The 223,252-nt window shown below is 47.6% G+C and overlaps 12 protein-coding genes and 1 long non-coding RNA gene across 19 annotated transcripts; 4 read left to right on the top strand and 9 right to left on the bottom strand.

The window, feature by feature from the left end:
* Positions 1–1,026: 1,026 nt before the first annotated feature.
* LOC310910751 (serine/threonine-protein kinase pim-1-like) lies at positions 1,027–2,512 on the bottom strand (the record flags this gene model as incomplete). The annotated part of the gene is made up of 3 exons (XM_083863749.1): positions 1,027–1,277; positions 1,584–1,760; positions 2,167–2,512. The coding sequence occupies 3 exons, from the start codon at positions 2,510–2,512 to the stop codon at positions 1,174–1,176; spliced, it is 627 nt and encodes a 208-aa protein (XP_083719875.1). The 3' UTR covers positions 1,027–1,173.
* A 3,734-nt stretch (positions 2,513–6,246) lies between these two features.
* Positions 6,247–7,779, bottom strand: LOC310910744 (serine/threonine-protein kinase pim-1-like; the record flags this gene model as incomplete). Its single annotated transcript, XM_083863742.1, has 3 exons — positions 6,247–6,544; positions 6,851–7,027; positions 7,434–7,779. 3 exons carry the CDS (start codon positions 7,777–7,779, stop codon positions 6,441–6,443), a joined length of 627 nt encoding a protein of 208 aa, XP_083719868.1. The 3' UTR covers positions 6,247–6,440.
* An 8,921-nt stretch (positions 7,780–16,700) lies between these two features.
* On the bottom strand, positions 16,701–18,314 carry LOC310910747 (serine/threonine-protein kinase pim-1-like; the record flags this gene model as incomplete). Its single annotated transcript, XM_083863745.1, has 3 exons — positions 16,701–17,079; positions 17,386–17,562; positions 17,969–18,314. 3 exons carry the CDS (start codon positions 18,312–18,314, stop codon positions 16,976–16,978), a joined length of 627 nt encoding a protein of 208 aa, XP_083719871.1. The 3' UTR covers positions 16,701–16,975.
* A 3,902-nt stretch (positions 18,315–22,216) lies between these two features.
* LOC310911056 (serine/threonine-protein kinase pim-1-like) lies at positions 22,217–23,581 on the bottom strand (the record flags this gene model as incomplete). Its single annotated transcript, XM_083864234.1, has 3 exons — positions 22,217–22,346; positions 22,653–22,829; positions 23,236–23,581. 3 exons carry the CDS (start codon positions 23,579–23,581, stop codon positions 22,243–22,245), a joined length of 627 nt encoding a protein of 208 aa, XP_083720360.1. The 3' UTR covers positions 22,217–22,242.
* Positions 23,582–27,483: 3,902 nt separating this feature from the next.
* Positions 27,484–28,848, bottom strand: LOC310911054 (serine/threonine-protein kinase pim-1-like; the record flags this gene model as incomplete). Its single annotated transcript, XM_083864232.1, has 3 exons — positions 27,484–27,613; positions 27,920–28,096; positions 28,503–28,848. 3 exons carry the CDS (start codon positions 28,846–28,848, stop codon positions 27,510–27,512), a joined length of 627 nt encoding a protein of 208 aa, XP_083720358.1. The 3' UTR covers positions 27,484–27,509.
* Positions 28,849–32,475: 3,627 nt separating this feature from the next.
* Positions 32,476–34,115, bottom strand: LOC310910116 (serine/threonine-protein kinase pim-1-like; the record flags this gene model as incomplete). The annotated part of the gene is made up of 3 exons (XM_083862571.1): positions 32,476–32,880; positions 33,187–33,363; positions 33,770–34,115. 3 exons carry the CDS (start codon positions 34,113–34,115, stop codon positions 32,777–32,779), a joined length of 627 nt encoding a protein of 208 aa, XP_083718697.1. The 3' UTR covers positions 32,476–32,776.
* Positions 34,116–38,017: 3,902 nt separating this feature from the next.
* Positions 38,018–39,382, bottom strand: LOC310910350 (serine/threonine-protein kinase pim-1-like; the record flags this gene model as incomplete). Its single annotated transcript, XM_083862911.1, has 3 exons — positions 38,018–38,147; positions 38,454–38,630; positions 39,037–39,382. The coding sequence occupies 3 exons, from the start codon at positions 39,380–39,382 to the stop codon at positions 38,044–38,046; spliced, it is 627 nt and encodes a 208-aa protein (XP_083719037.1). The 3' UTR covers positions 38,018–38,043.
* A 7,957-nt stretch (positions 39,383–47,339) lies between these two features.
* LOC310910234 (serine/threonine-protein kinase pim-1-like) lies at positions 47,340–48,872 on the top strand (the record flags this gene model as incomplete). The annotated part of the gene is made up of 3 exons (XM_083862683.1): positions 47,340–47,685; positions 48,092–48,268; positions 48,575–48,872. 3 exons carry the CDS (start codon positions 47,340–47,342, stop codon positions 48,676–48,678), a joined length of 627 nt encoding a protein of 208 aa, XP_083718809.1. The 3' UTR covers positions 48,679–48,872.
* Positions 48,873–52,606: 3,734 nt separating this feature from the next.
* Positions 52,607–53,944, top strand: LOC310910819 (serine/threonine-protein kinase pim-1-like; the record flags this gene model as incomplete). Its single annotated transcript, XM_083863832.1, has 3 exons — positions 52,607–52,952; positions 53,359–53,535; positions 53,841–53,944. The coding sequence occupies 3 exons, from the start codon at positions 52,607–52,609 to the stop codon at positions 53,942–53,944; spliced, it is 627 nt and encodes a 208-aa protein (XP_083719958.1).
* Positions 53,945–55,619: 1,675 nt separating this feature from the next.
* Positions 55,620–63,837, bottom strand: DHCR7 (7-dehydrocholesterol reductase). Of its 2 annotated transcripts, XM_083864453.1 has the most exons (8): positions 63,525–63,837; positions 62,511–62,601; positions 61,439–61,661; positions 60,792–60,882; positions 59,926–60,139; positions 59,258–59,462; positions 58,617–58,748; positions 55,621–58,046 (listed from the first exon to the last, which is right to left on the bottom strand). In XM_083864453.1, the coding sequence occupies exons 2-8, from the start codon at positions 62,555–62,557 to the stop codon at positions 57,582–57,584; spliced, it is 1,377 nt and encodes a 458-aa protein (XP_083720579.1). In that variant the 5' UTR covers positions 62,558–62,601; positions 63,525–63,837; the 3' UTR covers positions 55,621–57,581. The 2 variants fall into 2 exon arrangements, with proteins under 2 accessions (XP_083720578.1, XP_083720579.1); XM_083864452.1 differs by lacking the exon at positions 63,525–63,837 and having other exon boundaries at positions 55,620–58,046; positions 62,511–62,611.
* Positions 63,838–65,175: 1,338 nt separating this feature from the next.
* Positions 65,176–78,364, top strand: NADSYN1 (NAD synthetase 1). Its single transcript, XM_083864563.1, has 21 exons — positions 65,176–65,319; positions 65,422–65,482; positions 65,956–66,072; positions 66,540–66,593; positions 66,921–67,010; positions 67,476–67,527; positions 68,222–68,310; positions 69,157–69,274; positions 69,786–69,917; positions 70,436–70,510; positions 70,679–70,803; positions 71,001–71,049; positions 71,583–71,685; positions 72,325–72,493; positions 72,857–72,992; positions 73,696–73,802; positions 74,575–74,706; positions 74,860–74,929; positions 75,206–75,334; positions 75,808–75,984; positions 78,104–78,364. Exons 1-21 carry the CDS (start codon positions 65,235–65,237, stop codon positions 78,155–78,157), a joined length of 2,124 nt encoding a protein of 707 aa, XP_083720689.1. The 5' UTR covers positions 65,176–65,234; the 3' UTR covers positions 78,158–78,364.
* A 3,769-nt stretch (positions 78,365–82,133) lies between these two features.
* Positions 82,134–142,474, top strand: TPCN2 (two pore segment channel 2; the record flags this gene model as incomplete). 6 transcript variants are annotated; one of them, XR_014590410.1, is made up of 26 exons in its annotated part: positions 84,220–84,275; positions 85,493–85,591; positions 86,834–87,011; positions 87,634–87,750; positions 89,605–89,711; positions 90,172–90,244; positions 91,877–91,976; positions 92,285–92,350; positions 92,724–92,788; positions 93,894–93,991; positions 94,308–94,389; positions 94,755–94,841; positions 95,641–95,760; positions 96,082–96,141; positions 96,229–96,357; positions 96,988–97,037; positions 98,770–98,869; positions 99,170–99,241; positions 101,338–101,411; positions 101,777–101,867; positions 102,009–102,091; positions 102,632–102,713; positions 104,143–104,228; positions 128,860–128,986; positions 136,209–136,310; positions 142,379–142,474. XR_014590410.1 is itself a non-coding variant. In XM_083863912.1 (25 exons), the coding sequence occupies 25 exons, from the start codon at positions 82,134–82,136 to the stop codon at positions 105,051–105,053; spliced, it is 2,247 nt and encodes a 748-aa protein (XP_083720038.1). In that variant the 3' UTR covers positions 105,054–105,799. The 6 variants fall into 6 exon arrangements, 2 of the variants coding, with proteins under 2 accessions (XP_083720038.1, XP_083720039.1); XR_014590412.1 differs by having other exon boundaries at positions 128,860–129,006; XM_083863912.1 differs by lacking the exons at positions 128,860–128,986; positions 136,209–136,310; positions 142,379–142,474 and adding exons at positions 82,134–82,239; positions 104,975–105,799 and having other exon boundaries at positions 84,211–84,275; positions 85,515–85,591.
* LOC310910861 lies at positions 127,294–133,636 on the bottom strand. Its single transcript, XR_014590413.1, has 2 exons — positions 133,527–133,636; positions 127,294–127,614 (listed from the first exon to the last, which is right to left on the bottom strand). It is a non-coding gene; the product is annotated as an uncharacterized lncRNA (long non-coding RNA).
* Positions 142,475–223,252: the final 80,778 nt, after the last annotated feature.

Below are 223,252 nucleotides of genomic sequence, written 5' to 3'. Positions count from 1 at the left end.
CACTGTTATTTTACAACCTTTTTTTTCCTTTAATGTATTTAAAAACACTGGTTTTCTTGTGCCCCGCATTTCTGGCCCCCCTTCCTCTCCAGCTGAGCTTTCAGCACACCAAATTTGTCCCTTCAGTGGGCAAGAAGCGTCTGTGTATTCTTCTCCTGACCTAGATTCCAGTGGGCCACGGCTTCCTTTGGGTCCTCTTTCCCAGAGAAGATGCCTGTTCAGGCCAGCCAGCCTTCTGCCTCGCCCGTTTGGCTTCCGCCCTTTGGGAATCACCCGCTCTGTGCCCTTCGGAGGTGATGTCTCCATAGTGACCAGCACTGGTGGAGGCCAGCGCCTTCCAAAGCATTTTCCCTGGGCACCCTGCTTCCCAGTTCCCTGAGCGGTCTGAAGTCTCCTCTCCTTATGGCCCGAGCTGAGGTTTGGCCGGTCCTTTTCCCCTTGTCAGAGGAAGTCCATTTACGTGGGGTGGCTGTGGCCAATCCGCGCTTGGCTCAGGGCACGTGGGGCTCGGAAGAGCGGCCCGGCTCTAGAGGGGCTGAGCTGGAGAGTGCTGAGCTGTGGGGGGCACCCCCCTGAGCTGGGAGGAGGCTCCCTGGGGAGGAAGAAGGGTCTGGCGGGAGCCACGAGGCCCCTGGCCAGGGGACGGCAGCAGGGGACGTGTCCACAGCCGATGCTGTTCGGAAGGAGGCGCGGGAAGGAGGTGGGTGTGGGGCTGAGCTCAGAGAGGGTGATCCCCCAGGCCAGCAGGCAGAAAGGCCCTGGCACACAGCAGGAACCACGTTTCAGGTCACCAGGAACAGCCTCGCCCTCCCTCCCTCCCTCCCCAGTGCTGCCATGGTTCCTAGAACGGGAGCTCAAGGGCCATTTGAGACCATTTCCACTCCCAGCCGAGCCCCAATGTCCCCTCACGATGGAGCGCCAGGCTGAGCGAGGGGCCGCCATTTTAGGGCAGCCATGAGGGGCAAGTGGTCACTCCTCGAAGGAGACTGAGGGGAGCACTCTGATTCCCCCTTTTCCCAAAAGGTTTCTTTGGCTGAAGTTGCCGACAAGGAGCAGACTTGAGGGCCCGGAATGGGTTGTCGGTTGTTTTATTTTTTTGGTTTCTGGTGGTGTTGTTTCCCGAGTCCTGCGTGGGACGGGGTAACTGGGTGCTGCAGAGGCTCCGGCAAGGCCTCAAAAACGGCTGCCGTGCACCCAGGGGTGGAGCAAGATCTCCTCCAGCGCCGGCCTGTCCGCGGGGTGCTTGGACAAACACCAGCAGATCAGGTGTTGGCACGCTGGACAGGGAGGGAAGGCAGAAAGCGCCGGTCAGTTGCGGAAGGCGCCCGCGGGGCCCGGGCCGTCCTGCCCGTGCTCAGAGCCGCGCCCTGGCCTCCCGACCCGCCCTGCCCTGTGCGGGAGAGCGGCGTGGCGGGACGCGGCCGCCTCCTTCAGCCCCGTGTGCCACCCTGACCCCGTGGGCACGGGCCACCTCCTGCGGCCAGCCCGGGAGGGCAGGTCCCCGCGGAGCCGCCCGGGGCCCGCGCCGGGCTGCTGCGCGTGGCCCTGTGCCCGAGCCTGCCTTCTGGAGGCCGCCTACCCACCTGGAGAGACCTGGCACCCGAAGCAGAGCTGCCCCAAGACGATGTCCCGGTCGTCCCTGAAGGGGAGGCACCCGCACACCATGCCGTACAGCAGCACGCCCAGGGACCAGACGGTGGCCGAGTCGCCGCGGTAGCAGCCGAGGCCGATCCACTCGGGCGGGCTGTAGGCGCGTGTTCCTAGGGGACACGGGCAGTGCTGTCCAGCCGCAGGCCGCCGGCTTCCAGAGCCTGGCGCCGGCCTCCTGCCAGAGGCAGGGGCTGCACCGGCGGCCACAACTTCCCCCCGAGGCCGGCCCACGTCCCCCAGCCAAGCGGCCCCAGCCAGGAAACCGTTGTGCAAGGCAGAGAAGGCCGGCGGAGCAGCCCCAGCCCGTGTGGGGCCTGCCGAGCCCAGGGGCCGGGGCCTGGCTTTTGCGGCCCCCCTCTGTGGGCAGGGCCGGCAGGCGGCTCCTGGGCCAGGGCACGTGCCCCGTGGCACAGGGCGGCCGGCAGGCGGCTGAAGGCCGCACCCCGCGGCCCAGGAGGGAACGGGGCCCTCCCTGCAGCGCCCGGCACCGGGAGCAGGGCCCGGGCTGTGGCTCACCGGCAAAGCGCGTGTAGGCCCGCTCCTGGAGGAAGGTGCCGCAACCGAAGTCAATGAGCTTCAGGTCGCCGCTCTCCGGGTCTACGAGGAGGTTCTCCGGCTTGATGTCCCGGTGCAGGACGCCGCAGGCGGTGCAGTGCCGCACGGCCTCCAGCACCTGGCAGAAAAGCCAGCGCGCCATCTCCTCGCACAGGACCCCCTGCTCCAGCAGGAACTGCAGGAGATCCTGCGACCGCTCCGGACGCTCCATCACCAGCAGGAAGCTGTCAGGCAGCTCGAACCAGTCCAGGAGCTGGATGATGTTGTAGCAGCCGGAGCCCACCCTCTCCATCAGCGCGATCTCCATCGGAACAGGGGTGCCGTCGGGCTGTGAGGAGGAGAAAATGCCTCCGGCAGGCCTGATGCCGCCCTGTGGCTGCCCCCTGCCTGGCATGCCCCCGTGCCCTCTTGGGCAGCCTCCCTGGTGATGGGGATTCCTCCCGCCCGGGGGATGATGCTCGGGCGCCACGCCCCGCTCTGCCCCGCCGGCCCCGCTCACTCACCAGCTCGACCCACTGCAGGACGCTCTCCCTGGCCACGCGTTTGATGGCCACCTGCAAGGCATCCAGACAGGGGGGCTGAGCTCCGGCCCTGCCGCTCCCGGCCCCTGCCCTGCCTCGCACGCCCTGCCCTCCCGTCCCCTGCCCTCTCGGCCACTTACCGGCCTCCCGTCGGAGAGGCGGATGCCCGCAAAAACGGTGCCGAAGCCGCCGCTGCCCAGCTGCGGGCCCAACTGGTACAGCTCCTGCAGCTCCTTCCCTTGCCCTGCGGCCAAGAGCGAGGCATCAGCCTTGCGCCCAGGAACCACCCCCCCGCCCCCCCCGCCCCCGAGTGAAGGAACCCGCCAGCCAAGCGGGCCGGGCCGGCGCGGGCCGCCTCGCTCTGACCTGCTTCCTGCTGCGCGCCGGGCAGCGGCCCCCGCCCTGCAGCCGAGGGGCCGGCGAGCGGCGGTGCTGGGCCGGGGCAGCGCGCACAGGCGGCTGCAGGAGCCGCGCTGCGGCGGGGCAGGGCGGCACCGTTGCCGTCCCCGGCGTCCTGGGCTGCGCTCAGCTCCCGAGGACGGCCGGGGCTACAGCCCGAGGCTTGGCACAGGGGGCTCCCAGGAGCAGCTGCAAAGCAGAGAGGGGGTTTCGAAGCCGTGGCAGCCTGGAAACAGCCGGGGACTAGGCCGCTCTCAGGGGCCCTGGCCTGGCGTGGGGATGCCCCTCAGGAGCCTGAGAGAGCTCCTGAGGAGATCTCACCTGCTATTAGAGAGCCCTTGGAGGTAGTCAAGGGCTCTGCTGGGGCAGCTTCCAGGGCATGGAGGCAGCTCCTCGGTGTCTCGAGGATGGTCTCCACCACCAGGCTGGGGCTGTTGCCAGCTGGCACAGCCGGCACAGCGTCCTGGCAGCTGTGGGATGAGCCCTGCTGGCTCCAGGACGCTTGCTGCTCCAGCAGCTGCTCCTCAGAAGGCTCCCCTGGCTCGGGCTGGGCTCCCGTTTGGCCTCCGCGGCTTCCCCTGGCCACGTCAAGGGGCAGGCTTGTGCCCGGGCTCAGGTTGAAGTCCGTGGGTCCAAGGGAGCCTGGAGACCTGTCCGTAGGCTCTGCACCTTGTGCAGGCTGACAGGTCTCCCTGAGCCTCTGCGAGGGCTGGAGGCTGTCAGAGATGGCAGAGGCTCCTGGCAGGATGGAGGCTCTCTGACAGCCTGAGCTCCCTGCATGGATGGCGGGTGTGCGCTGCTGTGCCATCCTTGCAAGGGTTGAGGCTCTCCCAGCGACGGAGACCGTGGCTGGGAGCAGCCTCTCGGGGGGATGGAGGCTTCTGGAGGAGCCGCAGCAGGGCAGGTGGCCTCGCTTCAGCAGCTCCTCCAGCTCTTTGGACAAGGCCTGCCACATCCCAGAGTAGAGCGGCGCACACGTCCCATGGCCAGCCCGGAGCAGCAGCAGCAGTTCCTGCAGCTCCTGGGCCGCCGCCACGCAGGGCCGGCAGCCGCAGGGGCTGTGCAGGGGGCTCGCGGGACCACGTGGCCGCTTGCCAGGGGCCGCCCGAGGCCTGGGGGACCCGGGAGCCGCAGGGGCTCCCCGGTTCCTCCGTGAGCCCGTGGGCCGGACCCGCGGGCGCTCGGTCGTCTCCCGTGTCCGTGGCTGCCGCCTCCGTGGTTGCCGGTGGCCAAGGGCCCACCCGACAGCCGCAGCGGCCAGCAGCAGGACAAGTGCAGCTAGCAGGACACCGCCGTCACTCATGGCTCCGGCATGCGCTATCGCGGCTGCACTGGCAGCTGCGGGTGCCGGCCCGGCTTTTATAGGCTTGGCGCGGTGATGTCACAGTGCCGTGGCCAGGGCGGCCGTGGGACATCACGGCCCTGCCTCCCGCCAGCGCGCGGGCCCTTTGTGTTGTCACGGCCCCGCCCGCCTCAGGGCTCAGCGGAGCTGGCTCAGCCCTGAAGATGGACGTGGCCGGAAAAAGCCTGGAAGTGGAACCGCAGCTCAGGCTGTTGCAATGGATCCTTTCCTGGAGCGAGTGGTGTCCCATCGGGAACGGTGCCGCTGCCGGCAGTGTCCAAGTGCACGGCTCCCAGGACGCTGCCGCGTTACCGACTGCAAACGCCCACTGCTGTGTGCCTGAGAAGATCCTCCAGAGTCAAAGGGACTTGAAGTTCCTCTGTCTCTGGGGAGCTCCCCTTGAAACACCTGTCCAGGGCTGGAAGCCTTTTTTGTTAGCAGCTCCCTGACTTGTGCAGTGCCTGTGTTCTCAATAAATCGGGATTTGCCAGGGAGCGCTCCTGGTGCTCCCGCTGCTCTGGTTTTGACTGGGATAGATTTCCTTTCTTCCCAAACGCTGCTGGCACCTGTTGGGTTTGGAAGGGGATGCCCTCAATCCAGCTGGGGTGGTTTGGTTTCTGCTGAGCAGGGCTTGCCCTCTTCCAAAGCTTTGGCTGTGTCCCTTGGTACAATGCAATGGCTTTCCGCTGGGAAGGGAGGGATGAGTGTTGAAGGCAGAGGCAAAGAACGCATGAAACACCTGTACCCTTGTCTCTGTCCCTGTTTGTGAGGTGACCTTCCACATCCAGGTAGGGGGCACTGTTATTTTTACAACGTTTTTTTTCCTTTAATGTATTTAAAAACACTGGTTTTCTTGTGCCCCGCATTTCTGGCCCCCCTTCCTCTCCAGCTGAGCTTTCAGCACACCAAATTTGTCCCTTCAGTGGCAAGAAGCGTCTGTGTATTCTTCTCCTGACCTAGATTCCAGTGGGCACACGGCTTCCTTTTGGGTCCTCTTTCCCAGAGAAGATGCCTGTTCAGGCCAGCCAGCCTTCTGCCTCGCCCGTTTGGCTTCCGCCCTTTGGGAATCACCCGCTCCTGTGCCCTTAGGAGGTGATGTCTCCATTAGTGACCAGCACTGGTGGAGGCCAGCGCCTTCCAAAGCATTTTCCCTGGGCACCCTGCTTCCCAGTTCCCTGAGCGGTCTGAAGTCTCCTCTCCTTATGGCCCGAGCTGAGGTTTGGCCGGTCCTTTTCCCCTTGTCAGAGGAAGTCCATTTACGTGGGGTGGCTGTGGCCAATCCGCGCTTGGCTCAGGGCACGTGGGGCTCGGAGAGCGGCCCGGCTCTAGAGGGGCTGAGCTGGAGAGTGCTGAGCTGTGGGGGGCACCCCCCTGAGCTGGGAGGAGGCTCCCTGGGGAGGAAGAAGGGTCTGGCGGGAGCCACGAGGCCCCTGGCCAGGGGACGGCAGCAGGGGACGTGTCCACAGCCGATGCTGTTCGGAAGGAGGCGCGGGAAGGAGGTGGGTGTGGGGCTGAGCTCAGAGAGGGTGATCCCCCAGGCCAGCAGGCAGAAAGGCCCTGGCACACAGCAGGAACCACGTTTCAGGTCACCAGGAACAGCCTCGCCCTCCCTCCCTCCCTCCCCAGTGCTGCCATGGTTCCCTAGAACGGGAGCTCAAGGCCATTTGAGACCATTTCCACTCCCAGCCGAGCCCCAATGTCCCCTCACGATGGAGCGCCAGGCTGAGCGAGGGGCCGCCATTTTAGGGCAAGCCATGAGGGGCAAGTGGTCACTCCTCGAAGGAGACTGAGGGGAGCACTCTGATTCCCCCTTTTCCCAAAAGGTTTCTTTGGCTGAAGTTGCCGACAAGGAGCAGACTTGAGGGCCCGGAATGGGTTGGCGGTTGTTTTATTTTTTTGGTTTCTGGTGGTGTTGTTTCCCGAGTCCTGCGTGGGACGGGGTAACTGGGTGCTGCAGAGGCTCCGGCAAGGCCTCAAAAACGGCTGCCGTGCACCCAGGGGTGGAGCAAGATCTCCTCCAGCGCCGGCCTGTCCGCGGGGTGCTTGGACAAACACCAGCAGATCAGGTGTTGGCACGCTGGACAGGGAGGGAAGGCAGAAAGCGCCGGTCAGTTGCGGAAGGCGCCCGCGGGGCCCGGGCCGTCCTGCCCGTGCTCAGAGCCGCGCCCTGGCCTCCCGACCCGCCCTGCCCTGTGCGGGAGAGCGGCGTGGCGGGACGCGGCCGCCTCCTTCAGCCCCGTGTGCCACCCTGACCCCGTGGGCACGGGCCACCTCCTGCGGCCAGCCCGGGAGGGCAGGTCCCCGCGGAGCCGCCCGGGGCCCGCGCCGGGCTGCTGCGCGTGGCCCTGTGCCCGAGCCTGCCTTCTGGAGGCCGCCTACCCACCTGGAGAGACCTGGCACCCGAAGCAGAGCTGCCCCAAGACGATGTCCCGGTCGTCCCTGAAGGGGAGGCACCCGCACACCATGCCGTACAGCAGCACGCCCAGGGACCAGACGGTGGCCGAGTCGCCGCGGTAGCAGCCGAGGCCGATCCACTCGGGCGGGCTGTAGGCGCGTGTTCCTAGGGGACACGGGCAGTGCTGTCCAGCCGCAGGCCGCCGGCTTCCAGAGCCTGGCGCCGGCCTCCTGCCAGAGGCAGGGGCTGCACCGGCGGCCACAACTTCCCCCCGAGGCCGGCCCACGTCCCCCAGCCAAGCGGCCCCAGCCAGGAAACCGTTGTGCAAGGCAGAGAAGGCCGGCGGAGCAGCCCCAGCCCGTGTGGGGCCTGCCGAGCCCAGGGGCCGGGGCCTGGCTTTTGCGGCCCCCCTCTGTGGGCAGGGCCGGCAGGCGGCTCCTGGGCCAGGGCACGTGCCCCGTGGCACAGGGCGGCCGGCAGGCGGCTGAAGGCCGCACCCCGCGGCCCAGGAGGGAACGGGGCCCTCCCTGCAGCGCCCGGCACCGGGAGCAGGGCCCGGGCTGTGGCTCACCGGCAAAGCGCGTGTAGGCCCGCTCCTGGAGGAAGGTGCCGCAACCGAAGTCGATGAGCTTCAGGTCGCCGCTCTCCGGGTCTACGAGGAGGTTCTCCGGCTTGATGTCCCGGTGCAGGACGCCGCAGGCGGTGCAGTGCCGCACGGCCTCCAGCACCTGGCAGAAAAGCCAGCGCGCCATCTCCTCGCACAGGACCCCCTGCTCCAGCAGGAACTGCAGGAGATCCTGCGACCGCTCCGGACGCTCCATCACCAGCAGGAAGCTGTCAGGCAGCTCGAACCAGTCCAGGAGCTGGATGATGTTGTAGCAGCCGGAGCCCACCCTCTCCATCAGCGCGATCTCCATCGGAACAGGGGTGCCGTCGGGCTGTGAGGAGGAGAAAATGCCTCCGGCAGGCCTGATGCCGCCCTGTGGCTGCCCCCTGCCTGGCATGCCCCCGTGCCCTCTTGGGCAGCCTCCCTGGTGATGGGGATTCCTCCCGCCCGGGGGATGATGCTCGGGCGCCACGCCCCGCTCTGCCCCGCCGGCCCCGCTCACTCACCAGCTCGACCCACTGCAGGACGCTCTCCCTGGCCACGCGTTTGATGGCCACCTGCAAGGCATCCAGACAGGGGGGCTGAGCTCCGGCCCTGCCGCTCCCGGCCCCTGCCCTGCCTCGCACGCCCTGCCCTCCCGTCCCCTGCCCTCTCGGCCACTTACCGGCCTCCCGTCGGAGAGGCGGATGCCCGCAAAAACGGTGCCGAAGCCGCCGCTGCCCAGCTGCGGGCCCAACTGGTACAGCTCCTGCAGCTCCTTCCCTTGCCCTGCGGCCAAGAGCGAGGCATCAGCCTTGCGCCCAGGAACCACCCCCCCGCCCCCCCCGCCCCCGAGTGAAGGAACCCGCCAGCCAAGCGGGCCGGGCCGGCGCGGGCCGCCTCGCTCTGACCTGCTTCCTGCTGCGCGCCGGGCAGCGGCCCCCGCCCTGCAGCCGAGGGGCCGGCGAGCGGCGGTGCTGGGCCGGGGCAGCGCGCACAGGCGGCTGCAGGAGCCGCGCTGCGGCGGGGCAGGGCGGCACCGTTGCCGTCCCCGGCGTCCTGGGCTGCGCTCAGCTCCCGAGGACGGCCGGGGCTACAGCCCGAGGCTTGGCACAGGGGGCTCCCAGGAGCAGCTGCAAAGCAGAGAGGGGGTTTCGAAGCCGTGGCAGCCTGGAAACAGCCGGGGACTAGGCCGCTCTCAGGGGCCCTGGCCTGGCGTGGGGATGCCCCTCAGGAGCCTGAGAGAGCTCCTGAGGAGATCTCACCTGCTATTAGAGAGCCCTTGGAGGTAGTCAAGGGCTCTGCTGGGGCAGCTTCCAGGGCATGGAGGCAGCTCCTCGGTGTCTCGAGGATGGTCTCCACCACCAGGCTGGGGCTGTTGCCAGCTGGCACAGCCGGCACAGCGTCCTGGCAGCTGTGGGATGAGCCCTGCTGGCTCCAGGACGCTTGCTGCTCCAGCAGCTGCTCCTCAGAAGGCTCCCCTGGCTCGGGCTGGGCTCCCGTTTGGCCTCCGCGGCTTCCCCTGGCCACGTCAAGGGGCAGGCTTGTGCCCGGGCTCAGGTTGAAGTCCGTGGGTCCAAGGGAGCCTGGAGACCTGTCCGTAGGCTCTGCACCTTGTGCAGGCTGACAGGTCTCCCTGAGCCTCTGCGAGGGCTGGAGGCTGTCAGAGATGGCAGAGGCTCCTGGCAGGATGGAGGCTCTCTGACAGCCTGAGCTCCCTGCATGGATGGCGGGTGTGCGCTGCTGTGCCATCCTTGCAAGGGTTGAGGCTCTCCCAGTGACGGAGACCGTGGCTGGGAGCAGCCTCTCGGGGGGATGGAGGCTTCTGGAGGAGCCGCAGCAGGGCAGGTGGCCTCGCTTCAGCAGCTCCTCCAGCTCTTTGGACAAGGCCTGCCACATCCCAGAGTAGAGCGGCGCACACGTCCCATGGCCAGCCCGGAGCAGCAGCAGCAGTTCCTGCAGCTCCTGGGCCGCCGCCACGCAGGGCCGGCAGCCGCAGGGGCTGTGCAGGGGGCTCGCGGGACCACGTGGCCGCTTGCCAGGGGCCGCCCGAGGCCTGGGGGACCCGGGAGCCGCAGGGGCTCCCCGGTTCCTCCGTGAGCCCGTGGGCCGGACCCGCGGGCGCTCGGTCGTCTCCCGTGTCCGTGGCTGCCGCCTCCGTGGTTGCCGGTGGCCAAGGGCCCACCCGACAGCCGCAGCGGCCAGCAGCAGGACAAGTGCAGCTAGCAGGACACCGCCGTCACTCATGGCTCCGGCATGCGCTATCGCGGCTGCACTGGCAGCTGCGGGTGCCGGCCCGGCTTTTATAGGCTTGGCGCGGTGATGTCACAGTGCCGTGGCCAGGGCGGCCGTGGGACATCACGGCCCTGCCTCCCGCCAGCATGCGGGCCCTTTGTGTTGTCACGGCCCCGCCCGCCTCAGGGCTCAGCGGAGCTGGCTCAGCCCTGAAGATGGACGTGGCCGGAAAAAGCCTGGAAGTGGAACCGCAGCTCAGGCTGTTGCAATGGATCCTTTCCTGGAGCGAGTGGTGTCCCATCGGGAACGGTGCCGCTGCCGGCAGTGTCCAAGTGCACGGCTCCCAGGACGCTGCCGCGTTACCGACTGCAAACGCCCACTGCTGTGTGCCTGAGAAGATCCTCCAGAGTCAAAGGGACTTGAAGTTCCTCTGTCTCTGGGGAGCTCCCCTTGAAACACCTGTCCAGGGCTGGAAGCCTTTTTTGTTAGCAGCTCCCTGACTTGTGCAGTGCCTGTGTTCTCAATAAATCGGGATTTGCCAGGGAGCGCTCCTGGTGCTCCCGCTGCTCTGGTTTTGACTGGGATAGATTTCCTTTCTTCCCAAACGCTGCTGGCACCTGTTGGGTTTGGAAGGGGATGCCCTCAATCCAGCTGGGGTGGTTTGGTTTCTGCTGAGCAGGGCTTGCCCTCTTCCAAAGCTTTGGCTGTGTCCCTTGGTACAATGCAATGGCTTTCCGCTGGGAAGGGAGGGATGAGTGTTGAAGGCAGAGGCAAAGAACGCATGAAACACCTGTACCCTTGTCTCTGTCCCTGTTTGTGAGGTGACCTTCCACATCCAGGTAGGGGGCACTGTTATTTTTACAACGTTTTTTTTCCTTTAATGTATTTAAAAACACTGGTTTTCTTGTGCCCCGCATTTCTGGCCCCCCTTCCTCTCCAGCTGAGCTTTCAGCACACCAAATTTGTCCCTTCAGTGGCAAGAAGCGTCTGTGTATTCTTCTCCTGACCTAGATTCCAGTGGGCACACGGCTTCCTTTTGGGTCCTCTTTCCCAGAGAAGATGCCTGTTCAGGCCAGCCAGCCTTCTGCCTCGCCCGTTTGGCTTCCGCCCTTTGGGAATCACCCGCTCCTGTGCCCTTAGGAGGTGATGTCTCCATTAGTGACCAGCACTGGTGGAGGCCAGCGCCTTCCAAAGCATTTTCCCTGGGCACCCTGCTTCCCAGTTCCCTGAGCGGTCTGAAGTCTCCTCTCCTTATGGCCCGAGCTGAGGTTTGGCCGGTCCTTTTCCCCTTGTCAGAGGAAGTCCATTTACGTGGGGTGGCTGTGGCCAATCCGCGCTTGGCTCAGGGCACGTGGGGCTGGGAGAGCGGCCCGGCTCTAGAGGGGCTGAGCTGGAGAGTGCTGAGCTGTGGGGGGCACCCCCCTGAGCTGGGAGGAGGCTCCCTGGGGAGGAAGAAGGGTCTGGCGGGAGCCACGAGGCCCCTGGCCAGGGGACGGCAGCAGGGGACGTGTCCACAGCCGATGCTGTTCGGAAGGAGGCGCGGGAAGGAGGTGGGTGTGGGGCTGAGCTCAGAGAGGGTGATCCCCCAGGCCAGCAGGCAGAAAGGCCCTGGCACACAGCAGGAACCACGTTTCAGGTCACCAGGAACAGCCTCGCCCTCCCTCCCTCCCTCCCCAGTGCTGCCATGGTTCCCTAGAACAGGAGCTCAAGGCCATTTGAGACCATTTCCACTCCCAGCCGAGCCCCAATGTCCCCTCACGATGGAGCGCCAGGCTGAGCGAGGGGCCGCCATTTTAGGGCAAGCCATGAGGGGCAAGTGGTCACTCCTCGAAGGAGACTGAGGGGAGCACTCTGATTCCCCCTTTTCCCAAAAGGTTTCTTTGGCTGAAGTTGCCGACAAGGAGCAGACTTGAGGGCCCGGAATGGGTTGGCGGTTGTTTTATTTTTTTGGTTTCTGGTGGTGTTGTTTCCCGAGTCCTGCGTGGGACGGGGTAACTGGGTGCTGCAGAGGCTCCGGCAAGGCCTCAAAAACGGCTGCCGTGCACCCAGGGGTGGAGCAAGATCTCCTCCAGCGCCGGCCTGTCCGCGGGGTGCTTGGACAAACACCAGCAGATCAGGTGTTGGCACGCTGGACAGGGAGGGAAGGCAGAAAGCGCCGGTCAGTTGCGGAAGGCGCCCGCGGGGCCCGGGCCGTCCTGCCCGTGCTCAGAGCCGCGCCCTGGCCTCCCGACCCGCCCTGCCCTGTGCGGGAGAGCGGCGTGGCGGGACGCGGCCGCCTCCTTCAGCCCCGTGTGCCACCCTGACCCCGTGGGCACGGGCCACCTCCTGCGGCCAGCCCGGGAGGGCAGGTCCCCGCGGAGCCGCCCGGGGCCCGCGCCGGGCTGCTGCGCGTGGCCCTGTGCCCGAGCCTGCCTTCTGGAGGCCGCCTACCCACCTGGAGAGACCTGGCACCCGAAGCAGAGCTGCCCCAAGACGATGTCCCGGTCGTCCCTGAAGGGGAGGCACCCGCACACCATGCCGTACAGCAGCACGCCCAGGGACCAGACGGTGGCCGAGTCGCCGCGGTAGCAGCCGAGGCCGATCCACTCGGGCGGGCTGTAGGCGCGTGTTCCTAGGGGACACGGGCAGTGCTGTCCAGCCGCAGGCCGCCGGCTTCCAGAGCCTGGCGCCGGCCTCCTGCCAGAGGCAGGGGCTGCACCGGCGGCCACAACTTCCCCCCGAGGCCGGCCCACGTCCCCCAGCCAAGCGGCCCCAGCCAGGAAACCGTTGTGCAAGGCAGAGAAGGCCGGCGGAGCAGCCCCAGCCCGTGTGGGGCCTGCCGAGCCCAGGGGCCGGGGCCTGGCTTTTGCGGCCCCCCTCTGTGGGCAGGGCCGGCAGGCGGCTCCTGGGCCAGGGCACGTGCCCCGTGGCACAGGGCGGCCGGCAGGCGGCTGAAGGCCGCACCCCGCGGCCCAGGAGGGAACGGGGCCCTCCCTGCAGCGCCCGGCACCGGGAGCAGGGCCCGGGCTGTGGCTCACCGGCAAAGCGCGTGTAGGCCCGCTCCTGGAGGAAGGTGCCGCAACCGAAGTCGATGAGCTTCAGGTCGCCGCTCTCCGGGTCTACGAGGAGGTTCTCCGGCTTGATGTCCCGGTGCAGGACGCCGCAGGCGGTGCAGTGCCGCACGGCCTCCAGCACCTGGCAGAAAAGCCAGCGCGCCATCTCCTCGCACAGGACCCCCTGCTCCAGCAGGAACTGCAGGAGATCCTGCGACCGCTCCGGACGCTCCATCACCAGCAGGAAGCTGTCAGGCAGCTCGAACCAGTCCAGGAGCTGGATGATGTTGTAGCAGCCGGAGCCCACCCTCTCCATCAGCGCGATCTCCATCGGAACAGGGGTGCCGTCGGGCTGTGAGGAGGAGAAAATGCCTCCGGCAGGCCTGATGCCGCCCTGTGGCTGCCCCCTGCCTGGCATGCCCCCGTGCCCTCTTGGGCAGCCTCCCTGGTGATGGGGATTCCTCCCGCCCGGGGGATGATGCTCGGGCGCCACGCCCCGCTCTGCCCCGCCGGCCCCGCTCACTCACCAGCTCGACCCACTGCAGGACGCTCTCCCTGGCCACGCGTTTGATGGCCACCTGCAAGGCATCCAGACAGGGGGGCTGAGCTCCGGCCCTGCCGCTCCCGGCCCCTGCCCTGCCTCGCACGCCCTGCCCTCCCGTCCCCTGCCCTCTCGGCCACTTACCGGCCTCCCGTCGGAGAAGCGGATGCCCGCAAAAACGGTGCCGAAGCCGCCGCTGCCCAGCTGCGGGCCCAACTGGTACAGCTCCTGCAGCTCCTTCCCTTGCCCTGCGGCCAAGAGCGAGGCATCAGCCTTGCGCCCAGGAACCACCCCCCCGCCCCCCCCGCCCCCGAGTGAAGGAACCCGCCAGCCAAGCGGGCCGGGCCGGCGCGGGCCGCCTCGCTCTGACCTGCTTCCTGCTGCGCGCCGGGCAGCGGCCCCCGCCCTGCAGCCGAGGGGCCGGCGAGCGGCGGTGCTGGGCCGGGGCAGCGCGCACAGGCAGCTGCAGGAGCCGCGCTGCGGCGGGGCAGGGCGGCACCGTTGCCGTCCCCGGCGTCCTGGGCTGCGCTCAGCTCCCGAGGACGGCCGGGGCTACAGCCCGAGGCTTGGCACAGGGGGCTCCCAGGAGCAGCTGCAAAGCAGAGAGGGGGTTTCGAAGCCGTGGCAGCCTGGAAACAGCCGGGGACTAGGCCGCTCTCAGGGGCCCTGGCCTGGCGTGGGGATGCCCCTCAGGAGCCTGAGAGAGCTCCTGAGGAGATCTCACCTGCTATTAGAGAGCCCTTGGAGGTAGTCAAGGGCTCTGCTGGGGCAGCTTCCAGGGGATGGAGGCAGCTCCTCGGTGTCTCGAGGATGGTCTCCACCACCAGGCTGGGGCTGTTGCCAGCTGGCACAGCCGGCACAGCGTCCTGGCAGCTGTGGGATGAGCCCTGCTGGCTCCAGGACGCTTGCTGCTCCAGCAGCTGCTCCTCAGAAGGCTCCCCTGGCTCGGGCTGGGCTCCCGTTTGGCCTCCGCGGCTTCCCCTGGCCACGTCAAGGGGCAGGCTTGTGCCCGGGCTCAGGTTGAAGTCCGTGGGTCCAAGGGAGCCTGGAGACCTGTCCGTAGGCTCTGCACCTTGTGCAGGCTGACAGGTCTCCCTGAGCCTCTGCGAGGGCTGGAGGCTGTCAGAGATGGCAGAGGCTCCTGGCAGGATGGAGGCTCTCTGACAGCCTGAGCTCCCTGCATGGATGGCGGGTGTGCGCTGCTGTGCCATCCTTGCAAGGGTTGAGGCTCTCCCAGCGACGGAGACCGTGGCTGGGAGCAGCCTCTCGGGGGGATGGAGGCTTCTGGAGGAGCCGCAGCAGGGCAGGTGGCCTCGCTTCAGCAGCTCCTCCAGCTCTTTGGACAAGGCCTGCCACATCCCAGAGTAGAGCGGCGCACACGTCCCATGGCCAGCCCGGAGCAGCAGCAGCAGTTCCTGCAGCTCCTGGGCCGCCGCCACGCAGGGCCGGCAGCCGCAGGGGCTGTGCAGGGGGCTCGCGGGACCACGTGGCCGCTTGCCAGGGGCCGCCCGAGGCCTGGGGGACCCGGGAGCCGCAGGGGCTCCCCGGTTCCTCCGTGAGCCCGTGGGCCGGACCCGCGGGCGCTCGGTCGTCTCCCGTGTCCGTGGCTGCCGCCTCCGTGGTTGCCGGTGGCCAAGGGCCCACCCGACAGCCGCAGCGGCCAGCAGCAGGACAAGTGCAGCTAGCAGGACACCGCCGTCACTCATGGCTCCGGCATGCGCTATCGCGGCTGCACTGGCAGCTGCGGGTGCCGGCCCGGCTTTTATAGGCTTGGCGCGGTGATGTCACAGTGCCGTGGCCAGGGCGGCCGTGGGACATCACGGCCCTGCCTCCCGCCAGCGCGCGGGCCCTTTGTGTTGTCACGGCCCCGCCCGCCTCAGGGCTCAGCGGAGCTGGCTCAGCCCTGAAGATGGACGTGGCCAGAAAAAGCCTGGAAGTGGAACCGCAGCTCAGGCTGTTGCAATGGATCCTTTCCTGGAGCGAGTGGTGTCCCATCGGGAACGGTGCCGCTGCCGGCAGTGTCCAAGTGCACGGCTCCCAGGACGCTGCCGCGTTACCGACTGCAAACGCCCACTGCTGTGTGCCTGAGAAGATCCTCCAGAGTCAAAGGGACTTGAAGTTCCTCTGTCTCTGGGGAGCTCCCCTTGAAACACCTGTCCAGGGCTGGAAGCCTTTTTTGTTAGCAGCTCCCTGACTTGTGCAGTGCCTTGTGTTCTCAATAAATCGGGATTTGCCAGGGAGCGCTCCTGGTGCTCCCGCTGCTCTGGTTTTGACTGGGATAGATTTCCTTTCTTCCCAAACGCTGCTGGCACCTGTTGGGTTTGGAAGGGGATGCCCTCAATCCAGCTGGGGTGGTTTGGTTTCTGCTGAGCAGGGCTTGCCCTCTTCCAAAGCTTTGGCTGTGTCCCTTGGTACAATGCAATGGCTTTCCGCTGGGAAGGGAGGGATGAGTGTTGAAGGCAGAGGCAAAGAACGCATGAAACACCTGTACCCTTGTCTCTGTCCCTGTTTGTGAGGTGACCTTCCACATCCAGGTAGGGGGCACTGTTATTTTTACAACGTTTTTTTTCCTTTAATGTATTTAAAAACACTGGTTTTCTTGTGCCCCGCATTTCTGGCCCCCCTTCCTCTCCAGCTGAGCTTTCAGCACACCAAATTTGTCCCTTCAGTGGCAAGAAGCGTCTGTGTATTCTTCTCCTGACCTAGATTCCAGTGGGCACACGGCTTCCTTTTGGGTCCTCTTTCCCAGAGAAGATGCCTGTTCAGGCCAGCCAGCCTTCTGCCTCGCCCGTTTGGCTTCCGCCCTTTGGGAATCACCCGCTCCTGTGCCCTTAGGAGGTGATGTCTCCATTAGTGACCAGCACTGGTGGAGGCCAGCGCCTTCCAAAGCATTTTCCCTGGGCACCCTGCTTCCCAGTTCCCTGAGCGGTCTGAAGTCTCCTCTCCTTATGGCCCGAGCTGAGGTTTGGCCGGTCCTTTTCCCCTTGTCAGAGGAAGTCCATTTACGTGGGGTGGCTGTGGCCAATCCGCGCTTGGCTCAGGGCACGTGGGGCTCGGAGAGCGGCCCGGCTCTAGAGGGGCTGAGCTGGAGAGTGCTGAGCTGTGGGGGGCACCCCCCTGAGCTGGGAGGAGGCTCCCTGGGGAGGAAGAAGGGTCTGGCGGGAGCCACGAGGCCCCTGGCCAGGGGACGGCAGCAGGGGACGTGTCCACAGCCGATGCTGTTCGGAAGGAGGCGCGGGAAGGAGGTGGGTGTGGGGCTGAGCTCAGAGAGGGTGATCCCCCAGGCCAGCAGGCAGAAAGGCCCTGGCACACAGCAGGAACCACGTTTCAGGTCACCAGGAACAGCCTCGCCCTCCCTCCCTCCCTCCCCAGTGCTGCCATGGTTCCCTAGAACGGGAGCTCAAGGCCATTTGAGACCATTTCCACTCCCAGCCGAGCCCCAATGTCCCCTCACGATGGAGCGCCAGGCTGAGCGAGGGGCCGCCATTTTAGGGCAAGCCATGAGGGGCAAGTGGTCACTCCTCGAAGGAGACTGAGGGGAGCACTCTGATTCCCCCTTTTCCCAAAAGGTTTCTTTGGCTGAAGTTGCCGACAAGGAGCAGACTTGAGGGCCCGGAATGGGTTGTCGGTTGTTTTATTTTTTTGGTTTCTGGTGGTGTTGTTTCCCGAGTCCTGCGTGGGACGGGGTAACTGGGTGCTGCAGAGGCTCCGGCAAGGCCTCAAAAACGGCTGCCGTGCACCCAGGGGTGGAGCAAGATCTCCTCCAGCGCCGGCCTGTCCGCGGGGTGCTTGGACAAACACCAGCAGATCAGGTGTTGGCACGCTGGACAGGGAGGGAAGGCAGAAAGCGCCGGTCAGTTGCGGAAGGCGCCCGCGGGGCCCGGGCCGTCCTGCCCGTGCTCAGAGCCGCGCCCTGGCCTCCCGACCCGCCCTGCCCTGTGCGGGAGAGCGGCGTGGCGGGACGCGGCCGCCTCCTTCAGCCCCGTGTGCCACCCTGACCCCGTGGGCACGGGCCACCTCCTGCGGCCAGCCCGGGAGGGCAGGTCCCCGCGGAGCCGCCCGGGGCCCGCGCCGGGCTGCTGCGCGCGGCCCTGTGCCCGAGCCTGCCTTCTGGAGGCCGCCTACCCACCTGGAGAGACCTGGCACCCGAAGCAGAGCTGCCCCAAGACGATGTCCCGGTCGTCCCTGAAGGGGAGGCACCCGCACACCATGCCGTACAGCAGCACGCCCAGGGACCAGACGGTGGCCGAGTCGCCGCGGTAGCAGCCGAGGCCGATCCACTCGGGCGGGCTGTAGGCGCGTGTTCCTAGGGGACACGGGCAGTGCTGTCCAGCCGCAGGCCGCCGGCTTCCAGAGCCTGGCGCCGGCCTCCTGCCAGAGGCAGGGGCTGCACCGGCGGCCACAACTTCCCCCCGAGGCCGGCCCACGTCCCCCAGCCAAGCGGCCCCAGCCAGGAAACCGTTGTGCAAGGCAGAGAAGGCCGGCGGAGCAGCCCCAGCCCGTGTGGGGCCTGCCGAGCCCAGGGGCCGGGGCCTGGCTTTTGCGGCCCCCCTCTGTGGGCAGGGCCGGCAGGCGGCTCCTGGGCCAGGGCACGTGCCCCGTGGCACAGGGCGGCCGGCAGGCGGCTGAAGGCCGCACCCCGCGGCCCAGGAGGGAACGGGGCCCTCCCTGCAGCGCCCGGCACCGGGAGCAGGGCCCGGGCTGTGGCTCACCGGCAAAGCGCGTGTAGGCCCGCTCCTGGAGGAAGGTGCCGCAACCGAAGTCGATGAGCTTCAGGTCGCCGCTCTCCGGGTCTACGAGGAGGTTCTCCGGCTTGATGTCCCGGTGCAGAACGCCGCAGGCCGTGCAGTGCCGCACGGCCTCCAGCACCTGGCAGAAAAGCCAGCGCGCCATCTCCTCGCACAGGACCCCCTGCTCCAGCAGGAACTGCAGGAGATCCTGCGACCGCTCCGGACGCTCCATCACCAGCAGGAAGCTGTCAGGCAGCTCGAACCAGTCCAGGAGCTGGATGATGTTGTAGCAGCCGGAGCCCACCCTCTCCATCAGCGCGATCTCCATCGGAACAGGGGTGCCGTCGGGCTGTGAGGAGGAGAAAATGCCTCCGGCAGGCCTGATGCCGCCCTGTGGCTGCCCCCTGCCTGGCATGCCCCCGTGCCCTCTTGGGCAGCCTCCCTGGTGATGGGGATTCCTCCCGCCCGGGGGATGATGCTCGGGCGCCACGCCCCGCTCTGCCCCGCCGGCCCCGCTCACTCACCAGCTCGACCCACTGCAGGACGCTCTCCCTGGCCACGCGTTTGATGGCCACCTGCAAGGCATCCAGACAGGGGGGCTGAGCTCCGGCCCTGCCGCTCCCGGCCCCTGCCCTGCCTCGCACGCCCTGCCCTCCCGTCCCCTGCCCTCTCGGCCACTTACCGGCCTCCCGTCGGAGAGGCGGATGCCCGCAAAAACGGTGCCGAAGCCGCCGCTGCCCAGCTGCGGGCCCAACTGGTACAGCTCCTGCAGCTCCTTCCCTTGCCCTGCGGCCAAGAGCGAGGCATCAGCCTTGCGCCCAGGAACCACCCCCCCGCCCCCCCCGCCCCCGAGTGAAGGAACCCGCCAGCCAAGCGGGCCGGGCCGGCGCGGGCCGCCTCGCTCTGACCTGCTTCCTGCTGCGCGCCGGGCAGCGGCCCCCGCCCTGCAGCCGAGGGGCCGGCGAGCGGCGGTGCTGGGCCGGGGCAGCGCGCACAGGCGGCTGCAGGAGCCGCGCTGCGGCGGGGCAGGGCGGCACCGTTGCCGTCCCCGGCGTCCTGGGCTGCGCTCAGCTCCCGAGGACGGCCGGGGCTACAGCCCGAGGCTTGGCACAGGGGGCTCCCAGGAGCAGCTGCAAAGCAGAGAGGGGGTTTCGAAGCCGTGGCAGCCTGGAAACAGCCGGGGACTAGGCCGCTCTCAGGGGCCCTGGCCTGGCGTGGGGATGCCCCTCAGGAGCCTGAGAGAGCTCCTGAGGAGATCTCACCTGCTATTAGAGAGCCCTTGGAGGTAGTCAAGGGCTCTGCTGGGGCAGCTTCCAGGGGATGGAGGCAGCTCCTCGGTGTCTCGAGGATGGTCTCCACCACCAGGCTGGGGCTGTTGCCAGCTGGCACAGCCGGCACAGCGTCCTGGCAGCTGTGGGATGAGCCCTGCTGGCTCCAGGACGCTTGCTGCTCCAGCAGCTGCTCCTCAGAAGGCTCCCCTGGCTCGGGCTGGGCTCCCGTTTGGCCTCCGCGGCTTCCCCTGGCCACGTCAAGGGGCAGGCTTGTGCCCGGGCTCAGGTTGAAGTCCGTGGGTCCAAGGGAGCCTGGAGACCTGTCCGTAGGCTCTGCACCTTGTGCAGGCTGACAGGTCTCCCTGAGCCTCTGCGAGGGCTGGAGGCTGTCAGAGATGGCAGAGGCTCCTGGCAGGATGGAGGCTCTCTGACAGCCTGAGCTCCCTGCATGGATGGCGGGTGTGCGCTGCTGTGCCATCCTTGCAAGGGTTGAGGCTCTCCCAGCGACGGAGACCGTGGCTGGGAGCAGCCTCTCGGGGGGATGGAGGCTTCTGGAGGAGCCGCAGCAGGGCAGGTGGCCTCGCTTCAGCAGCTCCTCCAGCTCTTTGGACAAGGCCTGCCACATCCCAGAGTAGAGCGGCGCACACGTCCCATGGCCAGCCCGGAGCAGCAGCAGCAGTTCCTGCAGCTCCTGGGCCGCCGCCACGCAGGGCCGGCAGCCGCAGGGGCTGTGCAGGGGGCTCGCGGGACCACGTGGCCGCTTGCCAGGGGCCGCCCGAGGCCTGGGGGACCCGGGAGCCGCAGGGGCTCCCCGGTTCCTCCGTGAGCCCGTGGGCCGGACCCGCGGGCGCTCGGTCGTCTCCCGTGTCCGTGGCTGCCGCCTCCGTGGTTGCCGGTGGCCAAGGGCCCACCCGACAGCCGCAGCGGCCAGCAGCAGGACAAGTGCAGCTAGCAGGACACCGCCGTCACTCATGGCTCCGGCATGCGCTATCGCGGCTGCACTGGCAGCTGCGGGTGCCGGCCCGGCTTTTATAGGCTTGGCGCGGTGATGTCACAGTGCCGTGGCCAGGGCGGCCGTGGGACATCACGGCCCTGCCTCCCGCCAGCGCGCGGGCCCTTTGTGTTGTCACGGCCCCGCCCGCCTCAGGGCTCAGCGGAGCTGGCTCAGCCCTGAAGATGGACGTGGCCGGAAAAAGCCTGGAAGTGGAACCGCAGCTCAGGCTGTTGCAATGGATCCTTTCCTGGAGCGAGTGGTGTCCCATCGGGAACGGTGCCGCTGCCGGCAGTGTCCAAGTGCACGGCTCCCAGGACGCTGCCGCGTTACCGACTGCAAACGCCCACTGCTGTGTGCCTGAGAAGATCCTCCAGAGTCAAAGGGACTTGAAGTTCCTCTGTCTCTGGGGAGCTCCCCTTGAAACACCTGTCCAGGGCTGGAAGCCTTTTTTGTTAGCAGCTCCCTGACTTGTGCAGTGCCTGTGTTCTCAATAAATCGGGATTTGCCAGGGAGCGCTCCTGTTGCTCCCGCTGCTCTGGTTTTGACTGGGATAGATTTCCTTTCTTCCCAAACGCTGCTGGCACCTGTTGGGTTTGGAAGGGGATGCCCTCAATCCAGCTGGGGTGGTTTGGTTTCTGCTGAGCAGGGCTTGCCCTCTTCCAAAGCTTTGGCTGTGTCCCTTGGTACAATGCAATGGCTTTCCGCTGGGAAGGGAGGGATGAGTGTTGAAGGCAGAGGCAAAGAACGCATGAAACACCTGTACCCTTGTCTCTGTCCCTGTTTGTGAGGTGACCTTCCACATCCAGGTAGGGGGCACTGTTATTTTTACAACCTTTTTTTTCCTTTAATGTATTTAAAAACACTGGTTTTCTTGTGCCCCGCATTTCTGGCCCCCCTTCCTCTCCAGCTGAGCTTTCAGCACACCAAATTTGTCCCTTCAGTGGCAAGAAGCGTCTGTGTATTCTTCTCCTGACCTAGATTCCAGTGGGCACACGGCTTCCTTTTGGGTCCTCTTTCCCAGAGAAGATGCCTGTTCAGGCCAGCCAGCCTTCTGCCTCGCCCGTTTGGCTTCCGCCCTTTGGGAATCACCCGCTCCTGTGCCCTTAGGAGGTGATGTCTCCATTAGTGACCAGCACTGGTGGAGGCCAGCGCCTTCCAAAGCATTTTCCCTGGGCACCCTGCTTCCCAGTTCCCTGAGCGGTCTGAAGTCTCCTCTCCTTATGGCCCGAGCTGAGGTTTGGCCGGTCCTTTTCCCCTTGTCAGAGGAAGTCCATTTACGTGGGGTGGCTGTGGCCAATCCGCGCTTGGCTCAGGGCACGTGGGGCTGGGAGAGCGGCCCGGCTCTAGAGGGGCTGAGCTGGAGAGTGCTGAGCTGTGGGGGGCACCCCCCTGAGCTGGGAGGAGGCTCCCTGGGGAGGAAGAAGGGTCTGGCGGGAGCCACGAGGCCCCTGGCCAGGGGACGGCAGCAGGGGACGTGTCCACAGCCGATGCTGTTCGGAAGGAGGCGCGGGAAGGAGGTGGGTGTGGGGCTGAGCTCAGAGAGGGTGATCCCCCAGGCCAGCAGGCAGAAAGGCCCTGGCACACAGCAGGAACCACGTTTCAGGTCACCAGGAACAGCCTCGCCCTCCCTCCCTCCCTCCCCAGTGCTGCCATGGTTCCCTAGAACGGGAGCTCAAGGCCATTTGAGACCATTTCCACTCCCAGCCGAGCCCCAATGTCCCCTCACGATGGAGCGCCAGGCTGAGCGAGGGGCCGCCATTTTAGGGCAAGCCATGAGGGGCAAGTGGTCACTCCTCGAAGGAGACTGAGGGGAACATTCTGATTCCCCCTTTTCCCAAAAGGTTTCTTTGGCTGAAGTTGCCGACAAGGAGCAGACTTGAGGGCCCGGAATGGGTTGTCGGTTGTTTTATTTTTTTGGTTTCTGGTGGTGTTGTTTCCCGAGTCCTGCGTGGGACGGGGTAACTGGGTGCTGCAGAGGCTCCGGCAAGGCCTCAAAAACGGCTGCCGTGCACCCAGGGGTGGAGCAAGATCTCCTCCAGCGCCGGCCTGTCCGCGGGGTGCTTGGACAAACACCAGCAGATCAGGTGTTGGCACGCTGGACAGGGAGGGAAGGCAGAAAGCGCCGGTCAGTTGCGGAAGGCGCCCGCGGGGCCCGGGCCGTCCTGCCCGTGCTCAGAGCCGCGCCCTGGCCTCCCGACCCGCCCTGCCCTGTGCGGGAGAGCGGCGTGGCGGGACGCGGCCGCCTCCTTCAGCCCCGTGTGCCACCCTGACCCCGTGGGCACGGGCCACCTCCTGCGGCCAGCCCGGGAGGGCAGGTCCCCGCGGAGCCGCCCGGGGCCCGCGCCGGGCTGCTGCGCGTGGCCCTGTGCCCGAGCCTGCCTTCTGGAGGCCGCCTACCCACCTGGAGAGACCTGGCACCCGAAGCAGAGCTGCCCCAAGACGATGTCCCGGTCGTCCCTGAAGGGGAGGCACCCGCACACCATGCCGTACAGCAGCACGCCCAGGGACCAGACGGTGGCCGAGTCGCCGCGGTAGCAGCCGAGGCCGATCCACTCGGGCGGGCTGTAGGCGCGTGTTCCTAGGGGACACGGGCAGTGCTGTCCAGCCGCAGGCCGCCGGCTTCCAGAGCCTGGCGCCGGCCTCCTGCCAGAGGCAGGGGCTGCACCGGCGGCCACAACTTCCCCCCGAGGCCGGCCCACGTCCCCCAGCCAAGCGGCCCCAGCCAGGAAACCGTTGTGCAAGGCAGAGAAGGCCGGCGGAGCAGCCCCAGCCCGTGTGGGGCCTGCCGAGCCCAGGGGCCGGGGCCTGGCTTTTGCGGCCCCCCTCTGTGGGCAGGGCCGGCAGGCGGCTCCTGGGCCAGGGCACGTGCCCCGTGGCACAGGGCGGCCGGCAGGCGGCTGAAGGCCGCACCCCGCGGCCCAGGAGGGAACGGGGCCCTCCCTGCAGCGCCCGGCACCGGGAGCAGGGCCCGGGCTGTGGCTCACCGGCAAAGCGCGTGTAGGCCCGCTCCTGGAGGAAGGTGCCGCAACCGAAGTCGATGAGCTTCAGGTCGCCGCTCTCCGGGTCTACGAGGAGGTTCTCCGGCTTGATGTCCCGGTGCAGAACGCCGCAGGCGGTGCAGTGCCGCACGGCCTCCAGCACCTGGCAGAAAAGCCAGCGCGCCATCTCCTCGCACAGGACCCCCTGCTCCAGCAGGAACTGCAGGAGATCCTGCGACCGCTCCGGACGCTCCATCACCAGCAGGAAGCTGTCAGGCAGCTCGAACCAGTCCAGGAGCTGGATGATGTTGTAGCAGCCGGAGCCCACCCTCTCCATCAGCGCGATCTCCATCGGAACAGGGGTGCCGTCGGGCTGTGAGGAGGAGAAAATGCCTCCGGCAGGCCTGATGCCGCCCTGTGGCTGCCCCCTGCCTGGCATGCCCCCGTGCCCTCTTGGGCAGCCTCCCTGGTGATGGGGATTCCTCCCGCCCGGGGGATGATGCTCGGGCGCCACGCCCCGCTCTGCCCCGCCGGCCCCGCTCACTCACCAGCTCGACCCACTGCAGGACGCTCTCCCTGGCCACGCGTTTGATGGCCACCTGCAAGGCATCCAGACAGGGGGGCTGAGCTCCGGCCCTGCCGCTCCCGGCCCCTGCCCTGCCTCGCACGCCCTGCCCTCCCGTCCCCTGCCCTCTCGGCCACTTACCGGCCTCCCGTCGGAGAGGCGGATGCCCGCAAAAACGGTGCCGAAGCCGCCGCTGCCCAGCTGCGGGCCCAACTGGTACAGCTCCTGCAGCTCCTTCCCTTGCCCTGCGGCCAAGAGCGAGGCATCAGCCTTGCGCCCAGGAACCACCCCCCCGCCCCCCCCGCCCCCGAGTGAAGGAACCCGCCAGCCAAGCGGGCCGGGCCGGCGCGGGCCGCCTCGCTCTGACCTGCTTCCTGCTGCGCGCCGGGCAGCGGCCCCCGCCCTGCAGCCGAGGGGCCGGCGAGCGGCGGTGCTGGGCCGGGGCAGCGCGCACAGGCGGCTGCAGGAGCCGCGCTGCGGCGGGGCAGGGCGGCACCGTTGCCGTCCCCGGCGTCCTGGGCTGCGCTCAGCTCCCGAGGACGGCCGGGGCTACAGCCCGAGGCTTGGCACAGGGGGCTCCCAGGAGCAGCTGCAAAGCAGAGAGGGGGTTTCGAAGCCGTGGCAGCCTGGAAACAGCCGGGGACTAGGCCGCTCTCAGGGGCCCTGGCCTGGCGTGGGGATGCCCCTCAGGAGCCTGAGAGAGCTCCTGAGGAGATCTCACCTGCTATTAGAGAGCCCTTGGAGGTAGTCAAGGGCTCTGCTGGGGCAGCTTCCAGGGCATGGAGGCAGCTCCTCGGTGTCTCGAGGATGGTCTCCACCACCAGGCTGGGGCTGTTGCCAGCTGGCACAGCCGGCACAGCGTCCTGGCAGCTGTGGGATGAGCCCTGCTGGCTCCAGGACGCTTGCTGCTCCAGCAGCTGCTCCTCAGAAGGCTCCCCTGGCTCGGGCTGGGCTCCCGTTTGGCCTCCGCGGCTTCCCCTGGCCACGTCAAGGGGCAGGCTTGTGCCCGGGCTCAGGTTGAAGTCCGTGGGTCCAAGGGAGCCTGGAGACCTGTCCGTAGGCTCTGCACCTTGTGCAGGCTGACAGGTCTCCCTGAGCCTCTGCGAGGGCTGGAGGCTGTCAGAGATGGCAGAGGCTCCTGGCAGGATGGAGGCTCTCTGACAGCCTGAGCTCCCTGCATGGATGGCGGGTGTGCGCTGCTGTGCCATCCTTGCAAGGGTTGAGGCTCTCCCAGCGACGGAGACCGTGGCTGGGAGCAGCCTCTCGGGGGGATGGAGGCTTCTGGAGGAGCCGCAGCAGGGCAGGTGGCCTCGCTTCAGCAGCTCCTCCAGCTCTTTGGACAAGGCCTGCCACATCCCAGAGTAGAGCGGCGCACACGTCCCATGGCCAGCCCGGAGCAGCAGCAGCAGTTCCTGCAGCTCCTGGGCCGCCGCCACGCAGGGCCGGCAGCCGCAGGGGCTGTGCAGGGGGCTCGCGGGACCACGTGGCCGCTTGCCAGGGGCCGCCCGAGGCCTGGGGGACCCGGGAGCCGCAGGGGCTCCCCGGTTCCTCCGTGAGCCCGTGGGCCGGACCCGCGGGCGCTCGGTCGTCTCCCGTGTCCGTGGCTGCCGCCTCCGTGGTTGCCGGTGGCCAAGGGCCCACCCGACAGCCGCAGCGGCCAGCAGCAGGACAAGTGCAGCTAGCAGGACACCGCCGTCACTCATGGCTCCGGCATGCGCTATCGCGGCTGCACTGGCAGCTGCGGGTGCCGGCCCGGCTTTTATAGGCTTGGCGCGGTGATGTCACAGTGCCGTGGCCAGGGCGGCCGTGGGACATCACGGCCCTGCCTCCCGCCAGCGCGCGGGCCCTTTGTGTTGTCACGGCCCCGCCCGCCTCAGGGCTCAGCGGAGCTGGCTCAGCCCTGAAGATGGACGTGGCCAGAAAAAGCCTGGAAGTGGAACCGCAGCTCAGGCTGTTGCAATGGATCCTTTCCTGGAGCGAGTGGTGTCCCATCGGGAACGGTGCCGCTGCCGGCAGTGTCCAAGTGCACGGCTCCCAGGACGCTGCCGCGTTACCGACTGCAAACGCCCACTGCTGTGTGCCTGAGAAGATCCTCCAGAGTCAAAGGGACTTGAAGTTCCTCTGTCTCTGGGGAGCTCCCCTTGAAACACCTGTCCAGGGCTGGAAGCCTTTTTTGTTAGCAGCTCCCTGACTTGTGCAGTGCCTGTGTTCTCAATAAATCGGGATTTGCCAGGGAGCGCTCCTGTTGCTCCCGCTGCTCTGGTTTTGACTGGGATAGATTTCCTTTCTTCCCAAACGCTGCTGGCACCTGTTGGGTTTGGAAGGGGATGCCCTCAATCCAGCTGGGGTGGTTTGGTTTCTGCTGAGCAGGGCTTGCCCTCTTCCAAAGCTTTGGCTGTGTCCCTTGGTACAATGCAATGGCTTTCCGCTGGGAAGGGAGGGATGAGTGTTGAAGGCAGAGGCAAAGAACGCATGAAACACCTGTACCCTTGTCTCTGTCCCTGTTTGTGAGGTGACCTTCCACATCCAGGTAGGGGGCACTGTTATTTTTACAACGTTTTTTTTCCTTTAATGTATTTAAAAACACTGGTTTTCTTGTGCCCCGCATTTCTGGCCCCCCTTCCTCTCCAGCTGAGCTTTCAGCACACCAAATTTGTCCCTTCAGTGGCAAGAAGCGTCTGTGTATTCTTCTCCTGACCTAGATTCCAGTGGGCACACGGCTTCCTTTTGGGTCCTCTTTCCCAGAGAAGATGCCTGTTCAGGCCAGCCAGCCTTCTGCCTCGCCCGTTTGGCTTCCGCCCTTTGGGAATCACCCGCTCCTGTGCCCTTAGGAGGTGATGTCTCCATTAGTGACCAGCACTGGTGGAGGCCAGCGCCTTCCAAAGCATTTTCCCTGGGCACCCTGCTTCCCAGTTCCCTGAGCGGTCTGAAGTCTCCTCTCCTTATGGCCCGAGCTGAGGTTTGGCCGGTCCTTTTCCCCTTGTCAGAGGAAGTCCATTTACGTGGGGTGGCTGTGGCCAATCCGCGCTTGGCTCAGGGCACGTGGGGCTGGGAGAGCGGCCCGGCTCTAGAGGGGCTGAGCTGGAGAGTGCTGAGCTGTGGGGGGCACCCCCCTGAGCTGGGAGGAGGCTCCCTGGGGAGGAAGAAGGGTCTGGCGGGAGCCACGAGGCCCCTGGCCAGGGGACGGCAGCAGGGGACGTGTCCACAGCCGATGCTGTTCGGAAGGAGGCGCGGGAAGGAGGTGGGTGTGGGGCTGAGCTCAGAGAGGGTGATCCCCCAGGCCAGCAGGCAGAAAGGCCCTGGCACACAGCAGGAACCACGTTTCAGGTCACCAGGAACAGCCTCGCCCTCCCTCCCTCCCTCCCCAGTGCTGCCATGGTTCCCTAGAACGGGAGCTCAAGGCCATTTGAGACCATTTCCACTCCCAGCCGAGCCCCAATGTCCCCTCACGATGGAGCGCCAGGCTGAGCGAGGGGCCGCCATTTTAGGGCAAGCCATGAGGGGCAAGTGGTCACTCCTCGAAGGAGACTGAGGGGAACATTCTGATTCCCCCTTTTCCCAAAAGGTTTCTTTGGCTGAAGTTGCCGACAAGGAGCAGACTTGAGGGCCCGGAATGGGTTGTCGGTTGTTTTATTTTTTTGGTTTCTGGTGGTGTTGTTTCCCGAGTCCTGCGTGGGACGGGGTAACTGGGTGCTGCAGAGGCTCCGGCAAGGCCTCAAAAACGGCTGCCGTGCACCCAGGGGTGGAGCAAGATCTCCTCCAGCGCCGGCCTGTCCGCGGGGTGCTTGGACAAACACCAGCAGATCAGGTGTTGGCACGCTGGACAGGGAGGGAAGGCAGAAAGCGCCGGTCAGTTGCGGAAGGCGCCCGCGGGGCCCGGGCCGTCCTGCCCGTGCTCAGAGCCGCGCCCTGGCCTCCCGACCCGCCCTGCCCTGTGCGGGAGAGCGGCGTGGCGGGACGCGGCCGCCTCCTTCAGCCCCGTGTGCCACCCTGACCCCGTGGGCACGGGCCACCTCCTGCGGCCAGCCCGGGAGGGCAGGTCCCCGCGGAGCCGCCCGGGGCCCGCGCCGGGCTGCTGCGCGTGGCCCTGTGCCCGAGCCTGCCTTCTGGAGGCCGCCTACCCACCTGGAGAGACCTGGCACCCGAAGCAGAGCTGCCCCAAGACGATGTCCCGGTCGTCCCTGAAGGGGAGGCACCCGCACACCATGCCGTACAGCAGCACGCCCAGGGACCAGACGGTGGCCGAGTCGCCGCGGTAGCAGCCGAGGCCGATCCACTCGGGCGGGCTGTAGGCGCGTGTTCCTAGGGGACACGGGCAGTGCTGTCCAGCCGCAGGCCGCCGGCTTCCAGAGCCTGGCGCCGGCCTCCTGCCAGAGGCAGGGGCTGCACCGGCGGCCACAACTTCCCCCCGAGGCCGGCCCACGTCCCCCAGCCAAGCGGCCCCAGCCAGGAAACCGTTGTGCAAGGCAGAGAAGGCCGGCGGAGCAGCCCCAGCCCGTGTGGGGCCTGCCGAGCCCAGGGGCCGGGGCCTGGCTTTTGCGGCCCCCCTCTGTGGGCAGGGCCGGCAGGCGGCTCCTGGGCCAGGGCACGTGCCCCGTGGCACAGGGCGGCCGGCAGGCGGCTGAAGGCCGCACCCCGCGGCCCAGGAGGGAACGGGGCCCTCCCTGCAGCGCCCGGCACCGGGAGCAGGGCCCGGGCTGTGGCTCACCGGCAAAGCGCGTGTAGGCCCGCTCCTGGAGGAAGGTGCCGCAACCGAAGTCGATGAGCTTCAGGTCGCCGCTCTCCGGGTCTACGAGGAGGTTCTCCGGCTTGATGTCCCGGTGCAGAACGCCGCAGGCGGTGCAGTGCCGCACGGCCTCCAGCACCTGGCAGAAAAGCCAGCGCGCCATCTCCTCGCACAGGACCCCCTGCTCCAGCAGGAACTGCAGGAGATCCTGCGACCGCTCCGGACGCTCCATCACCAGCAGGAAGCTGTCAGGCAGCTCGAACCAGTCCAGGAGCTGGATGATGTTGTAGCAGCCGGAGCCCACCCTCTCCATCAGCGCGATCTCCATCGGAACAGGGGTGCCGTCGGGCTGTGAGGAGGAGAAAATGCCTCCGGCAGGCCTGATGCCGCCCTGTGGCTGCCCCCTGCCTGGCATGCCCCCGTGCCCTCTTGGGCAGCCTCCCTGGTGATGGGGATTCCTCCCGCCCGGGGGATGATGCTCGGGCGCCACGCCCCGCTCTGCCCCGCCGGCCCCGCTCACTCACCAGCTCGACCCACTGCAGGACGCTCTCCCTGGCCACGCGTTTGATGGCCACCTGCAAGGCATCCAGACAGGGGGGCTGAGCTCCGGCCCTGCCGCTCCCGGCCCCTGCCCTGCCTCGCACGCCCTGCCCTCCCGTCCCCTGCCCTCTCGGCCACTTACCGGCCTCCCGTCGGAGAGGCGGATGCCCGCAAAAACGGTGCCGAAGCCGCCGCTGCCCAGCTGCGGGCCCAACTGGTACAGCTCCTGCAGCTCCTTCCCTTGCCCTGCGGCCAAGAGCGAGGCATCAGCCTTGCGCCCAGGAACCACCCCCCCGCCCCCCCCGCCCCCGAGTGAAGGAACCCGCCAGCCAAGCGGGCCGGGCCGGCGCGGGCCGCCTCGCTCTGACCTGCTTCCTGCTGCGCGCCGGGCAGCGGCCCCCGCCCTGCAGCCGAGGGGCCGGCGAGCGGCGGTGCTGGGCCGGGGCAGCGCGCACAGGCGGCTGCAGGAGCCGCGCTGCGGCGGGGCAGGGCGGCACCGTTGCCGTCCCCGGCGTCCTGGGCTGCGCTCAGCTCCCGAGGACGGCCGGGGCTACAGCCCGAGGCTTGGCACAGGGGGCTCCCAGGAGCAGCTGCAAAGCAGAGAGGGGGTTTCGAAGCCGTGGCAGCCTGGAAACAGCCGGGGACTAGGCCGCTCTCAGGGGCCCTGGCCTGGCGTGGGGATGCCCCTCAGGAGCCTGAGAGAGCTCCTGAGGAGATCTCACCTGCTATTAGAGAGCCCTTGGAGGTAGTCAAGGGCTCTGCTGGGGCAGCTTCCAGGGCATGGAGGCAGCTCCTCGGTGTCTCGAGGATGGTCTCCACCACCAGGCTGGGGCTGTTGCCAGCTGGCACAGCCGGCACAGCGTCCTGGCAGCTGTGGGATGAGCCCTGCTGGCTCCAGGACGCTTGCTGCTCCAGCAGCTGCTCCTCAGAAGGCTCCCCTGGCTCGGGCTGGGCTCCCGTTTGGCCTCCGCGGCTTCCCCTGGCCACGTCAAGGGGCAGGCTTGTGCCCGGGCTCAGGTTGAAGTCCGTGGGTCCAAGGGAGCCTGGAGACCTGTCCGTAGGCTCTGCACCTTGTGCAGGCTGACAGGTCTCCCTGAGCCTCTGCGAGGGCTGGAGGCTGTCAGAGATGGCAGAGGCTCCTGGCAGGATGGAGGCTCTCTGACAGCCTGAGCTCCCTGCATGGATGGCGGGTGTGCGCTGCTGTGCCATCCTTGCAAGGGTTGAGGCTCTCCCAGCGACGGAGACCGTGGCTGGGAGCAGCCTCTCGGGGGGATGGAGGCTTCTGGAGGAGCCGCAGCAGGGCAGGTGGCCTCGCTTCAGCAGCTCCTCCAGCTCTTTGGACAAGGCCTGCCACATCCCAGAGTAGAGCGGCGCACACGTCCCATGGCCAGCCCGGAGCAGCAGCAGCAGTTCCTGCAGCTCCTGGGCCGCCGCCACGCAGGGCCGGCAGCCGCAGGGGCTGTGCAGGGGGCTCGCGGGACCACGTGGCCGCTTGCCAGGGGCCGCCCGAGGCCTGGGGGACCCGGGAGCCGCAGGGGCTCCCCGGTTCCTCCGTGAGCCCGTGGGCCGGACCCGCGGGCGCTCGGTCGTCTCCCGTGTCCGTGGCTGCCGCCTCCGTGGTTGCCGGTGGCCAAGGGCCCACCCGACAGCCGCAGCGGCCAGCAGCAGGACAAGTGCAGCTAGCAGGACACCGCCGTCACTCATGGCTCCGGCATGCGCTATCGCGGCTGCACTGGCAGCTGCGGGTGCCGGCCCGGCTTTTATAGGCTTGGCGCGGTGATGTCACAGTGCCGTGGCCAGGGCGGCCGTGGGACATCACGGCCCTGCCTCCCGCCAGCGCGCGGGCCCTTTGTGTTGTCACGGCCCCGCCCGCCTCAGGGCTCAGCGGAGCTGGCTCAGCCCTGAAGATGGACGTGGCCAGAAAAAGCCTGGAAGTGGAACCGCAGCTCAGGCTGTTGCAATGGATCCTTTCCTGGAGCGAGTGGTGTCCCATCGGGAACGGTGCCGCTGCCGGCAGTGTCCAAGTGCACGGCTCCCAGGACGCTGCCGCGTTACCGACTGCAAACGCCCACTGCTGTGTGCCTGAGAAGATCCTCCAGAGTCAAAGGGACTTGAAGTTCCTCTGTCTCTGGGGAGCTCCCCTTGAAACACCTGTCCAGGGCTGGAAGCCTTTTTTGTTAGCAGCTCCCTGACTTGTGCAGTGCCTGTGTTCTCAATAAATCGGGATTTGCCAGGGAGCGCTCCTGTTGCTCCCGCTGCTCTGGTTTTGACTGGGATAGATTTCCTTTCTTCCCAAACGCTGCTGGCACCTGTTGGGTTTGGAAGGGGATGCCCTCAATCCAGCTGGGGTGGTTTGGTTTCTGCTGAGCAGGGCTTGCCCTCTTCCAAAGCTTTGGCTGTGTCCCTTGGTACAATGCAATGGCTTTCCGCTGGGAAGGGAGGGATGAGTGTTGAAGGCAGAGGCAAAGAACGCATGAAACACCTGTACCCTTGTCTCTGTCCCTGTTTGTGAGGTGACCTTCCACATCCAGGTAGGGGGCACTGTTATTTTTACAACGTTTTTTTTCCTTTAATGTATTTAAAAACACTGGTTTTCTTGTGCCCCGCATTTCTGGCCCCCCTTCCTCTCCAGCTGAGCTTTCAGCACACCAAATTTGTCCCTTCAGTGGCAAGAAGCGTCTGTGTATTCTTCTCCTGACCTAGATTCCAGTGGGCACACGGCTTCCTTTTGGGTCCTCTTTCCCAGAGAAGATGCCTGTTCAGGCCAGCCAGCCTTCTGCCTCGCCCGTTTGGCTTCCGCCCTTTGGGAATCACCCGCTCCTGTGCCCTTAGGAGGTGATGTCTCCATTAGTGACCAGCACTGGTGGAGGCCAGCGCCTTCCAAAGCATTTTCCCTGGGCACCCTGCTTCCCAGTTCCCTGAGCGGTCTGAAGTCTCCTCTCCTTATGGCCCGAGCTGAGGTTTGGCCGGTCCTTTTCCCCTTGTCAGAGGAAGTCCATTTACGTGGGGTGGCTGTGGCCAATCCGCGCTTGGCTCAGGGCACGTGGGGCTCGGAGAGCGGCCCGGCTCTAGAGGGGCTGAGCTGGAGAGTGCTGAGCTGTGGGGGGCACCCCCCTGAGCTGGGAGGAGGCTCCCTGGGGAGGAAGAAGGGTCTGGCGGGAGCCACGAGGCCCCTGGCCAGGGGACGGCAGCAGGGGACGTGTCCACAGCCGATGCTGTTCGGAAGGAGGCGCGGGAAGGAGGTGGGTGTGGGGCTGAGCTCAGAGAGGGTGATCCCCCAGGCCAGCAGGCAGAAAGGCCCTGGCACACAGCAGGAACCACGTTTCAGGTCACCAGGAACAGCCTCGCCCTCCCTCCCTCCCTCCCCAGTGCTGCCATGGTTCCCTAGAACGGGAGCTCAAGGCCATTTGAGACCATTTCCACTCCCAGCCGAGCCCCAATGTCCCCTCACGATGGAGCGCCAGGCTGAGCGAGGGGCCGCCATTTTAGGGCAAGCCATGAGGGGCAAGTGGTCACTCCTCGAAGGAGACTGAGGGGAGCACTCTGATTCCCCCTTTTCCCAAAAGGTTTCTTTGGCTGAAGTTGCCGACAAGGAGCAGACTTGAGGGCCCGGAATGGGTTGGCGGTTGTTTTATTTTTTTGGTTTCTGGTGGTGTTGTTTCCCGAGTCCTGCGTGGGACGGGGTAACTGGGTGCTGCAGAGGCTCCGGCAAGGCCTCAAAAACGGCTGCCGTGCACCCAGGGGTGGAGCAAGATCTCCTCCAGCGCCGGCCTGTCCGCGGGGTGCTTGGACAAACACCAGCAGATCAGGTGTTGGCACGCTGGACAGGGAGGGAAGGCAGAAAGCGCCGGTCAGTTGCGGAAGGCGCCCGCGGGGCCCGGGCCGTCCTGCCCGTGCTCAGAGCCGCGCCCTGGCCTCCCGACCCGCCCTGCCCTGTGCGGGAGAGCGGCGTGGCGGGACGCGGCCGCCTCCTTCAGCCCCGTGTGCCACCCTGACCCCGTGGGCACGGGCCACCTCCTGCGGCCAGCCCGGGAGGGCAGGTCCCCGCGGAGCCGCCCGGGGCCCGCGCCGGGCTGCTGCGCGCGGCCCTGTGCCCGAGCCTGCCTTCTGGAGGCCGCCTACCCACCTGGAGAGACCTGGCACCCGAAGCAGAGCTGCCCCAAGACGATGTCCCGGTCGTCCCTGAAGGGGAGGCACCCGCACACCATGCCGTACAGCAGCACGCCCAGGGACCAGACGGTGGCCGAGTCGCCGCGGTAGCAGCCGAGGCCGATCCACTCGGGCGGGCTGTAGGCGCGTGTTCCTAGGGGACACGGGCAGTGCTGTCCAGCCGCAGGCCGCCGGCTTCCAGAGCCTGGCGCCGGCCTCCTGCCAGAGGCAGGGGCTGCACCGGCGGCCACAACTTCCCCCCGAGGCCGGCCCACGTCCCCCAGCCAAGCGGCCCCAGCCAGGAAACCGTTGTGCAAGGCAGAGAAGGCCGGCGGAGCAGCCCCAGCCCGTGTGGGGCCTGCCGAGCCCAGGGGCCGGGGCCTGGCTTTTGCGGCCCCCCTCTGTGGGCAGGGCCGGCAGGCGGCTCCTGGGCCAGGGCACGTGCCCCGTGGCACAGGGCGGCCGGCAGGCGGCTGAAGGCCGCACCCCGCGGCCCAGGAGGGAACGGGGCCCTCCCTGCAGCGCCCGGCACCGGGAGCAGGGCCCGGGCTGTGGCTCACCGGCAAAGCGCGTGTAGGCCCGCTCCTGGAGGAAGGTGCCGCAACCGAAGTCGATGAGCTTCAGGTCGCCGCTCTCCGGGTCTACGAGGAGGTTCTCCGGCTTGATGTCCCGGTGCAGAACGCCGCAGGCGGTGCAGTGCCGCACGGCCTCCAGCACCTGGCAGAAAAGCCAGCGCGCCATCTCCTCGCACAGGACCCCCTGCTCCAGCAGGAACTGCAGGAGATCCTGCGACCGCTCCGGACGCTCCATCACCAGCAGGAAGCTGTCAGGCAGCTCGAACCAGTCCAGGAGCTGGATGATGTTGTAGCAGCCGGAGCCCACCCTCTCCATCAGCGCGATCTCCATCGGAACAGGGGTGCCGTCGGGCTGTGAGGAGGAGAAAATGCCTCCGGCAGGCCTGATGCCGCCCTGTGGCTGCCCCCTGCCTGGCATGCCCCCGTGCCCTCTTGGGCAGCCTCCCTGGTGATGGGGATTCCTCCCGCCCGGGGGATGATGCTCGGGCGCCACGCCCCGCTCTGCCCCGCCGGCCCCGCTCACTCACCAGCTCGACCCACTGCAGGACGCTCTCCCTGGCCACGCGTTTGATGGCCACCTGCAAGGCATCCAGACAGGGGGGCTGAGCTCCGGCCCTGCCGCTCCCGGCCCCTGCCCTGCCTCGCACGCCCTGCCCTCCCGTCCCCTGCCCTCTCGGCCACTTACCGGCCTCCCGTCGGAGAGGCGGATGCCCGCAAAAACGGTGCCGAAGCCGCCGCTGCCCAGCTGCGGGCCCAACTGGTACAGCTCCTGCAGCTCCTTCCCTTGCCCTGCGGCCAAGAGCGAGGCATCAGCCTTGCGCCCAGGAACCACCCCCCCGCCCCCCCCGCCCCCGAGTGAAGGAACCCGCCAGCCAAGCGGGCCGGGCCGGCGCGGGCCGCCTCGCTCTGACCTGCTTCCTGCTGCGCGCCGGGCAGCGGCCCCCGCCCTGCAGCCGAGGGGCCGGCGAGCGGCGGTGCTGGGCCGGGGCAGCGCGCACAGGCGGCTGCAGGAGCCGCGCTGCGGCGGGGCAGGGCGGCACCGTTGCCGTCCCCGGCGTCCTGGGCTGCGCTCAGCTCCCGAGGACGGCCGGGGCTACAGCCCGAGGCTTGGCACAGGGGGCTCCCAGGAGCAGCTGCAAAGCAGAGAGGGGGTTTCGAAGCCGTGGCAGCCTGGAAACAGCCGGGGACTAGGCCGCTCTCAGGGGCCCTGGCCTGGCGTGGGGATGCCCCTCAGGAGCCTGAGAGAGCTCCTGAGGAGATCTCACCTGCTATTAGAGAGCCCTTGGAGGTAGTCAAGGGCTCTGCTGGGGCAGCTTCCAGGGGATGGAGGCAGCTCCTCGGTGTCTCGAGGATGGTCTCCACCACCAGGCTGGGGCTGTTGCCAGCTGGCACAGCCGGCACAGCGTCCTGGCAGCTGTGGGATGAGCCCTGCTGGCTCCAGGACGCTTGCTGCTCCAGCAGCTGCTCCTCAGAAGGCTCCCCTGGCTCGGGCTGGGCTCCCGTTTGGCCTCCGCGGCTTCCCCTGGCCACGTCAAGGGGCAGGCTTGTGCCCGGGCTCAGGTTGAAGTCCGTGGGTCCAAGGGAGCCTGGAGACCTGTCCGTAGGCTCTGCACCTTGTGCAGGCTGACAGGTCTCCCTGAGCCTCTGCGAGGGCTGGAGGCTGTCAGAGATGGCAGAGGCTCCTGGCAGGATGGAGGCTCTCTGACAGCCTGAGCTCCCTGCATGGATGGCGGGTGTGCGCTGCTGTGCCATCCTTGCAAGGGTTGAGGCTCTCCCAGCGACGGAGACCGTGGCTGGGAGCAGCCTCTCGGGGGGATGGAGGCTTCTGGAGGAGCCGCAGCAGGGCAGGTGGCCTCGCTTCAGCAGCTCCTCCAGCTCTTTGGACAAGGCCTGCCACATCCCAGAGTAGAGCGGCGCACACGTCCCATGGCCAGCCCGGAGCAGCAGCAGCAGTTCCTGCAGCTCCTGGGCCGCCGCCACGCAGGGCCGGCAGCCGCAGGGGCTGTGCAGGGGGCTCGCGGGACCACGTGGCCGCTTGCCAGGGGCCGCCCGAGGCCTGGGGGACCCGGGAGCCGCAGGGGCTCCCCGGTTCCTCCGTGAGCCCGTGGGCCGGACCCGCGGGCGCTCGGTCGTCTCCCGTGTCCGTGGCTGCCGCCTCCGTGGTTGCCGGTGGCCAAGGGCCCACCCGACAGCCGCAGCGGCCAGCAGCAGGACAAGTGCAGCTAGCAGGACACCGCCGTCACTCATGGCTCCGGCATGCGCTATCGCGGCTGCACTGGCAGCTGCGGGTGCCGGCCCGGCTTTTATAGGCTTGGCGCGGTGATGTCACAGTGCCGTGGCCAGGGCGGCCGTGGGACATCACGGCCCTGCCTCCCGCCAGCGCGCGGGCCCTTTGTGTTGTCACGGCCCCGCCCGCCTCAGGGCTCAGCGGAGCTGGCTCAGCCCTGAAGATGGACGTGGCCAGAAAAAGCCTGGAAGTGGAACCGCAGCTCAGGCTGTTGCAATGGATCCTTTCCTGGAGCGAGTGGTGTCCCATCGGGAACGGTGCCGCTGCCGGCAGTGTCCAAGTGCACGGCTCCCAGGACGCTGCCGCGTTACCGACTGCAAACGCCCACTGCTGTGTGCCTGAGAAGATCCTCCAGAGTCAAAGGGACTTGAAGTTCCTCTGTCTCTGGGGAGCTCCCCTTGAAACACCTGTCCAGGGCTGGAAGCCTTTTTTGTTAGCAGCTCCCTGACTTGTGCAGTGCCTGTGTTCTCAATAAATCGGGATTTGCCAGGGAGCGCTCCTGGTGCTCCCGCTGCTCTGGTTTTGACTGGGATAGATTTCCTTTCTTCCCAAACGCTGCTGGCACCTGTTGGGTTTGGAAGGGGATGCCCTCAATCCAGCTGGGGTGGTTTGGTTTCTGCTGAGCAGGGCTTGCCCTCTTCCAAAGCTTTGGCTGTGTCCCTTGGTACAATGCAATGGCTTTCCGCTGGGAAGGGAGGGATGAGTGTTGAAGGCAGAGGCAAAGAACGCATGAAACACCTGTACCCTTGTCTCTGTCCCTGTTTGTGAGGTGACCTTCCACATCCAGGTAGGGGGCACTGTTATTTTTACAACGTTTTTTTTCCTTTAATGTATTTAAAAACACTGGTTTTCTTGTGCCCCGCATTTCTGGCCCCCCTTCCTCTCCAGCTGAGCTTTCAGCACACCAAATTTGTCCCTTCAGTGGCAAGAAGCGTCTGTGTATTCTTCTCCTGACCTAGATTCCAGTGGGCACACGGCTTCCTTTTGGGTCCTCTTTCCCAGAGAAGATGCCTGTTCAGGCCAGCCAGCCTTCTGCCTCGCCCGTTTGGCTTCCGCCCTTTGGGAATCACCCACTCCTGTGCCCTTAGGAGGTGATGTCTCCATTAGTGACCAGCACTGGTGGAGGCCAGCGCCTTCCAAAGCATTTTCCCTGGGCACCCTGCTTCCCAGTTCCCTGAGCGGTCTGAAGTCTCCTCTCCTTATGGCCCGAGCTGAGGTTTGGCCGGTCCTTTTCCCCTTGTCAGAGGAAGTCCATTTACGTGGGGTGGCTGTGGCCAATCCGCGCTTGGCTCAGGGCACGTGGGGCTCGGAGAGCGGCCCGGCTCTAGAGGGGCTGAGCTGGAGAGTGCTGAGCTGTGGGGGGCACCCCCCTGAGCTGGGAGGAGGCTCCCTGGGGAGGAAGAAGGGTCTGGCGGGAGCCACGAGGCCCCTGGCCAGGGGACGGCAGCAGGGGACGTGTCCACAGCCGATGCTGTTCGGAAGGAGGCGCGGGAAGGAGGTGGGTGTGGGGCTGAGCTCAGAGAGGGTGATCCCCCAGGCCAGCAGGCAGAAAGGCCCTGGCACACAGCAGGAACCACGTTTCAGGTCACCAGGAACAGCCTCGCCCTCCCTCCCTCCCTCCCCAGTGCTGCCATGGTTCCCTAGAACGGGAGCTCAAGGCCATTTGAGACCATTTCCACTCCCAGCCGAGCCCCAATGTCCCCTCACGATGGAGCGCCAGGCTGAGCGAGGGGCCGCCATTTTAGGGCAAGCCATGAGGGGCAAGTGGTCACTCCTCGAAGGAGACTGAGGGGAACATTCTGATTCCCCCTTTTCCCAAAAGGTTTCTTTGGCTGAAGTTGCCGACAAGGAGCAGACTTGAGGGCCCGGAATGGGTTGTCGGTTGTTTTATTTTTTTGGTTTCTGGTGGTGTTGTTTCCCGAGTCCTGCGTGGGACGGGGTAACTGGGTGCTGCAGAGGCTCCGGCAAGGCCTCAAAAACGGCTGCCGTGCACCCAGGGGTGGAGCAAGATCTCCTCCAGCGCCGGCCTGTCCGCGGGGTGCTTGGACAAACACCAGCAGATCAGGTGTTGGCACGCTGGACAGGGAGGGAAGGCAGAAAGCGCCGGTCAGTTGCGGAAGGCGCCCGCGGGGCCCGGGCCGTCCTGCCCGTGCTCAGAGCCGCGCCCTGGCCTCCCGACCCGCCCTGCCCTGTGCGGGAGAGCGGCGTGGCGGGACGCGGCCGCCTCCTTCAGCCCCGTGTGCCACCCTGACCCCGTGGGCACGGGCCACCTCCTGCGGCCAGCCCGGGAGGGCAGGTCCCCGCGGAGCCGCCCGGGGCCCGCGCCGGGCTGCTGCGCGCGGCCCTGTGCCCGAGCCTGCCTTCTGGAGGCCGCCTACCCACCTGGAGAGACCTGGCACCCGAAGCAGAGCTGCCCCAAGACGATGTCCCGGTCGTCCCTGAAGGGGAGGCACCCGCACACCATGCCGTACAGCAGCACGCCCAGGGACCAGACGGTGGCCGAGTCGCCGCGGTAGCAGCCGAGGCCGATCCACTCGGGCGGGCTGTAGGCGCGTGTTCCTAGGGGACACGGGCAGTGCTGTCCAGCCGCAGGCCGCCGGCTTCCAGAGCCTGGCGCCGGCCTCCTGCCAGAGGCAGGGGCTGCACCGGCGGCCACAACTTCCCCCCGAGGCCGGCCCACGTCCCCCAGCCAAGCGGCCCCAGCCAGGAAACCGTTGTGCAAGGCAGAGAAGGCCGGCGGAGCAGCCCCAGCCCGTGTGGGGCCTGCCGAGCCCAGGGGCCGGGGCCTGGCTTTTGCGGCCCCCCTCTGTGGGCAGGGCCGGCAGGCGGCTCCTGGGCCAGGGCACGTGCCCCGTGGCACAGGGCGGCCGGCAGGCGGCTGAAGGCCGCACCCCGCGGCCCAGGAGGGAACGGGGCCCTCCCTGCAGCGCCCGGCACCGGGAGCAGGGCCCGGGCTGTGGCTCACCGGCAAAGCGCGTGTAGGCCCGCTCCTGGAGGAAGGTGCCGCAACCGAAGTCGATGAGCTTCAGGTCGCCGCTCTCCGGGTCTACGAGGAGGTTCTCCGGCTTGATGTCCCGGTGCAGAACGCCGCAGGCGGTGCAGTGCCGCACGGCCTCCAGCACCTGGCAGAAAAGCCAGCGCGCCATCTCCTCGCACAGGACCCCCTGCTCCAGCAGGAACTGCAGGAGATCCTGCGACCGCTCCGGACGCTCCATCACCAGCAGGAAGCTGTCAGGCAGCTCGAACCAGTCCAGGAGCTGGATGATGTTGTAGCAGCCGGAGCCCACCCTCTCCATCAGCGCGATCTCCATCGGAACAGGGGTGCCGTCGGGCTGTGAGGAGGAGAAAATGCCTCCGGCAGGCCTGATGCCGCCCTGTGGCTGCCCCCTGCCTGGCATGCCCCCGTGCCCTCTTGGGCAGCCTCCCTGGTGATGGGGATTCCTCCCGCCCGGGGGATGATGCTCGGGCGCCACGCCCCGCTCTGCCCCGCCGGCCCCGCTCACTCACCAGCTCGACCCACTGCAGGACGCTCTCCCTGGCCACGCGTTTGATGGCCACCTGCAAGGCATCCAGACAGGGGGGCTGAGCTCCGGCCCTGCCGCTCCCGGCCCCTGCCCTGCCTCGCACGCCCTGCCCTCCCGTCCCCTGCCCTCTCGGCCACTTACCGGCCTCCCGTCGGAGAGGCGGATGCCCGCAAAAACGGTGCCGAAGCCGCCGCTGCCCAGCTGCGGGCCCAACTGGTACAGCTCCTGCAGCTCCTTCCCTTGCCCTGCGGCCAAGAGCGAGGCATCAGCCTTGCGCCCAGGAACCACCCCCCCGCCCCCCCCGCCCCCGAGTGAAGGAACCCGCCAGCCAAGCGGGCCGGGCCGGCGCGGGCCGCCTCGCTCTGACCTGCTTCCTGCTGCGCGCCGGGCAGCGGCCCCCGCCCTGCAGCCGAGGGGCCGGCGAGCGGCGGTGCTGGGCCGGGGCAGCGCGCACAGGCGGCTGCAGGAGCCGCGCTGCGGCGGGGCAGGGCGGCACCGTTGCCGTCCCCGGCGTCCTGGGCTGCGCTCAGCTCCCGAGGACGGCCGGGGCTACAGCCCGAGGCTTGGCACAGGGGGCTCCCAGGAGCAGCTGCAAAGCAGAGAGGGGGTTTCGAAGCCGTGGCAGCCTGGAAACAGCCGGGGACTAGGCCGCTCTCAGGGGCCCTGGCCTGGCGTGGGGATGCCCCTCAGGAGCCTGAGAGAGCTCCTGAGGAGATCTCACCTGCTATTAGAGAGCCCTTGGAGGTAGTCAAGGGCTCTGCTGGGGCAGCTTCCAGGGGATGGAGGCAGCTCCTCGGTGTCTCGAGGATGGTCTCCACCACCAGGCTGGGGCTGTTGCCAGCTGGCACAGCCGGCACAGCGTCCTGGCAGCTGTGGGATGAGCCCTGCTGGCTCCAGGACGCTTGCTGCTCCAGCAGCTGCTCCTCAGAAGGCTCCCCTGGCTCGGGCTGGGCTCCCGTTTGGCCTCCGCGGCTTCCCCTGGCCACGTCAAGGGGCAGGCTTGTGCCCGGGCTCAGGTTGAAGTCCGTGGGTCCAAGGGAGCCTGGAGACCTGTCCGTAGGCTCTGCACCTTGTGCAGGCTGACAGGTCTCCCTGAGCCTCTGCGAGGGCTGGAGGCTGTCAGAGATGGCAGAGGCTCCTGGCAGGATGGAGGCTCTCTGACAGCCTGAGCTCCCTGCATGGATGGCGGGTGTGCGCTGCTGTGCCATCCTTGCAAGGGTTGAGGCTCTCCCAGCGACGGAGACCGTGGCTGGGAGCAGCCTCTCGGGGGGATGGAGGCTTCTGGAGGAGCCGCAGCAGGGCAGGTGGCCTCGCTTCAGCAGCTCCTCCAGCTCTTTGGACAAGGCCTGCCACATCCCAGAGTAGAGCGGCGCACACGTCCCATGGCCAGCCCGGAGCAGCAGCAGCAGTTCCTGCAGCTCCTGGGCCGCCGCCACGCAGGGCCGGCAGCCGCAGGGGCTGTGCAGGGGGCTCGCGGGACCACGTGGCCGCTTGCCAGGGGCCGCCCGAGGCCTGGGGGACCCGGGAGCCGCAGGGGCTCCCCGGTTCCTCCGTGAGCCCGTGGGCCGGACCCGCGGGCGCTTGGTCGTCTCCCGTGTCCGTGGCTGCCGCCTCCGTGGTTGCCGGTGGCCAAGGGCCCACCCGACAGCCGCAGCGGCCAGCAGCAGGACAAGTGCAGCTAGCAGGACACCGCCGTCACTCATGGCTCCGGCATGCGCTATCGCGGCTGCACTGGCAGCTGCGGGTGCCGGCCCGGCTTTTATAGGCTTGGCGCGGTGATGTCACAGTGCCGTGGCCAGGGCGGCCGTGGGACATCACGGCCCTGCCTCCCGCCAGCGCGCGGGCCCTTTGTGTTGTCACGGCCCCGCCCGCCTCAGGGCTCAGCGGAGCTGGCTCAGCCCTGAAGATGGACGTGGCCAGAAAAAGCCTGGAAGTGGAACCGCAGCTCAGGCTGTTGCAATGGATCCTTTCCTGGAGCGAGTGGTGTCCCATCGGGAACGGTGCCGCTGCCGGCAGTGTCCAAGTGCACGGCTCCCAGGACGCTGCCGCGTTACCGACTGCAAACGCCCACTGCTGTGTGCCTGAGAAGATCCTCCAGAGTCAAAGGGACTTGAAGTTCCTCTGTCTCTGGGGAGCTCCCCTTGAAACACCTGTCCAGGGCTGGAAGCCTTTTTTGTTAGCAGCTCCCTGACTTGTGCAGTGCCTGTGTTCTCAATAAATCGGGATTTGCCAGGGAGCGCTCCTGGTGCTCCCGCTGCTCTGGTTTTGACTGGGATAGATTTCCTTTCTTCCCAAACGCTGCTGGCACCTGTTGGGTTTGGAAGGGGATGCCCTCAATCCAGCTGGGGTGGTTTGGTTTCTGCTGAGCAGGGCTTGCCCTCTTCCAAAGCTTTGGCTGTGTCCCTTGGTACAATGCAATGGCTTTCCGCTGGGAAGGGAGGGATGAGTGTTGAAGGCAGAGGCAAAGAACGCATGAAACACCTGTACCCTTGTCTCTGTCCCTGTTTGTGAGGTGGCCATCCAGATACTAAAAAGTGGGGTCAACTCTGAATGGGTAATGTCAGTGCTGGGGAATTGAGTGGAATGAGTGTCACAGGGCCGCCACCTGGACCCTGCCCATCTCGCACCAGGCAGCGGGGACCTTCTTGGGACAGATCTTGGAGGATATTCACAACCATCGTTGCCTGGAACTGGGGTGCCACTGAGATGCAGGAGGGATCAGTGTCCAGCTCTTTTTCCTGGGATACCCTGTATTGTGTTCCCCATAGCCCTGATTTCCCCAACGGAGCCACAGGAACCTTTTGGCCTTGAAAGGATTTTTCTTTCAGGAATTTTCTGTGAAGCTTGTTTGTATTTGTCTCCTCTTTCTTTGCTTCTGTAAACATGGTATTGACCTGGAAGGGAGCGGAACACACAGCTCAGGAACTCTTGAGGGGTTCTGTTTCTCTGGCACTCAGCTTTCTTCCTCTCCCTTTCCTGGAAGTGCAGTCTGAGACGGAGCATCTTATACGTGGTGTCACGGTGCCCTGGATGCCTGCCCTGAATTAGGGGGCTACAGTGGGCATCTCTGCCCTGCCCCACACAACCAGGGTGTCCCAGAGGTCATTCAAACCCATGCTCCGGGCCACCACCAGGGGTTTAATTAGTGAGGTATTAACAAGGAGGAATGTTAATTAAGAAGTGGAGGGCAGGGAGTCCCAGTTGACCTCCATGGCCAGGGCTGTGGGCGTGGCCAGGCTCGTGGGGGTGTGATCTGGGGCGGGGCCAGCGCCGTGGGTAAAAAGGGAGGGAAAAGGCTCGACGCTGCTGAGGGGAAACGTCGGGAGGGAGGGGACAGACGGATATTGTTGGGGAAAAGGAAGACATAAAGTGCACTTGGGGACCTGAAACTACTAACGATGGCCAAGGATACCTTGGCACACTCCTATGTATCCCTATCTCTTACAAGGGGAAGCCCTGGCTAAAATCCAGGAAAAACGCTGGTTCGGCTCCAAGGAATCAGAAGCAGGATCTGTGTGGAGACTGTCCCTCACGGCAGAAACCTCAATAGAACTGAGTGAGCCTGGGGCAGGATGGTCAGACGGAGCAGAGGAGGACCATCTGTCCATGACAAGGCCAAGTGCAGCCCATACCAGGAAGTGCACATGGAGTGGATCCTTGCACTGCTTCTAATTCACGCTCCCTTAACTCAGCTGGGAAGCCCCTCATTGCGCAGGGGGGCACCTGATCTGCTGGTGTTTGTCCAAGCACCCCGCAGACAGGCCGGCGCTGGAGGAGATCTTGCTCCACCCCTGGGTGCACGGCAGCCGTTTTTGAGGCCTTGCCGGAGCCTCTGCAGCACCCAGTTACCCCGTCCCACGCAGGACTCGGGAAACAACACCACCAGAAACCAAAAAAATAAAACAACCGCCAACCCATTCCGGGCCCTCAAGTCTGCTCCTTGTCGGCAACTTCAGCCAAAGAAACCTTTTGGGAAAAGGGGGAATCAGAGTGCTCCCCTCAGTCTCCTTCGAGGAGTGACCACTTGCCCCTCATGGCTTGCCCTAAAATGGCGGCCCCTCGCTCAGCCTGGCGCTCCATCGTGAGGGGACATTGGGGCTCGGCTGGGAGTGGAAATGGTCTCAAATGGCCTTGAGCTCCTGTTCTAGGGAACCATGGCAGCACTGGGGAGGGAGGGAGGGAGGGCGAGGCTGTTCCTGGTGACCTGAAACGTGGTTCCTGCTGTGTGCCAGGGCCTTTCTGCCTGCTGGCCTGGGGGATCACCCTCTCTGAGCTCAGCCCCACACCCACCTCCTTCCCGCGCCTCCTTCCGAACAGCATCGGCTGTGGACACGTCCCCTGCTGCCGTCCCCTGGCCAGGGGCCTCGTGGCTCCCGCCAGACCCTTCTTCCTCCCCAGGGAGCCTCCTCCCAGCTCAGGGGGGTGCCCCCCACAGCTCAGCACTCTCCAGCTCAGCCCCTCTAGAGCCGGGCCGCTCTCCCAGCCCCACGTGCCCTGAGCCAAGCGCGGATTGGCCACAGCCACCCCACGTAAATGGACTTCCTCTGACAAGGGGAAAAGGACCGGCCAAACCTCAGCTCGGGCCATAAGGAGAGGAGACTTCAGACCGCTCAGGGAACTGGGAAGCAGGGTGCCCAGGGAAAATGCTTTGGAAGGCGCTGGCCTCCACCAGTGCTGGTCACTAATGGAGACATCACCTCCTAAGGGCACAGGAGCGGGTGATTCCCAAAGGGCGGAAGCCAAACGGGCGAGGCAGAAGGCTGGCTGGCCTGAACAGGCATCTTCTCTGGGAAAGAGGACCCAAAAGGAAGCCGTGTGCCCACTGGAATCTAGGTCAGGAGAAGAATACACAGACGCTTCTTGCCACTGAAGGGACAAATTTGGTGTGCTGAAAGCTCAGCTGGAGAGGAAGGGGGGCCAGAAATGCGGGGCACAAGAAAACCAGTGTTTTTAAATACATTAAAGGAAAAAAAACGTTGTAAAAATAACAGTGCCCCCTACCTGGATGTGGAAGGTCACCTCACAAACAGGGACAGAGACAAGGGTACAGGTGTTTCATGCGTTCTTTGCCTCTGCCTTCAACACTCATCCCTCCCTTCCCAGCGGAAAGCCATTGCATTGTACCAAGGGACACAGCCAAAGCTTTGGAAGAGGGCAAGCCCTGCTCAGCAGAAACCAAACCACCCCAGCTGGATTGAGGGCATCCCCTTCCAAACCCAACAGGTGCCAGCAGCGTTTGGGAAGAAAGGAAATCTATCCCAGTCAAAACCAGAGCAGCGGGAGCACCAGGAGCGCTCCCTGGCAAATCCCGATTTATTGAGAACACAGGCACTGCACAAGTCAGGGAGCTGCTAACAAAAAAGGCTTCCAGCCCTGGACAGGTGTTTCAAGGGGAGCTCCCCAGAGACAGAGGAACTTCAAGTCCCTTTGACTCTGGAGGATCTTCTCAGGCACACAGCAGTGGGCGTTTGCAGTCGGTAACGCGGCAGCGTCCTGGGAGCCGTGCACTTGGACACTGCCGGCAGCGGCACCGTTCCCGATGGGACACCACTCGCTCCAGGAAAGGATCCATTGCAACAGCCTGAGCTGCGGTTCCACTTCCAGGCTTTTTCTGGCCACGTCCATCTTCAGGGCTGAGCCAGCTCCGCTGAGCCCTGAGGCGGGCGGGGCCGTGACAACACAAAGGGCCCGCGCGCTGGCGGGAGGCAGGGCCGTGATGTCCCACGGCCGCCCTGGCCACGGCACTGTGACATCACCGCGCCAAGCCTATAAAAGCCGGGCCGGCACCCGCAGCTGCCAGTGCAGCCGCGATAGCGCATGCCGGAGCCATGAGTGACGGCGGTGTCCTGCTAGCTGCACTTGTCCTGCTGCTGGCCGCTGCGGCTGTCGGGTGGGCCCTTGGCCACCGGCAACCACGGAGGCGGCAGCCACGGACACGGGAGACGACCGAGCGCCCGCGGGTCCGGCCCACGGGCTCACGGAGGAACCGGGGAGCCCCTGCGGCTCCCGGGTCCCCCAGGCCTCGGGCGGCCCCTGGCAAGCGGCCACGTGGTCCCGCGAGCCCCCTGCACAGCCCCTGCGGCTGCCGGCCCTGCGTGGCGGCGGCCCAGGAGCTGCAGGAACTGCTGCTGCTGCTCCGGGCTGGCCATGGGACGTGTGCGCCGCTCTACTCTGGGATGTGGCAGGCCTTGTCCAAAGAGCTGGAGGAGCTGCTGAAGCGAGGCCACCTGCCCTGCTGCGGCTCCTCCAGAAGCCTCCATCCCCCCGAGAGGCTGCTCCCAGCCACGGTCTCCGTCGCTGGGAGAGCCTCAACCCTTGCAAGGATGGCACAGCAGCGCACACCCGCCATCCATGCAGGGAGCTCAGGCTGTCAGAGAGCCTCCATCCTGCCAGGAGCCTCTGCCATCTCTGACAGCCTCCAGCCCTCGCAGAGGCTCAGGGAGACCTGTCAGCCTGCACAAGGTGCAGAGCCTACGGACAGGTCTCCAGGCTCCCTTGGACCCACGGACTTCAACCTGAGCCCGGGCACAAGCCTGCCCCTTGACGTGGCCAGGGGAAGCCGCGGAGGCCAAACGGGAGCCCAGCCCGAGCCAGGGGAGCCTTCTGAGGAGCAGCTGCTGGAGCAGCAAGCGTCCTGGAGCCAGCAGGGCTCATCCCACAGCTGCCAGGACGCTGTGCCGGCTGTGCCAGCTGGCAACAGCCCCAGCCTGGTGGTGGAGACCATCCTCGAGACACCGAGGAGCTGCCTCTATCCCCTGGAAGCTGCCCCAGCAGAGCCCTTGACTACCTCCAAGGGCTCTCTAATAGCAGGTGAGATCTCCTCAGGAGCTCTCTCAGGCTCCTGAGGGGCATCCCCACGCCAGGCCAGGGCCCCTGAGAGCGGCCTAGTCCCCGGCTGTTTCCAGGCTGCCACGGCTTCGAAACCCCCTCTCTGCTTTGCAGCTGCTCCTGGGAGCCCCCTGTGCCAAGCCTCGGGCTGTAGCCCCGGCCGTCCTCGGGAGCTGAGCGCAGCCCAGGACGCCGGGGACGGCAACGGTGCCGCCCTGCCCCGCCGCAGCGCGGCTCCTGCAGCCGCCTGTGCGCGCTGCCCCGGCCCAGCACCGCCGCTCGCCGGCCCCTCGGCTGCAGGGCAGGGGCCGCTGCCCGGCGCGCAGCAGGAAGCAGGTCAGAGCGAGGCGGCCCGCGCCGGCCCGGCCCGCTTGGCTGGCGGGTTCCTTCACTCGGGGGCGGGGGGGGTGGGGGGGTGGTTCCTGGGCGCAAGGCTGATGCCTCGCTCTTGGCCGCAGGGCAAGGGAAGGAGCTGCAGGAGCTGTACCAGTTGGGCCCGCAGCTGGGCAGCGGCGGCTTCGGCACCGTTTTTGCGGGCATCCGCCTCTCCGACGGGAGGCCGGTAAGTGGCCGAGAGGGCAGGGGACGGGAGGGCAGGGCGTGCGAGGCAGGGCAGGGGCCGGGAGCGGCAGGGCCGGAGCTCAGCCCCCCTGTCTGGATGCCTTGCAGGTGGCCATCAAACGCGTGGCCAGGGAAAGCGTCCTGCAGTGGGTCGAGCTGGTGAGTGAGCGGGGCCGGCGGGGCAGAGCGGGGCGTGGCGCCCGAGCATCATCCCCCGGGCGGGAGGAATCCCCATCACCAGGGAGGCTGCCCAAGAGGGCACGGGGGCATGCCAGGCAGGGGGCAGCCACAGGGCGGCATCAGGCCTGCCGGAGGCATTTTCTCCTCCTCACAGCCCGACGGCACCCCTGTTCCGATGGAGATCGCGCTGATGGAGAGGGTGGGCTCCGGCTGCTACAACATCATCCAGCTCCTGGACTGGTTCGAGCTGCCTGACAGCTTCCTGCTGGTGATGGAGCGTCCGGAGCGGTCGCAGGATCTCCTGCAGTTCCTGCTGGAGCAGGGGGTCCTGTGCGAGGAGATGGCGCGCTGGCTTTTCTGCCAGGTGCTGGAGGCCGTGCGGCACTGCACCGCCTGCGGCGTTCTGCACCGGGACATCAAGCCGGAGAACCTCCTCGTAGACCCGGAGAGCGGCGACCTGAAGCTCATCGACTTCGGTTGCGGCACCTTCCTCCAGGAGCGGGCCTACACGCGCTTTGCCGGTGAGCCACAGCCCGGGCCCTGCTCCCGGTGCCGGGCGCTGCAGGGAGGGCCCCGTTCCCTCCTGGGCCGCGGGGTGCGGCCTTCAGCCGCCTGCCGGCCGCCCTGTGCCACGGGGCACGTGCCCTGGCCCAGGAGCCGCCTGCCGGCCCTGCCCACAGAGGGGGGCCGCAAAAGCCAGGCCCCGGCCCCTGGGCTCGGCAGGCCCCACACGGGCTGGGGCTGCTCCGCCGGCCTTCTCTGCCTTGCACAACGGTTTCCTGGCTGGGGCCGCTTGGCTGGGGGACGTGGGCCGGCCTCGGGGGGAAGTTGTGGCCGCCGGTGCAGCCCCTGCCTCTGGCAGGAGGCCGGCGCCAGGCTCTGGAAGCCGGCGGCCTGCGGCTGGACAGCACTGCCCGTGTCCCCTAGGAACACGCGCCTACAGCCCGCCCGAGTGGATCGGCCTCGGCTGCTACCGCGGCGACTCGGCCACCGTCTGGTCCCTGGGCGTGCTGCTGTACGGCATGGTGTGCGGGTGCCTCCCCTTCAGGGACGACCGGGACATCGTCTTGGGGCAGCTCTGCTTCGGGTGCCAGGTCTCTCCAGGTGGGTAGGCGGCCTCCAGAAGGCAGGCTCGGGCACAGGGCCACGCGCAGCAGCCCGGCGCGGGCCCCGGGCGGCTCCGCGGGGACCTGCCCTCCCGGGCTGGCCGCAGGAGGTGGCCCGTGCCCACGGGGTCAGGGTGGCACACGGGGCTGAAGGAGGCGGCCGCGTCCCGCCACGCCGCTCTCCCGCACAGGGCAGGGCGGGTCGGGAGGCCAGGGCGCGGCTCTGAGCACGGGCAGGACGGCCCGGGCCCCGCGGGCGCCTTCCGCAACTGACCGGCGCTTTCTGCCTTCCCTCCCTGTCCAGCGTGCCAACACCTGATCTGCTGGTGTTTGTCCAAGCACCCCGCGGACAGGCCGGCGCTGGAGGAGATCTTGCTCCACCCCTGGGTGCACGGCAGCCGTTTTTGAGGCCTTGCCGGAGCCTCTGCAGCACCCAGTTACCCCGTCCCACGCAGGACTCGGGAAACAACACCACCAGAAACCAAAAAAATAAAACAACCGCCAACCCATTCCGGGCCCTCAAGTCTGCTCCTTGTCGGCAACTTCAGCCAAAGAAACCTTTTGGGAAAAGGGGGAATCAGAGTGCTCCCCTCAGTCTCCTTCGAGGAGTGACCACTTGCCCCTCATGGCTTGCCCTAAAATGGCGGCCCCTCGCTCAGCCTGGCGCTCCATCGTGAGGGGACATTGGGGCTCGGCTGGGAGTGGAAATGGTCTCAAATGGCCTTGAGCTCCCGTTCTAGGGAACCATGGCAGCACTGGGGAGGGAGGGAGGGAGGGCGAGGCTGTTCCTGGTGACCTGAAACGTGGTTCCTGCTGTGTGCCAGGGCCTTTCTGCCTGCTGGCCTGGGGGATCACCCTCTCTGAGCTCAGCCCCACACCCACCTCCTTCCCGCGCCTCCTTCCGAACAGCATCGGCTGTGGACACGTCCCCTGCTGCCGTCCCCTGGCCAGGGGCCTCGTGGCTCCCGCCAGACCCTTCTTCCTCCCCAGGGAGCCTCCTCCCAGCTCAGGGGGGTGCCCCCCACAGCTCAGCACTCTCCAGCTCAGCCCCTCTAGAGCCGGGCCGCTCTCCCAGCCCCACGTGCCCTGAGCCAAGCGCGGATTGGCCACAGCCACCCCACGTAAATGGACTTCCTCTGACAAGGGGAAAAGGACCGGCCAAACCTCAGCTCGGGCCATAAGGAGAGGAGACTTCAGACCGCTCAGGGAACTGGGAAGCAGGGTGCCCAGGGAAAATGCTTTGGAAGGCGCTGGCCTCCACCAGTGCTGGTCACTAATGGAGACATCACCTCCTAAGGGCACAGGAGCGGGTGATTCCCAAAGGGCGGAAGCCAAACGGGCGAGGCAGAAGGCTGGCTGGCCTGAACAGGCATCTTCTCTGGGAAAGAGGACCCAAAAGGAAGCCGTGTGCCCACTGGAATCTAGGTCAGGAGAAGAATACACAGACGCTTCTTGCCACTGAAGGGACAAATTTGGTGTGCTGAAAGCTCAGCTGGAGAGGAAGGGGGGCCAGAAATGCGGGGCACAAGAAAACCAGTGTTTTTAAATACATTAAAGGAAAAAAAACGTTGTAAAAATAACAGTGCCCCCTACCTGGATGTGGAAGGTCACCTCACAAACAGGGACAGAGACAAGGGTACAGGTGTTTCATGCGTTCTTTGCCTCTGCCTTCAACACTCATCCCTCCCTTCCCAGCGGAAAGCCATTGCATTGTACCAAGGGACACAGCCAAAGCTTTGGAAGAGGGCAAGCCCTGCTCAGCAGAAACCAAACCACCCCAGCTGGATTGAGGGCATCCCCTTCCAAACCCAACAGGTGCCAGCAGCGTTTGGGAAGAAAGGAAATCTATCCCAGTCAAAACCAGAGCAGCGGGAGCACCAGGAGCGCTCCCTGGCAAATCCCGATTTATTGAGAACACAGGCACTGCACAAGTCAGGGAGCTGCTAACAAAAAAGGCTTCCAGCCCTGGACAGGTGTTTCAAGGGGAGCTCCCCAGAGACAGAGGAACTTCAAGTCCCTTTGACTCTGGAGGATCTTCTCAGGCACACAGCAGTGGGCGTTTGCAGTCGGTAACGCGGCAGCGTCCTGGGAGCCGTGCACTTGGACACTGCCGGCAGCGGCACCGTTCCCGATGGGACACCACTCGCTCCAGGAAAGGATCCATTGCAACAGCCTGAGCTGCGGTTCCACTTCCAGGCTTTTTCTGGCCACGTCCATCTTCAGGGCTGAGCCAGCTCCGCTGAGCCCTGAGGCGGGCGGGGCCGTGACAACACAAAGGGCCCGCGCGCTGGCGGGAGGCAGGGCCGTGATGTCCCACGGCCGCCCTGGCCACGGCACTGTGACATCACCGCGCCAAGCCTATAAAAGCCGGGCCGGCACCCGCAGCTGCCAGTGCAGCCGCGATAGCGCATGCCGGAGCCATGAGTGACGGCGGTGTCCTGCTAGCTGCACTTGTCCTGCTGCTGGCCGCTGCGGCTGTCGGGTGGGCCCTTGGCCACCGGCAACCACGGAGGCGGCAGCCACGGACACGGGAGACGACCGAGCGCCCGCGGGTCCGGCCCACGGGCTCACGGAGGAACCGGGGAGCCCCTGCGGCTCCCGGGTCCCCCAGGCCTCGGGCGGCCCCTGGCAAGCGGCCACGTGGTCCCGCGAGCCCCCTGCACAGCCCCTGCGGCTGCCGGCCCTGCGTGGCGGCGGCCCAGGAGCTGCAGGAACTGCTGCTGCTGCTCCGGGCTGGCCATGGGACGTGTGCGCCGCTCTACTCTGGGATGTGGCAGGCCTTGTCCAAAGAGCTGGAGGAGCTGCTGAAGCGAGGCCACCTGCCCTGCTGCGGCTCCTCCAGAAGCCTCCATCCCCCCGAGAGGCTGCTCCCAGCCACGGTCTCCGTCGCTGGGAGAGCCTCAACCCTTGCAAGGATGGCACAGCAGCGCACACCCGCCATCCATGCAGGGAGCTCAGGCTGTCAGAGAGCCTCCATCCTGCCAGGAGCCTCTGCCATCTCTGACAGCCTCCAGCCCTCGCAGAGGCTCAGGGAGACCTGTCAGCCTGCACAAGGTGCAGAGCCTACGGACAGGTCTCCAGGCTCCCTTGGACCCACGGACTTCAACCTGAGCCCGGGCACAAGCCTGCCCCTTGACGTGGCCAGGGGAAGCCGCGGAGGCCAAACGGGAGCCCAGCCCGAGCCAGGGGAGCCTTCTGAGGAGCAGCTGCTGGAGCAGCAAGCGTCCTGGAGCCAGCAGGGCTCATCCCACAGCTGCCAGGACGCTGTGCCGGCTGTGCCAGCTGGCAACAGCCCCAGCCTGGTGGTGGAGACCATCCTCGAGACACCGAGGAGCTGCCTCCATCCCCTGGAAGCTGCCCCAGCAGAGCCCTTGACTACCTCCAAGGGCTCTCTAATAGCAGGTGAGATCTCCTCAGGAGCTCTCTCAGGCTCCTGAGGGGCATCCCCACGCCAGGCCAGGGCCCCTGAGAGCGGCCTAGTCCCCGGCTGTTTCCAGGCTGCCACGGCTTCGAAACCCCCTCTCTGCTTTGCAGCTGCTCCTGGGAGCCCCCTGTGCCAAGCCTCGGGCTGTAGCCCCGGCCGTCCTCGGGAGCTGAGCGCAGCCCAGGACGCCGGGGACGGCAACGGTGCCGCCCTGCCCCGCCGCAGCGCGGCTCCTGCAGCCGCCTGTGCGCGCTGCCCCGGCCCAGCACCGCCGCTCGCCGGCCCCTCGGCTGCAGGGCGGGGGCCGCTGCCCGGCGCGCAGCAGGAAGCAGGTCAGAGCGAGGCGGCCCGCGCCGGCCCGGCCCGCTTGGCTGGCGGGTTCCTTCACTCGGGGGCGGGGGGGGCGGGGGGGTGGTTCCTGGGCGCAAGGCTGATGCCTCGCTCTTGGCCGCAGGGCAAGGGAAGGAGCTGCAGGAGCTGTACCAGTTGGGCCCGCAGCTGGGCAGCGGCGGCTTCGGCACCGTTTTTGCGGGCATCCGCCTCTCCGACGGGAGGCCGGTAAGTGGCCGAGAGGGCAGGGGACGGGAGGGCAGGGCGTGCGAGGCAGGGCAGGGGCCGGGAGCGGCAGGGCCGGAGCTCAGCCCCCCTGTCTGGATGCCTTGCAGGTGGCCATCAAACGCGTGGCCAGGGAGAGCGTCCTGCAGTGGGTCGAGCTGGTGAGTGAGCGGGGCCGGCGGGGCAGAGCGGGGCGTGGCGCCCGAGCATCATCCCCCGGGCGGGAGGAATCCCCATCACCAGGGAGGCTGCCCAAGAGGGCACGGGGGCATGCCAGGCAGGGGGCAGCCACAGGGCGGCATCAGGCCTGCCAGAGGCATTTTCTCCTCCTCACAGCCCGACGGCACCCCTGTTCCGATGGAGATCGCGCTGATGGAGAGGGTGGGCTCCGGCTGCTACAACATCATCCAGCTCCTGGACTGGTTCGAGCTGCCTGACAGCTTCCTGCTGGTGATGGAGCGTCCGGAGCGGTCGCAGGATCTCCTGCAGTTCCTGCTGGAGCAGGGGGTCCTGTGCGAGGAGATGGCGCGCTGGCTTTTCTGCCAGGTGCTGGAGGCCGTGCGGCACTGCACCGCCTGCGGCGTTCTGCACCGGGACATCAAGCCGGAGAACCTCCTCGTAGACCCGGAGAGCGGCGACCTGAAGCTCATTGACTTCGGTTGCGGCACCTTCCTCCAGGAGCGGGCCTACACGCGCTTTGCCGGTGAGCCACAGCCCGGGCCCTGCTCCCGGTGCCGGGCGCTGCAGGGAGGGCCCCGTTCCCTCCTGGGCCGCGGGGTGCGGCCTTCAGCCGCCTGCCGGCCGCCCTGTGCCACGGGGCACGTGCCCTGGCCCAGGAGCCGCCTGCCGGCCCTGCCCACAGAGGGGGGCCGCAAAAGCCAGGCCCCGGCCCCTGGGCTCGGCAGGCCCCACACGGGCTGGGGCTGCTCCGCCGGCCTTCTCTGCCTTGCACAACGGTTTCCTGGCTGGGGCCGCTTGGCTGGGGGACGTGGGCCGGCCTCGGGGGGAAGTTGTGGCCGCCGGTGCAGCCCCTGCCTCTGGCAGGAGGCCGGCGCCAGGCTCTGGAAGCCGGCGGCCTGCGGCTGGACAGCACTGCCCGTGTCCCCTAGGAACACGCGCCTACAGCCCGCCCGAGTGGATCGGCCTCGGCTGCTACCGCGGCGACTCGGCCACCGTCTGGTCCCTGGGCGTGCTGCTGTACGGCATGGTGTGCGGGTGCCTCCCCTTCAGGGACGACCGGGACATCGTCTTGGGGCAGCTCTGCTTCGGGTGCCAGGTCTCTCCAGGTGGGTAGGCGGCCTCCAGAAGGCAGGCTCGGGCACAGGGCCACGCGCAGCAGCCCGGCGCGGGCCCCGGGCGGCTCCGCGGGACCTGCCCTCCCGGGCTGGCCGCAGGAGGTGGCCCGTGCCCACGGGGTCAGGGTGGCACACGGGGCTGAAGGAGGCGGCCGCGTCCCGCCACGCCGCTCTCCCGCACAGGGCAGGGCGGGTCGGGAGGCCAGGGCGCGGCTCTGAGCACGGGCAGGACGGCCCGGGCCCCGCGGGCGCCTTCCGCAACTGACCGGCGCTTTCTGCCTTCCCTCCCTGTCCAGCGTGCCAACACCTCATCTGCTGGTGTTTGTCCAAGCACCCCGCGGACAGGCCGGCGCTGGAGGAGATCTTGCTCCACCCCTGGGTGCACGGCAGCCGTTTTTGAGGCCTTGCCGGAGCCTCTGCAGCACCCAGTTACCCCGTCCCACGCAGGACTCGGGAAACAACACCACCAGAAACCAAAAAAATAAAACAACCGCCAACCCATTCCGGGCCCTCAAGTCTGCTCCTTGTCGGCAACTTCAGCCAAAGAAACCTTTTGGGAAAAGGGGGAATCAGAGTGTTCCCCTCAATGTTTTTTCCTGGATGGTGGTGCTTTTGTGTATTGAAGCACAGGTTGCAGTACAGGTAGGAGGGCCTCTAACATGGCAAGAAATGCAACAGTGAACCAACAGCTGCACAGCCTCTTGCTGTCTCCTGAATTGAAACGAGGCATGTGTTTGCATTCCAAGGGCCAGCGGGTGGCAGGAACAGAGATGCTGCTCTTCTCCATAGCTGTGACAACAGTCAGATGTGGCAAAACTTCCTTTCATGTTGAGTCTAACACAACTCTTCCTCTTTCTTTATTCTAGTAATGATTCTCCAGTCATGCCATACTACTTTATAGAGATGTAGGTTTTGCAACAAAGAGTTTTTAGGTATTTTCTTTCTTTTCATTCATAGTATGGTATGAAGATAAACCTGTATTTTACAGTATTTAGGACTGCAAATATTTTTTTACATTTGTAAGGGAAAATATATTACAAAATTTGGATTATATAAAAAAATAAAACCTGTTTCACTACATGTCATTTAGTCATAAAATAGATCTATATCCATCATCTAGAAAGAAAACAAGCTTTTGATTTGTCACACACATTTAGACTTTTTTTATCCCGTACGAAATAATGTAGGAAACAGACAGTCTTACAGTTTTATCTTCAACTGCACATCACTTTAACCTTGAGTGAAGTCTCTGCATCATTGAAGAGAACCAATTCAGGCAGTGCAGCTCTAGATTACCACATGATCAGAGCCCTAGACTGGTAATTAAAAGCAGAAAAGAGTTTGGTTGCTACTGTGAGACCACAGCACATTCTCCTGCTGTCATCTGAATCACTAAGTTTAAAGAATTAAGGATTTTAGAAAAGTGAAGATCCCAGATTTCAAGGGTGACACTAGTGGGACACTGCTTGGAGCACTGCTCACACAGTGCTTATATTAGGATGAAGTTGACAGAAAATATTATAGGTTTTTTTAATTGGTATGGAAGGGGCAATCTCTTCCACAAAACATCCGAGGTTTTTCAGGGGACAGAAGGGACCACACTGTGCTGTGCAAGGCTACCATGATTTAAGAATGCAGATTATCTTGCAATATTTAAATAACCTTGGCACTAACAGCAAAGGGGCAGTGCAATTTCCAAGGCTACCTAAGAAAAGGATATGTGTGGATCCAGCTCTGAAACAAAGCCCAGCTACAAGATACATTTTTTTCTAGGTTTGCAGAGAGCCTTTTCCCCCTTCCCAGACCATCCTCTCCAGGGTGACTGCAAGACAACCAAAACAGTCACCACCACAGCTCATCCCAACCTGCCATGAAGAACAGCGTGTTCAGCTGCCTCTACAAAACATCAATTTACACTTTTCCACTTACTCTAAATACTAACTGTATATTTATATGCAATGATTAAAAAAAAAAAAAGTGGTTTAGCTTAAACGTAATACCAAGCTTGTTACAAACTGCATAGATCATGTTATGATCCCACTTTCTTTTTATTTGGTTCACCTTGGAAAACACAATTCCAAGGAGCTCTTGGAATGAAACTTTTTGAAGAGCTCCTTTTGTATCCTTTAGTCACTCTGAAAGATAACTGTGTAACAAGAAAAGAAATAGCTGAAGGAAAATTAGCAGTATTTTATTTGTCCTTAACCTAAGAATTTAGAACCTGAAATTTTTACAAACATGATTTTATACAAACTACAGGGAATTAAGTTTTCCACCCACACTGAAGGAGTGGATGTGTCCTCACCCACGGCTGCAGCCCCTCCCTCCAAGGCTGTCACTGCTCTGCCAGGGGTTTATCCATGGCCTTGGCTCTGAGGGGCTCCAGCACAACCCCACACACAGGCACTGATGTTTCAAGGTACCTGCTGAGCACGGCCTTATTCACAGCCACAGGGGCTTCAGGTTTATCCTTAGGCCACGTTCCCTTCCTGGACATGGACATAACCATGGCCAGGGGTGCTCTGAGAGGTTCCTGCTCTGCCATGGGCTCATTCCCAGCCTGGGGCTGTCCTGTTCCCATGTGGGCTCACCCACGGGGCACAGCTCCCTCTGCTCCAGCTCACACTGGAGTTCCTGCAGCACAGAGACAGCAGCCATGCCCTGGTCACCTGCCAGCCCAGCTGTGCCACCAGGGCTGTCATCCAAGTGTCCCCAGGCATGGCACAGGGAGAGGAGAAGCACTACAGCCAGCAGCAAAATCAAAATGGAACCCCTAATGAGGCCCATGGCAAGCTCAGGAGCCTGATGACTCCACAGCACCAACAGTTCTAAATCCAACCCAGCACATTCCACCTCAAACCCTTCCAGCTCCATGTCAGGCACCAAAAAGGGCTGTCATGGTTTAACCCCAGCTGGAAACTCAGCCCCACAGCTGTTTGCTCACTCCCCACTGTGGGATGGGGGAGGAAGTCAGGAAAAGGAGAAAACTCATGGGTTGAGACAAAGACAGTTTAATAGGTAAAGGAAAAACTGCACAAAAACAAAGCAAAAGAAGGGATCTATACTCCCCTCTTGCCACCTGCAGGCAGATGTTCAGCCATCTCCAGGAAAGCAGGGCTCCATCACATGTCATGGTGACTTAGAATGACAAATACCGTCACTCCTGACACCCCCCACATGCTTCTTCCTCCAGCTTTATGTGCTGAGCACGATGTCACATGGCCTGGGATATTCCTTGAGTCACTTGGGGTCAGCTGTCCTGCTCGTGTCCCCTTCCCACTTCTTGCACCCACCACTCCCTGGTGGGTGGGGTGAGATGCAGAAAAGGCCTTGATGCTGTGTAAACACTGCTCAGCAATCGTGAAAACATCCTTGTGTTATCAGCACTGTCTCAGCTCAAATCCAAAACTATGCCCATACCAGCTCCTCTGAAAAAAAATAACTCTACTCCAGCCCAACCAGCACAGCTTAGTAGCTTCACCAAGTCTGGTTTCAGTATCAAAATAATACTCAGTTGGTCATGTTCCCTATTGTCAGGTGCTGAAAATTGCACTAATTTATAACAGTTTTCACTTTTGTTTTGGGTTATAACAGTTATTTCAGACCAGATTCTGCGGTTCAGTATTTCCACCACTCATCTCTTGACAAGCAGTCAACAATCAAATCTCCTTTGCTGTTGTTCCCAATTGTAGGTTCTGATGGCCACAAGCAACTGCATCAGAAAAGTTCTTTCCTGAAGAGATGACAGAACTCTTTTTCTTCTCTCCTGAAGTGCTGCAAACTGCTTCCAGAACCCTGCTACCATCAAGGGTAAGGCCACCTCCCAGCCTTGGGATTTCTAAGGAGTCTCAACACATGATGCATCTTTCCTTAAGCTCCAAGTTAATTTGGAAATGGGGAGATTCAGAGGGGTATATTCCAATTAAAACAATCTTCTAAAAAAACATGGCAGTTCCAGTGCCTCACTTCAGTTACTTTAAACACAGCAGGCCTGCACGTTTCCTCTGTTTTCCTTTCCCCTGCATCCTGCCTCAGCCCTAAAACACTCCGGGCAGGAGGCGGTAGGGCACGGCCGCGGTGTAGCGCTCCCAGTCCTTGCCGTACTTGCTGCTGCAGCGGTGCTCGTCCCTGAGGCAGCGGTGGATGAGCAGGATGGCCATGTAGGTGATGTAGAAGTAGGGCAGGAGGTGCTCAAAGCCACAGGCCAGGCAGTAGGCCAGCGAGCCCATCAGGTCCCCCGTGTAGTTGAAGTGGCGCGCCCAGCCCCAGAAGCCGGAGGTCATCAGCTTGCTGTGGTACCTGGTGCCGTCCACCGAGGTGTAGGAGCACTCGATGTACTCCGGCCTCCTGCCCCAGATCCTGCAGTTGCCGTTGGTGCGACGGAAAAGATCCTTCTGGTGGTTGGTGGCTCTGAAGATGTAATAGCCCAGCAGGCCCAGCACCAAGACCCCCAGGGCGTGAGCTGTGCACAGCTGGACGGGGTGGTAAACCAGATAGAGACCCTGGGGAGCACAAAAACAATCAGCCCTTTACTTCCAACATGCCTTGTCAATTACCAAGTCAATTCCTTCACTACAGTGACCCACAACAGACCAGAAGAAGGAGCAGAAAAACCTACTGCAACAGTAAAACTGCACAAGACTTTCAGAAACCTCTGCATCCTAGAGTTTCCTTCTCTCTCCAAAACTGCACTTCTTTGTGAAACAAGAAGGATGCAAACCAGACAGAAGGAAAAACCCAAGGAATGAGACCCAAACAAACCACCACTAACCAAAAGACCCTCAACAAGCAGAAGTAAAAAGAAAGGAAACTGAAAGGAATTAGAGAGGTGTGCAGACACAATGGACAGTGACAGGAAGAGTCACAAAAGAAGGGCAGGAGAGGAAAAGATGTCAAATCCATGCCAGGACGGGATGCCTTCCTACAAGGGAATTGTTACAAAGAATGTTGCAATAATTTCTCAACAGTCAAACTACATAGAAACATTTAAGGTACAAATTAGACTGCTAGAAAGAATGTTTCTGTAAAGTTTCATTCCTGTTAGCCCAAATACACCATGTACACATTTTTACCTGCAAAGTGTAGAGGTAAGGCAACCAAACACAGTCTCCCCAGCCCAAATACCATCCAAAATGATCATGGCAGATATCAATGGTTTTCAAGTACCAGGCTTCATTCCAAAAGAAGTCCAGAACATAAATACCCTGCAACAAAATAATTTCACATTAATAACACAGCACTGTCACCAGTTACCCCATTTAACAGCACCAGCTTAATGTCTGTGCTGCCTTGGGATGTGATCTCAAAATCCCTTGGTGTTCTCATGTTAGCACTTCAAAACCAGACATTTCTGAACACGGTTAAGAAGAGCTCTCACATAAATACAATCTGCCTCGACACACCACATCTGTCTCTCCAGACAGATAAAGCAATATGAGGATGACTCAAGGACAAACACTTGGGGAGTGAACTCAGAGCTGACCACCCTGATCTCTCTTCAGCTTAGAGTCACAGGGTTACAAAGAGGAGGGATAGAGCTTCTGTTGAGCAGGCTTCCCTTTACACAGACTAGGGTATAAATCCAAACAAGTCCCGTCACTGTTTCAGGCCAGGAAAAAATGCCTCAGTTTTATTTCCATGGAAGGAGTTTCTTTCCTACTTTCATACCAGCTTATTTCCAAACTAGTTTCTTAATCTCCTCCTTGGAATTCACCTGGAGGACATTGACAAGGATCATGGAGTTTGTCACTTCACCGTGCAGCTCCTGTTGTTTGGCAGCAAAGGAAAGGTTGATCAGAGTCCAGGCCACAATCCCAGGGCGCCCATTGAAGAACAGCTTGAAATCAAACCACTTCCCTATTCGAGGGTTAAATTCAATCCCCATCATGTAGTCATAAAAGAAGTTGCCAGTGAACTTGCTGTAAAACATTTTAAAAAATTAGAAATGTACAGGGTTATACACAAATACAGGTTATTGCTACTCTGACTACACAATTCAGATTAATTTGATGTAGTGATAATAAAAATCATAAAACCATGTAATGTTGTGCAAGGTAACATAAACTGATCTGACCAAAATATTACATTATTAGACATAAATTGTAGAATTTCAGAGGTGCCTGAGTTTACACCTGGTAACACTTCTGAATAGCCTAAGTGTTTTTAGGATGGGTGTATCTGTGACACTGGGGCTGCCAGTCCCATGGTGTGCAGCAGGAAACACAGGGAATGGTGCTGGTGAGGCAAAGAACCACTGCCATACACTGCCCTAAATCTCTGTGCCAGTGAAATATACTGTCATACAATTTATATATCCATTTTTTTATTTCACTGTTTTAATCTCTGATACCTACAGTTCTCTCATTAGTAAAATCTACATACCAGTCTTTGGCATTGGTAGGGAAAAAGTAGCCTTTAATCATTGCAAACGTGGACACTGCATATCCCAAGATATTGGCACACCACAGCAGAGGAATCCAGTTGTCAAAAATGATGGTAGGTGAGAAGAGGTGCAAGAAAGAAGCATTTGCAAACCAAAGCACATGGGTAATGATCCAGGCCTGAAGTCCATTGATTTGATATTTATTCACAACACCTAGATCATGAAGAAAAAAAGGAGTGTTAGTGACCCTGCATTAATACAGCTTTTAATTAATGTGGGGATTCACAGAATACACAGAAGCTCAGTCAAGTGCTCATGAAATGACTTCTCTTCCCTCAGTTAAATTCTCTTCCCTCCTCCCAATTAAATACCCTGAGGCACTTTTCTGAAAGTTCCATTAGACTCTGCTGTACCCATTAGGCTTTATTAGGCTGAGTGTTTCTCCTCACAAAACTGAATTTAGACTTTAGACTCAAGCCACCAGTAACAGTGCACATCACACATTTTGTCCAAGTCCCTTGGGTTAATGGAGCTTGAGCAGGTAAAACTATCTTGTCAAATACCAGCAATGGCCCACTGACAATTTTAAGTGCTAAAATTATCAACCAGTACTTTCCCACTGATGGTGTGGTGCCTACCAGATCAACAGCTTTACTAATCACAAGAGATAGAAATGCTATCACTTATTCTAAAAGATGACCTAGATTGCTTTCCAGTTTTGTTTGAACTGAACATGTGAGGAAGGTGAGAGCATTTATGTCCATGTTTCCTCTGGATAGACATGGGTTATTAAACACTCAAAGAACAGAAATGCTGTGATTTCAGAAGATTGCAGGGTGAGCATGTATTCCAAGGAAGACCTTACCAGCAGGGGTGACAGCACCTTCTTGTACACCTCCCACATAGCCAGGGAGAAATTTATGGCAGAAATCAGGAAAGGACATGTACAAAACCACCTACAAGAGACAGAATGCATTCACAGTAAATACAGACAAGACAAAACCCCTCAAAACACTATCCCTCACACACATATACCAAATAAAACATTCCTAATAAGTTTCTGGTAAGCATTGGGTAAGCCAATATGGCAATATTTAGCTGTTGTGATTTTAGACAAGTAATACATCTATTAGTTATTCTACAGCTCTAAAGATGTATTTCATGTAAGGCTGTCATCTTTTTTTGGTGGGGAGGCAGGACAGTTGGTAACTACATTCAGGGCCTCATTCTTTTACTTCGATCAACTTCTTGTGTATTAATTTAAACCAAATGTTATATAGCTGCTTTTTCTTAAAAACCTCATTAAGGCATATGTCACACAAAGAATATTTGTGTATATTCCCATCAGACTTATTTTCCAAGCACATGGGCCTCATTTGGATTCCAAAACACCTTGGAAACATTTCTTATGTGAAACACAAAAGAGTCAATGCCAGTGCAACATTCCACCATTTCCTTTGTGCAAAAGGATTCATCCCACAGCTGTGTCCAGAGCACAACTCAATCCTGTACCTGGAAAGTGACCCAAAGGGAATAGATGCCAGCAGCCCTATAGGTCAGCGTGGGAGTCCTGTTCCACATGTCAGACAGATGTTTATTCCCCGTCAGCAAGTCCAGGAGTGGAGCAGTCAGAGAGCACTGGTACTGGGCACAGGACATGATGAAGTAGTACACAATCAGCGGTGCAAACGTGAGCAGGAAAAGGATGCTCGCCAAGGAAAACCAGTCCACCTCCCTGCAATCCAAACACAGCATTTTGTTTCCCCAGGTACCAGGCAGACGAAGTACATCAGACAGTTTTTTCAGTGGGCCTCCTAGACTTAACTGGATGAAAACTGAAAATGTGTCCATCCTTAGGGCATGGATATGTCTGGGGGTCAAACAGCCATAAAAAACTCAGCACAGAACAGACTTTGCCACAAACTGCTCTAAAACTCTGCTAGTTGCTCAGAGCAAGAGATAAGAGAAAATCTCCCTTCCAAAAACCAGATTATTATTACAGACTTCACACTTTTTGACAGCAATCATGGCTCTAACTGGTGGAGTGCTCAGTTGGAAGTGATAATGGAATCCCAACAACATTATGCAAAGCTTGGAAGCTTGGAAAAGACACGCCTTGGACAGCCATGTGTTGAACTTGCTGTGCCACTGTTGCTGCCCCCAGCTGAATTAGAATGCCCTACTAATACCTGCCCAACTGGGATATGAGTCACAAATCTTTCTGCAGGAGGACTTGTCAGCTGGGAATGCCACAGATGCCAGGATGCCCGTTTTCCAAATCTCGGGAAATATTTATTTCCTTGAAGGAATCAGAAATTTTACCCATTTTTATGATTTGCTTTTCTTTTTTGCAAGGAGTGTGTTTTAACCCAAACCATCTGGCAACCTGTCTGCCTTCAAAAACTTGAAGAACTCCTCTTCAGCACCTGTTGCTACAGCAAATTACCCATGAGCTTTCCAGAGCAGGGCAACACAAAAATCTGTTATTAATAGAGGGAAATTTAAAAGGAATGCAGCATCTCTAAGAGTAAAAATGAAGCAATTGGAAATACAAGGACTACTTAGGGTCATTGGCTTCTCTCACCATGCTCTTCCCCACTGGCCTTGGGATGCTTTAGTGCCATTTTGCATGTTTTGGTGTTTTCTTTCCTCAGAAAGTTTTTTCTCCTGACGGGCTGCCATGACGTCCTGTAGGAAGAAAACAGGAATCCTATTACCCCAGCTGGTTCTCAGTAAGTCTTATGCCTCTACAAGAGAATCACAAATAAAAGTTACTAAAATCTATTATATAGCCTTCAGACCATGTGAAATTTGGGGGTGGAGGAGAGGGAGCAAAATATTTTCAACAATCAATTCCCTGTGAATTTACATTCAGCAAAACATAAAACACTGATATCATAGTCATCCATTAAACTTCTTGCTAACTGGAAATTTCTTTTGAGGTGCATAGATAATATATAACTTATTACTTACATGTAGATATAAAAGGAAAAACAAAAACGTTTCACCACATTCTCATAAATCTCTGTAACTAATCTGCCTTTCTTAATTTGAAAAATGGCTACTGCTGTAACATTATCGGTACCGGACCTTGTCAATTGGATACTTTTGCCCAGAGTCCTTGCTCCGTATGTCATTTACACCACAGAAAACAAGGTATAATCCTAAATCAAATATCAGTGGGAATGGAGAATGATTTACTCGGCACCACCTAATTCTCTCTGTGGAACACGCACTGTAGCTCTCTTTCAGCCTCATCAAACACTTGTTACGTTAAAGATCCTCACGCTGTGCCATGAACAAAGGGCCGACTTCCCGGCTCTGTGCCTCATCAGGGCGCTTTATCTGGGCACTGAGCCCGGCCGTGCCCTCCGCATCCCCCACCTACCGCCTGGGCAACCTGTTCATCGCCCGATCACACCCACAGCGAAATAAATATTGTCTCGCATCTGATCCCCATCTCCACTACCTTGCCCTTAGTCCTCCCTCCGTAGGCTTCTTTTCAGAAGCGATCTGAGGGGAAGGCGGCTCGTCGCTCCCCTTTGCCCACACGGGCAGGGGATCCCAGGCCTGATCCCAGACTCGACAGGGAAGGAACGCACCCACCTGCGGGGCCGGGGCCGGGGTCGCTCTCTCTCGCCGGCGGTCCCCGATAGCGGATCCCTTTGGTACCGGAGCCACCCTCCGAGGCCGCTCCCGCCGCCGCCGCTCCGACTCTGCCGCCGCCGCGGACCCTCAGCGGCACCTGTCCCTCGGGGCCCCGCCCCCGCCCCACGGCCTCAGCCAATCCCCGCCGCGCCCCGCCCGCTCCGCGGCTTCCTATTGGTGGCGCGCGCTCGTCCCATGGGCCGAGGAGCGCGAGGGGCGCAGGCCCCGCCCCCTGCCCCGGGAGGCGCGCTCCGCCGGGAACGCGCTCGGGAGGCGCCCCGGCCACCGGGAACGCGGGAGCATCGCTGGATAAACCCCGGCGGTCTGCGGCACCGGGAACTGCCGCCCCGGGGAACAGGGTACACCTGGGTCACAGCATCCCCCTCTGCGGCCACAGAGCCCTCAGCCACACTGGGCCGCCTTCAGTCGGTGTTAAACTCTCCACATTGCACTACCGTTCTGCAGAAAAAGGCCTGGGCGTGCGGGCCGAGAGCGGCTGAACACGAGCCCAGGTGTGCCCAGGTGGCCGAGAGGGACAATGGCATCCTGGCCTGTGCCAGCAATAGCAGGAGCAGGGCAGTGACCGTCCCCTGCTCTCGGCACTGCTGAGCGCCCGCCTTGAATCCTGGGGTCAGTTTTGGGCGCCTTAATCCAAGACATTGAGTTGCTGGAGAGTGTGCAGAGAAGGGAATGGATCTGGGCAGGATCTGCGGGGAGAGCGAGGTGGGGAGGGAGGTCTCATCCTGGGGGAAAGGAGGCTCAAGGAGGGGATCTTCGTACACTCTACAACGCCCTGCAGGGAGGCTACACCCTGCAGGCTCCTCTCCCAAGGGACAAGCGACAGGAGAAGAGGAAACGGCCTCAGGTTGTGCCAAGGCTTGTTTAGCTCAGATGCTAAGACGTTTCCTGATGGAAAGGGTTGGCAGGCATTGGAACAGGCTGCCCAGGGCAGCGGCGGAGTCACCACTGCTGGGCTAAAAGCCGTGTGTGTGTGTGTGTGTGTGTGTGTGTGTGTGTGTGCGGCTCCTGGGGACGCGCTCTAGTGCTGGGTTAGTGCTGGACTCGGCCATCGCACAGGGTTTTCCAACCGGAATGATTCTGACTGCGGCAGCTGAATATGGGATGAGGGACACAAGAGAGGGGACTGCGCTTCCAGGAGGTCACCCCCTCTGGGGTCAGCGCCCTGAGAGCCGTCGGGATGACGAAACACAGACGGCCGGAGCCCGTTCCAGTTACCCCCAGCACTCACACCCGAACTCGGCTTGAGGGACGCCTCTTGAAAGAAGCCGCCGGGCTACGGAGCGGGCTAGAGCTGCATTCCCGCTGTTCTGGCGGGATCAAACCGCGGAAAGAGCACAGGGGTGGGCAGCAGCACTCGGCACCGGAGCGGCCACAGCGCGGGGGACACCGGGGTGGGGGGGGGAGCCGGGGCTGGGAGCGCTGCTGATGGTGCAGGGACGGCTGCCGGGGCCGGGGAGGGGCCGGAGGAGGGGCCGGAGGAAGGGCCGGGGAGGGGCCGGGGAGGGGCCGGAGGAAGGGCCGGGGAGGGGCCGGAGGAGGAGCCGGAGGAGGAGGCGGAGGAGGGGCCGGAGGAGGGACCGGCAGCCCGGTCCCGGCGCCGCCCCGGAACCCGCGGGGAAGGAGGTTCGGCTGCGCTGCCATGGGCCGGGCAGTGACCGTGGCCACCTGCGCCCTCAACCAGTGGGCTCTGGACTTCGAGGGCAACCTGGAGAGGATCGTCAGAAGTGAGTGCCGGGGTGTCCCGCTGCCCCTTCCCCGGCTCCTCCCGCGGGCGGGGGGCGCAGCCCGTGCCCGCCTCACCCACCGCGCTCCCAACGCTCTTCCAGGTATCGACATCGCCAGGAGCAAGGGAGCTCGCTACCGCCTCGGGCCAGAGCTGGAAATATGGTAAGGGCGCTTTGCTGGGGCCGGGTTTGGCGCCGTTCCAGTCAGCTGTGGAAGGGCAGTCAGGAAAAGCATCCCCCCCGTGGTGCCGCAGTGCCCGGAGCGCACTGACAGCGCTGCGGTTTCCTGTGTCAGCGCAGGACTGGGGCTCTTGTCGTGGAAGACAAGAGGTATCTTAAGTTATCTGACTGGTAGCGATAATTTTTGACCTGTTTCCGTGAGTTTTCCTTAAAGGGAATTGTGGTGCTTTGATTTCTGCCTGGGCCCAGGATGCTGTTCTTGGAGCACCCTGGGGTGATACAAAACGCCAGAGTTCTAAATGCTGGGAGTAGGGATGGTGTTGACAGCTCTGCTTCTTCGTTTTCTCTATAAATTACCTGTGTGGGTGAAATGTTCCCTGTCTGAAGTGGTTTTGGTTCTTTGGCTCTGGCGCTGGTCTGGCTGAAGTTTTGATTTCTCCTCGTTTCTACACACAGTGGTTATGGCTGCTCAGATCACTATTACGAGTCAGACACACTCTTGCATTCCTTCCAAGTTCTGGAAAAGCTCCTGCAGTCTCCAGCTACTCAAGATATTATCTGTGATGTGGGGATGTAAGTTGTTTTTTTTGTTTACCTGTGATAAAGGGGTAAGTCCTTAGGCAATGCTGCCTTTGCCATGCTATGGGTAGTGAGGGCTCTGCTCCGAACTTTCAAACATATCTTGGGAACTGCACTACTTTTCTCCTTTTAATTATCAGGACTGCAATGTACAGAACACTTTCTGTAAGATAGTCCTTCCTTCCAAAGATTGCTGGTGGCTCAGCCCTTCTGAGCCCTCAAGAGAGAAATAGGATAATTACAGTTACATATTGCAAACCTTAATGTCTGCAGGCTCTGATTTTTTCAAACAACTACTTTAGCTAAAAAATTAGAAGCTAAAACTTGATACATTGTTTTGTTTGATTCCCTCTAGTGAGGTCTTATGAGTAGTTTTTTATGCAATAAAGTATATTCTGTAGCTTTTTATAATTTCATTTAGTGAGTATAATCACTGCTAATTTTGCTTCTTCTTTTCACAGGCCTGTTCTGCACAGAAATGTTCGCTACAATTGTCGAGTGATCTTTTTAAATAAGTAAGTAGCCCTTGATGTGTTGCGAGGTAACACATTTTTTCGGACACCAGTTTGGCCTTCAAGCAAGATTTTTCAGTGCTATGTCGAGTGATGGATTTATCTTCCTGTTTGCTGCATTTTGAGAGAGACAGCTAAGGTTTTCCATGATCTGTTTTTTCTTTTCTGACTTGTGGAAACTAAATTCCCACTGCTTTCTGAAAGAGTTCAGAAAAACCCCTTGAGTCTGCAAACAGAATCTTTAAAAAATGTTATGTTATAAAAGAAAAAAAGGTGTTGTACTTGATCAGTGTTCATACATAGCTTTTCTGTTTTGTTTTATGATTTAAGGAAGATTCTTCTGATCAGACCAAAAATATCACTGGCAAATGCAGGAAACTACAGGGAACTTAGATGGTTCACCCCATGGAGCAAAGCAAGGTATGCTGGCAACTGTTAGAATTGTGTTAAAAAACACAGCTTGCAGCCACAGCAACGGGGTTGAAACAGCAAATCATCACTGGCTGCTACAGGGAGAGCAGCAGGACAGAGCCAGCCAAGTGACATGTTTGCAGTTTGGTTTGGAAGCCTTTTGAGCAGTCAAACTCTGAGTTGCTGAGCTGGAAGAAAAAAATGGGGCTGCTTGATCCTACAGCCAGTGTAAAATGTCATTTTCCTGGTGTGTGCTTTCTAAGAACACCCAGCTCAGGGCTGGAAGGGGCTCTGTTTATCTGCTGGATTGCTGCATCCACAGAGAATATGAAGGTATTTTTTCATTTTTTAAACACACACAGCCCTATAACTTCAATACCATTTCCTTAACCAACGTTAGAAGGTGAGATGAGAACCAGTTCTTATGCTGTGATTTATGTAATGATGTATTAACAATTTGTAAACTTGATTTAGGCACGTGGAGGAATATTTTCTACCCAGGATAATTCAGGAAGTGACTGGACAGGTAAGGTGTTTTCCTTTTTTAACTTTATCACCTTCCAGATTCAGCACTTGAAAACTGTAGTCCCCAAAATTCTTCTGCCAGTCATGTTGTAGGTTCATATGTTTCTGTGGTGGTTCTAAGTTACATTAAATGAGAGCATAATTTAACATTTTTTATCTTAGTATGTGGCAGCAAAGGAAGTAAATTTTAAATCTGCCTCAGCTATTTGTACATACAGAACATTCATTGCCATATTTTGCACCATTTTGGTACTGAGTTTATCTGTGCTTGAGACTAGAATTGAGCATGTGTTTTTAGGTTAAAAAAAATTAAAAATTATTTAAACCTTCTTAGTTCAGAAGGATTTAAAATTTATATTAGCTCACACTAAAGCATGAGTGTGATTCCTAGCAACAGCCTCTGCTTTGTAGATTGTTTAATTTCTGTCCTTAAGCAAAGCATTAGCTCTGAATACTACTGAAATTGAAACACAGAATTTCAATCAGTCCAGAAATCTGCATTTCAAAGTTTTTTATTTTTTTTAACTCAGACTTGGTATAAAATGAAAAAAGGTATAATGTGCTTGATATTATGTCACTAACTTCATATAAGTGAGCATTCAATTTTTGTATTTTCTTAAGATTTGTAGTTAGGTTTTTGAATTGAATACCTTGTTCTGCTGCATGTGTGTAAGAATGTTCTTGTTTTTCCCCAGGAAACTGTTCCTTTTGGTGATGCAGTGCTGGTAACCAAAGATACTTGCCTAGGGGCAGAAATATGTGAAGAACTCTGGGCACCAAACAGGTAAAGGAGAAGAGGTAATACAAAAGTAAACTAAAACATACCCTGGAGCTGCCTGAAATAAATGTTTGAAAAGAACTGCTTATTATTCTACTATGTATTTTATCTTTCAGAAAATGCCAGTAAGATAAAATGTAATTAGGAGCAATAAATTCATCATGGGAAAGATGTCACTAGGTTAGGTGCAGGATGGCAAAGAAATGTAGGTGGTTAAGCTAAATCAATTCAAAACAGAAGGTAGGGGAGAAATACCATAAAGAAGCAGAGTGAAAGGAGTGACCTAAGGAAAAAAATGACAGGTTACTCTAGTGCTCAAATTCCTGGTGTTTTTCCACATTTCTCAGTTACATTAATTTCCTTTTAACTGCAGAAGGTGTGGTATATCAAAGATGTGATTTGTTTTTCCCCAGTATTTCTTTCTTATGACTTTGGAAGAAGAAAAAAAAAAAGCAGTAAAAATCTTCTCCATATGGTTCTGTTTTTGGATTTACTAAGAGACAAGGAAAATGGGACAACTGACTTTGCAGTGTTTATCCATGTTGCCCTTTCAGACCAAGATTATGTTATTCTCTCTTTCTTTGAGACGTGGCCTTCTATAGAGTAGAAGGGATTTCATTTAGAACAGAATGAGCAAAAGCCCTCCTGACCTCTGCAGCCACTGCTGCTCTTTGACAGAAGAGTTGGGCAATGCAACAAAACATTTTTGAAATCCCTATCCTTGTTTGAGCTAAGTTGTGTAGAAAACTGACAGCGACATTCATGTTTCCGTTTGTCAGTGATTTTTTTTAATGATATTTGCAGTTTTCCCAGCACAGCAGTGATTCATTTTTGTGCGTTTTGCTTTGGCAGCCCTCACATTGAGATGGGACTTGATGGTGTGGAGATTTTCACCAACTCCTCTGGGAGTCACCACGTGCTGAGGAAGGCTCACGCCCGGGTGGATCTGGTCAATTCTGCCACAGCAAAGGTCTGCACTCCTCTACTTCCAAAGTTTTTGTTTTAAAAATGAGAAGTCATTAAGTATTTGGACTGTAATCCTATCTAACAGTGATGGGGACAAAAATAAAGCTACGAGTGTACGTTACACTGTGAAAAAGCTGCTTTGTCATTGTAATTTACTGTGCTTTGCTTATATTTAACAGTATCTGCTCTCTCCTCTGATAGCCAAACACAGCTGCTGTCATCACCTTCCTGCTTTTCCCAACCTCAATTCGAACTCAAAATTTCAATTTAGAAGTGCAGCTCTCTCTCTTTGGGTTGAGCCTCTACTAATAGAGGCTCTTGTCAAGAAAGAATCCCAGCCATAAATCATTCACAAAGCAAAGGGAGAGGAAGTTTGAAAGAAGGGCAGTAAAGGAGAAATAACATTCTGACTTTTAACATCCTGTCAGGTGCTTTAACATCCTGTCAGGTGCTATATTCTGAACAGCTTTTTTTTTTTTTTTTTCTCCTTCCCTGCATATTTGTTTCCTTGGCAGAATGGTGGAATATATATTTTAGCAAACCAGAAAGGCTGTGATGGTGATCGTCTGTACTATGATGGCTGTGCCATGATTTCCGTGAATGGAGAAACAGTTGCACAAGGTTCCCAGTTTTCACTCGATGATGTGGTAATGTATTCACCCCATAGCTGCTAGGACACTTACGCTCAACACTTTCAGACATTTCAGACTCTAGGTCCACATCTCTAGGCTAAAAAGGGTGTATTTAAATTATGCTATTCAACTAGATCCTAGTGTTTTCCTGGTCAGATCACCTAGAGCAGCTCTTCTGCTTTTGTGAGGAAGGAAAAACTGTCACAGTGGAAGAACTTCAGGAAAACATTTTTGTATGTAATCACCATGAGGAGGAGAGACCCTGTTAATTGAGATTCCCTTATCTAAAGGAAGAAAAGTCAAAGACTGCAATGTTGTAATTATGACCCAGTTTTGTAGACACACGGTTTCACTTCCATTTCAGAAAAAAGGTAAATTTGTCATCTAGGTTTCCTCACATTTTGTGCCAGACCCGTCTCTTTCCCCAGTAAGGTTTCTTGCCTTTTCCTTTGCCACAGCTGATGCTGAATCTTTTGCCAAGCATCATTTTTCTGTTTGTGTAGAGTGATCTGATGTTGAAAGCCTTTCCACAGGAGGTGCTGGTTGCCACTCTGGACCTGGAGGATGTTCGAAGTTACAGAGCAGAGATCTCATCTCGTAACCTGGCGGTAAGAACTCTCTGTGTTTGTAAACTGTGCCAAGTTTGAATAATTATTGAATACTGAAAAAAGTATTTGCATGTCTTGATTTTCACAGTATCTTGTAGAGCTGATGTTTTATAGGTACATGCTCCGTTAAAACTGGTGTCTTCTGAATTCTTCTGTACTATTGCTTAGGCAAGTAAAGTGAATCCTTATCCCAGGGTAAAAGTGGACTTTGCTCTGTCGTGTCCTGATGATGTGGCTGTTCCTACTTGTATGCCAATCCAGTGGAGACACCACAGTCCTGAGGAGGAGATTAGGTAATCAAACACTCAATCTATTGCTTGAAAAATATTTCGATTAAAAAAAGAAAAAAACCAAACAACCAAACCCCAAAAAAGATGTTGTTTAGATTTAAGTAAAGGAATTCTCTCATTGGAACGCCACAGTAATTATGTTGAGTTGCTTAGGTGTTATTCCCTAACCTTCTTAGAACCATGATGTTCTGTAATTTCAGCCTTGGACCTGCATGTTGGCTCTGGGACTATTTAAGGCGCAGCAAGCAGGTAAGGACAACTCGGTTTGTTTTTCCCTTGGCATGCACAGCTTCTTTTGTGCCACAGACATGATCCAAATTGTTACCCTGTGCTGCTGATGTTAACCCAACCTGGTGTTATTCCGAGGTACAAAGTTTGAGTTTTGAGGTAGCTCATTCAGTGTGCTCTGTGCACCTTTCCTTTAGGAATTGTTATTATTGAGTGCAGCAGCAGTGACATGAAGTAGTCATTCAGTGTAATAGTAAAGGATATGTGAACAATGTAGTCCTTATTATTAGCTTTTCTGTCTTACTAGATGGTGAAGACAACTGGAATTTTTTCTAGCCAAAGGATTTTACACTGACTGCTTGTTTGATTGTCCAGTTGATGAGAGTTTCAGAGGATTTGCTCTGGGTGGTTTGTTCTGTTTTTCCCCAGCAGAATATAAACAGCCTTGAGCAATGCACCTGTCATTCTTCTACGGGAGTGTGTTTCTGAGTGGTACAATACATATTTTTTTCTAATTTTGCTATGTGGAACCTCTTCCTTGCTCTGTTTTCAAGGCAGGATTTCTCCTACCTCTGAGTGGTGGAATTGACAGCTCTGCTACAGCTTGCATAGTGTATTCCATGTGCCACCAGGTTTGCCTGGCAGTCAAGAATGGCAGTAAGTAGATCTTTGTGTCTGGCCAGCTGTGTTTACTAATGGGCAAGTTAATATTAGCTGGGTGCAGTAGCTGCAAGAGCTTATCAATGGCAGACCCTTTTCCTGTTGTTCTAATGGAGTCCTTTTTATCTCTTCAGAAATTCCAGTGAAAATATGTGTCCAGATCCAGATTCTCTGAATTGGCATAATGGTTTTCTTAAAAGAATTGGATGTGGAACTCAGAGTAGTTTCTGTCTAGACTATTGTTCAAATATTGGCTGATGTAGTCTTCAGTTTATTCTGAAAATTTTCCCCTTCTATTAAAGCCAGCACTACTAAGCATGGTTAGGAATGCTTTAAACAGGCTTTAAGCAGACTTCATGCTTTTAGCTAAGTCTTTGTATGTACTGAATCATGTTTTCTACGAAAATTCTTTAGTAGATCAAAAGGATGTAATATTTCTGTGCTCAAAATCGGGCAAAATCAGTAATTCTTCTATTTGACAGATGAAAATTTTTGGGCGGAGTTAGATGTAGTCATCTTATTTATCATGTAAACCTTAATTGGAATACAAGGGATGTACAAGATATTTGCATTTCCTGCAAATGGAGGAGCACAATAATTTCCACTCTTGTTCTGTTTCTTTTTCCCTGTCCTCAGACACAGATGTGCTGGCTGATGCACGCAGGATTGTGAATGATGAGACCTACATCCCTGAGGATCCTCGGGAATTCTGCAAGCGTGTCTTCACCACGTGCTACATGGCTAGTGAGAACTCCTCCCAGGATACCTGCAACAGGGCCAAGCTGCTGGCTGAGCAAATAGGCAGGTACAAGATCAGAAGTGCTGGGAGAAAAGCATCATGTTCTGGCAAAGACTTGCATCTAAATTGTTCAAGCAAGAAAACAGGAAAAAAATAAGAGAGGAATAGGAGGTGGGTTAAGTAGTAATGCTACAGATAATATTATTTAACTGTTAAAGTGAGGTAAACTTAGAAGAATTTGGCGAAGGACATGGAATTTTGAAAACAGACTCTGAAAAGTGTTATTCTTTCCTAAGTTTCTTCACACCAGATCTGAGATTTCAGCAGCTTTAAAACCTCATTTGATGGGTGAATTTTTTGGTTTTTTTTTTTCTCTTTTATATAGTCAGATTGTGCTGTCTGAGTCACTTGTGCTTGAATTCTTCTCAGCTACCACATCAACCTGAACATCGATGTGGCTGTGAAAGCTGTTGTGGGGATCTTCAGTGTGGTGACAGGTCGAACTCCCCGGTTTTCTGTCCATGGAGGAAGCAGCAGAGAGAGCCTGGCACTCCAGAATGTGCAGGTGTGTGTCCTGTAGGCTGAATCAGCTCACACTCTTTTGTTTCTGTGGGTTTTGGTTTGATTTTTTTTTTGGGCTTTCCAACCTAACCAGCAATTCTGCTTTAGTTCTGAGTGTTGGTTATCCTGTTGGATAGTTTTTGTTAATTTGGGGACTTGATCTTTTTCTCTCTGTTACTGGAGAAATCCAGCTGTTTGCTCTGGAAGCAAACACTGAATCCTTTATCTACTTTTTGGCAACAGGAGAGGCTTAAATCACAGAGGAGTGTGGGTATTTGCTTAACATCACCCACAACTGGATGGAGCTGGAGGCTGGATGCCAGGTTGGTTTGGCATTACTGCCATCCTTAGCAAAAGCTGAGTTTCAGAATGGGGACAAAAGCAATGTGAACTTTTTACAAATATTTTCTATTAGACTAGAGAGGTTTATTTGCTCTACAAAAGGATATAGTTTTTCTGCATACTTCATCCATCATGGATCTGTGTTAGTGATATTAAGAGGTAGCAAATGGCAACTACTCCCCAGTTTGCAGCTGGCCAGGAGAAACTTCCTCAGTCTGTGGCAGCAGCAGGTACTGAACCTGGACTTCCTGAGTGTGTTAGTTTTGTTCTTCATGCGTTTGTTTAGACAATTGATTAATAAAAGTGACTAGGGAGAAATCACTCTGCCATGTAAATTTTGCTTTCCTTTCCATTTGGCTTTGCAGGCCAGAATCAGAATGGTCCTTGCCTACCTGTTTGCTCAGCTGACACTGTGGGCTCGTGGGATGCCAGGGGGACTGCTGGTGCTGGGATCAGCCAATGTGGATGAAAGGTTAGTGAAAATTAGAAAGCCAAACCCAGCTGGAACAGGTCACTGTCATTTCCTAGCAACTCTACCAAATCCCACTGCAGATTACTACTCAGAAGAGGTAACAACCTAAGAATACACTGGTAACAGTGAAATTAATGCAAATAGTTAAATCAGCCTGAATGGAAAGTTGTGTGTTTTTCAGAGGTTCAGCTGAAGTATTCCTATAGCTTTCCCATAAAATGCTGTTTTCAGTAGAGCTTACCTGTGCATTCACTAGCCTAACTTGCCTATTTGTTGAATTTTACGTTACTGTATTAGGAATTAAGGTGTGAACTTTGAGCTGAAAAAACAGACTTTGAAATCTGCAGTACTGTTGTTAGAGCTGAGTATTGGAAGATTAAAGCAACCCCTTTAAGACTGTAGGAGTGGCAACCTCTGAAATTATGAGAGTACTGTGTGCTGGTTGTGTGGGTGTTTTGAAATTTACTGTTTTAATTGGTCAGCACAGTATTTTAAATGTTTTGCACATATTGCCTCAGCATGGACAGTTTTACAGTGCTTCCTAATTGTTTAAAGTATCGTCTTCTGGAAATTTCAGGGCTTTAGGGATAGCCCTGTTGCAGTTAAACATGTTTGCCCTTTAGTTATAAATATGTTACTAATCTGCAGTCTTCAGTTTCTCCCTTTTTTATTCATGCTACATATAAATTCTCTATAGTGTCAAGGATTATATATTATGCTGCAGTTACATTATTACAAACTGTTGCTGTATAAAATTTCCTGTTTTGCTCAGTCTCCGTGGTTACTTGACCAAGTACGACTGCTCCAGTGCTGATATCAACCCCATTGGTGGCATCAGCAAGACTGATTTGAAGAACTTCATTCAGTACTGCATTGAAAACTTCCAGCTCACGGCCCTCAGGAGGTGAGCAGTGATTCAGTAACTGCATTTGTTAATTCCACTGGAGGAACTCTCTGAGCCAGGGGCTTCCTTTTTGGGATGAGGAGCTGTTTTAACAAACCAACGCTCCTAAGACTGCTTGGAATACATGTTTTTCCTTTTGCTTCTCCCTTACAGTATCATGTCAGCTCCACCCACTGCAGAGCTGGAGCCCCTGGTGGATGGACAAGTGGCTCAAACTGATGAGGTAATAATGGGCAGTGCCTGTAAAATGTTGTGGTAAGCCTTACCCCAAAATCTGGGGTTTGTCCCTATCTCTGTGGCCTCCAGTCTCCCAATTCAGAGAGATTCCGGTGGGTTTTTATATTCCTGCTCATAGTGTTACTATGTCTTTTTGACATTGACAATTTCATTTTGGTGTTTCTTTGATTTAACTGGGTTATTTTAATTGCTCCATGAAACTATTCATTAAAATTTGCATAGTTAAGATTTTCAGTGACTTTCTGTGTGTGTGTCTTTCTAGGCAGATATGGGGATGACATATGCAGAGCTCTCAGTCTATGGGAAATTAAGGAAAATTGCAAAGGCTGGACCATACAGTATGTTCTGTAAGCTGATTAATATGTGGAAGGAAATTTGTACTCCAAGAGAGGTAATATACCCACCCCCCCAAAAAAAATAGTTTAATACTTTTATAACTGCCAAAATAGAGTATGTTTGGAGAAAGGTCAGGTTCCTTTTAACTGAAAGGAATAGATTCATTTCTTTGTGTTTAGAGATTATTCTACAGTTGCAGCAGAATATGCTGGAAAGGCTGGTCTCTGTCTCTTAAATGGAGCTTGTTTTGTGCTACAAATTGTTAAAACAGTTGTTAATTGGGTGATTTGAAAACAATTACTTCAGAACTATACCTGGGGAAAATTGTTCTCTGAAATACAGATGACCAAACTACTCCTGAAGCCTTTGGTTGTGTGTTCTGAGACAAAAAATGGCTCTTGCTTTGAAAGAATATCTAGACTGTGTAAAGGTAGAAAACACTCTCCAAAACACTGTGCTCCTCTAAATTTTTAAATTAAAATACTAAGAAACTTCATCTGATCAAATGTTGCGTTCTTTGTACACCAGGTGGCATCCAAGGTTAAGCATTTCTTCAGGATGTATTCGGTCAACAGGCACAAAATGACCACCCTCACCCCTTCCTACCACGCTGAAAACTACAGTCCAGATGACAACAGATTTGACCTGAGGCCCTTTCTCTACAACACCTCATGGTCCTGGCAGTTCAGGTGTATAGACAAACAGGTAAATGCCCTCTCCTTCTGGAATGGTTTTTGTATTTAAATTATTCAAAGTGGGTCAAGCCTGTCTCCAGTGAATCTCCAGCGAAAGACAACTGACATTTAGGGTAGCGGTTATTGCAGAAATAATTGTGATTGTTCTCTTCACATAACTGTGAGGCTAAATCCTCTGATTTCAGTGTCAGCTGTTTAGGTTCTTTTTTGTTGCCCTGCTATGAAAACAAGAAAAAGAAAAAACAAAAGTATACATGTAGTGAGGACAGAAAGTAATAGGTGTAGCCAGACTCATGGAGTCCTGTGCTAATGGAAAAACAAGCTTTTGTGTTTTGGTTTCAGTTCAGGACCTGTCTGAAGGGATCTGCTTAATTGCAGAATTAAGACTTGACCTACATCAGTGCGGGGAAAGCCAGTGTAAGAGGCAGCAATTCACTGTGAGTGCTTCTCCCACCTGCTTCTGCAGCAATTCCTTTTTTGACTCACAAATGCATGTTTGCTCAAACACAGCAGCAGTAATGGTACTGTGCTCACTTTGAGCACTGAGATGGGGAGGGGGCTCAGGTGATTATTGGAACCATGCTTAACTTTTTATAGTTTTTAGCCACCCCCTCAAACTTACTTTAATGCCTCTTTTATGGCAGAAGTGCTGGGGTGAAGAATTTTAGCACCTTGGAAGTTTTTTCTGCCAGAGATTTTACACCCCAGTTGCTTTTAAGAATATGTTTATACATGTAATAAAATATTAATTCCTTCATCTGTGAAATGCCAGACATGTTGTAATAGTATTTTACTACCTTGAAACCTGGGATAAAAGCTACCATGTGCAGTACTTTATTGTAAAGTATGTATGGTGGGGGAATTTTTATATCATATTAGACTTTTTCCCACTCAAGTCCAAGACAAAAGTTTTTTTGGCCTCAGTGGGAGTCAGGCAAAATATTTTTGTAGGGTCTGGACCAAAATGTAATTATTTTATGCTTACAGTAAATGTGATTAAGATCTTTTAATGATGCAGGATACTGTTACACTCTCTAACTAGATTTGTATGTAATAGCAGTTGTGCTTTGCAAGGGTAAGTGGCCATTGCAACTTATTCCTGGAAATTGGGAGACAAGTTTGGGGAAGATTTTATTGTGTAGATAAGAGTAACCTGAACTGATAACTCCTGCAGCTCTTTGCAAGACTGGAAAATAATAACTTGCAGTGGTTTGAGTCAAATCTGCCCTATTCAAGAAAAGGAACACAGGAAGAGTTTCCTCTTACTGGAGTTGTCCAGCACAATTGTAATAATGAAGAGAATCACTCTCTACGACAATGTCCCACTGATGATTCTGCTCCTGGGACTCAGTCTGCACTTAAGATTTTTCTGGCATAGTAACAGGACTGTGAAAATATGGCATAAACTTGACATAAAACCCACTTCTAGTTAGGTAATGCCAGGTTTTCCTGTAGGAGAGTCACATTACAGCTCGACCTCACTTGTGAATGGAAACAATTTGGAGTGCTAATGATAGAGAAATCTGTTCGATTTGTGGAAAGTACTTTTCTGCTTTGGATGTCTGTAGTTTATTCAAGCCAGTTTAGTTTATCCACTCATTTTTAGTGCAAAATTCTCTTTGTATTTGCTGCAGAAGGAACAGGGGTAAAAGGAATTTGAGATCATAGCATTTGCTGGGAATTGCCAGACTTGCTCTTGGGGTCTTCATGTGATTCAGCTCTGCCTGGCTGAGGGGGTTTAGAAAAACACCAGGCACTCTGGCAGTGCTGTCTGTGGCTTCTGCCTTGGAGCTCTGTCTCAGGTAAAGGATTTGTGGTCAGAGCACAAATGATGCAGTTGCAGGTGCCAAAGCGTTTACTTGGATTTTAAGAGCTGGCATAACTTGAAGGAACTGTGATGCAGCTCAGAAGAAAGCCAGCACATCTACCCACAAGGATGAGATATCTGCAGGCTGTCTTCTGCTTTTTCTAGTGCCACACCACAAGATTAACTGCATTTGGTCAAACCAAAAGATTCATACACTTCCTAAAAACCTGATCTTTGTGTGTCTCTTTTACAACCAGTAGCAGATGTTGATAGAAGAACGAGCTTATTTTTGCTACTGAATTGGCTTCCTTTTTACTTGCAGGTATCCAAGCTAGAAAAAAAGGAAGGAATTTCTGTAGTTGAAGATGTGGACTGACTTTCCTGTCTTGTTTAACTCTGGTAACTGATTTGCCAAACAGAATGTTCAAAACTGGATTATACTGTGACAATGAGCAGGGAAGACCTGCTTAACAGTTCTTGAGCTGATTATTGTAATCAATTTTTTAATTGACGCCCTGTTTTAGTCCCAATATACTTAAACTGTAGTTTGGCTAAGGGATCATTTATTAAAAATTCTCTTCAACTTTGTGAGTTAATTGCCTTTAATTTAAAATATTTGGATAATCATAAATAAACCCAGGGTAGTCTTTTGTTTGGTTCTGACCATTTGGATATGACTGAGTAACATTCAGCTGACTGTGTAAAATTTTAACAGTTCTGACATGTGCTGTTGAGGGGGAAAAACTCACCTTACTCTGCAATAAACGTAATTTTGTCATGCTAATTGACTCAGTTCTTATTCTACATGTTTTTTATTTTCCTGGCACTGGCTTTGTAGAGTGGTCCAGTGTTTGGAGTGGCCACAAGGTCTAACTTGGCAAGGTATTGGAAGCATGTCCATCTTGAAGCAGATGGGTAATCTTCATGTTAGTGGGATCCAATTTAGAGTTCAGCTTCTTGTTTTGTTTGAAAGAAGGCAAATGCAGAATGAAGTATAAAACCAGCATCCTCTGAGCTCAATTAGAGTGTTACCCGCATCCCACCTATGGTTTGCAAAAATGTAATTTTTAACTTCATTACTTCAACTGATCTTTTAAATTTGTTCAGTGCTGTGGAGCAATAAAAAAGGATGGACTTGTTCCTTTGCCTGAGGGCCTTTTCTTTTAATGTTTGGCTGTTCCCATTTCTTTTTTAAACCTTGATTTGCAAGGCACACTTCTAATAAGGAAAACTAGAAATGCATTTCTGCAGTTCAGAAACAACAAATTTGGGCAAACAACATTCTTAACTGCAACAAGAGAGCTTAGGCCAGTGAGACTTATGTTAAAATAGTCTTATATTGTGCTACTGTAAAATGACTGCTAGAAAGTGCACATTCCTCACATTTGTTTCCCACAACTCAGGAGTTGATTCACTTGGAGGTGAAGATGCTGCATTGTTCATTGTGTGTTTGTTATATGCTACTAATTTAAATACATAACTAACTTACCTTAATGGGTGATGCTGGTAGGAAGGATGGAAAACCTCAGCTGCAATTTGCCTTCCTTCACAGTTAGTTGGACACTTCCACTTCCCATTCCAGAGGGAGTGGATGAATCTCTAACAGAAGTTCAAGTATTTATTGTATATTTGAAGACTTCTTGTTTCTTTGTTTCCTCCTGTAGTTACTGGTTTCTCTTTCTGGACAATTACAGAAGAGGAAAGAGGAGACATTTTCTTTGATTCAAATAAAAAATAATAGCACAAACCACAATATATACACACACCTCCTGTGTCGTTACAGTTACTGTTAGTGTTGTTACCCTATTTCAGACACTTGTCTTTCTTAGCAATGGCATTTACAGCACGTGTACAAATTGCATTTTATTTCCTGCCTGCTAATGCTGACTACAGATTGTACCAGATCTCTCTTATTTTCCTTTTACTATCCAGAAATTTTCACTGCGTCTGTTCCACCTGATGCCTCTAGCTCGACTGTTATCAACAATTAACTCCAATGTTATCAGTGCATTGTTGCCTACTGAGAATGGGAAATAATTCTGACGTGTAGCTGATGATGTTCACTTTTAACTGGAGGCAACTTGCATTGTGTTTGTGTGGCCAGGTTTTAATGGGGGAGGGCTACAGAGGTGGCTGCTTTGAGAAGCTTCTGGAAGCTTTCAGGATGGGCCCAGTGCTGGCTGAGACTAAGCCCACCAGTGATGGGAGCAATGCCTCTGATAACAGATTGAAGAGGGAGAGAAAAGTGTTGTGCAGAAGTAGCTGCAGCCAGAGAAGAGCAGGGTGAGAATCTGTGAGGGGAACAACCCTGCAGACACCCAGCGGAGGGCAGGAGGTGCTTCAGGAGCTGGGGCTGGGATTCCCCTGCAGCCCCCGGTGGGGCAGCTGTGTCCCTGCAGCACGGGGAGGGCACAGGGATGCACAGACCCACCTGCAGCCCAGGGAGAGCAGGGGGATGCCCAGAGGAGGCTGTGAACCTGTGGGCAGCCTGTGCTGGGGCAGGGTCCTGGCAGAGACCTGCAGACCTCTGGAGAGAGGAGCCCGTGCTGGAGCAGGCTCCTGGCAGGGACATGCAGGCCCCTGGTGAGAGGAGCCCATGCTGGGGCAGGGTCCTGGTAGGACTTGTGGCACTGAGGGAAACCCACGGTGGAACAGGCTGTTCCTGAAGAACTGCAGCCCGTGGGAAGGACTCATGTTGTAAAAGTTTGTGGAAGACTGTTCCCTGTGGGAGGGAAACATGCTGAAGGAAGGGAAGGACTTAAGAGGAAGCAGGGGCAGAAACGACGAAAGCTGACCATAATCCCATGCCCTATCTCACCCACGCCACTGAGAGAGAGGGTAGAGAATCAGGAATGAATTGAAGCCTAGAAAGGAGGGAGTTGTTTTTAGGATTTGCTTTATTTCTCATTATCCAGCTTAGAGATGATTGGTAATAAATTCAAATAATTTTGCTATGTCGATTCCACTTTGCCTGTGATGGTGTTCAGAGAGTGACCTCTCCCTGCCCTTAATTCATATTTTCTCTCCATGTCCAGCTGAGGAGGGGAGTGATGGAGCAGCCCAAGTCAATCCACTGCACAACCATTATGGTAAAGATAACATCAAAGAGTTTTCTTTTTTATCTTCAGCTGGATCTTACCCTGACTTATTTGGAAGTCAGTTTTAAACTCATTTTTGACTAAAGAGTGGTGCAGATGAAAGCAAAAGCTACCCCATTTATCAAACATATATAAAACTATACATATTCCTTTTCACAGTTAAATAAAGGTGGTCTGTAGAGACAAATCAATTTTTTGTCATTTGGCTGAATTTGTGACACATCATGACTATGTTATCCCTGAAAGAGAGCTGGTCTATGGCAACACCATTGTCCACAGTGGACATTGCCCCCTGGCCCATGATTTTATTTGCAATTCAACCGGTTGGTACAATCAAGAGTCACCTTGTAACAGTCTTGACTAGTAAATGTGTAAAATATTCACTGAAGTAAAGAGCGCTCAGTTTGATAAACAACGCGTAACTTTCAATTAAAGAGCAAAGCATGGTAAAGCTTTGACTTTCCAGGCTGGAATACTAAAACGAAGGATTGATAACACTCTTGTGTTCTTCATTAGGCTGCCACAGATCCCGGTGTGTGGCAGAAAAGTGTTGTCACATTGTCCTGATGCCTGTTTTGAAATCGCACAGTGACCCGCGGAAGGGCGTGTGAAGGGGGCCGTGAGAAAAGCGGGCAAGCAGCGCAGGCGAAGCACCTTTTAACAGTAAAAGCAACATGAGTGAAGCTCACAGTTGCTTATGGAACACCTGGGTGACAAAATGCAAATTAAGTTCTTTCTGCGACCGCGTAAATTGTCATTTAGCACTGCGATCTATGCGGGAGCCCTGAGGCAGAACCTCGGGAACCCTCCCGCAGAACCGCCCGGGGGCACCCAGCGGGAGCCTGCAGCCGGCATCAGGCAAAAAAAATACAACTCCTCATAATCAACATCCTCATTTTTTAAATCCACAAATGGCGCGTGGGATCCCCCCTCGGAAATTTGGGTGAAAACGCCACACTGTTTTGCCCCCATAGCACCACGTCTCTCCCCACAGCCCGCCCGCCTCAGCCCCCAGAGCACAGGGCCGGGGGGAAATGGCGCCCGGCGGGCACGGCCGGGGCCAAGGGAGGAGCCCGGCGGGCGGGAGGAGCCCGGCGGGCGGGAGGAGCCCGGCGGGGCGGCGGTCCCCGCCCTCCCCCGCAGCCGGTCACATGCGGCGGGCGGGCCGAGCCCCGCTGCCGTCCCGCCCCCCGTTCCCGCCCCGTCCTGCCCCATCGCAGCCCGGTGGCGGCGGCAGCGCGGTCGGTGGCGGCGATGGAGGCCGGCGCTGAGGCGGAGCCGCTGCTGCCCCCGCGGCGCTGGCGGGCGGGCCGGGGGCTGTGGCGGGAGCGCGGCCGTGCCCGCTCGGCCGCCGAGGACGGTGAGTGCCCGGGGCGGGCGGTGCCCGAGGCGCCGGAGCGGGAGGAGCTGTCGCTTTTCCAGCAGAGCCGGGGCGCTCCCGGGAGCGGGAGGGGCGGGAAGCCCCCAATGGGGCTGGGTGGGCTCGGCCGCCCTGCCCGGGCCGCTCCCGGCGGGGACGGCGCTGAGGGCAGGAGCCACCGGCGCCGGGCTCAGGTGCGAGCCTCGCGCTGCTGCTGCTGCTGCTGCTGCCCCGGCTTCGGTAGTTTCTTATGTAATTTTAGGGTTTTCCTCTAAGGCGCTGACAAGTTTTTCTGGGAGCCGGTGGCTGTCGTAGGTCTGACGTGTCAGTTTCCCCGGGATGGAATCCTTTGGAGACCTCAGGGTCTCTCTTTTTAGGGTGGCGCATCACCTGAGGGAAGGGTTCACTTTTTATTGCTCTTTAGTGCAGTGCCAGGGTCTCGGATGGGTCCTGTGTGCCCAAAGCCGGCAGTGCTTTAATCATCGCTCGTGACTAAGTGTCACTTGCCGTGAGTAAGAGTTGCAGGATAAGTTGGATATCCGTGGTAGAATGCATGGAGAAATTGCTAAAGTAAACATTTTCGGCTAATTTCCCTGTTTTATTTTTATGCTATGAACAGTCACTTAGATTCTGCCCTTCCAAAATCCTTGGCATCAACACTCGTGGCTTGCTGTGTGCTTCAAGTACCTAAAGCTTTTTGCTGGCCTTGCAATCCTTTTAGCTAATGGTTCCTTTAAGCAACTTTTATTTTTATCTCACTAGTGTGAGTTGTCATAAAAAAAAAAAAAATGTCTTTACTGCCTGGCTTGCCTCCTGTTTATGCTCAGATCTTTCTCTGTTCATATCAGCATCAGTACAAAACTGTTGTTGCTGATGCTCAGATAAAGGGTGACATTTAAAAACCGTTTGCAGTCTTTGTAGGAAATTGATGCTGCCGGATCATGTGGGACATAAAATTGTCTGTGGCTCTGCTCAGTGGTGTTTCTGGCATTGCTCGGTGTCTGGAGGAGGGCATTGTGCTGCTGCTGGGATGGACTCTACCCTCTTGTATCCCAGGCTGTGATTGCTGTCTCCTTGGTGGAGATGGTATGAAGTGCTCCTTGGGACTCTTCCCCTCTGCAGGAAGGCTCCACTAGCATATGTTTTTCATATTTTGAGCTGCCCTCAGTTTTTTATCTCTTTTTCTATCTCTCTCTCTTTTTTTTCTCCCTTATTTTGACCTTACCTGCCTTTATTTCTCTTTTTGGCTTAAATGCCAGGTTAGTTCCTGAAAGGTCTTAATTTAGGTAAACACGAGTGGCTGGCCTTTATTTTTTTATGTGTCTATCTTCAAATAGACTTCTTAATAATGAGTTTTGAACAGTGGCATAGTAACTAATTTAGTGGTATTTTATTTCAATTTGTGTTCTTTCATGCCTTATTCTGTCTTGAACTCTGATCTGTTTGGTATGGTAATAGTAACTCTCACAACAAATGTAAAAAGCACTTAATTTAGTTCTCATATGACTGGAGATTCCTGTTGGTTTTGGAGGAACAAGATCACTTTAAACCACAGTATCTTTATTAAACAAAACCCAAAATTGCTTTAATAGTAGTGCCTGATTTTTCTGACTTCATTTGACTGTACACTCTGTCAAAGAACAGTTTGAATCTCCATTGTTTTGCCTGTTAGGACTTGTCTCTGTGTAGTTTTGTGATTTAGTTTTGTTATCAGTGTAATCTGGCTACTTAAACCTAAAAGAGAACCTTTTTAAAAAACACAGAAAGATGCATGATGTGTTTGATATTATTATTACTTACTTGATGTAATGCACAGTGCTGCTGACAGAGCAAATGTGGCTGGAACTCTCTCTTTTTGTGTGTGAACAGTGCCCTTTGTCATGAGAAGTGTGCTTGTGCACCTTCTGTTCACTGATAAGTTTGTTTATCCAAAATACAGCAGGTGATTCTTATTTCTTTTTGACTTCATAGGTGCTGGAGCTGATAATGACCTGTATATAAATCAAGCCATAGTATTTATTGAAGATGCAATACAAGTAAGTAAAAATGTTTTTGTTAGCTGTTATGTTATGCTTCCCATGCTGGGTGTTTGTCGCGTTCTCTGCCAGTTTTTAAGTTTTTCTGTGTTCAGGCAACATTTATAAACCACCATCTCGATTCACAAAGCAAAATCAGAATTTCAAATTCCTGTGGTGTGCAAGTCTCAGTGAACTTCTGCCTAGGAGAAATATATTTTTCCCCACAATGAAGTAATCTCCTTAAGGGTTTCAGAAGACATGCTGGTTTGTGGAGTGATTTTCACAGTGGTTTTTTGCTTGTTTATTTGTTTGGGTTGGTTTGATTGTGGGTGTTTTGATAGTGACTAACCTGCTGCTAAGAGAAACTATTTGAGCAAACCCTGTAATTTACCTCTCCATCTGACTACTTGAACATCTTAAGGGCTGGTAAAAGCTTAAGAGTTTAAGGCTGGCTTTAAGTGTGGCACTGGAACTCTTCAGCTGAATTTGGTGCCTTTGGAAGTCTTGATTGTCTCTTTGCTTCTCCTTTACTGGCCATTACTGCAGGTTCCTAGATCCTGTTTTCTCCCAGGCAGTGGAAATGCTGAAGGGCAGTTCTTGAGTTCTCTTGCTGCATCTAGATGGCTTTTGGTTGAGAGGTTTCTGGGGTCAGATGTATTTAAGGTGTGGCCACCTTTCTGGAAGCATCTGCTCAGTGGGAACAGAGTAAGAACAGCCCAGGAGCTGTCACAGAAGAGGAATGGATTTTGGGCATTCCTGAAGAATCACAGGCAGTTCCTGATCTGGAAGCATGTTTTATTCATGGTCGAGGTCTCTTCTGTTCAGAATTAATTTGTTTGGATCTTATGGCCTGTTGGAAGAGAAAGGCAAAAGAAGATCCATGAGAGGAATGAATGTTGGAGAGGGGGGATTAAGTGGGTGGACTATTTTGACAAGTACATAAAATACTCACTGAATTATTACAAATGCTGTTATTTGAAATTATGGCAGTGCTTGCTTCAGATGCCTGGCACACAGTTTAATTATCTGAGCAGCTGTGTGGTCTTTAGATAGCAAAACTTCTTTAAAATCTTCCCCTTTTCACATATGTAGAATAGCTCTGTGGTCATGGGTGACCTTATACTCTAATAATTTCTAATAATTCTAATAATACTCTAAGAGCATGTACTAATTTAGTTTGCTTTGGTCACTTGATCTTTGTCTTTGGGACAGACTGAATGTAATGTTTGAATTAGCTTTTTTGCTTCCTGCCTTCAGTATCGATCTATAAATCACCGTGTGGACTCCAAATCCCTGTGGCTTTATCGATGGTACTATTCCAGGACTTGCCAGTGGTAAGCACTTGGTTATTCTCTCTGTTTTTTTTTTTTTTTTTGTCTAGGAGCTAGTCTTTCTGAAAAACTACTCTTCATCTTTCTTGCTTGTTAGACAGATAATTGGGTTTTTACCTTTATAAGAACTTACTGTGGGAAGCAAGGGGGATTTACCACATGTGAACATGATAGAAGTGGAAAGCAGCAAATTTTATGGAAGTGTAATGATATGGATGCCACAGGACTGTTGTATGAGTGTTCTAATTAGCATGATTTATAGCCCTGTGCCTTAAGAGTTTTCAAAGTGGCTATTTCTAAACGTGTTGGATGCCAGCAAGATTGTTTGCTGCTGTTAGTTTCAAAAGAACACCACCTCAGGTTATTTGGTGGTCAGCAGTTACATCTCCAGTGCAGACAACAGCATGCTAGTCAAGTGCTGCCTTGTGGTCTGACCCATTTGAGTGAAATATGATATCATAAAGCTTGGTTTGCTTCAAAGAAAATTGCTTTACTGTAAGTATTTTGTTATTATTTTGACTCGTTTTGGGATGGGTTTTTCTTGTTTGTTTTTTTTTTTTTTGTAGCAATGCAATCCCTACACCCTCAGCAGGTGCTTCCAAATAGTGAAACAGGTTCAGTTTACCTCTGATGTATTAGGAAGTTTACCTAGATTCTTCCAAAGCCTTCTGACAAGGATTGGCTCAAGGCCAAGAGAGAAGCATCTATTGGATCATGTCTCCATTCTTCAAACCCTATATCTCTCTCTAATGGCTGTTGGCCAGGTTATCCCTCCTAAAACACTTAGTACTTAAGAAAGAACACAAAAGAAAGTAAAGGCTTTTTGAGATGTCTTAGAAGGTGTCTGAGGTTTCCAGAAGGTGTCTGAGGTTTCTCAGGCCACCTTTCTGGAAGCATCTTCTCAGCAGGGGCAGAGCAAGAACAGCCCAGGAGCTATCACAGAAGAGGGATGGATTTGGGGCATTCCTGAAGAATCACAGGCACTTCCTGATCTGGAAGCATGTTTTATTCAAAGACATAGGTTGAGGTCTCTTCTATTCCATTATTTGTTTTCAGCAACGTTTGTTACTTTGTTATTTTTTCATTATTAAACCTTTTGATTTACAAAACATCCTCGAGGAGCAGTCTCACCAATTATTATAGCCATTTTTTTGCCAGGCTGGACCCTCAGAGTATGAGAGTTAAACCCACTTTTTTTTATCATTTTGTCAGTTTTATTTTTAAATTTCATCTGTATCCAAACAGGATTTTGAGCTTCACCATTACTGTCATCTTGGCTTTGGCTTTCGTGGAGGAGCCTTCCTCGCTGACCGTCACATCGGACGTGCGGTACCGCCTTCCCGCCTGGAATCCTCCCTGCGGCCTCACGGAGAGCCTGGAGCTGCTCTGCTTCCTTGTCTTCGTGGTTGATGTCTCTGTGAAGGTGAGCATCTATCTCCTCCATCTGCTGGTCAGTGAGACAGCAGGGGTGGGGTAGAAAGTGTTTGCAGGATGAAATCGCCTTGCTCTATTAGAGCCTCATTTCAGGAAGATTAGGAAGTGTGTATTTACTGAATTAAGATGTTTATTCCCTTTTTTTTTAACCTAATTTTCCTAATTGTGTGAAATGAAGTGAAATATTTTTTTTCTAAGAGTGAAAGTGTTTTGGCTTAGCTGCTTGTATTAAGCTGTAAAATCAGGGTATATATTAAGTATGTGTCAGTTCATTTACACAAAATAAAAGTTGTCAGAAACTGACCTTTCTTGGGATGCTTCTTTTTGGAAAATCCCTTTTTATTTATTTATGTTTAAGTGGAGAATTTTCTTGCATTCAAAGGATTTCTCTCGTGTTCCTATGTGCACCTCCCACTTCTACTGACTTTGTTTTAGTTCTTGTAGAAAAAAAACCTCAACAATGTATTTTTGTTTGGATTTTAAGGAGAGCCTTTCAAGGGCACTAATGTAAAATTGCAAATACTTGGGAAAAAATTGGGTGCTGACTTATTAGGGTATTGGATTTTATTATTAAAGTAAATTATGGTTACTCCTTTTTTTCCCTTGTCCAGAGTTACTTAATTGGATGGAAAGAATTTTGGAAAAACAAATGGCTGATGGCTTATATACTGACATTAATTGTTTCCCTTGCTGATTGGATTGTGTCGCTGAGTTTTTTCTGCAAAGAGGTAAGAACAGCTTTACTTTGGTCTTTGATGGCTGGATAATGCACTGAAACACAGAAAAAAATTAGTGTAATGTAGCTTAGCAAAGAATTCTGTTTGTTTCTTAATGTAAATTTTGTGTTTGTTGGTAAAATTAAATAGCACTCATTGCTTTAGTCTGTCAGCAGTGGAAGGGTGCAGGGAGAACTCATTGCCCAATTTTGTTGTGCAGTTGGAGAGTTATATGCTTAACTTGACTGAATGGCAATGCCTCTGTAGTGAAGTATAAGAAAAAGGTAATTATGCAGTTTAACAGCTGCTTTCTAACCTGAAGCTGTGCTTAAAACAGTTATGTCCTGACAGGAGAAGGGAATACAGGTGACCTCATCCTTGATAAGTAACAGCTGTGTTAATTACCCAAAACAGCCCCTCCCCATGAGTGATAGCTGTATCCAATAAAGATAAGTGTGATAAAAGGAAGTGGGTCAGCTGGTGAAGAGGGATGATGAACAGGAGAGGATGAGGAAGAAGGATCCTGGAGAGAGAGAGAGAGAGAAAGAAAATCCCTGCTGTGGGGTCAGTCTGGGGCTGCAGTCAGAGCCTGTTGTTGGAACCTGCAGTCACATCTGGCTGGGGAAAAGCTGCAGTCACAGTCTCACACCAATCCCTGCAGTCAGAGTTCAGCAGGGAATAACCAGCAGTCAGAGGCTGCAAGGGAAACCCACAGCAGGAGCTGCTGCAGCAGAGTCAGGGAATGGTTGGGGTCAGGATGGCTGAGCTGTAAAGGGGAATAAACCAGGACCCTTTTCATGCTGTAATAAACAAGAAGTCTGTGTCTGGGCTCATTTCTGCCCTCTAACAAGAGGGCTGCTGCGACATCCTGAGAGGAACATCAGGTTTGGAAATGGTTCTAGAAGTGCCCTCCTTGATGTGATACTGCACTCTCCCAGTTGGTTTGTCTGCCACAGGTTTACATTAAATTAGTTGTGCACTTTCAATCCTTGTTAAGAAAATACTAATGTGGTAAAAATGCTGGGAAGTGAATGAGAGAGACATGATCTTAAAATGTAAAATCTTGGTGTGATAGTGGACAGATAGTTTGAACAGGAGCCTCCCAACACAAGGCAGTGGCAAAAGGAGCAGTTGAACTGCTGGGATGGATGAACAAGAGAATAGAAATAAAGCAGGTGATTTTTATGTTTTGCTAAGTGTTGCGCACGGAAGGCTGATCTGAAATGCTGAAACACTTGAAGTAGCAAATAAGTGATAGGAATAAATTGAAGGCTTGCAAATGTCTTGACTGCAGGAATCAAAAAGATTATTTGATGTAGCGTTGTGGGGAAAAAAAACAGTTGCAGCTTGAGTCTTGTCAGAGACAGAAACTGCTAAGTAATAAACAGGCCCTTTAGTTACAAAGCAAACAGTCTGAAAATTGAAATTAAGCATTTATTTTTAGCATATATATTTGTTTTTATTGAAAGTAGCTCTTTTATTATTCCCTTTCTTGAGATGGACCTTGGCAGAAAAATACAAAAATGCCATCTCTTGCCGGATTGTTATGTCTGCTGAGCAATAAAGTTATCTTTATTTATAATAATAAATAAGAAGATAATAATTTATCTTCTAATTAGTGGCCTGATGAGACTATTGAAATGTCAGTGTGTGTTTTTAAAGCAATCTCTCCTCTCAATTTTAATGAGGTATGGAATCTTTTTTGGTGTTCTGCGAGCTCAGAAGAGCAGAGCTCACTTCTTCTTCTGTTCCGCTGTTGGGTTTGTCCGTGTGTGTGTGTCAATTGCTTTTTGACAAACTTGCATTCAAAGTATTTGTGCTGCCAGTCTTGCAGGAACTCAGTGTCTGATCTGTTGTTTTCTGCAGAGTGTGAGAATAAGAAGAATCCTTCGTCCCTTCTTCCTTCTCCAGAATTCTTCCATGATGAAGAAAACTCTAAAAAGCATCAACAGCACGTTGCCTGAAATGGCCAGGTGGGTGATAGCACAGAAAACATCCTTTCAGAGGATGGTTGTTAGCAAAGGGTTGTTTCCCTTTGTGTTCTGGTGTGGGGCAGCTGAGCAGCTTCCTTCTGGATCAGTGATCAGTGAGATCAGGTCACAGAGGGTGAAGGTTGTGGTAACTTTTTGATTCTCTTTAGTCTGTACAGGATCTCTAGACTTTGACATGACTGTGTAAGTGACATAGGTTTTTTAATGCTGGTCGAGTGGGAAGTTTTCTGCTTTTCTAAGCCCTTTTGTAAGGGAAGAACTGAGCACATAAATGTGATTTTTATTTTGTATCCAAACTCAGATCTCCTCCTGTTATCTCCATATAACTTCTTCAAAACACCCCTGGTTTTCTTTATATGGCATCATTTTGCATTTTTAGCAGAGTATATTAAGAATAAGATAAAGTTACTGTTAATACTTGGATATATTTTCTCTCCAACAGTGTTCTTCTACTACTGGCTGTTCATCTGTCTCTCTTCACCATGTTTGCCATGCTGCTCTTTGCTCGAACAAAGGTAATCAATTCCACTCCTACTTTGGTAGATCTGGGTGCCCTTTTTTCTGCACTTGCACAGCTGCTTCTTGTCTAGTTTTATAGTCAGACTAGTGAAACTTGTTTTCCCTGAGAAAGGTCACATTGTCAGATGTGCTGAGTTTGAAGTCCATTGGGAGAGCTCTAACATGTGCATAGTGTTCATGTATACAGGTGACTTCCTTATACATCTATCCAGTTTGATCCCGTGAGTAACTTTCTCTGCTTTTGTTGAAACCCTCTGTGCTGTTCTGTCTCCAAAGCTCTTACCACTTTTTCATTTATATTATCACTCATTTCTTTTTTTTTCTCTTCCCTATCTAGCTTTTTGCTAACTTTAGTTTGTTCTGTGTTTTCTCACCTTTCAATACTGGTATCCCTGGCCATGCCCTGGTAGGTTTTTGCCTGTACTAGTTTTGGTTTCTGATCCCTTTGGGTTTGCCTTTTCGTTTTTCTCTTCCTTCTTCTGAAAGGCAAAATTGAAATTTTGTGGTTAAAATAATTTTTGTGTTCAGAAATCTTGCTATGTTCTTTCTCTTCTAGACTTTCTGTATCTTAATTTATCACTCTCGGGTCATTTGGCTTTTTTTAATTCTTACTTTTTAAGGCCTTCTATAAATATGTTACTGTGAACACAAATATTTCTTGCATCCTTCTCCCAGTAATTTTGGTCCTGTTCTTAGTCTCAGTTTTTCACCTTCATTTCTACTCTAATTTGCACTTGAGCCAGCTTCTAGTCTTCCTTATGATCAGCAGCTTCCCTGAATTCCCATGTTGCAGAATCTTTGGAATTAGAAGCAGAGGTCTGTTTTCCCACTGTTAGTTGCCTTCTGGACCTTTGTATTATCTTTGTTTGTCACATCTAATTTCAGCTATGAGCTTCCCCAGCAGATGTATATTTATAAATTGTATATGTAAAGTAGTGACTTTCGTGTACATTGAGGTAAAAAATAGCAAATTAGAAAGTGGACTTCCTATTTTGGTGTGCTGCTCTGACATCCATGCAAACTAATTTTATCTAACACAGCAAGATACTGCAGGCAAGGTCTAAAAGTAGGTTTATTAATGGAATTCATGACTCTGCATTTTTGCCTTGTCTTGTGTATGTCCTCTAGGGTTACGTATTCCAATCTTTGCAGCACATTCAGGAGCTGTTTGTCCTGTGCTGCCTGACTTATGTTTGTGTTGTTTGCACTCTGCATCTTTTTTTTATCTGTCTCTTCTTGACCTCTGGGGGAAAAAAAAAAATATGTAGAGGATCCAAGTTCAGCCTCCCAGTGTTTTTGATGAAGGTTCTGAGTCCTATACTGTCAGTTTGTCCTTCCTGGGTCTGAGGTGCTAACTACACATAACTTCTGTGTGGAGCTTCCTCTTCTCCCTTGTGGTTTTTAATTGCTGTTAATAAGTTACGTGATTGCTCTGTATTCATACACATTCTCTTAATTATTATGTTTGTCTTTTGCTTTTCCCATGGGGTAGATTTGGTTACGTGTGTAAGAAATTGACTGTTGACTGATGTTCATTCTAAAAAAAATTAATTTCCCCCCCTCCTCCTTCTTTGGTAAGACAGTGATTCCTTGGTATTTCTCCTAACAATGAACGCCTCTCTGCCTAGGATAACCAGCAGGATAAGGAGTGGGTGGCGTATTTCCGGAATTTGCCGGATTCCCTGACGTCACTGCTGGTCCTGCTGACTACTGCAAATAATCCTGATGGTGAGCAGTCTTTCAGAAATAATTCTTGCCTCTCCTTTTGAAGAACACTAGAGTAAGATTGCTCTGTTCAGACTGTTGTAACAATTCTTTCAGCTGATGGCTCTTAGTACAGCCGGAGGAAGGTTGTGTAAAGGTTTTTCATGCCTTTAATAACTTGATTCTTGGCCTTTCTGCAGTGTAATTATATGTGCCAGTCCAAAGTCCAGCTGTATGAAAGCTTTTACCAATTCCCAAGAGTTCATAGGAGTCTCTGCTGTGCATCTCAAGCATTAAAATATGATTTCCTGTTTTTGTTAAATTTGATACAGTGATGATACCTGCATATTCAAAGAATCGAGCCTATTCAATCTTCTTCATCCTCTTCACTGTGTTAGGTAAGTTACCTCTTGTCTTCAGCAGTGTAAATGCACATCAATTTTTTGACACCTGTGCATAACATCTGCAGTGTTTTATTTCTCCAGGGAAGTTTAATCATTAATTTCTCAGTTTTTTTGATTCTTGCAGTTACTGGGTAGTGTCTGTGAGATCATTCTCCTGGGAGGTACTTATAGTTTGGAGTTCTTTGGTAACATGTCACAGGGGAATGGATACATCACGACATATTCAATCATTAAAACAGTTTTGGAAATCAAACACAAGAAAACTAACCCTCTTTGAGTTTTACATCTGATTTTCTGCACAGATTGGAACTTCTCTGAGAAGTAGGTGTTTTTCAGTAAATTTTTACTGCCTCTTTTTCTCCAATAGGCAACTTGTTTTTGATGAATTTGCTTACAGCAATAATATACAACCAGTTTCGAGGGTACCTTCTGGTGAGTAAAGCGTTCCTAACTTCTGTGTTCTGCCATAACCTTAAACATTTGAAGAATTAAGTTTCATCTGTGTATTAAAGGAGCCCTCCCACTCTGGTTGCAGATGCAGTTTTAAGATGCTAATTGTTTTTTGATGCAGATACTTTTCCCTTTATATGCTGTTACAGCTTGATCCCCTTCTGTGACAAAATGACCTGCTTGCATATTTCCAAGTATGCTGTGAATCTGCAATTTTGACTATTACAGGAAAAAAACCCCAAAAAGCTTTTGTATGACTGAACAAGGACAAGTGGCTGTGTAGCTTCAGTTTGGTTTGTGTGAAGGAAATCTGCTGTGCTGTTTAAGTAGCTGTTGTTGCAGATCAGAGAATATTATGGGGTTGGAAAGGACCTTAGAGATCATTCAGTCCCGATACTCCTGCCATAGCCACCTCCTACTACACCAGGCCTTACCCAGACTGGCCCAGTAGCTTTTCTAGTAGAGTTCCAGAGAGAAGATGAAGTTGGATAATAAGCCCAAGGCAATATTACTCAGAAGGAATGTGGCTCAGCAGTGTGTAAACAGAATAGGTCCAGAACAGATTTTTGGTAATCCTTTCCTCCTCTGTTCCATTCCTTCTTTCTCAGTTTTCTTCTTTCTTACATGACAGGATGACATAATCTGACTGTTAATAAGTAACTGAGTTAGAAAGTGATTACTGTAATAAAAAAGCATGAAAAACCATAGCTCTGGATTTGTGCTTTTAGGCAAGAAGCTGGAGTAGAACAAGCTCTCTGATAACTCTTCTCTCTGCACAGTAGTGTAAATTTCTGTGAATGCTTGAGCTTTGTTGTGCCTCTGGAAGAGGCATATGCCTATGCACTGCAGAATTGAAAATAAACCTGGATGTTTACTTGAATTCCAGGGACTTGTTTGCTTACTTTCTTCCTTCCTCCTTGTACACAGAGTTCTTGGAGGGAGTGAGGCCCAGGGCAGTCTGCTTTTCTGATCTCTAATCACAGATCTGGGATGTGTGCCCAAGGGTCAGTGTATTATCTGGCCATGGGACACAATAGTGCCTGAAGTGTGAGTAAATTGTTTCCTCTGTGGTGTTTTTACTGCTCAGAAATCAGTTCAGTCCTCCCTCTTCAGGAGGCGGCTGGGAATCCGGGCTGCGTTCGAGGTGCTGTCTTCCCTGAAAGAGACTCCTGCTAGTGCTCAACAGTAAGTGAAGGGTCTTGAAACACTAGATTATCTAGCAAAAAAAAAAAAAAAAAAAAGTAGACTTTTGGTCTTCTTGTTTTGTTTTAATATGTTTACTGAGGATCCATTCTTGAAAATGGCTCGTCTCATTTATTTTTTCTGTAGCTGGATGTTCATAATACACTGTTTGTGACTCTTAGGGAGTCTTCCTTTTTTCCTACTTCTAGTTTTATTTGCTTTTCAAAATGAGAAAGAAGCAGGAATACATTTGGAGCAGCTCATTTTGCCATCTATAAAGTTACCTGTAGCAGGGCCCATTCTGTTTTCTTTTAAATAGGTCCTGTGTCAGTGTTGGGGCCTTACTGCAGGTGCTGCAGAAAGCTGAGATGGATTCTCGCTGCAAGCAAGCCATCATGAGAGTAAGAACGGGAATTTCTTAGCCTTTATGTTGGTGACTATCTATCCTGACTAGCAAATCCAGAGCTCTGCCGTCTGTTGCAGCATTCCTGGGATCATAACAGAATAGTGGCATTAATGCAAGGACTAAAGATTTGAGTTAGTCAAAAGAGCGTGTGATCCCAGAGGGGAAAAATAGAAAAGGCCAGATTTGTCCTCAGTCACTTGGCAGTGTTGTGTTAAAGCAGAGAAATATGTAACCTTACTCAAACAGCTTGAATCACATCTTTATTCCTGGATTTCCAAGGTAGTCTGAGGGGGTTTTTGGCAAACTCTGCAGATGTTCCTGTTGCAGATGTTGATCTAAATGTTTCTCTTTCATGTGAAGTCGCTCAAAATGTACTCCTGTGACCAACTATCAGCTGCCCAGTTCCAGAAGCTCTTTGAAGAACTGGACAAAGATGCCATTAAGCAAGTATGTATGTGATCATCATTTCTAAAGCATCAAAAGTTGTCTGGTCTTGTGCAAAAATAAGTGAGAGTACTCTGTTAAAGTGTATAAACAAACTTTGCAACATGTGAACACAAGGTGTAATCACATGGTATGGATTTTTTAAGCTTTTTGTGAGCTGCTTTTATGGCCACAAACAGAATTGCTCTGGGGGCTTTTACAGCATTAGTTTGGGATTGCTAGGTGGTGTTAAACATACAAAATGTACCTTTGTTTATTCTGTCAACATTTTAAAGTGAGTTGGTCAGCCAGAATAGCTCAAAGTTGTTGTTCTCCAATTCCTGAATGAAGAACAAAATGTGGATTCTCTCAGTGTTCAAGGGAAGATGGGCAGAAAGCAGTTTTCCTCACCTGGAGAAAAAAAACCCCAAAAACCACGAAACTATTTGAGGGTTAGGAAATGTTCTCTATATTTGGATGTAACTAAGACTTCTGAGTTAAACATTGGGAAAGGAGTGTACACATATAGTAGCTTGGTGTTTAGTTTATTTGCTTGGGGCATTGGAGAGAGGTTGGATTATCACCCTTCTTTTCCATTGCCTTCTGTTGTGCCCTAATCAGGAATGATCTCTTGCTGCTAATAGCCACAGCTGGAAAACATTTTCCAGATGAAATGTCAAAATTAGCCTGTGGCACTGAAGTTTTGCTTTGAAACTCTCTGGGGTTTTTAGAATCTGAGATGGGGGTGTGTTTCTAAAATTATTTTATTATTTTTTAAATGCTTGTGCCTTGTGACTCAGCAAATCCTTTGTGTTCTTTTCAGCACCCTCCCAGTCCAGAGTACCAATCCCATTTTATGCAGAAAATGCAGTTTGCCTTTGGCCATCCCTACTTTGGCTACTTGGGGAATGTGGTAGCCCTGGCAAACATTATATCTATTTGTGTAAGTAAAGGGGGTTTTTTTTTGTTGTGGCCTGGTGGTTTTCTTTCCTTTTCTTTTTGTCATTGATTTTTGGTTTTTCTCTGCTACAGATTTAATGTCTGGTTTTGTTCTTTAATTTTTTCTTTAGCTGCTTTTTCTAGCAGTTGAGTTTTTGGCATGCTTAAGTCATGCAAAGGGTTAAAGAGGGAGTACTTGCAGTTAAAAATGTATTTTGAGCTGCTTGAAAAGGTCTATGCAAAGCATGAAAGGCTGTTCTTGTGTTTTAAAATCTGCTTAATGTAGCAGTAAAACAGTAGATTGGAAAAATACTTTTTGTTTAAGGTGGTTTTGGTGCTGGATGCAGATAAGCAGCCGTCTGAAAGAGATGACTTCTTCCTGGGGGTAAGATGCAACAATATCCCATGCAGTTATTGCTGTTCCCTGAGATGTCAGCTGTTCTAATGGTTGTTTTTCTTGTGGGGGGTGAAGGCTATCAACTGCTTCTTCATCCTATACTACCTGCTGGAAATGCTGCTGAAGATCTTAGCAATGGGCTTGAAGAGATACTTGTCTTACCCCAGCAACAGATTTGATGGACTTCTGACTGTAATTTTGCTGGTGAGTGCTTTGTTAGCTTACACATTCTTGGGTTTGTTGGTTGGGGAACTACAAGAGCTGGTGGGATTGCTTTTTTCCACCACTGAGCTGAACAATATGAGCCAGTAATGTGGGTTTTCTGTGGCTGGAAAGTTTACGTGGTGGTACATGGTTGTCTTAGGGTTTATGTTCTGAAGATAGCCCTATTTAAATCCATGGAAAAGGTGTTTTTCCTGATAAGAAGCCTTGAAAATTTTACTTGGAAAAATTCAGCTCTTGGAATAATTGCTTGAGGCATTCTGTTTAATAGTTTAAAATCACTTTTCTCTTTAAATTTAAAAAATATTATCAGACTGTTGTAATAATTATTTCGTCAAAGCCTGATGCCCCTGTGGCAGATGAGGTCAAATTCTTGGTTAATGGGATTCACTGTGTATCCTTTTATGAGTCACTATTGGATGCTCTATGTACATTTGGTTAGTTTGGGGAATAACTAGGCAAATATGACAATTCAGGGCTTTAACGTGAGTTGAATTAGTGGCTTAAAGCTCTTGAAAAATGTTTCCTGTCAAGAAGCTTACATAATTTCTGGACCTCAGAGTTACAAAGTAAAGTTCTGACTTTGTTTTTGTTTTTCTTTCCTAACTGAAGATTCTGGAGATTGCAACTTTTGCTGTGTATGGATTTCCACACCCTGGCTGGTGAGTAACCTCTGTGACTTGCTGCCCTTTGAGGGGGGGCACACACACAGTCATACATACACATGTCATGATGCTGTGATTGTCAGCCTAGTCTTTTATTTACCAAATTTGATAGAATTTCACACCCTTGTGGTCATTAGAGGCCATGCAATATGGGTAAGTGAAAGAATTTTTCTTTTTTTTCTGGTGTTTTTGAGTTCTGTTTAGCCCTTCTGAGAAGGATGCATTTGTTTTAATTGTAAGCTGATTTAAAATAATACCTTGGCAGGTCTGTGCTTACCAGGGGTGCAGGAGTGGGAATTTGGTGCAGCAGACACAACCTAATACGTTTCAGTATCAGATTGACCTTAAATCCAATTATATGAACTCCCAAACAGCTGCTGAAGATTGAAGGGTGAGGTTTTTTCATGCTATAAAATGTAGTAAGACTATCCCCATGGACTTAGACTATTTGTCTATATTTTAATAGCAAGCAGTTGTGTTTTGATTTTCTTAAGTTCAAACTGCCTTTGGAAAACTATCCTGATTTCTTTTTTTTTTTTCTGTAAAAAGCATAAAAATCATTGCTTCCTCTTAAAATTTGAAAACTATCTCCACAAGAAGAGAGGAAGGCAAAGGAATTCTGGAAGATTTCTTGAATCTTCAGGGGTGATTCATAACAAATTCTGTTACTTTGTGTCTTCATGCAAGCTCACGCTTAAGACGCTGGCACTCCCTGATATTTTAGTATATTTGTCAAGTTGCCATGAAGAAGTTCTCCTAATTTACACTAGAATCTCTGAAGAGAGTTAGACAAGTCAGACCTTAATGGTTTTAGAAGGGTTTATATTTGAATACTACTTGTATTCCTATCACCCAGAGGTGTGGTTGCCAGAAGAGTAACTGCTACAGACTAATGATGTCAATTATTGATGCTATCATTATGTTTGGGTTTGATTCTTAAATGTGGGCAGTTGTTTGCACCAATAATTCTTGTTAGGTCTTGGTGTCAGTCACTGCAGACAGATCACAACTCAGATGAGTCTCTCTGAGTCCTAATGTGTGCTGCTGTTACATCCACAGACCAAGCAACCACCACTTTCAGGGCAGGACAATGATATTGCTGTTATCTAGAATATGCCTTCTATGCAGTGTTATCTTAAATAATTTCTTTCATTACTGGAGGTACAAGTCATGATTTAGCATCAGTGTTACCTTGGTCATTAGCAGCTTTAGATCCCCACCACCTGCCTCCCTTTCCAGCCAAGAAGCATTCAGCATGTTCCTGTAAAAGCTAAAATTCAGGGCTGGGTTTTGAAGTGTATGCCCATCTCCCACAGAATGTTAACACATAAGGAAGAAGGTTGATAGGACTGTCCTTTAACCTGGTGGTGTTTTCAGAGCCCTTCTCCAGCCAGGCGTACCCTGAAGGATTAATGCCCACCTTTGTGCAAATTCCTGCAGTATCTGCCTCTAGCAGGCCTTTAGAGTCACTTTGTTTTCTGAAAGGACCTTCTCTGATGCCTCCTCTCCAGCAGAAGGCACAAACATGCACTTCAAAGAGCTCTCTGTACATATTTAACAGCCCAGGCTAAAGGGATTCCTTCCTTCATCAGTTACTAGTTTACTGTAGCTGAGATTGCTGCTAAGTAAATCAATGTATTTACAATTACCTGTAGCCCAGTAGATTTAACTGTGCCTTCCTGTCACGAGCTGTTCCTCTGATTTGTTACTTTTTTTCTGCCTTTCCTAGGAGACCTGAGTTCATGGGCTTGTTATCCCTGTGGGACATGGTGAGGCTGGTGAACATGCTAATTGTGTTCAGGTTCCTGAGGATTATCCCCAACATGAAGGTGACTGCTTTTTCCTCCACAGCTCGGCTTGTTTTATTGGTCAAGCTATGAATTTTGTTAGATTCCCTTCAGAATAATGTGTAGGTTGCAAGTTCTCTTGCACATGAGTGGAATAGCTGACCTCTCACTGTCCTGGCTTTTGCACAGCCCCTCATGAAATCACTGTCTCTTGAGCTGGTTTTCTCTGGTGAGGGAGCAGGCAGGTTCTCTTGATGTGATTCTTTCTCCTTTTAGTAAAAATTTGGTATGGATTGGAAGTGTGATTGAATGTCATAGGTACAAAATTCTCCTCTGTTTCAGTTCATGGCTCTGGTTGTTACTACGCTGCTGGATTTGGTGAAAAACTTAAGAGCCTTTGCAGGAATCCTTGTGGTAAGTCATGATGCAAGATTGTAATTTCCTTTGTTATAGTATAATAAGGGTATGTCACCAACAGAGTTAATGAGGTTCTTGTGCAATCACCACCAGCAGTAACATTTCACCTTAACTAGCCAGTTCTTCTCCAGGGCATGTCTTGGAAAGCCACAATAAACTACTGGTTTGTGATGGCCAGCATACAGTGGCATTGCCTCCTTCACCAGAAGTATCTTTAAAATATTGATTAAAACTTCCTTTGAGTGTTTGCCTTAGCTTGTGTAAGTGTGGATTCAAAGAAAAATTTGTCCACGCTAAACGTAGACCAGTTTTCATTACCCTGCCTTGCTTATGTTAAATTAAATAGCAAAACAACTTTAAAATTGCTTTTGGCTGAGAAGGTCATGAGGTGGCATGTTTGGACATGTTTAAGAGCCTCTGCCATCCTGTTTATAGGTGTGTCTGTGCAGAACATAAACTCAACAAACATGTTTAAAGGGTGGATCACAATGTGTGATGTCCATTACATAAGTTCTCCCAACTCTTGAGTTTCTGGCTTTGCAACCATGTCTTTGTGGTGGGGCAAAGAAGTACTTGGGTAGGTTTGGTTTTGCTGTTGTTGATGGGTTTTTGTAGGGTACCTTAATTTGAGTGGTTAAAGGTCAATGATTTGTTGTTCTAGTCTATATACCTACCATACAATTTAATCAGAATATCTATTTTTGTCATTAATAACCTCTACTTTTATCTGCAGAGGATAGGCCTTAACTTGGTTTGTGTTGCACTTTGAAATAATGATATTGATTGGGGCAAATCTAAGGTGGTAAAAACCTTGTTGTGCTGTGCAACTAACACTTCTGAGACAAGTCTGCCACAGTGTTTTCCCCTTCCATTAATTTAATTTGCTTTTACTGGAGGCTACATGGGGGCTCTCACTGAGCTTCTGCCCTAATGAAATCTGACTCCATTGCCAGGGGATGCAAAATACCTTTCCTAATGTTAGCCTGGAACACACATGCTGATAAAATAATGTGACTGGTTAGCTAATTTCTCAGGTAGTGAGTGTTTTAAATATATCATTTAAAAAAAAAAAGAAAATTAATTTTATTGCCAGGCCAGATACCCCATCTTCTGGCAGGCTGTGAAATGTCAGCTTCAGTGACATCTCCAGTGTGTTCAGAGTTTGTAGGCAAGGGCAGTTCTCTGCTATTCCCTCCAGACTTCCCATTCTTGGATTTGTTTTGTAGCAAAATATAAAAAAAAACCAACCCCAAAACAAAACCCAGCAAACAGTAACACCCACCACAAAAAAACAAAACAACAACAACAACAAAAAAAAAGACGGAAAAAAACAAAAACCAAACGACCCCTTCCCCCCCCCCCAAAAAAAAACAAAACAAAAACAAAAACAAAACCCCAAACCATTTTGTTTGAAGACTCAGCTTGCTTCAAGCTTTCAAGCTTTCCTGGGTTAAATGACTCCTTCTCAGAGAAGCAAAGCTGTAGGTTATTTCTTGAACAATCTTTTTAGGATAAAAATTGCAATATCACCTAGGCAAATGCTAAAGACTGAAGGGCGTCTCTTGAAAAAGTTTATATTTTCAACAGTTAAAAGAAAGAAGTTTCCAAATCCTTTGTGTTATTGAAAACTTCATTTTTAGACTAATTAGCATTTTTTAAGGAAGTTGCTGATGGAACATAAAATACTGACATAGTTTTGTCTTTCAGATAGGCTTACTAAAAGCTTATTTTCATTGACTCTAGCAGAAGACTCCTCAGATATTTAGATTGCTCTTTATAAACAGTGGTACTGACCTTTGGTTTTAAGTTGCTATTTACAATGTTTATAGTTAAATATCAGCATTCTGAGACACAGAGAAGTAAAATAGATAAGAAAATTATTTAATGCATTTTAACAATTGAAAATCAGGTAGAATATTCAAAAGTAAAAGCAAGCAGTTGAGAAGTATTTTCACTTTAAAAAGCTTCAGGCACTGTTCTTGATGTAATTACCTCAACTGCGGTGCTAATATAAATCCCATGTTAATTGCATTTTGCTTTCTTATTTTGTGACAGAAATATTCAAAGCTAATAGTTGGTTGTGTTCCTTCCAGGTGGTTTTCTATGCATTTGCTATAACTGGCATAATGCTATTTAAAGGTGCAGTTGTTCCCTTGGGAAATACCAGGTAAGATTCTAAACATCACCGCTATTTTTCAAAAGCATCTGCTGCTTTTTACCTCTGAGCTGTTTGAGGTTGGTGGTGTTGGGTTTTTTTCTTCTCATTCTTGGAGCCACCTACGTTTAATGTTAAATTACAAGGCTTCATTATCTGTTACTCCTGTTTCTTCTTGCTGTGTAGAAATTGCAGGAATGCTTATCTGTAGCTTGGAATTTTATCCTGCTTTATCTGAACTACTTTTTTTTTTTGAGCTGTTTCCCTTGTTTTCTGCCCCTATGAGATACTCTAACTTTCTACAAGGGGCTCAGAAGAATATTCTAAAGCAGAGTTCATGGGGAGCTGTGCTCACATCAGCCTGTGATCTCTTGCAGTGCTGCCAACACAACACATGACAACGTCACTCTGCAGTGTGGCACCTATGAACAGCTGGAATATTGGCCCAACAACTTTGATGACTTTGCTGTGAGTCTGGTCATGGATGAAATCCCTCCTCCCTCTCCTCTCTGCTTGTCTTTCCTCTTCATTTTCTCTTTCCTCCTCATTTTCTGATGCTGAAATCTGTGGTACAGCCACCTGAATGCTGTTTCTACTCCCATTATCTAGGCAGCAGTGGTGACTCTCTGGGATGTGATGGTGGTGAACAACTGGCAAGTCTTTTTGGATGCATTTTCAAGATATTCAAGTCCGTAAGTAGCTGTAATAATGCTGAAGAAATCACATATAAATCTGGCTTATAATAAATAATGTACCTGAACAGGAAGTATACACATGGCACAGTTCCTGCCATCTGCTCAGAGGGGTGCTGCTCACCTTTATTTTGCAGCAATTCAGATATAATAGGAAATAAAGCTAATGCTGCTTTGTTTTCTCTGCGGGTGAACATTTTTTTTGTAGACTTAAAACCTTGGAGATACCTTTCATTTGTATTTGCTGACTTCATGGGGAATGTTTGAATGAACTGGATGGTGCCTGGGCTGAGCTGTTCTAGTGACCCTTGGCTGGTTAACCCAGGAGAGCGAGTCTGTTTGGTAACTTGATGAAAAGCAAACATTTCTAATTTTTAATTTATTATTTTTTTTGATCCAGGCCCCTTTTTCCATTAAGAAAGTAGTAGTATTATATTTCCAGGGGAAAAAAAAAAAAAAGCTTTCATGGTGCTCTGCTCACTTTCAGGGTGGGGTTGTTTACTGCTTCCTTTATGTATTGTCTGTTTATCTGATCTACAGGTGGGCAAAGGTCTATTTTGTAGCCTGGTGGTTGATCTCCTCTGTCATCTGGGTTAATCTCTTTGTAGCTTTACTTCTGGAGGTAAGGAAGTGTGTTTGTTTGGTGTGAGATCCTGAAAATGGGTTCTGATTTGTGCAGGAAATGAAAAGAACCCAGACAACTTTGTGCTGGGTTTGTGTGTGTGCTCACTTTACCTTTCTCCTTGTTGGCCTGTGCCCGAGGAGCTGAGGAATTGTTTTCTTTTTCCTAGAGAATTGTGTGTTTTCTTTGCAATTTTGTCACAAAACTGGTTGTGTCTCATTGGGTTTCTAAAATTTTATTGCATCACTCTCTTTGTAATAAAGATGAGAAATATTTAAAGTATTATAAAATTGCTTGTCTCTTGTACATTACCATTTAAATTCAGCATTTGTTATTCAAGCTGCAGGTATTTTGCATTTTAATTTTTCAGCAAATGAAGTGAGCAATTTAAATTTAAAATTTTTATTCTCTTTGTTTCTCCTGTGTTTCTTCCCAGCTCAGTTTGAATTACCACTGTTGTTTAGTGCCACACTAGAGGAGTGGAACTGATTACTTATTTTTAAGGGATCATATTCCAGAGTTTTTCAGAGAAACTGTGGGAGTGCAGTTTGCTGAGCAATGCCATGAAGAACATGTGGTTCTGCTAGTTACTCACTGCATGCTTTCCTACAAATCCAAATTTCTGAGGGGGGAAGAAGGTGCTAATCATAACCATCCCTTCCAGGTTCACCATTCTAGACTTCTCTTACAGGTAGTGGAGGGAACTGAGAGCCTGTAGAGGGCACTTCACCCCACCCCAAACCCTGTGAAGGTTTCTTTTGGAGATGTTCTTGATGTGGCTGACTGTACTGAGAATTAAAGTTTACTAAAGTAGGAAGAATGGTGAACTTTCAGTCCAGGACATCTTCTGCCTGCTTGTTTCTGCAGGGCTGTGGCCAAAGATTGCTGTCAGAGCCAAGATGTAGCATTCCATAGCAGGATGTCACTGTTTTCCCCCACTTTTTTTTTTTTTTTTTTTTTTTTTTTTTTGTCTGAGCTGTGTGTCTACTCCCTGGGTATTTATTTTGTCAGAGTTATTCACAATGAGTAAGGGAACATGACAAAACCTGGACTAGCAGTATGTTTATAAATAGTTGGCTTTTTAAAGAGGAAGAAATTCAAAACAGGTGAATCTTGTGGGTAGTTCACTGTGTTGTCTTGGGGAGGCAGTCCTTGCTAGGAGCTGAAGGCAGTAGCCTTGTCATCTGCTGTGCTGTTCTTTCAGTTTGTGATGCGAAAACTGTTTCATTGCTGGACAAAGGCCTGAGTAATGTAGTGACCTGCAGCAAGTAAATAACCTGATGCCTAAACAAATCAGTGTTCACCATGTGAAAACAAACCTCACCTGCCTCCCAGACCTTATCTGCAAACACAGTGACTAGATATAACCTCTTTTCTGGTGCCATCAGAAGCAGCCTTTATGTCTTTGGCTGTTCTTTTTGCATTTCAGAACTTTATTCACAAGTGGGACCGTCGCTGCCAGCGAGAGTCTCTCTCAGGTATTGAATACCAGAGGACAGTTGAACTCATGTTCAGGTGAGTTGGGCTGGACTTGATAGTCAATGTAGTTTGATTTTTTTTTTAATTTATTTTGTCTTTCTTTTGTTTTTCTTTTCTGTTTTAAAGAAAGTGTGCTGGCTGCAAGATGTCTTTTGTTTCCTCCTTCTGAAGCAAACTGTTTCATCTGTTATTTTGGAGAAATCCAGCAAGTGCTTTAGTTAGGCCTACTTTAAGCTGACTTGGTAGCCTAACCTTTTTGTAGTTTCTGCTCATAGTAGGGGGGAGAAGAGGTGCTGGGGGTGAGGGGAACAACTGCTGAGGGAGGAAAAAACAAGAGAAAGAAGAAAAGGGAAGATGAGGGGAAGTGATGCATGTTCTTGGCTTATTATAAAATGGTGGGTGGTGAGTTAATACTTGATGACTGTGCATTAGTGGAACTTGTGGTGCATGTTGGATACTCAATAGTAGCACTGGGAGCGCGTTCTCACTTGGGAGTTCTTTCAGGAAAACAAATCTACTGACCTTCAGTTGTATTGTACTGTGTGCAGGAAATTGCTTCCCTGCTTCTTGTGGGAAAACAGCTGCTGGTTTCCATGACACATCTGTAGAGGATGGATCACTTGCAACTAGATGCATCTTTAGGGAGCATCAGCTTATTGTAACTTTAATTCCTTATTTCGTTCCTGAAACAAGCACAGTTACATCTCAGTCTACACATTGCAAAAACAAATGCTGGGAAGCTCCCTTTGCTGCCCCTAACAACTCGTGCTTTTTCTTTGTAGAGATGTTTTGGAAGAACCTACAGAGGAGGAGTTGATGGAAAAACTGCACCAGCACCCACACCTGCAGTTATGTAGGTGACTGGTGGGAAGGACTGATTTATTTATAAACAGACCTCTGTTTTCTTGAGGTTGTCAGCTGGAAGAAACTGAATGGATTTTCTGTGAGATGCTGTTAGGAGAGGGGCTTGTAGGACACTATGTGAGGTTTTGCTTGGGAATTCTCTGCAGAAAGGTTTTTTTATTTTGGGTTCATATCTTTTTTTTGAAAAAGATTTGAATCTTGCTAACTTGATTTTAAGTTGCAATTTTAGAAGGAGTATTGCAGCTGTTATTTTTATAGGGTGTTGATATCAGAAGGTTTTATTTACTTTTTTTAACAGGGAAAGTCTGTTTAAAATGACAGTGCACTTTAAGACATGAACTTTATAACCACTAAGCCTGCTACTTTTTTCAGCACAAGAAAATGGAGCTGCCTTTTTCTGGCAGGCAAATGTGGCAAGGGCTGTGCCCTGCAATTCATGAATGGATTAGGCAGGACCAGAACAAAATCCTTAATCTTCTTGTAGTGAGAGCTGAAACACTGTTTTTATTGCAATGTGACACCAGCATCTCTTACCAAATTTTGGGGAATTAATCACGTCAGGACACAATCCAATTCCAGCTTAGAAACAGGGACTGCCTGCTTTGCACATCCTCTGTTTTTTCTTTGCTTTCCATGGGGGGTTCATGCTTGTTGTGCCATTCTGGTCACTGAGAGCAGTTAGAACCTGGGCTGGAGCAATTGCACTTGTGGTTTTCAATGTGGTAAAACTGAGTTCTCTTTCAGAGTCAATATTCTCATGTTGCCCTTTACTGAGCCTCTTACTTTCTTCCAAGTCCTGTTCTACACTGTGTTGTATTTTATGAAAAAGCTAAGGGGAATGATCTTTGGCTGGGATGTTGTACCATGAGCACTGAAGTTGCCCACTTAAAGGGGGAAGGGGGGGGAAAAAGGAGTTGGATGGGATAATCAAAGTGCTTAACAGTTGAAATTTTAGTTTGAGCCTGTGGGAATTGGAGGTGCTCAACCAGTATTACAGGATCACATTCTTCTATGGCTTAATGACCACATGCTGTGTACCACTAACTTTCACCTGGGTAAAACTTTTTTGGGTGAATTAAGTTCCTCAACAAATCCAGAGTGGAGGATTCACAGTAAGCTGTGTCCACAGGCTTTTTTGTTATCCTTTAGTGTTCCTCTAAAAAGGTGTTTTTGCTTGGATTGCTGTTACATAACTAGTAAACTGCTATGAGGAATAGAATCTGCCACAACTACTGTTTTTATATGTAAAAATGAAACTGCCCTTTTGGAGCACTGCCTTCTCATTGAGACACTTGTCACCAAAATAGACATTATTGTGGTCACCTCTGTATTGACAAAGGCTTGGGGGAGGTAATTGGCTACTATTTATAAGTCCCTTAGTTCTTTTTTTCTTTAAAAAACATTTTCCAGAAGTGCCAAGCAGTCATCCTCTGTACCTTTCCTTATTTTTTTTATCATTTGCCATTTTTCTCTGCCCTGCTAATGGTGTATTTGAGGTCAAAACCATATTTTTGCCTTGTCATCTCACTGTTCAGAAATTACTTAATTATTCTTGTCTGTTCCTTTACCTTTTTGCTGGTATTTTCTTTGTGCTGTGGAGCAAAATGTGTTGCAGCTTTCCTATGTGCAGAACAAATGTGAGCTAAGTTCTGAGTTACTCCAGCAGTCTTTATTTGCCTCTATAATCCTGTCTCTTAAGCCATGCCCTTGTCTGTGTGCAGTCTCTGGTCTCTGTTCCAGATTAAGCCACCCAGTAACTCACTTGCACTGGTTTCAGTGGGCATCTTCATGCTTATTTTCTGTCATGCACTTAAAACACTCATCATGGTAAGCAGATAAAGGCATCAGCACACGGTTTTTCTGGTTGTGAGTCTCTTCTGTTCAGTGTGGCTTCATGCCAGGATGGTTTCTGTTCCTTCATGATGTATAATCACTGCCACCAATGTATTATTGCACAGTGGTTAAATACTCTTATTTTACCTTTTTTACTGAAAAGAAAAATTACTTTTGTTTTCAACTTATTGTACTTGAAGTAGCTTTGCCTTGCCAAGAAGAAAGTGTCCTCCGGTTGTTATCAGCCTGCAGTTTGATTGCGGTGTTGTTGTTGGTTTTGTTTTTTTTTTTTTTTTTTTTTTTTTTTTGGACCTCTTAAGGTTCTTTGGGGCTTTGTGGTTAATTTTTTTTTTTTCGTTTTGTTCTGGTTTTTTGTGGGTTTTTTGCCATAACATTACACTACAATCTACCAAAGCAACACAAATTGGTGTGGGATTACTATCAACATCACAACTGTCTCCATTATGCCATTTTTACCTCTGGACAAATGTGGAGAAGGCATTCTGAAGGGAATAGTCTGTATTGTTCTTGTTTCACACTTGTGTAATTGACTGGAAGTGTAACTAGAATTTAATACAAAATTGTACTACCTAATGTCACTTGAACTGGAAGATGTAAATGACCACAATTCTTATGCAATAATTGTATAAATCATGAAAATGAATGTACGTCATCAGGTAAAATTTAAGGTTTGCATTATTAAAAAAATGTTTTCTTCTTGAACCATGAAAATAATTGGGGTGTTGAAATGATTCTTGTGGTTTGTTTTTCCCTTTCCCTTGCTACTGACTTCTGCAGTGCTGGACACCTCTGTTCCTGTTGTTTTTGCCAGTTAAAGGCTGGGCCCATGGAAGAGGTTACATGCAAGTGGGATATAAGTGCTTGGTTTCAAAATGCAGACCTAAAGGATGCTGCTGCTCTGTTATTTTCCAACTCTAGAGGCACACAGCATCCTCTGTAGGTACATGGTACACTGAGTTTTTAAGGTGAAACCTCATTGGAACTGAGCATTGATGGTTTTGAGGTTGGTTTTCATTTGCATTTCTATCTCTGCAAACCAGATATTCCTTCATCTCTCTTTTCCCCAAGAGATCAGTGGAAAAACATTCTCAGAGCACTTCAGCTGGGGCAGATTTTGCACATAATTTAGCAGAGTCCGTGGTATTTTTTGGTAGCATGTTCTGGTTTAGAAGATGGTGGGGTTTTATTTCCAGAACAAAATCAGTTCTGGAACAAGGTGATGTCTCTGACAATGGTTGTTGCAGTTGGAACATGTGGAAGCCAAAGCAAAGGGAAGATCACCTTGTGTTATTAAATCAAGATCAGATTTTTCTAGCTTCTGAAAGGAAGACCTTAATCACCTAATTAAGGTTAATTTGAGATTCCTCATGTTGGTGGGTTTTTTTTTCCTTCCTGATATGCTATGAATTTTTATTGCTTAAAGATTTAGGAGTGGAGGGAGAGGAAGGATTCAACTCTAGCATTTTTGATTCTTTTAGTAAAAATACAGAGATGAACCTCACAGGCACACTCAGCTATGAACTTGACACATTTTGAGGAATATTGGTTTGCATCCCTCCAACACTTAAAGTGCAGAAAAAAAAAAGGACATACAGAGAATGAAGAGGGCCTATAGGAAAATGTGCAGGGTATGGATTAGTTACCTTCACCTCACATTTCAGAGCTATCTCTTCCCTTGCTAGATGGTTTATCTTCTCACCTGTCTGTCTAATAGGAGTAGCACAGGGTGTTACCACTGCTTTTGCAGTTTAACATTGTGCTTTTGACAGATCTGGTCATTCCAGTGCTCTGTCTTTGGGTTTTATTGAAAACAAACAAAAAAATAGATGTTTGCTTATACTGTTCATGTAGGTGTCAATGATTTTTTTTTTCTTTCACTAGATTTTTGTCTAATTAAAAGCATACATAACTCTTAGGAGTTTTCCAGAAATCAGCTGGTTTTGACTTAATCTGAAGTCTTTATAAACATGCAGAACTGTTTGTTTTCTGAATTTCAGGTAGAAATAATGTGGGATTCAATGGTGGAGGGGTAAAATTGGCTTTGTGTAGTCCATCTATAAGCAATGCACTCTAAATGATACTGTTTCAAAATGATCTGGATTAACTGGGGAAGCTAAAATTAGTGAAGTAAAATTCAAGAGCTAAATATGCACTGTTACAGCTTACCAGTACCTGTCAGGGAAAAAGTTGTATTAGAAGACAAATATGAGGCTGATAGTGTACTGCAAATTGAATGAGCTAACAGCATCTGAAAGAGATCAAAAGATAATTGCTTTGCTGTGATTTTTTATAGTACTTCCCTTTGTCTCTCTGTCTGTCTGTTTTTTGCCCTGCATTTTAAAATAAATAGTTGGGGGAAGGTGTTCATTACAGCACAGTAACAGAGGTCTTAAGACATGTGAAAGGTGTGAGTTTAGAAGAACTTTAGAGGAAATAATTTGTTCAGATCAACAAGAGACAGGCAAATACTTTTAAAAACAATGTTTGAATATGTAAATGGTTGAGGGGAGTGAAGTGTTGATGCTGTGGAATCGCTGTGCTGGTTGTAGGAGAAGCTGTAGTGTGGATTTTGGGCTGCTCCCTAAATCTGAGCGCTGTATCTGGGAGGTAGCAGCCTCCCCTTTGCTCCAGAGCTGTTCTAGGAGGGATTTGACAGTCACCTGCTGGAGCTTTGGCTGGATGTTTGTGAACCTGCCCCTGTGTGGTGGTGGCTCAGCTGCTCCCTGAGATCCTGTCCCGCCTACCTCCCTGTGGTTTCACTGGGAAGAATTCCCATGGGTATAACAAACCTAGCTGTAGTTATTACAGCACGTCCTGCTGGATCCAGCTAATGCCTTACAAATGTTTACAGTGTGCAAGTAGGGGTAGCAAAAGCAAAATTATGCTCCTTCAGTTTCCCATTATGACCAGGAAGATGATCTTGAGCTGTGTGTGCTGTGTTGCTGATACTTGACCTTGCACTGGCTCCCCGTAGTTCTCTGTGCAGTTCACTCTGCTGGGTTCCCTTTAATCACATTTCTAAATCCCTTAGCTTTTTGGGCAAGAAGAGGGCACGTGTTGCCCTTCTCCCAGTTTGCGTTGGCTCACTGACAAGCCAAGTAGGTTGGATAACTTGATTTTTGCCTCATGAGGACACTTAGTTTGGGCACTCTGCTCTGCCTGCTACCAGGTGTCACAAATGTTTGACACTCATAACTGTCACACTTCAGCTCTTCTTTCACACTTGGTTTGCTCAATGAATTCAAAAGTTATTACTTTTGGGAGGACTGATGCTGCATAAATCCTAGGAACAACTAGAAAACTTTACAAAAACAAAAAAATGTAGTAATTACCTGTAATATTACAAAACCTTCCCTTACCAAAGGTAATGATGAAGTAGTTAATAAATTAATTTTGTTAATTGAAATAGGTCTGATGTTTCCCTGGATCCAAGGCAGAGTAGAATCTGAAGTATTTCTTGATTTCTTTTCTGCACCCTCCAGACATACAATCTCTTTTTTAAAAGATAAAATAGATAATGAAGTATCTAAATGATGAAGTTAAGGTCACAGGAAATCTGTTGCTAAATCAGGAATAAACACCAGATCGTCGGACTTCTTTAATCTTAAAGTTCATATTTCATTATGAACTCAAAACCTCTTCTATATTTGTAAAGCTGCAATTTTCCCAGCGTGATGTGAAAGAAGATGGTCAGGAAAAAAAACAAAACCCTCTAGGCTGAGCTGGCATTTTTCAAATACTAAGTACATGGGGATATGTCCAGCAAGCCACTGGAAGAGCCACCTATAATCATCTCCCACAGAGAATGTGAGAAGACCTTCAACACTGTATAAAATGGAGTCACAGGGCATAATAAATGCTTTTCAAAAGTGTCTTAGTTAACTAAAATTGTTGCAATCCTGAAGGGAAAAGTGTGGTGTGCATTTACCCCCATCATCTGTGCACTTCTTTGCCAAAGGAAGCAAAAGGATATTTTGTCTTGAACTATCTATGTTACCCACTCTAAGGGAAAACCTAACTGTTGCTTTTGATGTGGAATTCCAGCCATTGATGTAGTTTATTTGCATTATTTTCTTATCTAGTCCTATACTTAAATTTTTTCCACAATAATTGCATTAAAGAATGGTTCCCTGATGCTGAATTTCTTAACTGTAAGCCAGAGGCAATTGCAGCTTGTCCTTTAATGCTAGAAATTCCTTGTAACAGTCTCAGTCATCTTTTTCCCATTAACCAGTGAGCAGGTGTTGTCTTTGTTCTGTGCAGAGACTTTCATGGACCCCATCACTGCAGTGAGTGCCTCCCAAGCACTCTTCTGAAAACATCCTGCTGGGATAGGAAAATATTGCTATCCCTATTTTGTAGATGATCAGCTGAGATATTTGGTGGTCTGCCCACAGCCGAGCTTGAAATCCGTGGGAGAGTTAAGAATAAAACCTGCAGTCCCTGCTCACAGCCTTTGCTAACACACAATGCTGCCTTCTTTTTTTATTTCTTTTATTTTTTTTTGCACCAGCTGTGAGCTTCAGTTGCATGTTTAGAAGATGATGTTGACTTTCCCACATCAATTGGTTGATGATTTTGTTGCTGCCTAGTCCTGTATATAACTATTTAACTTTGTTTAAAAGTTTAAAAAAAAAAAATCCTTGAACCTCTAAACTTCTGAATCTACTTATTTCCTATCTTATCAAAAGAGGAGGGAGGACTATTGCTGATTTCCCATCTTATTTGTAAATATTTAGTAGGAATGAACTGAGGCTGGCACATATGCTGGAAGTTTGGTAAATGTAACTAAACTGATAGATTCTAGTTATTAAGTCACTTCTTCAACTGTACAAACTAGAGGAAAAATACGGGATGATCATCCTAAACAATGATCATCCTAAACAACAGCTCCAGCCTTCTGTTGGACCTGAAACACAGTTCAAACATGTTTTTAGCCTTATCTCCCTTTGTACTTCTTGTATTTTGTTCTTGGAGGTGAGTGAACAGTCTGAATTTTCAGAGCTGGTGAGCCGCTTGCAACATCATCCTGAGTTTGGAAAACTGCCCAGGAGGCCAATTGCCCTTCACAGTCTCACTGGCAAAGGATCATCAGCGTTTGAGAGGGTGGAGATTCATGTCAAAATAGAGAATTGAGTGCATTTTTAAGAGCAGGTTCTGCTGTGTAGCAGGTGTGTGTGTCTGTGTAACGTGAAATATGACCTCTAATAGAGCCACGGGTTGCTGGGCTGGATGCAGAAATTAGAATTGAATTGTAAGGGTTGTGTTACACAGCCTGTCACATTAGGTAAGACCAGAAGGGATTTTGATTTTTATGCTTAAAATTAGGGTTGTTGTGCAGGAGTCTTGCTAAGAGCAGACTGGATTTGTTAGCTCCCAGGAAAGAGCTGCTGTTTTGTGTCTGCTGCAGAAGTGTAACACTATAGCATTGAACTGGGGGGTGGTGGTGGTGTAACAATGGCCTTGTACAAGGAGCGTCCCTCTGAGGTGAGCTGGGAAGCCAGTCTGGCCTGTGCTCTGTTATTATGTTAGGTCTCCTTGCCTTCAGGAATGAATTGGTCCCTCACACAATTTGCTGAGCTGCTGACAGTGCTCTTTTCTTTTTTTCTTTTTGTTTTTAATTACTGATCTTTGAAAGTAAACCTTGAGTCTTTAATGTGTCTTCCCATACGTGTTTAACACCAGTGAGAGTGATCTTGTATTTCACCAAAACCTCAAGTGTTTAGTTCCCAGTGTCCTGGATAATTGGTGGTTTCTCTGAAAACACTTGGACAATTGCTGTACGAAAACGCCTCCAAAGAAGTTCCCTGTGAAATCAAAGGTGAAGGTGTTAAGCCCAGACAATAAAACTTAGATCAAAGTAGCCACCAGAAAGGGCCACAGAGGAGCAGGTTGTCCTTTAAGCTTCACTACGTTTTGTGAGGTGTCACCCCTCTCTTTCTGTAATCAGATTTCATGCAGGAAGCAAAGCTATTCTTTCCTGGTGTAACTCAATCAGAGCCCTCAGCTGGATGATCAGCAGGAAAAGCACCTGCCTTCCTTGCTTTAGATTTGGTGATGGACCCCAGTTTTTGATAGGAGTTGGTTAATCCATAATCCAAGCTTGTGCCCACAGCAGCACCTGCCACGCAGGTGAGCTTTTAATCTTGTTAATATACAAATATAATATAGATTTTTGTATTAACCTCACATACATACACACCCAATCGTAAATGTTGCGAGTAGGAAAATTTAATAAAATGAGATTATAAGTGTCTAATGTACTTTTTGTTGGGCAATAAAGTTGCCCACGTGTTGTAACTGAGGTCTGAAGTTAACTTGCTTGCTGAGGCCTCTCTAGGGTAGATTACACAGACTAAGAGAGCATGTGAAAAATGTTTTTCATGCTCTGCTTTTCTTCCTGTTTTGTCCACTAGCCTTTCCTCCTTAGCTCTGTCTTGGGTTGGTGCCCACTGTAATATCTACTGCCATCAAACTCAGCACTTAAAAATTAGACACATGTTTGAAACATCTGCTTATTTGAGACCCTCCACAGTGACTATTAACTTTTTCCTCTGATGTTTTCCAAAGCCCTTGGTTCTCTTCTCATCTCCTGAGTGATCCTGCTGCAGCCCTCTGGAGATCTGTAGAACAGGATGCTCTGCTTCCTAATTGTGTAGACATTGGAAAGTGAGGTATGAGGAAAGTTTGAGCTCAGGTTTAAATATTCTAAGGCTCACGTGCATTGTGTAGGTGGACCTCATGAAATGTAGGTCTTAGGCATCTCATATGCAGTTCTGCACCAAACTTTCATTCTCATCTGCACAGAGAGGTGTTACCTGGCTTTTCAGCAGACACTCATGGACAGGTGTTTGGGGAGGACCACGTCCAGCTCATTAAATGAGGAAGAGCTGAATTAAACCCCAACCCCATGCAGATAAGAATGTGGTTTGGATTAAAAGGTTTGTGAGCCATCAGTGTGTGTCTGAATCCCACTTGTGGTGGTGTTCAGGCTCAAGTAGAACATGTGTAAAAGATTGCCATTTGAATTGGGTCACTGCAGAGCTGGGATTACCAGAGGGGTCAATGGGACAGAACCCTCTGACCAGCAAAGGCTGCTTTGCCTTTTATGCTTCAGGTCATTTTATGGAGTTGCTGTCACAGTCCTTCTAACTGTACAGTATCTTCTTGGCTGCTTAATTGTGATGTACGAATGAATACTCACATGCAAGGTAGTGGTAGGCCAGACACAGTGCTCTCAAAATAATTTTGGAGTGAGTTTTTTAAAAAAATGGAGTATCTGACCTATCACAGAAGGCATGGAATCTGCTCTGTAGACTCCTTGGGGCAGAAATCCTCTCTCTGGAAATTGAGATAGATGAAAAGAAGGAGCACTTTCCAGGGAAGAAAGTGAGCCAAAATAGCTTAGAGCACAAAAAATTCTCTTAGGATTGGGGACTGAACCCCATTTTCCACTCCATTACCTCTAATAGACCTCTTCAGTAAATTTGGCCTAAAGTTGTAATTTTGGTCCTTGTCAAATACATCATAATCTGCTATTCTGATGGTGTATTTTTCTCCCATCAGTTCTCCCATCTTTTTTTGTACAGACTGGTTGGTGTTTCATCACAGTTACTGTCCTGTTTGTGATCTGCTGGCAGTGCTTAAGAAGGAAATTCTGCAGGGCTCATCTGCAGAGCTTCCCAGTCACAGACCAGTGTTTCATGGGAGCAACAAACAGGGGAGGTCTAGAGTTTTCCTTTCAGGTGCTGCAAAATCTCCTTGAGAGGCCAACAACAAAAAAGATGAAAATGTCTAAAGAAGAGATAAATATTATCCTTTTTTTATTTTTTTAAAGTTTTGATGTACCTTTTTTTTTTTTTTTTTTTTTTTTTTTTTTTTTTTTTTTTTTTAAGCGTGAGAGAGATTTTTAGCTCTTTAGCTGTGTTTTTAGCCAGCAGAGGGAGTTCAAGCTCCCCTTTTGCACTGACCTTGCCGGCTGGGCTGTGTGATCAGCACTTCTGGATGCACTTAATGGAACATTCTCAGCATAGTTAAGTGCTGGGGCCTGAATCAAGGGGGTTGGAATACAATCAGGTTTTGTTTTTTAATGGCAAAACATAAAAAGGTATGTTTTGACGCAGCGAATTATCAGCAATACACATCTGCTTGTACCAAGGTGTTTATATCTGTAACACTTCTGCACTGTGCTTGGAGTATGAAAATGTAAGGGCATGAAAGTGGCACTTCTTATAAAGTGCCAAGTCCGGGATTTTTTTTTCTCGTAGTTAAATACCATTAACTGTTAATGAATCCCAGAACAATCTCTGATCTTTGAGAAGCCCAGAGAGCAGCAGCGGACAGAATGTTTTGGAAATAACTTCTTTTAATCTTTTAATGCAGTGATTAAATTTTCTTGTAGATGGTTATTGGGAAAGAATTCAGTTCTTCCTTCCTTTAGGTTTTTAGTGTATTATTCTACAACCTGTATGTTTTGGTGAGAGGAACATCCTGCTATGTCTTGTGTGCCAAAACAAAAATAGTAATGAAATAGGTGAAAATAAATCAAGCATTGCTGAGCTTCTTTTAAACCTGTAATTGTGATTCCTCTGAGGCAATAAACTCTCAACTGAGCATTCACCCCTGAGGAATTGGGGTCTTTTATATCAGCTCAAGCTGATAACTTAAAATGTAAACCACATTTTAAAGCAATTCATTGTATACTGTGGGCTGACAAATGTTAAATTACACTAATTTGAGCAGATGCACATGCTGTTGCCTTAGAATTCTGGTCAGATTTTTTCAGAACTGAGCAGCTTGTTCTTGTGTGCTAATACATATTGACCAAAATTACTTGGCTAGTTTCTTGTATTTCCTTAAAGTGGCACTACATAAATAATGTCTATTTTTACTGCAAGGAAAGCTGAAGTGTTCAAAATCCTGAGAGCTTAATTGGGGTAGGTGGGGTGAACCTCAAGACCCACAGTACAGCATTTCCCCTTTTACACTTAAACCTGACAGGCTGCCACTTGTGTGTTCATACAGCATTGCAAACTAAATTTAGACATAATAGTAAGGACTAAAACAAATTGTGCTTCGTCAGGAGAGCAAAGAAAGGAACCGAGCAGTGAAAACAGTGCGGAGAGTCGGCGTGTCTGGCACTGACACGGCGCTGCGAAATCAACGCTTTGATGGCCTATAAAGCATAATAACAGCTGTGTGAAAGGTTTGCTGGGCTGAGCTGCCATTATCTCCTGTGCAAAGGAAAGCGCATTGTAAACCAGTAAAAATTAACTGCTGCGGCACAATGATGGTTTTGTGGCTGGGGATTCAGATAAAGTTATGCCGCTGTTGGCGGGATGATGAAAAGGACTTGGGGCCATTTGCATACAGGTGAGGAGAGGTGCTCGTGTCCTGTGCTCCCTAGAGGCCAAGGCACCATAGGTATGCAGAGTGCTCCAGCTCTAAATGCTGCCCATAATCCGATTATTTATTTATTTTTTAACCTGGTTGTAGAGTAGGAGAAAGGGGGCTTGGGAAATGGACAATCCCGGGAAACGTCATTGGGTGGCAGCAGAGCATTTACCACTTGCCGTGGCATCCCAGCAAAATAAAGCTGGGAAAGAGCTGCAGTTCTGCATATTTGTGATCTAGGTAACTGCAGATGACATTTCAGAATGGTATTTATGGTGAGACAGCTTGTTTTTTTTTGTTTGAGACACAAGATTTCTCTCCAAAAGTGTGTTTGTGTATGTGTCTGTGTATACGTGTAAAAATATATATTTATATATAAACATGCATATGCACGTAAACATAAAAGCTGTCTCTCTGCAGGTGAGGTTTGCTCTGTGATACTGAGGAACTTTAATGTGCTTTTGTGACTGCAACTACCATCTCCCAAATTAGATCTCATATCCCTGGCAGACCAAGCTTGTTCCAAAAAGATACATCTTGGTGCTGGTCTGAATAAAACCGTGTAGAAGTTCTAAATTGATTTTTCTACTGGAAAGAATCAAGTGGGTCTGTGAGTGTGGCCAGAAAAAGTGATAGTTTTTATTTGTAATTTCTGGTTTTCTGTAGTAAAAATGTGACAGGCAGGACAGTATTCATTATCCTTTTTAGGAAGAAGTTAACCTCTCCATATTTATCCTACAGGATGAGTATTTGGCCTTTTTGGATAACGTAGATAGGGCTTGAAAGACTTTGAAAATGTGTCCTATATTTGGAACTAGGAACTAAGTGTGTTTTGGGTTCTTCATGTGGGTGAAGAGACAGAGCATTTGGTTTTCTTTGTTTTGTGTTTAACACCTCAGCACTAGCTAACACAAAGGGTTGTGTTATGGCCTTTAGGAGAACACAAACTGCACCAGGCATACATACAAACGTGCCTGTTTCCTTTACGGAATTACATCTTTGCTAGCTTTTAAAAAATTGTTTGTGAGTCGCTGCTATTGTAAGTAAATCTCTTACCTTCCAACTGCCCATTCTGCTGTCACCACCATGGAAATGCCATCAATCTCCTACTTTATGGGCAATGCCGCTGCAAATGTGGAAACTCAGTGACTGGAAGGAATTTAACATCTTTCTTTTGCTGCTTTGCCTGGGAATAAGAAAGTTAGCACTGTCCCCATGGACTTCCTTCAGGCATCAGGGATGGGCTGGCTTTGGGAATTGTTTGTCCCTGAAACAGGTTGGGACCTCTGCGGTTCACTGCTACTACTGAGCACTGAATGTCAGGTGCCAGTCCTTACAGTCTGGCCTGAAGATCTTGCCTTGGTAATGCTGAGGTTTTTCTGAACTACACTGATTTCTGTTTGGTTCAAGCCCAAGGCCCACAACTCACAGAAACAAGGACAAGCTCTGAACAAGAGCTGTCCTCTTTTGGAGCTCCCACTGGGCTCAGGATTCAGTGCTTGCTTCTCTATCTCCAAAAGTTATGATCTTGCACCAATGAGAGGCAATATTTTCTGGATCCCAGCTCCCTGGGAGCCCTAAACCCTTGTTCACTGGTGGCATATGGCCCCTTCAAGGAATAAAGGCTTTTGACTCCTGCAGGGCTTAATAAAGCCTGTTTTTATGCCACATGTGGGAACTGTTGGGAATTCTCTGAAGAAAGGCACCTCTAAAATTATATTGCTATTTTGTTTGTACAGATTACTGCAAGAGATTATCTCAACTTCTAGTAACTAAGACATCAGATGTCCCTTGTCTTTAAAAGCTGGGAAAATCAGGCCAAAATCAATGTGAGAAAAGAAACCTGTTTGGTCATAGGAAGGTTCCTTGTGTTTGGACCGGATGTCATGAGGCTCTGACATTAGATCATCTTTGTTCTATCTGCAGTGATTAAACTACAGTGAATTGACGTCATTCCTGAATTTTTCTCTTATTAGTTTAAGTAGTTCCCTTGTTAATTGTTGCACCCACACAGCTCTGGCATAGTCTTTTTTTGCCTATACACGAGTGAAATGTCCCCTTATGCAGTGTTTCATTATTTGATTCCATGCTTTGTGTACCTTTTGCAGAACATTAAGGTGGTAGACTGGAAATGACAGGAATTGTGGTATTGAAGGTCAAATGTACAAATTTTTAGGATACGCCACTTTGGCACTAATGTCTAACCTAGGAACACAGTCATCAGTGAGAATGAGGTGGTAGAAACAACACCTGAGCTTTTTATCTGTAGAGAATTGATAAGAAGGCACTTTGGGATTATGGTGGAGGAAAATGTTGGTGACTAATGAGAATGTTCTCATTTTTTTCATTTGTAGTATGTGTAGCAGAATTTTCTTATTTTCTTTTGGACAAAGACACTGCTTGAGGAAAGAGGCCGATACTGGAAAAACTTCTTTTATTAGAGAAATCCATTATACCTGTTCTAATACTGAAGTTTCATGTTCTTTTCAAGACTCTGTGCTGCTTCTGTCTCTTTGAGGAGTCAGCTCTCTAAATCTCAGCTTTATAACCCTTGGTTAATTAATAGTTCTTTGGAACGCACTGCCTCTGGCTTTCATTTTCTTAACATCCAAGATTTGCCAACCTGACTGCAGAAAAATCATGGTGCCTATTGTCCTGTGCCTATTTTGCATGCTGACAATGGGAAAACTTGCTTTTTCCCACAAGTTTGCAATGACATCCTCATCTTCTCTAGGGGTTACTTCAAGAGGATAACCACCATTTCCTTCCAGTTCACCTTCCCTGTGTCAAAGATGTTTGATCATTCCCAGTGGGTGGAGAAAGGCAGTTTGCAGGCTGATAATTCCACGTGTACCTGTTTCAAAGGATGTATCTTAGGGCAAATCTCCAAGAGGCATAAAACCATCATGTTAACAAAATAACATCTGTGAGGTCAGCACTGACTGTAGCGCCCTTACAGCCTCAGTGCCTGCAACCATTCCTTGCTAGTAATGCTAGCAAGAATTTCTGAAGGTTCCTTTGGATCTGCTGTGGATTTAGCAAAAGTGCTTCCAAACCTCACATGTTTAAAAGGCTGGATTTTGGGCTCAATGATGTGCCCATTTTAATGAAATTCCCATTCAATGAATTTAATGAAGTTCATTTTAGCTAGAAAGCTTCAGAGTGTGCAGTTAGGAAAGACCCTACACAAATTCTTGAGTAAACTGCCGTTGTGAAGGAGGGTACCTGAAATCATGAAAACACTCATGCACTTTTGGGACACTTCGTTACAAGTCAGGGTTTACGCCTCTTCCGGTGTACCACAGACCTCTGGGGTTTCATGTGGCCCTATATAAAAGGAAAAGATTATGTATTATTCATAAAATAGCCTTTCAACCATTTTGTCTGTTTCCCTCAGTTCACCAGCAGTGCGCTGAAGGATTGATCACCTACTTAATTTAGGTTGAATTCACATCTAAAGTACTCAAACTATGCTGTTCCTGCTACAAACCAGTGTTTGTCAGTCTGTGCTATCTGAATGCATGTTATGGGCTGCAAACCTTGCTGGGCCTGGAGGTCCATCCTCTCCAGAGCTGAGTAATGTTCACAGCAAAATTATCAGATGTCCCTTCTCAAAGAAGTGTGACATTTTGAAGCATGACTGTTTTACTGCAGAGCTGCCAAGTGGATGCCTTTCTGGAATGTGCAGTTTAAAGCCTTTTAGGTCTGCCTGATGGTGTCTGGACTATGTGAGGGATGATGATTAGAGAAGGTGGCTGTAATGGCCCATCATGATCTGAAACTGATGTCTCTTTCCACAGGAGCTGTGGCTGACTGCTCAGTGCACATTCAGGAAAGGTCTCCCACTCTCCTTGTTGCATGTCCTGCTGAGTTGGGTTTAAAACACAACTTTGTATTCTGAGAACGTAGCCAAAGGTGGAAACCTAAGCTTCATGGGAGAGAAAATAGATCCTTATGGCATGTCAGAATGGGTTAGTTCTTGCAATAACCCCATGCTTTCCTGCCAGTAGGAAGACTGAGATTCTGAGCTCCTACTTCTTTAGGAGGGGTGCAAATTCAGGTCCTGCTCTGCAGAATTTGTGGTTGACTTGCCTTTGAGCTGTTCTGCAGAAGAGTGAATTATTTCTTTATTCTATCTCCGCTTAAAGATCTGAAAGTTTTCTTCTGGTTTCAGTGGCCTTTGATCAGGCTTGGGATGGGTTCTGAAAACAACAGGAACTGTCACTGTGGCTTTTTTTTGACCCTTAAGCAAATTTTCAGGTGACACCAAGCTGAGGGTACAGTGACACACCTGAAGGATGGGGTGCTGTCCAGAGGGACCTGGATAAGCTCCAGAAGTGGGCCCATGGGAATCTCATGAGGTTTAGCAGGACTGAGTGCGGGTGCTGCACCTGGGTAAGGTCAGCCCTTGGTGTCAATCCAGGCTGGGGATGAGCAGATCCAGAACAGCCAACAGAAAGATTTGGGGGTGCTGGTGGGTGAGAGGCTGGACATGAGTCAGGAATGTGCAATTGCAGCCTGGAGGGTGACCTGTGCCCTGGGCTGCATCCAGAGCACCTTGGGCAGCAGGAGAGGGAGGGGATTCTGCCCCTCTGCTCTGCCCAGATCCCACCTGCAGGGCTGCATCCAGTTTTTGGGGTCACAGGAAGGATATGGAGCTGTTGGAGTGGGTCCAGAGGAGACCACCAGGGTAATGCAGCACCTCTCCTGTCAGGAAAGGTTGAGAGAATTGGGATTGTTCAGCCTGGAGCAGAAAAGGCTTTGGGATGACCCAGCTGTGCCCTCCAGTACATGAATGGAGCATGCAAGAAAGATGGAGAGAGAGTTTTCACAAGAGCATGGAGTGACAGGACAAGGGAGAATGGATTCAAACTTAGAGTAGATTCAGATTAGATATTTTAAAAACAGTTCTTTATTTTAGGGTGGTGAGGCCCTGGCACAGGGTGCCCAGAGAAGCCGTGGGTACCCCACCCCTGTAATTGTTCAAGGCCAGGTTGCTCTGAGCATCCTGGGATAGTGGAACGTGTCCCTGATCAGAGCAGGGAGCTTGGAATGAGATGATCTTCAAGGTGCCTTTCAACACAAACTATGCTAGAATTCTGTGACAAACACAGATTGGCAACATACCTATAGCCTAACCTCTTGCATTTTCCAAGAGCTTTGCCTCTAAGAAAATGAAGTACGTGGTTGCTGTAAAATTAACAGTAAAAGAATATTTAGATGCTAAACGTGTTCAGAAACAATTTTTTAATGTCTTTGTGGGTGTATTCCTGGGTATTTTGAATTTTTTCCAGTTTTGGTCTTTCATAGGAAAATTTTTGCAATTTGAATGTTCTTCTGACTGCATTCAGGCAGCTCAATGAAGAGAAAGGAGTAATTTTGAACATGTAAATTTTACTCCTAAGTATCCTGAAAAGATGTGTAAACAACGTGCAAAAATAAAGTTTCCACCATGATTTAATATTTCACAGATGCCTAGAATAAATGTGATTCCATTTCATGCTACAGAAATTGTTTCTAAAAAATACTTTTCAGAAGAACTGGTGATTTAGGTTCTATAATGTCTGGCATGTTTGTTACATGCTTTCTGGGGTTGCTTTTGCAAAGATGGACAACTATGTTTGATATCACTCTGGACAGCATTTACCTAGGGCAAAGGCAGTCTCTTTTTATTCCCAATTTCTTATGGTAGTGCCTTGAGGCTGGTTAAGATCCAGCCTGTATTGGATGAGTACACAGAACAGTAAATAATCCCTGTCACAAAGAAACTTTAACCTAAAAAGGCAGCATCAGGACAGGGGCATACAGAGAAGTAATGATATAATAAAATAACATTAATTCTAGTGGATTTTTTTTCCCTGATGAGATAAGGTATATTCTGGGGGAAACTTAAGAGGATTGGTGGAAAAAGGAGATGGCTGAACCTTCACAGGAGGTAAAGGATGTTGAAAGGAAGCCAAGGTAAAAGACAGAAAGGAGGGGAGAAAGGTGGCTCTGGAGCATTGGAATGGTCTGCCAGGGGAGGTGGTGGAGTCACCATCTCTGGACGTGTTTAGGAAAAGACTAGATGTGGCACTTGGTGCCATGGTTTAGTTGAGGTTGGGGTTGGGTTGGACTTGATGATCTTGGAGGTCTTTTCCAACCCAATGATTCTGCAATTTTTTAAACTGGATGGACAATGATGAGTCAGAGCCTCTGGATGAGCCCTGACTCGGGAACAATTTCCTTCCTTGTTGAGAAGCACAGGGTGTTTTACACGTATATTCATGTGTACTCAGGAGCAGACATCTGCATGAGCTTCACTCATGGCTTCTCAGGAAGAATACCTGTTTGAATATTTAGCAATTTAGCATTCTTATATTTAGCATTCTTATCACTAGGTTTTGATGCAATGGTTATAAAGCCCCTTCAGGTTTTCTCTGTTCTATGGAGCATAGCAACAACTCTGGATTCTGAAATCCCCAAATCCTTTTTCAAGCTGTATGCATTTTTTGTCTCTTTTCAGACATGAGCTATTTCCTGCACAAGGTTCACCATTCAGAAACTAATTTGAGGTGTGTGAGGGTTCTTGTTTTCAAGTATATCAAGTGTTATCATCTAACCCCAAAATTTCAAATAATCTCCTCCTCATTTGTTGATGGGGAAAAGGAACAGGAAAGTTGGAAGCTGCCTTGGTTTTTATAACCCAAAGCACACAAAGACCTATTCTCTTTGCTGTAGCATCTCTGCTGAAGTGCTCAGAAAAAAACCAAGGGGTGAAACACTAGATTTCTTTTTTTCTCTCCTGCAACTTGGAGATGGGTTCAGAGAAGGTTTGGTTTTGTTGGTTTGGTTTTTTTTTTTCATTTAGCCAGGAGAGTTGATTATCGTTAATAATGCTACCTCTAATGTTTCATCCAAAATCTTATTTTAAGGAAATGTTTGAGCATTAAGCATTTTTCCCACAGCAGTGAAACAATGTACCTTTCCCTGCCAAAGATCACATTCACATATATCCTCTTCATTCCTGTAGCTGGAAGGTGAAGCTTGGAATTTTTCCAGTAGCCTGGCTGCCAATTTGCCATCATTGATCATTATCAGGAGCCATTTGGCTGAGGTGTCTCAGGTATAGCAAAGCATGTTCTTGCTGTGCGTGATGTATTTATTACGCGTGTCAGGCCTTGGGGTCCTGCTTTGACTGGTTTTTGGAAGGTTTTTTCACTCCATACGTGGCTGTAGTTTGCTAAGAGGTGGCTCCTCTGTGATAATTAAGTCATAGTGCAATGATTGGTTGGGGTGTGTGTGTGATGAAGCACAAAGAGTTTGCTGGCACCCACACTATAAACACTAATTCAATCCCTTGGCACTCCATGGAAGTTCAGCTATTGAATTCAATGAGAGGAGATGCCTGCCCAGTGCTCTTCTGACTTAATCTTCAGTTCTGCGCCCCCAAAATGTTGCAATGTCTGTTCAGGAAGTGATGAGATTGTGTCATTCACATAGGTTTGGTATAATCCTCAGTTAAGCATAAAGAAAAAAAAAAGGGGAGGGAAAGACGTGAGGGTGGAAGAAAGAAAAGCCTATCAGCAGCTCAGTTGCAAAGAAATCAGATTTTTGTCATGTGAAGGTACCTCACAGTATTTACTGCTTTAGGGTTTATCTGTAAGTGACACTGCACGAACTCATCACATCCTGATAATACACAAAATGCTGTAAATGCTTATTTCTAAACCAAACATTTCATCCCAAGTGGGATTTGATTTTTTTTTTTTTTGGTTTCTGTGACAGCTAAGCACTTAGACTCAGCATCATGCTTTGCACCAGTGGCTTGTTTTAGCCACTGAGATACAAAAAAAGAAGGAATTAAAAAAATTCCATTGATCTTAGTACTTTATGATCCATCTAGTGATGCTTGTTGCATTTTGAGTTTTTCAGTTCTGTGTTATTAGCACTACGTATGCCATGTGAGAAATTGTGTGAAGATATTTTTATTGAAAATAAAATAAAAACTGGAAATATTTCCGTTAGTCTAAGGTTTTATAACAGCTTGTTTATTCAATGTCTAAATTCAGAGACAGATTTGACTTGTACTTTAAGAATAATAGCCTCAGAGTAGTACTAATAAATGCTGGAGAACTTGTCAATACTCAAGCTTGAAGATATTTGAATTATTTGCCAGACTTGGCCTTCATACTGATGGAGGGGGCTAGAATGTATGTTCTAGATGGCTGATCACTTAATATTGGGTGCCAAACAGCTATTCTTAGTGTTTGTAGTTGTCCATACTTCTTTAACATTTTTCATAATCTATTAATCATTATTAACCCTTTATATAAGCTATTTATAAACATACCCTGAATAAAAAAAGTGTGACCATTCAGGATTTTTTTTTCTCCAGTTTAATATTAAAGGCAAGTCCAAGGTCAAGATGGGCACAGGGAGGCTTTAGGGAGCTGATGTAGTTTATATTTTGGCCAGTCAGCTGAGGAACCACGTGGAACTAAACTTAGTAAAGTGCGGGCACTGAAGAAAGTTCACACGGTGTAATATGCTGTGGGCAGTATTAATGTTGATTTACCCAATCTGTTAATGGCATGGTCTGTCTAGACCTTTGGAACATTCCTCAGCTCCTTATTTAATGTAGGAGGAATCATTTCTGAAATTAGCATATAAATTGTCCAGAGTCAGCAGCCCTTTAAAGCAGTGTTCTACCCTTGTGTCATTGCACAGTAACTGTTCTAAAAAAAAATAAATTTCCCAGTCAGGCACGTTCTCATGAAGAAGCTCTTGACTTTTATGTTGCATGCTGAAAAAGTGCATAAACCTGAGAAAGTTCATTAAGTTTGTAATGGGGAAATGGTCACAATTTGATTTGGGTGAGTTGTGTTTATTTAGTCACGTTAACAAGGGGAAGTGGATTATGAACAATAAGCACCTGGCAAGGTCTGTCCATGTAGGTTTACGGGTATGTAGTTGAAACTGGAGGCTTTTCTGACTTTGACATCAATTTTTTTTTCCCTTTCTTTGGTCTTCCACGTGATTTGAATACAATCTATGCTGTAGGGTGTGCTCATTCCGGGGCTCCTTCCAACTGGCACTCATGGGAGAACAAGTCTGCTTCTGGTACCTGGCACTGGGATGCTGCCAAAACAAGGTGCCAGGAACCTGATAGAGGCAAATCCTCCTCCCTGGCTCTTGTTCTTCTGTTGCATCTTCTGAAACCCTGTACTTACTCCTTTCCACTTTAATTGCCAAGAGTAACATGCAGCACTGTCTTCTAGGTTATCATTTTCAAGGGAAGATAATAAAAACATGCATTCAGCCTGGGAATTCCTGCAGGAGTTGGGAACTAGCCTTTTAGTAAGAGTAGGTGTAGCTAGAGATGAAAAATGAAATGTCAATATGATGTGGAGGGTTTATTTGGCATGAATCTGAGATGACCACACTGAGCAGTGAAGCCAATAAAATCTTTGTACTAGGAAATCATGTGTTCTGAACATGCCATGCACTTTACAGAAGAACTATTCCAGGAATGTTGCTTAGGAGTTTTATATGTTTATGTGGTATTTATTTTTCGTCTCCCTTGCTCCAAAAGCCAGGTGCTTTAATCACAATGAATATCCACTGCCCAGGTCATAGAGAAAAAAAAAAAAAAAAACGGGAAATAATGCAATTACAGCAAGTTCTAAAAATGATCTAAAATAACATTTTTATATGCATCTGAATAATAATTTTAAGTTGGAGTATTTCCTTACCTCCCCAGGGTTAAATAGTGAATTTCTTACTGAAAATACCTTTTTGAAGAGCTTTTTTCCATTCCAGAAAGGTTTGGCTTGTGGCCAGGAAAGCCTCCAAGATACTGAACCTTAAATTTGTCATGGTCCCAGTGTCCATCCTGTATGTTGCCCTAGTATTCTGGAGAAAATCTGTGTATCACAGGAGGGGAGAGATATGTTTTATTTTCCTAATTAAATAGTGAAGAACCATTCAAGGAGGTAAAAAAACCCTGACAAAACAACAAAAACTATCTCCCTCGAAACAATTTAAAAAAAAATATTTAAAAAAAGCAAAGCTCATGTGGCTAAAAACACATGAGTACTGATAGATGCATATTACGTGCAGCAAGCAGGGTTTGTGTTCAGTGCTAGAACAGGGAGGCCTTGGCTGATGTCTGTGGGTCCTGAGCTTGATACAAACCAAAAATCACAGTACAAGGTGACAGGCAGAGGGTATGGCTTGAGGGGGAACACAGGAGTCATGCCTTGTGCTTGGATGTTCCAGCTGGGGCGGGATGGGCACGTGGAGCCTTCCCTGCAGAGCGAGCGATAGCAGCTATTTTGTGATGTGAGCTTAGCAACCCAAGGCCTGCGTGTGTTTCACAGGCTTCAGGGTGTTTGACCCAAAGATAACCATGCTCAAAGGTGTCAGAATGTACCAGAAGAACCAGTGCAGGCTGGTGGGGGTAGTGCTTTGGGACAGGCAGGGATTTGGGGAGGTGCTCTGTGACATCTCAACGCGCTTCTCTGCCGTAGCTCCTGGGGAGCTGCCTCTGCCAAGCTTGGGGTGGTAGCTGTGCTTTTGACAGGTACCTCTGTGGGACCAGACTTGGGAGTATTTCAATAAATTTGTGCCCAAGTCAACCCTAGTTCTGTGACACAAAACTGTGGCGTGTTTGTGGGGAACAGTCGCATTCTTACGGTCTGTGTTTGTTTGAATGGTCCCCAGAAGAAAAAAGGGCTTTGAATTTTCTTATCTATGCTCCTCCAATATCTCATAGCTTGTGGTAGAAGATGTATGTGCTTGGTTTTATGTTTTCCCCTAAAAATATTTCTGCTTCAGTGGCACTTTAAATGTTTGAAGGGCTTCCCCCTCCCTTATTACTCAATTTAATTGGAATTATGGTGCCTATCAAAAAATATTACAGCAAGGTGACCTGGAAATAATAATTTCCTTTCATCTATACCAAACATTTGTAGATCATTAAAATGTCACAAATAAAAAGAGTCTTAGTCAAAGAAATGGTTTTATATGAGCACAGTAAAATATGAGATTTCATTATATACAAAAAGGCAATGTTTTGTATTCCTTGTTCACAGAGGAAACCTCCAACACATGTGGAATGCATGGCAGGATGTAGGACCCTCTAAGGGCCGTATACAGATATGTGAAGGGGAAGAGGAGGGGGGAGAGAGGGGAGAAGAAAAAAAAAAATTAAAAGAAAGAGAAGGCACAGTGGTTGTGAGGAAACGAGCCCTTTCAGTAACAAATGGAGCATGTGCTGTGGCTCTCCGGGAGGATTTGTGCAGGGATCTGGCTCTCCATGTGCGCATTCCTGCGAATCAGACAGGTGTTACAGTGAAATGGTGCCCAGGGGACGCAGCACCCTCCCCTGCTATCAGCAGCCACATGACGGATCCAAAGGCAGCCAAGCACAACTGCTGAGGGCTTTGCCAAGGGCTTTGGATGCCAAGTGCTGAGAGAGAGGATCCTTGCCAGCTTGGCACCTTTAGGCCATGTGGCTGCTGCTGGCATGGAGTTGTTGTAATAATGTGCTGGGAAGAATGGAACCAGAAACTGTCTTAATAGTTCCGTGTGAATGGAGCTCTCTTATTGTTGTGAATATAAAATATTAATTACCTTACAAATGTGTTTGAGTGGCTGTACGTGACTTTGGCACCTGTCCAGGCTGGCAGTGGTGAAATCAGAGCATTGCCTCCTGGCAGCCAAATTTATTTATCCCCCTGCCCCTCCCCAGCATCGCACTGGAAATAAGAGGGGAACTATTTGAAAACAGTTGACATCTGGAGGAAGATGTTCATTGGCTCCTGGGATTTGGATCAGTCCCTGAGCTGGTGCCTTAAGAGTGGATTTAACCAATGCTGTAATCTTCTGGCACCTGTTGCAGTTTTTGGCAGTGGCACAGGACAGCTTTGATTGCACTGGGACTGGAGTAGGGAACATATGCCTAATGCCTGTCCCAGAAAGAATGACTTAGTGCCCTTAATGCCTTTCCTATTGTTTTCTTTTCCACTTTCTCTTCTCTTATTCATCAAGCTGCTGTTAACAGTTATCATTACATGCAGGCAAGCATCCACCAGCATCTTCAAACAAATCAAGGATAAAGCAAGAGGCAAACAGGAGCTTGGGACAGTTCTGTTCTGTCCTGTCAGAATCCACCTACTGTCTGCATTTGATTTTCAGTTGTTTGTCTGGCCCTGAATTTTTAAAAAGTATGGTAAATTAAGGACTCCTGGAAAAATGATGGATATGTCAGTGTCTGAGATGTAATCAGAAGAAGAGTATTTGGTTTTCTTAACATGTGAATTGAAATAACCAAGTATGTGTCTTCAGGAAGAGAATTCAGAGGACCCATTGAGGGAAGTCTCTGCCTCCATGTCTCTGTACTGATTGTACATCTGTAAATGGCTGCCATCCAGCAAAGCGCTTAAGTGCATGCTTAGCTCCAGCACAGCTTGGCTACAACAATGTTGGCATGTTTGGGGCATTCACATGCCTGATGAGAGGCACATGCTCGTGTGCCGTTCTGGATTAACTAACTCTTCTTTATGTCCTACAGGCCTGTGGCCAGGAGTGTGGGTCCGATGTCCAGCTCCCATGGAAGGTATTGAAGATGGCAATGGGGTTGCACTTCATCTAAGCTCCGGGTTTTTTATCTTTCTCTTGGACATCACTGGAATGCAGAGGTACAGACTTCTGAGAGACGGTATGAAGCCTACCAGCAATGCATGTAACTTCACCTTGCCTGGTGCCCTCAGAATTTAGTGGTGTTTGTTTAAAGTGACTCCAAGTAACCCATGTGAAGTCATGGAAAAGACTGAGAGGAAAGACAGAGGAAAAACGTCACGCTCAGATATCAAACAGTTAATTAAAATCCACGCTGCATCACAGTTGTGGGTGTTTGTGCAGAGGGATAGCTCAAGGGGTGCGTGTGTTAAAATTTATCACTGTGTTTGGTGCCTGGTGTGCAGTCAGTCTTGAGAATTGGGGTGATTGATTAGGTTTGAAGAGAAAGTCCTTGCATACTTATGGTGGTTCTTGGAATCACAACATGACTTGTTTATCTAGGAAGACAACAGAAGACCTTAGGCTTCTTATCTACCCACAGATGAGCACTGGTAAAGGCTCTTGAATTATAAAGACAGATGATTTAATTAAATGTAATCCAACCACTCATTGAGTACCTCTGAGTACATCTCGTTAAGTACCTCTGTCAAAACACCTGATTTAGGGGAAAAAATATAAAGGGAAAGGAAACACTCCATCAGTAACAAACAACTGTACCCATAAAGTGCAACTCATACAGTAAAGTCCAAGCAAGCAAACTCGGTGAAGTATTCTTGTGTGTGCAGTTCAGAGTCCACTCAGATATTTTCCAGACTACCATCTGCATCAGAAATTTGCTGGCCAAATAACTCTGATTCTCTCCAGTAGCTTCTTGGTATGCCTGAAGTGGAATTCCGAAAGAGGAATAGCTGGCAAGTTGTGCTTAGTTTTTACCTTCACCAAAGCCTGTTTGAATTACAGGGATCATAGTGCATCTCTGGTCGTTGGAACCTGCACTCATTTGTTTTAAGAAAGTTAATTTCTTGGGGATCATTAAAAAAAAACAGATGGGGAGAAGCTATCCTGTTGTGGGAAAGTTCTTATCTGCTTCACTGCCATAATTGAAAATGGCTTTTTAAATAGTGTAAAGAAGTTCACTTATGACTAGGACCCAAATTTCTTGGGGGGGAGGGAAGGAAAAAAAAAAGTAAATGTGAGACTTTAAAATATCTTTTTCCAGCTTTTTTGCCCCTGGAGGAGGAAGTGAGATATTTAGAAAGCAGCACATGTGACAGATGCTGCTCAAGATGCTCAGCACATTACTTAAAGATGCTCTGTGACCATCATGTTGCGAGTAATAAAAGAATGTGACTGGGATGGAAGTGGAACCGTCCACATTTACTGTAACCACATCTGTAGCCTCGCCACTCTCACGTGATGGCCAACAAATTCCTGCCAGTTCCTGGAGTGTTCCTAAACATATCTGGGCAGTGCAGAGCAGCACTGGGCTGGGGAGCCCTCTGGTTACCTCCAAGTGAGCTGGCATGTCTGTAGCAGTTTACCACACAGGGGCAGCAGCCTCGGTGCCAGAAACAGTAAAGCTCTGTTACTGCCATACATAGTTAATTAGCTCGGGTGTCACAGCGAGCAAACACGGCTATATTGCTCCTGGTTCTGCAGCAAAGTTAATTGAGACTGGCTTGGGGATCTTTGCCCCAATGTGTGGTGCAGACATACCCAGGAATGCACTCCTATTGTTGACTGAATACTGTATTTTCACATAAATGTGGCAGGAATATAATTGCAGGGTGGAAAGAGAAGGCCAATATACATTCACTTCACTTTAGAAACTAAATTAAACCTTTGACTTAACTCACTTCTATACCAGCTCCCTGCAGGCATTTCTACAGGCTTCATTAGAGCCAACCTAGAGGCCATGGAAAAGGTCTTATAAAAGACTAGCCAGGAAGCCAGTCACAGACCCAGATCCTGCTGCTACAGAACACAATCTGCCTCTTGGCACCTCGGGCTTGCAGCTGCCAGGCACTCTCCTTATGTGGTCACTGGTGTTGGCTCGGAGGCTGGGACAGATAGATGAGGAGGGCTGGGGGGGAACACATTCATCACTGCCAGCAGCGAGTGGGAGGCAGTGCCAAGTCACTATGTAACCAGGCACATGTGCCAATTTGCTCAGTAATTGGATTGCTATTTGAAAAATTAAAGTGGTGTCTAGAAAATTCTAACCTCTGCGTTTATGGAGTATGAGGTTCGCGACTGAGAGGCCGAACAGGAAGACTGGAGGGGATCAAACAGAGGTGTTTAAGGAGAGCAAATGTAGGAAGTAATTTGATTACTTTCCAGAGTGTTACAGCAGCCTCAGAAGCAGCCTCTCTGTACCAGAGAGACAAAGAGCAAGGCACAGTGAAGTGGAAAGCTGTGACATTATGGCCAAGCCGTAACCCGTTGCTGACTATGGAAAATCAGTGAGGACTTGTCAGCTGAAAGCGATTTGTATAAAGAAAGCATCATTGGGAGGCAAGGCTTGATATACTTCTGCAACTAATTTTTTCCCCAAAAAGAAAAAAAAAGTTCTTAAAGGGGATTATTTTGTGTTTTCAGGGTTTTCTCAGAGCCTGTGGATTGTTGCTTCTGTCTACTGTATACATTGCTGTCAAATACATTTGGTGAACAAATTTCATTAATCATAAATGATATTGAATTGTCCAGCTACAGAGAGAATTTGTGATTCAGAAGTATACTTCTGCCACAAATTATTTCTGCTCCCATTGCAGTCAAATTCAGGCTTTGCTTTGACTCCAGCAGAAGTACAATTACATCCAAAAATATAGTTACACAAGTAGTCCTGCAGGCATTTCATTATTCTTTTTAGTTGAGCTCACTGGCCACCCTTATTCAGCTGAAAACTTCGAGCATATGGGGATGATGGATTATAAATTGTTCCTAAGATAATATTTGCAGTTTAAAGTATAGACCAGTTGCTAGTAGATGTATAAAAGTAGTGCCTGTGTTCTTCATCACTGTTAAGCGGAAACTCAAGCTGGAAGCTCCGTATTTAAAATAATAACAAGTAAAAATCTATGGACTCATACTGAGGAAGAGCTATTTGGAACCTCTGTGAAATGTCTGATTATTTATCATGCACTCAGACCTGGTAGAATGAGGTTAACACATGTCAAAGCAAAGGCTAAGGAAATTCTGAGTCACATTTCTGCCCCTAGATGGAGTATTCTGCACACTGGGTTGGTTTTTTAATATATATTTTGGGAGAATGGAGCTGTGTTAGAAGACTTGAAATGCCTCTTGTTCTGAATTCTCTTTACAGTGTATCAAGTGCTGCCCATTGGGACTAGCCTAACTGGGTCCCAGAGACCATTTAGAAGAGAAAAATCAGAATGAGGTTTGTTTGTGTAATTGATTGAACACTATAAAGGCCACTGCACTTTCTTAGTGTCTCCTATTTGTTGGTGATAGATACGTGTGTTAAAATGCAAGGAGCCTATCCTTTGCAGGGCGTCACTAATTGCTATGAAACATCTGATATTTGCAGCTTGCAGTGCTGGATGTTTCTGTGATTTTCATGCTATTCCCCTTCTATGAGTATGCTGTGAACGCCATGGTAACCTTAACTGCTTGTAAAACATTTTAATAGTGACCACTGTAATATAGTGGTTGTGTGCAAACAGCATGCACCACTGCTTCAGAGGTGTTTGGAACACTTTGTTTTGGTCACAATCGGAGTAAAATGTTGCCAGACTCCAAGAACTGAATCCTAAACTTGCCAAACAGGGAGCTGAAAGTGAGGTCTCCTGTTCTCCAGCTCCTGTCTTTGATCATCTCTGGAGTTTCATTGATACATTCCTGCCCAGCACTCACACGCTTAGTGAACCATGGCTCCAGAAAGCTCAGAGCTGCTTGGGAAAAGCACTTGGCTGCAGGCACTGGCTTTGGAGGGGGGGGTGGGTGTCAGATTAGAAGCCAGCTTTTGAAAAATCTCGCTTGTTTTGTGTGTGTGAATGAGGATTCAGCTGCAGGCTCTTAGCTCAGGTATGTTCTCATGTGGGCTTCTGGTTTAGCCCAGGAAGGAACAGCTGTAAAATTTGTCCCTGATCTGGGAGCTGAATTCCTGCAGAATCCGGGATTTTCGTTTGGACCTTTTAAAATGTGATGTAAATGCCAGCAGCTTCCTAACAACTGTTCCTGAAGCTCAGAGCAGAATTTAGAGCAGACCCTTGTGAGTTAGGGAATTGCACAAGATATCCCTTCTCAGAAGAGAAAGAAAAGGCCCAACAAAACCTAAGCCATCTGACTGGAGTCCTGAGAAATGCTTTCCAGCTTTCAAAGAAAGAAAGGGTCTTAATTCAGATTTGCCAGAATCGTCTAATTAGTCCCTTTAATGCCGTGCACCTTATAGTCTGCGCCACCGGATTCGTCCTATAAATGAGACGATGGGCTAATTCATCTTGGCAGCAGTAAACAGACCTTGTGATTGTCCTCCTTACAAACACCGGCCTGATTTTAGGAAAACGCTTTGCCCAAGCCTGTGTCCCTGCCCTCCCTTTCCCCCGCGACGCCCCCTCTTTTTCCGAGTGCTGCCTGTGCTTCTTGCCCTCCTTCTTCCCCACCGCCCCAGCCCGGCCCGTCTCACACACAGTGACATACCTCACACATTTGCCACTGCTAACAACAACCTGTCAACTCTTTCTTTGCACCGTGCTAGGCGCCTTTTGTTTCTGCAGCCCAGCAAGCCTTGCAGCTGTTGTCCGAGGCCTGCTCCGACAGCCTGTGATCAGTCAGCTGCAAAATCCTCCCTGAACAACTCGGTATTCACAGCTCTAATCGGGCCAGCGGACTGTTTCCTCCTCTCTCGCAGTAAATCTTTATCACTTGCGCTCTGCTCGTCAGTTCGTGGCGCCAGCTCTTTGGGCTGCTCTCTCCCTTTCCCATACTCTGCCGGGCTGTGTGCTCTGAATGCTAACTCCAGCCTTGTTTAGACTCGGGGCTGCCATCCACATGTTGGGAAGGTCCGGATTCCAGCTCCCCCCGCTCCCGCCCCGCCACCTCCCGGCTTTTAAGCTGGACGTGCATTAAGTTTGTGTCGCTCCCAAGGTGAAGCTATCGGAGGCTCCCTCCCTCCTTCCCTCCCTCGGCCTGGTTCATACTTTGTCCATATAAGTTAGTTGTGTGATGATCTTTCTGTTTTCCTCCCGGCGGTCTGTCGTGCTTCCGCTTAAGAGCTGTCTTTTGGTGAGGAGATGAGGGTGAGCTGCCCAGCCTGGGGATGGCAAGGGAAAGCCCGGGGGAACTGGCACAAACCTTAATTTGATCGCATGCCCAGGGCTATTAACCCTCCTCCCAATGGTCCCCCCACAGAGGAGTCGGAAACGCATTTCCTTCCATCCCGGCCCTGAGTTGATGCCATCGCAGCCTTTTGAAAGATTTACATCAAAGGTGTTGAATTGTGAAGCAGATTTCTAGAAAAAGAAAGAGGATCAAAGTTGGCTTCCTTAGTATCCTCAGCTGAGCTGAGGAGAGTCCTTGGAGAGTTTAGGGTGGAGGTTTCTGTCAGCGTGGAGTTCCTGAGGATTTATACCGGTGGAGCTGAAAGCACGACTTTATCTGTGCCTGTTGCCTCTTAGGATACAGCGTGGAAACTCCTTCTGCCTCCTTTGGGAAAACATTGTGGGTTTTATTTCTCTCTATTCGGGCCTGGGATTGTAGATGACAGTCTAGTTAAACCTCGGTTAAACAAGACATTTTGCAAGGAGACTCAGCTGGCTCTTAGGTAAAGCTTGCTGGAGACGACTTTTAAAAAATATAATTATTCAGGAGGGTTTTTTCAGTTTATAAGGAACCTGGGAAACTTTTGTCTGAGCACTGGCATGAGGGCCAAAAACTGATGAGTTTTAATTTTTCTCTCTGAAACTGAGTCCATCTTTGGCACTGGAAAACCCATTTCTCTTTTTTTCACCAGCTTTCCCCACCTTTAAGTCTTTGTTTCAACAGTTCCAGGAGTGTGCGTGTGCAGGTGTGAGCAGGGCTGAAAATTAACCAAATACAGAAATGCCTTCAAGAATACAACATGAACTGGCTTTAAAAATATTGTTTCTCTCAGCTTTATCAGGCAGCTGTAAAATAAATGCCCCTTGGAAAATCTGGGTTCATTTTGTATTCAGACTTTCTACGCCTCAGTTTCTCATCAGTACAGTATTTGCTTGGTCAAAGATCAGCACACAGATGGGATATTCTTATAGTTCTGGCATTGGTGGTCAGTTTGGGTCTGTGGAGAGATGCCATCCTGGTGGGGCTCTGTTGGCTCCCACTGATGCTTCCAGGTGGGATGTGTTTTGTCTCTGTGTAAACAAACAGACCTGTAAACACCCTTTGGGTGTTTAGTTTGGGAAAATGGCTCAGATTTTGCTGGTATTTGCCACCAAGGTGCCCTTCCCAGTGTGCTCTTTGGTGAAACTGAACGTGTGTGAGCAGGATCTGGGTATTGGCTCTTTTTCTGTAGGCTGTCCCTAAGGGCAGCAGCAGAAATTCCATTTTCAATAGTATAGAGTGTCCTAAAAGCAAGCTGATTGTACCAGTTCATAGAATGGAATCGTAGAGTTGATTGGAAGGGACCTATAAAGGCCATTTTTTTCCCCTGTCAAATAGGAAGCTATTGGGCATAGTTACTTTGTGATATGATTGACTTCTATTTTATGAAACACTGGTGCTTCACCATGCTTGGGGAGAGTGGCATGGGCAATCCATCTGCTGTCCCCTGCATAAAAAGCAGTTAATTTTAAATTGTTTCTAAAGAACTTGATATCCTTTAAACATCCTTCTATATCTTAATTTTTTATTTATTTGTTTACTTTTCAGAAAACTCATTGGTAACTAGAATTTACATGTTACCTGATAGGGTGGAAAGCATTTTGGCTTTAAGCTGCAAAGGAAGACTCTGGGAGTCTGAATTGAAAGTGAATGTAACAAGGAGAGAAGAGTTTCTCACTTTTTTTTTCTTTTTTTTTTTTTTTTTTTTTTTTTTTTTTAATGAAAGCAACTCAAAACACAAAATATAAATGTTATTTTGAGTCTCTTCATACAGAGGTAAGCAAGGATGTGCACAGCTTGTCTCCACTTTCCATAGTAGGTTGCCATTGTCCACATGTCCACATCTGGTGATGTTTGTGCCCTGAAGTGAGGGTTCTTTTTTTTTTGGAAGCATGCAGCTGGTGCTCACTTTGGTATGGTGGTAATTCTGTGGTGGTTGGTGATGTGGGCTTGGAATGGTTAATTGGGAAAATGTCTGGAAGTTTTTGATGTGAAGTTTTTTATATCTGTTCTTTTCCTCAGAGCTTTGTACCATAGGGGAAGACTCACAGGAGGCAAATGTTCCTAAGGGGGGAATGTATTGCTGTTTTGAGAATCCTATTTGAGTTCTTTTGCTTTGGAGAGGTGAGTTCAATCCTCATTTTTACCCAGACCACAATGGAGGCTCTGTACCTTTTCCTGTTGAGTGGCTGCTGGAAGAGGGCTCGTTCATGGCTCTGGGATGGACAGGATGAAGAACAGCTTCTGTGTTCCACATTGAAACTGGACTTGATTCACTTTTCCTAATGCATCTGGGTGCATATAATGGAGCAGGATATTTTATTGCTCTGCTCCTTTGTTTTTAAGGAGCAATGTCAACTGTTTTTTCCTGGCTCCTCCCATACCTGTCTTCTAAGAAAATCTCAGGTGCCAACAACTTTCTATTAGATTTTTTTATACAGAGTTGTTGATAGGAGGCTTGCACAGTAATTCCATTTGAAATCAGTCTTTTAGACTAGGAATTTTCTTGTCTGATTTGCCTCAGACTTTCCAGAAAAATTCTACCTTGACATAAAGTTTGCACCTGTGAAAGTTCAAGGAAATCTGTTTAGCTTTTGCTGTGTAAGGGAGGGATTCTGCCAAAATTGAGTTTCTGATGAAAGACTAGTGTAAGCATGGATAGACTGCTTCCCTTATTACTAGGTAATATTAATGTATAATCAGTCTCATAAAGAAAAAAAAGATGACTGAATGGATTTTATATCCCTTATAAAAATGATTATTTTGTTTTTTCTTGTCTACTCAGGGTAAAATGTTTACAGCTTAACCTATCATGTTTAATTTTGTGAGTCACTTTTAGTGTGCACATTTCCTCTACATCTTGAACAAAACCATGCAAAAGATGAGCAGGGAATAAGGGGAAAAATTATAAATGGATCCATGTGACTACCTCTTCTACAGACATTTTTTTTTCTCCCCTTACTTGAGAAGTTGAGAGGGAATGCAGGGCCATGCAGTGTTTGTTAAAACTGATGGAATATCTTTCTCCCTCTGGGTATTTCTTTAATCAATGTTTCTTTATACCATTAGGTCATCTCCTCTTTTTTTCATGGCTTTTTTTTTTTTAATTCTGAAGAAGCCTTGTTTTGTACATTTCCGTACATCTTGACGTTTATTCTAAGAATTATGGCCTGATCACTTCCTCTCTTTTCCTCAAAATTTCTGTCGTTTTATCTATTTTAAGTGCCAGAGCACAAAGATAACCCCATCATAGTTCTCTCATTTTCCCCAGCAGTTCCCCCCCTCCTCTCCCTCCCTGCAATGAAAAAAATGAAAGGTCTCATGGTCTTACAGATTTTCTTTATGCTTATTTTGGCCTACTTGCAACCCAAATACATCATCATGCTATAAGACGGCTCTCTAAGGCTCTTGGATCAATTAAAGGTAGCCCTATTCATTGCCAGTACAAACCTTTGCCTATTAACTCTTTCAAAGGGCATTTGTCATCACAAAAAGCTGTGAATGCCGTCTGGGTACATTGATTAAAAAAAGGTATTGTTTTAAGGCTGCTGAATATCTTAATTAGTTGTAATCAGAGGGTAGCTTGTGTCTGTAAAGTGATACAGTTACCTTTCACCTACTTGCTTTATTTTCTGTGTTTTTTAAAAAAGAAAAAAAATAAATTATCTCAGATGCACCTCAAGCATGCTGTTTTCAGGGTACAAGAGGAGATTTGCACTTGCTGATCAAACTGCAGCTTAAGACATTATTTTGTGAAGCCAGGATTTAGTGTGGTAACCCAGAACGCATCTCCTTGGCCTGCAATCAGCCCAGAGCGAGTCAGTGGAGCAGCCCTGCTCCTTGCCAGCAGCCATCCTCCTTTTCTTCCCTTAGAAATCCAGCGTCTGTATCCTGGAAATGCAGAATTCCACCCCAGCTCTTCAAACCCTTGCACGTGTGCTCAGCCTGAGCCTGTGAATCATCCATTAATGCAGAGTATACACAGCCCTGTTTGGCAGGTCAAGGTAGAAAAAGGTAACACACCAGTAGTTCATTTGCCACAATTGTTGTATCAAATGACTTGAAAGAATTTATTGACATGTTCTTAATATCTGGGGAAATGTCCTTTTCTGCTGTTCCCTGAATCAGATCTTTTCTTTCAGTAGTTAATAATAAAAATTTGGTTTTTATTCAATTTCTTTTGAAAATAGAAATCAGCACTTTTCCTTGGTCTTCATACGAAGTTTGTGCTTGTTGCTTTCTTGGTTTATTTTTCTGAGCAAACAGCATAGTTTAAATTTAGTTTAAAATATTTTGTTAAAATCAAATATTATTTTAATGTGCATTTAATGGAGGCATTGAGGTATATAAAGAACCCTTCCAGCCATATGTCTTAGTGGTACAACAATGGCTTATATCATCTGTCCCTCACTCTCTGGAGGGGCAATTCCAGAGAAGGGGATTTGGGAATATATGCTTTTCTTTCCATATTTATGCAAATAGCTTCTTACAGAGAGGAGAAGACACTTGAAAGCAAAATAAATGTAAGTCACACTTGATAAAACATGTGCTTGAATAAAATACTAGATACAGTGGTGGTGGTAAATAGCATTTAATTTGTTTCATTATGGGAAGGGGAGGGGATGCAACTGGTGTCTTACAGGGAGTCCCCCTTTTCTGGGACAAAAATTATTTAGAAAATACCTAACACACCAACCATGGCTCTGAAATGGCTCGTGCAGTTTGGCCATTTGGAAAGCAGGGCAGTGCCATGGCTGGGAACCACCAGGCAGGTGAATCCCCAACACTCACACTCAGCTGGTGATTTGCTCAATGAATTCTGTTATAGGAAGTCCCTGCATACACATATTCTCAGGGAAACATGGCAGAGTTGTGTAAATACAAGTGGTATTGTCCTCAGCCTCTTATTTTCCAGTGAATAAGTGCACTGGACAATATATGGCTTGAAGTGAGAATTTGTTTATGGTTTACCTAATTTTTTCAGAAGCCAAGATGATACATGCACTTCTCTTGCAGGAAGATTTCTTTCTATGTGTCTAGATTCTGCATGAAGTACTTCTTGTGAGCATTTAATCTCCTTTTAAAGATTTTATTGTTACAAAAATGCTTCAAAAATTTAGTTCTGTCTCCAAATTACTGCACAGTAAGAGCCTATTATAATCTCCATTTCACAGATGAGGAAAACCAATCTGATAAAGATGGAAGTTCCGGTTCAAAGAGTGGCAGGAACTCAAGCAGGACTTTTAATGTTCCTGTGATTTTGGCATAAGTTGTTATGAGGAGTTTCTCTGGGATGCTGTCAGAGGTGAAAGCAGAATATGCTCTGAGTTGCAGACAGTACCTCAGGCACAGCACTGCAAATTTTTCTTGTTATACTTGATAAAAAATATGATGCAATGGGATTGTCGTAGAGGAGAGAGATTTATTTTTGTAGTTAGTTGTTCAATATGTATATTGTGTTGAACCTCATTTTAGCATGGAGGTCAATGAAGTTCTGACCTTTTCCTTCAGCTTTATGGATTTTCACAGAAGTGTGTAGCATCTTTTCCTTGGTCAGGTGCCTCGGAAATAAAGTTGGAGAAATAAATCTGCACATTTCTCCCTTGGCTGTGATAAGCATATGTGTTTATGTCTAATGGCATTGTGTGACTTGCTCTATGTAACATTTTTAGGTGTCTGTACAAGTAGGAGATTTATGAAGTGTGACTCATTTTTCCTTCTCCACACTGTTCCAGTGGAACAACTCAGACTGCGATGAGAAAAAGTAGTACACATTATTAAGAATTCTGATAAAGTAGGCTGAATAAATTTGTTTTCTTTGTAAGCCTTAATCCTGTGTTGTATTGGCTTCTTGGACATGGCTAATTTATTTGGAATTCCATTCTGTTCCCGACAGCATTCCTGATTAGCAGTTTGATCACCCGGAGCAAAGTTACATACCAGCTTTCAACTCTTGTAATCTAGCAGTGTAATTTTTTCAAATGGACTCTTTTCTTTCCTTCTTTGCCCCAGCTCCCCTTCTTTTTGTGTGCAAAGAGACTTTAAAAGTAAGCAGGATAACCTGTTACCAGTAGAATGAAAAACTCCTTCAAAACACAATGTAGTTTGCTGAAAGCCCGAGTTTCATTTTTGAAGAGAAAAAATGAGGTTTGGATCAGCGTCAGTGCAGCATGTGAAATGTTTGCCTTCCATCACTTATAAAGGATAACAGTTCTTTTCAATAACTGCATTTTATGAGTGGGGTGATATAATCTTCAAGTCGTTTCCAAGGTCTGTAGTTCGCCAAAGCACATTTTGCTTATGGCTACTTTTAGAAAATTTGATTTTTTCTTTAGTTGTTAAGTTTGTCACCTATAAGGTGGACCTTGTAGGAAAATGGCAGCTGTGTCATTGTTCGCTTCTGTCTGTGCTGTCAAAACAAAGGATGACCAGGACATCCAAATTTATTTGTAAACCAGAGGAAAGTTTGAGTCTGAACTCTTTTTGGTACGGCACAGGCAGGCAGAGCATCATCCAAACAATCTGAGACATGGGGTTGCAGATGAGAAGGAAGTGAGTTTTTCATCCTGTGATACTTCTGAAAGTCCCAGTCTGGTTTGTGCACAGTGAAAAGGAAACAAGGATATTAAATCAAAGGGGGGGGGGGTGGGGCTTGGGAATAGCCCAGAGATAGGTGACCATAGCACTCATCAAAAGGCTCAAACTGTGGTTTTATGCATGAGTGCCTTGACTGCATAATGTTTGAAGACTGTGATCTGTCTGGATTGTGCTGATCTTGAATTTTAGGGATCTGCAAAGCAGCTCTTGGCAAACACTTTGTCAAAACTGAGGCGCATTTTGCCAGTTTTCTGTGTTTGAAAAACTGGCATTTTGTTGAAACGTTGTTTTGTCAAAAATAGTACTCATTAAATTCTCTGCTGTATTAATGGCAATTCTATTAGTTCAGTGGGGGAAAAGAATCTACTGATGGAAGGAGAGCACAAGGAAACATTGGTTTAGGGCTAGATCATTGTGCCTCGTCAAATTTAGTGATAATTCCTTAATTTCCCCAGCAAAAACCGCTGAGGTTCTTTCTACCCCAAAAAGTAGGTGTCTAGCTGAGTGTGAAAACTTAGCAAATTGTGTATAGTCTCTCTGATCACTAAGGAGGTAATAATTAAGGAGATAATAATTGATATCAAGCTGTTCTGAACTTTATAACATCAGTCTTAAATATGTATCCCTGATTTTTTCTGTGGAGTCATGAAGTATTTTTGTATTTTTATATTTGTTCCACCACATGGATGCACCACATGTTACACCACCTAATGCACCACAATTAAGTGGACATTTTGGGCATTACTAATCTTTTAATTGATTGGTGCCATTAAGTATCATGGGGTGTGTATGATCTATTCTGCTACTGCTGGGTGATGTTCTGGTCACATTCCTAGTAAGAAATTCCCATCAATGAAAGGGACCAAGGTGTCTCCTGCTGACCATTGCCCCATCCAGCAGCACATGGAGGTGGCCATGGAATGACAGCAGGGGTGTCATCACGTCTTTTTGGTAACACAGGTGTCTTCCTTCATATAATCACTTTTAAGACTGATTTGTAAGGTTTTGTTTCATTTCATTTCCTTCTAGTCCTTTGCCTTCACTTTTATTGTTGTTTCCTGTGCTCTTTTGTTGCGTTTAAATCTCACTTTTGACACCTTTGAGGATGAGCTGGAGTTTTACTAACACCTCTGGTTTTATGGAGGCTGGAGTTAGTCTTAAGGGATGAAATTTATAACAAATGTAGTATCTTCTTTCTGTCCTTGTTGCTCTTGATCATGGAAATGGGCATTCTGAACTGACTGTAGTGGGAGGAGTGTGTTTGCTGGGGATTTTCCAGGAGAAAACCAGCGGGGCAGGTGTTGACTTTGCTTTGACTCAATGCAACATTGAGTGATCTTGATATGTGCACGTTATCACAAGTTTTGTGGGGCAGTAATTGACTCTGAATGTCAGATTTTTGTCCTCTAAAGCGGTGACTACTTGATCTGGCTCTCTTTAAGTGGCATTTTGTTTTCAGTGTGATGTAGAATGCTTGCTCAGGAGGTTTCACATACGTAACCTGGAGCAAGGTGCCTTTTTGACTCTGATAACTGTAGAAGGAACGTGATTGTGACAGATAAGTTCTGTTCTCAAATTTTTCCTTTTTTTTTTAGCGAGGAACTCAGAACTTATTAGCCTTGCCAACACCTGCCACTCTTTGCTGTTTCCTTTCATAGATATCCTGACTTCTCAATGCGTGGAAAATGTAGTAAGTCAAATATCCTATTTTAAAATTCTAATTTACTGATGTTTTGGGGTGTATTTCAAACTGATCCTAATGGTGGGTGGTTTATGATTATTGTTGTATTGTCACTTGTAAGTTTACTTGATATTTTAGAATTTTGGGAATGTGATGATGTTTTAGGAGATTGCTTTATAAGGGAACTGGAGAATGAGATGTAAAATTTGATGCCTTACATTTTAAAAGTCAACAAGACTGCGTAATATGTACTTCTTTTTCCCTTAAACTACCCTTCAATGGGCATTTACCAGCACAATTAATTATGTGATAATTTAAAAGCAAAATATGAAATTTGTCTTGGAAATAGTTTCAAATGAGAGGATTTTAATAAATATTTATATCAGAATAGGGTAGTAATATTGGTTATCTGATGAAAACATATGTTAGTAATAAAATATCACCCGTCAGAAATACAGTTCTATCATGTCATTGTTCCCTAGAGAGATGACTAGTTGAAAAACGATTTTAACAAAATAAACTCTGAACAGAGAGGATGCTTTTATGGGTGATACAGCACACATTCTTCAAAAAAGGCACATCATTAAAAATGGTGCCAGACATTAGGAACATCTGTTGTGTGAAAAAGTAAATTTGGGAAAATCCAAATAATAATGCTCAATGTATAGGCTTTACATGGTGCTTTTCCTCACTCATTCTCAAAATACTTTGCAAAAAGAGAGGAAGAACAACTCCTCGTGTTAAACTGCATTTTCTAAAATCCAGCCACACCACTTTTCATCTGGCATTTAAATTCTCCTCGCTCACGCCGCCGTGCCATCAATTTTCCGTGGGTGGAAGGAAATCTATCCTGAGAGAAGCGAAATCCAAGCAGGAAAGCACCAATCCTTTCCATCCCGGGCAGCATTCCTGCGTGTGAATAAACACAGGGTGCCAAGCTGACAGCCGTGGCATGCGGAGCCAGGGGAGCTGCTGCCATTGCCCGGGCAGCCGGCCTGGAAGAAACTTCCCCGGCTTTGTGTGAGGCTGTCCCGGGCACATCCCGCTGCCAGGCGCCAGGGATGGGCCGCCTCCGGTCTGCCTCGGACACCTCGCGGAGCTGGGAGCCGCTTCTCAGCCCAGGGAGGAGGAGGAGGAGAAGGAGGAGGAGGCACCTGTTGTTCCCTTTGGAGCTGGAATGAGCCCCCTAATTCATTCCTGAAATAGCCACCGAGGGATGGCCAAGGCATGGGATGTGCTGGGTTACAGCTGATGCTGGAATTGGTGTCTGGAGCACAGACGGCATCATTGCCCACACCGGAGGAACAGAGTTGTCACAAAAGATGCTCTTTCCTTGCATCCATCCAGAGGGGTTGGTACAAAGATACTGCTTCTCTAAAAAAAAAAAAAAAAAACCCCAAAAATTAGGTATGGTCACCTCAACCAATAATTAATTATACAGCTACAAAATGAGCCAGTTGCCCAAGTGAGTGCATGCTGTGGAGCCCGTGTCTTGCAGGGGTTGTGTTGCAGCAGTAGAGGCACTGAACAGTCCATCAAACTGCTTTTCCTGCTGAAATCCCTTTCAGATGAGATGACCATTTCCTTTCTTCTCATCTGTGTGGGTCTCTTAAAAGAGAAGAGCAGGTTAGAGAAACAGCTGTCAGGAATAACATAGTTGATTTTGCTTTAGGACAAGCAGGTAGACCTTTTGGGCCCCTTTTATCCTTTTTCCTATAACTGTAGGTGACTCTAATGACATGTATACATTTATTTATATGTTTTCTCCAGCCTGCTGCATTTTTTCAGCAAAATCTTTGCTAGTAGAAAGGAGCAGTCCCTTTAAACTCAGCAGCTTTTGGAATCTGTAGGTATAAAAAGACATTGTTTGGTGCACCTCCCAAGGATTCCTCCTTAATCCTGATTTTGTATACTCATCCCTTGGCTGAGCCTTCCTCTCCAGAGGAATTTGAGTTGATTCCCATTCCTTCATAAATGCACACAGGGCAACACGTCAGTCTTTCTGCCTTTTAAGCAATCTGGTCAGTTCTGGCTCTTTCCACCTCCATTAAACAATCCATGTGGTAGTTGAGAAGAACGATTAGTGTGAACAAACTCCTGAAACCCCTGAAAGTACTTGCTTTGCTCTGCCATTTAACTGTTTACAAAGCCCAGGGTTTTTCTTCTGATACACAGTCAATAAAAGGGAACAGACTATTATTTTCTTTTTTTAATTTTTAATTTTTTTTTTTAATTGCAGTGTAAATGTGTTTTTGTTGGCTGTGTAGTAGGCCATGTGTTGACTTCCATGGGGTTACCCCAGTCAAGGACAAATTTGACCAGATAGTGGTACTTTGAGAGGATACTGACAACTCAGTATTTTGGTGTGACATTTGGTTTGATGCAGAATTTTTAAAAACCGGGGAAGCAGCTCTGATGCTGGGCTATTGCTTGAACCGTATCCAAGTCATTTCACTTACTGCTGATCCTTCCCACTTTTGCCACTTTTACACTTCACAACTGTACATGTCCAGGCCCGGGCAAGGAATTGCTTAAACATCAATAAAAGTTCCTTGTTTTCTTCTGAAGTGGGTCCTGGAGTTTGTGCTAGTTCTAATGAGGACTTGGCACCTCCAAGGACCTCAAGGTATTACTGTGCTCTGAATTGAAGGGAAAAAGAATGTAGAATTCCCAAAGCTTTATGTCTCTGAATCAGGCTTTAATTTCTTTTTAGACGGAAAGTGTGGTTTCTGGGGAAAGGAGTTTGCTAGTTAGTAAGTCTAAAAGATCTTAGCTGTTCCAGTAATTACTCATTTCATCAATCCATCTATATTTAAAGTGAGCTAAACCAAGTTCTTTCCTATAGTGTCTACTTCAAATAATGCTGCTTTACATTTGGAGAGCCAAATAAGGAAACAGAGCATAATCTTACAGGAGTTTCATTCCCTTCAAGTTTTATGGCTCAGACTTGCTGTAACAAGAGCACTTCTTTCTTTGAAACCTTTTAAACATATTCGACTAAACAAACTATCTCCTAAAGAAAGCGGGAGCATTTTTTTGTGTATGTGCGTGCTTTGCTCCAGCCTCGGCTGTCGAGGGACATTTCTGCATTTGTCGATGTGCTAAATGAGCGATGCATTTTGGACAGCTTCTGTGTTCTGATTTGTTTTTTCTTGTGCTTTTTTGTCTCCCCCTCTTCCCCCTCCCCTTCTTCCCCTTTTCATTTGTCTAGGGGAAAAAAAAAAAAAAAAGAAAAAGCTCCTCCAGTGTTGTTTCCTGCAAAGACCATTCTTAAGAGCTCGTTGGACAGCGCAGGACTCTTGAAGTGATAGCTAATTGGTGAAAGAAAGGCCCTGATTGTCTTGAGGGAGCTGGAAAGTGCTGCGTGTGCTGCTGAAAGGGACTAGGGAGAAGGTGCCTGGTTTCGCTGAGCAGCTGCTGCTGGAGATGTTTGGAGATTACATCAGCATTGGAAAAGAGGGGCCAAAAAAAAAAAAAAAAAAAAAAGAAGTCCAACTTCACAGAGAGACAGAGTTTATGGAGGTTTTTTTCCCCCTTCCAAAGGTCTTCTGACAATACTGTCATTGTCAATATAAGAGTTGTTAATTCTTTATGAATAGCACATGGGGCCTCTTGACTAAATAGTACGTTACATGTCCCAAATCTGTCAGCTGGACTCTTCTCTCACATGCTAGTGAGATCACTTTGATTGGAATGTTAGAGGAATTGCTGGGCTGGCCGTGCAGAACTGAATACAGCATTATATAATTAGATCTCCCAGAGTATTTTTTTCACATTACCTCATTATTCTAGCTTAAATATGGAATCAGTCCTTTTGATGGGTTTGCTGGTTGTAATTATATTAATACGATTCATTTTGTGGTCCTGTCTTAGTGCTTATATAGATTATAAACTGTCCCAGAGGTTTCCTGACACAAGAAAAGAGGACTGAGAGACTTCAAAAGCCTTGTTCAGATTTGAATTGACAATAGGGAGAGCTGGATAAGGTAAATGGAGCTAGAGCAGCTTTTACCTTGGGATCTGATGAGAGAGAAATGACCTGTTGAGACTGCAGCCAAGTGAAGATCCTTCAGAAAGCCTCACGCTGACAGAGGGGAAGGAGTGACAACTGATGGAGTCAAATGACTTCCTATCCAACTTGGGCATGGATTTGCTGTTGAGAACAGACTTGTGGACTTCTGCCAATTAAATGATGTGGACAAGCTGGAAGGAACCCTCTTGCTGGGCAGTCCAAGAGTGCTCAGTGCCCACGTGCCACTCTGTGGGCTGGCAGGAGCAGATTTTTACCTGCCTGGTTGATTGGTTACCAAATTCCTCATGGCTCCTCCCAGCCAGTCAGATCTGAAACTGGCTAAATGGTCATAGCTGATCATAACCTGCCAAATATTCACATTTCTTAGCAAGTGATGTATCTGGATACCAGTACAAGGTGGACCACTGGGAGGATCTGTTCCCTGGAAAGCAGATTTGTGTCTCAGAGATTTTCTGATTGACCTTGGCTGTGGTTCAGCACCAACAATGGGTGGAGTGACAATGTGAGTGGGTTTTGACACCAAAGCCCTGCAAGGGACCTTCATGTCTAGCCTGAAATAAGCACTCTACTAGGACACTGAAGGATTTGACTACTTGCCCAAGGACAAAGTGACTTGGGATTTCTTGGTTAACTTACCTGGCAAAAGGAAATAATTTTTTCCAAGTGAACTGTCTTCTTTAAAACAGGTGTTGTATCAAGTCAAACAACCTAAATTTTACTGCAACTCAGTGTAATACTGTCTTTTAAGAGCTGAATTTTCTACAGTAAAGATGGGAAAATTGTATTGCCTTGTTGCCTGAGAAATGCACTATCCTTGGCCCAGTCACTCTTTAAAATTATTTTTAAAAGTCCCTTTTTTTGTTTGATCATTTTCTATTTCCTGTGAAAGTGAAGATTACCACTTCATATACTTCTTTCTGCATCTCTTGATAGCTCACATGATGATATCAGAGTTCAGCTAGGTAAAAGCCTACAGTATTCCCATACACAATTTCTGGCCCATTCATGGCTCACACACTCCTACAGGGTTGTCATTAGTAACTGCTCATCTGCCCTTATCATTTTGTCTTTTAAAGCTTCCTAAAAATCAGACATCAGAGCTGGTATGTGCTTAGCAACGGAACAGGGTAAATGTCAGGTCAATTGATTTCAGCCTCAGATTTTATTTATAGTGAATGACCAATCTACAAAACAGCCTGTAATGCTTGAAGGTGCGTGTCATGAGTTTGAAATCCTGCCAGACAACAATAAATTATATGTAGATGTAACTAACCCCTTGTCTGTTTCTCTGATTCTTAATTTTAATGATAATTCTGTCTTTTTTTTTTGTTTCTCCAACACCAGCAAACAAAAAAGGGAAAGTGAAATGTCTACTTGATGTTCAGACATACCTTTTATAATGAGTAACTGTAGAAATAGTCACAGTGATCCGTTTTTCTTCTTTCAATTAATCATCTCTATTCTGAGCTGTTGCGTGCAAAACAAAGCTTGTGGAGAAATTGATAGTGCCTTTAGGAAATAAACCTTCTAATTCTTTATTTCAGTCGTATTGAAACTGCACTTGACAGAGTCATGTTTGCAATAATTGTTTGGAAGTGTGGATGTAATGAGAAGCAGTACAGGTGAGGTTGTGCTTTACTGCCTTTAACTTTTGGGGATGTCAGAACTGACACTGCTGTGGAATTCACAACTTGGATTTGTTTATTCCTGCAGGGCAGCATTCCAAGTTTTCCCTGTAAATCAGAGCGTGTGGTCTTGTGATGGCCTGTACACTGTGGGCTGGTTCCACTGGTATTTATGGATCTAAAACGTTTGGCTTGGACCTTAGATTATAATGTTATCATAAGATTATAATTTTATTTGGCATAATATTTGGCTCTGTGTCCTAGGGTGATAAAACTGGCCGCAACCCCAAGCACTTTATTAGAAGACCTGTGTTTTGAGGCATGTTTAATTAATTTAATAATTATAAAATTTTTGACTGAAAAGTTAATTTAGATCTTGTTGCCTACTAAACTCCTTATTCAAAGCAGTTTGAGCAGCAACTGGGTTAATTTCTGTGCATTCATATAGTTATCCCATCCTGCAGCATGTGGGAAGCCATCCTGTTTATCCTGCATTACAAAATTAGGGCTATCACACTTTTGAGAGTGCAAAATATGAAGGACATTGAGATCCCATAGATCTTTGCATATCTCTTTTCATGGAGATAATAAAAATTTAAGCCCTTTAAGTGTGGTATGATGTGAAAATGTCCATTGGTATTTCCTGGGGTGATCCTATGGAGCACTGTGCTGACATTTAGATATTTGAAAGATATTTATACCCCATTGGGTTTTTTTGAATTTAAGGATGTATTTAAAAATAAACAAGTGCTTAATGTCAGTTTTGAGCTGTAGACAGTGTGAATGAAGATTATAGGGTGGAGCCCCCTTTCAAGACATGAAACAAAGGTATGTCTAAAAAAAGAATAAAATGAAAGCGAAATACCGTGATATTAAAATCCTTACTAATGTAAAATAATTTGTATTTTTGTGTGTTGAATTAAAATCTACTGCATATAAATAGATTTGGTACATTTTTATTAATTTATATCATTAACATGCTGAGCAGTGGCCAAAATTACCATCTAACCTACTGAGATGGATTCTCACTCTTTGTCTGAAGACATTATTGTGAAGAACCTCTAAGATGGGGATATGTATATATATATGCATATGTAGATTAAAATAAAACCTGTTTATACATCTAAACCAAAACCAAAACTGTATGATGTGTGGATGCAGAATTGGTTTGTGTTAGGACTGTGCTATTTTATGGTGACCTTTTTTGTGGTACCAGTGGTACCAATGACACCAAATTTGCTCCCAAAACAAATAGCCATTTTCAAGTTCTAATAAACTGATCTATCTAAACTGATACTTTTTTTTTTTTAAACTGAGGATAAAAGATTTTTCTGAGCTATAAAAACTCAATTGATTGTAAATATCCTGTTCGTCTGCAAATGCAATTCCATCCCATATTGTGTAATGTGCAAAAAGTTGGCGTTTTATGGACTGCATTATGGCATGGAGAACTAATTACAGACAAGCTCACGGTCATCTGAGCATGTAATTATATTTATTGATTAAAATAATGCCACGATTTCATTTTGCAGTGCCATTACACTGGTACCCACTTGAACAATTCCTGTCAAACCGCGTAAACCGGAGTGCTGAAGGGCTCCCTGAAACGGATCTGGCGATGCAACAGGTGGCCTAATTACTTTAGGTAGGTCCATTACAGCCAAATTCGGGAAGGAGAAGCTGGAGACGCAAGACAGGGCTATGACTGACCCTTGCAGAGGGGATCTGGACAGCTGGGGGCCCAGTCACCAACTGTTTGCAATGAACTGCCACCTCGTAATCTGGGGGAAATCCCATAACCTGCGTTAATGTTCCGTGTCACGGCCCCAGGGAATGAGGGAATGCTGTGAGGGTCTCCCTATCAGGATTCATCCAGGTGCCAAATCCTTGGACAATTAAATGGCAGAAGCCCTGTCTTGGTTGGTTAGCAGGGACACAGAGTTACTCCAGAAATGTGGCGTAATTATGGGTTATGCTTGATTGTCACCAAAGTGGGTGACCTGATAGGGTGGCCTGTTCACTGCAGGCAGGGCTTGTAACACCATCTACTGCTAAGGCTGCCAGGCACTTCCAGCCCTAAAGGCCTATTTTCAGCTGTTCACAACTTTGTCAAAGCAGCTTTTCAAACTAAATTTTTCCATGTTTCAGTCAGTGTCTGCCTCCGTCTGAATTCTCTTCAGCCAGAACAGTTTCATGTCTTCCAAGAACAAGACTAGAGAAAAATACATTGTTTTTCCCATGCTACAAAAATATTGGATTTTTTTTTTTTTTTCTGAAAAAATGTAGTTGTCCCACTCTGGGAGGTAATTTTTACTTAGCCCTGTCAGGGATATGTAACTCTTGTTCACATCAAGAAAATGATATAGCTACCCACCACAGATTCAAGGGGTACAAGATCAGGTATGATGCAGGGAAATGAGGATAAGGAAACTGGCAGAGAAAAAAAGAAATTGAAGTGAGGTTTTAGTTAAAGAGGATAAGTGGGCCATGCATGGTTAATGAAAGGCAAGCTGGACTGCCCTTCATTAACTGTAGGAGAATCCTTCTCTGTAGGAGAATTAGCTCCAGGAGTGAGTGAGAGTGGAGACAAACTAGATGAAATTAGTGTAGTTTGGACTATCAGCAGACAGGACAAAAGCAGAGTTGGAAATATGTGAACTACAACATTCTATGAGTCCATGACTTAGGAGGCTAAGACTTATTTAGCAAAGTGCTTTGAACATGGAATAAGGAAGTCCAGGGAACTGTCAAAGGGATAAGAACTGGATAAAACATTTGCTGGATCATTATCCCTTTAAAATATTGATATAATTCATGGAACCTAAGTCTCATCCCTTTTTTTGGCTGTCAGCAAATTTCTGGTTTTGCTGGTGGAGCATTGTATGCTGAGCCTCTATAGGGCTGTATTAACAGGATGCAACAAAGTTGAGCACTGACATTAAGAAAGTAATAGAATTAAGGATTTATGTGCAATTTTTGCTCTGTTCCCTGAGTATTCTGGCAGCTTCTTTTGCTCATTTGTTGCACAGGATGAAGTGCTCTGGGACTGAAGCTTGCAGAAACAATGCTTTGAATATCCCAGAAATAGAGTGATAGACTCCTAGAGCTCTAGGAAGACTTAAGTTTTGAGTGCACTGATGAGGAAATTAATTCTTTGTCCATCATTGAGTTCTAAGTGAAAACACTTAGAGATATTTATTCTTTGTTTTGTGGCTGTTTACCTGAAGATCCTGGGTCTAATTTTCTTATTTGCTGATTTTCTGTTTGCTTTTGCCAGTCACCATAAACTGCAGATTGTCAGTTTAACAAATAAAGTAGTACCAGTTTAACAAACTAACCATTACACTGAGAAATTAAATTCTGAGAATCTGAAGTAAGATGTGTAAAAGAAGTAGATTCAAAATGAGAAATTACACTGCAGCTTGGTTTTTTATTGTAAAACAAGATAATGCAGATATGGCCAAAGTGTTAATCAACATCTGCAACACACACATAATATTGGAGGAAAATTAGAAGGAAATTAATTATTCCTGCAAAGGGGACAAAGTGCTGATAATGAAAAAAACATAAGAACTTATAAAGCAACCACTGTGCACCCTGTCCAGAAATGTGGCTTGGAATATCTTGGAAAAATAATCTCCTTGGTAAATGAGTATAACAAAATGGAGGGAAAGTACCTTTACCTTTCCATATGTATAAGAAGAAACCCATAGTTCCTTCTCTCTAAGGTGCTAGTGAGTGCCCAGATATGTGTAATCCCAGTTAGTTTCCAGACTCTTTTCACAGTTGACTATCCCATAGATGTGGAGTTTCCAGCTCTGAGATGAGAGTGCTGTGGGTGTATGAAGAAATTTTAAAAATAATTATTTAGAATGGAAACATCCACAGCGTTTAAGTATGTGTGGGAGATTTTTAATTTTGCTTGTTGACCTTTGATCCCCAGACTGCATATCAGTAGTACATGTCTAAATATTTTTGTTCTGGAAAGGCCCAGGTGAGTTTGAAACCTGGGTCCTGTATTTAAAGGAATACTTGAACTTAGATCTATATCACGTGAGTTTAGACCCATTTCCTTAAAACCTTCAAGCCTTAAAACTCTTCATCCAAGTTTCTAGCTGATATTATGAGGTGGAGATTCTCTATTTTGTGCTGTCAAGAATACCTTTTCCTTTGCCACTAGGTGTTTTTTTTAAAACTCCATATAATTAGTGCTCTTTTCTGGGAATCATTACCAAATCATGAAGTCTAGAATTAGTTGTTTCTCCTCCCTAGTCATTGTATAAAGACAAATTCATGGAAGAAGGATTCATCAAGGGCTGTTAAGTGCAGGAAATCCTTGTGCTACAGAGTGCTGAGAGCTGAAAAGGATATTAAAGAAGCATCACTAAATGTTTGTCCTATTCTTAGTCTCTTTGAAGACATCCTCTGTCATTTTGATGGGAAAGGGTGCAGAGTTAGCTGATTCTGCAGGGTTCTTCCCTACTGGTCCAAGAGACAGTATTTTTCTTTGTGTTTGAAAAATAAGAATCTGTCCATTATGGGGTACTTAGAATAGATTACTGGGACAAATGTTTTCAGAGGGTTGGAAGAACTGCCTTCAACTGGCTGTGTGCTGGACGAAGCAGTGCTGAAAGGATGGAGAGGAGGATGGCAGGGACACCTGGGAGCTGCCTGCAGACACGTGGCTTCAACGCTTTCCATGCTGAACACAGAGCAGGTACTTCCAGGAGCATCCCTAGTGGTGAGATACCTGGTTTTGTGTCTCTCTCCCTTGTCTCTGTCTTTAGATGTGCTTTCCTTGGCGGGCGCCTCAGACCGAACGCAGCCACTTCCAGATTTTTCAGTCCCTGCAAAATGTCTCCCACCACGCCTACGTTTAAAAGGGCACAGGATCCAGCCAGCTAATTTGTTCCTAGGCAGTTAAACTACTTTACATGAGCTCCAGACCCTGGAGTAGGTTTGATGTGCTATTTAAAGAATATGTGAGCTGTGCTGTGTTCGGGGACAGATCTGTATCTGTCATAGAGTGATAGTCTAATTGGAGGTCGTCCTTTGTGTAACCCTGTTAACATTTTAGACTGTTCTGGGAAACCCCGTGGCCCAAGTACTGTGGAATGTAGTTAGGAAAAACAGTGTTTTCTCAAATATTTCAGATGTGGAATATTTATGTTGTAGCCAGAGAAACTTGTTACCAAGCAACTGACCATGAGTGGGATCCTCTGCCAACTTGAAAAAAAAAGGAAAAAAACCTACTTACCTCTCCTCAGGCTGCATGTGAGAATTTACAATTTAAGGAGGAGAAATTTATTACAAAATACCCATTTGACAGGATTCGAGGTTAGTGGTCTCAGGTCAGTCAAGTCTTTTCCCTTTGCCTTCCCCTGAGTCGTATAATTGACAGAAGAAGCCACTAGTGAAGGTATCGGTGCAGGAAAACCAGTCACTTTCAAATCCATCCCATTTTGAAGACTGTTTTGTCAAAGCCTTGAATAATGGGGTTTGATTGTTCATTCTTTGCTGGCCCAAAACCAGGCAAGGCCACAACTCAGAATACTGCCCAGATTATGTTATTGCCTGGATATATTTGCTTGAGCAGGCTTCCAGAGACTCAGGTGTTATTTGTTTTTAGAGTTCAGGCACTCAAGCTGTTTTTTAGAGGAGCTAAAGATGCTCAGCTTGCACACAGTGGATGAAGCTCAAAATGGGACATAAACTGCTTTGAAGGAAACTTGGAGCAATGGGGTGGTAAGTGTTCCACACAAGCAAAGCATTCCCCACTGCACAAATCTGTTGAATGGAGAGTGTCTGACTAGGGAGTCATTGGTAAACAGAGCTGCCCATTTCACTGGATGCATCTGGAGCAAAAAGTCATTCTGGACTAATTCTGATGTAATGGAGATTCATTCCCTGCAGTGGGAATGGTTGTGATCAATGCTTCCACCTTTGTTTCTGGACTGAGGCCTTTAGCAGCCATACCAATGGGGAGAAATGTTCATTTTCTCTTTCTCTTTTGAAAGATAAATGACCTGTTTAGCCACAATAGAAAATGCCACCTTACCTGGATAAAGAGGAAGAGGGGAACATTAATGTTGCTTGATACAAGAATCAGGCTTGTAGCCAAGTCTTATGGAGAAGCAAGCCACAAAACTCTAAAAAGAGCTGTGAATTTTTGGAGGGTTGTGGAGCAGTCTCTGTGACCTTTCAGAACTTTTCACAGGATATCTCAAAGCATGGCTCTGTGGGGGTTTCCCAGAGACACCCAGGAAGGCCCTGTTTATGTGTTTATTATCCAGTGTGTCTTGGTTTATGTGCTCTTTGTTGTGTGGACAGTGCACTTCCATGCTTCACTGCCTGCTCTGGAGATGCTGCTTGGGTTTCTCCTAGGAGAGGTCAAGATGTCAAATTCTTTGTGTTTCCCAGCACAATAGAAGCTTGCCCGTGAGGCTGCTGCTCAGCCTCCCAAAGCTTCCTCTCCAACCTTGGCTCTTCTTTTTCCATTTTGTCCCCCTTCCGTCAGAATAAAGCCTTGTCAGTTGACCTCATTTAGCAGTCAAGGCCCCACATGGTGGCATCACCTGTTCTGCAGCTTGGTCTTCAACTGCTGGTGGAGATTGTGTGAACACATGGTGGCTTGGTCAGCTTCAGAGATGATTTTAAAAATTGCAGTGTTGCATGAGACATTTTTCTGGCTCCTGGGAACTAATTGGAAAGTTCAAATGGTGGATTACTTGGTAAAAAAAACCCAAACAAAACCAAACAAATTCAAATTTATTTTAATCACACAAGGATGATTGTTCTTCAGTTAGGAAAAGATTTACTGGACATGAAGATAAGGATGCTTAACCACATTTCTGGTGTACTTAGGGGAATTAGTCTCCCCCAGTTCTACTCATGGTGTTTTTCTCCAGCTAAGAGTATGTGTAACTTCTCTGCTGATTAGTTTGAGATTTTTATTAACACAGTTGTATTTTGGAAAAAATTTTGAAGTTTCAGGCTGGATTCCAAAAATATAAAATTATTCAAAGTATTGTTCTCTACCTTAAAGCCAGATAATTTTACTTTCAGTGCAAAATAGTGCGTGATTATTAGTGATGAATTAATTTTCTGTCATCTACATGTTAAAGTAATATTATTAACAAGCAAATGAGCTCTACAGATAATGATACTGAAATGTGTAACCTTTTTTGATATAATTATATGTAGAAATGGATGTGTTCTGAGAAATCCATGTCTCTATCAGTTTCTCTAGGTCAAGAGTATAAAGACATGTTTGGGAAGTAAAAGAATTTTTTTCCTCATAAATCTTAACAGTTTTTCAGCAGAACTGGGGTGCTGTTTCTTTCCAAATTCTCCCTCAGCCCATTACCTGGAAATTGTGTCTCCCAGAAATTCCTCACTGGCTAGGATCAATGCTGCTGGTGTTGTGTGTGGAAAGGGAGAGACCTTTCCTGGATGTATTTGTTGCCTTGTCTTCAGATCACCCTGATTTCATTTATAGGAGAGCTGGGAATCCTGACAGCTCTTATGCAACTCATAGCTCCCTGCATTCCATAGGTGAGCAAAATCACTAAAAAATGTGATCTCTTCAGTTGTCAGTTACTTCCCAACATTTACTTCCATCAGTGGAAATCATAGGGTTTTTTGTTTGTTTGTTGGTTTTGTTTTGTAGTACAGGGGTTAAAATTTCCCAGATTAAATCAAGTGTTGACACTCCTATGGTTTGTACTAAGTATCAGAATTTCAACTTAGTCATACAGCACCTTGACCTCAATGGAGTGGATGTCAGATTGCACTTGGTATCTATTAATTAATGAACCTGTTTCCGCCTTTTGCAGAGAATTTAAATTTAAGTAAATGCTAAAAACCACAAAATCTTTTTTTTTTTTTTTATGACACAGCATTTCAGTGTATTTCCTGCAATTTTTTATTTTTTTTTTTTAAATCACCAACAGCAGCAGTAATCTTCAAAATAATCAGCAGATATTGCCTGCCTAAAGATCCAGCCTGGAAACACTGTTCTGTCATCTTGTTGGCATCATAGAGTAGTGTGAGGTGGGAGCAGAGGCAATAAGATCTGGTTTTGCTGTCCAGTCATAAACAAGGGTAGCAGCTGATCAAAGCATGACCCAGTGCAGTTCTTTGTTCTTTGCCCAAGTCCATGGTCAGAAACGTGCTTGCACGTTCGTTTTATTTTAACAATAATAATTTTGAGTGACAGATAGGACAGGTTTTTGTAAGATTGGGAGGTACACGTTCCCTCCTTTGATCCCAACAGCAAACAGTGCCAGCTGAAGCTTTCCCAGCTCTAGTGTGGGCACAAAGGCCGTGGTCCATCCTGCATGATTTTGTTTGAAAACCCCGTGTACTTTGTGCTCTCACTACGTGCAGTGCCTGTGCAAAAGGTCCTTATTACTCATCCTGGCCGGGGCTCCTGGCTGTGCTCTCACAGGTTTTGCTCTGGATTTGCACCACAAAAGTCACTCTGTGAGTGAGGCAATCCTGTCCCTCTGTTCCTGTGCTCCATAGGCTGCAAAGTGGTCAAAACATCCCAGCAATGCCTGAAGCCTGCTCCAGCTCTGAGCCCCTGACAGCTGATGGGAAGCAGAGCAGCTCTGAAGATGCTCTGCTTTCCCCTGGGGTTTGACCTGGAGGAGCCTGGCACTGTGTACCTGCCCTGGCTCCACTCTGGGATGTTTTTGTGTGGTTTGAATGCTGCTCAGAGCTTTGCTCAGTGGGTGTGTGCTGCCTGTGGCAAAGCTCATGTTTTCTGAGTGCTTTCTGAGTGCTGGATGCACATTGGGGCTGCAGTGGATATATGTACAAGTCACAGCTGGTAAACAGAAAAAAAAAATGGAAGTGAGTCAGTTAGCCGAAATGTCTTTTCATGCCTCTCATGATTTGCAGTTAAGTTTTATTTACTTGCAATAAAATACATTGGTGCACCTAATGCAAAACCAATAGTAAATCATCTGTCTGCTGAAATGCTGCTTCTGATTTTTTCAGGATCTAAAAGTACTGAAGTGTTTTTTATTTTTCACAAAAGATAGTGTTTGAAAGTGGTGCGAAGTCATTGCCAGATACTTTTAGTTACTTTTTTTTTGGTCCCATTTTTACTTTTTCTTCCTATCTTGAAAAAATGGGCTGTGCAGCCTTCAGTCACCTGTGGAATATTCAGAGCAAAGCCAATAATATTCTGAGGCTCCACTTTCCCCAAGGTTTCCTGAAGGATTCTCTTTTTATCATTCAGCCTGCAGTGCCTGTATTGGGTTACACCAGGAATGTGGAAAGCTGTATGGGAAAATCTGTGAGGCTGTGGAAAGGTCTCAGGCTTTGAAAATTTTATGGAGCATGCTTGCTAATGCACATTCCATATTTCAGGGTGTCTGGCTCCCCTTGCTCTGGGTGAGGATGTGATGCGGGATATGTGGGCACGTTTTGTTACTGCTGAGCTGATCAACAAGGCCATGGAGCTGGGGAAGTACCAGAGAGGAAATCCCAGGAAGTAATAAATTACAGTGACACCCACTGGTGTTGGTACAACTAAAGGTCAGTCCCCATTTACAAAACGTGGTCTCTAATATGGCAAGGAACTCTGGTGTAACTCCTTTTCCCCCACAGTGTTCCAGTAAAATCCCAGTTTAGGAGTGGGGCCCAGGTTTTTCCTATAAACAAATATTTGAGAGACTCATCTACAGCTTAGAACTTGAGCTGCTGTAAATCAAATTCATGCTCATAAGAGGGTTTGCTTTCAGATATTTCAGCAGGACCTAAATTTGCAAATTACCAAGTGCAGTAAATGGGACTTGGATCAAGTGCTCTGAGCTGTGCATGTGTCAAGTACAGTGTATATTTCGTGTGCTTTGTGAAATAAAATGAAAAGAAAATTCTTTACCCTTTGCACACACAGTTTCAAGGGCCTAAAACTGTGGATTGTACAAACGAGACTTTTCCCCCTGCTTTTTAACTTCAAAATGCCTTGTAAGGTTACCTGTGAACCCTGATATGATAACTTAAAAATAAGACAAAAAATCTTGGGAAGCGGAAGGGGCTTCCAAATTAAAAAGCTGCAATGAAAAACATCAAAACACTTTATTATTTTCCCCTCTCTGCTGAATGCACTTGCCAGCAAATCAACCTTCCTGACTACCACTTCAAAAGGTGGGATGTTAAGAGCAAATCTGTTGGTGTGTGGTTGACAGACTGAATTTTCTCTGTTTATGAGCTTAGAGAAAGTGAGGCACAAATCCCAGAACTGCGGGAGTTTGGCTACAGGGCCAATGTCCAATTCTTGGTTTTATTAAAGATGAGTCCAGGTTTAGAAGTGCAACATGGAGTCAAAGCCAGTCCCCCAGGTGATGCATCCAAAGCCATTTGAGTCTTTTATACCTCAAAACAAAGATGGCAAATCTGGCTTAAAAGGCAGCAGACACCCCATTCACACCCAGTCAGTCCTGTGGGTTCAGGGAGAGACTTTATGTAATAAATACTCCTCCATACATACAGAAAAAACAACCCCAGTGTGTCTGCGGGATGGAATTCTGCAGCCTGGTTTATGCAAATCAGACCACAACGTTGCAATTTGGCTGTAAAATGACTTGATACATTTTCTTTAGTAACTCTGGCGTTGTCCAGTAGCTCCCCATTTCAAATAGCAGTAGTTTGTAGTAGTAGAAGCTACTGTGGGTTTTATCCACCAAAAGCAATAACCAAGAGAAATGCTGGTCTGGGGCAGCCGCTGCTCACTTGGGAAGACCCAAGCCCTTAAGAAGAGGTGGCCTGGGTTAAACTTCAGGCCCCCAGGAGGGTTGTGAGTCAGTGATGCACCTGGATAACTGTTGGCCAGGATGAATTCCCACCCACACCTCAGCTTGTGCCTGTGGATTCATGGATGCACTAAAGGTGATGGATTATGGACATCTTCCCCTAACATTTGTGTTGTCAGGCTCGTGTCCAGACCTTAGCAATATTCAGACCTCGTCCTTTTTTTTTGTTGTTGTTTGTTTGTTTCAAATACAAAGCAAATGCGTTGTGAAACTGATCTATCTCTAAATAATCTTGTCAGCAGGCAATTAAAATATCATATGCTATAAACATCTCTAAGACGTTATGGATGGGAAAGTTGCCAGTTTCACCAGTCACATTGCTTTCAAAAGTACAATGAATGTACAGTTCTCTGAACAGTCTGGAAAGAAAAGTCATTTTCCAGCTCTTAAAATCTTTTTTTAGCTTTTTTGCAGTGCTCTGAAGTCAAATTATGATGATTTTAAAGACAGAGCTGTTAAGTGCCAATGATTTGTCAGTACTGGCACACTTAAATTCATAACATGATTGGGCCCATGCTTAATATCTTAATTGTGCATATGAAATTCCTTTTAAGTGAAGCTGGCCAGAAAATGCATGCTTCTTATATTAAAAAAAATAGATTAATTCACTTTTTTACATTAAAAAAAAAAACCCTTCAAATAACTTACACCTTTTTATTTCAGTGTTGCTGTTTCTGGCTAAGAAATATGACTGTTTAGACTAGGAATTTAAAGAGGAGTCTGTAAGGGTTGACTCTTCTGCCATGATTAGGCACCAGACTATTTTCCTGGACTTGAGAAATTGCATTGCTCGTGGCTTGATCAAATTGACTTCAATTCATTAAAAGTGAAAAAGCATCTCTTGAAATTGTTTGTTTAATAATACAAAGATTTAATACAAAATGCTGTGAGCCTGATGGCTTAGAAATCTAGTTGGAGTTCTGAATATGATGTTGTTAACTGAGTTCACTAAGTGAAAGATCATGAGCTAATTAATTGTAATCTTCATGTGGTCAGGAAGATCTTCAGTGCAATGTACTAAAAAAACCCCCAAAACAAAACCAAAAAGTAATAACACTCCACAGCCCGTGATTGCTATAGAAAAGAAGGAAAAACAATGTAACAGCCTTGATTACCAGTCCCAAAGTAATAAAATTTGCTTTAGGCTATTGTTGGTCTTTAGGAACAAGAATTCCAATGGGAATATCCCTGAGGAGTGGTAACAATTGGAAAAAATTACCTAAACAATTAAGAAGACTATCCTGAGTAACAGAATTACTTAGGAAGTCCAGCGGGCTGTGGGTGCTGCAGGTTGGGGCTCTGAAGACACTGGGTAATGCGCTCGTGTCCAGCAGGCTCCAAGGAGTCTGTCTCTGCCCAGGAAAAGGGAATTGTTTCTTTCTTCTCCTGTCCTGATGCACGATCAGCAGAGCAGATATTCAGGCTGAGTTTGCAATCCTGGCTCAACTTCAGCCAGAAACTCTCCTGATGGGGCTGGTTTGGGGCAGGGGATGAGGCAGGACGTTGCTTTGGGAGAGGCAGGGGCACAGTGAAAAGATCCAGCAATGGGCATCCCTTCTCCTAGCCCTTGGTCTGGGAGCATGCAGCAGAGCTGACTTTCAAGGTGAATTTTGAATGTTTTCTCAGTAAAAGCTATATATGTAAAATGAGTATTTTCAGAGATAGGAAAGACAGCCCCGAAGTTTTTGAAGAGGAGATGCCTTCTGAAGAGATGCCTTTTTGAATACAAAGCCTTTGTCTCCTTTATCTTACCTAACCTCTCATTTTACTCTGCTTTGGCAGTGAGGAAGGACCCTCGCAGTGATGCTGTTTAATTTATTTTAATTTATTTTAATGCTGTTGCTCCTGGTACTACATTGCACTTCAGGGATGATGTCAGGAGAAATGGATAAAACTGAGAATCACATAGGTATGGATGCATGCTGGAGGTTATTATTGCATCTTGGTCTGCAATTATTTTAGAAAATTCTCTCTCAAATCTTTGTTGGAAATTGTATGTGGGGAAAAAACAAAGCAGTTATTTCTTCTTTTCTGATGCTTAGTAATGTGGTATATAAATATGACCAAAGCAATGAGCATGCGATTTCACTGCAAGTGCTGAGGGAGTAATAGATGGGAATTAGCAAAAGAATAGGGGGAATGAATGGGGATATGCACTGAGAGTTTATTCTCTTTGAAAGATGATCTCTTCCTGAGTTACTGAATAGCTAATGGCTGATACAAATGGTTGCAGATAGGATAGATTGCCTCAAGATTGATGGCTGACTGTTGTTGGTCTAGGTTTTTAATCCAGGCTTCTGCTGGAATGCAAAGTTCCTAGCTCAAGATCAATTATACAAGGACATCAAGAAGAAAAAGACAGTCACGGTATTTGTCTGCTTCTCAAACTCCCCAAGATGTGAAACTGGTTTTGCTTGCAGTGACATGCCTGATAATGCAATGTAATACTTTCTTATTACAACCCTTTGCTTGCAGTTAAAAAAAAAAAAAAAAAAAAAAAAAAAAAAAGGTGTTTCTGAAACACAGCACATTCCTTGCACTTTTTGATGCCTTGTGATGGTGTTGTCTACAAAGATAAATCCTGGGGGCCTGGGAGGTCACAGGAACAAAGCTGAATGTGCCTGAGTGGGGCTTGGGGTGGGCAGCACGTCAGTAGCTGTGCTCTTCATCTGAATTCATTTCATCACACTGCAGAAATACCAGGCTGCAGCAGGGGACAAAGGCATTACACAGCAAGCAGAGATGGGCCTCAGTGACTGTGAGGGAGGCACTTTTCCCCTGAGTTTGTCTGAAACATATGCCTGGTCCTCACTGGCATTAATAAAACAGGCTGGGGCAGGGAATGGAGCTGTGTGAGAAACCCAAACCTTCCAGTGTGGCTCCAAACCACAAGCCAGATAATGACCATGAAGCTGTTGTCTCAAGTGTAAGTGGTTCCTTACAACAACACCTGTCAAATTTCCTTTGATTTTCCATTAACTAAATACCAACGTGGAGGTACACGCCTAAGGAAGGCTGGGAAAAAGATAAAGCGTTTTATGGGGAATTTTAAAAAATGGCAATTCCAGAAGAATGTGTGCTATTATTTTTATCTGCTTTTAGGTTCTGGTAATTCCTCTATTATACAGAGCATGAAAATTAGATAAATGCTCTGTGCACAATTGCATTCATCAAATTTTGAAAATGTTTGCTCATTTTTCTTCTGTGAATAAGAAGAAATTTCTACTCATGTCAAGTGAGACACAGAAGACAGTTGATGCTGATAATGTTGGTTAAGATGATGAAATCAGCAGTAGATACAAATTGGATTAAATTTCCACACAAAATAAGGATATTATTTTAATAACTTCCTGCCAGTGGTGAGAGTCAAAAAATAATTGAATCAGAGAAGGGAACTGAATTAATTGAGCACATAAATTCTTAACTACTGGGCCAGTTTTAGTTGAAATACATGAAAATGGTGGTTATTAATTTTAAATGAAAGCTTCCATTCAAATATCAAGAGCTGTGACTTGCTGTACTTCCTTAGACAACCAGCTATGGTCCGAATTCCATACAAGTGGGGAACCGAGATTTTAAAGATGAATGTAGAAGAATTTTAAAAAGTCATATGACTTATTTGTGGCTACCGAAGAATTCTCTAATGCAGCTCATTGCGGTGATGCTTTTTTCTGTTTTTCTACTCCCCATTATGCCCAAATAAGGCCTCATAATAATATAATAATCAGCCACCATAATAATAATAATCTTCTGTGCAACACGTGGCCATTGGACTTGGAGGTGATGTGCATAACTTTGGAGGATATCCCTGCTCTCTTCTTGGGAATAAAAGGCACAGCCCACTTCCTTTGCTCTGTCTCCTCCATGGAGGTTCCTTAATTCGTGAATTTGAGCTACGAGACAGGACATCCTGTGTGATTTCAGCAAGTCCACATGGTTCTCCAGTGCTTTTCCCAAGGTGAGGATTAGAGAACATCAAATGCGGCTCGACGGAGAGAGGAAATCTTGTGTAATGCTTTTGTTCTGCTAACATCTATGTAAAGAGCTGCCTGGGAGTTTTGGAATGGAATCTGTCATCGCTGTAATCCTGTTCTGGAAAATTGTGATGGAGACAGCACAGGCAGTGATGTCATTGGCTGTCTGACACAGTCACTGCCCACAGCAAACTCATCTCCTCCCCAAACTTTCCTTTGTCTCCGACATTTGAATGCCCAATTGGCAAAGCTTATTGGTGGGGCTTTTTATTAATTTTTTTTTTTCTTTCTTTTGCAGCTGTATGAAAATTCATAACACAGATATGTGAGAAAAAGGCTAATACAGAGAAGGGTCTGTTCAACTCTCTCTGCAGACTTCAGAGGAATTTTTGTACACTCTGCCTTCAGTGTCATATGGCGGAAATTCTTCTCTGGTCCATACAGTGCAATAAACAAACCTCCTGTGTATTAGCTTTAGGTTTTAATATTTCTGCTCACAGTCTATGGCAAGTGGTAGAACTATAAGAAAGAAACAATTTGCTTTGTAAGGGTTCTGGCCTGCCCCTTGCTGTCACAGACACCTATTTATTAAGGACCTGTTGCCATGTAGGGCAGTGGTAGTTGTGTGACATCATGCAAAAATGCTATTTATACCCTGTGTTGGACAATCACATTTGGTTGTCATCATTCCATGCCTTTGTGAAGGAAGTGAGAAGAGAGCCTGTGCTGTATAACCTTGTTTCAGTGGTGGATTGCCCTTTTTCCCAGGTAAGTTACCTGTTGTAAGGTAGTGCTGCAGGTTGTGCTTTATGAATTGTACATTTGTGTTTTGACATCCTTAGATATGCACTGAGCTATTGTTTTACATATTTTAACTGTAAAACTGTATAAACTGTAATCATATAAAACTGAAATAATGTAAAACTGTATAAACTGTAATCACACCTCATTTTAAGCTGGGAAGTAGTCATGAGGCTGAAGGATGACACAGTTTATTTTAAGGGGTTCCATCTTTAAGTTTTTTTTGGCAATTACATTCGGAGAATTTTCCCTGAAACAGAGATTTATATTCATGAGATGGGCTCACCTGTGATTTCTTCTTTGTCAATTCTCAGGTAAGTTACCTGTTTGTAAAGTAGTGTTGCAGGTTGTGCTTTATGAATTGTACATTTGTATTTGGACATCTTTAGATATTCACTGAGCTATTGTTTTACAAGTTTATAACTTTACATATAACAGTATTTAGAGAAGATAATCCCAGAATGGCATGATTTTGGTTATGGCTGTGAGTGCTCAGCATCATTGAGACTTAGCCCAAAGAGATTGGGATTAAATGTATCAAGACTACACCTTATCCCAGTAATAACTCCTGTTTGCATGTTATACAAGTAAAGAATCTACAAAATGTTGGGAATTGCTAAAGCTGTACATAAAATTAGGCAGGTGCAGGTGTTTCTTAGTTCTCACAGCAGTGCATGTTCCGTGGCTCCATTACAGCTCCATGCCAGGATGAGACCTGTACCTCTCCATCCATGTTTTTCCCTCTTGTCACCCTGCTTTCCATGAGCTTGAGAGCTGGATAGGAATGGAGGAAGGATGTGCTGAAACTGTGTCGCTGACCTGAGCAACAGGAGGCCTCCCATGCATCTCTCCAAGATACTTATTTGACTGGTGAGTTGGATTTTTTGCCTTTTGGACTTAATTTTCTAAGTGTCACCGAAAAGTATCACTTTCTTCTGTTTTCTTCTGTTGCTGGCATTGTGTGTCTTTGATTAGACTATTGAGTGACAGTAGAGGTGTGAGGGAGAGAAGTGAGAGTGAAATGTGACCCATCTGCCTTTTTTCTACTGAAACAAATACTAATAGATGGTCAAACTGTTCAGTGGCTCCTGTGCACAATGGGTAGTTTAACTGTATTCAGAACCCACAAATAGGGTGTCTACTGTTTTGGTTTGGTTTGGTTAGGTTAGAGAAAAATTAACTGGATGGATTGTTTGGATCTATTAGATCTCCAACACAGAAGGAGATGGACAAATATTATCCTCATCACTGCCAGCACCACCTCCTGCAGGGGTTATTGACAGCTGAGTGGGAAGAATCCCTGCCAGAATCTGAGATGCAGGCATGAGGACTTGGAATCACTGTCACTTCCCAGCGAGTCTGATCAAGTAAAGGAAGTTTAATCTGTTCCTGAGAAATGTGTAGGTCAGTCCCAGAGCCTTTTTGCTGTGGCTAGGAAGGCTTGGCTTTAACCCAGGCTCAGGCAGCATCCCACATTGTGAATTTGAAAGTCAGCTCGGCTTTGGAATGAAGGTGCAGGAAACTTTGTGGGCCTGTGGATGAAAAATGCTGCATCAGTGTTTCCTATGAGAAAGATCTTGGTTATGTATTCAGACCAGAAAATACCACATCACATGCTGGCACTCTTTAAGTGATGGAGTTTTTCCTCTGCACAGTTTTTCTCTTCATGATAAGCTGGAAGCAGCTCCACAGAAGCAGCTGGAGGCTGACAACTAAGGTGAATCTCATAGCAAGGATTTATCAAAAGCAGGACTGACTGTGTTTTTAAATGGAATGTGCAGAGAGCAACAGATAGCCATGTAGTCTGTTGGAAACACTATACGAGATTTCAAGTCTTTAACTTTTCAACCTTTGCATAAATCCTAAAATCTTTCATGGCTTCACTAATTATTTGCTAAAAGTGCCTGTTGTTAACAAAAAGTTTTTCTTAAACAGCCCTAACTCTGTTTCCACATGGACAGTGTGTTTTCCTGCTTTGGTTTTGATGCTCTTGGGTAATACCTCGTGGTGGGAGGGAAGGGGAGCTGAGCTCCCAACTGGAAATCTTCAACACAAAAACTGTTAAGGGGTGATAAATCATTGGAGGCCCAGCATGTGATTAAAAGCTGTGGCCACCAGCAGTGACCCATGGGGTTGGAGGTATCAGTGACAGGGAGCAGGGGGAGGTGTTTGGCATTCCTGGTCGGAGGCCTAACCAGGGCACCGGGGTTTGTTTATGTTTCTGTTCCAGCGACTCCTGTGAACTGCCCTCTGTCTGTGCAGGGAACACACATCGAGTCAGGGAAAGTATCCTTGGTATTTCTTGAAACGTCAAGGCATGGGTACGTGAAGGTAATGTGTGAGTAGAATTATCTGGGATTGCAGAGTGAAAACCAAACCCTGTGATTCAATAGTCAGCATCACATAGTTATTGCAATTTTAGGTAAGCTTTGCATGGGTGCACAGGATTTTGTTAATAAAACTCCTTTCCTCTAAGCTAAGTCCATTCTAGAAAAATAATTTTTGTCAGACCAGACATGGGGACATCCAGTCTCAGGTTCTGCTTTGTTCTTGGTTAAACCAAAAGCTTTATTAAACTAGAGTTTTTTTTTTTAAAGTGTGAAAACCCAATTATGATTTGACTTGATTTGATACTCTTTTGGAGCAATAATGGTATGTTTTGTTGCTGTGCACAAGACAGTGGAGATGTGGGAGTATGGTTCTAGGGACATTGTTTAGTGGTGAACATGGATGGTGCTGGGTTAAGCATTGGAATCTTTTCAAACCTTAATGATCCTGTGATTCTGTGATATAATTTCTATATGATAACCTATACATCAGTTGTTTCCCAACAAAAAGATTTTCATCTGCAAGTACAGAGAACAGTTCCAGTTGCAAAGTGCTGGCCAGAAAGAGCAGCAATGAATGAAAAGATGGGTTTAGAAGGCAATGAAGAGCTGGCTGAGTGGGAGCTCCAAGGCCTTACCTGGTGAGGGTCTCTGAGTTACATCAGTAGAGAACAATCAGTAGGGAAGACTCTTGGTTTGATAAGTGGAAAAGAAAGGGTTTGAACAGTAAAAAAGTCACAACAGTGTGGCAGATGAGGTGCCTTTGAGGACAGAGAGATTTACATTGGTAAAAGGGCTGCAGAAACCTCTTTTTGAATGCCACACTGTTTTGATAAACTCTGTAACTGCTCAGAGACATCCTTTTCACCCTGTGAATTTATCGTACAATGTGGGAAAGATACTTCAAAGTGTAATAATGATTCCTTTATGGACATGTTGTTGGATATGTTTGACAGCAGCAACCCCAGAGAAAAAGGCAAGAAACCTCATGTCAAGTAGATGTGAAAATGCAAGAGACTCCTTCCTATCCCCTGTACACAGACCTCAGCTTAAAGCCTGACTCAGAAGATTTTATGTTCCTTCCTGTGCTCCTTTTATTAGCTTGGACTGGATGTTTTCAACTGTAATACTGAACAACCAAAAGGCACCTCGCTGTAAACTTCTTGACTTTTCACCAGCATCAGGAATATTTTAAAAGTTTCACTGTGCTACAGATAAACAGGTGATTATTATATAATTGATGCTTCTCTGTGGGATAAATGTGAGTGATGCAGGCCCACCTTGTAAAGAGAGAACATGACACAAGGAAGTTGGTAATAATTTGATGTAAAAGGACCCTTAGCAAGTTTGGAAACATTATGGTTGCCAGATGTGCTCTTCCAGATGTCAGGATTTCCTATTAATTCCTGACCGCTCTTCCGGTCAGGAGGAGCGGTGCCTGTGATAGTTTGTTAGAGCCTTTGAGACATGAGGGTTACCCGACCCCAAAGATTAATCCTGTAACTTTTGCTGCAAATTATGCCTATTATTAGAAAATGTTGTGATTAACTCCCAGCAGAACCCTCCTGGCCATTCAGGAACACGCTGTGCACAGAGCTGGAATTGTCCTGCCAGGATGCTGCTCAGTCAGTGACTTCCAACATCCCTGCTGCATTTGAGTAACCTTATAACATGATATAACCCCAGATAATTTCATTCACTGCTGCTGCTTCAATTCCTTCTCCTTGGGCTTCCCTAGAGCTGCAGGCAGATGTTTGTGGGCCAGTTATCACCTGCTGCAGAAGGGAGTTTGCTGATGTGGTGGAACTAAACTGAGTTTTTCTCATGACCTCGTAGCTCCTCCAGATTGTAAGCACAGAATTGCTTCCTAAACTTGCATTTCTGTTTGAGTTACCTCAAGCCATGTAGCTTTGTAAGTCAGTGCTTCTCTCCATTAGTTCTGCCTTGCCCTATCTGAATCCCCGGAGTCACCTTTGCCTTAGTTTTTCCCACTCATTCTCCTGTGAAGACCTCGAGTACCCAAATCCTTCATGGTAGGGAAGATCTGACAAGCCATATCCCTGCTCTAGACTTGGGGATTTGCCTTAGTTTGACCTGTGTGGATCCTTTGAAGGGTCCAGGCTTCCATCAAGCTGTGTTGAATCCCTGTTGCAGTGCCAGCTCTGTTACCTGGGATGCAACGACAACACACAGGAAGCACCCAGGTCTAAGACCTAAGAGTGACTACAGAAAGGCCTTGGTAGAAGTAAGAATCACATACAATTGATTGTGTGTCTCAGCTCAGAGCTTTATCTGCATAACACATGAAATATTTGTTAAGAATCTACTTGGTTACTAAATACTTTACTTAGTAACTGATGTATATTCATTTTTAGTTTATATTCCAGTACCTTGCAATTTTCTCCAGTTATTTTTCTACTTAAAAATGATAGAGAAATAAGGCTGGAAAGGTCAACAGCCCAATTCTTCCAGGAGCATCGGGCATCCTAATCCATTTCTAGAAGGTGTTTTTTCTCCTAAGAATAATTACTGTGTGGACATGTCCCTCAAGAGAGCCACACGTTGCTGCATGGAGCTCTCTGTGAGCACAGGCTCTCATTAATTAATTTCAAAATAAGCCCTCCTGACAACTTTTGGATGTTCTAGTAAGACTTGAGCAACATGGAGTAGTGTTTATGGGTTGGATGCAATATTATTATGAAAGATATTGCTTATATGCTCTCAGCAGCAATACAGTTGGATGTTTCATATTCTGGCCTGGGCTACTGCTGGATGCACACAGTGCTGTCTCTTTTTAGATGGTTATCTGTGGCCACTTCACAATTATTTGGCTTGATTATTTATGGAGAGGCTTCTTCAAACTCATCTGTTTAAAAGCCAGGCTGTGCTTATGGTAAATGGTCCTCTGGCTCTCTGTGCTCCCTCCAGCAAAGTGACTCAGCCTGATTATGGGTAAAAAGGCAATGGTGTTGTGAAAACCAGCTTTTTTGCAGACCCAGAGGGTCAGAGCAGTAGCCTGGAAATGCATTGGGGTCACCATACAGAGAGGAAAGACCTTTAACAATTACATTTAATTTGACTTGCAATCAAACAGAAGTGGATGGCAAAGCAGGAAATGGTATCTTTAGGCATGACATGAAATAGTATTGCTGTCAGCTTGAATAAGAAAATCTGACTTTTTTAAAGCAACTACGTATTAAAATCGCCTTTAGGGTCAAACAGCCTTTCCTACAGGCTTCTGATAGCTGGCCTGATAACAGCATAAACACTATAAATATCCTAAATCAATAATCCTGTATCACTGCTGAAAGCAGGCGTGTTCACATATCACAGCAGATGGGAAGAAAGCAAATAATATTTGTCTTGCCTTTCAAATTGATTTCCTGTTTTTAGCAAGCCAGAGTGTGTCCATATGTTAATCAGATTGCTAAGAGAGATAGCTCAGGGCAGCAGACTTTTGCTTGACCTGCTAGGAGAAGGGGGGCAAGGAAGGGAGGAGGAAGTCCACTGTGACCCTAAAATACCTGTGGCAGGAGCTTCTATAAATGGGATGCAAATGGCTGTGCTTCCCTAACTTTGCCTGGAAAAGTGCCCTCCTGTCCTTCCTCAGGCAGATCAGCCTCACAGGGCTCAGTGAGCAGCAGGATCAGGCCGTGATGAAAATTCCAGCATGCCATGTCAGGGAGAAAGATCCAAAGTCCCTGGGAAGTGCAGGGGCTGCAGCCCCTCTGCTCTGCCTTCCCTTGCCCTTCTGCAGTGTTTCCCTGCTCCTGCACACTTGCACTGACTCGTGGCCATTTCAGCTGCAATGTGCCCTTCCACAGAGCACAAAGGCCGTCCATAATGGCTTCCAAATGCACTCCCAGGTCCTGTTACTTTTCCCCTCAGACAGGAGATTTTAATTAAATTTAACGACAGATAGTTCGGAGACCATTTGTGCGCACATAAACTCTAATGATGTTTATGGGCAAACGTGCAACTGCCTGAGAGGAAATGATGGCACCCTTGGTGTTCTGAGCATATTTTCTGTGGAAAATTTTGTGTTCCTTCTGCAGGCTTCAGTGTTATCCTGCTTGTACATAAAATATATAAAATGCTTGGCATGAGAATAATGTGAAGTGCACAATTTCAGTGGACACTTGGTCAATATCCCTGGCCTACCAGAAGCTCACAGGGCAGTTGCAATCCTGCAGAAGCTGTTTTTGTGTGTTCATGACAGTGTGGCACACTTATGTTGTCCCAAATATGAAAATCAACCAAACACAGGTGACGTATTGCATATTGAATGCCCAATTAATGCCACGATTAATTGACAATGGCCCAGTTTTGTATCATTTAGTGTTTTATGCTTGGCTGATACGAGTTAATACAAGGTGGTGCTGGCATCCACATTGAGTCCCAGTTACCTCCTTCAGGATTTTGGGATGCAGGTGGATACAACAGGTGAAGGCACTAAGCTTTGAATTAGGAAACTACTTTCAAAAACCTACTTTTGTGCCTGACTTTTAGCAACTTCCTGGTCTAAACCTTTGCTCCCCTTCTCTTGATGAAGACCAGCACTTCTTACCTCGTAGATTTGAAAGATATTCCAAAGACTGGGATGTGCTCAGATTCCATGGAGACACCTGAAAGAAAAGTTAGTGTGCCAAGGATTAGTTTGTTTAATCCTTATTTAGGTTGTTTGCTGTTGGGAGCATGAAGGGGAAGGAGTGAGGTGAGAAAGAAGCTATTCACTTCTTCCCTGTGTTCAATGTGCATTGGCTGTCCTCGGGAAGCATCTAGGAAGTCCAAACGCAGGGAGGACCAGAGCTGATCATTCCTTATATTTCTGAACTTAAAAGACAAAAACCAGAAGACCACCCCTTCCTGCAGTGGCTTTTATTATTAGAAAAGGCAAGTAATTTTTTTGAGAGGAAGGATGATTTTATGGAGCTGGAAGCCAGATGATCTCACTTCTAATCCTGGTGTTGACACGGATTTTCCTGTGTGACCTTGGAAAAATCTCTCGCTACATTCCAGTTTCCAATCAGTAAAATGCAACAATCATTCCTTGTTATCTCTGAGGAGCACTCTTTTGTTAATGCATAGTTGCTAGACAGATTTTGACACATCTATAGGTGCTCAAAGATGGTATTTTCATATCCAATGGGGTTTTTTGTTGGTGTTCTTATAAAAGCATTTAAACAAGTCAGGTCTTAACTACTGTGGCATTTTGGGAATCTCTCTTTCTATCTTCCATCCACATGTTGTTTAATCCCTTTCAAAATTCTGTCATAGACTAAAGTGCTGGCATAATAGAAGGTCTCTAGAAATAAATTCAGCTCTTAAAGTGTATTTTAGCAATTCCATTAAAGAGAAACAAGCAGTTGTAATTGAGTCAAAGCTGTTAAAATATTTTAAAGTTGCTTTACTAAAATGTGGAATGAGCTGACCCTCTTGGCTGAGGACCAAGGTGCATCTCCATGCTTGTGCTGCCCACTCCCCATGTTGCTGCTGCTGCTACTCAGGTAAAGGACACACATTTTCTTCCCCCATCATTTCTGCCATCATCTGTAATTTTTTTTTTTTTTTTTTTTTTTTTTTTTTTTTTTTTTTTTTTTTTTTTTAATATGCCATCATGTCATCAGTGCTGTGTTTTCTAACATGTCCTCTGCCATTTCTTCATACCCAGAAATGCCCTCAGCACAGATTTCTGGGTGTTGCTCTTTCTTCTGACCATGGTTCACAGGAGTCAGGGAATCTGTGCTGCTCCCAGAATTTGTGCTCCCCACATCCTGCAGCTCATGCCAGTTCAGCTGCTCCATGGGAAATCATGGTTCATAAATGAGGCAGATATTTTGCCTCACTGCTGCCTTAAGTGGATGATGGTGTCCTCTGGAGTACCTGGGATGCACCATTTCCAAAGAGAAGTTTTTGATACCTGCCTTTTTATTTTGCAAGGTGGGAGAAATGTTTGCAGTGGATCTGGAGGAGGTTTCAGCACTGACCCCTCAACTGGTGACTCTTTCATGTTGGTGTAACAGGCAAAGCCTCAACAAAGGTCAGAACATTTTGTTGAAGGTACTAAAAACAATGTAAGGGAGAAGATAGAGACAAAGTGACCTGTCTAAGGTTATGGAGCAGTTCAGCACTCAAATCAGGGGCAGGTTGCAGCCTTCTGAAAATAACAGAGTGCTTTGTGCTCTAGCCACCAATTTATATCAGCTCCCAAGTATCCCAAGTCTTCATCCAGATCCTTAATGTGTGTGTAGCTGAGCCATAGAGAAGTTTTCCTTTTTTCCTTTTCCAAATAATCTCCATTTAAAATTCATTGTCAGCATGTTTTTGGGTTTTTTTGTTCCTTTCATTTGCATGGAATCGTCTTAGCTGCACATCTGATTCTTGATAGAGACAGGTACTGTCATTTCTATGCTTTTATCTGATCCATTTGTTAGTGTGTGTGGCTGGTTTTGAAAGCAAATAAAAAGTAATCTAGTTAGACTTTATTTAAATCCATCCACTAGGAACAATTACCTCAAATGCTACAGCTTCTGACATTCATCAATCTAAAAAGAATACGAAGATGTGCATTAAAATGTGACCATTGGACTCAAGTGGTGCTTCAAGGGCATTAGAATAGACTCATTCTGTTGCAAAAAATAATAGTATGTGGTTAAAATGTGACTAGCAGGTCTTGATTATGGCCATTAATATTTGTGTCTAATAAAGAGGGTCTAATAAAGGCACTCTACAAAGATTACCAAATATTGCGAAGAGTTGCCTTGCTGTTTACATCAGCAACTATTTTAGGTAGAGGGAGAAAATCGTTAAGTGTTGGCTGTTAATCTTGGGGAAATGTAATAGATTCAATTATGTAATGTGACAATGACTTTGTTCTGCTTTGCCTTGGGTGAGTTAGAATTTGAGGTTTTCCCCTTTGGATTTATTCAGATTGTTAAGTGGCTGCTGAGAAGCTGGAACCTTGTCAAACAAACTTGGCTTTAAATTTTAAATTATTTTTAATCAATATGTGAAGAGGCCAAGCTCTGCCATATGTTACTCACCATCCATTAGTTGGTAGCTGGTCATTAAACTCTCACTAAGGTTTCCTAACTGTGACTATTGTGGTGATTTTTTTTCTCTCTTTCTCTCTCTCTCTGCAGAGTATGGGCAAAGGGGAGCAATCGTGGCAGATTGCCTTGAGGACAATAAAAACTCTCATGTAGTATGGTTGTTTGTTCAGACACAAACAATAGAGACATTTTGCTATTACCATTTGCCAGCTATCAAGGGGTTTTCGAGCCCCCTCCCCCTTGGTGCCTACAACTCAAAACAGATGCAAAATCTTTCTTTTCAGTCCCCTTGAAATGACCTGTGGTGGTGCAGTGTCATTTAGAGGAGAAATTATTGGAGTGAGAGTGGCTGGTAACAATAGGGGCCTTGTGCCAGGCACATGACAGAACAGTGAGGGGGCTGTTGGTGACTTTATTGGGGAGGAGAGCAGCGATCTGGCAGGTGCTGCCATTGTTAAAGGTCCCTGCTCCTAGACAGTGGTCGCAGATGAGTTCATGTCACTTTGTTCGGGCTCTTTGCGCTCCGGGCTCAGTCAAGTGACACTGGTCAAGGAGCCGCTCCAGCCTTTTTGATCTCCTCGGCGTGGTCCCTTCTGTAACACAACCCTTTATTGCTGAGATGTGTCAACATGCTCCTGGGCCATATGGCTTCAGGCTAGAGTAACTTTTATGCTCCCTGAAAGGGACATAATCGCTCCGTGTTTGCTCTGCTGGTCCTCAGCACTCACCCTGCCCTTACTCTGTGGTATCCAGAAAAAACAGTCCCAATGTGTTGGTACAAAATAGATCCATGGGTTTGATGCTGAATTTGACAGCAGCAGAGGTTGTTGGTCACCAGCAGAAAGCACTGGCTCTGTTTAGGTGTGTGCTCTCTTGAGTGTTTTGTTTTTGGGATTGTGGTGGTGGGATTGCAGCAAACAGGGGTGAAGAAGTTTAAATTTCCCTACACTCACAAGAATAACGTGGTTGTGTTAAGTAGGAGAGGTTAAACACACTGAAGTAAATGTGTTGTTGCATTAATGCATTAATTTCACCCTTGCTGTCCCTTTTCTCAAAGCACCAGGCCACACCATAATGGCTACATCTGCTTCTGTTGTACATATTGTTTAGTTCTAGTTTTTTTGGCTCACAGAATAGAAACTGGTCTTTCTGTGGGGAAACAAAGAATTTGTTTTTGTAAATTGCCATTTTTTTCCCCTGAATAAATAATGAAAAACCTGGCAGATTGAGCAGATCAGCCATATGGAAACTGGCAAATTTTAGTCTGCTAAGGATAATTAAACATGGATGTTATGTGGTCTAATGAGATACATGTTTGTGGTACAGGGGAGGACCAGAGATGCACAAAATGAGGAGATAGTGCTCAAAAAGAGAAATTGCATCTTTAGGGTTTGAACTGATGTCAGATGAAAGATTTGAAGTGTTTTTGTAAGTGGTTAATAGGCTTGGGGTAGGCAGGTCTCATCAAAGCAGGGGTTGTACATCCAAAATTGGAAGACAATTTATAAAATTCAAAATAAGGGATAAGTTGGTTTCTTAATGAACCTTAATATGTGGAGGAACTCTGACCATGTAAAACCACTTGCCCTGTGGATAAATGTTAATGTTCTTATTAGGCAAGTTGGCCTACCTCTTGATTGTCAGTACATAACATAAAATAAAATAGAAATCAATTTGCAAGAAGAGGTCTTGAAAGTTTGACGCTGAAAAGGACCTAGAGATGTATTTTTTTAAAAATAGCGTATATGAATTAATGTAATTGCATCAGATAGGGAACCAAACCCTAAAAATAATCACTAAAGACAGCTTTGCAGGAAAAAGAAAACTATGTAACTCTTGTTAGGAACAATGCTAAATCAAATATTGCGGCTCTTTTGAGATATGCCTCCCTCTAAAACACTGGTGAAAAGCCTACTGAATTCCATTTATTTTGTGGGAACCCTATAAATTTACCATATTTTATCCAATCTTTCAAATGCTTACCTACAGGTAAACATTCTTAATAGCTGGTGAAGTCTTCAGTTGGGATGAACAGGTAGCACAGAAAGGAAGGAGTTCCTGGAGTAAAACCTGGAGTATGGGCCAGGAATATGTTAGGAAAAGGCCACAGAGTTTATAGGAATGCTCAGCATCAGTGTAATGGGAAAGGGCTTGAGGGTGCAGCCAACCTTGCTAAACACTCCATAAACAAACGTGGGCTTCCCACCTCATCCCCCAAAATAACAGTTAGAAAAGCAAAACTGGAAACAAACCTAAGGGGGAGCAGCAGAGGAAGGTGTGGTGAAATGTGAATTGCTAAGGAATATCTCTAAACCTCCCAAACTGCACTGTTTGTGGTTCCTGGGTGAGGGAAAACTCCCTTCTCTGCATGTCCTGCTTGCTCACATTCTGACCTTTTGGTGGAGTAAAACTCTGCTTTCTTATCTGTATTAGAAGTAGTAAAAGGAGGGAGATCACTGCCCAGGTGTGGGGAGGTTTTCATCTGGTTTAAGAGTGCACTCTGAGCCTCTGGATGGCAGAGCCAAATATACAGAGGGAAATGAGGGCACACTGAGCCCCAAACTCCACATATTCAATTAAGGTTGTGTGGCCAACCTTAAGCCTGACTTTTAATGATTTCTGAATTTTGAGGACTCGATCTTGCCTTTCACTTGATCCTTTTCACATCTCTGTGTTCAGAGATTTCCATAAGCTGGTTTCCATCTCTGGATCCTCTAAATAGTGTCAGGGGTGTCTGTAAGCTTTTTAATAAATAACATACAAAATAATAAATTATAGACTGAGCTTCATAATGCTGTTACCAGCAGGAATTTGGGAACAGGTGATCTTATGTGATTTTTTTTTTTTTCACGACAGGGTTGTGTATCTCAGAGATAATGATGGCAGATGAAGGTCCATCTCGCCAGGCTGTATGCACAGGAGTCATCCCCAGGGCTTGTGATGCTGAGAGTATTTTGACAGTACTCAATATTCACCCTCATTTTAAGCTGGGAAGTAGTAATGAGGCTGAAGGATGACACAGTTTATTTTAAGGGCTTCCATTTTTTAGTTGTGTTTGGTTTTTTTTTTTTTTTTTTTTTTTTTTTTTTTTTTTTTGTCAATTACATTCAGAGAATTTTCCCTGAAACAGAGATTTATATTCATGACACAGGCTCACCTGTGATTTCTTCTGTGTCATTAGGTAAACTTGGTTACTGTGGGTAAATAACATAGGAATGTATAAGGAATGCATCATTTGTGCACCAATGAAATGATTTCTCTCCATTTTTGTAATATAAAGTCTTTAAATTATAATGCTTTTTTTTTTTTTTTTTTTTTTTTTTTTTTTTTTTTTTTTGTTCCTAGGGTTTATTGAAAAGGTAACATCACTTAAATGACACTTGGTGTAATACTCCAGTGTGATGCTGTCTTTGATACAGCAGAAGCTACAATTAGCTCACCTTATTAACTGTAAACAGTAACTACCAGCTATAAAAATCTAATTGTAATAAAAATACTAATAATTTTTTTACACTCTTTGCAGAATTTTTACTTTTCTCTCTTGGAAGAAACAAAGACGTTCTTCCAATGCCTCTGTGCAAAGTTAACTCAAGAGGAGGCACTCATGTAAAACTAAGCTACTTAAATAATTTATTCTTAGGTATATTAGCCTGATTCTTTTGCCTCACTTACCTCTCTGAGACTGAAGCCAGAAGTTATACACATGGTAGTATGTATTTTTTTCAAATTTGTGTTTGTAAGTACTTGTCCTGGTAGACCACAGTTCACTCAGGACACTAAACTTCATCTCAATGGAACAAACAAAATGAGAAATTACATGAAAACCTTTAATCTCTCTCTTAAAAATGCCTAACCTGGAAATGGCTATCCTGGAGGATATCTTTTAGGCACATGGCATAAGAAGCCTGAAAATTATCACAGTCTAACTTTATCTCCAGGATGAGAAAATGTGATCAAACCCAAGCATGTTAGCAGCCTGCATGGGATGGTGCGAGGCACTGGGGACTTGCTCAAAGAATGCTTTGTACAGGGAGAACCATCAGCCTTTTCAGCTGGTGGGCAGGAATCTGTATTGGAGAGGGCAAAATTATCAGGGTTCTTTTTTGCAATCCAGCTGACTTCCTTGTGCATGCGCCCTTCAAAACGCAAAATACGGAGTGGGGAGCACCAGCAGACTTTCTTGTGTTAAAAAAGCAGGACTGTGCTGGTTCATGTCTGACTGAAGTGCTGATGTGTGACTGGGTAGGTTCCTGTTAGAGGCCATGGGTGGGAACAGCCCCCAGAGATCTGCTGTCACACAAGGGCCAGCACTGGCATCTTGCAGGAGACAGGATCAGGTGTCTTACCTGCAACACGTTTGTTCAAAAAGGAGAATTAAAAATACAGAATAGTCATGGAAGCAATGTGTAGAACATGGGAAATAAACACTGAGAAGGGCCATCAAAGCTTGTTGCTGTGAGAGCTGAATATGTCCTATGAATTTCTTTGGGTTTTTTTATGAATTTAGTGCAGGTTCTCTGCCTTCTGTTGAAAATGGTGAGGGTTTAAGTGGTTCCCCTGCCTGTGAAATCAAATGCTCGTGGGGGATTTTCCTCTGCAGTTGTATCTCGTTTTGCTGAGGAATAAAAGTGTACAATTGAAAGTGAGGGGACAAAAAGAAATCAGGCCACAGCCAAAGCTCCAGGAAAAGCACTCATCAGTCAATTAAAACCACTGTTGGGATGTAAGGCAGATATATAAAATGGTTTGATTTATTAAAAAAAAAAAATCCCAAGGAATTACTATTAATACAACCAATCAACTATTTTTAAAGACTGTTTTTGTAGCTGAAGGGGAAGAACAGTGGCTCTTTTATTATGGCAGGCCAGCAGTCCTGGGAATCCTCTCTCCCTCTTCTGCTGGGCACAGAGTACGTTTGAAGAGATGATAACAGCAAGGAGCGTATCATAGCTTTATGATCACTCATCAGCTTTGGGGAGCCTGTGAAATGAAAGGCCCCCAGACCAGCCAGGGTTGAAAGGTTGAGGCTATAACCAGACTTTTTGTTCCTGAGACGGCCAGAGCCCTGACTGAACAACAGACAACTGTGAATAGATGATGGGCATCTTTGCTTTGTTGCTGCTCCCTGGTTTAAGGATACTCTTGTCCTCCTTCTGCCCCTTCTATATTTGACAAGTTTGCTTTCAGCAGATATGACAGGCACTGGTGGGGGTCACTGGCCCAATTCCACATTTCCACACTTGGCTTGCTCCAAGTTCACTGGCCTGAACTAATGTCTCCAATGGAGGTCATACTACTGAACATTATGAGTTTTTATATATTAAACATGCATTAGTGGGTTTACCCTGCTTATCTGACAGCTGTAGAAAAATAAAGAAAATTCAGTTTGAACTTTAAAAAGCAGGGCTTAATTTATGTCCGCTACTTTTGTTCCTCCCCTTTTTATTTCAATTGCCAATTGCAAAGCTCAGGGGAGATAATAAAATGGAGGAGCTGCTACTTTATACTTCCACGTGCTTCCTAGTGACTGTGCCTTACTGGGTGAGCTAAATCTAAAACTAGGAAAAGAGTTTTCAGATGGAAATTTGATTAAACAATGCAATCATCTGTCTCACAATCTGTTTTTTTATAAGGAAAGTATTTTTTTTTCCAGGGGGAATTTTCTTTCAGAGGGTTTTGTATGAAAAGGCAGACGTCATGAATACTGATGGGAAGGGCTCAGTGTTTTGTTATTTCTGTTTAACAAAGACAAAATGCTTTAATAAAATCAGAAAACACAGATGTTACTTTGAGTATATTTTGCATCTTCCACTTTTCTTTTTTTTTTTTGAGTTGGGAACAATCCCTCCCTCAGACTGACAATAGCAGCTCATGACAGACAAAATTAGCAGCTGGAAACTTAGCCAAAAGTTTAGGCTTTTTAGTATGTTGTTATTGTTTGGGATTTTCTTAGATGGTGAAAGGCACACTTGAAGGAAGAGGCACGGATGAATTGAAAGCCCTTGTTTCTCACTCTCAGTACAGTTTGACTGGGTTTTAGTTTTTATAAACAGTTTAAAATGGGAAAATGCACCACTCTTTGTTTAGAAATTATCCCATTGTGTTTTACTCTTTTTTGTGTGTGGGGACTTCAGAGGGGAGTTCATGTGCTTTGATAATATATACTTTTCATACTCACTTAAAAGCGCCGTATTTTTATTAAATAAAAAAACCAGTTTCTCTGTGTCATTAAAAAAGCAGCACCTATCCATTTCTCCTAAGTAATCTCTTTTTCTTGGGAGGGAGGAAGAGATACTGGAGATACTTTTTCACCCAGACTCATGATTAAATGAGTAAAGCAAATTAGTTTACTGTTTGCTCAGTAATTCTGAGGTACCAGGGTTGTTAAAAATTCTGTGTGTTTCAGAGTGGCAAAGGTGGCTATTGGAACCTTTCCAGGGTCCAGAAAAAAGTCTTCTGTCATGACAGTGTCACTTTTATCTTCTGTGCTTTCTCTTCACCCTCTGCTCACAAAGATGGACACTTGATTGTCCTTGGAGTGCCTGGAGCTGGGAAGGGACCGTGGCTGGGGATTCCCTCCAAGGCCACCTGATTGTAGGAGCTCCACTTTGAGATCTACCCTAGATCTGGTCAGTGCTGGTTTGGGGGGAAGCGTGGGGGTTTTTTTGTTGTTTTCATGTGCCTTTGCTGCATCTTGGATCTCTGTCTCGATGGGACTCTACTTTGGAACAGTGGCTGCTTTAGGGCCAAGGTCTGTTTTACCTGAAGAAATGAGATTTTTCTATTCAAGAACAATGGATTTAGAGGCAGGATTTTACTGTTTTCCTGGTTTTCCACAGGTATGTCTCTCTTTTGTTCAAGGTGCCTGGGAATTTCCAAATGAAACACTTCCTGGCATTGCTGGGTGCTCAGTCAGTGCCTGTCCGGTGTATTTGTAAATGGATCTTTTCCCTGTGCTCACTTTCCCCTGTTCTTTCAAGATATAATCTCCTCCAAGAACAAACTTCTGGATTCATTCTGCCTCTGAGAAATTGGGGAAGGTACCAGGAAAATCCACCCATCTGCCAACACTGAAATGTAATATGATCAAATGAAAGCATTAGCGTTTGGGAGATTTGGCTTCTCTTTTTTGGTGTCATGTGGGTTCAAATGTTCTCCAAGTACGTGGCAATGGAAGGGAACACCTTGTAAGGATTTAGCTTTCTTGCAGGACAGCTGTCACATCTACTGGATGGGGCTAAACAAAACATGTGGATAAGAAACTATATTGTCATGGGAAGGGATCATAGAGCAAAAGAGGAAACACCACTGTCCTCATTCCATTGAAAAGATAAACCAACGTCAGACTCTTGTGTCAAACAGCCTAGCTTGTAAACATTCCTTCTTGCAGAAGATATGTTACCTGAGATAGATATAAATAAACAAAACAACTAGATCTGATTTCTAAGAATGTTCCCTGATATACTCTGGGATTCCTAGTGTGCAGCTGCTGGAATAACAGGGAGATGATTGTAGTGATAGAAAATATTATGTCCTCTGCCTCTACTCACTAGATTTAGTAAATGACCACTTTAACAAGGCAAAAATGATTTCTAACTCTGAAATTTGTGGCTTTTACTCATTTCAGTGTAATTTTCTTTTTGGGACTTTGCAGAAACTTGCTCCCAAAATGTCCCCAAGTTCTGCTTCTTATGTACCCATAATTATTCCCTACCTGGAATAGGTAGGCTTAAAAGGCATTAGCAGCATTGTGTGGCAAAAGCTGATAGGCAAAAAAAACCACTTATAAATGTATTGTAATTAGGAAATAGTTTGGCTTCTGATTTTGATGGTGTTGATTGTAACATCTGCACTGTTTCACCCTTCTCATGAGACTGAAAATTGAATAAAAGTCTTTAAAATGCCTCTCAGGAGCCCTGTCTCTGGGTCAGAAAAAAGGCATAATCTGACACTTCTGATGCCGGAGAATCTTTCAATTTCAAGGTATTCACCCAAATCTTAATATGCAATAGAGTAGTGTTAGAGACCCAGACTTCATGGGGAAAATAAGGTGAGCTGTGTGACCCATATCCGTGGCTGAAAACTGAATTTTCAAGGGACAGACCTTTTTCCCTGGGCCTCTGAGAGGGTTTGGAATATGATTGTCCACAGACTAGCAGAATTCAGGGATGGCAGAGGGAGAGAGAAGGGGGCTTTGATGGAAAGCCAAGACAAAGAAAATATTTTGCGTAGGAAAGCATTTCATATGCAGGAAGGACAGCACTTGGTGCTGTAAAATGCCCAGCACTGGGGTTTCTGGCTTTTCACCCAGCTTGTTTTTTTAAAGGCCATTCCCCTCACTTCCATGTGGGAGTGTTGCTCTACTCTCCCAAAGCAGAAGAGCCTAATTAAAGTTTCAGGGACTAACGCAGCAAATGTTAGTTTAATGATACAATTACAGGTCACAAAGAAACTGGAGCAGACGCCCCAAGTTTTATACTTTGTTTTTTGGCAAAGTAAGTGGGAAACTATGTGCTGAAGTGAGGTCAACAGATGGAGGAAGAGAGGTGCAGGAGGGGAAGAAAGCTACACGCCCATGGACAAAATCAAAAAAGCCCCCCAAACCCCAGTCAAACAAACAAAAAGAACTAAAGAGGCAAACCTTGGAAGAAACAGATTTTTAAACAAAGTTTGCCAAATAAGCAAACTTTTCTCTTTTTTTTTTCCCCCTTAGAGCAGATGCTAAATGCCCTTTCAGTTAATTTTGGATAGGAATAAGTGAACACATGCTGGGCTTTAATAAATCTTGGCGCAACCACAATAGGGAAACTCAGACCTTGGTGAACAATTCTGTGTTGGAGTTTGGTGACACTCACCAAGCCTCTCTGTGTCCTTTCCTCTCCTTTCCTCTGTGTTCTTTCTCCTGTGCAGAAGCCTATTCCCACCCCTTACACAAGGACAGGGCAGGTAGATGATCTCCATGTCATCTGGGCTGTACCTGGTGTTTGAAAATCTCCTGTTCTGAATGTAGGGCTGGGAGTCAGAACTCAGCAGCTCCAAATCCTCACCCTGTCATTGAAAATGGTCCTGCTGACTGACACTGGGCAAAAAGTTGGTATTTTCACAATTCTTAAATTCCTTAGAAATTCAGAAATTCAGCTTCTAAGTTTACGTCTTAAATTCCTTCTTCAGCTGCAAAATAATCTGGTTTTCATAAACCCAAGAATTGGTACAAACCTCTGTGAATCTTTGTGTTCCCTTTTATGAAACAGGGTAGTATAGTCACTGACACTTTATTCCACTCCTTCTATTTTGGGCTATTATTTTCTTTGCTTTGAAAAAGCATAGTGATGTTTCATAATAAGCTTGCATAACCATGGAGTTCTGTCTCTGGATTTGCTATCCCCTCCTCTCAACCTCCCAGCATTGTGCTGTCTATTGTTTATTCTGTTTATTACTATTTTTTGTTGTTGTTGTTTTTATGACAGGGATCAGGAGGGAAATCTTAGCTCTGTAAAGACCAGTGGAAAAAATCCCAGACTTCAGGAGAATCAGGATTTTATCCTAAATCCTTTTATTTGCCTGGCACCCTTGGATGATGATTAATAATAATAATATTCAGGTATAATGCTCTGATCCCTGCCAAGCACTCTGGATAAAGGTTTAATACATTTGGTAAATCTATGGTGTGTTATCATCAGGCTCTTTTAACAGTATCTAACATGGACAGAATGCACAGGGGAAAATTATCCTGACTGTAGATTTGTTGACATTGGTGAGCCTTGCAACACATCACACATTTATACAAAGCTCTAAAGTTTAGTAAAAGATACAGTTGGCAAACTCCTCCCAGTCCATGTTTTTATTTTTTGGTTATTTTTTTTTCCTAGGCTACCAGAACCTTTTTGGAGAGTAGCTTTAACACAAGAGATTGAATGTATAAATTTCATTATGCTTGCAGCAGCTGGATTCTGTACAAATCCTGTGGTACATGAATCAAAGCTATCCAGATATCCAGACAGAGCAAACAGAGAATGTCTGATCCATGAATCTTCCAGGTGCACTACTGTGCTTTCCAGAAAAGGCTTGAAAAATTCTGTTGTGTGAGTACTCTGCAGCTGATCCTGTAGGTGACACTGAAAGAGGAGTTTCCTTGCTTGAAGAGAGGATTTTTTTCCTGAGCCAAACGTTTTGCTTTGCCCTGTGGTTGTGGCTTAGGTTTTCCTTAATGCTATTTTTGTATGAGGTCATCGTTTGCTCTGTTCAAACACCTATGGAAAATGTTCAGACACCTCTTCTTTTTGGAGCAGCTTGGAACACCCCCAGAGATGTCAATGGTAGTGCTTGTTGGGGATGAATGCTTTGATCTGGATGTAGATGAATAAAAAGTATGGGCTGCCACAGGCAGTGTGGCACAGACAGAGCATACTCTCAAATGGAACATATTTTTCCACCCCCAGAATCCTTGGAAAGCTCCATGAAATTTGTGTCTCTGGAAACTATTTGGTTAATGTGCGCTGTAATTTACAAATGTGAGCTTGTGTCATGGAAAGACTGGTCCTCTCAGTCAGTGCAGGTAACCAAACCCACTTAATTTTGTTACTGGAGATTAAATTGGCCTCGAACATTTTTCTCCATGTGGTACACGCAGAACCTGACCATAGAGGTGGTGTCAAGCTCAAAATAAAGCATTTCCTTTAATCAGGACAATACCAGGACCTTGATGAGAACTGAGGAAAAATTGGCTCTTGGTTTCTCCCTATTTTGAAGCTGTCAGAGTGCACATCTGATTTGTGAGTCTTTGTCTGTGAATGATTATTCAGTTGTGACAGAGAGTGGGATGAGATATGGTAACCTGAAGGCTGCTTAGGTTTAGACACGAAGTCAGATGTCAGTTGTGGAGGCCTGAATTCTTTCTTCCCTTTTTTAGTTTGAAAAAGGGTAATAATTGTAAAATGCTCTTTGCAAGCAGAAAAATACCTCCAGCCCAGTCTCCTGTACTCACATCAGACTGGGAGTTTCTGAGACAGCCCTTGGCCCTCATAAATTCCCTAATGAGATTAGTCACAAACAAGATAATTACTCATTTCTAGGCCAAAAGTACATGAATTGCCTGGAAGTTAAAATAGTTGTGTTTACCTTAATGAAGAGATTGAGTCAACAGAAATTAAATGCTTCCTTCTCTGACTGTGACTTTTTTTTCTGTTGGGTAAAACCCCCCAGTTGTACTTGACTATCTGCACTCAATTTTCAACCTGCAATCAATTTTCTATATTTGGGCATTATCTGGTCAATGTGAGCAGCTGCTTGTTTGGTTTCCTGTGAAATGTTTCACTCGAGGCTGGTTTCCATGCTGCACTTCAGGCACACTGACACAGAGGTCGAGGATTCACTCCCATGAAATACTGGCAGCCCACAGGACCAAAGGCAAACCAGGTTTGACACAAATGGTTTGTGCTCACAGGGGACAAGTGGGAGAGTGCTGAGAGAGATCCAGATCACAGTTCTGATAGCTGTGGGAACAATGTCCTGCTTTGCCTCTCAGTTGTCCACTTGGCTGAACCAGGGACAAGTGGGTGCTGCCTCAGGGATGGATTTAAAAAGCTCTGTGGAAGTTATGTTTTTATTTACATGCTCCTGATAGTTCTGTCTGGGAATACTGGTGTGTCTTGCCAGCTACTCTGGTACCCAGTAGCTATTCTGTCTTTCCACCAATGGTTTGCAGGCTTCTGCCAAGTTGTTTCCCTTGTGTTATGACAGAGATAAAAATAAAATGGGCTGGACCTTGATCAAGAAATGATTTTAGATAGAGCTTGGCAACAGCAGCAGACCCTCAGCAACATTTTCCATTGTACAGGCTCTCCCTTTTTGTTAACTGGGCAGTATGATGAATTGCTGGTTTCAGGTCAGGCTTCTTAAAGTGCAGAACAAAGACAATGACACTATGGAAAATGAAAAGGGTGTCCAGAGTATTGAGTTTAAATTTAAATCCGTCTCTCTCAGAAAGCCAACTTCAGCAACGAAGATGGAAACACACCTCAGAGGGATATGGCTGAAGTCTAAGGAACAGAGATATCTTTAAAATTCACCAAGTGGATTAAATCCTTTTTGTCCAGTTTCTGAGGGAGGTAGCAGTGTTGTTTCAAAGATCTTATTGTCATGTCAGTATTTGTCACATGAATGCTGTTCATCTCTGTTCAGTATATTAAATTATTTATCCTCAGTGATTTGAAAATTGGGAGATGTGGATACAACACAGTTTTTAACTATATGGTATTAATATAAATTTGTAAATAATTAGGAATTTACCAAATCAGGTTACGTAATATTGAGACCTCTCCTATAAAACCAGATTAATTATGATTTTGATTGCACTTCTCAGAGTGATTTTTTTTTTGTTGGTGTCAAAATGCATAAGAGGTGATTACAGAATTTAAATGTTCTTTCGTGACAGTCATGTGGTGGCTGTTAAATCCCTGCTCTGTGGTGTGATAAAACATCTTCTTCCTGCCTGGGTAGGTATCAAAAACTCTTTGTCCCTTTTCCTACACTTCATCCCGTGGCAAACTCCTGTCAAACTTGCTGCTCGTACAGAGGTTTCCTAGGTTTTTGCTTCTAATTGACTCAGGGAGTTTTAGGCAATTTCCTGGAGTTAGAGGAGCTGGAGTGACCATCTGTGGAGCTGAAAGAGTCATTAACTTTCCACGGCCATTTCCACTCATTGTCTCCCTTTCAGGCTCCCCATAAGGATCCCAGTTAGCAAACCAAATGGGACGATGGGTTGGGTTTTTGGGTCACAGGGGGAACACCTGTCCATTAAGAGGAAAACTGAGGCTTCCCCACTTTTTTTTTTCAAGTGGATCAGTGCAGGACTGTCAGTTGGGAGCAACATTTGGTCAGAGGCAATCTGGTCCAGGCTGCTCCCAATTCATGACCCCGTACTGGAAGATGTTTCCTGATCAATCTACTTCTTCAGGGAAGAAGTTTGCACTGCAACATAATTTTGGGCTGTGAAGCAGCACTTGCATAACTCTAATTATGCTTGGCTATGGTTTTCAGTGGCCTTTTTCTAACACAACTCTCACGCACCCAAATAATTGTGGGGTTTTTTTTAATGAGTGCTTCTATCTGGTGTGGAATTAAGGTGTCATCAAGCAGAGAGATCCTACATCCTGATTTATTAATTGACTTAATAACTGGCAAATTCAAAGTGGAAGGTAACTTTATATTTTACAAGTTTTGTTGCACTTCCTTATTAAAAAGCCATTTGCTTTTCTTCTTCAGGGTCAGACAAGTACTTTGCATTCAGCACCTGCATTGCTGATCTTTCTTCCCTCAGGAGCTGATGTGTCACTTGTCAATTTCTGCCTCATTAACGAATTCTTCTTCCCAATTAATTCTTGTGTGTTTTTATGGGATTGTTCTGATCTTTACCTTTGTCCTAAGATGTTGTTCGGTGTCCTGGGTTTACAGAAGCTGTTGTTCTACCACTGGGACATCTGCATTTCAGGAACAGGATTTCCTCTTCTTTCTGGGGTATAATTGCCAAAGTGGGCTTGAAATAAGTGAAATGCAGTCATCAGTTTCTCTCTACAGCACCTACATGGTGACAAGTGCTCTGTGGAAGTGGTACAAAACCCTTTTTCCTACCCTAAAAAAAAACAACCCAAAAACCCAGGATTTTTTTTTTAAGTTATTCAGCAAAAGGAATCAAAAACCAGTATGGAAAACATGGAGATGAAGTATTCTGTGGCAGTTATTTCCTTTGAAGGACCAGTTTGATGCACACACATCTTGGAGGATTTTTCTTGCAGGAATTATGATTATTATTCAACAATGTCTGTGAATGAATGGTAGTTGAAGTAAGGAACCAACTAATGGCTGTTTGGAGCACCAGAAAAGCAAAAGGAGAGAAAAAATGTACCCCTATTTTATCAAATTGATTTTGTATCTACCTGTCTTTTGGATGTTTGACTAGATCAATGAATTTATACTCTGGGACTTTCAGAAAATTACACCTTTTTTAACAACTCTTGGTGAGGATGTGATTCCCTGTACTAAGGTTGTGAGAGGAACAAGATATTATAGTTCATTATTATCACATCCTGAACACAGAAAAGAAAACACTGACTGGGTTTTTTTAATTTGCATTTGGTCTGGTTTTTTTAGGTCCCTCATGATAGACTGCCTCTCTTTTGTGTTAAAATATTGCAAAGGTGATATTTTTTTTTTGAATGATCCACCTCTCTAAGTGGCTGCTTTAATTTTGTGGCAAGTGACCTGAAGTCTTTTCTGGCTGAGATTGGAAGAAATCAGACCTAGAAATTCAAAATAAATGAAGACACAATTTCATTCAGCTCCTTTTGGTGTTGGAACCAAACATGAGTGTCTAATTATTGAATTATTATTATTAAACAATATTTAATACTATCCTCCTTTTTTCCAGCTGTAACTTGCGGTAATTGGTCTCTAAACTGATTTTCTGTGGTGCACAGAATTTGACCCTTAATGCCAGCCTTAGATGAACAGTGAAAGGCTTTTGAATTTTCAAGGTCTTCAGCCCTCTGTTGTTACAAGGTATCAAGTTCCTTTCCACCTTTGTATTTTTTCTTTTTCTTTTTCTTTTTCTTTTTCTTTTTATTTTTTTTTCTTTTCTTTTTCCTTTTTCATTTGATTCATGCCTGCTGTCATTTGGCAGACAGCTTTGGATTTCCTTCTCTCCTCTAGAATCTGTGGCCACATACGTTATCAGCTATAAAAAGGCCAGAGCAGGAAAGCTTGTCCTTGACATACCCTGTGGAATTAAAAAACAAAAAGCAAACAATTTCCTATGGCTTCGTCCTTTTGGTAATTGCTCTTGGAGCTTGGCAGGAGGAACAGGGCCTGTCTTCAGGTCAGGATGGTAAACTCTGGTGTCCTGCCATCCTAAAGAAATCTCGGGTTTTGTTTCCTGCAGAGTCTGAGAGGCAAACTTGGGAGCAGGGGAATGGCAGAAGGGTGGGCAGGGTCTGTGTGCAAAGTGGGGGAATGCAGCAACCAAGAGGGAGCAGCAGGATGAGGAGCAGCCCCACGGTGTTTGTGAGAGGCTCTGGAGTTTCTGGTCTTATTTCACAATTTAGAGATTTGCAGCTTAAAACTCCAGGTCTGGACTAGTTGACTGATATTGTGTTGCTGTGAGGAAGTGACAGAATCACTGTCAGAGGGTCAGGAATAACTTAAACACAACAGTTTATGAATAATTTACATTTATTGTTGGATAGTGTGAATCATTCTTTGGAAACACTCCTTCCCTTGTAGAATCACAGAATTGCTTAGATTGGAAAAGACCTGCAAGATCACCAAGTCCAATCTTTCCCCCACCATGCTCACCACTAAACCATGTCTCCAGGTGCCACATTCTCATGGCTTTTAAATATCTCCAGGAATGGTTACTCCACCAGTGCCCTGGACAGCCTGTTCCAGTGCTTGACAATCCTTTTGGTGAAGAAATGTTTCCTAATATCCAATCTAAATCTCCCCTGGTGCACCTTGAGACCGTTTCCTCTTGTCCTACCACTTGCTAACTTGGGAGAAGAGACCTTCGCTGTTCACAGAGGATCCTTTCCTGGCAAGTCTGAGGTTTTGGGATAATGTGTACAGCAGTTAAAGCTTGGGCAGACACATTTCAGTCACCTCCTTTTTTCCAAACCATGGTGAATTTTTCTGTACTGTAGTTTTGTCATACACATCAAACCAAAAGAGATCATCGGCCTGGCTTTCACAGCAGGAAGTTCAGAACAACTAATATCATATCTAATAAAACATTCCTCATTCTATACCAGTACTTTAAGAATTCTCAACTAATAATTACAAGAAACACTGACTTGTGGACGTTTTTGATTTAAAGAAAAGGCTCACTAAAGCTCTGGACCAAAGCACATCAAAGTTTGGTTGGATGTCACAAACACAAAGCAGGTCGAAACTCATGAGTTAGACCTTCAGAAAGGATGAGACCAACTTGGAAATAGAAACACTGTATTGTCAATCAGCCAATTTTTTTGGCTTTGAATGTGTTCCAGGCTTGGAAACTTGTGAGGGGTAGTTATTATTGGACAAAAGGCCACCAGCAGGAACTCCCAGAAAACACCAATAACCTCCAACAAAGCAGTGGGAATTGGTGCCAGTTATAGCTCTGAGTGACTTCTGCAGGAGCAGGGTCCCTCCAGGGGGGACACAGGCTCGCAGGAGAGGAAAAGGGTCACAAAATTATGCTGTAATTCCCACCTCTGCAGCCTCTGAGGGACAGGAAAAGTGACTAAATGTGAGTGATGCTGCTCTCACCTTAGATGGTGACCTCAGGGACAAGAGGATTGTGCCATGTGCACCAGCAAAGCACAGAACTAAGTTTACCTCAATGTTTGGATAATAAAATCAGTAAAATCTGGTGGATTAAAGCAAGAGGAATGGGGAGAGGTGATAGCAATCTTCTCTGCTGCCTGATTTATACAAGAAGCACTTCCTTCTGTGCCTCCCTGTTTTCTCAAGGCGCTTTGTTTCAGTCTTCTCTAATCACTGCTAATGAGGAAATTGCTTCCACTGCCTGCATTGCATTTACACTCGGGATACAGAGCATCCAGCTAATGTTCCATGGTTGATTAGCCCTGTGGTTTTAAGGGAGAATTTGAACTTGCTGGCTTATGTTTCTTCCCTCTGCAGGTAATGACTAGAAAGAATATAATGAAGGCCTTTATCTTCACATGAGAATTAAAAGGTATTTTCCCACATTTATCAAATATGTTCTTTGCTACAGCAAAGTTGCTAAACTGGTGCCCAGTCATGCTGGCAGGTTTTTTTCCTGTGTTCTGAACAAAACTTTGAAATGCTGGTTCACTGCAGGTGGGTTGTTCAACACTCAACAAGTGGGGATGATTTTCAGACAGGTGATTCAGTAGCCTTTGGGGGAAATGAATGTAAATTTAGTTCACAGTCACACTGGTGATTCTGTGGTTTGTAGTCTGTTCTCAGCCTCCAGGGCTTTATGTCAGATTGAGGTGGTCTTGTTATTTCTCTGCACAGATTTTTTCTTTTGTTCTTTTTCACCAAACTTTTTTTTTCAATACCACTTTTGGTTCAGAGAGCTCCAGTTTTCTCTGTTCCAGTTTATGAATGAGAGAAAGATCTGAGAGATTTGGATTGAGTGTGTTGGCTCTGAGTTTAAGCACGATCTTAACCTTAAGTGAGGCACCAGTGTCAATGGTGAAACTTAATCCTTAATCAGTAGGGTTACTCCTGTGCCTGTGCCTTCTGAAATATGTAAGCACTGAGCTTACATATTTCAGAAGAAACAAGAATTTCCTGGCTGAGGTACTGCAAATTCAAACCTGAAACCTGCCACGTTCCTTTATAATAACCCACACAGGTTTTTAGTGTGTTCCACAGATTTTTACTTTGCTGGTCATATTTTACTGATGGAAAGCCCAAGGCTGAGTTCCTACAGAGATGAAATTCCTCTCCCACTGCCTATTGCTGTTCATTTAGGGTCTGTTATCTTTGGGTGTTTTGGTGCTTGGAGTATGCCATCACTGTGGGTCTACAGTGGCTCCCCTGTGCTGGATCAAGTCTCCTCTTTTTTTTTTTTCTTCTTTTTTTTTCTTTTACAATGGGTGAGATGTGTTTAATTTATTGTAGGAAACTCTTAAAGATGCAAGATCCTTTTTAGAGGCTTCTACAATAGCCGTGAAGCACTTATTTAATCCCATTGAATGGAGGGTAGATTTACTAGCTGGGCTAGACATGATTTTTGTTCAGGAGTCATCTTGGAGTACATCGAAGTTTAAAGATCTTTGCAGAAAACCCGAGGAGAAACAAAAGGAGTAAATTTTAAAAGGAACTTTGTCAAGGAGTTTTAGATGTTAAACAGATAGAAAAACCATGGTGGCTTGACTGAGACGAGTGTTGGGTTTGCAGAGTCGTTACTGATCCGGTGAGACATGCTAATGAGGCACTTTAAATGCAAGTTTGATGGAAAAAGGGGCAATTTCATACCAAAGTGCAGCAAGGTTACCGAATCAAAGAAGGTACACTTCAGTTCTGCAAAAGGGGACAATGCTCCATTGTCAGATCCTTTTTCTCGTGACTTTAAACATGTTTTAACTACACTATTTACGAAATTGTACAATGTGGCTTGCCCACTGATTGAGAATTTATGACCAGAAACAAACCTGTTAGGGGAAAAAAGGCAAACTGAGTGAGATCCATACTGTAGCTGCAGAAATAGTTTGAATGAACTTAACCTGAGCCCGGTGGGGGGTGCACAATATGGTTTTCAAGCCCAGGGGCCTGGGACCTGAGTTCAAATAGAATTTCTTCTTTCAATAACAATTTAAAAAACAAGGGAAAGTGCTTGGAGACATCTGTGGCCTCTCAACCTGCGTTAATATAGATGTCTCAGTTTTGTCTTTGAAAAGCCTTCTTCAGAATTGTGCCTTGTCAACCCATCCACCGTGCCAAATTCCTGAGATTGCATCATGCCTCAAGTTCACAAACATCTCGTTTGACTTCCAGTCATTAAAGCTGTTTTGGTGAAAAATAAAGACCAACATCATCAGTATACTTGCTCTTGCTGCCACGAAAAAAAATTGTCACACAAATCTTTCACTTCCATGAAGGAGAATTCAGGCTCCTTTAGGAGATTTATGGAGAGGCTTTTGGGTGTGATTGCTGCACACAAACACAATGAAATGGCCTAATTTTTGCCATGCTGTTTGTTAAAAGAATGGCCAAAACTCAGTTGCAGCAAAGAGCAGACTTCTACCTCCTCATCTGGTTCAGCAGAATTGCACTGGATAAACTATAAAACATGTTACTCTGCCTTGGCATAACAGAGCTCCAGCTCTAACAGTTAAATTTCACTTATGAGCCATTTTTAATTTTTTGTTTTGAAAACTGGAACCTGCCTGTGGCAATATATTTACCATTTCACATCTTGTGAAAAGTTGCTCAGCTGGGTTCTGAATTTAACCTCCCATTTGTATGGGTTCCCACAGGCACTGCAAGTCAGAGTCAGAAACCACAGAACCAGCATAAAAGCAAAAAGGTCACTGAAATGGAGAATCCCAACAGTTCCTTTCTCAGACCTCAAAAATGGAATTTATATGAGGTTTCAAAAATGGCTTTAATTGTTCTCTGCATTTATTTTTTTAAATTTTTTTTTTGCTTTGCTTTTAGTTCATATCTTGGTCTAAAGAGGACTATCCCAATGTAAAAGTTCTCTTTTTACACTTCAAAATGAAAAATATGTGGTACCTCACTGAGGAGTCTTATATTGCAAGACCTTTCTGCAAGACTTTTTCCAGCACCTATATTAAGCAGGGAGTTGCTATTTGACCACAGCATAGAAAAAGATCCACAATAAAAGTTATTAGATTCTATGTAAGCTGGCAAAGATCAGCTATAGATCTACAAACTCCTACAGTGTGGCAAAACTGGCTCTTGTTTTGATCCTGCATAGCCAATTTAAGTTGGATTTTCACACTGTGTTTATATTTGGGATTAGTAATACCTCCCCTCAATAGGAATTTCAAGATTGCATTTAGAGGCATGCAGATTTTATTCAGTAATAGTTTCTCACTGGTCAATTTTCCACTATTTAAATACATCACAGGAGATGTCTACGTAGACACATATATATATATATGACTAAACCAAAAATTGTTAGGTTTTATATATGTCCTTTTTTTTTACTGTGGAAAATGCAAAAGTCTAGGGAATAATAATAATTATAATAAAAGTTGAAAACTAGGTGGCAGTAATACCCAGCTGTACAGCCCTCCTGTGAGCAAAGATGGGATGACTCAGTTTTCTCAGGAAATCTGAGGGTGCTGCAGTCCCACACTGAATGGCTCAGCTATTAACAGACAGGAAAAATACAGGACCAAGTGTTCAAATGGGTTCATTTACTTAAAAATATGGAGACAGTTAGAGTCTAAAATGGAGTAACAAGAAGAACTGAGCTGAATGTTGTAGGAGAACTAATTAATGGAACCAAGCTTGTTTAAATATATATGTTAAAGGCACTTTCCTTCCTGCTTGCAGTGAGTGACAGAAGAGGAGGAGCTATGATTAATTCTGAAACTCTTGTTTCTCATGGTTGAAGGCCAGGGGACAGCAAATATTCTAAAGTCCATGAGCAGATTGTTGTTCCTGTCAATGGGATGGGCATTCCACTCACGTCAGAGCCAGCTAAAAGCAACAGGACTGAAATCAGTGGGATAACTCTGCAGAAGGACCATTATTGGCTGTGATTGCAGGAGTTTGGTGGTGAACATCCTCATTTATCTTGGAGGTATGGGCTCAGACTGCAGCCCTGGAAAGATCAGACAGCAGGGAGATTTATTGGCTGACTTCATTGTTTAAATGCAGCATGCTGGCCTTAGATTCACACAATTTAATTGCATGTGCAGAGAAGAATGCGATGCCCTTTTCTGGTGAGCTGAGCTGTCTGTGTGGCAGGGCTGTGCAGGAAGGTTTGGGGAGTCCTCAGGGATGTTCTTCTCTGTCTGCCACCACTGGAAATACCTGATATTTGCTTTATTCCTATAAAGTTGGTTTTTTTTTTTCAAAACTGGGTCACCCAGATATTCTCAAAGCTGTCTGTGCTGCCACGTTGGAAGAGATTTGTTCTCTGATGTCAATTTATGTAGCTCTGTCTCTGACAAAGATCTTCTGATACCTGCTCCTTTCCCAAAGAAATGGTTTTGTGCTTTGCACAATCCTAATGTACCATGTTAAACACAGGAAAAGTCAGTGGTGTTCCTTCCCCTAATATAATCATGCTTCCTCTTGTTCTCCAAAGAGAAATATTGAATATATTGTAACTCCTTCTTCTGTGCTGAGTTTAACTAGGATATAACAGTGATCTGCACGTCAAGAAATATCTTTTCCCAAACCAAGCAATAACAGGAGGGCAATTCATCTTAGCTGCAGGGTTACTGACAGGTACCAGCCACTGATTGACTTGGTAACTTATAGATAACAATTAATAGTGAGGTTTTTCCTTAAACCTAATAGCTCATTTAACTTTCTGAACAGCTCTTGTTTTCCCCAACCTGTGCTTTCATCCTTCCCAATCCAGTCTTCCTTTGCATAACAGTGAGGCCTGTGCCCGGGTTTTCTAGTGCTTTATGAAAGGTGTGATAAGATTATTTTATCTGCACTTCTTTTTTTTTTTTTTTTTTTTTTTTTTGCATATGTTCAGGTGCTCACTGTATTAGGAAATGAACGCTGTGTCTTTTGTACCTGAGCCAAACTGACTCCAACCTCTCCCAAACCAGATCTCCTGCAGGGATGGGAGGAGTTTTGACCTACTCCTAAGGACATGGGGAATATGATTTGGGGTAACTGGGGGTTGTGTAAGTGAGCACAGCTGGGGCCCAGCACTAATTTGTGCCTGTCTGGGGTACAGGCTCTCTTTAGTGACTATCCCCACCTTTTCAGGTGTGAAGCCAGCTATATGCACCTCCCTTCTGCAAGCTGAGAGCTTCCTCTTAAGCACCAAAGCCACCCCTCTGAATTTTTGTCTATATGTAGTTTGTAGGGTGAGAGTGACCTTGATGATAGGGTTGTCCTTGCTCTCCTACAGGAAAAACTTTTCCATGCTGCTGGAAGCACAGAATCAAAACTAAGGCACACATTTGTGGACTTTTGCCCCAGCAACATTGCTGTGTTGTTTTGATGAACAGAGCTAAGGGCCTGTTGGATAGTCTCCAATGTTTTAAACTTTAAAAAAAAAAAAAAATTCTATAGCTCTATATTGTAAAGAGTTCCTGTCACTTCTAAGAATGCAATTTAAAACAAACAAACTGAGCCATGATAGAGTTATCAGCAATTCAGAAGAGATCTGAGCAATTACTTTTATAACATCAGAGATCTGCTGAAGGTAATGTAATGCCTTAAGGTCCTTGCACACTTTACAGTCACATCATAAACAGTAGGATATCTGTGATAGCTTTCATGTCCCTGAACCTGCTTTTGCTTTTACTTGGGTGTTAACCATATGACACTTCTGTCCCTTCTCTAATACCAAAGCTCCTGGTGATGGATTTTCCTGCGAAACCTTGTGTAACAAAAGGCAATCAAAGAGAATTCTTTATTCTTCCTGGAAAAAGGAGTCAGATCTTCCATATTTAGAAGAAACTAGAAGCAAATCATTAACATTAAAAAATTTGGAAGTCAGAATACAACTTGGATCTATATATGCTGAGGGACAAGAATCCAAGTATGTAGGAAGGAAGATATTTTTCTGTGCACTGTTTTCCCAGTCACCCTGCATAAATCTGTAAAGAAAGGTGTCTCTGTTTCAGTTAGTTGCACATGTCTGAAGAAAATTAATATGCTTGCCTTAAAACGCAACATATATCTTCACTTTTTGAACCTTCCAATGAGTCCAGAAAAATAATTTCCATGTCTGGAAGTCAAAGACAATTTTGCCTTTTATTTTGGTGGCATCGGGACTGAGCCTCAGCATTACATTTCCATGGCAGTCACTTATGCATTGCATCAAAAAGAGAAATGGAAGTTTTCCAGCAGAAAGAAATATTCATTCCTAAACTAGTCTTTTTTTGGCCTTGGCTCTGTGAACATGTACGACCGTTTTTTTGTGTGCACACAAATCTTCAGGATAATAAGCCTGGTAAAAACTTTTTTTTTTTTTTTTTTTTTTTTTTTTTTTTTTTTTTTAAACATATGGCATAATGCTAAGGTAATAAACCATTCAGTGCTACGAAAAGAATACACTAATTGTGATGAAAGCCTTAAATATTCCAGGCAGAATTCTATTTACAGAAACATTCAAGGTTGAACAGCGTGTGGGACGCGTTCTTTTTGTGGTCAACTGAACAACTGCTGTCACAGACCTTTTTTTTGTTTGTTTTCAAGTGCTAGACACAGGTATAGCAATTGTAGAGTTCTAAAGTTATTCAGACCCAAATGAGTCCTGTGTAACCTATTTTCTCTTTGGACTGGATTTGTCTGTACCTGCCCAAAGTATCTTTACAGCACTCTAAGGGAGGTATAAGCACACTGTGCTGAGATGCACTGTTTTGTGCCCATCTCTTTACCTTTACTGGCATTCTTTTGTAAATAAACACTACAATCTGATCCTGAAAACCTTCCTCCCTCCTGCTGGAATCTGGATTTTCAGGCTGGAGGATTACCTTTATGAAAAACCTACAGATAACATCAAGGAAGTCTTCCCTACTCAATCCATGTAGGAAATGACTTTTTTTACTTTTCTTCTTTTTATTTATTTATTTACTTACATTTAGGACACAACTAGATTTTATTTTCTTAGATAATGGTGTCATTTAGCTTGTAGACCAGCTATGAGTGTTTAGAAAGTGCTACAGAGAACCAAAATCTCTTCCCTTCCCTTCCCTTCCCTTCCCTTCCCTTCCCTTCCCTTCCCTTCCCTTCCCTTCCCTTCCCTTCCCTTCCCTTCCCTTCCCTTCCCTTCCCTTCCCTTCCCTTCCCTTCCCTTCCCTTCCCTTCCCTTCCCTTCCCTTCCCTTCCCTTCCCTTCCCTTCCCTTCCCTTCCCTTCCCTTCCCTTCCCTTCCCTTCCCTTCCCTTCCCTTCCCTTCCCTTCCCTTCCCTTCCCTTCCCTTCCCTTCCCTTCCCTTCCCTTCCCTTCCCTTCCCTTCCCTTCCCTTCCCTTCCCTTCCCTTCCCTTCCCTTCCCTTCCCTTCCCTTCCCTTCCCTTCCCTTCCCTTCCCTTCCCTTCCCTTCCCTTCCCTTCCCTTCCCTTCCCTTCCCTTCCCTTCCCTTCCCTTCCCTTCCCTTCCCTTCCCTTCCCTTCCCCTCCCCTCCCCTCCCCTCCCCTCCCCTCCCCTCCTCTCCTCTCCTCTCCCCTTCCCCTCCCCTCCTCCTCCTTCTTCCACTGGAAAGAAATTCCTTTCTCCTCCATAATCCAGCCACATTCAGACCCCCAGTTCCCCAAATCACCGCCCCTTTAGTGCTGCACTTTCTTACATGGTATGATACGGCTCACTGGAACGGCTCAGTGAGTGTCACCTGCCCACCAAGCCAATCTACCTCTGTCAATATCTTTTTAGAGGTGGATACTTGAGCAAAAGACTCTCCCTTTGGAATATGATGGCTTTTCCCAGCAGTCCCTCTTCCATATCTGCAGCCACACAACCCTGTCCTGTCCTGTCTGACACCCACAAACTGCCTCTAACTTTTATTCCTGGGCATTGCTGCTGCTTTGGGGCCTGGAACAGCAGGTCCCTGCCAGAGCTAACGTGAAGGCAAGTGCCTCTCCTGCCCACACAGCTCTCACCACTGTTCCTACAGGTGGAAAGGCAGCCTTGTATGGATTTATCATCACCGCAGTATGAGGTGGGTGGGGGCGAAAGTGGACATGGAGCAAAGTTCTTGCAGTGACTCCTTTCTGCACTGTGCTTCCCCTTTGGGTGTCAGTTTTCAAATGGAAAATATTTCACTTGTCACCACAAAGGAGAGAGATACTGCAGGGTTGCAGAACATTGCTCCTGAAAGCTGTCGTGAAGCAAATGTGTGTAATGAGGTTATAAAAATGGGGTTTATATAAACTGCCCTCTTCCAGCAAACACTTCGCTTCCTATAATTGTGTGCGCTTTTGTTTGAACTTATCAAATATGTGATTGTTCTCCTTCTCCTTCGGGGAGATAAGGAATCCACCCTCCGGATATGCAGAATGATGTTGTTGTAGTCACCCTTCAAAGGGAGATCCACAGTAAACAAATGTTGTTAGCCTGTTGCCTCTCTCAGTGAGCAGCAGGACTTCCAGGAAAAGGCCAGGATTGAGAGTGGAGGAGAAATTAAGAACAAGTAGGCAATGTCCTTTCTTCAGTCTCAGAAAGACCACAATTTAGAGGTCTGTGTAAGAACACCTCAAAAGTACTCCTAGGTAATCTTTTTTCTAAGCAGAGAAAGTGCTTTGCCTCAGAATAGGTCGACTCTGATGTTTGTCAGTGTTGCTGTGAACCACCTAAACTAGGAAAGAAAATTATGCCTTAATGAAAAGCTCTTGGACCAGATAATGCTGTGGAACAGTAAAAGGGTTTCAGTGCATGAGGTACATAAGAATTATTCTGCTGGAGTTACACCTGCCAGCATCACATGGCCTCACTGAATCTGATACACTGGCCAAGCTTTGAATGGAAGACTACAATTTATAGCTGTATGTTTTAATGGAGGTTTTTGTTTTTTTTCTTCTGCAAAGATAAAGCTCCTAAATGTGTTGGGGTCATCACTACAGAACCAAATATCCAGCCCAGCTGGACAGTACCAGCCTGCAGGTTTTCCCAGCCTGCCTGGTGTTTCCCCTTTGGCACAAGGAGTCCAGCTCTCAGTGGCACAGCTGCCTCTCTCCACCCGAAACTTTCTGCAGTGGGGACTCCTAACAAAGCCACCGAGTGTTAAGGGAGGTGTGGTCACTTCCCCGACACAGAAAGTGAAACAGGGCAGGGCTGGGCTGCTGCTTTATGGTGCTGAGGGTTTGATTCCCTCAGAGGGCTGATGCAGAGTGCTCCGAGGCAAGGTCCAGGATGATGCTCAGGCTCCTGATGTACTCATGTCCTCTCACGTAACTACTGTGGAAAGACTCATCTTATTAATGATTTTCCCCCTTGATTTGCTTGAGCTCTTTCTTACAACAGTAGCTAAAAAAGCTACTGTATGTTAAAGTGGAGAGAGGCAAACATTCAGTGCTATTGCCAGCTCTTAATCTCACTTAGAAAAATGCTTCTTTAATTGCTAATTGCTGTTCATGGTGATGTATTCATGGATTGCCATTCTGGATGTGCTTGATCTTAGCATGTTAAAGCCACCATTTTGCAGACTGATTGTATTGCACTTTGATTTTATTTTTTGTGCTCTACCCTTGGTTACAAATCTTACCTGTGACCAAGACCTGTCAGATAATGCTAAAGGTCTCCTATTCTGAGTGATTGTCATTGCCCTTGTACACAGATCAAACAAACCCATTCCAAAACCTAAATCCGAGTTGATTTTTTTTTTCTTGCCTTGAAAACAAAGGCTCACTTGTCAGAATTGTCTATTATCTTAGCATTTTTGCAGAATGTGCATGGATTCCTGTCCCTCAGCATAGTGCATCCTTTGTTTGATTTGCTTTCAGCTTTTCCATGTAGGTGATTTTTTTCCTTTTCTGTCCTAAGAAAGGTAGTTATATTTTTCATCACTTCTTTTCCAGAGAATAAAATGCTCATCTTTAAAAAGTTTTCCTTGAATGATAATATCTGTAGCATATTTACTGTTAATTTGTTGGAAGTTTTGCAATTTTTGATAGACCGTTGGACATCATCTGAACTCTGAAAGCCCATAAAAATTCCATTAATAATGTTTTTTTTTCCCACTGGTACTTCTAGACAAAGAATGCCTTCGAGTAACTCCATTTTCCACTGAGGTCTACTTGCAGGAAGGAGCATATGTGCAAATATCCATCTTCACAGAACTTCCCTAGCACATCTATAACCTCACCTGTTGCATTTAAAATTTTCCTGAGAATCTCTTTCTTTTCTTGCTCTCACTTTCTTCAAATAGTTTGTGTCTATATTTGCAAAATTAACTTGCATAGGTGTTTCATTCAGCATGGTGGTCACATCTTCCCCATATCAAAATTCTTCAATTCTCTTCATTAGAGCAAGAGGATTTTTTTTCACAGCTTGAATTTCACATACCTTTTATGGTTAGGTTTGCAGTTCCTTGTTTGCCTGACTACTGGCTGATACTGCAGAGAAAAAAAAAAAAAAAAGAAAAAAACTTGGGAGTACAGGTTGAATAAAATCCAAAGTATGTGGGAATAAACAGCTGGAGTGAAAATAAAATTGGCCAGTCATTCTTAAGAAACAATCAGTAGAAAGAATACAAGCAGTAGAAAGAATACAAGTAAACTTTGCACAGGGACATGGTTCAGTTCCAGGAATTCAGCATGCAAATATCTTTATCATTCTTTCATGCTAGTGCCCATTTTCTTCTGCTGTTCCAGAAGTGAGGGATGCCTGAAGAACAGTCCATGCTCAGAGAAGTTTTTGGGTGTTGCCATGCATGTAAGAAAGGTGAAAATTACAGGTGCACACATCTTACAAAGGCATGACCAGGAAAAATTGTCTGTGGCAGCTCGAAATTCCCGCTCTGGTTGCAGTACCTGGCTAGACCTGCTGTGGCCATATTATCACCTGTATCAGTTACACTTCAATGAAAGGATTAATTTTTCCTCTGAGGAACAGGGTTCAGTTCATATAAGAATTAATGATAACAAGGATGGACATCACATTGTTACACGCAGAAACCACCATCAGCATAAGGACTTTCTGTTTCATTTACAGACCTGAACCCCAGGGATTATTTAATTAATTTTTTTCTTTTCATACAGGCTGAGCCATCCTGAGCTAAGAAAATTAACCTGTGGGGAAGCAACAAAAAACACCCAACCGTAATTAAGAGTTTCTAAATTTAGCTGATGAAAATGAGCTTCAGACCCGAGGTTGTGATTTATGTCAATTAAAAGTAACCCCTCAATGTGAGAAGACATCCCACTTGGGTCACTTAAGGATTAAAACAGGGATTAAAAAAACATGCTAATGGTCCATGCTATGACATGGGATTGTGGCTCTTATAGTGGGACAAATAAGCAAATAATAATAATTTAGTAAGTTTCTCTGTCCTCCATCCCTTATTTGAAATTAGAAGGAACAAGGATTCTAGTGAAATGATTTCTCTCCTTCCTTTCACAGTGCTAGCTTGGAGCTGCCTCTTGCCACTCAACTTTATTACTCTCTTGGACTTTAAATTGGTTTCTTGTGAGTGAACCAAAGATTGCACTGACCTAAATGTCACTTGAATTAATGTATCCTTGCTCCAGTCTTTATTTTTTCTCTTGGAGCCACTTCGACCTTAAATTACCTTGCATTTCAAGGCTGGAAGACAAGGTCACAGTCATGCAAAGAATTAAAAGCATGGGATGCTCCAAGTTTGCTTTCAGTATTTTGAGAGAAAGGGGTTTGAGCACAGCTATCCCTTAGCTTGTGGAATAAAGTACTTAAAGTTATATCTATCTATCTATCTATCTATCTATCTATAAATAATAATAACAATAATAACAATGTAGCTATTTGCTGTTGTTATTCCATGAACTCACTTGCTTGGTGATGGATCCTTCAGAAAAAAGAGAAGGGAAATGATTGAGCCAAGAAGAGTTCAGAGTAAATCAGAGCTGGAAAACTCCTTGGCCACTCTCTGCTGATGATTTTCATCTCATTTTCCTGGTGAATGTTCCTTTCCCTTTGCAGAGACCACAACCATCCCACAGAACACTTGGGCTGTCAGCTGCTCATCAGTGATGTATTGCACCAGCTCAGGGCTGGGAGAACCATGGCTCTCCTGGAACTGCCAGCAGGAAAAGCAAAATATCAGTGTCCTCCATCCAGAAATATTCCTCAGGGAGAACAAGCACCGTTATTAAAGCTTGCTCTCTCTGAGAATAACCAAGCTGTTCCATTCTGCTGGTTACATGGTCATGGCAATTTTCCTGGAAAATGAAGGGTAGAGGCACTGTTCTAGCATAAGCAGAGTGTTTCTAAGAAGTGGGATCTGATATTTTGTGGGATCCCTTTAATCCTGGTAGTTTTCCTTGTGCTACTTCTTGCCTTGTTCTTGTAGCAGAGCAGTGTGGAGGGTTTTAGGCATGATGGGGAAATATTTGTCTGTGTATGAACCAGTCCTCAGTCACTCTTGGATGTCCCAGTGGCTGGAAAACTCGGGAAACTGGAAGCAAGAGAGGGTGTGTAACATGGGATGGCCATGGTGGGGGTTAAATTAATGTAATCAATTGCTGTGATAGAGAAAATCAGAGAGCTCCGAACAGACAATGAGCAGTACTCAGATAAATAAAGAGAAAAAAACAGCAGAAAGTAAGGTCAGACTTCTCAAGAATGGCCAACTCTATCGAACAGAAAAAAAATTTTGATGTTTGGGATTTTGGCAGCAGCAAATAAAATCCTCTTGCATGATTTTCATGAACAGAAAAGCAGCAAGGTGTGAACTTCAGAGGGACAAAACTAAGGGAGATAAAAATTAGTTCCAGTGAGTTTCTATATTTAATTTCTGGTTACTTTGTATTTCATAGTTGTCCAATATAATGTGCAAAAGATAAAATGATCTCTAAGTCTCTATTTTAAATGCACTCACCCTCCTTAAATTTAATCATATAATGTCATGGTTCCTGTTCATTTAACTTCCAAATAGCAGTTTGTGCAGCTTCAGGAATGCAGAAATGTATTGTAATATTAAAGCAGGAACTGTTATTCCACAATTCTCTCATAGTTTGTTGGGTTTTTTTCCTATTGTCCTTTCATAGACTAGAGGATATATCCTTTTTAAAAGGAAATTTTTAACAGCTGCTAATAATTTCTTATGGCCATTATTAACATAGAGCATTAAATGGAAAATTTGCAGTGAAGAGATACCTGCTTTTATCTTAATATTTTGCTTCTTAGGTGCTGATAAAACTTGGGAAATTGTTTGGAAAATTAACAAAATCGATTCAATCATTTGCATGTGGCAATAGAAGATTATTTGCATAACTGTTTTGAATGGGAAATGCTGCAGTGCTGATAACTCTGGGTGCATTAGGAGAATTGGCTAGAGCTGTGCTGGTTTTTAATTTGCTGTGTGCCTGAGATCGAGGTCAAAAGGAAGTTGGAGGAAATTGCTCCCTTTAAAAGTCCTGTTTCTTTAGAAGTTGGGTGGTTCCAACATCTCCCAGCCTCAGCTGTAAAGGAAAATCTCTTATGTAATATGCAGCAAATCCTAAGCTTCATCTAAAAAGCTGTGGCTCATCAAACTCATCAGCACAGCATGCAGGGAAAGATGTGTTGCAATGCACATTACATCAGTGCTGCAGACACAGGACATTTGGTGCTGCTGCTTCAAATTGCTGACTTGTGATTTTTTTTTTCTTTTTTTTTTCTGGACCAACTGAGTCAGCAAGCTCAGCGTATTTGGAGTTGCTTTATTTCCACAGCAATTCTGCTTTCAAGTGGTTGCAGTGAAAATACATCACAACATTTCCTGCATTCCTTAGCGAAAGTCATTGTTTCTAATTTTAGGTTTTTGCTTCATGTACAGCTGCGACCCCTGGAAAAGGAGGAATCTGCTTCATTCATATCTGACAAGCACTTGAGCCTAAAAGTTAACAAACACCGGGACCACACTTGGCTGCACAAAATACAACCTACAAAAGCAATTGCAGGGTCCTCTCCTGTCAGTCCTTCTTGGATGTGGGATTTTGAAGGTTGTCAGCCTCTTGCAGCTGAGCAACACCTGGTCTGGCTTCATCTCCTCCCAAACTCCATCTTTGCTATTAAATGTTGCTTAAATCCAGAGAGGAGGGCATGCAGCTCGCTCTGCTCACCTGAAGCATGAAGGATGAGGAGGAATGAGGTCAGGGAATGACCCAAAGGACATCAGGGTCAGGAGCTGATGGCAGAGTTCCCAACTTCATGGAACCACTTGCAGGTTCAGCCTGGTTGTGTGCCCTTGCCACATCTCCAGCCTTTCCTCTTGGACAGCAGGAGCTGGGAAAATGCAAAAGAATTGTGTATAACACCAAAAGGGGTGCAGCAGAAAAGGCAGGCCCAGCTAATGGGAGTCCCTGCTGGTGCAGACACAGAGCGTGGCAGCTTCGTGGGAGGAAAAAGGGATCACTCTGGACAAAAGATCACAGAGGAAAGTGGAGAAAAAACAACTCATTGTTTCAAGAGTAATGCAGTAGAGCAGACAAGTCTGCCAAACTGCAGAGCTAAAAGACCACTGATCACTGAGGCATTCTTAGGCGGTTTTGTTGGTCTTTTTGTAAAGCACTTGTGCAAAGTAAATACGCAAAAAAATGCTTGTTCTGCCAAAATAAGAAAGCACTGAAGTTTAGTGGACACTAAACAAGTGTTTGACAATATTCAGAAGTATTTGCAACCTCAAAAATCACTGAGTTAGTAAGAGCAACACGTGAGGGGAAAAAGATTGCACATTCACTTGGCAAAAGATGGGAACATATTTGTAAAGATGGTTTAAAAGCTTCTGGCATAGAGCAGAGCATAGGCTCGGAGCAAATATATTCCATACATCACTGGAGCCTAACTCACAGGTTGGCAAGTGTCCTGCAGGCTTGAGCTGGAGTTCTAAGTTTGTTTTTTTTTTGCTTGGATATTACCTGTTTTCATGCAGTTGTCTCCCTGCTTTTGAGAATTTCCTCGTTTGTGTGATCTCAGCCTGTCTTCTCTCTTCCTGAGGGCCACCAGCAGAGCCCCATGTCTTAAAATTTTTAGGGCAAGCCACAGAGTTCTTCCTATTTAGCAGACAGGCTTAGAGGCCGAGAGCCTGGTGAGTGAAGGATATTCAGAGGGGAGAAACAGCCTTCAGATGTTATTTCTTTGTATGAAATGAGTCTGAATTCTCATCTGTTTGAAATCTGCCAATCATCTGTAATATTTAAGGTGGAAAATGCTCAGCTTAACCACGGTGGCTGTCACTAGGAAAAAGAATTAGATAACACATGGTGCATTATATGTAATTGGTGGAAATTAAAGGCTAGCTGCAGTAATTGGTGTCTTTCCTTTCATGGTGTTGATGTTGCATGTCCTGGCTGCTGTCTGCTGCAGAACAGGGGCCCAGGGGTGGGACAAACAGACAGAGGGTGAGAGGTACCTGGGGAAGAAAGGATAGGGGCAGTTTGTGTACCCAAAATGGTTTTCTGCCCCGTGTTTGGGCCAAGCCACTCATCATTCCTGGAGTGAGGAAAGCCAAGTGCCCCCAAGAGGGACAGCAGGGACTGTGGGGTCACCTTCACTTTTTCTCCTCATCTACCACCCTCCGTGTTTTCCCTGCAAAGTATGAGCTAAGTTTGGGTCAGGAAGATGCGGGAGGAGGGCTCTGGACAGAATTCCTTCAGTGAGAGCTAGATGGCGCCGTGGAATAATGCTCCAGCCTTTCACCTGGCTGTTCTGGGGCAAACCCTGTGCAGCCAGGTAACCACCGGGCAATGAGTGTGCCTTTGGGAGCATAAATCCACACAACCCGTGTCCTGGTGTCCTCCTGAGCGCCCAGCCTCTCCTGGGCATCAGCAAGGACTGGCAGCTGGAATTGTACTGCTCCAAATGGAGTCAGACTCCTTGGTGGACACCGGGACCTGCCCCAACGTGAGCCATGTGCTTGCTCCAGTGGTGGGCCCTACAAAGGCAGGTGGCTGGGAGAGCAGAAATCCTGCACTTGCATTAATATATCCACATGGAGAGAAACACAGCTGTTGGTGCTACCAATGAAAGTGGTCCTTTAAAAAAATATTTTCAAATATTTTTTTTGAGATATATTAAATAAATCAAAAGCTAGGAACTTACAGCCCATACACAACTCCTCTGGCAGCACTGAGATGTATTTCCAGTTTTTCAGGCTATTTCTCTGGTGGTGTTAAAGGATACTTGCCTGGAATCATCCAAACTTTCCACTGAACTACTTTTAAAAGGAAAATAAAAAATAAAAAAAAAGAAAAGAAAAAGAAAAAGAAAAGAAAAGCACACAATAGAATAAACTGGAAAGCACATCTCTGTGCGCAAATGTCAGCACAGTGCCGGGTATGGGATTTGTATTCAGACAAAGTCTTGCTCTTTCTTCTTGTGAGGGGAAAAAAAAGAGTCTTACTTAAAAACAAATGGCTTCTAAAACAATGCAAAGAGAGTGGGGAAGACCACTTTATTGTGAAAAACTGAAAATTCAAAGAGCAGCACCATGTGAGAACTCAAACAGCAGTCAGCAATGGGAGCAGCCATGGGACAATTTGGAGGATGATCAGTGGAGGCTGGAAAATGCTTAATGGGGGCTTGATACCCAGCTCAGGCAGACCCACTAAATTGTTCTGAGGCTCCTCTGAAGCAAACTGAGTGATAACCAGCTTCAAACTCTCCACCCCCAGTCCTTCATCACTGTCATTGGCCCCAGCTGCCAGCAGAAGGATGGATGAATAGCTGGCCTAGGAAACGGGTTATCCTTTGGCCTCTAGGAAGGTTGGAACACCGTGATGCTGTCACCAGTCTCAGCAGGGCTCAGGGCTGTGTGGGGTGTCCGGACCAGAGGGGTTTTCTGCCTTCCTCTCTGGGGTATCTGGTGCCATTGATGACTGGAAGCGTCACTGGGGGTAGACCCAGGTCCAGCCATCCCTGGGGAGACGATGCTCTGCCCTGGCCCTGCTAGGTCCCTTCCCACCCTCTGTCTTCTGCCCATTTCCAATGCTCAGCACTAAGCAAAGATGCCCTGCCCTCCACCCTGTGCTGCCCTGACACCAATAACTGCTTTTAACCTTATAAAACAAAACCCAACACCCCCCCAAAAACCAAACCAAAGCAAAAATAAAACCCACAAAAAAGCCCAAAACACAGAAAAACAAACGAACAAACTAGAACTTAGACAAAATACCTTGGGAAGAAGCTCCCAAGGTTTGTTCCAGAAAAGATTGGAGGTGCGCGTGTCTCCGTGTCTCCTCGCTGACCGTGTGAGGGGACTGACATTCATGAGCATTCTTAAAGCTTTACTTCTTCTTCCTATTTTTTTCCCTGACATTTGCTGTTTTATGCTCTCTGGCAAGCAGCAGAGCTCCACTGATGCTGACTTGCAGGGCCCACGGAGATACTAAGGAAATATTTTTCCTAGCAACAAGCGGCGCACGAAAACACCGAGAGTCGCTTCCCCTGCTCATATTTCCCTTTGGTTTTTTTTGGTCATCTGGTGCTGAGATAAGAGCTCCACGGTGAAACCTGCAACTGGCTCGTGTTCTGTGAGGCAATCTGGAGTGGAGGAGCACGTGGAAGCATTTCATCTGCGGAGCCACGGTGGGAATGCTGCCATGCCCAGCTGGGTCAATCCCTGGCTGCTCATCCCTGGCTGTTCCTGAGGGACCCTCAGGTGGCTCTCCAGTGTTTTTCAGTCAGGAAAGAGGTGCATGGCATCGCCCTGAGGTGGCATCTACGTCCAGGCTATCTGGGGCAGGTCCTTTGGGAGCACTGCTGCTGCCTGAGGCACCTATTCCCAGAGAATCCTTCACAGGTGAAGCTCTGGGATGCTGCTCTAATAAGAATTTAACCATTAATGAGGGGTAATGGGAGCATGCCCAGATGCCAGGGCAGTGAGGGTCCAGTTTTCTCCCTCTCAAGTGGATGTGGTAACTGCAAGCAGACTCGAGTTCCTGAGCATGCAGGAGTAGCAAGGGCACTTTTCCCTTTCCTTTTTGTCTGTGGAAACCTGAGGGGGAAACTAGGGATGGTGCTTCATCCCTAGGGAAGGATTATCTGTTTATTCTCTGCTGGTGAGACAGGGATAAAGTGTTAACATTATTTTGCCAAAAATGTAGTTTTCTGAGACTGAATTTTTGTTAGCCATGTGGGGGCAATGACTGGTCCTGGTGTCTGCTTGTGAGTAACTCCCCCATTCTCCCTGTCCTTGCTCAGCCATCCTGAAATAGCATCCGCATCTGGGAGGGCAGAAAGGCTTTGTCAACACCAGCAAATCACTGTTCCTGCCTCTGCAAGGTCAGCTGCTGAAGACAACGTGTCCAAGACCACGGCTGCCACCGGTGAGGAGCGTGGAAAGCCAGGAAGCAGTTGGAAATTACACAAATTAGTGGGCAGAGTTGAAAGCATTCTCAAGGCAGAGCCAGCCTCTGAATTAAGGCCCAGCCTCACACCTACAGGGTGACTATTTTGTGAGCAACTTCAGCGAGGTTAGGATGGAGCCCAGGAGGTTCTTACTCATCACTTGATGGGTTACTGACAAGAACAACATCTGCAGAACATGGTCCTGTGTCATCAATGTGTTTCCTGAATTTGTCCTCTAGTACTTTAGAAGAATTTACCCTCTGGAAAGGCTCGGTGGAGCAAACTGAAAAGCTTTTTCTGCAGTGGAGCACTTACTTCTGTCTTTGTTTAGGAATAGCTTGCATAAAGATAGGAGCAGGTTTGTAAAACTGGTTTGAAAGCAGCATGTAGACAAGAGAATCCACACTCCAGGCAGACAGACATGTCCCAAGATAAGAAACTGTCCTGCAGGCTGAAACTGGAGACCAAAATCTTGTATTTTGCCTGAATATATATCTACTTTACAGTATGATGTTTATAAACTCTGCTTAGCACTTCTATGGTTCCTGTGTTGGCCATAGGGCTGTTTGGGGTTTTTTTTTGCAGTGAAACTGCAAATTGGGCCCAATGATGATGATTTTACATACTTTAAAAGAATACTGAATAGTGAAGGATGAAGTTTTAAAAATAACCCTTCAAGGTTTTTTAGCTGAACTTGAACTCTTAAGGGGTTTCAGATTTGCCAGTTGCTCATTACAATTTATCCGGGAATTGTACTGCAGTGAACATCCTAACATGTAGAGACCAGATAGAAGACCTAAAGGCTCCATTGTGTGAGGAAGGACAAATTTTCTGGTTTATCCTTCACTTTGGAAAGGAAAACAATGTGAGGAAATGGTGTGTTGATCAGCGTGTTGCACACATCGTGCTCTATAGAACGAGGAAAGCAGGGCAGTTGCCTTCTATCCATTCAAATAATGTTCTGTGGGCAGGTTGGCAAGGTACATTCCCTGCTCCATACAGTGCTTAATGGCTTTTTGTTATTTATGTTCTGAACTACTGCTGAAAGATCCTAAATATAAATCAGAGTAAATTCAAAAGCATCTATTTATTTCGAGGCAGAAGTGGAAACATCCCCTCCTTGCAGCTAATAATAGGCAAATTGTTAAACAATTAGATTGAAAAATATTAATAATAGGTGCTTTATGCATGTTAAACAAAACCTCAATAAGCTTTCTGTTTTATTGTTTAACTGCATGCATGAGTCATAAGGAAAGTGTTAATGTCCTGGATCAGATATGAATCACGTATTTGTGAACAATCTTCCAAGGGCACCGAAACCCCAAACACATTTATTCCTGGTTGTTAAGTCAGCCCTGCACTTGGAAACTGAAAGTGCAATCAGAGTGAGAGTTTGTTTATTAACCAGTGGATTCTGTGCATCTTGTGTACACAGATTGATAATGAGGGGTGAAGAACAAGGAAAGAAGGTGGTGGTGCAGTGGACTCTGTGTCTCCGGGGTACAAATCACAAAAGGAACCTGAGCAGCACCAGCACCAGCCATTGAATGCTGAAAGATTCTGTGACTTTAAAAGGAAATCCTTTTTAAATTCATGAGGGGAATCCATATGGCACCCTATTTGTCAGGAGAGGTGCCCCATTCCCTTAGAAGCTGACTCGCAGCATTTATTGTTTTGACTGCTTTAGCATCAGGGTGAGAGAATTCACTTCGAGGGGAACAAACAAAACCAGTGGAGTGCACGGGAATAACCTGGGTGTTAATTATATAACGTATTGATTTGCATCACAGATAGAAAATAGCTATCACTGAACCACAAGCTCTTTTTGCTGGCTCCTTTTGGGCTTGCTAAGGGAACCAAGTTCTCTGTAGAAAGTAACCTCACCTGGTAATTATTTCCAATCACTGATAATAAGTGTGTTTCTAATTACCTCTTTTCTGGGAAGGAGGGCTGAGTTGCCTGGAGGAGGGATGGAGAAAACTGCCAGAAGTCATGCCCAGAGTTTTAGGCTACAAAAAGTTTTCGAGTTCTAGCTGTGGTTTAGAGGAGACCTCTGGAAATCTAGATCTGCCTCTGATACTGCCTGACCTTTAAAAAAAATCAGTTTTTCTTATCTGTTTCCTCTGCCATGAAATGGATCCCAAAAACGATTTGGATAAGTTGTGATAGGGATTGTGCAATGCACACCCCATCCTTTACTCAGCAAGCTGCTGTTGGATTTTAGCTGTGCTGGGAATGTGTGGTTGATGCCATTAAGGAACATGGAGCTGCTTTGGAACGTGACTGAATTGGTGTGGCTTCTGCAAAGGTATGTGCTCACTTGCCTAGCTCATTGTTGGCTCTCTTGTAAATTTAAAATATGCTTAAGTTTTAGCAATAACAGAAGTTATTGTATTTTTGTGTATCTGAGGTTAGTTTGATGCTGTCATCCTAATCTTACAAGACCATAAAAATCTGACAATCAATAGTAATGTTACAACAAAGCAAGAAGTAGGACAAATAACTTGGCAAGGCTTTGACTGAGCCTGTATTTGGATGGGGAATTCCTGGCCCTGGACTCCTACCACCAAACCTCACTCCCAGATAAGAAATGACACATATTTGCAGAATGTGTGCTCATACACAAACTTCCCTGCTGGAGAGCCCGAGCAATTGGTTTTGCCACAGGTGGAAACGTGGCTTGTGCTCTCAGGTGACAGGATTCTTGGAGTCACAGCTGCCACCCTGCTGGCCTTTTTGGGAAGCTACTGCAGCTACTCCAGGCTGCCCCACGGCATGGCTTTGATATGTTGTGGGTGCAAATATGGGTGTGGGGGTTAACTTTAAAGAAGGTAACTGTGTTTTACTCAAAGGAGGTTTAATTCAAGTGAGATTTGGTGGTAAGTGACCAAGCAGAGACACATCTGAAGTACAATTCTACAGTGATTTTACAGGTAAACTTCATTTGCCAACAACTTCCTAGTCTATCCACATCCTCAAATATAACTTTTTCTTTTTCACCTGTTAATATTCACATGTTCAAAGCTAGGCAGATGAACAAGGTTTGCAATAAGAGAACCAAATATATAAAGAATTAAAAGTAGTTCACTTTGCTGTTTTGGTCAGTATTCAAGTTCTTTTTTAGTGGGGATGGACCTAACAATCACTGGGACTTTTTGCTGTTGCAGAAACATAAATTGACAATGATTAGAGATTCTTCCTCCTTCAGCCTGTGTTTTCTTTCTGTCTCAAAGTGGGATGCCCCATCTGCTCTATTTAAGCAGAAGTAGGGGATGTCTACCTTTAAAATAAAAGCAAATGAAACCCCTTTTCACATCATCAAATTTAATTGATTTTCAAATTTTGTTACACTCTGTAAGTCTCATCTACTTCGAGCAACTTCAGTGGGAGTACAAATACAACTGTCCAAACCAATGGTATCTCAAGGCTTTATGGCCAGGTCCTTTCTGGATGCTGAAACAAAAATATTGGCGTGTATGAGAATTCAACCATCTAATTGCAGGCACATGGATTGGTCTGTCCTGACCACGTTTATGTTGTTGCTTGGTGTCAGATGGTGTCTCTGAATGACATATGTGTTTGTCACTGTCTGGAGTGAGAGTGAAAATAAAGGAGCCTCCCTGCAGTGCAAAGCAGCTTGACTTACTCTTGTCTTTACACCTATCCTTGTTGTGGAAGCATTCCTAAAAAAAGGGATGAAGCTGATGCCTGTTGGTGTTGTAGTTTTGTCTTTAAACTCTGTGTACAGCCCATATCCATAGTTTTGGGTGCAGCCTGGTGGGTTTTCCTTATTTGTAGCTTCAGCAGTGGGTCACATTTGTTGAATTTTTTTTCTCATTAGGAGATGAAGAGTGTCTCCATCCCTTGTCTACAAGGAGTCTCCCTGGGCTCTGCCTGCCCTCAGCAGGGTCAGCTCACAGAGCTTGCCACCTTCTCAAGGTTGAAAATTTAGGCTTTGCTGCCATACATTGTCTGTGGGTTAAATAATGACTGTACTGAGCTGATTACCAGAGAACATTCAGTTTCCTTATTGCTGATGAAAGGGCTGGAATACGTGTCCAAATCCCATTAGTGGAAATCTAGTCACTGCAGAACTATGTGAGATTTTTCAGGGCTCATGTAGTATAATTGTACAAATATGAGGTATGGAAGGGACTAAGCCTAATTTTATGAGCTGTTTCTGTGCTATTGTGGTGTTGTTTTTATTTTAAAGGCCACAATCTGTGCTGGTACAGGGTCAGAGAATTGTTCCTTAACATTTTACAGTTTGGAGGTGCAAGAAGTATCTCTGTAACATGGTAGTTACACATCTCACAGAATAGGAACTGAGAGTGGATTTTTTGCCTCCTCTACCTATTGGAAGATCCCATGTGAATAATTCCCAACTCCCAAAGGAGTGTTGAACACTTGTGCTTTTCTGTGGTTACCCAGGCAGAGGAGGAAGGGTTGTCTTGTTGACAATGCTCTTAAAACTCCTACAGCCAGTTTATAAATATCTTCATCTCTGTGTCAAGACCTCAAGGGAGCCCTAGGTTAAAAGTGTGTGGGGTTTTATCCCCAAATACAAACATTACTGTTAAATGCAATTATTGGGGGATATTTAATGTTCAATTATGAAAAAAACCTATCTGAGCTACCTTAGTCTGAGTTAGAAAAATAGAGGACAGAATTAGGTATAAATTAGCAGCAATAATAAAGACACTTAGCTGAGTTTAAGCTTTTGTACACTGTTTGCTCTATAAAATAGGGAAAAAAACATCAGAAGCATTTATTGTTAGGTTAAGTTAAAAGCTGTCCACATTATACTGATTACGTCCATTTAGCTGCTTAAGTATTGGCATTGGCTTGTAGGTATGAAAATAAATATATTTTATTCTGATAGTAACATTTTATGGCTCACATTCATTTGCTCAGTAATATTCATCCTAGAAATAAGAATATCATAACTACTCATATGTGGCTAAATTGCTGCCTTGTTTTCTTATGGCAGCTTCAGGAGCTGGGTATGGTGGGCCAAGGATTTTTTCAGAAAGGGATTTATTCTGCAGGAAGAGATGTGCAATAAGAGGCTACAATACATCCACTGAAAGTTACTGCTCTCCCTATCAAAAGAAAAGTGTGGGGCCACCAAATGCAGAGCAGAAGGGAGATTTTGTACAGCTCCTTTGTTCCGTGAGGGGTCTTCCCAAATGAAAGAAGTGCTCCAGTCAGCCTCTAAGCAGTGACAACATTGAGAAATATATTTTAGGATATATTAGGATTAGGATAGCAAGTGGATTGTATTTTTTATTTCCCTCTCCTCTGTTTTCCTAGCAACAACAACAAAAAATTCCCGCGCAGGCTTTCAACCCAAATATTTCAGACCTTGGAATGAGCACATTTGGGTTTACATTCCCATGATTCCCTGCAGTTGATACCTTTCACTGGACTATTGATAATCACTGGTTTTTGTTTGCTTCTTCCACTTTAGCAGCTCTGTGGGTTGAGTGGGCTGTTTGTACAGTATTATTAAAAAATGTGCCACTGGTCTGCCACTGCGGGCAATTATTTTGTGTTTATCATCAGTCCTTTACAGCCTGCTTGTCACTTTTTGGGCAGGTAACTGTACTGTGCTGAGCTGCAGGCAAAGGTACTTAGACCAGGAGAAAGAGCTCACAGAGACTTCATATAGGGGCAGGTGTAAGAGATAAAGGAATAGTGTCATATTTATTGGTTTATGAGTGAGGGCTATAAAATCCAACCCAGCACATTAGAACAGAAAGTAAGTGGGACTATTTTTTTAATTTATTTTTTTAATTTAATTTTTTTAAGCTTACTACCCTAACTGATTTGAAGTACCCTTGTCTGCTTTCTGCTCTTGTTGCCTTCAGATGAACCCAGCCACAACATTATTTTTTAAAAAAACTAGAAACACAAGCAAAACTGCTGATTACTCAGAGTAAGAAGTTTAAAAAAAACAACCAAACAAACCCACACAAATATTGTGAGATCAGTTTAGAATGCATTTTGAGCCAACCTCTTCTTGAACAATGAAATGTCTCTGGTTAAGGTTTATGGTAAATTGAGGGATTCAGAGCCATTACAGGGTAGGAATTTGAATTCCAAATTGGAGGACTGGAAGTGTCGGACAGCTGTTTTTATTAGAGCTGTGGAAATCTGGTCTGCTCAGAAAAGCCGTCAGATAGCCAAGTTTAGTCAGAGCAGTCAGTCTTGCTGCCTTTGACTGAAACTGAGACTCGCATTAAGACCTTGTAATGAGAGAATCAGCTCCTCAATGGGCATTTCATTTGTGTATCCCAAAATTGGAAAGGATTTCTGACAAACACCCTGGGTTTGGCTCCTTTCTGTTGGAAAGGGCCCCTTAGAAGAAGGTTTGTTGCCTTTGAGTCCTCTCTGGTTGCATTGGGAAATATTTACAAGCCACACTTCCTCACTCTGGAACTCAGAAATACAAAGACAAGGCTTCCACTCTGCAAATAGTTTGTGTCCAGTCCTTCATCCCCCAGGCTGGCTGAGTGTTATTTGTCATGACTCTAGAAACACTCAGGCACCCTAAACACCTGTTTATCTGAAAGGCACAGAGCAGATGCCTCTATTTTTTGTCACTGGTCCATTCAGGTTATTTCCTCATTGCACCATGACTGTGCCAGCTCAGACCTACCATTGTGTTAAACAGGACATGTAATAATCCACTTAAAGCATAACACATTTATCACTTGCCTCAGATCAAAGGTGCGTGGCTTCAAAGGCTCTAATGAAATTGTGATGATGTAGAACACTGGCTTTATCTGTATCTGTTACACACTGATGATTGGGTGGTTTCATTCAGATTTTTTTTTTTTAAACATATTGAGTCCAATATTGCAAAACTCTTCTGAGATGTTTCCCATCCTTGCTGTCAATCAAAGTGTTTAAATAAATCCAGGGTTTACCATGAGATTATTTCCTTTTTCCTACCTAGAAAAAGGAAAAATGACCTGTTTAGCTGTGTCATGATATTCCTGTTCTTTCTTGTTTTCCCAGTGTTCCATGTCCCTTGTTTGCTGTCCAATTCCCACAGCTTCCTTTCTCTGGCTTTGCTGGTGCTGTTACTGCACTCACCAATTGTAAACCCTTCCTGAAGGTGCCACAGATGAGAAACGTGTCTGTTTCTGGCTCAGCTTTGGAATTTAAGCTGTACTTAAAAACTTGTAAACTGTTTAGGTCAAAACAAGATTGTGTGCAGGATCTCATGGGGTAATTAGGGCATTACCCTAACTGTGCTTCCTTCAAGGATCTGGACTGAACCTAAACCTGGTTTAATGGTTTGCAAGGCTTCAGGCAGTGATTTTTAGAGATGTTTAGGAATGCCTGTGGGACACTGTGAAGTGTTTCCAGGAAATGACGTACCCGAGATTTCAGCTCTACAGTCTAATAATAATCATCGATAAGTAGCTCAGTATTGGGTGCTTTTTGGTCAGTAGTTTAGAAATAATGGGGAGGATAACACAAACACTCATTTCTGTAAATGAAATGTCATTTTTGATTTCATACTCTGCTGTTTTGTCAGTGTTGGTGAAACTCTCCTGAATATAAAGGGACAAGTTCTCATTCTCCAATTCCTTTTTCCTTGTGACTAGCCAAGCCCATATGTTCCACAAGTCTGTGATGAATGAATCATCACTTGCTTCAGATACCTCTGTAAAAGTGATATTTTCATTTAAGTCTTGTGCAGGAAATTCTGAAGCTCTGGTTTGGTAAGCTTGTGTGAGCAAGACATCAAGTGAAGGGTCTTGTTTAATTCAGTGGAAATACTCATGTGTGTTTTTTGTGAGATCAGGCTAACCAGATGATAAGCTGTGTTTTATTATAGCATGCTCAATGCTTTGGCCTGTAAAAACCAATGGTGTTTTGTGACTTTTTTTATTACTATTGTTATTTATTGGCAAAAACCTTAACTGATACTCAGAAATCTGGAAAGCAGATACTACATAAATAATTCACTATTTTGTTATATAAAGGGGAGGGAGGGGAAGAAAACTAATTATATTCTTCCTCACAACACACTGAAGTTTGGTATGTAGAGTCTTAAAAGGAGCATAAGTGAGAGCCAACTGCCTACAGAGAACTCTCTTTTTTTTTTTTTTTCTCCCAGTCTTTTCTTTCAGTGCAGCCAAGTCATCTCTTGTAGTAAACTGCTGAGTCAATACTTTCAAAAACTCACCAACTGTTTCTTATTTCTATATAGTTAACTGATAAGAGCCTGTTAAGGGTTACACCCTTCCGTGTTTACAGTGTTAGGGCAAACATGGGGATAGGAAGCAATTCAATTTAAAATTCAAGGTGCATATTACATGGTATCACCATATCCCTTTGGCCTATCTAATTTAATTTGTGTGTGTGCAAATGAGGCTGGAAGCTGGAGAGCTGCATTTCTGATGATGGATACAGCAGGCAGCTCTCTTGCAGAACTTTCTCTCAGCCTTTCAAGTGAGCTAATCCTCAATGTTCCTGGAAATAGGCAACTCCTTCAGTCCCCTTTGCCAGTTGAAATTGTAGCTGCAGCAAGAAGCTGCTGTGCACTGGAATGGGGAGACAAATCACACCAGAAATGGCACCCCCAAGCTTTAGAAACAGTTCCTTTTCCCCCTTTATGTATTAGAGTCCCCTTTTCCTTCTGTAGGAATTTAGGAAGTTTTTAGATGACAGAGGAACACCAGGAACTGCTGCAGATTCCAGGTACAGCATGAGCTCCGTGCAGTCAAGGGAGGGAGTTCGGCTGAAATAGCAGGAATGACATCTGTAAAGCTTATAAAAAACCCTCCATAAACATACACAATTAAATGGAAATGGAGATTCTTCCCACAGCTCTTAAAACATTCCTCAGGTTTTAATAGCTTTCTGATAGAGCCATCAACACAAACGCATTCGGAGCAAGGTAATATTTTTTTCCTTCTTTTTATATCAGGACTGTGCAAGGACATCCAGCGCTGCCTAAAAATGTTTTTGAGAGCTCTATTTTGGATTCCTAAAATTTGCATGTCAAAGATGAAATAATAAATATCTTGTGGTTTGGGTGTTTAATTGTAAACAGTCAGGAACCTCCACCCTGTCGTGTTATTCCGTTTCCTACTCTCATGGATGATGTTTGGCCAAAGCCAAAAGACAGTCCTAAACAGCCCTTTTTCCACGCTCCCTCTGTCCCCTCCTTTCACCTTTTGGAGAAGTTAAGAAAAAGCACCTGTTGTGGAGGGTGACAAAACTCAAGAACTATCTCTGGGACAGGGCAGAGTTAAACAGTGTGGAAACATGTAATTTCTGCTTAGGATGAATTGCTAAGGAGAGAACCTAGGACCAGGATTGTAGTTAGGAGGAAATATTTAGGGTTTGTTTTTCTTCCTAGTGGATAAAATAAAAGATTGGAATTTATGGGGTTTTTGTCTTCCATCTTCTCTGGTTTCTTCTATCTTTTTACCTTTAAAATAAATATTACAGCAAATAAACTAATTTGAAACTGATATCCAGGACATTGGTACTGCAGTTCATCTTCCTTTAAAAAAAAAAAAAACCTCCTAAGTGGTAACCACTGCAAATGAATTTTATGAGATGATCTGAGGAAACTCACCAAATGGGAGCTTCTCAGTCCAGATGGGAATATAAAAAAAGGACATAATGTCTGGGCTCATGCCAGGCTTGGCTGTGACACATGGGCTGAATTCTTCAACCCTGTCAAGACTGAAATCTTTGGTGGATGCTGTTGCAGAGCAGGATTTTGGATTGATGGCTTGTGTCCTATCCACATCTAGGATTTTGGATTGATGACGTGTCCTATCCACATTTAGGAACCAGCAGTGAGATGGTAGCTCAAGGAAGGATTTCCAAGATTCCCAGTCTGCTCTCATAAACTGACTCAGGTTCTTGCAGTACTTTCCTTTTTCCTGTGAATAACTCCTTTCTTTCCACTGGATTTCATGGGAAGCTGGGGACCCTGATAGCCTTTATGCCTTTGCAAATCTCCACCAATATTTATTTGATGTATAATACATTCCAAGGCCATTGTGAAATTTGACTCGACTGTCTGTAGGTCTTATGAAAACTGTGGATTGTAGAAAAGTTAATAATATTTTGCTGTTAGCTCGTTTGCAATTTTTTTTTTTTTTTTTTTTTGCCTGGGTAAAAGGCTGTATGTTTTTGTGTTGCCTGTGGTTTCTTCTTGGAGTAACAAACTTAGGCTGAGTTTTAGGCATGTTACAGTAAGAATCCAGATGTTTCTCAGAATGAGAATGAAAATACATTTGGTTGCCCATGTCAAAAATACTCTGCTCATCTATTTTGGCACTTTAAGTGTGTTGGTGCTTGAAGCTTAGATTGAATTTAGTATCTAAAATTTGGAAGGATTGCAGACTCCTGGTGAAACACTTTTTCCTCCTCCTGCCATTCCTGTGTACAGAGCACATTTTTTAACTGGGAAAATAAAAATCTAAGTCATAATTTGGATGTGCTTGTTAGAGATTTGTGATACTGCCATTGCTTCATTCCTTGAAGTACATGAAGTGGTTTTGGACTCTTCAGTCAGGAGCTGAATGGGATTTTCCTAGATTTAATTGCAGTTAAACATGGACAGTTGTATGGGGAGATTTAGTTTTTGTTCTAAAAGAGATGTCCCTGCACAGCAGTGAGGAACAGACTGGCTGGGCAGCAGGTGGGACACACAGACTGGGAATACAGCTGGAAACCAGGATCTGGGTGTTAGTTTAGCAGATTACAGTTTCAGTTAAGGAAAAAAGAGCAAGGTTTCGTGGCAGGATGTTGAAGGCAAGAGCAGTGTGATAAGGAACCAAGGGGATGGTTGATATGGGAGGTGTGAGGAAGGATGTGGGCTGGAAGAGAGAAGTAGGACTGCAAAGAAGGAGCCTGGTATCTGGGGACAGTGGGATACAAAGGCTAGAGAGGAGTTAGAAGATGGCACAGGGGGAAACCAAGAAAGAGCTTTGTGACTGCAAAGAGAGTTGGACTTTTGCCAGGGTGAGGCTTCTGCATTCCTAAATAGAGAAACTGAGATGGGATGAAGAGGAGAGGCAGAATGGGAACTGGGGTATGTTACTATTAGATGAGCTGGGAAGTTTTGCATTAATCAACCCTCAGCAGTTATTCCCTTGATCAAGGAGCCTAAAGGTTTCATTTCCATGGCTTCGGTTTGCACTGGGTATAGTTCTGCAGGAGGATCAAGCCCAGCATTCCTGAAGTAGCAGGAGCAGGTGTAGATAGGGAGAACCCCGGTGCTGCTGGAGCTGTGTTCATCCCTTTTGTAACCAAAAGTTTCCCATCCAGCTGCAAATCGCATCTCGTCCCCAGATCCTTGCTCTGGGAGGAGAAGGTGATGATTTGTGTAATGGTTCGATTGAAATGGATAAAGGGGGATCTTTCCATTTGGTTAACAATTGTAGGGGGATCCTCCCAGCGCCTCTGACTGCTGCTTGCAGATGCAGAACGATGCTCCAGTGAGCCTGGCTGTGTGTGTGTGCCACTTCTGAGCTGAATCATCAGCCTTAAAAACCACATTCAATGCTTTACTCCAGCGCCCGTGGTATTTCTACAAGGGAAGTTACAGTCACACTGGGTGGAGGAACCTCCCTGTCTGGCTATGGGGATAGTGAATACAAGGAAATGCTTGCGGTTCTGGACATGATGGCATCGTTTGGTATTTCTCTGCTATTTTTTGCACTGATGCATTTCGTTTGGCAGTTGAGAATTTCACAGCAAACACTCTGTAAGATGCAAACACTCTGTTCCAACGTTTAATGTTTTGGAAAGCTAATGGATTTTATTTTTATTTTTTTCCCCTCTCTCTGTGCTGAATGTTTCTCTCTCATGTGGAGGTGAAGCTGTATGTGAACTGCATACTGAGGGGGCTGCTGCCCGACAGAGGCAGCCACACACAGATGATTTCAGTGTTCCTGAGCATCATGAGTGGGCTTGGGGAGCTGGTCCCAGCCCCTCCTGTCCAAGACTGGAGGGTGCTTTCCTCTTCCCCTCTCTCTAAACATTGTGCAACATGCGTGTGATCCCCAAAGTGTTTCTTAAGATTCAGATGAGGAAAATCATTATTTATTCTGGTCAGCAGCCGTGTAGCACTGGAGAACAGACAGTGCTCTGCTTTACATTCTGCTACAATTGCCATCTCCTTTTTTTTCCCCCCATCCCAGCAGTTTCAGCCAGGGGTGAGAAATACTTGATGCCCACAGTCTCTGTTCATGTTCTCCTTAACGAGACCTTTGGGATCTGTGAGGAGTATTTTGTGGGACTCGGTAAGTGCAAGTTCCTGTGTATTGTGATGAGAAGTGCATATTACTCAAATTTTTGTGGGCTTCATTGTATTGGCCTAAACTTTGCCCCTGTACTACCGTGACCCAGCTTCCTGGCAACTTCTGAATCAAGGCCCTTTCATCCCAGCTGTGTGATAGATCCCAAGCAGGAGCATGGAGTAAATGTGGTTTCTTATTCATGAATTAAGCCTTAAATGAATTGAGCAACACTGGTGTATTGTAAAAGGCAAGGGAAGATTGAAAAGGTCTTTTTAGAGGACCAGTGTTGAAGGTGTTTGGATTGAGACAGAATAACTTGGAGGAGTTACAGCTGGGCGGATCAGTTTATTATTTCTTCAGATTTTTAAGGCCTTCTTTCACTTATTAGTAAGTTCTAGTCTGCTGTCTTTACCTATCTAATTTTGAAGAAAAACAAAAGTGATCTGTGGTATAATTCTCCTTTCTTTAGTCTCTGTCGATGAAAGAAGTGCTTACATGCAACTTCAATAATGAAGGCTTCCAATGTTAGCTATTTATATTCCCTCTTGTCCATGCTTATGGCTTTGTGAAAATGAAACCTGACTGAATATAGTTTTCATTTCCTTTTCAATATTTCATTAATACACAACCACAATTTAAAAATCTTGCACAGAACAAAAATGCAGCCCTGTAATGAAATTAGGCCCTTTTGAATGTGGAATATTAAGACATAATTTGTTTTAATTATTCAATTATTAAGACATAATTTTTGCTTTCTGTGTCATGAAGTCTAGGACTAGACAGGGACTAGACAGATAATCTGACAATTAAAATATTTATGCGAAGTTTGAGAAGTGCTCAATTTGTCTTTGAGAAATAATGAATGGCCACCATCATTCCCCCTGTCTTCAGCTGGAATTTTGGTGCGTCTGTTGCTTGGGATAACCAGGTCTCTCTCAAGAGAAAGACATTTATATGCTGACATCTAGGCTGGAGAAACCTGGGATGGTAAAGAGGCAAGTGGAAATACAAGAGCAAATGAAGATCCATGCTCCTTCCTGTGCCTGGTTCCAGAAGGCTGTGGATGTGTTTCAGTTACTGTTTCAGCCCTGGCAAATGGATATATTTTTTAAAATATCTATAAATTCCCTGCTTGTAGATGGGAATTTTGTGTGGTTCATCAGTGGGTCGCGTCTGTGGTACTTCCAAGGGGGAATGAATAAATGAATGTGGGGTAGGACTGGAAGATCTCAAGAGGTCCCTTCTAAACAAAAATAAATTCTATTTGTGCAAGTGTCTGTGCAGGTGGAGCAGGGCCCCTGTACTTGTGCTGCTTTACCTGACTTCTCTCCTCTTTGAATACACCAGAACCTGCATGAGCAAATGTGAGGTCAGTGGGCTCATGCAGGGAGATTTTGGCTTTAGGCTTTCACTGTTCAGGAGCTTTAATCAAAATATCTCCTCTCTTTGCATCTGTTATAGCAAATAGTTAAATGATGTGAGAGTTCTTCCCCTGGTTCAGTGTCCCAGCTGAGTTACTGATGTAATGCCCTGGGGAATCCTGAGTTTAAAATACACGATTGCTGTCATTAGAGCCTTATATTCCATGTATATTTTCATGCTGCTCTCAATCCATGCCTTTCCAGCCATTAATGCCACACAAAGCTTTCCCTTGGGAGAGTGACCAGAAGCAGCCTGTAGCTGACATCAGGGACCTCTGGGGAGAAAAACAGAGAAATGGGAACTGACTGGAGAATGAACAACTTCTAGATGAAGCAGATACCTCGTGGAAAGTGGATTACTTTTTTTTTTTCCCCACAATCAAACCTTCCTGTCTGTTGCTGCTGCTGCAGCAAATCTATTTGCTGGTAGTACAAAGAAAATAAAATTAGTTTTATTCACACCAACCTAACTCAGAGCTCCACAGCCTTTCTGTAGCTTTTGCCAAGTGAAAACATAAACATCTGAAGATTTGACTGTGAAAACATACAACGGTAATTAACCAATCAAACTAGTTTGATTGACAGCTGTAACTCTTCTGAGTGGGTTTTGAAGGGACTATTCTTTAACCAGGGATTAATTTCACCTGCAACACCTTTGCTGTTGCCAAGCAGAGTGTGTTTACCTCTGCCTGTGAGTGCAGTGGTCAGCCCATTTGCTGTTCATACATCCATCCATCCAGGGAAGGAATGTTTCCTGTGCAGTCCACTTCAATAAACCATTGTGGATCAGAAAATAGACGCCTGCATTCCATCGCAATTTCGTTTTCAGCAGCCTGTCCTAAGAAAAATAGAGGATGAAATAGCGGAAATATCCAGCTCCCATGTATCAGGAAATCATATGTAAAAGTGTTGTTATTGCTGGCTTAGCCCAATGTGCTGTTAGCCCTGGATCCTTGTTAGTGACCTGATGAGGCCGGATTTCATCCCCTCTACCTGCTGGGTGGAAATGCATGTCACAGCAGCAAAAGCATCTGCTTCCTCTAGTTCAAAGCTTTGGCACTGCTGCGTTTCATTCTTAAATTGGTCTCAGAAGTTGTTTGGCAAGGGTGTGCTTAGTCATCTGTACTTTTATTTTTGGTTCCTGTCACTCAGTAGCAGCTCTTGGTTACATTCCTCCATTAAAAATGCACAGGTCTGCTTTATTTTAAGGTTTTGGTTATCTGGTTTGCACCCTGAATGTCTGGGTGGCAATGAGAAGTGAAGAAGTTCTTCATTCATAAAGCTGGAATGATTGAAACCAGCACCAATAACTCCCCTGCCTTCTCAAAGAAAAGAAACTTTATGAATGGGTGAGTCAGGCACAGATGGTGATATCAAAAATAATTCCTAATCGAGAGCAAATATTTGGAGTGACTTTCACCTGTGGATAAGCACAGCAGGTGTCTTTCAGCAAACTGGATGCTGTGACAGCCAGGAAGATGTGCAGCTGAGTGGTGTCTGCTCACTCTTAATCTTGCAGAGTTTCAGAGATGTGTGCAAACAAAATACCTCACCTTCCTTCTGCCCGTGGTGATGATAAGTCTCTGCATCTCTAGTGTTTGGGCTGTGTGTTCTAGTTAATGGGCAAGGCTCCCTCCAGTAGCATTTGTGCCTCTGGAAGAAGCTGTTTCTGGTTTTCTAGGCTTGTGAGACTCCTTTTGCTCCCAGTGCCTGGTATGCTAATAAGGATTTACATTCAACTTAATTTGAAAAATAATGCCAGACCGTGTTGAAGAGAGGCATCAAAACTCACCAA

Source organism: Zosterops lateralis (genome assembly GCF_965231275.1).
Source record: "Zosterops lateralis genome assembly, chromosome: 6".
Lineage (NCBI taxonomy): Eukaryota > Metazoa > Chordata > Aves > Passeriformes > Zosteropidae > Zosterops > Zosterops lateralis.
Note: the sequence above shows the minus strand (reverse complement) of the source record. Positions and strands in the feature narration are given on the sequence as shown.

Coding starts and splice junctions, on each gene's coding strand:
- DHCR7 (XM_083864452.1), bottom strand. CDS start 62,608: ATGGCAGCCCGTCAGGAGAAAAAACTTTCTGAGGAAAGAAAACACCAA. Junction 59,463..59,925: donor CCTACCAATGCCAAAGACTG/GTATGTAGATTT, acceptor AATGTTTTACAG/CAAGTTCACTGGCAACTTCT. Junction 58,749..59,257: donor TCCTTGTCAATGTCCTCCAG/GTGAATTCCAAG, acceptor ATTTTGTTGCAG/GGTATTTATGTTCTGGACTT.
- NADSYN1 (XM_083864563.1), top strand. CDS start 65,235: ATGGGCCGGGCAGTGACCGTGGCCACCTGCGCCCTCAACCAGTGGGCT. Junction 67,528..68,221: donor TTCAGGAAGTGACTGGACAG/GTAAGGTGTTTT, acceptor GTTTTTCCCCAG/GAAACTGTTCCTTTTGGTGA. Junction 74,707..74,859: donor CAGCTCACGGCCCTCAGGAG/GTGAGCAGTGAT, acceptor TCTCCCTTACAG/TATCATGTCAGCTCCACCCA.